Source organism: Thamnophis elegans, chromosome 3, assembly GCF_009769535.1.
Source record: "Thamnophis elegans isolate rThaEle1 chromosome 3, rThaEle1.pri, whole genome shotgun sequence".
In the NCBI taxonomy this organism is placed as follows: Eukaryota; Metazoa; Chordata; class Lepidosauria; order Squamata; family Colubridae; genus Thamnophis; species Thamnophis elegans.
The window spans coordinates 45,784,479-46,072,836 of NC_045543.1; the positions used below are offsets into that span (position 1 = coordinate 45,784,479).

Consider the following 288,358-nt stretch of genomic DNA (forward strand, 5'->3'; position numbering starts at 1 on the left):
TTTTGCAGTTATTTTGTATTTATATTACATTGATATTTAGTAAAATTTATTTAAAAAGTCAAGTTTCGTTTCTATTTCCTTTTGAAGGCTTGCATTTAAGTAGTCCTCCAACTTTGCTTCCCCTGAATATGGAACATTTGGTGTAATCTCTTCCTGCCTAGCCTACATGATGTCAGCTGCGTCTTTCTATACATGCTAATGGCCCACATCTAAGAGACACTGAGATGCATATTCTTGCAGGGATCAGCTGTCATTAAGTGCATCACTGCAATATTTGTCTTTTGGGAGATTGGATATCGTGTTTGAAAACCATCTAAAGTGTGTGAAGCCTTTTAGAAGGCTTAGGCATCATTGTCCTTTCCCTTTTCTTCAAATATGGTTGGGAGTTTTTTCTACAATTAGATCAGGGGTGTCAAACTCAAGGCCCAGGGGCTGGATCTGGCCCATGGAGTGCTTAGATCTGGCCCATGGGGCTGCCCTGGAAACAGTGAAGAACCTGCCCGCGGTACCTCAGCCACTGAAAACGGAGGCCATTGCAGCTGAAAATGGAGCTCATGACTGCTGTAGGAGGCCCTCCTGAGCTCTGTTTATGCTGGCAGAGGGCCGCAGGAGGCCATCACAGCTGGAAATGGAGCTTGGGAGCACATTTTCACTGGCAGAGTGCTCGGGCCACCAAAGGCACCCCTGATACAAGTGATAGCCACCCTGGCCATGCCCCCCAGCCCCCCCCCCCCCGTGGTCAAACGCAACCCTGATGCGGCCCTCAATGAAATTGACACCCCTGAATTAGATGATTTGCTTCTGAATGTCTATGGTCCAAACTCCAGTGGAGTTTCTGGGACTGGAAAAAAGTGGTGTTGGGAATTATATATCACTTGGGGTATTTCTTGCCCATGATACAAAGTACTTGAACTTATATTATTATTGTATTATATTATAATATAATATAATATTATAATAATTATTATATTATGCACATATATTAGAAATGTGGAAAACATGAAAGATGTTTTTACAGTATCAAGTCTGGTTGGACTTGCAAAAAATCTAAAAAATGTATAATTCAAATACATAGAATGAGACAAAGAATTGTAAGAGAAATGATAAGTAAACACAAATCCCGATTGCACTGTTAGTGTTGTTCTGGAAAATCTTTTTAGTAACTGACCCACCAGTTATTGTTCTTATCAATTCACCTTGAGCTGTGCAAGACATACTGTTCTGCATTTGGCATGTTCTCTTGAACTTTTCTTCTGAACTTTGTACTCCTGTATTTTTCTATGTAATGCCACTGACTGGAAGCCTTTTTTTTTTTTTTTACTTATAGTTGTTAAATTTCTGCAGATAACCGGGAGTCTCTTCCAGTTGGTTAGCTTCTACACAACTTCCTCATTGTGCTCTTATTACAGGCAAATATTTAACCACATGTTTGTTTTATGAGTTGCTAGCTCAGTTGGAATTAGAAACAGCCTTGGAATTACCTCTGCGATCTCAGATCAACAGAAGGATTAAGAAAAGAACATGACACAAAGAAGACGGGGACACCATATTGTTTCCTGGGATTGCCTATAGAATTGCATACATCTAACACCTATAGCTCTTCTCAGCATGGCCATTTTACCCTCTCTGGAAATGTGGTAAGTTTTGAATACGAGAGATACAACCATGAGATTTTCTGAACTCACAATGCCATGTGGAGGTGGAGTGGAGAGCATTTTTTCAGGGGTTATCAGAAAATTAGAGAGGATGCTTAATTCTCCTCCCAACCCCTTATTTTCTTTTGCAGCTTTCCTCTCCTTGAAATAAACCTAGGAAAGCATTGGCAGATGTTGGCCAATTGCAGAGGAACTATTTGATTTGAACACCAGGCTTGAAACAGACTAGATAACTAAGGGGAGTTTTAAGTATCAATTGCTCCCCGGCTTCTTCTTCTATAGAAATCTTTCTCCACCACTTCCTTGATTTAGGAGGCACTAATTTTATGGTGGTATCTAGTATAGGGTGCTTGCCAGAGATGTAAGGGATTGGTTATATTCTAAATTGCTTGACATATTATTTGAAGAGTATTGTAGCTTTTGCATGATATTCATATAATAATACTTTATTTTCAATAAAAAGCACATTTATTTTCAATTTCAAACAGTTTAGCACATTTGAATAATACAGTAATTGCAAAGACCTTCCTAATCCTCCTCTGTAATTTATGACTACTGCAAATTCCATCTATCTTTGCCCTGCTTGATCCTTTCCTCACTAAACATAATTTGCTCATGTTTCATTGCAGTTTATCTCTCTTGTTCAATTTTGACATATACCCTAAGTAGAGTGCAAGGGTAATCCTACAGAAGAAATCTGTTCCCATCCCATTTGCTGTGCTTTGTTAGTGAAGACAGAATGTTAGGAGCTTCAGTAATGAATGGGAGGATGAACCAGTGTGAGCATTCAGGTCACTTCTGCTCAGAATGAGATGGCTGCCTCAGAGCAAAACATAAGATGGGGACATGAGAGATAGTGGTGGATACCTCTCTAGAGACCATCTTGGGGTTTCTTTACTCTCTTGGAGGACAGGACCTGAGTTGTACCCACTAAGTAGTGTATTGTCCTCAAATATAATGGTGGATGATGTCTTATCATTAAGGCTAAAGGAAGATTTACTTATAGATATGGTTGACTTCCTTATGGGAAAAGGGAGGGACACCTCATCTTGCTTGTAGCTTCAGACTCAATGAAAAGGGCAGGGCTATTTCCTCTGAGTATTGGTTAATAAGATTATTTCATGGACATAGTTCCTGGAAGCACTGGTGCTGATGAGAGAATGTTGGACCGAGTCTGTGTTCAACCCTCTGCTTAGCTGAGTTCTCTGCTCAGCTAAACCTCTTGAGTTTCAGGCTAACCCATTTGCAGGGTAGTTCTTGTTGCGCAAAAGAGAATGGCTTCCTCGTGATACTCTGACTCACCTGCAGAGAGGAAAGAAAAGGTAGATCGGTAGATACTCAGAATACTGGAATACTGGATAGATTAGGATACAGCTAGTCCTGACATTCACAATTGAGCCCAAAATTTCCATTGTTAAGCAAGACAATTGTTAAGTGAGCTTTGCCCCATTTTACCACCTACCACAGTTGTTAAGTGACTCACTGCAGTTAAGTTAGTAACATGGGTGTTAAGTAAATCTGATTTCCCCATTAACTTGGCTTGTCAGAAGGCTGCAAAAGATGATCACATGACTCAAAACACTACAATCATCCTACATACATGCCAGTTGCCAAGCGGCTGAATTTCGATCACATGACCACAGGGGTGTTGCATGTGAAAAACAGACATAAGTCACTTTTTTTCAATAATTTTGAACTGTCACTACATGAATGGTTGAAAGCTGAGGACTAACTCTAGATGGTATATTTTTGTAGATTGCAATCCCACTGGCATCTACAAGTACAGAGTTTTGCAATGAGGGGTTTTCCAGCCCTACCAGGTGACGCCAGATATAAAAGCTGAGCTCTTTTGCCTACAAGTTACCCAGTATATTATTGTGCTTTGGCAGTTTCCCCTAACTTGCTACAGAAGTTGAATCAAGAAAATTTAGACTGCACACTTACTTAGAATTGTATTTCTTTATTTATCCCACAAAGGCATTCTCCATTTTTTCCATTGGAAACTGTGGCACTATTTAATCTACAGTATGTAACTTTCAATTAAATACGTTGTTTGCATTTGTGTATTCTATGCAGTCATTCTCCAAATCAAACCTATAATGAGACCTGCAGAAGCCTAACAGACCTGGAGCCTGTTTTGCATTATTCACTTCTTCCATCAGTAAGTAAAACTATAAAAATCTTAACATAATTGCAAGCAACATTCCTTGACTTCTTGGAACCCATGAATTTTCTTTCCTTCTTTTGTAGATTGCCATAATAGTTGTGCTATCTTGTCTTGAAAAGAGAGCCAGGAGAAATGTAATCGATGAAAAATGCCACCTCCTCAATAGGAGGTGTGGGGTTGTTGTGTAAGTCGGCAAAATTATTTTGTTTCAGTCTTTTTTACTTCCTCCTTTACTGCTTCAGATGTCGAGGAAGATACAACATTTTGGCTCTTGTTCTTTTGGCAGCCTCAACCATTATTAATTTATGTTGTAGAGTTGATATTTTGTCTCTGCATCTTCTTCTGGGTCTGCCTAGTGTTCTTTGACCTTATCTTCTTTATGTATGCTTTGTTGTACGATATAGAATCCCACAACATCCCCTCCAGGTAAGCAAACTTCTGTCAGACCTAAAGGCTCAATGTAAAAGATGGCTTCCAGGTCTGACATCTTTTACATTGGGCCTTCAGGCCTGCCAACTTCTTTAGTTCTTGTTTTTGTATGCATTTTAAGATTGGTTCTATGGCAATTCTTTCTCTTATGGTCTCATTTGTTTCAGTACCTGCATAATTATAGCATATTTTAGGTTAGAGAGTAGAAGCTCAGGCAGCCTTTAGGATTATAGACACTTTCTAATTCTGAGTTAGAAGAATATAAGAGGAGCTGCCTTGCTGGACTGGAACATAAAACTACCTTGAATCTCAAGGAATATAAAATATAGAAATATAGGTCAATCAATCGATCAATCAATCAATTCATACTGAGTCAGGTAGATGCTACAAATATCTAAAATTGGAAAGCCATCTGGTAAAAGAGAGCCCGCATGCCAGCGGTGGGTTTCACTTTCACTTTTTACCACTAGTTTGCTGCATGTGCGCACCTTCTGCACATGCACCTGGCTTTCTGTGCATGCATTTTTCCCTCTCTAGCACCTTCTGGGCTTGCGCCTGGCCTAAAAAATGTGGCTAAATATGGCGGCATAGAGCCGGGGCCACGATCTCCGCTACCAGGTCTTCCGAACCGGTCCGAACTGGTTGAATACCACTTCTGCCCCATGCCTACTACTGCCGCTTGTTCTACTGTCAAATGCTTCATCCCATGTAGACATTCTATGCCTAATTGAAAGTTTAAAACATGCAATTTTTAATATCTTTTTTTTTCTTCACAGGCCCTTAGATTTAATGGGAGTATGCAAAAGTCGTTGGGCAATGGGTTTTGCCTTTGGAGCTACAGCTAACAAAGTCATGATACTGTTTACAGATGGTTATATCCCTCTGCGAGTGCTGCCAAAATGGATTAAAGGTGAAAGATTCTATTAGAACATTTTAGCCTAAAGCCTAAATTACTTCCCTTCAGATTCTGATCCCGCCTCATCTCTGTGATATAATTTACAAAAAGGGGCTGGGAATAAGGTAAGGAAACAACCAAAAATGTGGAAATTCTCTTTCCAGTATAAAAGATACAGCATGCTGACTAGGTTAACCTGAAGCTTCATTTAAATGTGTCATAAGGCACAGTTAACTTACTTCTAATGTTTCTGTGTCACATTCATCTTTTCTCCTGATTCATCATCAATTTATTCTGCATTACCTTTGGGGGTCTATTTAAGCAATATTCTCATTTAGATGCATTTGTTGAATATTTGCAATTCAGTAAGAGAACAGCTGGCAAACTTCTCACATACTCTTGAACTATCAATTATTACATTTATATACTATAAATCACTCTCAAAAGTGACTCTGGGAAAATAGAAAATTTACACCCAGTTGTGCCAGTGTATTTTTACTTCTGGTACTAGAAATGTCCTTAATAATGAAGAAAAACAGATACAAACTCTGGGCTTGAAGCTAAGTACATAGCAGTCTGCAATTTAACATGATTCACTTAACAATCACAGTGATTTGTTTATCAACCAAAAAAGATGTCATAAATGGGACACAACTCATTTATCAACTGTTTTTTTAGTAACAGAAATATTGGGCTCAATTGCTTCTAAATTGGGTGTAGGACTAGGACCAGGTGAAACCAATCTGGTCCCTGCAGATTTGTTGAAAATGCACCATTTTGTCTATGAATTCTGGAATTTGCCATCCAGTTTAGCTGTTATAACCATCAGTGCCAGCACCAGGAACTGAACCTAACAAAAGCCCACATTTTATTATTGAGCTATGGGTCTTCCAAAGACTGGACCTTAGTGCATTTATACCTGCCCATTATCTTCCCATTATGGGGATTTCATTATCTATTTTCTATCTTTTTACAGCCATTGCTATTCTGATCGGTGCCACAGAGGTGGGTCTTTCCTCCTATCCATTCTTTGCTTGCCTTTCAACACCCATGCAGATGACGGGGGCCACACTTGGATTCCTTTACACAGCAGCTTGGTGAGCATCCTGAGAAATTGATATGATTTGTGCATAAAATGATGAGCCACCAGAAGGAGGGTTGTGGGAGAACCTGATAAAATGTCTGCCCACAGCTCAATTATACTGTATTTCTAGAAAGGGCATATGTTCAAATAGTTAAGAATTATCATTACTGTTCAGATCTACTAGCCCAGCTTTATCATAGAAGGCTATCACAAGTTTTTGCCCCAAATTCAGTTGTTAATCATGAACAATGATTCCAAAGTTTCCATCATTTCTTCCTAAAATGGCTTATTTGTTTTTGAAGGCACACCACAGCTAACACTGGAATGCCATAGTTTGCTCTGTCCCTAGCAGACTGTCACACTAGCAGATATCCATCTGCTGAACGTTGCAGCTAAAAAATTGTTTTAAATGCTTTACGGATACTAGAAGACATGACTTGACAAGGGGACAAGAGGAAGACTGAGCACTGAGAATGAGGCAGTGTAACACTTGAGAAATACGGAAAAGAATTCTGAATGAAAGAATGTTTAGAGAAATGGATTGCATGAGCGCTGTGAGAACCTAGGAGAAAAATCCCTGAAAAAATAGACAGAAAGATCCCCATATGAGGAAATAACTCGGGGGCACAGATCATACAATAAGCTAGACTGAAATGCAGCTGGTAAACTCGTGCTTCCGTGTTTTTTTTTACCGTTATGGTTTGTTTATAATTCAGTGTCTTGTGTGATTGCAGAAAATTGAATAAAACAGAATTGCAAGTAGGATCTGTGGAAGTGTGACAGCTCATTACCGAGGCAGCTCTGTGCATAGCCTTAGCTTCACACATTTTCCTGCCAGAGGTCAAAGAACTGAATGCTCCTTCTCTCTTTTTCCTTGTCCACAAGTCAATGCAGAAAAGACCTGTCATGTTCTCTTGTTATCTCTGAGGAACTTTAGATCCAGCAGCAATCTCATATTTTCTCATAAACAAATAAACACCTAGAACACAATTAGTGTCACGCCAGATGTTTTGTCACTCATTTGCCAGTTTATCTAGTTTGGTGGTCTTATGCTTTTATGATCACGCCTTGTCTTACCCTCAGCTCATAGAGGGAACCGTTAAAGTTGTTTGTAGCTATTCCCATTTTAAAATCAGTTTTGAAATTGAAATCTGTATCCAAAATTCAAGAATGTTTCCAGACTGAGGCCAACTGGCAAAGAAAAGAAAACCCTGGAAAAAAACAGGAAGAATGCCAGTTTGAGAACTCAATGGACAGATGTCAGTCTGTTGGAAAGCAGGGGGAATCTGATGGTGTATCCTGGCTATGGAATGGCAGGGGTTTAGTGGGACGGGGTGGGGAAGGGGATAGATGGATGGATGGATGGACGGACAGTTAGACAGAGAGAAAGATAGAAAAAGATCACCACAATAAAATGCATAACAATTAGCAGTTATAACAAATGAGTCAGGGTGGGGCAGTAGTTAGAGTGCAGTACTGCAGGCTGTTTGTGCTGCCTGCCGGCTGCCTGCAATTTGACAGTTCAAATCTCATCAGGCTCAAGGTTGACTCATCCTTCCATCCTTATAAGGTGGGTAAAATAAGGACCCAAATTGTTGGGGGAAATAGGCTGACTCTGTAAACAGCTTAGAGAGGGCTGTAAAGCACTGTAAAGTGGTATATAAGTCTAAGTGCTATTGCGATTGCTAATTGTCATGCACTTACTGTATTGTGAGTTTGCAAAGCCATTATAGCAAAAGTTGGTGACATACTGAAAACCCAGGTATTGTCTTGGTTATCAAATAGGTCATGGGATACTGTGAGCTGTAGTCCCACTTTAGGCATGAAAGCCAGCTGGGTGACCTTGAGCCATTCATTCTCTCTCAGCCAACCCACCCCACAGGGTTGTTGTTGTGAGAAAAGTAGTAGGAATATGGGCTGGCTATGTTTTCTGTCTTGAGTTATTTGTAAAAATAATAAAGGTGGATGCAAATAAAATAAAAAATAAAATAAATCTACTTGGACTTTTTATATAGGTTACCTCTCTTTTCAGTCATGTGAAACTTATACATGTTTATCACACAGCATATAGATTTGAATTGCTCCTAATCAAAGTCCCGTCTACAGCTCACAGTATCCCATGACCTATTTGATAACCAAGACAATACCTCTTGTGAAAACCACTGAAACAGGTGTGTGAGTGTATGTGTGTGTGCCATGAAACCTTATAATTCTTGACAAATGTATCTTGTCTTTTTATGTACACTGAGAGCATATGCACCAAAGACAAATTCCTTGTGTATCCAATCGCACTTGGCCAATAATATTATTCTATTCTATTCTATTCTATTCTATTCTATTCTATTCTATTCTATTCTATTCTATTCTATTCTATTCTATTCTATTCTATTCTATTCTATTCTATTCCAATAGCATTAATTGAACAGGTACTATTTCACACCTTTTTTTTTTTAATTTGGCATTTATAGGCCGCCCTTTTCCCTGAGGGGACTCAGGGCGGCTTACAACTCATAGGAGGGAGTGCAAGAGAAAACATAAATGTGAATAAAATAAAACAAAACAGTAAAACGCAACATTCATTCAACATTTGGGCGGGGCGGATTAAAATCTTATCCCCAGGCCTGACGGGATAGCCAGGTCTTCAGGGCTGTGCGGAAGGTCTGGACGGTGGTGAGGGTACGAATCTCCACGGGGAGATCGTTCCAAAGGGTCGGAGCTGCTACTGAGAAGGCTCTCCTCCGCGTGGTCGCCAGTCGGCACTGACTGGCGGATGGAATTCAGAGGAGGCCCAATCTGTGCGATCTGATGGGACGGAGGGAGGTAATCGGCAGAAGGCGGTCTCTCAAGTATTCAGATCCACTACCATGGAGGGCTTTATGGATGGTAAGTAGCACCCTGAAGCGCACCTGGAGATCAACAGGTAGCCAGCGCAGCTCACGGAGGATAGGTGTTATGTGGGCAAACCGCGGTGCGCCCACGATCACTCGCGCGGCCGCATTCTGGGGCTGGCTATGTAGAAAGGCAACAGGTAACTGTTGATTACAGAAGACCACACCAGCCTGAAACAACCAGGGTGTGGCTCTCTGTTTATGCTGGATAGTGAAGAATAAGACATTTTCCCATCCCTTGAGGCAGCCACAAATGGTGATGAAATATGGAGAATACCTCAGGATACCTTAACCTTACTCATTCATGAGCCATGAGATGAAGGCAAGGAAGTGTCATGAGAACAGAGCAACAACAAAAATATGTTGCCAAGGCATATTTGTAGGAATTCTCCCTCTGGTTATGTTTTAGTAGCAGGACTTGCTTATCTGACTCGCATCAGTTCCTTGGGCTTCTGTAGCTCCAGTCACTGATTCCTCATCCTGCAGGCTTCCTTCCTTGAAGAGAAATACCCAACTCTTTTGCACTGCAGCATGTGAGTAACATAATGCTTTATTTCCCTTTCATTGGGAGATGCAGTTGTAACTACCGTAGTTGCTGAGCAACATTCTTGGAGAGATGCTCTGAGGAGTAGAGAGTTTCCATAGCATCTCTTTTTTTTTGTACGTCCAATGAGACATCTTTTCCCATGTCATTCTTGCAGCCCGTCTCTACAGTTTTGTCTTTTTCCTTTGCATTGTTTACTCTTTCTTTCTATTTTTCATCCCTTTTCTTAGTTTGTATTAGTTTTTACTATTGCAATTGCAAACTTTAATAAAACTATACATTTTTTTTAAAAAAAGAGAACCAATAAGAGACTGCCAGGAAACACCAAAGCTGTAGAGAAGATGGGATGTTGAATAAAGTCCCACCTCCCTTGGCAACAGAAACAGGATTGTGTCTTGCTGGCAAGAAATCACTAGGAGTCAAGCTCATATCAAGAGAGATTTAATGTACTTTTTTTAAAGTACAAGAACAACAAAAATAAATTTCATAATGATAATTAGATCACAGAATACACTCATAACACTGGGATGATCTGTTTTTTAGGAGAGATAATTTGTAGCTCAGGGTTGAACTGTGAGTCCTGGGTGTTCTCTGTTTTCTTGCAGATGTTTCATGACCAAACTAGGTAACATCATCAGTGCTAATAGGGAATGAGGTTTGCTCTCATTTTATATTCTAGTGGCGTGCTCTGTTAGGGTTGGTGGTTTGTTGTTTGCTGTTAGCTTCTTCGGCAGTTCCTTGATTGGGGTATTGTTTGCTTCTTGATTGTTGGTCTAATGTTAATCTTGGTGGTAATCTCTGCTCACCTGGGCATTGATTTCTGGTGAGGAGATGATTTGGTCTTTTTGATCTGCTTTTTTTTTTTTTAAAAAAAGATATTAATAGTGTCAGGCCTGCAGTTATATCCCTTTTAGGATCTTTGGCCTGCCACACTCTCTCTTATTTCATTATGCTGTTTCATTAGTGTAGTAGTTGGGAGCGGGGAATAGAAAGGAGTAGAATTGTGGAATGTGTTGTTGTCATTCTTTTCTAGAAGCCCAAGGTCATCTTAGCAATAGCAATAGCAATAGCAATAGCAGTTAGACTTATATACCGCTTCATAGGGCTTTCAGCCCTCTCTAAGCGGTTTACAGAGTCAGCATATTGCCCCCAACAACAATCCGGGTCCTCATTTTACCCACCTCGGAAGGATGGAAGGCTGAGTCAACCCTGAGCCGGTGAGATTTGAACAGCCGAACTGCAGAACTGCAGAACTGCAGAACTGCAGTCAGCTGAAGTTGCCTGCAGTACTGCACTCCAACCACTGCGCCACTTAGGCATCTTTTGTCTCCGCACCTCGCCACCTGACTGGAACCAGCTGGGTGGAGATGCCAGCGTGGGCGAAGAAGATTGGACCATGTGATGGATTTATGGGTGTGGGGATAAGATCATGAACTTTCAACTGGGTGGAATCCCAGGAAGTTTTTCAGATTTGGGATCCCACAGATGTGCCAAGATGCCTGAATTATTAAATTGGAACTTTAAGGATCATTTTGCCTTGGACTCTATTTAATTCTGCATGATACTTGGAACGCTGACAAATAGGTAGATTAATAGTAATAGATATTACTTTTAACAAATTTAAAAATATCATATTAAGAATTCTCATACTTTGCATTGCTTTGGAATAGACTGGTATGAGGACTGACTCTTAAGAAATCTTTTCTCCCTCATCCTATGCTAGAGGAAATTGAATCCTGAGTCTGATTTCTGATTAGTTCAAATAAATAGCAATAGCAATAGCCTATATACAGCTTTATCTCTAAGCAGTTTAGAGAGTCAGCCTATTGCCCCCAACAATCTGAGTCTTCATTTTACCCACCTCAGAAGGATGGAAGGCTGAGTCAACCTTGAGCCTGGTGAGATTTGAACTGCCAAATTGCAGGCAGCTGGCAGTTAGCAGAAATAGCCTGCAATATTGCACTCTAATCACTGGGCCACTGTGATTCTAACAATATAATCCTCAATCAGCCCAGCAATGAGTCTGTAGCTTTAGACTTTCAGTATAAGATGTTCTAAGATTCAGAGAAATGAATTTTCTTGTTAGTAAGGGAACTGTGGGGTATCTTTTAAGTATATGTTCCTCCATGAATGTTTTCTCCTTGCAAGGCAGAAACAAAGGAATTTCTTCCTTTTCCAGTTAAAAAGCATGGCGCAACAAATTAGAAGAAAGTAGAAATAATTTTAAATCGATTCAATGTAGTACAAACCAGGTAATTAGACAGTGATCACTTTAATAATATAGTAGACTAGAAGGAGCATCTCTTTGCAATGAAACTACAGTAGAAATAAGGGAAAATGAGTTTTGGAGCAGGGAAATTGTTATACCACTTGCTACATAGACTCTTGATATGGCATCAAAATAATAAGGAGGGAAATCACACTGATCAAACATGTTTGGATTATAAATATGTTCAAAATACTGTTTATAAAAAAGGGTTATCAGGTGTGAAACTTGGAAATTTGGATGTTGTTAAAAAGCAGCAGTGATGGAGTAAATTCTTAATACTTTACTTCCATCTAGTGACAGTCTAGATTTTTGCAGCCCAGATCTGCTAGTTTACTAACTTCACTGTGCCACAGTATGGCTTAAGCATTGCAGGAGTGGTATAATGTATATAATTTAAGGTAGAATGACAGGAAATGTTAAGAATGATGGGAATTACATCAAAATATAGAAAGCGGAGATCCCTCAATTATTTGTTGCAGGTGACCATGAATGGATTGTGGGACTATTGGATTTCCGCCTACACAATTACTTCAGTGAATAAAATCTCTGAAAGCATTATGTCTTGTACAGATGCATTATAGATCATTTCTGAGGAATGGCACCTCTATTAAGTGATGAAGGGAGGTTGGTGTGAAGTGATTGGGGATTACCGTATCTACATGGATAATTCTCCCCCCCCCCCCATCTCACATTTCATCTGACAGATTAGTGCTAATGGTGGATGCATATTACTGTAACTTCTTAACATGTAGTAGCAAATGAGGCTCAGCAAATTCTTTACACTTTATGATGCATGGATATTAAACATTTAGTTTCCAATCCCTTTGTCTTTTGAAGAACAGGTCAGAACTAGAAAATACTTTATTCTCACTTTAACACAAAGGCTATTTTTTGGTGACTGTGCATCTGTGTCCCACAATTGGAAAAATCCTGCCATTAAGAGAATGCTAGAAAATGTGAAAACAAAAATTACAGAGGAATTAATTTAAGTTTTGGCAGGATTCTGATAGAAAAGATACAAAAGATAAAACTAAGCAACTTTGGGAACCATGGAATTACTTTAAGTTGGTCAAGGCTGCACATTACAGGTTTTGGTGTTCAACATGTCCTTGAGATTAAATAAATCCTTGATATAAGGAAGACATATGATAAAATGAATAGGTTAGAATCATGAAACATTTTGTGAAAAAATGGAAAGATACAATGGAAATAAATCATGCATGAGAATAAATGGGATTCTTAGTGAATAGTTTAATGCTGAGCAGAAAACCTCTCTGGGGAAGTTAGATACATGTTGATTATGGATGTGACTGTGCATGCATTTTTGCATTTGAACAATGTCACATTGACGACTCAGAACTCAGATGTTTTGCAGTAAATGTTAGATACATTATAAAATGAAAGAAGAAGTGGGGATCTAACATTTGTTTTCTGCTGATTGCATCTGCCAGGCAAAATACAGAATACTGTTATACATGAATTTAAAAAGAGATTTTACTCTGTGTATCTTAATAATCTGTTCATCAAAATGGAGAAACAGAAAAAAATGTTAAATTGTGCAAATGATAGTAGAAAAGTAGTGCACAGTTTATGGTGTATTGCTTGTGTGAAAGACATGAAAAGTTATTTATTTATTTTTAAAGCATTTTTTTTACAAACTCTCACAAGGTTCAGCCAGACAATGACCATGTTTAAGGACATGCTTGCTTCTGCTAATTTTATCACGTAGAATTGAGAGTTGGATATATTAAGAAAAACCTAAAATTGGATACAGTGGGAATATGTACTCAAGAAGAGAGTGATTAAAGGAAAGATAGAATTATGAATGAAGAATACTGAATAAATGTAGAGTGAATACAAAAGTAAGTTATCAATGCAACAAATGCATTGTGGTGGTTTGGTCCCACATAGATGGAATGTAGGAGGATCATGCAAATGTACGAATAAAGAATGAATGGGTTGAAAAGGAAAAAAAAGTCAAGAAAAAGTCTGAATGTTCTGTTCTGAGACCTGATTAATTCTTAATTTTATCCCATGATTGGTGTTGGTCAGTTTCTATGCCTACACAAGATTCTGATGAAACACCTGGGATTAGATCTAATTTCAGGACTTTGATTTCCTAAACTATGCTTCACAACTGAGGTTCTTCCTTTTATTTGTTTGTTTGTTTGTTTTGGCAGGTTTGTAATTACAGCTGTGCACATTGGACAGTGCCCACACGGAGAAGTTAGTATGTACCTATTTAATAACAGTGCAAAATGTGGATCTCTCTCTTTTTCTCCCCCTCCCTCCCTCCCCCCCTCCCACCCTCCCTCATGGGACACAATAGGCTTAGCACTTTGTTAAGTTTGTTTCTCTGTGTGTTGTGTATATATACATGTCTCCATGGATGCAATTCTGCAAGCATTTTTTTCCTCTTTAAAAGAATTTTTGGATTTCTCCTCCCCAAACCTTTAAGACTGAAAGAGTTAGAGTTGAAATATAAAGAGATTGTCAATCACCATACTGTTAGATTGATAGGCAATTATGGACTATCTTGATTATATCCTCCTTAGAAAGAATATGCTACTGTATGGTTGAGAAAAAGATCAAACTTCATTCCATGGAAACCCAACAAAGTTCATAGGGAGGGTTTCTTTCTACGATGGGCTTCTTGGGTCAAGAGTGAATATCAGTTATCAAAAATGTAGGTAGAAAATTAAGCAGGCAATAGGCAATTACAAAAAGGGAAGCCAACTTTCTGAATTATGTTTCTTTGCACTTAGTGACTTATAAATAGACTAATGTTCTGAAAACCTGACCTAAATTACTATGTATTTTAAATAGCTGTAAAGCTATGCTGAAAAAGTTGCTCTCATGGTATTGTGATAAATTCAATAAAAAGAAGGGGATTCTTGATGAACTTAAGGAGAAATGAGAGTATTGGATAGTAAATGGACAAATAAAATTACCAATCAAAGAGAATATTTGCACCTCAGGATTGAAATGAAATGTTCTCTCTTACTCTTTCCTCTTCCTCTCTTCTCTCTCTGTCTCTCTCATCCTCTTTCTCTTTGTTTCTCTTCTCTTTCTCTTTCTTTTCCATTCTTCTGTCACTTTCTCTCTCCTCTGTATTTTTCTGTCTCTCTTCCTTCTTTTTTTCTTTCTCTTTCCCACTCTTTTATCATTTCTCTGTACCGCCCAATCTGTCCCCATACTTATCTTCGACTGATCATGTTTGCAATAATTAACCTTCTTTCCTAAATAGGCACAGTTCCCTTACCGGATCCCTCACTCACTCACTCAAACACACACACACTCACGCACAAAACCATTTTTCTCCATTCCAATTCGGATCCTATAAATCAATTGCTCTGTGAAACATCTGTGAAAAAAATTCAGGTGCTCAGGCATGAAAATGTGCCGCTCAAACACTATACTTTTCCGCACACACTGAAAAAAAATTAGAGGGAACATTGGCTGTCATGTCATTTTTAAGATGCTGCAGTTCAGCTTCAGATGAGGCCTGGACAAAGATGTAACAAAGAATCTCAGGGCTGCTTTGTAGCATTTCCAGCTAACACCAGCAACAGGGAAAGCCTTTTTCGTCAAGCCAGCATGGTTTAGGCAAGTTGGCAGCTGCAAAGCCACGTATAGATTTGCTGGCAGGCGAAGTGGGCAGAAGGCCAGCCATTCAGCTGAGCTCCGGATTGATTCAGGGCCCGCAGTCCAACTGAACGTTCAAAGGGTTAATGTTAGGGCTCAGAAGGAAGAGAGATGTGGGCAGCTTTTGAGGATGGCAACATATGGCTGCAGGGCTAATCATTAGGAGTTCGCCTGGCATAGAAATGATTCATTGTAATACCAGCAGATAACAGCTTGGTTCTTCTTTTCTCTGTGCAGATTCTGGGGTATTATGAGAATATCATTTTCTATTGGCCTTCTTTGGTCTGCCAGCTTTTCCTCCTAGGGAAATTCACCCATATGTTGATAAAAGCGTCATGGGCCCAGTTCCAGACAGGCCGTCCAACGGTGAGTATTCCTGGAGTATTTCTTTCCCTTTGCATAGGTCCCTTTGCAGGAGTATTTTGTGTCCTCCAGATGTTGACCAATATCCTCACAACACCCAATTGAATGTCCAACACCTCCAATAGCTGGAGCTATTGAGTGGATGGACCAATGGACAGACAGACAGACAGACAGACAGACACACACACTCATTCACTCACTTAGCTTCCTGCCCCAGAATCATCAAAATATTCTTGATTCTAATATATGTTCTCTCCAAAGTTACTCAGGAGATCACTCCTATTTGTTCATCTGTTTATTTATTCATCTATTTATTAAATTTATTTGCTATCTACCCCAAGCGACTCTGGACTGCTTACAACATAAAAAACAATAAAACCATAAAACAGATAATTCTAATAACAGTAGTAGTAGTAGTAGTAGTAGTAGTAGTAGTAATAATAGTAGTAATAATAGTAGTAATAATAATAGTAATAATAATAATAATAATAATAATAATAATAATAATAAGTTTGTATTTGACTACAGCAAAAACCACTGGGAACATCAGGTTCAGAAGGTTTTAGAGAATGAGAAAGTCAAGATTTTGTGGGACTTCAGAATTCAGACTGACAGGCACTTGGCCCACAACACACCTGACATAACAATAGTTAAAAAGAAAAAAAGTATGGTTCATTGACATTGCAATACCTGGAGATGCACGAACTGAAGATAAGCAGCAAGAAAAAATGACAAAGTACCAGGTCTTGCAAATTGAAGTTGAGCGACTGTGGAAAAAGAAATCGTGTGTTGTCCCGATTGTAATTGGAGCCCTTGGAGCAATACCTAAAGGGGTTACCTCACTATTTGGAAATTTTAAATTTATCAGACTTGAACATTCTGATTCTACAAAAAACCACCCTACTTGGAACAGCTTATATCCTCCGACGTTACCTTAACAGTGCCTAGGTCCTTGGTTAGGACTTGGGCTGTTGAGCTACCAACCAGCCCCAAAGGCTGTGAATCCCACCAAAGATTAACCAAATAATAACAACAACAACAACAATAATAATAACAACAACAACAGCAACAACAGCAATAACAGCAGTAACAGCAATAACAACAACAACAATAACAACAATAACAATACAGATTATATTTATAGATGAGGAGGGATGGAGTAGGATGCCACTTCTACTCCTCTGTTCCTTATTTCTAACCATTTCTGACCTTTGAATGGTGTTAAGGACTAAAGCAATAAATAATTATTTTTCCTTCCCTGCAGGACAACACTACTTTATTGGAGACCCATCATGCTCAATACGTCCAACAATTGTTGAGGAAACCTCCACTGCAGTGAGGACACTCATTTTGTTTGAGGAATGTTTCTTAGGATATCATATACACCATATACTCTTAATTTCTAGGGACAGTTCCCTCAATAATCCATATTTTGTTTTCTGGGGAATCCCTCCCTAGCGCAAGGTGGCGCAGTGGTTAAATGCAGCACTGCAGGCTATTGCTAGATCAGCAGGTCAGCGGTTCAAATCTCACCGGCTCAGGGTTGACTCAGCCTTCCATCCTTCCGAGGTGGGTAAAATGAGGACCCAGATTGTTGGGGGCAATATGCTGACTCTCTGTAAACCGCTTAGAGAGGCCTGAAAGGCCTATGAAGCGGTATATAAGTCTACTGCTATTGCTATTGCTATTGCTCACATGAAGATAAAGGGAGGGAGGGAGGGAGGGAGGAAGAACATTCAGTCTTGCAAGAATATGTTACAGATAGTCCTTGACTTATGACTACAATTTGGACCAGAATTCCCATGTCCAAGCAAAGTGGTTGTTAAGCGAGTTGCACCTAATTTTATGACCATTCCTCTCAGGGTTGTTTAGCGAATCACTACAGTTATGTGAATCGTGATTGTTAAGTGAATCCTGTTGCCTCCCATTGACTTGGCTTGTTGGAAGCTGGCTGGGAAGGTTACAAATGGAGGTCACATGACTCTGGGATGCTGCAACCATTCTAAATACTGGTATACACCAGCACCTGAATTTTCGTCACATGACTGTGGGGATGCGGGGATGATTGCCAGGGTGAGGACTGGTTGTAAGTCATTTTCCTCCCCAGAATTGATGTAATTTCAAACACTTGTTAAATGAATGGTTGTAAGTTGAGGACTACATATATTATAGCTTTATAGTAAAATAATATTGCCCTGCAAGATTTTGGTTTCTGGCTTACCTTGAAGGGATGACAGTAAATAATCTCAAGCAATGAGCTGTTGGGAAGGACCCTTAGAAATAATTGTCATTTCATTTGAGACATAGTTCTTTGAAGATGTTAGTCACAAATAATTAGCTCAATGGTGCTCTTAATATCTAGTTCTGGAAGGGATTGGCAGGGTGAGATTAAGCCAGACGATGCCCTAGTCTTAGTGCAATAATGTTGGCCTTTGGACCTTTCATTGCTCAACCAACAAATTATGACGACTCAAAATTTTTAAAGTTTAGTTGCTTACTGTGCCAAAGAAAAGAGCATGATAGCAAGGGGGGGGGGAACTCAATGGTGCCCATTCCCTTGGTGCCCTAACCATGTGTTTCTCTTGTTCAAGAGTTAATCTAGGCTTGGGAATTGATAATCCATTGGGGTATCTTGATTAACTCCCCTTGCCTTTGTTGTGTTCCATGAATGGTGGCCTCCTAGCTGGTTCCACCACAAAACTGCGCTCGACTAAACCGCGTCCGACTAAACCGCGTAGCTGACGTCATCAACAGGGTGACAACAGCACGGAGACAGAAGCACGCTGTAAACCCTAAACCTAAAATTAACTCCTAAACCTAAACCTAACCCCCCTAAACCTAATCCTAAACCTAACCCTAAATCTAATCCTTAACCTAACCCTAAACCTAACCCTTAACCTAACCCTAAACCTAATCCTAACCCTTAACCTAACCCTAAACCTAATCCTAACCCTTAACCTAACCCTAACCCTAACCCTAACCCTAACCCTTAACCTAATCCTAAACCTAACCCTAAAGCTAACCCTAAAGCTAACCCTAAACCTAACCCTTACCTTAAGTTGAATCGACTTGCTTTCAAAGCGCTATTTAAAGCGCCCTTCTTTCTCTGCACTCGCTGTTGTCGCCCTGTTGATGACGTCAGTGATGCGGTTTAATCGGGCGCGGCTTAGTCGAGCGCGGTTTTGACGGGTCACGCTCCTAGCTACCCTTTCTTAGAACAGGGCTTCCCAACCATGGCAACTTTAAGACACATGGATTTCAATCCCCAGAATTTTCCAGCCATAGGAGTTGAAGTCCACATGCCACGGTTGGGAAACCTTGCCTTAGAAAGAGAAAATAGCTTGAACTGACTGGCAGTCAATCTAATATAGATGCTCAATATTAGAATTATAGAAGAGTGGGTAAAGGGATATTGGGCTGCAGTTAGATTAAGGGTAAAAGAAGATACAAAGTGAATGATGCTAAGGAAGCCTTGTCCTCTTTTTCTTGTTACCCATCTCCTCCAAGCTGTGCATATTGTCTTCCTTAAAAACAGGAAGCCTCAGAAACCTTGGATCCAGCGGAACATCTATGAATGGGATCCTTACTTTCAGTTTCCCAGCCGAATGATCTGCACAGCAGTGCTTGCCATCATTTGCCTTTACATGGTAAGCCAAAGAGTTGTGGGTCATGCAAAACACATTGAACTGGGAAACCATGGGTGTTTCCAATTTTATTTCACTAATCTTAAACTTAAGGTATTCTGGGTATTAACTGTTTTTTGTAATGCAAAGAATAGACAATGGATTATAGAATCTGTGTAGAGCGTAGTCTGTTTTCTGTATGCTGCGCACAAAAAATAATTTATTCCAAATTGAGACTACTTAAAACTTATTGAAATACCATTGTTGCAGTCGTCCTTCTTCTTGCACCTCACAAACAAAAGTATAGAAATGTTCATGGAAAGTCCTAATCTCCATTGCTCTGTATAACATTTTCCTACCCAAATTGTAAAGAAACAGTCTGCCTTGCAGGAGCAGCCCTACTTAATGAAACTGTTGAGGGTACATGAATTATGGTTTGTTATATCTGCTTAGGAAAAGACATTTCCTAAGGTTAAGTTCTCAAGAGTCCTGCTCTATAGCATCGGCCTTAATATTGTTCTCATACCAAAAGGAAAAAGAGCTCTATAAAACATTTATTTTTGTTATTCTCAGAGATATTAACTATTGATAGCTGCTGATTTTTGATTCAATGTCTTCCTTCATAAAATATGCATCTTGGAGTTATGGGTTATGCTTGTGGACCTGAAATTGCCAGCAATATCTCTGGATCACTACAAAGGATACATGAGAAATATATTGAGAAACAGGGGGAAGAGATGCTGCATAACTCTCAGCAGCACAATGGGCAGAGAAAGAGTCTCAGAAAGGACTCTCCCTAATTTCTCAGGTTTCAGAGAAAGACAATAGGAGAGCTGCATTTTCAGGCTTGAAAGATTGGTGTTAATCTTCTCAGGCAGATTGGACAGGAAACAAAAGTGGTTCAGTGGCTAAGATGCTGAGCTTGTCAATCAGAAATGTTGGCATTTGGTGGTTCGAATCTCTAGTGCCACATAACAGAGTGAGCTCCCGTTACTTGTTGCAGCTTCTGCCAACCTAGCAGTTCGAAAACATGTAAAAATGCAAGTAGAAAAATAGGAACCACCTTTGGGAAAAAGGTAACAACATTCCGTATGCCTTCGGCATTTAGTCATGCTGGCCACACGACCACAGAGACGTTTTCAGACAGCGCTGGCTCTTCAGCTTTGAAACAGAGATCAGCACCGTCCCCCTAGAGTCGGGAACGACTAGCACATATGTGCAAGGAGAACCTTTTAAGGCTACATTAACAGAATCTTGCAAATTTGAAAGTACAAATCTCCTGCCATTTCCTTTACAGCCTGAGAAGTTGGAGGGAGGGGATCCTTGCTGAGCTGTTTCCTCTGTCCGTTATGCAGCTGTGGCCAATGCCCCTTCTTAGGTCTGTTCCCCAGGCAGCCTTTTTTTGGCCCATTTCTCAAGGTCTTCCTCACATGCCTTTATAATCACCCAATAATTGCTTCTCTCTTTCTCTTCCAGTTTGTGGTGATTGAGTATTATGTTTACAAGCTTGTTTCATGTACTCTGGTAATTCTGATATCAGATTATGAGAGGCTTCCAGCTGCCAGCAATGTATCAGATATCGAACCTTTAAAAGAATTCGTTGAAGTCGTGGAAGGTATAGTCATGAGAGCATTTTTAAATTAAATCTGTAGGCAAATACTGGCCACAGAATTAATATTGGTGATTGATTTTTGAACCTTGTTTTATGGATGTCATGTTCAAATTTGAAAAAAAAAAATGCAATGGGTGTAGTTTTTAAAGGTGACGTTTTTAAACAAAATGTTAATGGTGAGATCTTTAAAGTTTAATAAAAAAATTTTTTTGGTTAAAAGGGGATAGAATATTATTTCCCATTCCTTATGCTAAGAAGACATATTACTGTCAAGGAAACATAGGTATTGTCCATAATGGTTGCCTTTTCATTTGTACATCAGTTTAACTTCTGAGCTGAAAAACAACTGAGATGTAACAAGACAAGGATTAAAGAAAATACCCTAAAGTTTATTATTTTCCCCCATGCTTGTGCTGGCTGGCTGAGTATGGAAACATAATTGGCATTTGATTATGAGGATTGTGGACAAAATAAATCACCAAAGCTGCTTCTCCATAGGTGTGTGGATCTTCAGCATTGGCTCTGCTTCTCTCACAAGTGTCAGCTACGTGTTCCATATCCTTGCCTGCTACAGGTATGCCTTGATCTTCTTCTGAGTTTGTGATCCTCTACTGCAGGGATGTCAAAACAGGCCCGTGGTGTGCCTAGATATGGCCCACAGGGCCACCATGGAAACAGTGAAGGACCAATCTGCAGTGCCCCTGCCAGTGAAAAGCACTTGGGAGGGCTGCGTGTGGAGCTCTGTTTTCGCTGGCAGAGGCTTGTAGGAGGCCGTCACAGCCGGAAACGAAGCTTGGGAGCCTGTTTTCACTGGCAGAGTGCTCGGGCCACCACAGGCACCCTGACATGAGTGATGTCAAGCTGGCCATGCCTACTGTGGCCATGCCTACTCTGGCCACACCTACTCTGGCCAAGCCTACCTTGGCCACACATCCCCCCCCCCAGAGGTAAAACACAGCCCTGATACAGCCCTCAATGAAAACAAGTTTGACACCCCTGCTCTACTGGATATTTTATTTTCACAGACCAGGGTTCTTCTATTAAAACATATGATTTAAAAGACTTCTGAAATTCTACCTCAAAAATGTGCATTAATGCCTTTTCCCCCCAGAAAACATATCAAGAGATTACGGGCAGGACAGAAGGAATTCCTTCCAGCATTATTTAGTAAAGTTTCATCTTCACAAAGCGTGGTGAGTTCTCTAATCCTGGTTAACTTCTTCACATCCAACTGATTTTTAAGCAAAATCTTTTTTGTGGCCTTTCAGTCAGAATTCTTTCAAACACTCTTCCACCCACACTTGATAAACTAATCCCCCTGCAGTTTTTGTATTTGGTCTTGCTAGTTTTACTTTGTGTTGGAGGACAATGGCAGCATTCTTTAATTATCAGGCTCATATTCAGATTTCTCAATAACCAAGAGTAGCCTGCATTTTAAACAGAGAGTAGCATCTATTCCACTGTTGACCTTCAAAGGATCAAGAGATTGGAAATAAATGTTTAATATCCACCCATTGTAAAGTATGAAGAATTTGTTATGTTTCACTTATAATTGTGTATTTAAAAGTCACGGTCATTGACATTCACAGTTTGCAATTTTATCCTGGGTAGGAAAGTGTCCAAGAAGTGAATAATCCCATTGCTTGATAGCAACAGTCTCCAATCACTTGATGGAAATCTGCCTGAAAAATTATGCATATTGTGTATGCACAAGACTGCTTCCCCCAGATTTTTTCTACTATAGGTAAATGTGTAGAAAGAAATTCAACAGCTTTGTAATCCATCCTTATGTATTTCAGAAGATACAGCTCATGCCTTCTGTATTTTGAAAGCTTTTCTGTTGCTAAATTCCTTTTCCTATGCTGTATAAATACTTGGTATTCTTGAGTTTAGTGGCATAGTCATGTTTACACTAGAGCTACCTAGATCTGCAGAAATCTGACAGCCTCTATATGGAAGCAAAAACTTTTTTTCTGTATCTCTGCGGACATTTAGTAGTTAGTGATTTAAATTTTGCAGCCCTAAACACACTCCCTTCTGAATTAATTTTACTTATTTGCTACTCTGGGACTTTTCTTTTACTCCTTATCAATTCTTGATAAGTACATGGAATTCCAAGTTTGGGAGTAATCAGAATTAATGTATCAATTTAAACTGGTAATTATTTTTTGTCAATAAGGTGCTGCATGAGAGACATACTTGATCATACGTTGAGGCTGTTCCTTATGTTTGTGCATGTTTATGATAGGAAAGGAGAAAGATAATTTCTGTAAATTTTCAGAAAGGGGCAGTAGCTTTGTCTGTTTTTTTATATATTATATTTGGTATTTAAAAGACACTTTGAATAAGAACCATGCATTTTTATTTCAGTTAAAATCAACGGAATTTTAACTGGCTAATAAATTAATTAATATAAATAAATATCTGTCCTTTTTGTTTTTGCATTAACAGGGAGCAATTGCAAGATATTCTGGTTGGCAAATTGCCTATCTAGTTTGGGGTATGTATGCTTTATCGTTTCCTCTAGCAGTGTAGAGTGCCCTCATGTGGCCTTTTCAATTGGTTGCTTGTGCTTTCTATTCTAGGTTACTTGGTCATCCACATAATACAGTGCCTCATCGGAGTGATGCTCATTTATGGTTTGGTGATGCCCATAAAGCACGGTCAAGGGATAGAAATGGCTAAAAGTTTGGGAACGGGCATGTAAGTGCTTTTGATTTGACTAGGATGGCCAGAAAACATGTCTGTTATTGTCTGGTGGAGCACATGGAGAGGCCAGTTCTGCAGTGAGAGGTCTCTGGAGCATGAATATGTAGGGTTTTGTAGATTTGGGTTATGTAGATATTCTAAATACAAAGGTTCAAAACTAAATAAAAAGGGTCAAAACTTGGGATCCCCAGTTTACATAGGAATATTTTTTTCAGTTAGCTCAAATCTCCTGCCAATTCTTAAAATATATTTCTTATACAGGTAGTCCTCGACTTACAACGGTTCGTTTGTACAACAGACTATTTGAAGTTACAATGGCATTGAAAAGTGACTTATGACTGTTTTTCACTCTTACAACTGCTGCAGCATCCCCTTGGTCATGTGATTAAAATTCAGATGCTTGAGAACTGACTCATATTTATGACGGTTGCAGTGTCCCAGAGTCACCTGATTCCCTTTTGCATCCTTCTGACAAGCAAAATCAATGGGGAAGGCAGATTCTCTTAACAACCGTGTTACTAGCTTAACAACCACAATGATTCACTTAACCACAGTGGCAAGAAAAATTGTAAAATGTGGCAAAACTCAACAAATTCCTCACTTAGCAACATAAATTCTGGGCTAAATTCGTAAGGTGGCAACACTGAAGCCTCAGAGATGATATATCCAATATAACCAATAAAACTGTTCTTTGAGGAATCTACCTACCTTGGAGTTCTGTTTGCTATGGGTGTTTCACCCTAACCCTAACCCTGAACACGAAGACTGCCTGTATTCATGAAATTAATATTAGAGGACAACTCCACCTGGCTGCACCCTTGTTTAAGACTAACCTGTGAGGTCCTCAATTTTAACGTTTTAAGATATTTATCTGGAAGAGGCCTAGGCTTAGCTGAAGATGTGCCATTGGTCTGAGCAATTGGAATTAAAAAAAGAAAATATGTGTGTGTTTGTGTATGTGTCTATTTATTAGATTTTATTCTGCCTTTACTTTGGTCAGCTCAGCTTTAGCCATCTCTCTCTCTCTCTCTCCCTCTCTCCCTCTCCTCTCCCCCTCTCTTTCTCCCCCTCTCTCTTTCCTTCCCTCTCTCCCTCTCTCTCCCTCTCCCCCTCTCTCCCTCTCTTTCTCCCCCTCTCTCTTTCCCTCCCTCTATCCCTCTCCCTCTCTCTCCCTCTCCCCCCTCCCCCCACTTTCTCTCATGTAAGATATATAAAATAAAGAGCTATAGCTACATAAAAGTATCTTCTTTCATTGGGGGTGTAGATTTCCACAGCTACGGCTTATTTGTGCCTTCTCCCCTTCAGCTTGACGGTTGCCATTGTCATAGGGTTCATCGTGCTGCAGATTATGACCGCCAGCCGATTTTTTCTCCAGCCAAAGATTTTTCAAGATGACAAGGAAAAGCCTTTGGCTCTTGATAACAGGCAAGTTCTCCTTAATTGGGTCTCGATTCTTTATTTTTATGAACTATTCTTACTTCATTTCTGAAACTGAAGTAAACTTCATGAGGTAAATGAGTATGTTATCATTGTCAGGGTTCCAAATAGCATCCTCAATCCAATAAGAGCCAGAGGCTAGAGATTCCTCAGAGTTCCAATTTATTAGAAGAGCCATGTTGACACATCTGGGAAAACCTGACTCTGAAAGCTTCCAGGTTTTCCCCATCCAGTTGAAAGCTTAAGGTGCTGCCCCAACACCCACAAGTCCATCACATGGTCCAATCAGTCACTGTTCCAAAGGAAGACTCCTCCCATCCCCGTCAGTCCAGTTGCAGGGGCAGGCCTAACAATCCCATCAAGCGATCATTTAAAACAGAGGTGTCAAACTCGTGTCATCACAGTGTCATCACATGACGTATCACGATCCCCCTCCTTTGCTAAACTGGGTGTGGGTGTGGCCAGCATGTGATGCATCTGGCCCGTGGACCGCGAGTTTGACAGCCCTGATTTAAAACAAAATATTTTAGATATAAACTTCCTTCACGTTTTTCTTGGAGCTACTCCAAATTACATAGGAGCACATTCAAGAGAATATCTTGATCCTCTGAAATGCTTCCTAATTAAGTTAATAATTAACTTACAATTAAGCAAATAATCATCAGAAGAGGCAGGGACCACTTATTCGATTTCCACCGTTAGATCCTCAGAATCAATGCGAATCTCTCCAATGGTCATTTATTTGTGCTTTCAGAAAAGTGTTCCATAATTTCAATTACTTCCTGTTCTTCTCTAACGTGATGCTGGGCCTGAGCGCCTGTCTCGTCCGACTGATATGCAGTGTTGTTTTGGGAGCCTGGCTGATTGCTCGGATTGATAGGACCATCATGCCTAAAGGCTATGAAGCAGCTGACATGGGTAAGGTCCAGTGTTTCTATGGGACATTCCTTTGAATATCCCTGAATGGAAAAACAAGCAAACCAGGAAATTAGTTTAGGTCAGAAGTCTCCAGCCTTGACAACTTTAAGTCTGACAGACTTCAACTCCCAGAATTCCCCAGCCAGCTGGCTGGGAAATTCTGGGAGTTGAAGTCCTCCAGGCTTAAAGTTGCCAAGGTTGGAGACCCCTGGTTTAGGTTGTGCCCTTTCATCAGTTTAACACATATCTTCCCTGAATAAAGTATTACTTCATTAATGGAGTATGGTTAATTTAACTTCAGATAGTCCTCAAGTTATAACATTTCATTTTGCGACCATTTGAAATTACAACGGAGCTGAAAGAAGTGACTTACAACCAGTCCTCGCACTTAACAACCATCCTCATCGTCGCTTGATCAAAATTTGGGTGCTTGGCAACCAACATGTATTTATGATTAATGGTTATGTGATCACCATTTATGATCTTCCCAGCTGATTTCTGACAAGCAAAATCAATGGGGGAAGCCGGATTCCTTTAACGATTCAATGATCTCCTTAAAAACTGTGATGATTTGTTTAACAACCATGGCAAAATAGTCATTAAATTGTGTGTGGCTCACTTAACAACCATCTTGCTGGAAATTCTGGTTGCAATTGTGGTTGAAAGGCGAGGATTACCTGTTGGGTTGGAAGCTGAGAATCATCTATAAAATTCAACTCCCAAGCAGTTCTTATTAATTAGGAAAAAGTGTTGAGACCAGACCATATTCTGGGTCTCCATACTTCCCTGCCATTTTTTCCTTGACACAGATTTATGTATGGAGGAAGAGATGACCACTGCATAATGCCATTTGATGGGTGAATTCACTAAAGCTTGAATAGACCAGGAGGTGCTATGCTGAGAGTTCACAGATGAAAGGGCATCCCACACTTTGGCACCAATGTCAGATTATACTGCAGGCCAGCCCAGCCACAATACTATATTTGAACTCATACCTCCTTATCAGGGGTTGGTTCCTCTACCAGTTTATATTGGTTCGCTGTGCCCGTGTGCTGGCCATGCATTGCTTGTGCATGCGCAGTTGACTAAAAATTGTTCTGTGCAGAAACATGCCAGCAACAGCAGAAGAGACTGGGGAATCATTTCAGGGGTGTGGCCAGCCTGGGTCACTGCTGGTTCTGTGACCCAGGCCAAATCACCACTACTGGTTCGGCTGAATTGGGCCAAACCGGGAGCAACCCACCTCTGTTCCTTATCCACATCAGATCTCTAAACCAAAGGTGGAGCACATAATCTGATCCAAAGGCAGGATTTCTTTGCAAAATCTTCCATGGTATCATAACCCCTTAATCAACCATCCACAGTTGTTCCCACAGATATGATTGGCTCCTGTAAAGAGCCTACAGCATCTTGAAGCCATCTTCAGTTGAGAGAGGAGGATGGATAATCTTTTATAGTGAGTAGCCATAAGTCCTTTGGAGTGGGTGGCCATAATAAATTTAAATAAACAAGCAAACAAAGTCAGAGCAGAACCATCTCTGTATCTTTCTGCACCTGCATTAATGCTTGCAAGGAATTCTTCCAACAACTTTTCTTCTAGTTAGTTACTGCTGTCACTTGAAAGTCCTTCTTATTGGATATGCCTTCAGGTCCTGATTCTATGAGACTTTCATTCACCCAGTCTGATGTTCCCTTTTGGGAAGAGGGTAGAACTTGAGTGAAGCATCAGGAAAACTATGCTGACATCTATAGCCTTTCCCTGAGGAAATAGTTAAGTAGCTCTTGAGGGAGATGGATTAATCTCATGGAAAGCACATAAGCTACCCAACCTCATTGTCTGGAATTTATATCTTCACCACTAAAGAGTGTGTTAGATTTCCTATAGTTAATTACAATTTTCTAGAACAGGGCTATCAAACTCCCAGCCCACCAATTGGATCCATCATGCGATGGCCATGCCCACCTCTGGTTTAATGAAGGGGGAAAATATCCTGATACGTCTTATGATGCCATTGTGATGACATGAGTTCGACACCCCTGTTCTAGAAGCTCAATCAGATCCCATTTGTAGATGACTTTTCTTCCCAAGTAAAGGGATTGCTATTTCTTTGCAGGATACAAGACATGGATCGGGATGCTTTTTATGGACCACTATCACACCAATCCTATTCTTCTCTGCTTTGGCCACCACCTTGCAGCCCAATGTATAGAGAATCAGCAGCAAAGAAACTCATATTCTTGCCATGTTGATCAATCAACAGGTAAAGCCTGCGGTGGTTTGATCCGTGTTTAAGTTGCAGTAGATGAAGGAGATAGGAGAATATTGGGTTTTGAAAATAAAGTTTAACAAACAGATTGTAGAAAACAACAGAAAGCATTGCATTTATTATATATCCCAAAGTTTAGGAAACCCATGCCACATTCAAACAACATAATAGACAGGGAAGGGGGAGTGATAGTACTGGCAATCAGGGGTGGGTTCGGGCTGCTGCTACTTCCGGTTCTCTCAGTGACATGCAGGGCGCATGCGCAGTACTAAAAATGCTTCTGTATATGTGCAGAAGCAAAAAACAAGATGGAGGCGCTTATGGCACTGGGAGAACCAGTTTAGGAGCATGACAAGCAAAGTTACTACCTATTCGACTGAACCAGTCCAAACCAGTAGGAATCCACCTCTGCTGGCAATGCTTGTCTCATTTCACAATTGAAGCCAGCAGGAAGGTGCCTTAAATGACTGCATACTCCCTCTGTGGCCTAAGCCATGAAGATAGAGGGTTTGGGGCAACAGAGTGGCATTTTCGGACTGATGATCTCCAGAGCTAATGGACACCAGCTTCCATTCTCTTCAGCCATCAAGATCAGTGCTTGTAGTAACTATAGGACTATGAGACTTGAGGGCCTTGTGCATCTGATAGGGGTCAGGCTAGAAAAATCTGGGCAGTCTTCCTAGTTAGGTGGGTGAAGTCAGACTCCAGTGGGCCTTTGGGCATTGCTAAAGAATTGCTAGGATACTGGAAATTAAACACTCATCCTTTCTCCTTTAGATTTTATGGTGTCCAAGAAGGCCAGGACAAGATGGTTGCTGCTTTATACCCTTCTAAAGAACCCCTCCCTCTGTGCACACAGGAAGCCGAAATGAGGATCCATGAAGGGCCCCTGCTTTGTTTTATCTGAATAGGGCTGAATAGTTTCAGATGTGTAGTAGAATTAACAGAACAAAAGACAGAACATTTCATCTCCTTTGCATATGACTACCTAGTAGTCAGCCTATGGTGATGAAGAAAACTTGAAGGATGTTCGCTATGGATATTTCTATGTATTGAAACCCATTTCCAGTTGATTTGGATTCAGACAAATATGATTATTTCTGTGGCAGGCCACTTTCCTTTGAAATATCCAGGCTCCATTCATTTCAATTATTAAATGCGAAGACAGAGGCCATGAGCATTAAGAAGAGTAGGGTGCAAAGAAATAAGTTGTTTTATTATTGCTTTAAGATTTTCTGGAATGTGGATTACAAATGCTTCAGTAATTAAGAAAGGAAGCCTATAAATAAACGTATTAGCAATGGAATCCCCAGGTGTTTATATAATAATTGCTTGAAATAAGGATGCTATTTAATCATAATCTGGGTGAATTTATCAAGATATTGTCTCATGAAAGCCTGCACTCAAGAATTAATTTGTTTACATTGTTCCGTTGCAAATCCTCAGTAGATCATGTCGCCTTTGATGGTTTCCCCAAAACAATATTTGTATTTATATGATGGAGGTTGATACTGTCCAAGCAATTTTTTGCCACAAAGAGAGATCATATCATTTGCATAAAGTAAAATCAAACTAATTGTTGTGGTCCGCTGGCGGCCTGCCGAGCTGGCAGCAGAGTCGGACATCAAGGAGGTTGGGGAGGAACATGGCCCAGTTCTGGAGTCTGGGAAAGGCTCTGATGAGGCTCTGCAACACAGGCAGAGAGGGGCCTGGGGCCCTCTGGGAGTTATGTGCTGCCTCCGGAGCATCCAGAGTCGGACAGCAGTGAGGCAGAGGAACAGACTCCCCCTGTTCTCAGTGTGCGCATGCGCAGAGCTGTCAGAAGGCAAGAACAGTTAAGACAGAAGGGACGACTCGGGAGTAAGGCTTGGAGGTGATTGGCCCCTCCCATAGGACATAAAGGAGGAACAAAGGCACAGGAGGAAGCAACGTGGTTCATGCTGGTCAGTTTACCTTCTGAAGCTCCGTTCTGACTCTTTGCTCCGTGTGGCCTTGCCAAGCTAATTGTCAATTAAGTCTTTGGCAGCGTTTCAAGGAAGATAAAGGTGAGTGCTTATCAGCCTTCTCCTGAAGGACTTTGGCAGCCTACTGTAGGACTCTTTACAACCATTTGGGACTCATTAAGGGCTGTGAATGAACATAATTCACAGCCTTTGAAATAAAAAGAGGGTTTTTGGGACAAAGTGTGTGCTTTTTACTGTATCAGAGCACTAATTTGATGCCCTGTATGAGGAGGAAGAAATTCTATGGAAGACACATACATGTTGCATTACAAAATTAGGGCACCATAACACATCCTTATTTCACTCATAAGGAGTTGGGATTGGGAAAATCTGAAGGGGGTGAAAAAAAATTAACATAATGGCCGTGACCACATAATCAAAAGCCTCACTTGTGGGGTTTTTTCCCAATTGTCACATACAAAGTACACAAAAGAATGGAAATGCACTTCAGTCTTGAGGTCATAGCCTTCATTATAACCTTTTAAATTCCCATTGCAGATATTCCTGATTGGGATCTGAACAGTTAAATCAAGCTTATATTCTTATAGCTAGTTCAAGTGAATGAGAAATAAGAGAGATACACAGATGTTACCCTGTGGGATAAAGGAAATACAATTTGTCAAGGTGCATCAGTCAGATGTTGGAAGGAGAAGCACGCACACACGCACACAAGAAGAAAATAAATTTTCTTATTTTTTCCTCCCCCGAAATATATAAATGAAGGACATTTAGGATTTTCCTTTATTCTTGGATTTTTCCTCACAAGTTTGTCTTTGATTTCTCAACTGCTATACATATCTAGGCTTAGCTGTCACTTTGTCTTTTCTGTTTCAAAATGTCTGGCAAGTCCATCGTTAATCCGACAACTGCGGGCAATTATAGAGTTAGACCAGCTTATTGATGGCAAAAGTCCCGGAACGCTTCAGCCCAGCAAGAATTCTAAGTAATGTTCAGAAAGAGAATTATTGTTCCTTAAGAAATGAAAAAGGCATCTCAGTCAATCTTGCTTAGATTGAAAACAGCTCCTGATTCACTTAGTTGGCTGGTTCCCAACACAGAGTGATGCAATAAAGCAGGGCTGTCAAACTCTCAGCCTGTGGGCTGGATGCTCCTGTGCTGGCCACACCCATATCGGTTTTAGCGAAGGGGAAAAAAGTCCCGATACATCATGTGACACTGCCCTGATGACATGAGTTTGACTCCCCTGGAATAGAGTGTGAAGTAGTGTATTTTTTTTGGGGGGAAATACCATAAGGTGACCAGACGTCCCAATTTCAGCGTGACAATCACGCTTTATAACAATTTTTCCCGTTTCCCGCTGCGTTTTAAAAAAGTCCCGATTTTCTGGCTTCATGTTGAAAGCCCAGTGGATTTGCTTAGGAAATCCTAACCGGGGCAAGACAAAAGACACCCTGTCTAATCCCTCTCTCTGTCTCAGTACTTTCATTGAAGATATTAAAATGTTAAAGCAACAAAACGGACCTCCCCCCCACGCCGCTTTTTACCTCATTTTATAAGAAAAAAATGATCTAGTACCATAGAGCTGCAGGAAATGGCTAGAGAGGTTACTTCCTGGATTTTCCGGAGGGGAGGGGCACGTAGGTTGGAGGACTGCTCCGAAAAATGGTGGCATTTTTCCTTGACTAATTTCACCATTTCAATTTGCTCAGTTCTTTGTATTAACATCTACATCATTCTGGGTTTACTTGGAGTGCAAGCCTGCTGGTAAGTGGGTTTTTTTCTTTTCTTTTTAAATGTATTTTAAAATAATATTTTATTTATTGTGCATAGGATTTATTAAAATAGTTTTATTCTGTGTGGATTTAAGTTAAGAACTCCCTGTTGTTAAGCTTTCCTCAATTAATCTCTGAGTAGATTCCCACCAACTTCAAGATCCCAAGGGCACATCTTGGAAGCTACACCTTTGCTTAGTTTATAGATGATGCCTTTCCTTAAATATGAAAATAAATACATTTATTGTTCAAATGTGTACATCTCAATAGAAATGACTCTCAGGGGTGGCAACAATCCATGAAAATAATAATATAAAACAGTAATTACAAAAACAGGAGCAACTGTTATGAAAATTATTATTAAAAAATAAAGAATAAAAATGGAGTTATTAAGTATATTAATTGCAGCAACCACAATACAATACCTCGGTCCTTCTTTTCATTAAACTAGACATACCCAATTCCAAGGAATTAAAAAGACGCTTGCTCCTGGGGAGGAAAGCTATGGCAAATCTAGACAGCATCCTAAAAAGCAAGGTGACCAGATTTTAAGTAAAGAGGGACACCTTTGACTGGGGCTGGGGGCTTGATGAAAAATTTTATACAGAGCAACAAAAATTTTCATACAATGCAAAAATAGTATTGTAATATTTTTTTTAATTTCAACATAACTACAATTTACAAATATAAATTGTAACTGTTGCCAAACATCAAAATTTTGATCACGTGACCATAAAGATGCTGCAACGGTCGCTAAGTGTGAAAATGGTCGCTAAGTGTGAAAAATGGTCATCAGGTCACTTTTTTCAATGCCATTGTAACTTTGGTCACTAAGCCCATTATACCACCTTTCTTGCCACAGTTCTTAAGTGAATAACTGCAGCTGATAAGTTAGTAACATAAGTGAATCTGGTTTCCCCATTTGACTTTGTCAAAAGGTGATTATATGACCCCAGGACACTGAAATCATCATAAATATGAATCTGTTGCCAAACATCAAAATTTTGATTGTGTGACCATGAGGATGCTGCAACGATCGCTAAGTGTGAAAAATGGTCATCAGTCACTTTTTTCAATGCCATTGTAACTTTGGTCACTAAGCCCATTATATCACCTTTCTTGCCACAGTTCTTAAGTGAATAACTGCAGCTGGTATTTTGTATTTTGGATAGAATCTTTTTTAAAATAGTCTAAGACAATTTAAAAAAAGATTCTATCCAAAATACAAAATACCAGCTGCAGTTATTCACTTAAGAACTGTGGCAAGAAAGGTGATATAATGGGCTTAGTGACCAAAGTTATATTTGTAAATTGTAGTTATGTTGAAATAAAAAAAATTATTACAATGCTATTTTTGCGTTGTATGAAAATTTTTGTTGCTCCGTATAAAATTTTTAATCAAGCCCCCCCCCCCCCCTACCAATCCCTCTTTACCAATCTGAAAATCTGGTCACCTTAAAATACCATCAAACCACTTGGGGGCAGTGATGGACCAGTTTTATGTCTGAGATAGTTAACAGTATCTGTCAATCAATCTGATCAATCAATCAGCTTTCTCTGGAATGTTTTCTTTTAAGAACCTCATAGAAAGATGTTACCGTCAAAATATATGATAGTAAGAAACTATTCTAAATAGTGGCTACGGTTGTCATTATATATAATTTACAGCTAGAAAGCAAATATGGTGATTTTAATATTCTATGCCTCTCAGCCTTGAGCACTACTTGCCCTTTTATTGTGAGTTATTTCAGCCACAACAATTGTTATCTTAGCCCATACTGTTACAAAATAGAGATATGACTTAATTTACCCACTGTTTACCTCTTTACAACTAGGAATAAGGAATCAAGTGTGCTTGAAATGTGTTATAACTTCCACCATCATAGTTTGTGTGACCATCAATGAGGGTTTAGGTTAAAAACATCTGGATAGCCCAGATAATCTGGAAAATTGTATCTCATTTCTTATTCAAAATATTTTTATTCTGTGCTTTCAAATTCATCAGATATATCCTTTCACTTAATACTGGAATTCAGATGCTTTAAATTTTGTTATCAGATGTGACAGTTGACAACTCCAAATAACTTGACAGCTAAGATTGATATAACCTGTCAGATCATCAAAGGTTCCTTTAAATATACAAACATTTACAAGCTAAATCAACCTTTCAAGCATGTTTCCCTAGAAATGGGAAATTACCGTAATGAATGAAAAGTGTTAGTAAACTCTATTCTGGTAGATTCTCAAAGGATTATTTTCTTGATCATCCCATTCTAGTAACAGAAAAATACTCCTAAGTGATCATCCAGTGATACTGATAAGAAGGAGAATTAGAATAGATGAAAAAAATTACTTCATGATTAGCTTGTTTATAATTAAATCAGCAAAATTCATCACCATACGATGTGGAGAGGGCTGCTCATTTGGACGACTTTAAAATAGATTGGATTCATTCACTGAGGATATCGGGCCTCCCAAAAGTAGTTGTGGAACAAGAGAGGGCTGAATATCCACTTTATGCTTGCAAGCACCACAGTGGCATGTAGCTGGTCGTTGTGAGAAACACAACACTGGACTAAGATGAGCCTAAACCAGCTCCTTCCCATCTAGTCCATATTATGAAGCTCAAATTGCAATTATTACAAACAGCCGCAGGAGGGCAGAATAGCATAACAAGTCTTTGTGGGTTGGTATGTGTTCACTCGAAGAATAGTTAAGAAACTATATGGATGGAAGGTGTTAAAGTAATGGAAAAAAGTTCCGGGGTGTGTGTGTGTGTGTGTGTGGTCAAATGCAGTTGGCTAGTGTGGAATATTAATTTTGCAGAACCATTTGTGAGGCAACTGCCCTTTGGCTATGAGAAATGAACTTAACTATAGAGCAATGTAGGAGTAAAAAAAAGGATTGCAATAAATTGAGATGGCAATTACTTTTCCCATCTGTGCAGGTGAATGGAAGGAGCTCTGATTTTTTACTCCTTAGAAACTCCTGTATTGTTGACAAGGAAACAATATGGACAGGAATTGTGCTGGTTTTGAAGGAGTTTTTACTTTAATAAATGCTGATCTTTGTAATGGCTTGGTTGTATGCTTTTAAACCTTGTTTACACAGCATACTTGACTTTAATGGCTGCCTATACCCTTCATTTTTGATGAATTGCATAGAGGTCTCACAGCTGAATTTATTTGTAATGAACTGAGGGACTATCTCATCATTCCACAATATCTAAGTCACTACTTCTTGTGAGAAGACTTATGCATTTAAACACACTGGAACCATTCAGTTTTGTTGATACTGTTTTGTACATTAAACACTTTTTTATTTGGAAACGGGACACAGAAGCACAGAAGCTTAATGATGCTGGAGGTGCTGAGCAATTGCCAGCACTCTGGTGGTTAGAGTCCAGCTCTGCAGGATGGAGTGAGTAACTGTCTCTTGTTCTTAGCTCCTGCCCATCTAGCAGTTCAAAAGCATTATTTGTCAGTTGATAGATACCGTATTTTCCGGAGTATAAGATGCACATTAGTTTTGGGGGAGGAAAATAAGGAAAAGAAATGCTGCCTCTGCCTACCAGCATTTATCAGTATTCATCTGGCTAGCGTACTTAGCAAACAGCCTGGTCAGCTTCAGCACATTAGCCTGATTCAGCACGAGCAGCTGATTGGCGGGTGGATCGGCTCCCGGAATAACCCCAATCAGCTGTTCCCAGAGGTGAATTTTAGCAACAGGTTCGCTAGTCGTGAGTGCACACCTGCTTGGCCCAGCCTTGGCTTTCCTGACCCCCAGGGTGGGCATGTGAGGTTCGGCAGGGCCAGCCCTCTTTTCCCCCTGCCCCGAGCTTCTTAAAGCCATGGCACTGCAGGCCCATCCCCCTTTCTATCATCCTCTCCTCCCAGATCCCATTCCCACCCCACCAACCCTTGTATTAGAGAGGCTGGTGTCGGTCGCAGCCAGGTTGGGCCAGTGTCTCAGGGTGGAGAGCAGGTTGCATGTCTCCCCAAGCGACTGAGGCATGCCCAGCACCAATAAGGACCAGAAAAAGCTCCAGCAAGAGTGAGGTGCTGGAGAATCAGCCCCGGCCGCTTCTCCATTTCCTGCTGTCACTCTTACCTTCTCAGGCCAGGCAAGGAGTGACTGGGAGTGGAGGGCAAGATGCGGGGCCAGCCAGTAATGGGACAGGGAGCCGACACCTGCATTAAACAAATAAATATTTAGAGACAACACTGGCCTTTCCTATGCCTGCTTAATCCTGAGTTAAAACTGTATTTGGAGCCACTGATGGAGGAGCTGCATCAGATTCTAAGGTAACAGGTTTCCATGTTGATCTTATCTTGGGAACCCATCTCATTTTGGGAATTGATTGATAGTTAATGAGTAATTCCAGAGCTTCTCATCTAATTTTCTGTAATTGCTAGAACCAGCTGCAAAGCCACGTAACAATGTTGGTAAATGCCATGAAATATCACCATGACTTCATTTTGCTTCTCTGTATTTGGTTCATCTTCATGGCAGTATCACACAGCTTGATTGGTTCATTTCCTGTGTGACCACAATCCAGGTCGATTGGTGCCAATGGTGGGATTCAGTCAGTTCGCACCTATTCGAGAGAACCGGTTCTTAACTTTCTAAGAGGTTCAGAGAACCTGTTTTTGGAAGAATTCTTCTTTTGGTTTTTTTCCGCTTTACAGGGCTAATCCTGTAAGGAAGGCAGGAAGGAAACTCTGGTGTTGTTTCTAGCTTAATCTTTATTGCCCTGCTTACAGAAACTGCCTCTCTGGTTAACTGTTAGTACATTGTCACAGCTAAGGCGAAGCGCCCATCAACCTGAGTAATGTTGAGTTAGCCACACCCACACGGTCACATGACCACTAAGCCACGCCTACCCACCTAGTCATTAGGACAGAGAAGTGGTTGTTAAATTGTTTGAATCCCACCACTGATTGGCGCATAAGCAAGATACTAGTGTGTGATCAGTTGTGCAAGAATGTTGAGTGCGCATTGAAACACGCATTCCACTTTAAGCCACTGAGTAGGAGATGGAATGTGCAGTTGGATGCAGATCTAATTCAATCCACTTCTTAGTCTGTTACTCATGCCTGCAAGCCTGTCTAGGCTGCAGATCTCCTTGGCTTGAACCAAGCACACATACTTAAAGGTAGTCTCTATGGAGTTTCTCAGACATCCAGGTCATGGTTGTCCCAAAGGTGCTTTTTCCAGGAGACAACTGGATTTCCTTGTTTTTTTCTTCGAAGACGTTTTGCTTCTCATCCAAGAAGCTTCTTCATCTCTTAAAGGTCTCTTTCATTGCATATGATGAAATATAGATGGGCGGCTTTTTGCAGATTGTATGTCAATTTCTTTCTTGGCTTGTTATCTTGTGCAATTGTGTGTGCTTGGCCAAACATGGATAGACATTAGCAAAAACCATCTTGGCCCTTCAAGGCTTCTTGAGTATCTTGTATCTCTCCATACCTATCTCTTACTGTCATTTATGCTTGATGGAAATCCAGGGCTAAGGTAGAAATGGCCTTTAAAATAGGTTGGATGTTGGCCTTCCCGTTCTTGACTTGTTGTATTATCTCTTTTGAGTTGCTGTTAATTCTATTGTCAGCGAGGGAAAAAAGTTCCGGATCCATACTAAGGTCTTGGATGCTCCTTGCGTTGTTATCATCAACTCACCAGATATAGTAGGAAATGTTCAAATAGAGCAGTCAACAAACACTACCAAATGCTGTCTGAGAGATTCTGTCCTTTCCACATGCCATGAACCTTAGGGTCATTCAAGCCAAGGTAAGCTACATCAGGGGTGTCACACTCAAGGCCTGTGAGGTACTTAGATCTGGCCAGGAAACAGTGAAGGACTGGCCTGTGGTGCTTCTGCCAGTGAAAATGGGCTCGTGAGCTCTGTTTTTGGCTGCCAGGGCCTCCTCCAACCCTCTGCCAGTGAAAATGGAGCTCGGGAGAGCTCCGTTTTCACTGGCAGAGGGTTGCAGGAGGCCGTGGCAGCCAAAAATAGAGCTCGGGAGTCCATTTTTGCTGGTAGAGCACTCAGACCACCACAAGTGCCCCCAACAGGAATGACATTGAGCTGGCCACCCCACCCCCCGAGATCAAACACAATCCTGAGGCGGCCCTCAATGAAATCGAGTTTGACACCCCTGAGCTAGATGACAGCTCTCATCACCTCCACTAATGGGCAGTGGCCATTTTGGCTAGCAGCATGGGAATTATAAAGCAATGCTCTGGAGGTCAGGTTTTCCTACCTCAGGATGCGTGCTCGTGACTGCAAAAAAGTTGAGCGCGAAATAACCCTATTCAATAGCTGGATTCCTAATGCTACCTTTTCTCAAAAGAGAGATGCGTGCTCATCTCTGCTTCCTTTCCTTGTTCACATAACAACATGAAATTATAATTGGAATAGGTCTAATTTAGCAACCCGCTTCCCCTTCAACTGCAGGGAAACAAGTGGCAATTAAATATGAAGAAATACAATCTCCCACCATGAATATTAATAAATAGCTGAAGGTACTATCTGTCGTATTCCAAGATTGGGGCTCCCAGCTGTTAATTTGGGAAATGACTCCATGCATATAAAACAGCTTCATGTAAATGCCGTTGATGATAAACAGGATTTCTTTGAGGGAGGAATTGAAATCCAAGTGAATTGACTGGCCATGGGCGAGTGTGACTATAGACAGGGAGAATATAATTCTTAGATTTTTGTGGAGAGAAGAGGCTGATGATGGCATTTAACATTGATCTCATAAGTTCTCTATATTTGATGACCAGCAGTTTCATATGGAAATTCTGCCCTATGCTATCCTGACTCATTAGTAGTTCCTATCACTTGATTGCAAGGAAACAAATGACCAATACATATACAAAAAATGACCTCTGGTTAAGGATAGCAATAGCACTTAGGCTTATATACTGCTTTGCAGTCCTCTCTAAGTGGTTTACAGAGTCAGCCTATTGCCCCCAACAATCTGGCTCCTCATTTTACGCACCTCAGAAGGATGGAAGGCTGAGTCAACCTTGAGCCTGGTGAGACTCCAACTGCCAAATTACAGGCAGCTGGCAGTCAGCAAAGGTAGCCTGCAGTACTGCACTCTAACCACAGTGGCTCATACAGAAAGAAACCTAGCAGAACAATCATCTATATGCATTTTTGGGTGAATCCCTTTGAATATATTCAAACCCAATTTTCCTGGCATTTTCACAGATGACACATGCCAAATGCAATATATTTGTGTGTGTGTGCGTCTTTGTGTGAATTCCAGATTGCATTTTGACCCAAGCAGGAGGATGTACTGGATATGCTTCAATAATAATTATGCCCACAGAATTTTCCATCCCAGATATGAGCGTTCATAAAAAGACAATCTTTCATAAACTCCTTCCCTTTGCCTTAGTGGAACATTCTCAAAAAACAAGGGTGCAGTCCTTTAGGTTGTTCATTAGCAAAGAAGCCAATCCAAGAAGCCCAGAGCTACTTCCATAGCAAAAGTTTCTCGGAGCAGAAATTTCATTTCCTACTCTAAAAAGAAGATTCACAGCCCCCCCCTTTATTTAGATTTTTAGTGCAGCTGTCTGATACTGCCATGGCTGTCATTAATGGACAGACATCTTTTATGTTTTCTTAATTAGGAGGTATTGGTATTGGGATTTGTTTGAGCTGAACAGAGAATGTCTGGGAAGATAAGAAGTGATTCATTCCAATGAGATGGAGACAGTGCTCTTAATTATCAGGCATAACTATGAACTGTGCACACGTTGCCAAATCTATTTCTGGAATGTTTGGTTTTTATAAATTATAGTTCTCTTCCATATTCTTTTGGTATCCTTTGAGATAGGGCAATCCAATTGGCACAATCAACTTGGCCATTCAGGAAGGGTTTTGAAAGGCTTCCAAACAAAGGCAGCTTCAGAGGAGGGGAAGGGTTTATAATAGATTACTGAAGTTCATGGTTAATGAACATGCAGTAACAAATGATCTATGCCTGGAATGGAGAAGAGAGACAGCCAATTGGGTACAATTGTTAAGTACCAGGCTAGAAACCAGGAAACTTGGGAGTTTTAGTCCTGCCTGAGGTATGAAGCCAGCTGGGTGATCTTGGGACAGTCATTCCTAGAAAGGAGGCAAGGATAAACCACCTCCAAAACAAAGAAAATTGCCGGGACTAGTCCAGAAAGTCTCTAGGAGTCAAAATCCACCCATCCATCCACCCGTCCTTCTGTCCATCCATCCGTCCATCCGTTCACCCGTCCATCCACTCATCCACCCACTCATCCACCCACCCACCCATTCCTCCACCCATCCATTCATCCATTCATCCATCCAGGGATGGAGGGTTATAAGCAGTGGCACCATTTAAGAATTTGTTCTGGAATCAGTGATTTTAATGGTAATCATAAGGGGCCTGGGATTAGGAAAAAGGAATGGAAAAGTGGTGAATTCTGAGGACAACACCAAATTATTTAATATGATCAACACAAAAGGGGCAGTGAAGATCTTTGAAAGAATCTCTATAAATGATGGGTTTGGGTATTGCAATGGCAAATGCGGTTCAAATGGAAGCTTGGATAAATTGATGCATCTGGAAGTAATTTCTTTAAACAAAACATAACACAGCTGACCTTTATAGATATGCTAATGGAACCAGAATGGCTGAAACTGCCTCAGGAAAGGAATACTGTGGTTGTCGTGGATTATTCCACAGGAATGTCAGCCAAGTACAAAAAGACTCACTTCGTGCTGAATATCATTAGGGCAGGACTTTTTTTTTTTTTAAAAAAGAAGCCAAATATCTATGGGGTGTTCTGATCTAGGTTTCCTGATACATAAAAAGTACACATTTAGTCCCCCAAACCCTCTTTTTTTATTTCAAAGGCTGTCAATTATGTTCATTCAGAGCTCGCAATGAGTCCCAAATAGTTGTAACGAGTCCTACAGTAGGTTGCCAAAGTCCTTCGGGATAAGGCTGATAAGCACCCATCTTTATTTTCCTGGAAACACCGTCAAAGACTTAATTGGCAATTAGTTTGGCAAGGCCACACAGAGCGAAGAGTCAGAATGGAGCTTCATATGGTAAACTGACCTGCATGAACTAAGTTGCTTCCTGAAAAGGCTCATGTGTCTTTGCTCCTATGGGAGGGGCCAATCACCTCCAAGCCTTACTCCTGAGACGTTCCTTCTGTCTTAACTGTTCTTGCCTTCTGGCAGCTCTGCACATGCGTGCATTGGGAACAGGGGGAGCCTGTTCCCCTGCCTTGCTGCTGTCCAACTTTGGAGGCTCCAGAGTCAGCATATAACTCCCAGATGGCCCCGGCCACCGCTCTGCTTCCGACGCAAAGCCCTCATCAGAGCCTTCTCCAGACTCCAGGACTGGCCCATGTTCCTTCTCAACCTCCTCGCTGGTCTGACTTTGCTGCCAGCTCTGCAGGCTGCTGGCAGACCACAACATGGGGCTTACTTGGAGTCCTGTATACAATAGGCAGCCTTCAACAATATGAAGCAGAATGGAGGACACATTTCATCCTTACAATCCTCTCTTAAAAAGAGAAAAGTCTTCATCCTGCACCCTTTTGGAGTGTGACCTTAACATGGCCCACAAGCCCAGAGCCTTTAGCCAAGGGAATTTACATCCTCTTGAACTCCAGATGCAAAGTCAGAACATCAGAATAAGACTTCGCGGAGAAACCTCTCAGTGGAATAAGTTTGCGAGTTTCCTAAATATATATATTATCCTAGGTATCTGGGCACCCATAACAGCTAAAGACTCAAATTACCAATTGAAAATCAGCAGCTTTGCTTGGGGACAACCAGTACTTTCAACAGTATTATGAATGGAAGGGCAGCTATCTTGACAGAGAGCCAATTTGGTGGGGTGATTCAGGAATCAAACTGGAAACTGGAAGGTCACGAGTTCTGGATTTGCTTTAGGCACAAAACCAGCTGTATAGCCTTGGGCCAGTCACTCTTTCTCAGCCCTAGGAAGGAGACAAGGGCAGACCATTTCCAAAATCTTGCCAAGGAAGCTGCCAGAATTTGGTCAGGCGGTTGCCAGGCATTAACACTGAAAAACACCCCAAAATAAATACAAATAAAATTAAACAGATAAACAGTGGCAGGTAAACCAGGCAAAATGGAGAAATAAAAACCAGAAATCACTCTACTTTTGGATGTGGATGGTAAAGCAGCATTTATCTCTGTTTACACTGTCTGCAGGGCTCCCATTGTAGCATTATCAGTCATTTATAATACCTCAATATTCTCATATAGAAACGATGGTTCCCTTAATCCAAGGGATAGGAAACTGTTATCTCAAGGTATTTTGGATGACAGGACCCAGACTCCTTTGTCAACGGTCATGCTGGCTGAAGCTGATGGGAACTGAAAGCCCAAATATTGATTGCTTCTCTGGTTTTTCTCTCCCCGTCTCTGAAAATAGAGCTATTCCATCATACTTAAAATGAAGCCTGCAGTTCTTTATTGCATTATAATCTGGGACGGGCGGGAACCCAATTAGCATTTCTGATTGAAAATAGATGATGAATAATCTGCTTGGCCAAAACCGGAAACATTATGAAAACAATTCATTGGTCAAGCACAGAACACTTTTTTTCTTTTTTTAAAAAAAAAATCTGCTTTCTTGATCTCCTTTAATATCAGGAAGGAACTATTTTCCTCCTTGTTTTTTTAATTGCACCATTCTTTCCTTGGCAGGCATCTTCATCCTTTCATGACTGACTTTCTCCTCCTTACTTTGGATAGGATTAATCATATGGATGTTCCCACTCGATCAGGGCACACACAAAGAATGGGATGATCCCTAGCCAGTCAAATCTGGGTGTGGTGTGGTATTCCTGAGCTGTTTCAGGAAGGAAAGGGAAATGAGGGCAAGTTAAGTGATTTAAGTAATTAAGGTCCTAGAGAAGTTACCTATTTCTCTCTCTCTCTCTTAGGGAGAAAAAAAAAAGAAAAGTCAATACTTGTAGTCTTGTCTAAGGCATGAGGCTAGTTAGGTGACCTTGGGCCCGTCACTCCTTCTCAAACTTAGCAAGAAGGCAACCGCAAACCACTTCTGAACTTATTTCCAAGGAAATTGCAGGGACTAATCCAGACATTCACCAGAAATCAACTCAAAGGCACTCAGAAATAAAATAATAGTAAAAGAACCCAATTATGCATACAGGTCTACTTTCTTCTGATGCAAGTAGTGAGAATGACCTGCACATTTACTTTCAACCTCAAACTTCCTATGTCTTTCGCCCTTAGAGCCCTAACAGTCCTGCACTTTCAAGAGCTGCCTCTAGGTGGTAGCAGAGGGACGCGAGGCTATTGTCTCCAACTTCCTTTGCCCCTTCTTCCCCAAAGGTGCTAATTGACTTGCCTTGGGCTATGATGTTGCATCAATGCATGTTGTTTGCCAAAGCTTTTGTTGCAGGATGAGCTACTGGGAGGAATGAGGCTTTCGAAAAAGGAGGGTCAGGTTTTCCTGCTGAGATCTTGCTCAGCTTCATTCACTTTCCTACTGCTAACTGCCGGCCCAGCGTCCTGAGAAATCAAGGCACCCAGACATGGATGCTTCTGGGCTAAAATAATCATTTCAATTGTTTCGTGTGCCAGAAACGCTGAATACACCCTGACAGAGAGGAAATGGCCACAATGAGAGGAAGAAAAGGGAGAGGTTTATTACTTTATTTAAAGTAAACTGTTAAGGAATTGCACACAGGCCCTGGGCTTTCTCTCAGCCACAAGGAACAGCACAAATCACTGCAACACAACCATTGTTATGGCGGTTCTTGAAAGGAAAGAGCTGAAAACCGGAGGCAGAGTAAAACTCTTTGCCGAGTCCCTGATATAATGCAGGGATGAATAAGTAGGATAAAAGGACAGTTTCGGTTTACTGGGTTGCAGTCAAGTCACACCTCTGACAAATTTATCGTATTAAAAGTAAATAAATGCTAAGGTCACATTAAGGTCAATGGAAGGCTCTCATGTGACCCTTCCTGTTAAAGCTGTTATAGTATTTAATGTTCGCACCTTGTTCTCTGCTGCCCAGATTAACACAGCCAATCCTTACTAACGGATTCTTAGGACTAAGTGAACTTCCATGTTTCTTAGCTGAGGGGAATGTTGACTCCATTGATTGAGGATGATGGCAATAAAAACTAACGCAGCTTGAAGACCCCAAGTTGGGGAAGGCTATCTTAAGGGATAGGGTAAAGAAAACACACACCACACAATGCTGAGGAGGTCTTCTTAGCTAACATCCATTGAAGTTTAATCACATTACAATTATAAAAATGGAAATCCGATTCATGGTAATAACAGCTCAACATTCATAATTAGTATCGGAAGAAAAATGCACAGTAGAATGAGGGCCGAGGCTGCAGTAACGAATTACAGCAACTAATCAAAGACAGAGCTTTGAGGGTTATCCGGCCCTGTTGCTGTACCTCCGGATGCCCAGGGATCAGGGTTTTGCGAATCCTTGAGGTGAAGAATCACCTCAGATCAGAATTGTTTGCCACTAACTTATTTTGCAAGTTCTCCGGCAATAATTATTGGCTTTTTTTATTTTTATTTTAAAGCATAAAAATAGAATGCAAAACACACTTTTGAGTGAATATGCATGTAAAAGTAATTTAAATAAACAACATAATTTAAACACAAATGGTGCAACTAGCTGGTATGCTAATTAATGTGCAAATGGGAAAGAACACACTCTATGGGTAGAAGAAAATGACCCTTCATAACTGCTGGGCATGGGAAGATGCTTTTAAAAAGTGCCCTGTCTTCTCAATTCCAGGATGAAGCCCCACACAAAATTAGCAAAGGTGGATATAGGAACGAGTGCAATTTGTTGCCCATTCAGATTGGACAGATCATGGGAGGGCCAAATAAATCTGTTATTGATGCAGACTTGCTAAAAAAACCACGACCATATGAGGTGATGATAACAAGCTGAGATCTGCCTTGTAGAATGTTTTGTGCACTGTGATTGACATGGCCATTAGAAACCAGATCAGACTGGGTGTGAGATACTGCTGGCATCAAGAACCTAGGGAATGATGTGACAGTGTGTTATCTTTGACCAGTAGGTCAAGCAAGAAGTAAAAATGTTGAAGGAAGCTTGCCAAGGGCAGGCAAGGATAAGGAAAGGAAAGGTTGCCTCTCTAGCATGAAAGGAGAAGAGACATAAAAATAACTAAGGTGTTTGTAAACTTGCCTCTTTAGACTGAACATACTGGTATTCTGCTTTTCTTGTCTGCTCCTTCTACAATATCTGGGTTAAAGCTGGGAGAAAAGATACAAACTTGAGTCAAGTTTCAAGCCAGGTGACTTTATAGAGACGTAATAGTTTGCCATAGCAATAGCAATAGCAGTTAGACTTATATACCACTTCATAGGGCTTTCAGCCCTCTCTAAGTGGTTTACAGAGTCAGCATATCACCCCCACAGTCTGGGTCCTCATTTCACCCACCTCGGAAGGATGGAAGGCTGAGTCAACCTTGAGCTGGTGAGATTTGAACCACTGAACTGCAGATAACAGTCAGCTGAAGTGGCCTGCAGTACTGCACCCTAACCACTGCGCCACCTCACTCTTGAACCCTGGGCTTTCGTGGTGACTTTCCAGCCAAGCATTAACCAGCTCTGCTAAGGTTTGGGTTGTTTTAGATATGCCAGGGGCTGCCTCTGTACGTGAGTTACAAATGACAGTGAGGACAAATGGGTGTGTTACTGCTCTGCAGGAAGAAGGTAGTGAGTGTTGCGTGTTTGGGGACCCAGGCTGATGAAAGACAAAACTGTTAACTACAACATCCATCTGCTTTATATGCTGCAAATATATGCTTAGATGAGTAGCGATAATAGCGCTATACTTATCTGAAGCTAGAGATGTACTTGGGTGTTTATGAGAGGGTCTCCTGTGTCCTGAGCTATTCCAAAGCCCGTTTCTTCCTCAAACTGAGGAGAGGACTCAAAGCTGCATTCATAATTTATATGTTCAATGAACTCTTTTCAAATCAACTTCATTGGGTGCAGAATTTAATTGTGTTGGTGCGGAGTATATTACACAGGTTCATATCTATTATCTAGAGTACTGAGAAGGGATTCAAAATAGGGATGAGGCAAGACTGGACAGAAGTTCCACATTCAAAAGGGGGAATCTCAAACTCTCTTTTGAAAGAAGACAACTCAGTATGGTTGAGCATCTGTAAGTGACCAGCACTGGCTTCCAAGAAACATGTGATGGACCTGCTTTTTCTAATAGTTCCAGATGTCCCTATTTTCTCAGAAGAAGAAGAAAAAAGACAGTCAAAGATGATAGTGTGCCATGAAAATTAAAATAGAAGGTTGAAGGATGAGATAATCTGTACAATGATAGTAGTAGTAGTTATGGAGAATGAATGGGTTCCTCTTGTCTTCAGGCCTATTCAGTATTTTTGCAATTCAGGTAGCACATCTATACCATTACAATTCAGAATCACAAGGGACTGGAAATTTGGTCTCCTGAAATTAGTAGAAAAGCTAAAATAATTTCTCCAGTGGCAAATGAATTTTATGCAAAGAAAAGACTTAAAGTTGAATAAACGGTGGGGGGGGGGTGGTTGCCAATTTTTTTTACTACTGGTTTGAGCATGCTCCCATGCACACTCCGGGTGGGTGGGCGGAGCCTCCCGCTGCCGCTACTACTGGTTCACTCGATCTGAGCTGAACCGGGAGCAACCTACCTCTGCCTATAACCCTATGTCTGAAAATATAGTTGTTTCCCCCCTTCTGGTATCAAGGTAATGCACACTGGATTCCAAATCCCTCTGCAAGAATTGCTAAATGGCATTATGGAATAGTGATTGAAACTGAAGTCATGTTGGAGGCTGATATTACATGCTGCAGCATAGAAATGCCTTCAATAAAGGCATTTCATGATTAATTTTGTTGTGGCTGGAATAGAAACCCCAGACTAAGGGGTCCTTGGTGCTCCTGAGCTTGGTTGTTTTCTTGCAAATGTTTCATTACTCAAGCTAGGTAATGTCATCAGGCCTAATACTGATGATTTTACCCAGTTCGAATATTGAAACCTCGGCAAAAAATCAACCAAACACAGAGAGCACCAAAGACCCCTCATTTCAATCTTGAGCTGCAAATATTCTCCTTTATTGAGACACCAAAGTGCTGTCATCTTACTGGCAGGTAAAAACTTGTTTTAATCCTTCTGATATTTGATAGATCCAGGAACAATCGGCCCTTAAAACAATTACATCTGCTGGCAAACAGTGGTGTATAGGCATAAGTTTTTATTTATTAGATTTGTAAGAAAATCCTGCCTTTTTAAAATAAATAACTCAAGGCAGTGAACGTACCTAATACTCCTTCCTCCTCTTAGTCTCCCCACAATCCTGTGAAATGAGTGGGGCTGAGAACATGTGACTGGCCCAAAGTCATTGTTGGCTTTCATGTCTAAGACGAGACTAGAAGTCACCTCTCCTGGTTTCTAGCCTGGTGCTTTAACTACTAGATCAAACTGCTCTTCAGAATACAGGGACTTTACAAAATTTAGTCTGCATTCTACGACAAATTGAAAAAGCAGCTACAAAAATGCTTCCAACAATGGCTGAACACACTTTAAGTGAATGAATTATATTATAACTTTTTACATGTTTTCAATAGGATAGATAGATAGCTTTAAGATACAGAAGGATCTTGACGAACTTGAACATTGGGCACTATCTAACAAAATGAAATTCAATGGTGAAAAAAGTAAGGTTCTACATTTAGGCCAGAAAAACAAAATGCACAGGTACAGTATAGGTGGTACCTTGCTCAATAGTAGTAACTGTGAGAGGCATCTTGGAGTCCTAGTGGACAATCATTTAAATATGAGCCAGCAGTATCCAGCAGCTGCCAAAAAAGCCAACACAGTTCTAGGCTGCATAAACACAGGGATAGAAGATCCCTTCAAGATCACGTGAAGTGTTAATACCACTTTATAATGCTTTGGTAAGGCCACACTTGGAATATTGCATTCAGTTTTGATCGCCACAATGTTAAAAAAGGTGTGTTTCCTGCCTAGGCAGGGGGTTGGACTAGAAGACTTCCAAGGTCCCTTCCAACTCTGCTATTGTATTATAAGTTGTATTATATATGAAGCTAACAGAGATTAAATTGTAGACCATTCTTTAAATAACTTTGGGGATTCTGGAAGTTGTGTGGAGCAAAGATGCATTCTATGGAGAAAACCTGAGAAGAAAATAAAAAAGGAACTCAAGTGTTTTGATTTTGTTTTGTTTTGTTTAAAATGCTTTTTTTACTTCATTTAAGGGAGAAAATCCCACAGTATCTGTTAAAAAACAAATAGCAACAGGGACACTTGGCATGCAAAATTATTTTGAACATTCTTTTACATTAGTGGCAGCCAATTCAACACACATTTTACATTTCTTTGTTCTCAAACAGGTAAATCAGAATTCTGTCATCCATACCATACTGAAAAAAATGGTCTATATGGGACGAAAATGAATCAGGCAACAAAGATACTATTTATAAACCAGATCATCTGAGGACTTTTTTTTCACATTGTATAGTACAACAAACCAGTATTTTACACAGTCACTGGAGTAACAATTATTCCATTATACTTCTAAACCAGCATATGAATGAAAGGGAGTTGTATATTTGAAGGCAGTCTAGTTAAAATGTTAATTTTACAATCTTATTGCAACAAAGAGACAGTGAAAACTGCAAATTTGAATCTTGACTCAGAGCACCAATGTAGAAATGGGTAGTGCTATAAACAAGAGTGATGCAGAAGATTGGGGCTCAGTATTTTAACAAATTTAATAAACTGCGGCTGGTTGAACACCTGACCCCTAGTATGATGTGCTTCTTCCTATCTTAAATCCAGTTTATTGGATGTTTTACAGGGAAAAACTGGTTTTGTAAGAATGTATCTGCCATTAGTATAAAAGAAGAAGCACATCAAGAGGCTGCCAATTAAATTGGTTTTATGAGGGAGAAAAATACATGCCAGACCTGGCAGAAGAAGAGAGATGGGCCTATACTTTATAAATGAGGTAGAAGCCAAGTGTTGTGACAGGGTGAAGGATAAGAGAGTTTTGGAAGCAATTATTCCAAATGGTTATGAAGAAAGTGACAAGATGTGTGGAGTACAGAAACTACCCCGATTTCTGTGCATGACAAAATATATATTTTTTTGGGGGGGGGAGGGACAAAGTAGGCCTAGTTTACATTTTGTTACGCATTAGTAATTTTGAAAAACAACAACAGAAAGTTATCCATGGGTTTCCCCCATATCCCTGAGGTGGGGCCACTCTTCACACGGATGCCATTATCAACTTGAGGAAGCCTGTCTGTAGAAGGGTCATTAGGTCTGAAATGGTCATGAAACATCAACCCTTGCCACCCTGACCTTCCTTGGGAAATCAGTGAACCATCACCACTTACACTGTACGTACACAACAAAAAACAGAACTGAGTCATCGCCTTTAAATTAGGAATCAGCACAAAAAACCCTTAGAGCTTTATTGTTGTACCCCTCCCCCCGCACAAGGAGAGGGGAATAAAAATATATTTATATATGTTTATATATTAAACCACTATTTAAGTACATACCCTATTCATAAATAACCAAACACTTTCTGCCATAGCAAAATTACTCATTGAGATCTTTAAAATGACATCCTCATTAAGACAAAAAAGGGGGGGAGGTGCGTCTTTATGTTGGGTTAATTTGCGCATGAAAACAATATCACAAATCTGGGGTTGAGTGTGTAATAAGTAATTCCCAAGTCTGGAGTGTGTAGCAAACCCAGTTTTCTTTTCTCCCCTTCCACTCCGCTCCCAGAAGGGAATGGGTCCATTTGCAGATTCGGTCTGAATGTATTCTCCCCTCCCCACAAATACAGCTAGGAAGGGAGCACGTTGTGGGCCCACAGGCAGAAAGTTTTCAAGAGCTTTCTTTGGGTTTGGCAAGATTTCCATTCCTGGGAGCATGGGAGGGTGGGATTTCTGTAAAAAGAGGCATTTCTTCTTCTATGTCTGAATCCATTTTCTCTCATATAAATAGAAGCCAATGTTTCCACACAGGACATGCAAAGTAGTGCAACAATTCCACTCATACTACTATACAACAGTCTGTTTCTGGAAAGACCGAAAGGGGTCCTCTGTTTCCAAGAAATGCTGCCAATGCAGGGATCCTTCTGCTGCTGCAGCCTTCAATCTCCAATCCACAGGAAGGAGCGAGCGTAGAACAATTATAAGGTCCGGACAGCTACAGGGTACAGGAGGGACAAATGTTCAGCTCCTTTGATAGGCAGTTTCTTTGCAGTGTAGTAGTGAATAACCTCAGGCACGCTGTCAAAAGGAGGGCTGTTCTGACCCAAAATATACTTCTCTTTGGTCTTTGCCAACTTCATGTGCATAAACCCTTGGTTACTCCTGTTGGAAACAGAAAGGAGAGGACAATTGATATACAAATTTCCACATGCCACCATCGATAAGGGAATCTGATTATTAATATCTTATATGAATGTAGAACATGCTGAGTATATTAAAAAAATTCCCATCTGCCTTTGGCACCATATGTAACAAAGTAAAAACAAAGCAGAACATTTAGTTAAATAATTGCTTTAAAACTCCAGTGATCTGTAATTGAAATGACCGTAACCTGTCTGCCAGCTGCCTAAGGGAGTATGGAATATTCAGTGCTTTGGGTTGAAAGTGCTTTTATTATTTACTTATTATTTATTATTGAAATTTTCCAAGGGAATTTTATGATGGAATGCAGTATCTTTATCAGCAGCTCCTAAATGCAATTGTGCCTTTTCCTAGGATTTTGGAGCTGCCAAGAGATCCCCCAAAAAGGTGCATTTTGTTTTAAGATTCTGTAGGCAGACATTATATTTTCCAACAAAGGAGAATATTTGTAGCTCCTGGTTGAAATGAGGGGTCCTTGGTGCTCTCTGAGTTTGGTTGTTTTCTTGCAGACGTTTCATTACCCAAACTAGGTAACACCATCAATAACACCATCAATAGCTATTGATGGTGTTACCTCGTCTGCAAAAAACAACTAAGCTCAGAGAGCACCAAGGACCCCTCACTATATTTCCCCTTTTCTGCTTCTAAATTCTGAAACACTGCAGAGCCTCCATTATGAAGTAGGATGCATTCTAAGGACTAAAGAGGAAGAGTTGTTGGCTCTGATCAACCATTAATATGTATAATTGTGTGCTACATTATAGAGAATGATGCTATAAATAAATAAATATTGTCTATCCCCTAAATAGACAGAACCTCTGAATATACCCAAGTTAGGTTAACATGATAAAAATATAGACCAGTCTAAGGGTGGCTTTGGATTTTATGACAAATATGCAACTGCTCTGCATTCAGCTGTCACTTTTTTCTGCAAAGTCTAAAAACAAAAACCTCAGACAACAAATGCTTCACTAAATTTGAGGGGATAGAAACCCTCGTTGGATGATGCCTCCAGAGAAACATGTACAGCCTACCACTTAATTTATAATGAGCCAAAAAGATTTTTTTTAAAAAGAGAGAGACAGAGAGAAAAAGAAAAATCTAGGGAGATTTTTCTGGCTGTGCAGGCAATTGAAAGAAGGCTGAGAGACTGCAGGGAAGGTGTTTGAGTTTGCGTCTCAAGGGCACAAAGAGATAATTTTAAATTGAGAATAGTGCCTTTATCCCCTCTTAAATTGCTTAAGAAAATTCAGCTTTTTCATAGGGTGTGGGGATATCTCCATCCTGTGAAGAAGCTGAAGCAAATTTCAGGCTCACATTCTTCAAATTTTCCAAGGCAATTTTGTGATGAAATGACCCTTCTCTATAGAGCAGAAATCACTTCAGGCATTGTAATTATAGCTCTGGCACACTTAAAAAAATCTTGATTTAAATTTAAATTCTTTACGAGAATGATTCTCTTTTGAAACATAATTGTTCTCTAAACGATTTCCTTTAAGCCAAAGGTGACACCTCTAAATACTTATTATGAGCAGATATATTGTGGTATCCCTTCAAGTTTATTATGCTTTTTTTATCCTCCTCTAGTAAACGCTCTAAAATCCTGATGCCAAATTAATGGGATTGTAAAAACAGGTGCATATTAATTTAAAAATTAGAATAGAGACCAACCTGATAAAAGTTTTTTTTTAGATTTAATGTAAGAACAGGAGATACTAGTTAAATTTGTTTGTTTGTTTGTTTGTTTGTAGTTAGAATGATTATATATTGATTTGGATCATATACAAGATTGGTTTGGGATTTAGTTTATATACTGGGTCATGATGAGTTTTTTTTATTACTATCCATTATGTTTTATAAATCATGTTTTATAGCTTGGCATGACATGTGAATGCCGCCAACTATGGATCAGTCAAAGCAACCATAAATGAACTAGCTATGGCCTAATATTCAGACAATATGAAGGTTTTTATTTATTTATATGGAGGGAATTATACTGAAAGGTCTGAAAGAGCCAGTGAAAGGTTGGCTCTGTACCAATTTTACACAGGATTCCTACTGGCAGAATATTAGAAGAGAATATCATATTCCTGAATCCAGTTTTCCAAGCCTACTTCCCTGAAGCATATTAACATTGCCAAATTATATTTCCTTGTATTTGTAACTTTGCACGACATGACAATGCATCCCAGATTGTCTCATCATAGGACAATTTTTTATTTGTTAGAGATGGGAATATAATATGCATACGCTGTCAGTGGCTGTCCTATTATCTTGCAGCATAATCATGCTTTAGAACAGGAGCCCCCAACCTTTGGAGCACCAGGAACAGATTCCATGGAGACAGGTTTTTACGCGGACTGGAGGGAGCGTGGTTTTGCAGGCTGCCTGCCGGAACCCCAGGAAGGGTTTTGCTTGTTTGTGCAGACTGGCTGCTGGCATGCCATGGACCGGTGCTGATCCTTGGATCAGGGGTTGGTTGGAGACCCCTGTTTTAGGAAACCTGTTAAATGCACAACACTTTGAATTGATTGCTCTTCTTCCAGTCTTTTCACAACTGTATATAAAAGCTTAGGCTCTTGGACTCCTGAAGTGAACAGAAATTGACACAACTTCTACATGGTAAAAGGTTAAATGCAACATTTTCTGAAAATGTGAGTGGGTTTCCCCATAATTTATGGATAGTTATTTACACAGTCAAAAAAACAAACAAACCAGTGAATATCACAGACCAAAAAGCTGTGCACCTTTTCAGTCAATACCTGTTTTGGTAGAAAAAACAGCTTCCAAATATTTCCTATAGCCCTGATGGCAAACCTATGGCACATCAGATGTTGCCCTAGCCCAGCTCCATTCCGCATGGGAGTGTGACTCCCACTGCCCAGCCAGTCTTCGGGTCATGGCTGTGCATGTGCAGGGGGGCTGGGTGCATGCACAAGGGGGCTGGGTGCATGCACAGGGGGGCTGGGCCCATGCACAAGGGGGCTGGGTGCATGCACAGGGGGGCGCTTGCATTGCATTTTGAGGCAATGCACCCCTGCACCCAATTTTGGCTTCCAGGTTGGTGCAGGAGGTCTTCCAGGCTCAAAATGGGCTGCACCAACTTGGAAGGCAAAAATAGGTGAGGGGGGCTGGGCGCATGCACAGGAGGGTTGCGTATGAATGCACGGTGGGCAGGGTCAGGTACGCATTGCATAATGGCTGCAGGTGCTCACGTGCACTATCACACACACACTTTCAGCACATTACAACAAAAAGGTTAGCTATCACAGTCCTATAGATCACTGCTAAAGACTTGCCAAAACATTTAACTGACACTGAAGTAATTGCCCCAAAGTCCTCTATGCAGTACTGATTATACAACAGTAATCTTCATCAGATTGTTATCCAAAAGAAATATTTTCTCTAATCTCATCACAGGTTATTGTTTCAGTGTTGCATACACATAAACCAACAAACTTTGATAAGCCTGAAACCTTTTGGAACAAATTGCTTTTGACTGATAAAAACCAATGTTGACTTCTTTAGGCACTGCACGGGAAACATTTCAAGAAAAATGTCTGAGGAATTTAAAGAAAAGGATATTTTGCCAGGCATTGAGCAAGAGGATTATATAGCATCCAGTAGCACAGGAAGTATTATGTGGGCGGAAGGAAGGATGGATTCTACAAAATTTCAACATTTCCAAGAAGCTAATGTTCCATAATCAGTGAAGAAACTGAAACGAGCTTGGAAATATTAATGAGACAACGGTCCAAAATAGTTTCCCAAATCAATCATGAAGCAATTACAAGAGGGAAAGAGAAAGTCTTTAGAATGGCTGCCATGGTTCCCAAAGTTGTATATTATTTTAAAAAATGTGGAGAGATCTCAAACATGAAGTGCATGCAAAGAGTTCTAAAAATATTCTTGAACTAGAAGAATTCTACAAGAAAGCACACCAAAAGTAAGAGAAAAAAAGATATACAGCTGCCTGTAGCAAATAGTTGGAAGCTGTGTTTTCTGCGAAAGAAGGGCTACAAGGTGCTAATTGAAAGGGTGTCTAAATTTCCTAACCTTGTGTTTGTTTAGTTTTCTTTCCCCCTATTCTCATTAACCTTGATTTGATTAAATACAGAATTTAATAAGACATGAGATCAAATCAACTTGAATGGAATGTTTTCCATAATCATCCAGCTGACTGCGTGAATTGCAAGAACTTTGATGCCACCCTCTGCCTATGGAACGAAAACGTGCTCTTCTCTGCTCTCTTGCAATGTTTGCTGTTCGTGACCCATATTCAGCTGTGGTATGTGTCCTTGCAAGACTGTTAATGGATTTTTGACAGCTCTTGTTCAAAAATCTATCAGGCTTGCCTTTCTAACTGCGGACACAATGAGTGCCTGTGAATTGGGAAGCCTACTGAGGAGTGTGAGCTCCCAATCTTTCATCTGAAGAGGTGATTGTCTTCCACCCTGTACAACTTTACCTAGCTTCCTCTTGCCCCTAGAATCCCAAGGTTCAAACATTCTTCGCTCTGCAATCAGCTAAACACACAAGTGACAGGGTTAAAACACATTCATTCACTTTAATGCCCACGATGTATTGTACCCATAAAAGGCAGGTATGCTAATTTCTCAGCCACATTCTCCTCAATCGCTTAAACTCTACTGCATCTGCATCTACATACACTACAAAAGTAAAAAAGAACAGCTGGATGAGTTCTTCAAGAAGGCTTCCTGGGAAATTCCTACTTAAAGCATGTCTGCATGCAAAATAGCTACTTGGATGATGAAATCATTTCCCAGTTAACAGGAAGGAAGCTTTTGAAAACCTGGAAAATTATTGATTCTCCCTTTTTTCAGTCATATTTGCAGGGTTTCTTGCCAAATCCAATCTCAATTAAAAGCAGGTCTGGAGAAACTCCAGCAAATAAAACCAGGAAAGGCTAACCAGGAAAGCAGTTTAATGAGTAACTAGAGGAGGGAACCTATTGGATGCAATAGGTCACACTGAGATGTCTGTGGGAGAATGTTGGCAAGAGGAAAGCCAAAGCTGGCATCTCTGCTAGAAAAGGAAACAGCCTATATGATTAGATAAGGGCAGTGTTACAAAAGGTCTTGGAGGTAGAAAGAAAATGACTAAACAAGCTTGTGAAATCTCCTCTTGTTTTGGCAGCTAAAGAACAGCCTGGCTAATAACTGGTAAGGATTAATAAACTCTCATAAATTCCACCGTCATCAGGTTTCCTCCTCGTCAATACAAGGCCTTGTGAAACCTTTGGACTGTAGCTACAATAATTCCTTGGAATCTTGACCAATGTTGATGGAGAATTATCAAAACTCAGGCCAGCATATTTCAAGAGCTTCAAATTAAGAGGACAACACAGGCAAGAAGAAATTACAAGGGTATGGTGTAATGCTGGAGATTCTTTCCAAAGCTATATAATATGATAGGAAACTTGTGAAGTGATTCCAAAGATTGACATTAACTGAATGCTTCAGGATATTTTACTCTATAAATAGGAAAATTACATATAGGCTATACAAACTTAACATCCCTTTGGCATGTCTCATTCACATACCATGGAAAGCAGAGGGGGTATTCAGCAGGTTCTGACCAGTTCTGGAGAATCGGTAGCGGAAATTTTGAGTACTTCAGAGAATCAGTAAATACCACCTCTGACTGGCCCCGCCCCCATCTATTCTCTGCCTCCCGAGTCCCAGCTGATCAGGAGGAATGGGGATTTTGTAGTAACTTTCCCTTGGAGTGGGGAGGAAATGGGGATTTTACACTATCCTTCCCTGCCATGCCCACCAAGTCACCCCCACAGAACCAGCAGTAAAATTTTTTGAATCCCACCACTGATAGAAGGCCATCATGGTGTTTCTTCAGTTCCACTTAACATTCTGCATGAATCTAACCATTGCAATAGGTAAGTCACAGTTGATTGCTCAATGTATAAAATCTACCAACTGTGGTTTATTTGATACATCAAGGTAAAGCAAAACATGGTTTATCACTTTTTGTGAACAGAACCATTGTGTAGGACTTGTTTTTGTGGGTGAAATTTCAAAATGCACTCACTATATAGTACAATTATATTACAAACGGCCTGGTAGATTCACAAAACTATTTCAAATGTTAGTTAACCTTTCCAAATATCAAGTTCAGTTTTCCAGCACTGACAAATGTTGCATTCCCATAGTAAGGAGTCTTCACAAATAATCTCCAAGAATTTGAACACCCAAGTGATGTTGTACTGACCATGGCCACATAATCTGGGTTTAAAGCTTTCTCTCTAAAAATAAAGGAACCACAAAAGTGATACTGACAGCTGCATTTGGGAAGGATAGAAAAAAAGAGGCCACTGGACAGCACTGAAAGGTTTAGAGGCAGGCTACAGACAGGAGCCAGATGGAGTTGTGAGCTGCACAATTCAGCAAAACAGTATCTGCTGAAATCTAGTTAAATAAAGTGATGATTTTTCAGTCCATGAAACCCTGTCAACAGTCACTCAATTGCAATAATAATGGTAATTACGGGCTGCAACCCACTGGCTCCAGATCTAAGAGTGTTCCATCTACCCAGAACTATTCAATTATACGAAAGCTTAGATATTTTTTTTCCCTAACATGGCCAAGATACTGATGCAATCAGATGGGAATCTTATGTACATGACGAAAAAGTCCTGAGTTTTGTTTTCTGTAATTCTTCTATGTTACATGTTTGTACCTTCGCATTAATGCTTATCTTTGGTTGTTGACTACAACCTTACATATTGCAAATCAGGAAATAAAATGTGATAAAGACATTGCTTTAAGAGCTGTTCTACACACTCTAAAATCTTTTCATTGTAACACTGCAAGTAACCCTGTTTCCCCGAAAATAAGACTCTGTCTTATGTTTTTTGCCACCAAATAAGACACTAGGTCTTATTTTTTTGAGGGCAATGCCATCCACTGACTTACCTCACTTGCGCGTGTCACCCCTGGCTTCCTTTTCGCTGTCAAAGGTCTTTAGGAACTACTTCTGTGGCCGGCAAGTCTTTCCTGAAGGCTGTAGCCAATAACAGAGCTCCAGATTGATCCGGAGCTCTGTTATTGGCTGCAGAGGCCTTTAAAAAAGCCTTGCAGGCCTTGCTGGCTGCAGAAGAAATGGACAGGCAAGGCAGGTGTCGTGGTGGGTGATGCCTGGCTGCAACTGTCTGAAGGTAAGTAGTAGGGCAGCTCCCCCCCCCCCGATCATCACTCTGGCTTATTTTTTACCTGTGTACCCTGGAATGGGGTAGGGATTTAATTAGGGCTTATTTTGGGGGTTGGGGTTATATTGGGCGCATGTGTAAATATCAAGCTAGGACTTTTGGGGTAGGTCTTATTTTCAGGGAAACCCGGTACATGTTATGGTCATTAGATGGGAGAGGATTCTATATAGTACTCCTGATTTGATAATTTATAACATGTAGAGAACTTTTAAAAGTGGAAGAGTATATTGAAACTATACTCCTATCCCTGTTGTTGTACAATCCAGAATTCTACATTTCTTCTGTGACATTCTTAGATTTTTAGATTGTTAGATGAATGAGTTAAAATGCATTTGAAACCAGGCTGAAGAGGAAGCGGTGGTTGAGCAGTTCCATGTCAAATGGCCATATAGCGGCCAACACCAACGGGAGTGAAAATGTCCAAAAACTATCCACATCTGGGAGTCTATCATCTAAACTGGCAGCACCATTAGCTATCAAATGAGCAATTCTATTTCAGAAAATTTTCTATTTCAGAAAAGTTGCTTTGTGCCGACAATCAGCTTTCATTGTGAAGAACTAGCTTGATCCATGGCCGGTGATTTGTGGCATCAGACTTTTAGCAACCAGCCAGAGCACTGGAAAAATTAGTTGAGAACTGGAAAATGTGCTATGAAAGGAAAGAGGCACTTAGTTTTCCCATTTAAAATTTCCAGACATAGGCCTCTGGATGATAACAACAACCCAGCATTTTCCTGAAGCACTGTAGGTTACAATAATTGCATCAAAGCTCTGTCATGCTTCACAAGTGGAGTGTGTGCCATTCATAACCATAATTGGAAGGAATCTACTTAATACTATTCAGCCACACTACTTATAATGCAGTTCCTGCCTATGAAAAAATAGTTGTCTCAACAAAACAAATGGGACATTTTTAAAAATAAAAACGATTACGAAATACTGCACATGGCAGACACGCTTTCTTCACCCTCCCACCCCACCCCACCATTACATGAACCATCACCTTCCTAATAATTGTGGCATTTAATAAGGCTTCAGACTTTTTTGCAGCTGCCGGGACACATCGCCCACAGCAGTAGGTTGCTTCCCAAGACCTCTTACTTTCAGTTATAATTGCTTAATGCATTTTTCATGAAGAGCACAGGGTAATAGTTATGTTAAATTGCCTTCTTTTTCATGATAAAATGACTTTAAAACACTCACACGTAACATTTATGCAACTGGAGAGAGAGCATGGGCTCAATGATTATGACTCTATTACTTAGAATCCCATGCATTGTCAGGCTCACTTCATCTCAAAAGGAAAAAAAAAAGAATTTTCATTCTCCATCACAACCACACTTGTTGTATAATATGCCATAATTATAGAGTGGCCACTGCTTAGCTCTATCGCATAGACATCTGCACACTTCTGAGATCACAGAAGCTTAGTGAGTGCCTGTAGCAAGGTCCTTAGCACTGGGAATCAAGGCTGCTTATAGTGCAATCCAAATAATGTCATCACATTTTAGTCCCTGGTACATGTTTTAAATATTTTTAGTTATGGTATTCCAATCTCCCTTAATGAAACAAAGCCCCTGAGGTTGAAAAAAAACAGAAACATAAATATATTTCTCAGAATGCAGAATGTTGTAGAGCAGGGGTGTCAAACTCAAGATTTGGAGACCAGATATGGCTCACGGGGTGCTTAGATCTGGCCTGTGGGCTGATTCTACACTTGATGCATCCCCCTGGCCTGGTTGGGTATTTCCCAACAGGTTGAGTAGGTAGATTAAAAAAACTTAAAATGCCTAAGGATGTTCTATCACAGGGCTGTCAAACTCCTGGCCCGTGGGCTGGATATGTCACATGCTGGCCACGCCCACACCTGGTTTAGTGAAGGGGGAAAAAGTTGCAAAATGTCACATGACGCCACTTGTTTGACACCCCTGTTTTATCATAATGTCAGCGTTCCCAATGGGAGATTTGAAAGTACAAATCTCCCATTGTCTCATTTGCCGGGAGATTCCTCTTTGTCCTCCCATTATAGAGTCATGGGGTATGACCTCTCTTATCTGAGCATTCCCTAAAAAGTATCTATGCCTTGTTCCTCAAGGTCTTTCAAACATACCATCCACATAATTTGTCAGCTGGAATCTCTGTAGGATACAGCAGATTTTTTGCAATAAAACACTTAAAGGAAAGTATCTGTGTGGCTGCTGTACTGTAATTTCAGAAACGACAAAAAACAAGAAAAGCTATGATATGATCTGAAAGAAGGCACATGTCTAGACACAGTTCATAATCACAGCCAACTCTACTAGTTTCAGCATGGAAGAAAAAGCAAGTGTAAGCTTCCACAGAGTGAAGATCCTGCATGATCATGTTTATTTAAAAATCAGAAGACTGTCTAGGCAATTCCTTAGATTTCTTTTATGCTGTTTTTGTGAAGTTAAAAACAAAAGAGTCACTAGAAATTCCTGCTTGAGACTCTGGTGCTGTGCAGGAGAATTAGCAAAGAGTCAGAATGTGACAACTGAATCCTACTAAGAGGTCTCCTTCGTCACTGTCAACCATACCTGTTATTTGCCTACTTCTGCTTCACATCTTAGGATGTTGCAGGTGAGATAAAATAACAATATGTATGAGCAAACACTAGAGGCAGAGGGAGATAGCTCAATCAGAGGCTATTTCTTGGACCAGCTTAATAGGCGAGCTATCCTAAGGAGATAGCAATAGCCTTAGACTTATATACCACTTTACAGTGCTTGACAGCCCTCTCTAAGCTGCACAGTCAGCCTATTGCCTTCCAGTCAGGCTTCAGACCCGGTTACAGCACAGAAACCTCTTTGGTCGCATTGACCGATGATCTCTGGAGAGCCAGAGATGGAGGACATTCCTCCATCCTGGTCCTCCTTGACCTCTCAGCGGCTTTCGATACCATCGACCATGGTATCCTTCTGCGACGACTGCGGGAGGTGGGAGTGGGAGGCACCGTGTTGCGGTGGTTCTCTTCCTACCTCTCGGACAGGTCGCAGTCGGTGTTAGTGGGGGGGCAGAGATCGTCCCCTAGGCCCCTAACATATGGGGTGCCTCAGGGCTCGGTCTTATCCCCCTACTATTCAACATCTACATGAAACCGCTGGGAGAGATCATCCGCAGGCACGGGATCAGATACCATCAATATGCGGACGATACCCAGTTGTATCTGTCCGCCCCGTGCCAACTCAATGAAGCGGCAGACGTGATGAACCGAGGCCTTGAGGCCGTTAGGGACTGGATGAGGGTTAACAAGCTTGTGCTCAACCCAGAAAAGACCGAGTGGCTGTTGTGTTTCCCTCCCAAAGATTCGACCAATATTCCATCACTCAGGCTGGGGGGGTCAAATTTTATACCCCTCAGAGAGGGTTCGCAACTTGGGAGTCCTCCTAGATCCACAGCTATCGTTTGACCACCACCTGATGGCTGTGACTAGGGGGGCATTCGCCCAGGTTCGCCTGGTGCGCCAGTTGCGACCCTACCTGAATCGGGAGGCACTCACAACAGTCACTCGGGCCCTTGTGACCTCTAGGCTGGAATACTGCAATGTGCTCTACATGGGGCTGCCCTTGAAGAGCATCCGGCGACTTCAGTTGGTACAGAACGCGGCCGCGCGAGTGATTGTGGGTGCACCGCGGTTCACCCACATAACACCTATCCTCCGCGAGCTGCGCTGGCTACCTGTCGATCTCCGGATGCGCTTCAAGGTGCTATTAGTCACTCATAAAGCCCTGCATGGTAGTGGATCTGGATACTTGAGAGACCGCCTCCTGCCAATCACCTCCCTGCGACCAATTAGATCACACAGATTGGGCCTCCTCCGTATTCCATCAGCCAGCCAGTGCCGGCTGGCAACTACAAGGAGGAGGGCCTTCTCAGTAGTTGCCCCGACCCTTTGGAACGAACTCCCCGTGGAGATTCGTACCCTCACCACCGTCCAGGCCTTCCGCATAGCCCTCAAGAACTGGCTAGCCCGTCAGGCCTGGGGACAAGGATAGTTGCCCCTCCCGAATGATGAATGTATGTTGCTTATTACTTTTATTATATGTGTCTATGTTACTGTTTGTACTTCCCCTCCCTGATTTTATGTGAGCCGCCCTGAGTCCCCTCAGGGAAAAGGGCGGCCTACAAATGTTAATAAAATCTAAATCTAAATCTAAACAATTTTGGTTCTCATTTTATCCACCTCCGAAGGATGGAAGGCTGAGTCAACCTTCAGCCTGCTGAGATCTGAACTGCCAAATTGCAGGCAGCAGTCAGCCAACAGAAGTAGCCTGCACTCTAACTACTGTGCCACCGTGGCTCATAAGATGGGATGGGGTCCATAATATACATTTCATCTCTGCTATGAACTCCTGAGAAGTGGCTCCTGAGCCAAGCCACCAGTCCTGTAACTTTACCTCCCATACTTGCAGTAGCAAGTACAATAAAATGAATCTATAGTAATATTATACATTACGATACAGTAGGTGATTATATTAGACTATATCACTGTACCCTATGTCATCTCCCCTGAAATGTACCACACATATGCCTGCTCTGGGAGGACCAATGTTCTTTCTGCAAGATATCAAACTTTAATTTATGACAATGATCAGTTGATTATTATTGATCAATTTTAGGTTGTTACAGAGATTCCCTACTGAGAATGATCTTGAAACCCTCTCATCATCATCATTCAGATGTATGACTCAAAAGCTCTTGGCTATAATGATGAGTAATGTCTTTGGTGACCTGTTTGGTCTCAATGCAGCTATTCCCCTATATAGGATCTATTGCTTTGCTATTTAGAGTATTGTCAAATTATAGATTTTAATCTGGGAAAAGAATGATGGAACAGGAGACTATCAGATTCCTACTCACATTCCCTACAACTTGCCTTTTGGTTGATACTTCTATCTCTTCACTTCATTTATTTCCTGGAATTTATAGCTCCCATCCTATTCAGTAAAATGTTGTGCTTAGCATGAGAATGCAGCTGAATTCCCCAACAGAATAGCTTCAATTAACTAAATGGCAATGGCAGCTTAAAAAAAAAATTAACAAAAAGTAAATAGGAACAAGTAAATCTGAGCTCATTTCTCTCCCATCCCCCAATAGGGTGGAAGGACAAGAGGAATGCAGAAATGCAACTTTGAACACATAGTTTTGACAGCAGTCAGAACTTCAGTATCTTTGCCAGTTTTTTGTAGGTACTATTGGAAATCAAAAGAGCAATAGCCATTACTCACACACATAGGTGTGGACACATCCTAACATCCTGCCTTCTGCTGTAATTATCCTTATTATTTACTTCAAACAAGATTTTATTGGAAACTGAATCCGCATGTTTCCCTTTCACCTTATTCTTGGTTACTTTAGATCTATGGCTACGTTGCTCTCTAATATTCTGAGCTAGGAAGGGAAACAGTAAGAAAATAAAAGGTCTGTTGCAATGTAAAAGAATTTCATATATTCAATCCATCATTTTCCGAAAAAGCATACAGGATAAGGAAGCAAACATAAATGCCATCAGAGTCTGTTGGGAGTGGACAGAAAGGGGCTTATATTAAATATATGAATGATGCATTAAAGATGTCAATGGCAAAAACTAAACAAACCAAGAATTCTGCCAGAGGCAAGCCCAGGCTTGTGTTCAATGAAGCTATTTGGTTGCGTCATTGCCATGCTATTTTTCATAATCTAAGAAAGTGATCGGATATAAGCCTCAATGAATGCCCTACACCTGGAAGAATTGTCTTTTTAAAATAACGTGTGAAATTTGGGCAGGGGGAACAACAAGGTATACAGTACCCAAAGTTAAAAGCTTACTAATCTACAATGGAATCTAGTTTGTTGTGGTTGCGATATCAGGGTGGAAACGGTGAGTTTTAATCCTATCTTAGGTGTGGAGCCAGCTGGGTGACCTTGGGCTGGCCACTTTGTCAGCCTGTGGAAGGAGGTAATGGCAAATTAGTACTCCTAAAATCTTGCCAAGAAAACATCAAGAACTCATCCCAACAGTCACCAGGAGTCAAGACTGACTCAAAAGTACCGATAGAAGGAAATATTTGCAGCTCAGGTCAATGGGGTCCTTGGTGCTCTTGGAGCTTGCTGTTGTTGTTTTTCTGCAGGCATTTCATTACCAAACTAGGTAACATCATCAGTGCCAATGATGTTACCTAGTTTGGTAATGAAATCTCTCCAGGAAAACCACTAAGCTCAGAAGGCACCAAGGACCCCATTGACTCAAAGGGGAAAAAATTACAATGACCGATCTAAAGTGCTCAGCAAATTCATGAGGATATTTCTCCTGCCCTCCTGCCACAAGACAAACATGGAGCAATATCTGATTCTTTATTATATTGCTATTCCCTTGACATAACAGACATCAGACCCTCCTTCCTAGCTATGCTTCTTGTAGGATAACAACAACAACAACAACAACAACAGTAGCAAAAACCACTGGGAACATCAAGTTCAGAAGGTTTTAGAGAATGAGAGTCAAGATCTTGTGGTACTTCAGAATCCAGACTGACAGGCACTTGGCCCACAACACGCCTGAAATAACAATAGTTGAAAAGAAAAAAGTATGGTTCATTGACATTGCAATACCTGGAGATGCACAAATTGAAGATAAACAGCTAGAAAAAAATCACAAAGTACCGGGACTTGCAAATTGAAGTTGAGCGACTGTGGAAAAAGAAATTGTCTGTTGTCCTGATTGTAGTTGGAGCCCTTGGAGCAATACCTAAAGGGCTACGTCGCTATTTGGAAATTTTAAATTTATCAGACTTGAACATTCTGATTCTACAAAAAACCCATCCTACTTGGAACAACTTATATCCTCCGACGTTATCTTAACAGTTCCTAGGTCCTTAGTTAGGACTCGAGCTGTTGAGCTACCAACTAGCCCCAAAGGCTGTGAATCTCACCAAAAATTAACATAATAATAATAATAATAATAATAACAACAACAACAATAAAAACAACAATAATAATATTAAAACAACAACAAACTGGTGGGAACATAAGCCTGAAAAAGTCACTGAAAATCAGATGGTCAAGAACTTACGGGATTTTCGTATACAAACGGACAAAATACTGGCGCATAATACACCAGACATCACACTGGTTGAGAAAAATAAGGTTACAATCATAGACATCGCAATACCAGGTTATAGCAGGGTCAACGAGAAGGAACACGAAAAAATATCAGGATTTAAAAATCGAAATTCAACGATTATGGCACAAACCAGCAGTGGTAATTCCAGTGGTAATCGGCACACTGGGTGCTATTCCAAAAGCACTGGAATTACATTTAAAACAGTTAAAAATTGACAAAATCACCATCAGTCAAATGCAAAAAGCCGCACTGCTTGGATTTGCATGCATATTACGAAAATAGGTTACGACGTCCTAGGCCCCTGGATGGGGCCCGACTAGTAACCAATGCTAAATCCAGCGAAACAACTGGCCGCTGTGATACAATTGTATAATAATAATAATCAAGAATGGAGAGTTGGCAGAACAAAGCACTGCATGGCCAATTTCTGGAAAAAATAAAAGATAAAGTGGACAGTGAACAAACTTTGTTATGGTTAACAACAGGTACATTAAAGAAAGAAACAGAGTCACTAATCCTGGCTGCGCAAGAACAAGCTATCTGCGCAAATGCCATTAAGGCCAAAATTGAAAAATCCTCTGATGATGCCAAGTGCAGACTTTGCAAAGAAGCTGATAAAACTGTTGATCACATACTCAGCTGCTGTAAAAAAATCATGCAGACTGATTATAAATTGCGGCACAATTCAGTAGCACAAATGATCCATTGGAATTTGTGCAAAAATTATAATATTAAAACAGCAACAAACTGGTGGGAACATCAGCCTGAAAAAGTCACCGAAAATCAGATGGCAAGTTCTTGTGGGATTTCCATATACAAATGGACAAAATACTGGCACATAATACACCAGACATCACACTGGTTGAGAAAAATAAGGTCACAATCATAGACATTGCAATACCAGATGATAGCAGGGTCGCCGAGAAGGAACATGAAAAAAATTGCAAAATACCAGGACTTAAAAATTGAAATTCAACGACTATGGCACAAACCAGCAGTGGTAATTCCAGTGGTAATTGGCACACTGGGTGCTATTCCAAAAGCACTGGAATTACATTTAAAACAGTTAAAAATTGACAAAATCACCATCAGTCAAATGCAAAAAGCCACACTGCTTGGAACTGCATGCATATTACGAAAATAAGTTACGACGTCCTAGGCCCCTGGTGGCCCGACTAGGAACCAATGCCAAATCCGGCGAAACAACTGGCCACTGTGATACAATTGTATAATAATAATAATCAGATACTTTTGAAAAGAAGAACTTTTAGAATTTATTTGAAAGCAGGGAGAAATCTAGGGGGGTCCCTTCCAACAACAGGCACTTGCTTAAACAACAACTTTCTAACAGCAGGATCCTCTGCCACTTCCTTGTAAATGCAAAGAGGACTTGAGGTATGATTTAAACCACATCCTTTGGCTGAAATGTTTGTAGAGGTGGTGTGAAGTCTTTATGGCCTTCCCTGGATCCCACATCAAATGATGACATTTCGAGCATTTGGAGTTCAAACATTGTCATTGCTTCTGGATCCAAGCTTCTGGTGGCTGTGAAGATCTTGAAAGTTTGTTGGGGCTTAAAACTTGCAGCCAATACAGGCCTGGATTCTAGTTTGCTAATGGGAGTGCCACTGAGCACAATTCTGCTGGTTGGCATTCTCTCCTACCCTCACTTTCCAGTTATTTTATTGTGCCCTCAAATGTTTGCCTGAGAATACAGGGAGACCATCACAGATTGGCATGCCCGCTAGCAATATTGCAGGGAAAAAGAGAGCTGGCTAAAAAAATCTCCTTCACCCAGCAGGACTCGCTTAAGAAATCTAAGAACAAAAGGGTTTATTTCATTCACGGATGTTCAGTTAGGGCTTAAGCTATAAAGTGCCCCTCTTATCCCATGGATGGGAACTTTCATGCAAAATACTGTGTTAAAAGGGAAAAACCAATAGGTCTTTGCAAATAAATAAATGGAGATGAGAGCCAGCAAGGGCTTAAGTTCACACCATAGATATTCACTGTAAGACATATCCATTTCATGTTAAGACACAAGAATTTTTAAATGCAATTCTCCCGCTTAAAGAGAGATGAAAAAACACTGAGCAAAACTCAACAGAATTCACCACTGCAGTGCTACCATTAGTCCCTGATCGGCAGAGTTTTACAAAGTAGCAGTCCATGGATTTATTTTGAGAAATCAGATCAACATTTTTGCTTGATGGCCACATCAAATAAATGGCCGATGAAATGACAAAACTTGAACCTGGGCAGTTGTTTCCAGACAAATCAGATGATCCAAGGCAATATGGACGTCCCGCCTAGTCATAAAGAATTGAAATATTTTTCAGTATTTCTTCACTTTCTGTTTTTCATGATAGGAAGATGTATATCTTTTTAGCAACCAAGACATTAATAGCCAAATATGTGCTGGGAATTACAAGAGCTATAATTTAATATAGTTTGAGAAGCCCAATTTAAGTCAAGCTCTTTGCATCTACCCCAAAGTTAAAGATAGAACTGAATGCAGTTTAAATAATCACAACAACAACTGTTTCGGGTAATTTTGGAGGAAATCCAAGGGATTCTTTTTAAGGCAAGGTGGATGACAGACTCTGAGGCTGCCTGGGAACAGGGCAGAGGACAATGGAAAGCAATCTGTTTATTTTAATAGCTGAAACATAAGAACAACGCTGTCTAATGGGGAAAGTTGGAATTGATAGCTTTTTAGAAAAAGCAATTGCTCTTTTTAAGGTACTTTGTCAATTAATTATAAATTGTGACTGAGCTACAATCACTTGAGACTTAACGTTCTGAAATAATGGGGTACACCTAATTATTTCTTACACAAATTGACTTGCTTTGTAAGCAACAACTTTATTCTTCACCTTTAACAATTCTCTGTCACTCTCTACTACACAACCATGTTGCATTGACAAATGGGATATGGACTGACAGATCATCCTCAACTTATGACCACAATTGGGATCACAACAGTGTCACTAAGTGAGGTAGTTAAGTGAGACACATTAGATTTTATGATCTTCTTTTGCTGTGATCATTAAATTACCATAATCATTAAGTGAATCACATAGCATCCCTGAATGACTTTGCTTTTTGGAAGCCAATTGGGGAAGTTGCAAATGGTGATCATATGACTTAGGGACAATGCAACCATCATAAACACATGCCAATTGCCAAATGATCCGAATTTTGATCTTGTGACTCTGGGGAAGCTATAAAAGTCATAAGTGTGACCAGTTGTAAATCACTTTTTTTCAGCGCTGTTGTAACCTTGAATGAATGGTTCCAAGTTGAGAACTTTCTGTATATTGTTAATTATCCCTCTTTTTGGTGCCAGAAGCCTCCTAATTTTACTTTAAAAATAGTAACTGCACTTCGAACGAAGTGTTGGTGCTGCAAACAGCATTGTTTTTTGCTTCTCTGACAAGCATTAAAAACCACAGGCAGAACATTTATTTCTGGGCAACATCTAGTGTTTGTAAAATTAATCAATTCTAGTGATATGTAGACTGAAAGATTCCATGTGTTTCGGTTCTACTGTTTGGGACTAAAGAAGCTTTATTCTCAGGTGCCCTAAAAATGTTTCAGAAAGCACTGAAAAAAAAAAGGGCAGCGTCAGCCAGCAGAACAAGTGTCTTGTAGACACTACTGTATGGAGATTTTTCAAAGCTCTAGAAAGCCTTTTAACAAGTGAACTGAAGGCACATGAGTTTTGCAGAGTGGCCCTTGCAGAACCTGGACCTATGAGGCTGAAGAGCAATGAATGACATTTTACAGCAAGAAAGACAACATCCCTATTTTGAATTTTTACAAAATCCAGTGATTGGTTGAAATCTTACATTGCAGTATCCGAATCGGTAAATGCTTGGGTTCTGAAAGGAGTATGACTTATTCTGAAGAACATTTGAAACAAGTTAAAGTAATGATTGCTACCTACCATTATATTTCCAATAGCTCATTTAGCTTCAAAGGACAGGGACATATATAGGGTGCAAAGAACAAATCATTCATATTTTATTAAAATTAAATTAAATTCTTGAGGCATACATAGTATACATCTCTCTATTTTATTCACGATTATAATTTCAATTCTGGAGATATGCTTACTGTGTTTCCCCAAAAATATGACATGTCCTCATAATACAGTCATGCCACATTTTTCTGGTGGGCAAAAATATAAGCCCCCTGGACAACCCCCCACCTCCGGCCAGGCAGAGCGCCGCTCACCAACCTAGCAGTATCCTGAAGGTGACAAGCCGCGGGAACCTGGGGGGAGGCAAAGGTGATCGTGTTGCTTGGTGTCTTCGGGATACCGCTAGGTTGGTGAGCAGCGCTGTGCCCAGCTGAAGAGAGGGGTTGCCGGGCAGCTGCTCTCTTGCAAGAGGGCTCCCAAAGAGCTGGGGACATCCTCATGGGTGATGTGCTGTTGCAGCAGTGCAACACAACAGCCATGAAGCGACCACACTCATGAGCAGCCACACGGCAAACCCCCTTTGCAGCTCGGCACAGTGCCATTCACTGACCTAGGGGTATTGCCAAGCCACATGAGCGCCTGTTCGCTGCCGTCTGGCTCCCGTGGCTTGGCGCCTTCCAAATGCCAGTGAATGGCGCTCTGCATGGCTGGAGAGGGAGGTTGCATAAGTGGCTGTTCTGCTCTCGCTCACCCACCTCCCAGCTTCACGATGCATGGCCCAGCTCTCATTATGGAGCCACAGCACCTCCGCCACCCAGCCTGGCTTTTTCCGCGGCTTCCAATCCGAGTCTATCGGCAGTGGCAGTTCTGGGCGCACATTCTATGGCTGTCCACTCTGCAGGCAGCTGGCCCACAATCATAGAGCATGCGCCCAGAGCGGCCACTGCCGAAAGACTTGGGTTGGAAGTGTCAGAAAAAGCCAGGCTGGGATGGCGGCGGCGGTGGAGGTCATTCGCCCATGAGGCTCTGCCCGGCTCTTTGGGAGCCCGCTCACAAGAGAGCAGCTGCCTGGCAACCCCAAAACATAATAAAGTCCAAGCCATATTTTGTAGGTAAAAAGAAAATAAGACCCTGTCGTATTTTCAGGGAAACATGGTAGTAATTATGTGCGGGTATCACATATGAACCTGGGAGCTGAGATTATGTACTACTGTTCTAAGACTTCTAGTGTTGCAGATTTAATGCCTTGTTTCTGCTCTGTTTTGTTAAGTCTTTTCCTTTTGCAAATGGAGGCTTGTTTTGTTATTTTTTACACCCCACTCTATTTTTCTACAGATCTAACATGTGCATTCATTATCTGAACCTCTCCATAGTTTAATCAACTAAAATCAGAAAATGGTAGATCATACTTCTATGAATTTGTATGCAAACACTTCAGCTGATTTTAGGCAGCTTGGAAAATGCAATTTGCAAAGGTCAGTTTTCATCTCTTTGTAATTTGGGCTTTAGATAGCAAAACCTCTCAGGGCTTGGTATTCTATCAATTTCCTGACAATTGATTTCCATAGAGTAGTTTCTTTCTCTTCCTAAATTAAATTTACATCTTTCTGGTTTCCAAATTGATTTATGTACGAACAGACAACAAAACAGTCTTACGTTTTATCATTTGCACCACAATAATATGCCTATTTAATTATAAGTGTCTCTAGCCTGGCTGCTGGAAAACAGTCTAAAATTTGTATTGATTTTTTGGGGGTATAAAACTAAAATGGCCAACTATCTTAGATACAATAATTCTGGCCAGATCACAAGAGTCAATAACAACATTTCTCACAAAAAACCTAACAAGAAACACATCAGGTTTCCTCTCATGGTGCCATGACATCCTATTAACTCCACACTTGCTGGGCTCATTTATTTCCTAGCCTGGCGGATGGGCGAAGAGTCTTGACTGCCTAGAAGGTTGTTCTGAAAGGGTGGAGGCAGATATGGAAAAGGTACATAGTCAAGATCACACCAGATGATACCATTTAAGAGAAGGACCTGGAGTGATGCATAGATACTCTCAGGGAGAGGTGGCCCTGCAGATAACCTGGCCCATGGTACGCAAGGCTTTAAAGGTGATCATCAGCAGTTTGAATTTTAAAGTCTTCATAATAAGATTTCTTTTAATTTTTCCTTAAAAAGAGAATATTTGTAGCTTAGGTTCAAAAGGAAGGGGTCCTTGATGCTCTCTGAACATGGTTGTTTTCTTGCAGATTTTTCATTATCCAAACTACCTTGTTTCCCCGAAAATAAGACAGGGTCTTATTTTCTTTTGACCCCCCTTATTTTCAGGGAGGTCTTATTATTTTTGAGTTACAGGAGGCAGCGATCATGGTCACCTGCAGCTGTGTGGCAATATTTTTGGGGAGGGCTTATTTTAGCGCATGCCCGATTGGGCTTATTATCTGGGGAGGCCTTATTTTCAGGAAAACAAAGTAGGTAACATCATCAGTGCTAGCTTCACTACCTAGTTTGGGTAACAAAATGTCTGCAAGAAAACAACTAAGTTCAAAGAGCACCAAGGAGCTCTCTCTTCCTTGAACACAAGCCATCTATGAATAGGAGTTATTCTCTCTGTGCTTAATAGCTGGATAGGTATATGCATTTTAATGATGAACTTATTTTTTCCAGTGGTTTCCATGCAGGCTACCATATTCTCCCCTTTTAATTGAGAAATTCACATCATTAACTGCTAACATTTTAAATTCTGGTTGCTGAGAGAAGGTTTTAAGTTTAAGAAGAATTTCTTGCTGACAATGCAGAAATGAGTCATGAATATAGACAACTGCTTTACCAAGTGAAAATTTGTGGAATTACACACAAAAATTTGAACACGTATGTATCAAAACACCAAAAAAAGAGAACACAATGAAGCTTCTGTTGGCAAGCTATTCCATTACTTGACTGTTCTCACTGTCAGAAAATTTCTCCTTATTTCTAAGTTGAATCTCTCCTTGACCAGCTGCCATCCATTATTCCTCTCTTGGCTTTCGGGTGCCTTGGAAAACAGCTTGACCCTCTCCTCTCTGTGGCAGGCCCTCAAATATTGGAGCACTGCTATCATGCCTCTCCTGATCTTTCTCTTCACTAGACTAGCCATGCCAAGTTCCTGTATCCGTTCTTCATATGTTTTAATCTCCAGTCCCCTAATCATGTTGGTTTCTCATCTCTGCCCTTTTTCTAGAGTCTCCACATCTTTTTAATAGTGTGGTGACTAAAACTGGATGCAGTATTCTAGATGTGGTTTTTCTAAGGCTTTATCTATTGGTCTTAGTACCTCACTTGATCTTGATTGTATTCCTCTGTTAATGCAATTTAGGATTGCAATGGCTTTTTTGGCTGCAGCAGCATTACATGCTGCACAGCAGATAGCAAGTTTTATATTATAACTAATCAACCCAATCTGTTGGGTTATTGTTTCAGAGGTATTTCCTTAGCTAAATAGAGAAAAAGAATGACCATGGACAGGCAAAAAAATCTCTGAGAGTTGGAAGAACTTCCTTCTGGCTTGTAGGAAGCTGGCAGGAAGCCTTGGAAATGATGATCACATGATGGCTGACCACGGCAGAGCAGCAGCACTGAACTTTGCCAAAACATTGCCAAATTATAATTCCAAGGGAATTATGGTTGCCAGATTTTGGATGCATTCTGTAGGGTACATCTGAGATATATTGATTCAAAAATGGTTGCCCCGTGATGCACCATTTCATTCAATTGAAAGTTACATATAATCAGACAAGACAGATTTGGGGGATTATGTATTGTTATAATACTGCAGTAGAAGTGTGTGAAGTGCTGACAGATAAGCTCCAAAAAATAAACTTCCTAAATGCAAATCCAAAATATATATCCACAGAGGAGGATCTCTGTTGGTTCTCTACTTGAAACCCTGCTTTGGGATCGCTTCCTTCCTCTCAGAAAGTCTCAGTAATTCTGGGAAAGACATAGATAATAGTTTCCTCTGAGAATGAGCAATTCTTTATGTGCTTGAAAAGGAAAATCTGTCTTGGATGAAGTGTTCCTACAGTTCTAATTCACAATTGGGACATAGTTAAAACTAGAAGTTAAGAAACAAGCTGTAGAAATGGTTTTTTCAGGCTGATAAGCAAGTGAAAGGAATCTTGATGCTCTTATTCTTTTCTACTCTTTAAAACCTTTCTTTGGGAATTGTAAAATGATAGAGTGGTTTAATTGTCCACCAGTATTCAAATTACCTTTATGAGGATAACGTTGAAATGGATATATAACAAGCTAACTTCAATTTCCTTTATTTACGGGTTGGATTATTTATGCCCACCTCATAAATAACCCTGCCATTTTCAGAGCATATTAATTAAAACACCCAAAGAGCAATTGCAGGCATTTAACATCATTTTCATTAAGCTGTTTCCATGGTGCTGCATTTATTACTCTTATTCCTAAGTGAAGTAATCTTGACGAAAAGGAAATCTATTAGCTCTGGAATGAGTAACTGCAAACTGTGACACTTGACTAGACAATGCTGAGAAGAAATTCAATAAATTGCTGCTTTGGGAATTTGTTCTAATGGACTGCAAAAGTTGGCAGGCTAGTGCAGTAATATAATGTGTGTATTTGTGTGTGTGTGTAGGTTGTACGTGTGCGGGAGGGAGGGAGAGATAGATAGAGATAGATAGATAGAGATAGATAGATAGATAGATAGAGAGAGAGAGAGAGAGAGAGGGAGAGGGAGAGAGAGAAAACTATAGTACTGGGTTACCTTCAGAAGCTAGAGAGAGATTTATTTATGTTTCTGACTGTAGAAGAGGCCTGCATTATTTTTGATCTCGTTGAACCAAAATGAAAGCACCAGTTACGTTGTTGAATCCTGTTAAATGTGTGCTAACACTCCTAATTTTTCATCTTCAGGCAACTGGTTGCCTGAAACTTGATAAGTCCTCTTGTGGTCTACTACCCAACACTAGTGGGTCACATGTTGATATGCCCGCTAGCCATGCTGTACTTCAGCCTTCACTGTAATTCCCAAGTCAGGGTAATAATGTGTGCAATTTTTTTTTACAAATATTACTAACTTGCTTTTCCATGAGGAAGTCATTGAGAGTGCAATTAAAACCCTAAAATCCATCCAAACTTTTATTCTGTCCTCATGACTTCTTTCATGACACTTCTGCAAAGTGTACCAATTAGAAGTATGATGTACAATGTTGTTTTTCAAGCTTACCAACTTCAAGACATTGAAATCCACACACCTTAGAGTTGCCAAGTTTGATAAACACCGGTGTATGGTATTTCCCTTGTTCTGCCAATGAATTTATATTGAAAACTTGCCATTTTCAAAACAGATTCATTGAAATAAGGTATGGAATCCTATTCCTCAGCTTACCTTTCTTAAAAAGCACATGATTTAGTTCTTTAAAAATGCTAGTATTTATCTAAGCAAAGGCAGTAAAATACATACATACATATTAAATACTTTCACACCAAGATGCTAAAGATGCCTAAGATATATATTCAGGTTTGTTTTTAAAGCTAATGAAAAGAAGGAGAAAAAGATAAAAGAGGAAAATGGGGATTGTGGGAGATTGTAGAATGTGGCTACTGTGTAAAATTAAAAAGCAGATGAGTCTGAGTAAAATAGATTACCCAACAAAATCAAGTTGCTTTTAACCTCCTCAGTGCATCATATACAAGCATTAAAACTGTGCAAATTATTTCCACATTCTGGGCACATGCAGGCATAATCAGGATCAAATGGGCTGCTTATTTGAATCTGGGCAAGTGTGTCTGGAGCAGGAATTTGAATTACGAGAATTAGACCTGAATTTAAAAAATCTCAGTGAGCATATGTATGGGTCGCCAACTTTAGGAGATCACTTCCAACTTTCCTAATTATGACTATCATTTCTGACATGACCCATATTGTGAGATACCGCAACAAACTACAGGTAGTCTTTGCTTAGCTACACAAGTGGAATCAGCAACTCAGTCATTAAGTGAGATGGTTGCTAAGTGAAACAGTTTCAAATCTGTATCTGATGTTCACAAACTATCAAAGGTTGCAAATGTGACCTTCTGATTAGATTCCAATGATATGCAATTAAAGTAAGCATTGCAGGAAAGAGTTACCTTGGTGAGAAGGATGACATAGAAGTTTAATAAATAAATGAAATAACAAAGCCTGAATTAACAGAATTTCCAAGAGGAAAATTTTCCGCATCTGCTGTTTCCATAATTAACACATTTGGTTTTCAAAGGGCTTTGAGAAAACTTTGTGCAGCAACACACAGAAGAGTTATCTGCAATTAAATTATCCAAAGACAAAGATAATGGTCTTTGCCAAAAGCTTACGTTGCATAATTGGTCCTTTGGCGGACACAAGACAGAACAGGTAAAATGTTTTAAGTATCTTGAAGCAATATTCCACACTTCTGGGAACATGAAAGCCAAATGGAACACGTAGCGCTTGGAGCTCAGAGGCTATTTGGAAATTCTTTCACACAAAAGGAGGTGCTAGATCCTGTTGCCATCAAAATGCTTATGGAAAAATCCCTGCCGCAGCTGTCTTATGGGGCACAACATGGCTCTTACCCAATTACAGACTACTCAAATTGGTGCAAACTAACAGCAATTTTCCAGTTGGATGTCTCCCAAATGCTGGAAATCAGACTTCAGGGGCAGAAACATGATTTGGGCTACTAACTGCCTACTGCTACTTGAAGCATAGTTTCTTCCCCACAGGTTTGGTCTCACAGGTATTCCCGATATTCTTTCAATCTATATGGAAGCAAGGTGTGCCTCTGAAGTTTTGCTCCCTGGTTCTCCCTGAATTTTGAGCAAGAAAAGTACTTGAGTGCGCCTTAAGTACAAAGCACCAAGCAAATGGAGGTTACAGCTTTTCAAAAGAATTAACTCCACAAATGGAGGAAACTCAAGAATGGCTTACATGTCTCTGAGGACAGCTTGCCAGCTATCGTTCCTTTCTTCTATTTCCCAAATGAAGAGCATTTCCAAAAATTAAATTTGATATGCTTCCATCGGCAGTCCTATAGGGCAAATTCTGAAACATTTCCTCTAAGGAATACATTGACTTATCTGTATTAGGAATGATAGAAAATTGTGCTTGTATGTTCCTCTATTGCGCTAAACAATTCACACCTTCTCTCTTGGATTTTCCAAGTCGATTAGAGCAATTTTATGTTCCCCAATTGCTAACAAAAAAATATGACTTCATTAAATAGAAGGTGGCAAAATCCTGTGTGATGGCATGCAGAGTCTGGTACATGATAATATCTAGTTCACCTTTGTGAATTGGCCTTTTGACAGCTGCTCACATTATAATTTTTATGTTTTACAGTATTTTTGAACTATAAATGAGTATGTGTGCTTATATACAGCTTTGATTATGCTGGGTATTCTTTAGTAAGTGATTTATTGTTTTTATATTACTGCTTATTATTGTTACACATTCTACCTGGCTGGCCTTTAGTTGTACTAAAGTAATAAAATAAACCTGGAGCTTTCTATTATGTGCTGGGTTAATGGCAGTGAAGTCACATGGTTTATAAAGTGCAATAATTATTTGAACTGAAGATGTCAGTGAATTTAAGAGAAGGCTTACTCTCAGAAGAAAGAGAAACACCCCCCAAGAATGAATGAATGAATGAATGAATGAATGAATGAATGAATGTATGTATGTATGTATGTATGTATGTATGTGTGTATGTATGTATGTATGTATATATGTGTGTGTGTGTAGGTCTTTGGTTGTAAAATTGGAAGTGTCTTGGCGACGTTTTGACGAAGTCTCATTCGTCATCTTCAGGCTTCGTGCTTCCAGGAGCAATGTGAGATCTCGGCTGTTTTTTCCTTTTAACTGCCAGTGGGGGTTTGAGCTGATTGGGTGGGAGCTTGGCTGTGTTTTGATTGGGTGGAGGTGTGTTCTGATTGGTTGGGGGTTTGTGTTTCATGTAAGGATAGGAGGGGTTTAAAGTGGCCAATGGATCAGTGTGGGTTTTGTCTGCTTTCTTTGTGGATGTTTGGTGGTGACATCCTGTGTGGCTCTTGTGAGTGTGGGCCTGGTGTCATTCCTCATGTTAGGGACTCATTTATCAATAAGGGCAGGCTTCCAAATGGCTGGCAGGCGGGAGGTATCGTCCCGCCTGTTCATGCTGTGTGGGCGTTTTTCTATCTCGATGGCTTCTCTGACTATTCTGTTGTTAAAATGTTTAGCCTTGGCAATAGTTCTGGTCTTTTTGAAGTCAATTTTATGTCCTGTGGCTTTAAGGTGTTGGACCAGGGAAGAAGTTGGTTCCTCTTTTCTGATTGCGTTTTTGTGTTCTTCAATGCGTGCACTTATTCTTCTGTTGGTTTGTCCAATGTATGTGGTGGGGCAGGTGGTGCATGGGATTTCATATACTCCTTGATTTTCTAAGTCAATTTTGTCTTTGGGGTTTCTTAGGATGGTGGATATTTTTCGGTTAGTGCAGTATGCTGTCTTGATGTTGTGTTTGTGGAGGATTTTGCTGATTCTGTCTGTGGTGCCTTTTATGTATGGGAGGAGGGCTTTTCCGTTTTCTTGTTCTCTGTCCTGGATTTTAGTGGGAGTTTCTTTTTGGATTAGGTTGGTGATCTTATTTCTTTGGAATCCATTGGATGTCAGTACGTTAGTGAGAGTGTGTAGTTCGGTTTTTAGGTGTTGTTCATCAGCTAAACATTTTGTTCTGGAGATGAGTGTCTTGGCTACGGAGTTGATCTGGGCTGGGTGGTGGTGTGAGAGTGCGTGCAGATAGCGGTTAGTGTGTGTTTTCTTCTGGTAGATGGTGTGTCCTAGGGAGCCATTAGATTTCCTGTAGACTAAGACATCCAGGAAGGGAAGTTGGTTGTTTACTTCTGTTTCCATGGTGAACTGTATTTTGGGGTGTAGGCTGTTGAGGTGTGTAAGGAAATTGTCCAGTTGTTCTTTCCCATGTGGCCAGATTATGAAAGTGTCATCTACATATCTGAGCCAGAGTTTGGGTTTGTGATCAGATTTTTCTAGCGCTTGGGTTTCAAAGTTTTCCATGTAGAGGTTGGCAATGACAGGTGAGAATGGTGATCCCATGGGTGCTCCTTCTATCTGTTTGTATTTTTGTCCATTATAAATGAAGTATGTGTTGGATAGGCAGTGGTTGGTTAGATCAAGGATGTGTTTGGGGGGTTGGATAGCTGTCAAGGCTTCTTTGATTGGCACTTGGGTGAAGAGGGATATGACATCGAAGCTCACGAGTAGGTCGCTGGGCTGTAAGTTTTGTTTCTTTATGATCTCTATGAACTGGAAAGAGTTTTTTACATGTGAGGTGATGGAATCTGCATAGGGCTGTAGTTGTTTGGTGAGAAATTTGGCTAGATTTTGTAGAGGTGAGCCTATATATATATATACACACACACAAACACACATACATACATACATACATACATACAGTATACTGTATGTATGTATGTATGTATGTATGTATGTGTGTGTGTGTGTGTATTATATATATAATATATATATATATATATATATATATATATATATATATATATATATATATATATATATATATATATATATATATATATATATATATCTTCCTGTATTTCCCTACCTCATTGAGCTATGGTACATACTATCGTGACCTGACAAAAGGGCCAACGACAAAACCGCGCCTGACTAAACTGCGTCGCTAAAACCGCGATATCATCAGCGTGGCGACAACAGCGCGGAGACAACAGTGCAGAGACAGAAGGGCGCTTTACAACAGTGCATCGGCAGAAGGCCGATTTTACTTAAGGTAAGGATTAGGTAGGGTTAGGTTTAGGGTTAGGTTTAGGCTTAGGTTTAAGGTTAGGTTTAGCGTTTGGTTTAGTGTTACGTTTAGGGTTAGGTTTAGGGTTAGGTTTAGTGTTACGTTTAGGGTTAGGTTTAGTTTTACAGCGCGCTTCTGTCACCGTGCTGTTGTCGGCGCGATTCAGCGCTCATTCGTCGGAGCACTTTAGAACACGCGGTTTTGTCACCGCGGTTTAGTCGGGAGCAGTTTTGTCGTTCGCCCTTTTGTCGGTGAACCCATACTATACTATACTATGCTACGCTACACTACACTACTACACTACACAATACTATGTGTGTATATACACACACACGGACACACATATATGAGATAGACTACTGCAAAATCAATCAGTTGCACCACATTCCCTCAGACAAAGTGTGGGTGTGATACTGTTAGCCCCACTTGCAAGACCAGACCATGAAATCAACTTCACACAATGGTTAAAACTACATGTAGTTCTTGGTTAACAGCCACTCGTTCAGCTACTATTCAAAGCTTTGATGGCACTGAACAAGGGGACTGATAGGCAGACCTCCAAGTTGCAGCCGATGCAGCAACCCTATGGTGATGGGATCACAATTTGGTCCTTGATGACCAGCTCACAATTACAATAGTTGCAGCAATGGTTGCAGCATAACACAAGTCATGTGATTTACACTTACAACCATCACTGCCAGCTTCCAACAAGCTAAGGGAATGAGGAATTTGGCATGAGTTGCAAATGGTGATTATGTGATTTCAGACTTTCCAGGTAAACCAGACAGAAAAGATAATTATTTGAACTAACTCTAATTACCTGTAGGGCTACATTAACAGAATCTTGCAAATCTGAAGGTATAAACTTCCTGCCACCACTTTTAAATTGCTTGATCCATTAGAGTGGATCCTTCCTAACTTTCTCCTGCTGACTGCTAAGCCACTGGGAGCTCCTGCCTCTCTTTGTCTGATTGTTTCCTAGACAGCGTCTCTGCCTCTTGCTCCCCAAGGTCATCTACGCATTCCATCATATCTGATGTTTTGCCTAGCAACTGCAACTTCCAAAGCTGCCATTATAAATTGGCGTAGTTGCATGATGTCACACTTTATGGCCACATTGCTTAGTGATGCAGCTCCCTCTTGGTCCCAATTACTATAGTTATCCAAGGACTACCTGTATTTTTATTGAAACTGGCCAACTAACAGAATCTTGTAAATCTGAGTTTGCTGTTCCTTCCCCCCCCCTTATATTCTAGTGAATGAGGGAGGTGTCTGTCTCAGCTGTTTCTAAGTATTATCTCTTTGTTGTGGACATAAATAAGTTTTGCGTGTGCGAACACACACACACACACACAATGCAGTGAATTTTGCATATTTCCATGAAATTCATCCTCCTTACTTTCTACAGATACATCTCTATATGTATCCATATACCTGTCAGAAGCCACTGTGTCTCCTCCCAAAAAGAGGGCAGGACCTGAACAAGAAGAAACTTAATATATATGACTGAATGAGAGACATGGTGGCTATGACACTGAGCTTGCTGATCAGAAAGAGCTTGTCGATCAGAATCCCTAGTGCCGCGTAATGGAGTGAGCTCCCGATAGTTGTCCCAGCTTCTGCCAACCTAGCAGTTCGAAAGAATGTAAAAATGCAAGTAGAAAAATAGGGACCACTTTGGTGGGAAGGTAACAGCATTCAGTGCTCCTTTGGCTTTTAGTCATGCCGGCCATGACTAAAAGACACGACCACAGAGATTTGTCTTTGGACAGCACTGGCTCTTTGGCTTTGAAAGGGAGATGAGCACCGCCCCCTAGAGTCGGGAACAACTAGCACATATGTGTGAAGGGAACCTTTACCTTTACCTATGAACAAATGCAAATGAAAACAAATGACTGATTGATCTCTAGATGTATATTCTTCCACACAGAAACCTACAAATATATACCCACAATCCTCTACTTTTTCCCAAGAGAAAGAGGGAAAAAAGAGTTAAGAATTGTGATTGTGATGACTTGAGGCATGTGGTGTAACCACAGAAGGGAAAAAGAAAGACAAAAGAGGAACAAAAATGTGTAAAGGTGAGCAAGGGGCTGAGGTACAGATAAGATGTCCAGTATAGGTATACTGAAGGGTTAAATTCATCAGGTAAGTAGCCTCCCATGCAAGAACTAATTTTCCAAGCCATTCGAGCTTTGCTGCAATGATGCCTGAAGGATTTGCACCTTATTCTTCTTTACTTTGCTTTCATCAGCTTTTTCCATTTTCATCAGTAGCGTGAGTATAAGACAACCCCTCCCCCTCCCCAATCCGCTGATAATTATTTTAGAAAAAAAATATTGGAGATATAAAATTTGACCTGTGGATGTTGCGGATGCTAATTAAATGCAATCTTCATGCTCAGAGAGAGTGCATTTGTAAATATCCGCCTGGATAGTGACTGTGAAGGGCAGATTGCTGTAACAGATTTGGTCTGATTAAGGATACCAGTTTATGCCCTTCCAGTGTGTTGTAAATATCGCTATAAGCAGGTATGAATGACAGACTATCTATAAATAATCCCCTGTAGTACCACTTGTAACACTAATTACTTAGCCTCCTGCAAGCGGCAGGATATGCTTGCCTGTCAAAAAATGGCTAAACTGGAAGTTTATAATATACTGAAGGTTTATAATCTGTGCATTTTTCAAGAAAGTCATTTGTGTGCAGAACAGGAGTGGGAAATTAATATGCTCTATCTTGGTTATCGTTTCGAAAAATGTTCACTCACACAATCTCTTCCATCTGTGGAATGTGATCAGAAAATTTACTCCTAATTCATCAGCCACAATTTACTGATTACAAGAACTGTGCTGGCAATGGCAAAAACAGGCTGGAAAGGCATTTCTACAAGGCTGGGCAGAATAGTAACACTAAATCAGCCATTTCCTGAGTAGGGTTTTTAACAGAAGTTGCTGGAACAGTTTTTCAAAAATTCCCTCTTAATAGCCTCTGCCTGTGAGTAAGCATCACTGGTGCACTGGATATTGTCATTATGATGATATGTTGGCAGCTCACTTAAACAAGGCTGGCCTATGGAAAAAACCTGGGGGTAAAATCAGTGTTAAGTCAAAGCCACAAAATCACACCACTCTACAGTCTTTGTGCTGTGAAAAAAGAAAAGTTATGAGCATCATTATTGCAAGTCAAATTGCAAAATTTTGGAGAAAGGAAGAATGAGAGGTTCTTGTGTTTGTTGTTTTTATGCATTTTACCCCGGTAGCATACGACTGGAATTGATTTTGGCTCCTTCCTTAACATTCTCGCTTCTATTTGGAACTGCAATCAAGACTAAGGAACAGCATTTGCTCATTTTATGTTCTAATCGAGGTGAAAAGCTGAATTACATACATTCAAAACAAATAATGCATTTTATGTTGCATCCTTAGCAAATGAGAACGGGTGGAGTAAGAGGGTTAAGGGCAGTGGTGGGATTTAGTCAGTTTGCACCACTTCGGGAGAACCAGTAGTTAACTTTCCGAGCAGATTAGTGAACTGGTTGTTGGAAGAAATCATTAGGGCAGAGAACCGGTTGCTTAATTATTTGAATTCCACCACTGGTTAAGGGTCTCAAATGGAAAATATAGTTGAAATAATATGCCAGTAATCTATTCATTAGGTAACTTTTAGATATTCACTATCCCCTTCACATAAGTGGAGTAAATAATGCTGTCTAGAAATCAGAGTCACTTGAACGCTTATGCTTATCTCTTAGATCAAGCAAATTAAAAAGGCAAGTATCCAAGTGAGGACTTATGTAGTTAGAAATTAGAAATGTAGACATTATTCTGAGAATATAAAAAGGATGTACATCAGGGAAAAGATCAGAATGAGTCGGTTGCAAATATATTGTGCCAGATTAATCATATCTCCTTCTTTGATAGAGTTACTAGCTAAGTTGGTAATGCTGTAGATACAAGATATAATGTAGGGCTTTAGCAAAATCTCTGACAGAGTGCCTAATTATAGTTTTCTTAACAGAACGATCAAATATGATCTAGATGATACTACTGTTAGACTGACTCACAACTGGCTGAATCATTTCATCAAAAAGTGCACGTTAATGATTCCGTTTCAGCTTGGAGGGAGATACCAAATGGATCCCAGACCCCAACATTGTTGATTTTTATAGGTGTCTAGATGGGGAGTTGAGAGAACTCTTACAAATTTGCAGATGACACAAAACTGGATGGCCTAGCTCATATTTAGCATAAAACAAAGAAGATTTAAAAAAAATGTAGACACTTCAAGCAGTGGGCTGAAAAGAATATGATGGAATTTATCCAAGCAAAATGTAAAGTTCTGCATTTGGGTAGGAAATTTTAAGGCGTAAATACAGGATTAAGGAGACCAGTAGTACATACAAATGGAATGTGAGTGTCCTTGCTGAGTGTCCACACAGCAAGCAGTGTGGTATAGCTGTTAAAAAGGCAATTGCTATCTTGGAGTGCATTTCCAGGAGTGCAACATCCATGCCATGAAGAGTATTTGTTCCACTCTACTTTGCCTTGGTCAATCCTCATTTGAACTACTGTGTCTAGGACCATGACCAATGGAAGAATTTCACAGCAAGGCTACCAGACGGTGAAGGATTTGGAAAACAAGTCCTCGGAGGAACAATGAAATGAATTGAGCATGTTTGGACTGCAGAAAAAGATGAGTGAAGGAAGGATGTTTTAATAGTCTTTAACAATTCTGGAGGATTATCACAGAGAAGAGGGAGTAGACTTATTCTTTATTGTCCCACAGAACAGTCTTAATCTATATCCTGAAATAATATCTTATTGGAAAAGCTTTAGCATCTTGCTTTGCTAAATCTCTCCCTAAGGCAGATGAAACATGACTTCTATACAAAACAAAAAGAAAAAAGAGAGAGGGGGAGGGAAACATATCCCTTCTCCTTTAATATAATAATCTATCAACAATCTTAAAAGTTATTCCTTTCTTCATCATCCCTTTTAATGGAAACTAACTGGAATGTTGTATTAGTAGGCAGCAAAAGTCATTCCAACCTGCCCTCTGAAATTTCTGCCAAAATAACATAACTGTTGTAACAGGATCTTTTGATAAAATATAAATATATGAAAGGCATATTCTGAATTAGACTGCCACAGCCATTCAGGGAAAAAGGATGGCTTTTCTCAAGACTACAACCTTTCTTCGAAAATGAAATCTTTCTAGAAGATTACTTTGGCAGAATTCAGTTTAGCTAGCCTGATACAGAAAGATGACTAAAGGAAATGCAATTGACCTCTGCTATATATGGAGGTCAAAGCTAGATAGCTCAGCATGAGTCTCTGACCTTGTAAGTTTGTTCTGTAGTTCTGTAATCTACTTCATGCATTGCAAACAAATTGGAAGCAAGCAGTGGCCTTCCATTACACCTTACTTATTTACTACCATAAAGGCTTTGGTCAGCTGATAGAGTGTTTAATGAAGAAAACTGTGTTGTTTTTCAGAACTCAAACACTTCAAATCAAGATTTATACTCAGATGTTCTTAAACAGAATAGAATGTGTCTGCAACTGGGAAGAAAATGATGAACTCTCTGTATGTAATATAAATCAACAGAGAAAGCACAGACTGTACTGTATGTGTTGAAATTGCCACCGCTGATTTTTTGTGTGTCTGTAACCAAATAACAAACTTGTCAATTCAGAAAGGACATTCCAAAGGAAAGATACCTTACGTATAGAAAATATAGAAAAGTAATCTCATTCCAAAGATTAATATTTGCAATAAAGGTGTGCCATGCTTTTGAAGAAAGAATTTCATTCCAAAATTCTGATACTTTCAATAAAGTTTATTCTGCTTTTGGTCAATGCAAAACAGAATGTATTTTTCATGATCTTGTGCTAAATTCACTGTTTTGTTTCCAGTAACTTCCTGTAGGCTTTTAAAAATTGACAATATTATTTTTTACATTAATCAATTGTAATTTCTTCTGCTTTCCTAGAAACTGTATTGTGCTTATGCAATTATGTCTAATACAATGCAATGGTTTCATGATCATTACTTTTATAAATCCTACCCCAATGTGTACATGCACAGTATTTTTTTCCAAATTATTTTGTTTAAAAATTCAGGCAAAATTAATCACATATTTTCAGAATTACTTGTGGAGAATCAAATCAGCAACATTAGAAGTGTTGTTTAAGAAAAGGCAGGGAAGGGTGTAAGGAATATTACTTGATTACAAAGCAAGTTGCTTTTTTCAAAGCCAAGACTGAGTATTGTTATATGGTGATTATATTGTACCTTTTTAGATTAAGTCTATTGTGTTTAACATGCCTGAGTGCTTAAAGGAAGCATCTAACTAATCTTTGGCTGATCTTGAAAAGTTGATCAGGGGTACACCTGTTGGTAACTAAGGTGAGAAACCATAAAGAAAAGTAGGGTTGTAGGCTGAACTGAGAAACTGAAGGAATATTTTGAAGGAAACTACCCTACTTCCAAACTGTTGCCAAGAAAAGGCTACAGACTTCATGAAGTCATTCGAAGGGAGGTCAAGAGATGGTATACCTTGTGAAGGACTATAGGACTGCTCATAGCAATAAAAGCAGATATTTAATTGCTTTAAAAGATTTTTTAAAAAATCATCTTTGGTCCTAAAGAGTGAATTATGAAATGATTTAATTCAACAAATGCCTTTACTTTAAGCATTGTTAAAAAAAACCAAATACATAAACTTGCCATTTTTGCCCTTTGAACGCAAAGCCCATTTGTTTGATGTATAAGCTAAGGAAAAGTATCTTGGCTATTTTTTTTTTTTAGTTTAGCCATCTTGGGGCAAATGAACCAAACCATACTGTGTGGAGAAAGGGGAGGAAACACTGAGCAAACAATTGCTTATCAGTCCTTTTGAAAACAATTTAAATCAAACATTTGCCTAATTTCTATTTGTCAAAATCCATTGCCAGATATGGACCAGAGAAAGACGACAGTACAGGTGTATCTTCAACTTCCAACCATTCCTTAGTGATTGTTCAAAGTTACAATGCCACTGGAAAAAGTGACTTATCAATTGTTTTTCACAATTATGACTGTTGCAGCTTCCTCACGTGACCAACATTTGGATGTTTGGCAAATGGCTCATATTTATGATGGCTGCGGTGCCCTAAGGTCAGGTTTTGCAATTTTTGTGCCGTCAATGGGGAAGCTAGATTCACTTAACAACCATGTTACTAACTTAACAACTGTAGCAATTCACTTAACAACAATGGGCAAGAAAGGGCATAAAATGGGGCAAAACTTGCTTAACAACTGTCTTGCCTACAACACAAATTTTTGGACTCAATTGTGATCCTGAGTCGAGGATTACCTGTAAAATGTTAGTATTGGAACTTGGACTGTAAAATCTTTCCACTTTGTAAGAAATAAACATCTTATATTCTCAATCCTAAATGCTCTCACTCTCCCTTTCTGGTATTGTTCATGTTATCACCTATGTTGCCTGCTTAGAAGACTGCTGAACTAGGGAAATTCACTTCTTTTATAATGGAAAGATGATTTAATTCCACATCTATTCATTTCAGAATAGATACATCAAAAATTCTAACACAGCTGTCAGTTTCAAGTATAAAACTCTGAATTCTTGGCAGGAGTAGTTATTACAACAACATTCTTGTAGGTTTTCTTAGACAAAAGGAATAGGTACTAAAAGTGTTTTAAAATAATCATAGGGAAACTGTTCTAAGTCTTAATGCCTAGTGCAGATCATTGAACTGTTCTCTCAGCGCCAAAGGATTTGAAATTGTACCGCTAGTAGAGTCTTCATCATAGCTTAATTTTACTTAAGAAAACAATACCAAACATGTTCTCAACCCCCCCCCCCCCCCCAATATGCTTTAGAGGAAGGAGAAATAAAGACTTGCAACATTACTATTTCTCCTTTATAAAACAGATTACAATGTATGGCACTTTTTAAGCATTTCATAAGTGCAAGCTTCCCATCTTGAGCAACAAAGAAACAGTAAAGGCAGAATTTTACCCCTCACTTTGTTTTAGAATAAGGGTTTCAGGTCAGTAACCCAGATGTGTTGGTGGCTATAGAAGTGGTTGGGAATTCTGGGAATATTAGTTTAGTACACCTGGGGTCCATAAGATTGGAGAAGGCTAATTTAGGTGTTTAGTACATGCAGGGATGTGGTGAAACTACCTGTGAGTTAGACTTATAAACAACATTTCCCATATATCTTCTGAACAAAAAAAAAAAATGGAATGATACAGAAACACCAGATGTGCAGAATAGTTCGTAGTTGGTAAGTTACAGATCAATGCTTTTATGCAAAAGCTAAATCTTATTTCTACTGGAAGGATATTCACATTTCCACAACAGAGTCTGCTAAAAGGCCTTTCTGCACAAATTCAAGCACAGTACAATATTGCAGGACTCATTCTCCAACCTATAAAAGAATAAAAGTGAAATCTCCTTCAAAAGCGTGGTAACTTCATGGACATACTTATGAAATTTTCTTCTACTGCTTTTTTTCCTGCACTCACCAGGTTTTGATTTGGGAGATTAATGCTAAGAGTGGGATAAAACAGTTTGCCTTCCTCCTCTTGTCCCCAAAGTGTATTTTCTTTCTATAATCGCAAATCCTTGCAAATTTCAATTCCACTGAAAGAGCAGTCAACCTTCCCCTACCCTCTCAGCTGTTATTGACATTCCAGTCACGCAAGAGACTCTTACCTAAAACCGGATATCAGAAAAAACATGTTGTAAAATAATCAGAGGGCTGAGTGGTACAACAGCAGGAAACACAGTGGGTTTGTTTGGGACTCAACATTTCTTCATGTGGTTGACCTAATAGCCATAGACCACCAGAGGAGAGTTTGAGGGCATCTCTGAAATTGAGTAGAAAAGCCTGAATTCCTTGTACAAAGTCAATACCTTTAGTGAAAATCACTTGATCTATTTTTTTCATGACAAGCTAGTCACCATTTAATAATGCATCACTAAAGACTAAATTATACTCATGCAACCTGTGATCCATTCACATGTTGGCTGTCTAGTCTCTGTGTATGATAGCCCATTAAAGCTGATTAAGTCTTCTGGATTTGCCGTCTTCCTAGAACCGTTCAGTATTTAGAACATACATTGTATTTGACTTACTAAATGAATGTTGTTGATCCTGCAATGTTTTTTCAACAACCTTTAAGACTCTGTTATGTAAGTAACTGGTTCAAAAGGATACTGTAAATGGTGTTGAAAGCCACTGAGAGGATAAAGGAGCACCAAGATGGACACATTAACCCAACCCTGGCTTGGCCAGAGATCATTAAAAAAATACTACCAATGTTATCTCTATACTGTTCTCTCGCTTGAAACCCAACTGGAACAGTTCCAAATTATCCAACTGATAGTTTGATTCATCGTTAATACAGATCCATCCTGAGTGTAAATATAATTAAGAACATTAACATAAAATACATTGGTCTTTTCTGCAAAGAAGCAAAATATATGTAATTTTTTATCTTTGTGTATCTCAGAAAATTAATGAAAAGAAATCTTAAATATACATGAATCTACACTGCAAATAAGCAGAAACTTCTTTTATCAGTTGGAACAGAACATCTGCTTTGGCATTCAATTACAGGGTTCTCTAAGAGATGGGCTCAGGCACCAGATAATTTTTTTGATTTGCTAGCCAGGCCTTGGCAATCAGAGATGAAACACATTATTTAATTGGGTACAGCAACAATCTCTCCTAAGAAACTGGCTTCCTCTGCTCTCTATAAATTTCTGAAACTAATGTTTTAAAATGAGGGGAATCAACAGGAACTAATAATTGGAGAGGTTCTCTGTCCAAGTATTCACTCTGCAGTGAACTCCACATCTGTGCTGAAAGGCTAAGTGCCAACTCAAGCAATTTGTATAAATAGCATGATTGGCCCAACATTGATTTTATTTAGAATTTTGTTTCTGGGAATGACCTTTTCCCTTGTTTTACCTGTTATTCCACTGTCTGAGGTAACCTCTTTTTAAAGGAGAAACAGGGCCAGATTATTTGAAAAATAAATTTCTTATTAAAAAAATCTTTCTAATGGATAAAATTGCACAGCTACCCTTTGTGTTTTCAAAATGTTCATAAGATTTTATTAATTTCTGGGCTTTGAGCAGGATCAACTTTTTTATTTTTTCCCCCAGAAATGGGCTTATAGGGACTAATATTAGAGGGCTGAAAATTTCTCTGCTGCATAGATTAGGGTGTGTTGGGAGATTCTTCCTGACTTGTAGCAGCCTATTGAAAGTTTTTATTAGGAAACCTCATTAGGGGTAAAATCATTTCTCTCTCTCCCTCTCCCTCTCTCTCTCTCTCTCTCTCTCTCCCCACCCTCCCTTCCTCTGTATCTTTCTTTATCACTATCTCTATATGCCTAATTAAAAGCAATGCATTAATAATTAATGCATTGCTCAACCAAGGCATAGACACTGCTTTCATAATCAACATATGAACAAACAAATGGCGACAATGTGCCTTAATTATCTTAAAGTACAAATCAACATAGAACGAGGTGTACAACAAAGCAATACAATATCATCTATCCTTTTTTCAGTCTGCCTTGAAGATGTATTTCGTAAACTAGACTGATGGAATAAAAATGATGCCTTTTTAAATTACTTAAGATTTGCAGATCATGTTGCCTTCTTCTCACAAGACCCAGAAGAGCTACAAAGAAATATATAAGGGCTGCACAAAACAGGAGAATCATTTTGGCTTAAAAATAAACCCGAAACAGAGCCAGGTTATGTTTAATAAATTCACCAAAGAAAGAAAAAAATATTGTATCTGGAGAAGAACTAGATGTAGTACACCACTAGGTATATCTTGGCCAACGGATCTCAATGGAAAGTGATACAATAAAGAAAATTGAATGGTGTGTTAAATGGGGTTAGCAAGCAAACTAAGCATAATTTTCAAGAAAAACCTTCCCCTTTGCCTGAAGAGAAATGTTTTTGATCAGTGTGCTCTATGTGTTCTAACATATCCCAGTGAAACATGGAGACTAACTTCACAATCAATACAAAAGCTACGAATGGCACAAAGACCCATGGAAAGATACATGCTTGGCATTACAAGACAAGATAGAAAGATCTGCACATGGATTAGAGAACAAATGAAAGTGTAAGATATCTTTGAGAGTAAAAGAATTGAATTCCTTGTACAAAGTTGATGTACAACTCACCCTAGCTTGATTTTTACGCCTGTGCCTCACCCTACCTCGTACAAACAGATAGTGGGCGGAGCTTAACTAGCACTTATTTTTGGGGTGGGGCTTATATTAGGTGCAGGCATGAAAATTGGCCTAGGGTTCGTTTTTGGGGAAGGTTGTATTTTCGGGAAAACATGGTATATATATTCTTGATTCAGTCCTGAACAAGAAGTGAACAGGTACATGTTACACTAGTAACTTATTAGGTCTTCCGAACAGATGATACAGCTAACTGGTCATGGTTTGTTTAGTATCTCATTAAATAGGATTCCCAGCTTGCTTCCAGAAGAATGAACCAGAAAAAGGAGACAGTCTATGGTTTGTTAACTATTACTGCAGTTGAGAAAGACAGGAGCACCTGCAAAGCTTCTTATCCATAGCTAAGCCAAGATCCTTAAGAGTTCTGATGTGGCAAATCAATCAAATGTATTATTAATAATGTAATTTTGCTTATTGCTGATAACAAATAACCTTCCAGTGTCTCTAATAATGATAATGGAATGTTACTGTTTCTTTTCCTCAAATACCAGTTTATAGATATTATTAACATGTGATTATAATGTATCTTTGGATTAAAACAATTTTCTTACTTGGATAATTTTCTAAATGTGATCTGATTATATTACTTTTTATTGCTTACTTAAATCACTACTGAACAAAGTTTGGTTTGATGTTAATTAGAAAGAAATAATTCTACGACTATGGGAAGAATAAAACTGGGATTAGTCTAGAGTCTAGACTAATGGTTCTTAGAATCGACAACATTCAGTAAAATATAAGTTGAAGGGGATAGTACATTTTCACTACTACAAATCATAATGCATTCATTCAGTCATATATTTTATTTCCTTCTTCAATTTACAAAGCTGCCATCTCACATTTTGGATATCTTACGGAATGAAGGTTTAAGGATTACAATTGTTCCAATTTGTATTTATATATATTATTGGCTGAAGAAACAAATATCTATATTTTATTTATATCTATATATCTATTTAAAAATCAGATCCTTTGCATATTTATTTAGAAAGGAAATCTTAGTCAATTTAATAGGATTTAATTTTAGGCAAACGCATGACTGATTGCAGTCTAAAAATGTTAGCACTAGTTTTTTAAATGATTACTTAATTTTTTTCTCATTCTTTTTAATGCAAATCAATGATTTCTCCCTAAATCGAAAACTTTTTTTCTATTCCACTGCAATTTCCATTGCTTGTTTTACTTGGGGAAATTGTACATGGTAGTTTACCAGTCAATAAAACTAATCTTTTCATTCATTGAATTCAGTGCAATGCAAACTCTTTGTACTTTGTATACGTAAGTTATCTGTCAAAGCAGGGAAAGAGGAGAAAAAACAAACTAAACAATTGCTTTATTAAATGTTGAAAGAAGAAAAGTGTAACAGAAACATTTTAATCAGCAACAAGAGGAGATAAAAACTAAAAACAAAACAGATCTAAACAAACCCCCCCCCCCATGTTTGTCCCTGGAGCATTAGAACCAAACCTCAGAAGTGTCACTCAAAGCAATCCAGTCTGACATCTGGAATTCTAAAATTCCTATGAGGCTTGAGGAAGCCTTTTTAATGTCAAGATGAAGGAATGTGTGGTAGCTGCCGCTGCACCCTACAAATCTGCTTAACACTGTGCCTATAATTTGTTTAAAGGATACTTACTTTAAAGAAAGTGAATAGTCATGCTTGCTTGTTTGGCTGTTCCTCACCAGATAACTACATTCTTTACACAAGCGCAAGAGGTTTTCTGCATCTGTCCGACTGATTGCTCCATGATACCATCTACAAAAAATAAAAGCAAGTAACACTTTGAATAAATTCACTTTTAGAGTTTTAAGAGTTTTTTTTTAAAAGACATTCCACTGTACTATATGATGTGCAAGACAAAGCAAAGCAATTTTGAGAGATGTGTACTGGTCACAGCCAGGGATGGGCTTCCAAAATTTTAGCAAGGTGTTCTCTGTCCAGTTGCTGGGTGGGCATGGCCATAGTGGGCCCGGCCTAGTCAGCATCCTGCACTATAGTGGGTCGGGGCTTTTTGCCTTCTCCAGGCTCCGGAGGTCCTCTGGTGGCTGGAAACAGGCCCGCTTACAGCCTTCCCCAACTTCCGGTAGGTCCATTTTTTGCCCTCACTGAGCCTCTGTGCACGCCCTGCACATACCTGCATCCAAAGCGGGCCACGTGGGGACTCCTGGGAGGGGGCAGGGCCAGCCAGGAGTGGGATTTGGGAGCTCTCCGAACTGGATGGAATCTTAGTTAGAGGTTCTCCCAAACCCCTGCGAACCCCCAGCAGCCCTCCAAACTCCAAGCAAGTGCAAAATACCACTTTAATGTCAGTTTCTGCTGCCCTGTGTTTCCCTGCACCAAGTATCAGCAACTTACATCTGTTTTTCCAGTGGAATAGTCGGATCCACTCTCTCCCCCAAGATTCCACAGAATTCTGGGCTACCATGTTTGATGGGTTTGAAGCCTCCCCCTGGTGCCCGAAGCTGTCGGCGCCGATCACTTGAAGATGGGGAAGGTGAAGATTGCCTTATCTCTCCCCCGTTGAACTGGGCTGTAAGATATATTCAAAGAAAAGGTTACTTTCAAATTAGCAAATACCCAAAGCATTTTAAATATTGAACAGAAATAACAGATTTTAAAATAAATAAAAGTATACTATACACTGTACTATATGGTATGATATGCTATGCTAATATGGTTGCCACTCTCACTGCAGTGACTCTGAGCAAAGCCGCCACAATATGAAGCCATTAAAACATGACATTCAAAACATATAACTCAAAAAGGAATCTCAAGATGATGAGAGTAAAAGCAATAATTGTATTGCTCAATGTAAGAGCACTGCACACCAGAACAACTAGACACAAGAACAGTTTTCCCCGGAATGCCATCACTCTGCTAAACAAATAATTCCCTCAACACTGTCAAACTATTTACTAAGTCTGCATTGCTATTACTATTAATCTTCTCATCAGTCCCATCTCCTCCCACTTATGACTGTATGACTGTAACTTTGTTGCTTGTATCTTTACGATTTATATTGTTTCCTAGTATGATTTGATTGCTTATTTGTACCCTATGACTATCATTAAGTGTTGTACATTATGATTTGTGACACAGAGCATATGCATCAAAGACAAATTCCTTGTGTGTCCAATTATACTTGGCCAATAAAGAATTCTATTCAATTCTATATAACGCAATATAAGAGCAACCCACCCAGGCTTCACTAACTTCATGAACAACCTGCTTGGGAAAACAACCAGGTTTTCAATGTTTTCTAGAAGATGAAGTGGGATTGCGCTCAGTCTAATCTCAGATGGTAAGGTTTAACCAATCTGAACTCCCTGGCTGATAGTTCTTCACTCCATCAAGTGAAACAAAGCAACATTTAAAAAGTATGGTTTTATTTATTCATTTCAGTATAATAGTGGGCTGGCTTGGAATTTTGGGAGATGTATTCCCATGACACTAAGGCTATGTCAGGTTGCAGAAGACTGGATTAGCTGGCAGAAAACCAGCCCTCCAATTGCTCTTCCTGGGCCTTTATTTTCTGGCTGTACTTATCCCCGAAAGCCACTTATAAAAATACTTGCTTCTTTTTGTTCTCTGCTGCCTCATCTAGTTGCCTTATTCTGTTATACGCTGGCAGAATGATGCTGGCAGAACAGGCTCAAATAAATAACTAGGGACAGGAGCAATCAGTCCTTTCCAATAAGACATTGAAAGTGATCGTGCATTGTTCTGTTTATGTTTTATATGCTGGTCTTCCTTCTTATCCATCCTTATAAGATGGATCAGCATAAAGTCTGATTTGACTCAAAACACACAATACCAGGAAAATAATAGAGTTAAGCTTAGTGCAGCCTTCTCCAACTACCTCTCTTTTATATATGAAAGAACCACAATTCCTAGAACTATTTATTCAACTCATTGGGAATTCTGATCACTGTAGTCCAGCTCCCCTGGAGGGAATCACTTGAATCCACCAGCAACTAAGCACCTTTTCTCTCAGAAAAGAGAGACACAAAATTCCAAAGATTAATTTTGGAAGAAGATACAAAAAGAGTTACCTTAATTCACAATAATAAATTAAATGTGAGAGAAGGGAGATTGTGAGTCTGTTGCGGTCACATGACTTGTCACTTAACAACCTCATTTTTTAGCAAGGGAAAGATTAATTAAAGATTAAAGGGATAAATTCTATTCAACTTCATAGATTTTTTAATAAAGGGGTCTATTATCAAAGCAAAGTTTGCCATTTACAGAATGTAAACTAAAGATACATAAAGAAAGCAAGCCTGGTGTATTATTGTTTCAGGGAGTTAAATGGAATATTTTTTCCTCAACCACCTTCCCACTGGAAGTCCAATACAAAATACATGTGACAAAGGATTAGAATTGCCCTGGTTCTAGTTCTCCTACCATCTGAAAGTTGGATTTCATGGTTCATTACCAAAGAAAGTGCCCAACAAACTAAGGACCAAGAAGTGTGACTTCCATAGCAAACAGGGGCCCTTAAGCAAAACAGAACAACAGAGTTGGAAGGGGCTTTGGAGGACTTCTAGTCCAATCTCCTGCTCAAGCAGGAGACCCTAAACCATTTCAGACAAGCGGCTGTCCAGTCTCTTCTTAAAAGCTTCCAATAATGGAGCACCCGTGACTTCAATCCACTAGTTAACTGTTCTCACTGTTGGGAAATTTCTCCTTAGTTCTCCTAAGTTGCTTCTCTCCTTGATTTGTTTCCATTCATTGTTTCTTGTCTTGCCTTCTAATGCTTTGGAGAATAGGTTGACCCACTCTTGTTGGTGGGTGCCCCTCAAATATTGGAACACTGCTATCATGTCACTCATAGTCTTTCTTTTCACTAGTCTAGCCATATCCAATTTCTGCAACTTTTATTCATATATTTTAGCCTGCAGTCCCTAAGAAACTTCGTTGCTCTTCTCTGCACTCTTTCCAAAGCCATGGTCCAACATGCAAATGAGAAAAAGTGATAAAGAAAGTAGTCACTAGGCAAAGTTATGTGATTCTGTATGATTGTTATTATCTTTGTATTATAGTAACACTATAAATAAAGGCCACAAAAATGACAATCCTGTTAAGAGTACAATTAACCAGGTAAAGACAATCCTATAGGTAATAAAATGTTCACATGCTTTAACTCAGGTTAGAGTTGTTGTTCTGTCAACCTTTAACTCTGTGGGCTCCTGTGAACAGCTGTTTAAGCATTTGAAAATAAAGGTAATTCACTCTTACAAAAGAGTGAATAAAACCTATAAAACCTCTAAATGTTTCCAGCTAGCAATTTCAAAGGTGAGGAATACTTTAAAGAAACAAAAGAAAGTTATAACAAACTGTGGAAATCAAATGAAGTTCTCAAAAATCAAGAAGAATCTCCGCTAGAATGGTCTTATCTGTAAAACAAACCCAGAGAGCACTACAAACAATCTGCTGGAAACTTTAACTGACAGAGAAATAACTAGCAACATTGCAGTGTTGCTTATACAGTAATGGTCCATATGGGACAATTTGTCAGTTCTCTAATCTCATGACAAAATACATTGTCTAAAGTATGTAAAAGGAAACCTTGGTAAACTTGAAGTGTTTTGGAACAAAATGCTTTGGAATGATGGAACAAAAATTGAGCTATTCAAGCTACAACCACACAAGAAACGTTGGGAGCAAAAAGGGCAAAAATTTGAGGAAAAGCATACTTTGGCAAACATTAAGTATAAGAATTACTCTATTATTCTTTGGCAACCAGAAGCATAGGAAATATTGTGGGCATAGAAGAATGATTCAGCCAAACACCAGCATGTTCTTTGCATATAATGCTGAAGTGTTGAAGAAATTGAAGTTGAAAAAAAAGTTTGATATTTCAGCAAGACAACAACCTGAAACATTCTTCCAAATAAACAATGAAGTACTTATAGAGGAAAAAAAGGTATTATAAGGGTCTTCAGAGTCTTCAGACTTGAATGTTATTTAGAATTTGTGAGGAGATGTCAAGCATACAGTGCATGCAAAAAATTCTAAGAATATTTATGAGTCTTAAAATCTCTGCAAGGGAGAGTGGGAAAAAGTACAAAGAGGGAGAATAGGAAGACTCTTTGATGGCTACTTGAAATCCTTGAAAGCTGTTATTTCTGCTCAAAGAGCTATTGCAAAACACTGAGTGAAATATTAGGCTTTTTAATTTTAACCCCGAACCTCGTTTATTATGATTGTAATAAATATTTAATTGAGTGAAAAGATTAGAGTGCCATATGTAGCATTTTTATTTGATTTTCTGAACATAGATAGTAGCTATACATTAGGATTTGAAGAAAAATGTATTTAACATTGTACCATATGGAGCTTGTGTCCGTTTCTGTTTGCTCAAGGATTTATTTAGACATATAATTTGATCAGGGTGCCTACACCTTTGCATGTTCAAGTTTATTTTGTCTCATGACTATGCCAAAAATAGACATGTGTGCTGGTCATTAACACTGATGTAATATCCACATAGGAAGTCTCTTCTAAGGTGACGTGGCAATGAATAACATTATCTGCAATTATGAAATTAAACTATTCTAAGACAAACAGAATAATAATCAAGAAGCAAATATGCTCAACTGGTTCACAAAGTGGAATCAAACTGTAAAAACGTATTGTGCAAAATAGCAATATTCTGTAAAGTTGAGAGGTATATGCATAATTCCTTAAAAATATTGCTATAATAATTAAACTACCTACACTGCTAGCAGACAGTAATCCATTTACAATAATCTGTACATAATTAAATGCTACAAGCAATCATTTAATTGGAGAAGTCAGACAAGGAACTCTTGTCAACTCTGTGTGAAGATGATAAGAAAGTTACAGTTTAAAAAACATAATTGCATTAAAAATTTCCCTATGATAGTAATTTTACTATAGAACTCCATCCATTAAATGTGGCATGATTCCAGACCACTTCCAGATTTTTCAATTGCTAAGGAACAATCTCCTGAATTAAAACTGAAAAGATGTTCTACTTTTATATTATAAATGGTATTAGAATGTATAGAAATACTGCTTGCTGTGCTTCAACATGTTATTGTTCATTGTACATCTCCTGTCTGGAAGACAGCAAGCTTAAAGCCGGGAAGATGTGCCAGGAAGCACAGTTTTCCTAACTGACTGTAATGTGTCTGCATCAGAAGAGAATGAATATTCCTATCCATGGTCATCTGCAGTGGAGGACAAGGAGAGCAAATGATGAAATTTGTGCAACCTTGTGCAAATGTTGTCACTTTCATATTGTGTTAGATGCTAGGGGAAAAAAGTATGTAATCATGGCATCTATACAACGATGAGTAAAAAGAATTACTGCTTTGGTGTCACTGCAGTTTACTGAGGATACCACTGATTATCATATGTAATAAACGCCTAGAGCAAAATTATTTTCATTAGGGAAACCTGAGAGGAAAAATGAGTGAATTATATGAATACATCTGTCATTTTATGCAGGTATTGAACTCACAGGATGTTTAATTAAAATATATACTGTTACCAACTAGCAGTTATCTTACGGCCTACTACTAATATACTCCAGCTGGCACACCAAATGAGTATTACCAGCTCAGAACAGAAAACATCTCAGCTTGCCAAAATCCATATGGGGTTTCTACAGATAGAATTATGTCATTCTGAAATGAAAGCTTTATTTTGGAGTAGAACTAAAAATGCATTCTATAACCTTTAAAGGTATAGAGCCACCACCACCAAGAAGATATACATATATGCATACATATATACACATATATACACATACGTGTGTGTATGTGTGTATAAGCAACAGTATAGTTTTCTCTCTCCCTTGTTATAAAGAACACTCCATTGAGACAAAACTATTTTTCTATGTCTATCTGTGTAGCTTTTTTTTCATTGTTTCATTCCAGCCTTTTCTTCTCTGGAGGCAGTATTGGATTGAATCTCCTAAGGTGATGGGAGTTTTCTAGTCCCATCATTTCCAATATACACTCCAATGAATACATCTCAAGGCCATCAGCTACAGAAAAGTAAACCTAATCTATCAGCTGCAGAAAAGGGACATGGAAGAAGCATGCTTTTTCTTAACAAAACATTAATGAAGAAGAAAGGATAGCTTTTATAACAATTCACAAATGTACGCTTTCTTACTTAGCCACTTAAATGATTACTGTAAGAAATTCATGTATTGATGTTCTTGGCAAAATCTGAATTGACTGATGTTTTCTCCCAATTATAAAAAAGCTGTGCTAGAATCCCTGCTGATATTTGAAAGTTTGATAATACAAACATTTACATTATTTCAGAATATTATATGAAACTGTCATACATGAAATTAAAGTACATATTAAATATTTTCTACACTAGCTTTTTGCTTAGAACTGCAAAAGACAGAACTTAAAATCTTGGCTGATCTCAGAAAGAGCTAAACTAAGCTAAAATCATATCTAGTTACTACTGCTTGCATAAGAGACCACAACAAAATCCCAAAGTATAGGATAGATTGGGAAATTTAAAAGAAAATCCCCCAAGAAGGCAGTGGCAAAGCAGTTCAATAATGCTTCCAAGAAAAATGTCCACATGGATTACCAAAAACAGTTTTTAGAGATTCTCCTGAGAAATTTCCATTGGGCCAAGAAACAGGCAGAGATACAGTGTTATACGGGTAGGGCAAAAATGGTAGCTTATGTGCTAACTCAGGGGTGTCAAACACAAAGCCCGCAATCCGCATCCAGCCCACAGGGTGCTTAAATCTGGCCCACGGGCCTGCCCTGAAAACAGCAAAGGACCAGCCTGCGGTGCCTCTGCCAGTGAAAACAGAGCTCAGGAGGACCACGCACGGGTCTCCCAGGCTCCATTTTCACTGGCAGAAGGGTGCAGGAGGCTGTTGCGGCCGAAAATGGAGCTTGATGAGTGAATTGAGCTGGCCACACCCACCCTGCTTCAAGTCAACCACAACGTGATGCAGCCCTCAATGAAATCAAGTTTGACATCCCTGTTCTAATCTAATCCAATGATTTATTAAAAAAATACATTTTCTGATTTCTGTCTTCCTCTCATAAACAAAAGTACAGCTACAAAGCCAAAGGATTTTACATATTTTATTATTTACAATTCAAAAAGGGTTTTCAGTATAAAGACTTCAGTATAAGTACTTTGTCTTCTTGCTGTAGATATTTTGCTACTGTAACAATCACATGTTAAACATCAAGACAGCTATTTCAGTGTCACATCACTATTTTGTCATATATTCCCTCCAGATGAGAAGAAGGGAAAAAAAATCTTGTCTAAATCGCATATAATCATCATCCCACCCTGTTCAAGCATCCACTAACTCTGGAAAATAATCAAAACTAACTTCAAAGAATCTTTATGTTTGGGGTATTAGAATAAAAACTGCAACCAATCTACAGAGTAGCAGTTTAAAAAAAGATAAAACTGTCCAATGTGATGAAAAAAACAATTTTTCAGAATTTTTTAGAAACTGCTTATAATGAAATTTCTAACATGCATTATGCAATAGTGCTGGACTTGAAAGGATGAGTGAATGAAATTAAATGTACATCTCCAATCTTGTCTATTGAAGGTTTCTAAGGGTATGGAGATGCTATGTTACACTGAGACTGTTGGTTTTTCATACCGGAACAATGGATTTTGCAATAATGTTTGTCCTCAGTTTAATTCTGTAGGTTGAGGGAATAATAGAAAAAAAGCAATATCCGATTTTAAAGAGTGAAAAGAATGGCTGCTACTTAAATGGAAAAGAAAAAGGTCACAATAACTATTCTTCTCTTTGAATGTCCATTTACCCTGAGTTAAATTCATATCACTGCACAACCATTTCCAAAGATTCAAAGATTCACTACCATTTCTAAAGATTGTAATTTCTATAAAATTTGTGGGGAAATGCCAGTATTTGGCTTCTGCTTTAAACAAGAGGAGAAAAACATGGTTATCTACTAAACACATATTTGGGATATAACCACTTCAATCGTCCTATGTGGGCAGAATATCAATGCTGGCAGTAGACTTATATGCTTTGCCTATGCTTCTCCAAAGTGCTATGCTTCTCCAAAGCAGAACACCTCTAGTTTTTTTGAATCAAAGTAGCATAATTGCCTTAAATGTAAAGGTAAAGATTCCCCTCACACATATGTGCTAGTTGTTCCTGACTCTAGGGGGTGATGCTCATCTCAGTTTCAAAGCTGAAGAGTCAGCGCTGTCCAAAGACGTCTCAGTGGTCATGTGACCAGCATGACTAAATGCCGAAGGCGCACGGAACACTGTTACCTTCCCACCAAAGGTGGTTCCTATTTTTCTACTTGCATTTTTATATGCTTTCAAACTGCTAGGTTGGCGGAAGCTGGGACAAGTAATGGGAGATCACTCTGTTACACGGTTCTAGGGATTCAAAGCGCCGAACTGCCGATCTTTCTGATTGACAAGCTCAGCGTCTTAGCCACTGAGCCACCGCGTCCCTTAATAATTCTACTTTATGTTGCTGAGGGAATAGTAATAATTGCCTATGTACATATAAATACATATAGCATTCACTTCTGTAAGTAGTGAGCAGAGCAAGGATAAAGTGAGAACGTAACACCCAGAGTTATGATATGTGTGGAAAGAGACAGATAGCAATTTCCACAGCTTAAGTGCTTGAATGGCACCTTATAAGATGCCAGAGTTAAGTATGAAGTTGTTTGGGGTAGACTTTTGCTTTTGCTCATAAATTAATTGTGGATTGGTTCCAAAGAGGTGGGACATCAAAGATGGTAACACAATCCATGTAGATTGAACTTTTAGACCTGACCTTCCATTCTGTGATGTTCCATGAGAAGACAGCCAACATTCTACTGTGTGTCTCATTTTCTTTTCACCCCCCCAAAATAAGATCTTGGCCTTATTTTTGGGGAGGTCTTATTATTTTTGAGGTGCAGGAGGTGGCGAGCATGGTCACCTCATGGCTGCTGCTGTGTTGGGCATTGCTGAGCCTGCTGCTCTTTTTGCAGCAGCCATTAGCATGACAGAAGGGGCGCAGTGGCTAGGGTTGTGGGAGCGACCATTAGGTAAGGGCATGTGGGGTGCATGGGGCATGTTCCCCTTCCCTTTCCAACCCCCTCCAGCCTCACCTCACGTTGTCTGCGTGGCAAGCAACCAAAGGAAATGGCGGGGACCGCTTGGGCATGCGCTTAAATATTTTCAGGGAGAGTTTATATTCAGGGGAGGGCTTATTTTAGTGCATGCATTTAAAAGTCCAATTGGGCTTATTATCTGGGGAGATCTTATTTTTGGGGAAACAGGGTAAGACTATTTGGATCAATCACAATTTCCAGCAGGTGGCATTGGGAACAACACCTTCCACTTAACACAAAGACATGCTCTTTTGTTCTCATTAGAGACAGTTTAGAGCGGAGATTTCAACTGGTGGCCTGCAGTCTGGATGCGTGACGTGCAGGCCATGCTCACCCCAGCTCTGTGAATGGGAAAAACATTGTGAAGCATCATATGACAGCAACGTGATGCTGCAAGTTTGACACCCATGGTTTAGAGAAACTAGGTTGAGTATTGGGGTGAACAATCTGAGGTGCAGCATATATAAGGTCCATAACCCTGACCCTGAATCTTTGAAAACAGTGTGATAGTTGCTCCTCTTCTGCATTACTAGGTGCATGGATCTATTATGGCTCACTGGTTAAAGTTATTAATTTATGTTCAGGAAATCTAAATTTGTTGATTATGGTAGATAATTAGGAATCAATGTGACAAGGATCATCCTGGCAAAAACTGGAATAATAAGGGTCCTCAAAATAGGTTGTTTTGATGGTGGATTTTGACTGAGTCCACTCAAGCAATACAACTGGTCAGTTGGACCTTGCCGGGAATGTGCTTTCTGAGCAGCCAAGCCCCCTTTTTTCAGTCTGCCAAGACATTTAAATCAAATAACCATTCCCAACCTCTAAAGAACTTGAACAACATTAGCACGTTTAAATGCCTTTCCAACAGCTGTGCCTGAAGGGAAATTTTATACATTTTTTATGACTAAGGCTGCACCCTTGGGAAGGACCCACTTGAATCCATAGCCTATAACCTATTATACTACACCTTCTATAAGGATTCAAGAGGCCATTTCATAACATTGTTATTGGGTGAAGTACCGAAACAATTCTGAATTTTTATGTACAGTTACCATTATCAGATCTGTATGCTTTCTTCAATATGACAACAATTTTTATGCAGCTTGTAAAACTTGCCATGCCTTTATTACCAGGACAACCCACTTATAATTTTACTTAAAATAAAAACAATTTATTTTCTTAATTTGCAGAATTATGGTCAGTGATTACTAAAGAATGAAAACATCATACTATATTTTTATGGTTTTTATTTTTATAATAAAGCTATCACTTTTTTAAAAATGATTTCTAATGTTCCTGAACTGGGATTCAAGATCCAGACCTCTTGTTCAATCTTTTCCTAACTGACACACTCAAAATGTCTTAGTGCTGCAATTATCAGAATTAACAGCCATCATGGATTTCCTATAAAAATCTCTACGTTAGTTTTTTTTTTTTTTTGCATAAATAAATCTTCTTTTGAACTGGAGACAATTAGTCCAATGTTCAGTTTCTAGCCTCAACTATTAGAATACTTCTAAAGATCGGATAACTACATTCTAGTTACTGAAAGACCCCAGATTCCAGAAAACTGAACATCATAAATTAGATACCCCATAGCAGTAGGATCATCCATCTCCAACTGGCTCTCAAATCCAAAAAGCCTCAATTTCTAGCATGTCCTACTTATAGACAGCAAGGCTCAACAATTATTTGGACAGATTAAAAATATCTGCTCATGAGACAAAATAGTAGCAAAAGCTTTATCTATGTGTAATAGATGGCATTATCTATGGATTCAACATATTTGGCTGTCTAGCTTGGCTTCCCATATTATTTTAAAAGTTTTCTGGCAAGCATTATTATAAACTTATTCTGTTTCTGCAAAGCAATGTCTGTTTTCTATATAAACCTATTCTGTTTCTACTAAAGTAGTGTCTGTTTTCTATCCAAGAACCTTATAAAATAAATAATCCTTCTATCAAGCAAATATAAATGAAGCAAAGCCATATAATTTTTTTCCATTCTAGATGAAGAACTGCCACATTCTGCAGGTATTAAATATATGATTAAACTAGTATGCTGAATTTAAACAGAAATCTATCCAGGTTCATGCTACCAACTGAGTACAAAGACATTTAAAGTATTTAATATGAAAGTGGCTTTAAGAAAAAATAAGAAACCTCTAGTAATACATCCAATTGTAATTACAGGCTGCAAAGCAATAAAAACACATTGTTGGCTTTAGCTCTGTGTTGGTTAGACTAAGTTTTACCTAATTCATGAAAAAAGGAGCACCATATGGTGCATTTTGTTCTTCCTGTTAAGCAATGAACCAATTTTGGCTGTGCTTTTTCTGTTGCCTGTTTAGATGTTGAACCAATAATTTCATACGATGTCTGATTTGAATAATTCTCAGCAGCGGGAAACTTCAAAGCTATAATTGAGGCAAGTTTCTGTCACAGAAATACATCACTATTTCCTTACATGCTCCAATAATCCAAGATTGTTTGAGGCAGACTATTCCTGTTCAGTTATCAAGCTCAAATTATTCTACTCCGGGCACATTATACAAAGACTTCGTTGACTTAGAAGATTTTAATGCTGGGAAAGATGGAAAGAAAGAGGGGAAGAGGACAACCACCAGCAACAAGGTGGATAGACTTATAGTGGCAATCATTTTCATCATAGAGAAACTCTTATCTATTTGGATGCCAGGAATCAAAAATGACTTAATTGCACATAATCAGTCAATCAATGAACCAACCAACCAAACAATTTCTGCTAAATTCATATCTTAAGATACACTATTGCTGTGATGGCGAACTTATGGCAAGCATAAAAAACAGTGACGTGCGGTGAAGCTTATGGCTGGTGAGGCAAAAAGAAAGAAAGCGGCTTTTGCCCCCCCCGCAGCAGCTATGTCCGAAATAGAGGTGTCCCACGCCTCGCAGCTATGTCTGACCCAGCTGTGGGGCGCTTCTATGTCAGACAGAAGCGGTGGGGCGCTTTCTTTCGGCTTTTGCCTGCTCCACAGGGCAAACACTTCCACCTTGCAGGGGCTGGAGCCGCAGACCACCAAGAGTACGTCCCGCCCGCAGCAGAAGAGCGCCGGTTCCTGCCCAGGCTGGAGCGAGAGCCGCGGAGGCGAAAGGCGAAGATGGGTGTGTGTGTGGGGTGTTCCAAGAGGCCCCCTCCCCTTTTGGCACTCCACAAGCCAGGCCTGCAGCGGCAAGAGGCTCCGCTCCGCTTCTATCCCCCCCTCCGGTCCAGAGAAGCCGGCCGCGGGCAAGTCGCCACAGCCCTGGTTCCCTCTCCAAGCAGCCCCAGGAGGAAACGGGCCAGCCCCGCTTCCCTCCCCAGACTTTCTGGCAGTGGAGGACCCGCATTTCATTCCCTCTTCCAAGCCCCAAATGGCCAGCCTTTTGCCTCCGCGGCTCTTGCTCCAGCCTTGTCCTGGCTCCTCCTCTGCAGGCCTGCCGGAGCTCTGGAAAAAGGCGTCGTGAGCCGAGGCTGGCCACTCGGGGCTTGGAAGGGGGAGCGGAATGCGGGTCCTCCACTGCCGGAAAGTCCGGGGAGGGAAGCGGGGCTGGCCCATTTCCACCTGGGGCTGCTTGGAGAGGGAACCGGGGCTGCGGAGACTTCCCCGTGGCCGGCTTCTCTGAACAGCTGCGTGAAGGGTCTTCCCCCCCAATATATATTCAGCAGGCAAAAGATAATTGGAGGAAATGGCTAGATTATGGACCCTCATTTGTATTACCCAGCAGGGAAACAGGAGGGTATTTGCTCTAAAACCTGGACCTGGACATGGAGAGGGCAGCTCCCAACCTTACGAAAAGATTCCTAACAGGAAGAAAAGGTTCCCAGCTGAAAAAACCAAATAGCCACCTGCATTCTGGAGCTCAGAGGTTGAACTCTTCAGAGCTACAAGCCAAATAGAAACGCTTATTGTTTCAACACACACACACACACACACGAGAGCGAACGTTGGCCTTCATGGCAGGTGAAAATCCCGAGAGCTCCAGGGGGGAACCAAAGTCAATGCTCCAAGCAAGAGACAGGCGACCTTCTGTCACTAAGGTTATTTTAGGGGGGGGGGTTCTTGCATAGCCCCCTCAAGGGATCCTTCTGTTCCAAGAGCCTTTGGCGTCTTCACGGCTATCACCTCCTTTGCCGTGCATGGTTAAAACTTTGACTCCAGAGCAATCTTTGCTCCAGAACCACTGGGAAAGGGAGTCACTGGCAGTGGGCAGCCAAGGGCATTCTGGTGCCCAGGAAGTTTCCCACTCCCATCAAGCATTGGTGCTGCCCAACGACAACCTTAATTTCCAGCCGGAGGAATTTCGTAGGGTTTCTTTGGTCGGAGGGAGGGTTGGAGGGGTGTTGCGGGAAGGAAGTCGCCCCCTCAGGCCGACCAAATCGGAGCAGCCCTGCCGGCGGCCACCGCTGAAGCAACAGATGGAGCTGATGGACCGAAATGAAGCTGGGGAGGGGGATTCTGCCACCGCTGCCCCTCACCCACCAGAGTCATCCTTCTCCTCCTCCTTGTCGCCCGCTGCACAAGGTTGTGGGGCAGCAGCTGCAGCGAGGAGAGCCGGAGCAGTGGAGGACCCGCATTCTGCTCCCTCTTCCAAGCCCCGAGTGGCCAGCCTTTCACCTCCATGGCTCTTGCTCCAGCTTTGTTGGGGCTCCTCCTCGGCAGGCCTGCCGGAGCTCTAGAAGAAAGCGGCAGGAGCCGAGGCTGGCCACTCAGGGCTTGAAAGAGGGAGCGGAATGCGGGACCTCCACTGCCGGAAAGTCTGGGGAGGGAAGCGGGGCTGGCCCATTTCATCCTGGGGCTGCTTGGAGAGGGAACTGGGACTCTGGAGACTCGCCTGCAGCCAGCTTCTCTGGAGCGGAGGGGGAGGGATAGAAGCGGAGCGGAGCCTCTTGCTGCTGTGGGCCTGGCTTGCGGAGTGCCAAAAGGGAAGGGGGCCTCTTGGAACACACCCCTCTTTCCCTTTCGCCTCTGCGGCTCTCGCTCCAGCCTCGTCTTGGCTCCTCATTTGAAGAAGTCAGGTTCTTTTTACCACTTTAAATATTCTTCAGGGAACTATTTCTGTTTCAACTAGTGAACCAACCAAATAATACATACATGTTGCAGTGAAGAGCGAGCCTCCTCCTTCTTCCCCACTCCTCTCTCCTCTGAAGCGCACCCTCCGAAATAACCCGCCCAACGTAAGCGTGCTCAACTGCCAACAAGGCATGATTTGCTGCTCCCAGATCAGGAGGCGGGAGAATCAGTGCCTCCTTTGCATATGAAATTTTTTGCTTTTTAACCCTTTCTTAACCTTTAAAAGGCAAAAAATTCCTTATGCAAAGGAGGCCCCAAGTTCTCTCGCCTCCTCCTATAGTTAACACTAAGCACAGACTCCAAGTCACTGTGACTTGGAGTCTGGTAGCAACTACCTTGGCTTTAATTATTTTTAAAAAAATATTTAAAATTCTTTTCTTTTCCTGAGGACACTGGTGAGGCCCTGCCTCCCTGCCTCTAGTGACTGCATGACCCTGATGCAAAAGGTGGCACGCAGAGCCCTCTCTGAGCACCATCGGCAGCTGCTCTTCTGGGTTTGCATGTGCATTGGATAGTTGGTCCGGCACACACGCGTGCGGCATCCAGCTGCTCTTCCGGGTTCCCGGAAGAGAGGGCAGCTGTCCGGCAAACATGCTGCTGTGTGCATTGGCTAGCTGCCCTCTTCCGATTTCTGGTGCTCCAGCTCGGGAATACGCACATTCCAGTTACAGTACTTGGTGCCGAAAAGGCTAGGCATCACTGCACTATTGTCTTTAATAAATTAGAACAGTTTTCAATTTCATAAACATTTCTGTGTTATTCATGTGTCTTAGAACAGGATCTTAACTATATTATTTTATGATAACCCATGATACCTATATGACTGATTAAAACACCCACTTTTCTGCTTAAAGTGGCATGCATTTGTTTTCCTAATTTTTGTACCCCACAATAGAGTCAATCTTCCAGTCAGAATAGTACATTATAATTCATAACATTACACCACTGATTCTCTAGAAGCATCTGAACTTTAAAGTTGCGATGGTTTTTATCTTTTTATTTTTCTAAGACTATTTTTTCTGGTATAAAACCAGAATTATTTGAGCAAAATTTATTTTTTCTTCTCTATGAGAGTCAATCTGGTGGTTAATTTGTTTCAGATTCTTAAACATTGGTACTCTTGCTTTACAATTTTGAAGTTTAACCTTGCCCTGATAGCAGGTTATTCAGAATATAGAGATATATTTGGTAGTTTTATAGTAATATCCTGAGAAGTAATGTTGCGGTACTGTATAATTTAAAACGGAGAAAGACATGAAATATGCAAAGTAATAGGTCTGGCTAGAAATAATTTAATTAGTAAAATGATGCTCAGAGCTTTTCATTTTTAAATAATAGAACAAGCCTAGTCATGCAGCAGAATGGAGCAATCTAGTTCACACTGCCCAAAACAGGAAGGGAGGAAGAAAAGAAAGAAGGAAGGAAGGAATTTAAATGAACGAGACTGTTTAATGTTAATAGTGATGACAGTTAGGATGTCATTTTCAAGTTTTAAAAAGTTTTCTGCCTCCATTGAAAATAAAATAATGTCAAATTCTTGTCAGACTTCCAAATAGCCATGCTGAGACACTGGTTGGAGAAGGCTTAATTATAAACAATTGAATATAGTGGTGCTTAAAAGTTTGGGGACCATTTTTAATTTTCAGTATTTCTGCATCAATACAGCTTAAAACATGATCTGTTCTCTACAAAAGCCCTACATTTCAATAAGGAAAACCCAATTAAGCAAATAGGTATAAAAACATTATACTTGTTCATTGATTTATTTAGGAAAATAAACCAAACCTACATACCTATGTGTGGCAAAAATATGTGAACCTTCAGGACTATTGGTTGATTTAAAGAGAAATTAAGATTTAAAGAGAAATTATTTTAATAAGCGGATGTTGATCAGATGTGATCATCTGCCTTATTTAAGTAACAACATTCTGGGTATTCACTATCAAATACTTATTTTCATAAATTAAATAAATTAGAAGAAAGCTAATGTTTGAGAATAGCCAACTCAAACTCTTGACCTTAATCCTATAGAAATATTGTAGAAGGACCTAAAGCGTGAGGAAGCTTACCAACATCCTTGAAGCCTTTCTGTTTGGAGGGATGGGATAAAACTCCTCCAAGCTAATGCACAGAACTAATCAACAGCTATTGGAAATGCGCACACCTGTTACTGAAAGCAAAGAGTCACATAGTTTTGCAAAAGACAAATATATAGTATTGGATCATTTTCCTCAGATTCATAAAGAAGCATACAAGAAATTCTCCACTTATGATCATAATTGGACTGGGAATTTTGGTCACTGATTGAAGCAGTCATCAAGTCAGATGCCATGTAACTACTTTGCTTAATGACAGCAATCCAGTTGCTGTCATTATGCAACAGTGTAGATTGTTAACTGGACCTCCAGGAGAGAGCACAAAGTGTCCCAAGACACTTAGGAGATCTGGACCCTCACCCTGCCCCACAAAGGAGAATACTCGCATGAATACTGATGTTCAATAGAATTTTTGCTAGAACTGAGATCTGTTCATATATGTTTTCTCCTTCCCTCAGTAAGTGAAACCTTTCTGAACTTTCTGGAGAGGAGGGGAAAACAACAGCCAATTCCAGAATTCTGAATGGCATAGCTGACATCTGTTTGCTAGGATTTTCACCAGATTTGAGGTCTGTTCCTCTAGCATGTGGGAGGATTTCCCCACCTGCATGAAGGGGAAATTCCTTGTCATGCTGGGGGAATGGAGCTGACATCCAACATCCCCTTGGCTTGCAACCTTTCCTCTAGCTTCCCTATTGACTTTCTGGGGAAGCCAGCAGAGAATATTGCAAATGGAGAATCCATAATCGCAGGGCATTTGGCAACCAGTTGTACATACAAGCAGGTTGCCATGGTCCCAAACTGTCATATTACATAAAGAGGGAGTGGCAAGATGTTTTATGATGGCTGGAAGTGCTTTACAGGCAGGCAAGCAGCCCTTCTGATGCTGTAATAACTGCAAATGGTCATTAAATGACCGGTTGTAAGTCGAGAATAATGTTTTCACTCATTTATTTAACTGCGTTTTCTTTATCTAGTTTTAAGACTTATATAGAGAACAGGCCACACTTTAGGTCATATTGATGCAAATATTGAAAATCTAAAACGATTCATGAACTTTTAAGCACAGTGCACATATGTCCCCTTGCCCCAAATGAGAACATTCTTAAAACTTTATGACATCTTAAAAAATTAGAGGAGAATTCTACAATATTTCACGAAACATTCAGCTTCTCCTTTGTGGCTACAATCCTGAACACTAAGTATCTATTTACTCTTAGTATGAACTGGATGAGCAAAACTGCTAATTAGAATCTCCAGCTAAGCAGAAAATCAGTAGAAAGCATTAGCATACACAGAAAAAGTCACCATTGATATATATTGCTATTTATCTTCTACAAATGCAGTTTCACACAGGTTAAAAGTTCCACTCAGTTGTACAGAACAATACTTTCTAACAAACAGATGTTGCCTCGTTAATTGCAACCAAATTAAGCACAACATCAAAATACAATCCTCTGCCCAGAAAGCTGGTTAGGGAACTCTTCTGTTAACAGCAAATGCCTCAACACACTTGTACCAGAAATTCAATTAAACAATAAGGAATCATTCCAGAATCTGGTTATATAGTTATGAGTTACTGTAGCATTGATTTCAAGCGAAAAGAAATGAAGTAGCATCTCCTCAGGGCTTATTATACACAGAAAGGCAATCCCTTAGACAGCAACAGACACATCTACAACTCTGGTCTGCATCTCAATGATTTAGGAAGGTAGTTCATTCCTCCTGCCAATCAGGTTGTTAAGATTTAATAGGAGAATAAAGTATGTGAAATTAAAAGGCAATAAAGGTTTTAAAATGATTCAAATTCAATTCTGAAGGGCATAGTGAGGAAGGGCAAGTGTGCTCTGCAATGCACCTCTGTGAGGTATGGAGGGTTTGCAGTATCAGATATGGGAGGCATCTAAGGCACAATCCTATCTGCTATAATCTATTCATGTATCAGTGTTTTGGAAACAAATATATAGTTATACAGAAAATAGCAGAGAGAAAGAGAAGGAGAGAGAAAAAGATAGAAGAGAAATCTATCTCACTAAATAAAATAGCCTCATAGGCAAAAAATTGAAAGACAAAGTATGGTAGCTTTTGCAATGTGATAAAAATAATCTTAAAAACAGTTCCTGAAATTTCATCGAATGCTCATTTTTTTCAGCTGATATAATTTCAATTTCCTACCTTACATGCATTTCAAGACAACAAAAATGTGTTGAATGATCTCCTAAATGACTGTAGCAACCTCATCTACTAATCTGAATCTATATATGACTGATACTAAACTATGCCTTTTGGACTGTCAGATTAATTCACTTTCAAACAGCAATGTATCATCAGGTAAGAGAAAATTGAAAACTCCCTCTATGTCACTCCATCAAAAATCTAATCTTTTATGAAAATTTAAGTCTCTGTGAAGTTAAATATGGAACAGGCATAAGGATTTTGAAAATCATCATTATTGCTGGAAGAGAGCTGACATCGCGACAGCATGATGTGCAATCTTGGTGTTTCGAGATCACAGTCGAATTCCTGTCACTGGACCGTCCATTTGGACCTAAACTTTCCTGCAGAGATGGTGATTGAGAAGGGCACCTCCTGCTGATCTCAGGGACACTGCAAAGTCCCTGAAAGATCCAGGAATAGCCTTTTTTTTCCGGCGACAGAAACGCTGCTAATGAAGCTGCTGAAGTTGGGACAACTCTGGAACAGGAAGAAAGCAGAGGAAGAGACTACCCAAGAAAAAAAATTAAGTTAAGTTAAGATTGAAGACAAAAGACTGTAGGTGGTGAAATTGATCTGCATTGAACTTAGTGTGTTATCCAGTTTCTAATTTTTTCTTTTTTTCACGGATGGAATTTTTGCAGGGGCTCCCTATTTTTTAAACTGAATTGATTAATTCTTTCTTCTTCTTTTTTCACTTTTGCTTATACCTATGAATTAAAATTCTCCTTTTTTTATAATGCTTGATTTGATTGATTGGATTGTTTTTTATCTCAATTTAAGGGTTTTTTCCTTTCTTAAGCTTGGAATATAAAGAAGAAAATAAGAAGGATTATAAACAACAGGAGGAAAAGCAGTTACACTGCCACTTAGAGGCTGGAGGCTGGATACATAGTTTTTTTCTTCTTTCTCTTTGATCACTTGAGATTCAAGGTTCTTTCAGTTTGTTTACTGACAGTGATAGTAGGAAGAGCACAACTTGTGTATACAGGTGCCTTTTGGAAGTTCTATCACTAGCTATTGGAGGGAAGACAACATTTTGACTTGAAAGATAATAAATGAACCTGTTTGAAGTTTATTAAAAGAGCCTTGAACCCTATACTGGCAGTATCTGCAAAATTGAAAGAATGGCTGAGCAGGAAAAAGAAACTGTAACATTGCAAATGATTATGTTTGAAATTCAAAATCTATTAGTTGTGACAGAGAGAATTGAAAAGAGATTGGAGAATAAGGAATACAAAACAGAAAAATATGATGGAGAAACTGAGGATGTTTACCAAATGAAGAAAGTGGAGGACAGAGTTCAAAAGGTGGAAGAAAAAAAAATGAGCGAAGAGATAAGAAAACTGTGGATACTGACAACAAAGTGAGCGTGGTTGGTAATGGCAAGAGAGGAATATGGAAAGGGGAGATGGATGGATTGGAACTCTACCCCAGACTTCAAAGCACAGAAGAGGGAAAATTGATGGACATAAGGAGATAAATCTTGATAGAAGCACTAGCGATAACCAAAGATAAGCTGATAGAAAGAGCAGATGTTGGGTTTCAAGCTTTTGTGAGATATGAAAGGAACAACATTTTGCCATGGGAGGTTTATACAAGATTTATTAAGAAAGTAACTAGAACATCAATGTTACAAATGGCAAGAGATATAAGACTGTACTATTGCTGGAGGGATACAGGTTGATGTGATGAAAATGTATAATAAAAATTAAGCTAAATTTAGTTTACTAGTAGTATGTATAAAATGAAGCAACAATAGCTATAGTTAAATAATGATTAATAATGATAACAATACATATAGATATATTAGTTTGATAATATGACATTTTATATAAACAACACATGGAGATTATGAAAGGAGGTTTAAAAGCTTTATCTAGAATATGTTATAAAGATGTATTGTGATTGGATGATCTTAGGATGATTTAATGGAATGTTATCATATAACCTTATTCTAGATTTTGAATATTATATATAAAAGGACGTAAAACAATTATAGTCAAATTAAGGTTGAGATATAATAATTGTGATATACGTGAATATAGGTGAATTTAAAATATGTGATTTGATATGAAAAGCAGGTGGTTTTGTTTAATTGTCTTCAAAATGGCGCTTACAGCTTTTGCATTCGTTATCTCCGGCTTCCTGGTACAGAATCAAAGGAATAACTTTTTATAATCTAATTAGACCTACTCCCTCGAAGTCTTCAAAGACTCTTTGTTGTTGATATAGAGACATTCCAAACATTCCAAACGGACTTTCTCTTTTGAAACCCTCCGTAAAACCCTTTGTAAAAAAAAAAAGGGGGGGGAGGAATTTCTTTTTCTCCAAACAGCATAGTGGATTAGCAATTTAGAATAAATAATTAAAACCAAAATATAATGGCATCCAAATCAACCTCTGTGAAATTACCTCCGAAAACATCTCCCATACCTGGCACAAAGTTGCAGCCCCCACCCTCTATGCCCCCTAGTGGAGACGTACTAACAAAAGAATTTTTCTTGGAAATGTTCAAAGAATCCAGAGAACAGAACTTAGAAATGTTTAGAGAATCCAGAGAACAGAATCTAGAAATGCTTAGAGAGTTCAAAGATGAAATAAGGAATGAGATGGAAGTTCTATATGACAAATTCGATACTAGGGTCACTAAAATGAATGATGATATGATGGGAATTGTAAATGTGATGACAGAATATATTTCTGGAATGGAAGATAATTTAGAAATTCTCAATGAAGCTAAAACTAACCTGATATCCAAAACTGAAGTGGTGGAACAAAAAATTGATAATGCTGAAAAACAAATTATTATGATACAGTATAAGCAGATGGAGCTTGCATTAAGAGTGAGGGGGCTGCGTGAAGAAAAGCAGGAGAACTTAAAGCAAATGTTTTCTGAAGCTTTTGACCGTCTGGTGGGAAAACCGGGATCCAATTTTGATTGGCAGATTGACAAGACTTTTCGTGTTAACTCGTGTGCGGCAAAACAAAGGCAACTCCCCCGAGATGTGGTAATATACTTTGTTACAAGAGAATCTAGAAATATGATATTACAAGAGTCCTATAATACTAAGCTTCAAATTGGTGGACAGGATCTGATTGTTTTGAAAGAAATACCACCTCAAATGCTAAGAGCCAGAAGAGATTATGCTTTTCTGGTGGAAGAGCTCAGAAAGTGTCAGATACAGTACAGATGGGATGCCCCATTCGGTATTATAGTTACAATGGACAAACAAAGATATCGTCTCAGTTCTGTATGGAAAGCTCGTGATTTCTATCATAAGATTCTGAAGATGGGATACCCTGAATCTTCGGGATATGGTGAAAAACCACGAGACGAACAAGATAAACAGCAAACCACACAACCATCAGATAAAATGTATCATCTCCCTCTCCCGGAAGGGCAAGGAGTCAAGGAAAAAAGACCCAACCGTATGACCACCAGACAAACGGATAAACAAGCTACTATGCAACAATCTCAACAATCGTTGGCCATTGATCAAGGAGCTACAGCAACAAGCTCAGAAGCTGTGGGAGGAGCCAAACCAAAGGTGAGACAGGCCTTGCGGGAGGCTCTAAAAAAGCTTCAGGCAACCAAAAATGACAACTAAGATTTTGACATGGAATGTTAACGGACTGAACTCTCCACAGAAAAGAAAGAAAATATTTCATTATCTCAAACAGTTTAAGAATGACATAATTTGTTTGCAAGAAACTCATATCAAATCAACCGATCAAAAATATTTGTTTAACCCCAAACTGGGCCAACATTTTGCGACCTCAGCCATGGAAAAGAAAAACGGCATAGTAGTATACTTAAGAAAAGACATTAAAGCTGAGCTAATTGAAGCAGATCCCTTTGGAAGATATATTGCATTAGATTTAATCTTAGAAGGGAAAAAGACGTTACTTTTGGGAATTTATGCTCCTAATCAACAACAAGATGGATTTTATAGAAATCTCCATGCTAAATTAGTACAGTGGGACTTTGAGTCTTGTATAATATTGGGTGACTGGAATGGCGTGATCGACACCAAAAGAGATAAGAAGACATCTCGCCCGAACACCAAATTCCGAGCTAAGTTACCCAAACCCTTTTTTGACATGCTGGACGACTTTGAATTGCGAGACGCTTGGCGCGAGAGGCATGCAGAAGAATATGACTTTACCTTTTTTTCCAACAGACATCAATCTCTTTCAAGGATTGATTTTATACTAATTACAAATGATTTACTTTGCAGGGTGAAGAAGACAAAGATTATGGCGAGAGTTCTTTCAGATCATAATCCAGTCTGGATGGAATTGGGAAGGGTAGCCCAGGCAAGAAGGTCCTGGAGGTTGAATGAAAACTTATTTAGATATGAAAAGTATGTTAATGACTGTAAAAAATTGCTATCGGAATATTTTGTTCTTAATATGAATAAGGGTACATCTATGGAATATGTATGGGATGCAAGCAAAGCGTATATGAGAGGAGTATTAATGAATATAAACAAAATACATAGACACAAACAAGGGCAAAAACGAAAAGAATTGGAAGAGGAAATTAAAGGGAAAGAGTCAGAATTAACATTGAATCCAGGAGATACAAAGATTAAGGAAACAATTTCTATACTAAAATCTCAGTTTGATATGCTGATCTCTGACCAGGTAGCCACCAGTTTATTATATGCTAAACATAATACTTTCTGCAACGCAAATAAACCCGGTAGGTGGTTGGCTTATCAGATTAGAAAAAAAAGGAAAGCTCGAAATGTATCCAAATTGTGTTACAGAGGGAAGGAAGTGTTTCAACAGGAAGAGATCCAAAAGGTATTTCGGGAATTTTTTACAGAGTTGTATAAAGGGGATAAAATTAAGGACGTAGACATAGACAAATACCTAGATAAAGAGAAAATCCCCCTAGTTAGAGAAGAACATAGGCATAAGCTGAATCAACCAATAACCTCTGGGGAAATTCTGCAGGCAATTAAACAATTAAAGTTAGGGAAAGCACCAGGCACAGATGGTTTAACAGCTGGTTATTATAAAAATTTACAGTTAGAAATGGTAGAACCCCTCAGAGAACTATTCAATAAAATTCAATCGGGAGGGAAAGTGCCCCCTTCGTGGAAGACTGCGTTCATATCGTTGATACCCAAAGAAGACCAAGACCTTACCCAGCCAAAAAATTATAGACCTATTTCATTACTCAATGTAGATTATAAAATATTTACTAAAATATTAGCAAATAGGCTAATGGTGGTAATTCAACAATTGATACATACCGATCAAACTGGTTTTATACAGGGCAGACAGATGAAGAACAACGTTAGATTAATTATTAACGCTTTAGAATACCTGGGAAAGAACAATCAAATCCCGGCCGCATTCATATTTTTGGATGCGGAGAAAGCCTTTGATCGAGTTAATTGGCAATTCCTGCTGAAGACATTGCAAAAAATGCAGATAGGAGATGGCTTTTTACGGTCAATTGGTGCAATATATCAGCAGCAAACAGCCCAGATCATTGTCAATGGAAGTCTGACAGACTCCTTTCAAATTGAAAAAGGTACAAGACAGGGCTGTCCTCTGTCCCCATTATTGTTTATTATAACTTTGGAAATACTGCTGAATAAGATACGGGGCTTGGGCGGTCTAAAAGGGATTAAGATTAGACAGCAAGAATACAGAGTCCGCGCATTTGCGGATGATCTGGTCATAATATTGGAACAACCGCAGGAATCTAGTAGGGTCTTATTGAACACGATCAATCAATATGGTCAAGTCTCGGGATTTAAAATAAATCTAGGAAAAACCAAAATATTAGCTATAAATATGACTATCAAACAGAAGGAAGAACTGGGGGCGATGCTAAGATGTGAGGTAGTTAAAAAAGTTAAATATCTTGGAGTTAATATTTTAATCTCAAATGGGAAATTATATAAGCATAATTATGAATCACTTTGGCATAGTATACAGTTGGAGTTGAAAAGGTGGGAGAAACTGCATTTGTCCTTGCTGGGTAGAATAGCGGCAGTAAAAATGAACATTTTACCAAAATTTTTATTTCTTTTTCAAATGTTACCAATACTTAAAAGAGATGCGAATCTTTCAGAATGGCAGAAGGGCATCAACAAATTTGTGTGGGCAGGAAAGAAGCCGAGGGTAAAGATGAAAATAATGTAAGATGCACGTGAAAGAGGAGGATTGAAATTACCTAACTTAAAATTATACTACGATGCAGTGGCATTATCTGCAATTAGTGACTGGACCCATCTAACTAATGACAGAATTTTGAATATCGAGGGATATGACTTGTTATATGGTTGGCATGCTTACCTGTTATTTAACAAAAAAATGGATAAGAAATTTAAAAATCATATCTTAAGAAATGCTTTATTGCGGGTTTGGAAAAAATATCAACATAAATTAAATGATAAATTGCCCATGTGGGCAATTCCTAGACATGCAATTGAAAATATGAACGTAGAACAAAAACACGATAGAACCACCTATAGACAACTTCTTATTTCAGAAAGAGGGGTGTTGCAACTAAAATCTTTAGAGGTACTTAAAGAAGAGAAGGTAGTTCAAATGTGGTTTCAGTATGGTCAACTACAGGCTAGGTGGAAAACAGATTAAAAAATTGGCTTTGTAAAAGTTGAGGATAATTTGTTTAAACAAATAAGAGATCAAAGCTCAATGCATATAAAGAGGATAATATGTGTTAAATTCCATGATTGCATTTGTATACTGTGGCTTTTTAATGTTAGTGCGAAAACAGAACAAACCGAATATACTGGAAGGTAATAGAAATATACCGAAGGAAAGAGTCGAGTGAAAGAAGAAGGAGGGTGGAGAGGGTGAGAGAGAGGAGGAGGAGAAGGGAGGGAGGGAATGGATTAGAGGGAGTGATAGGGTTAGGGTTAGAAAGAAGGGGAGGGGAAGTAGGCGTAGAGGGGTGTGTGAGAAGGAAGAATGAAAGTTGGAGGGGGTTGAAAGAGGGTGTATGGTGGGCCAAGGTGGTATATTGGGTTTGTATTGTAGGGGGCATTTTTTATATAAGTGAGGGCCGTGTTTATTATTCAATGTTATATGCCCTGATTAAGCACAGTAAATATGTGATTGTATAGAATGAAAAACATAATAAAATATATATATAAAAGCAGGTGGTGATTATGGAAGAGATGCATGGAAATACTGTAACCAAGTGACACGCTTTCTACAATGTGTAATGGAAGATGGGTTTTTTATTTTTATGTTTGTTTGTCCTTGTTTAAAAACAAATCAAAATTGTTTAAAAAAAAGAAAAAAGAAAATCATCATTATTTTGGCTCCAGCAAAATAAATAGTAAACAAATGTTACTGGATTTTTCTGTAACTATGAAATTCAGTCCTGCAAACACAAAACCATCCATGACAAATTCCTATCTATGATTACTTTCCCCTTGTTTTCAGCTTCTGAAGCTTTGACAGATCTGGTCGAAGAGATGGTTATATTATGTGCAGATGCCACATTGTGAGACCTAGCTACCATGACTGACCCTGACAAACTGCATATCAAATTGGATAGACCACAATTCCCCAATATCTTCTGACACCTAGCCATATTAAAAGCAAAGCTGAGGTAAGAATTCAGATATGGAGCTATGGCTATTTCCAGAAAAGGCTTTTAGTGGTCCTCTGTAGGATAATGCACATTCCACTGTGAATTTATGTACTATGCCTGCAGCTATGGATCCAGTCTTGACAATTTCCTCTGTCTATTGTTCAGAAGTGTGCTGCCTCTGAACAACAAGGCGTTCTGTTTGATTTTTTTTAGATCACAATAAACATACACTAGACATCACAAAATCATTCTATTATGCTCTAAAACAACATCAACAACCCATACTTTACTATCTCTTGCAAGACACAAAACAGAATCGCAATGATTTCCTTCAGAGGCTCTCACCTGCCAAAGCAGGAATGGTGACCTTATTCCATTCCCATGGTTGGTCATACTCATCTGCAGGCCTATCATCATCCTGTGGCAACTTGCTCTCTCTCAGGCGTTGACTCACAGCACTTTCTGAATCAGATTCCACACAGTTGCCTTCAGGTTCGTAAGGTGTGTCATACAGCTGGATGTCTTTTTGCTGGGGCTTCACATTGTCTTGCCTCTGTAACTCTGTCAGAATGGGAAAATAAGTGGATTAATTTTTTTCTGCTGGCATCAGCAGGCAAGGGAAAAAAGTTTATGTAGTATAATTTAATATAAACATAATATAAACATTAAGCAACAAGAAAAATGTAGATATGTAAGCTGCTAAAGGTTTCCATGTTTAGCTTCTCTCTAACTGGAAAAAGAAGAAACAGAACAAAGCTTCTGATAACAGTTTACCAAATGGCAATATAAATCTAACAAAATGTCAGAAAAGTTAAGAATCTATAGGAAATAGGTTCCTATAAATTCAGCAAGATTTTAGAGCAGGAAGGACATGCCAAGGACTTATATGTGAATCAAGAGAATTCTTTATGTTGGTCCTTGAACCCATCAGAATGGCTGGGCTGATATTTTCACCCTTCTTTCTCACTCTCATTCTCTCTCTCTTGTAAGTTTCATAAGTCTTTCAGAAGTTTAAGGTATACATTTCATCCTTTAAAACTCTTGAAATGGCCTAAAAGAATCTTGCCCTCTTATGCACATACACCGTCTGAGGCTAGCTTCTGAGCTGGTGAAGTTGCAGCTTCCTGGCTCCATCTCCTCCAATGTGATAGCATCTAGATGTGATGATAAACAATGCAAAGTCCCACTGAGTTTTCTGGAGTCTGGGAGGGGAAGGCTACTTCATAAAAAGCTCACATAATTTGGTACCCAACAAATCTAATACAGGTCATGAAGCTTGCTAGTTGTCATAATGCTATTGTTAAAGAAAAACAGAAGAAAAATGGCAAGATGCTGTATCTGCATAGAGCTGATCTAAATACACAGATATCAAAGCACCTTTAAGTTGTTTTGAATTTTAATTGTGTTCAATAGGTGTAAAGGGTTTCCCTGAAAGTGATATCAAAAGACACCTTCCCCTCTATAACTATGCTCCAAGAACAATGTTAACATGATGGACTTTGACAGCTTTGCCTGGTATAGAATATCTAAGCAGAACTGGGGCATTTTTTAATCATGAAATTTATCATGCTGTTGTTACTGTTGCTCTAAGCTTTAAAATGCATCTTGGTATGATCAAGAAATTACGTGTGGTAAACTCAACTCACTAGGGGCCCTAGCTTTCCAGATTATAATGCCATGGGAAATAGTCCTAGGGGAGATGGAAACGGGGTGGCTAGAGCAAATCAAATGAATATTGTGAACAAAAGGGCTTTGTAGAAGCTACTTCAAATTCTCTTTGAAAATTACATCACAAAGCTTGGCACTTGTGATTATTAACATTATCTTTCAATCTCTTAATTCTAATGAAAAAAGTCTGTAAAATCATGCATATTAATGCAAGCTGAGTTTGGCAATTATAAATGGATTTTACCTCTAAATATTAAATAAAAAGTAACTTGCTGTGAAGGTAATTAAATTGGGATGTCCAGGTCAGCCCCTTCTTGCCTGACGACTACCATTCTATATTTACTTGTCTACTAAACCTTGACCCCAGAGCTATGATGTGACTGATACTATACATTTCCATTTCCTCCAGAAGATCACAGCATCATTCTCAGGTATATCTTATTTAATCTTAACATTGTTATGAGGGAGTTATGTTAGCAATATTCAAGAATCCTTTGTCCAAGGATATCTGGAGAATTTCACTGGGGAAAGTTAAATATTCTGGAAATAGATCTTGAAATTCTTGAAGAGGTGCTGTTTACAGGTGTGTCTTCATCCAGCTTTTCTACTAAATGAGTCACTGATGGTAATAACTAACAGCATCCTCTCTTTCACTTTCCGGAAATATCCGGAGAACATCTGAGTCATGCTATTCAAATGCCCAGAAACTTTTATACTTGGATATTAAACCTCATGAGTACTAAAATACACCATGTGGGGCAGCTAAAAAAGAATGGCAGGAAACTTCCCCTGGCACAAACTGTGGTGTCAAAAAGTATCTTGGAAAAGTATCTTGGTAGACAGACCATCTGGGTCTCTGCCTAACCCTGAATTAAATTTCAAGGTGTTTGGTGGTGTCCCTGTTCCCTGAAGCAAGTTTGGTAGCCACTCATGAGGAAAGATTACTCACAATTGTGGTATTCCAAGTATGGCTATTCCCGCCCCTTCCCCAGCAAAACATATCTTTGCAGTAAATTGTTTTAGCTTAGAAATGGAATCCCAATGAAATGAGAATCCCAATGAAATGAGAACTGTTATATACTACATCTATCTAGCTTACAAAGGCATCTGACTGGCCACTATGGAAACATAGAAAACAGGCAAGAATTTGGTCATCTTTTGTTTAATCAGTAGGAGACTTTTTATTGTTGTTCTTCTCATGTTCTTAGAACAGCAGGACAATATGTGTGTTTTGCTTTTGTTTCTACAACCATATTGCATTTCTGGGTATATATTGCATCCTTCCTCAACTGGGATGAGAGCACTGTAGATAGAAGGAAGGATCATGAGAGAAATAGAAGTGGCTAAATTCTATTCCAAATATGTATCTGTTTCCTGTCAGTTTGAACAAATAATCAGGGTAAATGACTTGCCTCCAGAAATTGTGTGTGTTCCAACACTGGATGTTTTTAAAAAGATTGGACAACCATTTGTCTGAAATGTTATAGTGCTTTCTGCTTGAGCAGGGGTTGGACTAGAACAGTGGTCTCCAACCTTGGCAAACTTGGCAAAGCAAAGCAAAGCTGGCTGAGGAACTCTGGGAATTGAAGTCCACAAGTCTTAAAGTTGCCAAGGTTCGAGACCGCTGGACTAGAAGACCCCCAAGATCCCTTCCAACTCTGTTATTCTGTATCTAATTCTCCAATGGTAGTAAATGACTGCCACTGAAAACAATACAGCAAACCTTTAATGTCATAGAATGATTCTATGCTGTACGACACACTGCAGAGTTGAATGTAGTATTTCTGCAATTTGGTTGGGTGTTTAACGTGATAGCCTAGAAACTAGCAGACAATCAATTTTAGACCCTCTTTTGGCATGAAAGCTAGCTAAGTGACTGCCTCTCAGTCCAAACCACCTCACAGTGTTATTTTCGTGAGGAAAATAGGATGCAGGAAAATTAGACATCTTCGCTGCCTTGAGATTAAAAAAAGCAGGATAAAAATATGATAGCAATACTATAATATAATAATTATATGCTATGTAAATCCTGCTCATGGATAATGACCACTATTTTACTAATAATGATAACCTTGCATAGATCTACAGAACTGGATATTAAAGAACCTGTATCTTCTAGGATGGAAATTAAAACAAGCCTGATTCAGTCTGGACAAGACTCCAAAATGCATTGACCTCAATAGACATTGTTAAGAAATGCATCTATCTATTTTGCCCAGAGATACTGATTAGCAATAAATTGGTACCTGTTTCTTCTATGTTGATTGTTACTTTCTGTTTATTTTTAGAATTGTTACATTTTTCTTTAACTTGATTTGTCAGTAGTGATAACAGGCTGAAAATGAAGCTTCTAACTCTTCACCTAGGCCTCAGGCAAGAAAGACATAATCCTCACTTCATCGCACTTGCCATCTTTATTTTTTTATTCATTGGCTTTATTATAACTTCTTTGATTGTTGTAAGCTACCTAGAGTTAAGAATCAGGCAGCATACAAATTAAATAAATATTACTATTATTTGCAATATTGAATTTCTGAATAGGACAAACCATGTAATAATACAATTTTAGCTAAAGCATCACTGCTTGTAATTTATATTGCAACTTATGTTTGTTTATTTAATAGATTTAAATAACCTATTTCAATCTATTTTAATTTTGCTGCCCATATCATATAAATTATTTTGAATGGCTAACAATTAAAAACAGAATTTGACAGCTTTCAATAGCTTATAACAGCAACTATATTAACATGTATTTATGTAAAACTTTGAAAAGCAAATAAAAACTACCCCAAAACAAACAATAAAACCAAAACTCAACCCAACAACTCAATAATATGCAGGTGTGAGTCTATGACTATAAAATAGTTTAGACCTCTAGTCAACATTTTTATTCAAAAATACTTTTGTACACGAAGATGCGATTCATTATGAATTACTTTACTGATACAATTTTAAAAGTGGAGACCAGATATGATATTTAATTAAAGATGTGATATTTAATTAAAGAATTCCTCAAATTTTTTGCTGCTATATTAATTTTTAAAGCAATTTTCTCACATCTTGAAATAACACTGACCAAAAGAACAAGGAACAGGTAGTACTTGACTAAAAACTGTAATTGAGCCCAGAATTATGGTTTTAAGTTGGGCCAGTTGTTAAGCAGGCCACCATGGGACCATGTTTGGTTTTACAATATTTTCTGTGGTGGCCATTATGGAAACATTACAGCTGTTAAGCAAATTCACTTTCTGCAATGGACACTTTTCGTTGGAAATCAGAGGTAAATGCCAGTTATTGGCAAAAAACATAATCAAGCATGTCATGTAATCATGGAACACTGCCGAATGGTCGTAAATGCAGAATGGCTACCAAGTGCCCAAAATGCGATCACATGACTGGGGTGGCAGTTGGAACTTCAAATCTGGGTCTTATATAGCCCTTGGGTGCTCATCATAACATTGAACGATTGCTAAGTTACCAGTTGTAAGTTAAGGACTATCTGTACTTTCACTTCCCTGTGCTTGTGATAGTAAATGTTGCTGTGAATAACAAAAACTGAATTGTACTATTTTATTTACCCTGAGTTGAAGAGACATTAAAATTACATTGGTCTTACTTGACCAGCCAAATGAAATTACTTGGTCATCTTTGACCAATTGGGGAGCAATAAGGAATCCCCTAGTGGTAAGACTGGGAAATCAAAGAATATATCCTGGAAGAAGGCAAGGACAAAAATGTATTCACATTATTCACAATAAAATGATGTGAATGCAGTGTCTGATGGAAATGTGACTTATCATGAATTGTGGTAAATGCCATTGAGGCAAATGCACCTAATAACTTTATACAATTCATGATAAGTCACATTATCATGAATTGTATAAAGTTATTAGGTCTACTTGCCTCAATAGCATTCAGCCAAAATGAGTGAATGAAAAATGGCATCAAATGTACCAATTTGGTTACAACTGAGTTTTTTATAATGTAGGCTGGGTCAATCACTATTATTGATTATGAGGAATTTAACCATCTTGCAAAGCGCAGCTAATTCACCTTTAAGGCAAACCATTTTTCCATATGTGACTGAATACTATATCTAAACAGAGAGAAATAAAGAGGAATTCATTGCAAAAATTGCTAAATAAGTACAGTACTTCATCTGATCACTCTAGTATGATCTGTGTATGTGATGGGAAAATTTCATTATCAAATCTGGTTCGCCTCTTAAAGTCTTTTTCTCATATTAGTGCCATCAGAAGCTAGGCAACCAGTTTCTCCATATGAAAATTATTGCCTCTTTCAGACAACCCATTCAATTTTGTCCAAACAAGGTAGGGGAGGAGGAGAAATAAGGGCAATAAAGTATTCATAACAAGATATTTTTAGCAGCATGACACAAAAATCAAATTAATGATACAACACCACAAATAGTGTAGATAGTGACATTATAGTTACATTCTACACTAGAAACATAAATAAGCACTCTTGGTTTAACCAACAAGCAACTAAGGAATATAGGAGAATATAGCAGAGATATAGCAGATGATGTGCATATGGAACACCAATATTTGATAGGCTATGCATTCATTAAAAGCTCCTCTGAGCTCCAAAGGTGCTTTTTCAATAGGCATCTGGACTTCCTTGATTTTTTTTGAAGATGTTTTGCTTCTCACCCAAGAAGCTGCTTCAGTTCTGACTGGATGGTGAGAAATGGAAGGATTTATATTCCTTGCAGTCAGCTCGTCATTTGCATCCTTTTTAGAGAGTCGTTAAGGCCACCTGGAGGTTTGTCTGTGTCCTCAGATTCACCTGAGTGTTGCAAATGGGTGTGGATCCTTCTTGGAACTGCTGAAAGGACTGTGTTGTAGACTGGAGATAGATGATGTCATGTTCCTTCCCATCTATTGAGAGAGGGCTGTTCAATTTTGACATAGATGGCATCTTTGAACCCCTCTTTCAAATCAGCAGTCCTCTCTGCCCAAAATGTGGGCTTTCCTGTTTTCAAAAGAGTGGCTTTTGTTTTTTAAATGCAGAGGGATTGCTGAATCTTGTCCTGATGAGTTTGTTCTCCTATGCTGTGCCATCTGTGCCTCTTGAAAAAAGCACCTTTGGGACTACCATGACCTGGATCAGGGGTGTCAAACTGGTGGCCCTCAGGCTGGATGCTTCATGCGCAGGCCAAGCCCATCCCAGCTCCACGAAGAGAAAAACGTCACAATCATCACATGACAGCAACCTGATGTGGTGAGTTTGACACCCATGACCTGGATGACTAAGAATCTCCACAGACTTTGAGCTCCAAACTTGCCTATTCTGACTCTCCATGATTTGGTGCCTTTTTTCTTTTGGTTCTCATTCAGCCACTTTTCTGCACTTTTTGTGTGACTTGATTATTCAAAATAGAAGGAATGATAGAAGCTGAGACTTCCTTGAAGGAACAGAATGCTTACTGATACACTGCAAGGTTACATTTTTGGTAGACGTAAGAAAGAATTATGTTTCTGGTTTTCTCTTTTTAAAAAAGTGTCAAGTGATCTAAAATTGGGTAAATGAAAACTATCCCTTGCTCTGTTCACAAATAAGAAGGCGTTTTCTTTTTCTCTGAAGGAAACAGAACACAAAGCAGGAGCAAAAGGTTACTCCAGGCTCGCTATTGCATCCCAAGAAAGTAAACAGAGCTTTTCTTAATGAGGAAAAATAGCAAACATGTCAGAGGATTGATACTGAAGAATTAGTCACAGAATTACGGAAGCCAGGAACAGCTGCCACCCAGCCAAGGCGACTGTAACATGGCTGCACAACCGACTGTATTTTCGCGACACTCTAGGCCAATGATTCCCAACGTGGAGTCTATGTTCCACAGGGGGGCTATTTGATTTTTAATGGGGGCAATTTGAACCTTGTTTAAACCAAGTTAATGGCCTTTTCGGCTTCCTCTGTGTGAGCAGATTTCACTTTTTGAGTAAAGTAAGAATTATAATTCACGGGGGATGGGGGGAATCAGGATTTTAGTGATGCTTAGGTGGGGTATGGCCAAAAAAAGGTTGAGAACCTCTGCTCTAGACATAGTTTCCCCCCTTTTCTTGAAATCCCCATTTGGAAGATAACTGTTTTGAATGTCATCATACAGAGATGTGCCAGGATGGAGCTGCATATATATTTTATCAAAAGAGCTGTGTCAACTCAGATTGTAATTTTGGGGCCAAAAGAAATGGTGCTCTCCCCTGGAAAAGCAGCTTCCTGCAGATGCACCAAACACATATATAATAAGGAGAGGAAGAAGAGAGAGTGAGAGTGAGAGTGAGAGTGAGAGTGAGAGTGAGAGTGAGTGAGTGAGAGAGAGAGAGAGAGAGAGAGAGAGAGAGAGAGAGAGAGAGAGAGAACAATCTTGAAATCCATTTTAAGCACCAGCTACTTCTTGAAACTTATCAAGTTCTCTGCCAGCAACATTTGAGCTTCACTTCTCTGAAATTATCTTTAATCACAGAAATATAAGGTTTCCCTCACTATTCCACAATCATATTCAGTAATGTGACGCCCAGTATATGCCTGAGCCCTCAAACATCCCCATTTTTGCAAATTAGGCAAAATAGGCACCGAAAAATAAAGCAAAGGCAATCAATTTGGAGTAAGAGACAATTTCAGTTCAGTATGGAATACGCCTCATATGCTATTCCCTTGAATGTGTCTACAATGAATTCAGTGGTGGGATTCAAATAATTTAACAACTGGTTCTCTGTCCTAATGATTTCTTCCAACAACCAGTTCACTAAACTGCTCGGAAAATTAACAACCGGTTCTCCTGAAGTGGTGTGAACTGGCTGGATCCCACCACTGAATGAATTCCTTTGAACCAGTAAATTCCACAAGAAAAGTATAGAAGTAACGTTGCCCATCATGTTTATGACCAGGGCCAGTCTTGGAATTATGATCCTTTTTCTCTCAGTACCAAATTTCACAATTCACAATTCAAAGTAAGTTCACATATAAGTTAAAGAGTTAAAAGACTAATTGAATTTTAATTTTCAGTTTTGCACTAAGTTTTGATTGAAGAAGTGTTTTGGTTAACACTGAAGTGTAAAGCCAGTTTGATGTAGTGGTTAAGGCATCAGGTTAGAAACTGGGAGACTCTGAATTCTAATTGTACCTTGGGCATGAAGCCAGTTGGGTACCTTTGAGCAGTCACTTTCTCTCTCTCCTAGGAAGCAGGCAATGGCAAACCACATCCAAAAACTTTGCCAAGACAACGGCAAAGACAGTTGCCATGAGCCAAAATTTAACTTGAAGGGACAAATGATAATAATTTCTTCAAACAAATAAATAAACATAGGATTCATAGAGAAGACAGCCTATGAAAGCATATAGTTCTTCTAGTCTTGGTTAAGGCAGACAATAGCACTGCTCTACCTTTACCAGTTTTGAGTGTGGTTGCTTTGCAAGAGTCTCATTCACACAAATCAGTTTATCATAAACAACTGCAACCCTAGTAGGTAGGGCTACTAGAGTCAGTCTGCTAATAATGGGTGGTGATAATTTTCTGCATCAGTGCCATTCAGTGTTCTAAAGAATATGGATATGGTAGGTCTAGTGTATTTTAGTACAACCCAATCAGTAACAAAGTTCTTATTCATTATTCTCAATGGGCAGTTTTGAGAATGCAGGGAATATTTCTAGTAATTACTTAGATAAGAGTCATTTTCCTGTACCTAAGCCTAGGATATTTTGTTCATTTCCTTAATGTGAGGATTTGACTCACCTTCCTAGGAAGAACACAAGAAATGCTGGCATGTGATGGAAATTCCGTGACAGCACTTCCTACAATATTTAAGGAGAAAGCTATCTAGGGATTTAAAAAATGTGTAATCATTTGAGAGCATGGCATGAATAAACATTGTAGCAGAAATCAAAGTGTGGTGTATTTCACATCTAGAGAGAATCGTGTTTAGCAAATGAATCACAGAGCTAATCACCAAAGAGTTAAGAAGTTTAAGATTTTCCAAACTTAAGACACAACAAATAAGTAAAATAAAAATATGGACATGAAAGTACTTGGAGAGGTAAAATTACAGTTGCAATTTCCTCAGACACAAGGTTTCTCTCTGGTCATTTTCTTTCTCTCGTCCTTAGTTTTTCAATTTCCAAAACCACCTTCTCTTACCTCATTGCTCTTGTCTTTCTAGCTGTGTTTTCTGTCCACCCTATCTTAGATATCTTGCCTCTAATGCTAAAAGTTTAAACCAGTAACCCAGCCTGAATAAAAAGAGGATAAGGAAACTGAATTTCAGGCGAGCTAGTAGTTCTAGACCTACATGGCATTGGTTTCTTAGTCAGGTCTATCCTACAGGGCGAGGACACATCATTTCTTGTGATAGAGATGACTTGATGAAATGGGCTCCCTTGGATGCTTCTTTGCCCACAACATTATCTGCCTCTGTTGAAAATGGGGCTGAGGTGGGCCAAAGCGCTAAGGTTTTTTTTAAAAAAATGCATTTGTCTTATAAGCCCTATAGATTCTCTGGTACTATAGTGCATTGTTGTTACTATGAGCCGCTGAGGATTTGTTTTTGAATGTGGTGTGGTATAAATCCAATGATGGATCTCAGGATTTTCTTTTCGGATATGGAAGTTCATCCAGTTCAGGTGCAGGATAATGCATCGTTCTTTGATCTTCTTGAGAACAATAAAAGATACAAAGCATGAGCTGGAAAAATATATTATCATGTGAGCTTTTTGCTTACCTGCTTACCCTGAGTTATGGCCTTCAGGACTATTTGGTGTTTTGCAATAGTGTATGACTTGAGGAATGGCATAAAGCAATGAGCTGATAAACACTGTAGGTGCCTGGGGTTATTTACTCAGTCTGTATTCATTATTGCCCTTGAGACTACTGCTGCCACAGGATGTCTGTAGAAGGACTTGAGAAGTACACTGGAGAATCTTATTAAAACCCACAGAAAATGGGAAACATAACTAGGTAACTGAGGAATTGGGTATATATGAGGTGTACCCAGAACATCTCTAACCTTTGCCTTTACAGCGAGAGAGATGGATGTCCTATCTCTACTGTAAGAAAATGAACTCTGAGTGACCCAATGGGTTCCATACTAGTCACTTCCTGTTCCTCAGCTTTAGGTTTTGATATATTTATTCCTGACAGGATCCAATGTCAGCAGCAGAAGCATTCTTCAACAATGTACTAGCAAATTAAAAACCCATGTAATTATTTATGCAAAAGTAAGATTTTAGGCAAAGACAAAAATGTTTTAGTTTTAGCCCATCATTCTTAGGAAAAGTAATTATTTGGTTTTATTTTTCCTGTGATAGCATCAACTGCATTGCTCTGGAATTTTTCTGATCCTCAGTCAGCAACTGCCTTTGAGCTCATCAAAACAAAAAGAATCCCACAATCAACAATATATCTTAGCTCCAAAGGAACTTTGCACTGGGCAAACTTTTTAGGAGACAGCATTTCTATCTTAAGATACAGCTTGTGATATGACTTTTTCTTTAAAATTTGGGTCAGAAAATGGCATTTTATTTCAAAACCAGATTTGGCATGCACGATTTATAGAATGGGGGGAAATGGAGAGAAAAATGAGGATGGGGTTGAGGCCTGGCAGTGGAAATAGATTTAAAATATATACTTTACTTTCTCTCTCAATTGAATAAGGCAGTATTCTATAAAATGAAACAAATAATTAAACCTGTTAAATGATGACTCAGGCCAGTGGTGGGTTCCTACTGGTTCAGACCGGTTTGGCCAAACCGGTAGTGGTTTGGTGGCCTGGGTCGCTGGAACCTGCAATGACCCAGGTCTGACATGCCCCCAAACCAGTTCCCTGGGCGGCACCATAGGTGCCTCCATCTTATTTTTCCGTTCTGCACATGCACAGAACAATTTTAATTGCACTGTGCAAGCGTGCACAGTGCGCATCAAGCCTGCATGTGCGCATGCACACACACATGAGCGAACCGGCAGTAGTGCCTGCCGGAACCCACTCCTGAATCAGGCACATGCATCTTTTCCAAGATGGGCTTTATAGACCTAATTACAGACGCCATGAAAGAAAAGGGATGGAAGAGAAGAGAGATCTGCATTCTAAAGCACAGATGATGTTTGGAGAGTATGACCCACACATGCAGTGTTTTTGTTACTCAGTGGACACATACATATAGTGGAGAAAGAAGTCAGGCAAGAGCAGAAGGGACATTTCTTAGGTCCATACTAACGACCCATTTGAGGTTTTTAGTTGATCATTTCAGATCTAGCCAAGTACTAGGAAGAAGCGAGAGAGAATGTAAGCAGTTCTGTCCTGCAGCACTGTTTTTTCTTCTCTAATGTCTGAAGACATTCTGATTGCATCCTAAATATCACGTTCTGAGTTAATTCAGAGTATAAGTCACATAAATAACTATTCTAGAAGAAATCACTCTCTGTATATTAAAAAAAAACCCTATATGAAGTTTGTAGCATTTCTATATACCAGCAGAGGAAGTGAGCAGAGGAAGCCCAGATAACTTTTTCCTTCATGCTTTCTATAGGCAAGTAACCTTCCCTATATTAGGACCCTTGGAATAGTTCAACCTGTATCAGTGTGGCACCAATTCAATTCAATTCAAACCTTTATTGTCAGAGTTCAAAATGTGTACAAAGAGATTGGTTGAGACTCCCAGTGTGGCATTAATGTTGCATTAAGATGCTTTCTTCAAAACAGTACTAATCTAATATACCTTTACCCAGGTATTTCAGAATATAGCAGTCATGGGAAATATTTTTGGACATGTTCATTTTTCAGGCAGAAACACATCAAAGAAAGGCTGTTTATCACAAGATTTCCATAGAAATAAAGACCGTTCCTACAAAGAGGCCACTTTACTCTTCATGAGATACTAGTATGCTCAGGACTGTATATGTGGGAATTGGCAACCACTGCTGTAACTACAGCTGGCAGGCAAAGAACAGGCATGTGGAAAGAAAAGGCAAAAGGCAGACATAAGGTGGCTGACTAACTATACATTAGAGCTGCACAATTCTGTTGAAAGAGATGCTTCAGAATAGAAGGAAGCGTATACAAAGCTTCTCAAATTGGAATCTGAAGTGACATCTTTTTCCAGATTCACATGGTTGCTTCAAAATCTATTGTGTGAATGTGTATGCAAGGCATTTGAGTTAAAGGATTTGCAAGACCCTTTCACACATAGAACTTAACTCATGTTCACTAGTAACTCACACGCTTGGGAAAATTCAAGTCATATATTTCACTGTTTGAAGATTCATCAGACAAAAACTGTTGCTTTTATACATATTTGCATTCCAAACTGCATAATGTAAAGAAAAGTTGAATCCAGCTGTCCAAAGTGAATAATTTCATTTTGCTGTCATGAACTGTACTATGGAGCGAGGAACTAAAGATGTCTACAAAACCTTAGCTTTGACCACTGGAAATCCTGTTCAGGCAGCTCAGGCAACACAGTCTGACTTCTGAGTCAGCAGGCACAAGTAAAAACTTGTTCTTTGTAGTGAAATGAAGAGCTGAGAAAGAAAAGAAAGCTCGGCATTTTTCAGGAGGAAAAATGTTATACTTAGTATTACATTCTACAGAGGTTTTTTGATTTTCTGAGAACATTCACTGTAAGTGAACACTTTGATTTTCACGTGGGAGAGGAAGCATGCTTTAAAAGGTACTTCTATTAAGAAAATATAAGTTATGCATATTTTATGGCTTTCTTTCTGTAGTTTGCTTTAGAAATATGGTTCTCCTCTGAATATGAAAATAATATCCTTCTCTTCTTTATGGAAAAGTCTTTTCCTATAATCTTGGCCTCAATTACATAATTGCTAGTTTGAATATCCAGTGTCCACTTTTTGAAAGCCAAGCCTCACTATGAATTGCATAAATCTTCACAAAGCTTAGAGATGCTGCTAACCTGCTGCTTTCTGACTTGGCTATAAAACTACCAGACAGGTTTAGTCACATCACTCAGGCTGCCACTTGATGAGAATATCAAACTAAGTCCACTGTTCCCAATCAGCCAACTTGTCTCACCTCTTGCTGGGAACCATCAAAACATGACAAATGATGATACATCCTTCAGAACTGGTGTTTGATGTAATAACATATTAAAGGTTAACCCATGCATTTGAAGATGTTGAGGATGAGTAACATAGAGACTAATAATCTGACTGCATTTGGTACTTTTCTCTATTAGGTACTTCCACGTGCAACATTTTGAAATGATGAGCTATCTATTCCTATTATGTCCAAGTGCTTTTAGGTATCATTTGGCATGGCACCAATTGTAGCAATTATTACTGGTACTGCAAAAAGTTTCTTTTTTCTACATTTGGTCAATCCCTCTTTGAAGGCCTTTATATTTCCCTATTTTTTTTTTTTTAGTTTTACCTCAATGTCCCTTCTTCATCTATACATGTTTGCAATTACACTCCTATTGGGGTTATTAAGAACCACACAACTATTTTCACTGAAATGTAACTTATTTAGAATATTAACAAAAGAAAAAGAGCATATATCCCCAAATGTTAATTCTAAAAGTATGGCAGCAGACAAACAAAACAGGTTTTCTAGTTAATTTGGGATGGAATCAGTAAAACAGTTGTATATGCCTAGGCTTCAATAGTCACCTCACATTTGAATCACATGCATATCAATCAAAATAATGGATACCAATTTAATATCTTTATATTCATGGAAAAGCTAACATACATACTCCTATGCATGAAGACTGTCTATCTGTCCCAAAACTTCACAGGCATAAGATTTTTCCAACCAAAATACAGGGAACAGAGCCAGAAGAAATGTGACTATAGTCTCCTAATTAAAAACAAAGATTATCTTTAGCATTTTTAGCCCCTATATTTCATTTTTTTCTTTTCCTTCTTTTATTATAATACAATGTACAAAACCAAATGAGCCTCAGAATAAACAGCATATCTCAATTCCATTAGGTTACAATGATTTTGGTATTTTGGCTCCAAACAGCAATTGTTTTCAATGATTAATCTATTTGTAACCATAATAGGTTATCTCCACAGCTATTATAAAACTAATATCAAAGCTGTTAATACTTTGTATATTCAGGTTGCAATCTTCCTGAATCTCACAGATTGGTACCAATTCCTTGTTCTTAAACTAGGAACATGATAGAGTGAAGGAGAAGAAATATCTAATGCTCATGAGCTTATATTGGCAGCCATGACTTAGGAACAACCATGCTAAAGTCAACTTATATGTTATAGCCTTCAAAAATTGAGGTTAGCAAAAATCCAGGCCAGTGACAAATATATGTAATAAGATAGGAAAAAAGAATACTTATATCATTTAAAAATATGAAATATTTCTATTCAGGGTGGTTCAATGCACATGCAAATAAATGTAACTTGTCTGATAAATCATATAATTCATTGAATACATTTTTTCCCCACTGGGGATTCAGTCAATGCTGAACAATGTAGAAACTAGAATGTTTATTGCAGCTATAGTCTTAAAATTGTAGCTGTTTTACCATGCCACCCCGAAGTAAGATAAAATGATCAATCAAAATTACACAAAGATAAAAAGACTAGAGTTAAAAGGAAGATAAAGTAACACCTCATTTTCTATTATCATAGGAAACAGACATATGGTGTCCGGAAAGCCTTATCTATACAACACTAATATAGATATATTGCATCTTTCACAACATAACTAAAACTATCTTTTGTTTTCTTCAAGAGCTTCAGAAGTTAAATGGATTATTCTAGCAGATATCTCAAGCCAATATCTTTCACAGAGTGTACTTTTTTAAAAAACCAACCAACTGAAACCATCAAATCAAGGCTGATCAGTTTTCAATCCTCCCTCCCTCCCCTCTCCTTTCCCAGTACACACACACACACACACACACACACACACACACACACACCTTGCTCACTTGAAATTCCATTCACGTCCCATTCTTTGCTTGAATGCTTTGGTATCTGAGCATCACAAGACCATAAGAAAATTTAATGCATCCACCATCGGAACAGTGTAATTAAAGATAAGAAATACTGTAGCTAAAAAGATCCCATTCTTCTCCAGATTGGTATTTTATGGTATAAACACAGTGTATTTACTTAGATAGAAATCTCAATAAACTCAGCAGGATTTAAGTACATAGTAAGAGAAAGACTTAGCCTGTAACAATACTGTATATTTATTTTCTTCATTATTTTAAAGCATTATACCTGTGCAAATCCCAATTTACCCTCATGGTTTCAACCTGGCCTTGCACAGGAAATCTTCCAGCTAAATTGATATAAAAATCCTCTCAATGAAGTATAGTGAATAGAGCTTTTAGAAGGCTCCAGTCAAAAGACTGACCAGTTAGTTTAAGCCATTAAATGAATATAAATTGTATATGTACACACGTTTGTGTGTGTGTGAATATATGTATGTTTGTGTGTGTGTATACACACACCTACACACTAACTTTCTTGAATGTAACTAAGTAGAATACCACATTTAATTACCAGAAAAAGCAACATGCTTTAATAAAAATATTAAGTACATAGTAGTGTTCTGGATTTCATTCATGGACCTGGTAGCCCAGCAGTCTGTTTTCATACTGGCCAACTAAATACACAAGGAAGCTCACTTGTCTTTCAGCAGATGATTAGATTATCTTGCCTTGGCATCTCAGCCAAGTAATGCTAGTGTTTTCATCTTCATGACTGAAATATAATAAGGATATTGAACATGAAAACACTACCAGGATTCTCCCAAGAGGTACCCCCCTCCACAGGTTGCATATATTCCTAAATGAAATGTCAGAACCTTCTTTATCATACCTTTTGAGTAGTATGGAAGGCTCTATCCTAAAAAGTAGGAGAAAATGTGTGGGGTCAAGACAAAACCATCTCTGAACATTCTTATTGTACTTAAAATTGAAGTAAACAAATTAAATATGATGGCCATGATTATTCCCCATGTATTTAATATTGTTTCAATTCTTTATATTAAAATATTACATCTCATTGATAACTTCTGAAGAGGCCCTTGAGACCTTCTCCAGGAGTGGTTCTAGGGTTTTAAGAGTAATTTAGCCCCCCACCTCCAAAGCATGAAATATCAGGCATTTTAAAACAATAATTTAGTTCTGTAAATGAAGCTGAAACAAAAATATGCACAAATGTCTCATAACATTCATTGTAATTAACTTAATGCAAATGGTATATATTATAGAAACATTACACTGTCAATATACGCTTATGAATCATGAGCAAAAATAAACATGTTATCTCTATTTAGAAAATTTCTAAAATATTAAAAGTGTGAAATAAATATACTACATATAGTAAGAAATCATGGTAGGGCCATAGAGATAAGAAGGCCTGGAAAAAACCCAGAAAAATTGGGAAAAAAATAGTCCATAACAGATAAATGTTGGTTTATTAGATGAGTAAAGGGAGATATCTTTTAAATCTCATCTAACATCTACTGACATCTTTAGTAGTATTAATTCATTAAAATAATCCATTATTTAGCAGTATATTATATATCTGTCTTATATTCAATAGTTCTTATCTTCATTGAAACTCAGTTTTGGTATTCTTCATTAATTTTTGGTTTTTCAATTCTAAAGTGCTGTCCATTTTAGGACAAGAGGATAATTGAAAAGTGTTAATGATTCTGTAACAATTTTTGACATAAAATTACAGAGTAGAAATCTTTAATGAAAGATTTATTGATTGAGTATACACTAGTCAATGTTGACTCTTAGCAACCATATAGTCAGACCTTCTCCAAAAGGATCTGTCCCCAATCTGGCCCTTCAGATCCTCCCGTGGTATGCCAATCACTGCTGCAAATGAGTTCATCTACTTTGCTGCTACTATAGTTGTCCTTGTTTTTCCTTGCACTTTTTCAAACATCAAGGCCTTTCCATAATCAATGAAGTGCATAGTGATCTATTATCTATTGGTATTCTTTGACTTTTTCAATTAAACATGGTGCAATAATAATGCAAGATACAATAATGTATCTTGTTCTTTAGCTTTTTCTAAAACCAGTTTGAACATCTAGCATTTCCTTTTCTATGCAGTGCTCTAATCTCTTTTGGATGTTCCCAAGCATTATTTTGCTAGCTTGTGAATTTAAGATTATTGTAAAATAATTTGTACAGTGTGTTAAATCTCTTTATTTGGTATTCATATGTAGACTGATCTCTTCCAATCTACTGACTACTGTGTCAGTCTCCAGATTGGTTGGCAATTTGTTTTTGTTACTCTTCTTTAATTGACTTGGAACTTGCATCTGAACAGTCTATGATCTTCCGTAATCTATCCATTCCACACTGCAGAATCCTTCACTGTATTAGGGTTTCCCATGATGTTTCTTACATACTATATTTCTACATTAATTCAGTCTTTTCCTGCATGGCAACTAGGTCTCCAAAGGTCTTTAATGTCATGTCAAATACAGGAGTATTTACCATTGCCTTCTCCCACACAGTATGAAAATATACTTTGCTGTTGTCATTAAAATGATTGTAGACCTTCAGCATCCTCTGATATTGCTGCTACCCAAGATATTTTTAGCTGGGAATCTGGAATGACCTTCACACCTTTGGTGATCCTATTGGGAGAACATCCTCTTGGTGTCCACTTCTGGCATTCTTTGCTCTTTCCTGCCAGGAAACCTCCTGCATAATGAGACAGCCCAACCGGACTTGAGGAGTTTAAAATTTATAAGGCTATGTTATTTATCTAGATAACTTATGGGAGTTGTATTATAGCAGCAGCAATGACTCAATGATTCTCATTCTAGATCAATATGTGGTTACCCGTGCTTCTTTCTCTCCTACAGCCAAGCTGCCACCTCAGTGAATTATTCACTGGACAGAAAAGGACGAAACATATTATGGGGCTTTGGACCCATCATTCTCTTTCCCAAATAAGAAATCTAAAAATTCCCCAACTCCAAAGCATCTTCTATGGGTTTCAGGGACTCCATATAAACTGCAGCCTTAGCTGTTCTACATCTTTAGAAATCTTAAGCAGGTATTAATTCAATGCACATTTTAATTTCTGTCTGTAGATTTGGAAGAAATCAATAGAATAGAATGACAGAGTTGGAAGGGACCTTGGATGTCTTCTAGTACAATCCCCTGCTCAGGCAGGAAACCCTATACTATTTCAGACAAATGCTTGTCCAATCTCTTCTTAAAAACTTCTAGTGTTGGAACATTCACAATTTCTGGAGGCAAGTTGTTCTATGCATTAACTGTTCTAACTCTCAGGAAATTTCTTAGTTTTAGGATGCTTTTCTCATTGATTAGTGTCCATCCATTGCTTCTTTTAGCCTCCAGTCTACTAATCATTTTGGTTGCTGTACTCTGTACTCTTTCTAGAGTCTCAACATCATTTTCACATTGTGGCTACTGGATGCAATGTTCCAACTGTGGTCTTACCAAGGCATTATAAAGTGGCATTAACACTTCACGTTATCTTGATTCTACCCCTCTATATAACAGCTCTACCCCTTTTCATAGTGTGTGTAAATTCCTGCGCAATGCATCCTTGTTGGTGAAAAGATAGAGTAAAGGCTTCTGTATTTCCCTTTTCTGCTTGTCTAAAATGAACCATTACAGTTTCTTTTAGTTTTTGTTAACTTTTACGGCATTAACCTTTTGAGCTGACAAGGACAGTTGCATTTCCATTAGGTGACTATATAAATGGGACACCCTGCCACTGTCTCCCTCTCTACCCTGTGATTCAGGCAAATCTAATTAAAATAAGTAAGGTCTATTTGTATGGAAACGGCCTTTGAGTTATTACCACCACAATGCTACCACAATAAAAGGTGAAGGTAATTAAAAAAAGGAAGGAAGGAAGGAATCATATTGCTTAATAGTCTTTGCGTTTCACAATAGCTCAAACATAATCAAGTTGAAATGCATTTCTCTCACTTAGTCTCTAATTCTAAGAATTCTGCATTTCTAATATATGAAAAAGGAAACTTTAGAAAGGGCAAGGATTGTGACAACCAATTGTGCACAGCTTTTGTTTCTTGTCACATCAATTCAGCTTAGTTCTGTAACTTAATATGAGGGAACAAATTATACTGAATAGTTAGGCTAAGACCCATCAAGTTGATATTTAAACGCGCCAAAGCAACTGGGTGGAATAATGTCATTGTTTATTTTATACTTCTCAAGTAAAAAAATATATCGAAACATTAGAACCTAACCAATCCTTTGAGCAAACATCTCAAAACTATGATAGTAAACAGAGTTTCTCTATACAGGAAAGTGTATCTTTGAATATCAGAAGCTGTGCATTTTACAAAACATTTTACAAAGCTGTTTAAGTCTGATTTTTATTTATTTTTCAATGTTCAAAAATTAGGCTAATGCCACTCGGAATGACGCTGAGTGGCTTAACATAAAAAGAGAGGGAAGAAACCCACTCAAAGAATAGGTCATCTGGTGAGAACCACAGCCAACTCTCTCTCCAACCATAGAGATAAAAACTGACAAAAGGATTCCTCCCAATCACCCTAATCAAAGGCACGTGGGGAGAAAGTGTCATGCTATTTGTGCTATTTTGAAGATCAGTAAGGCAAGGTTCATGTACTTCTCCAAGGGGGTGCAGAGGACAGGTGCCATAGTAGCCTCTCAACTCTTACTTCCGGGATCCACAAGCAACATAAATTCTTCCAGTAGCTTGAAACATTATAGTAGTCTTTTAATGCTGGCCTTGCTCAGCACTTTTATCTTTGACTAGAGCTAGTGATTGTGATTCTTTCCTGCCTTCCTCCACGGTTTCTGACTTAATAAATTTTCTGCATTCATATAATACATCAAATTATAAATTAATGAAACAGGCTTATCTGCATAATACAGTGAATTGTAAAATAATCTCAAACGTTATATTTAAAGAATCTTCACTTGTTTGTGCAAATGTATCCATGAAAAGCACCTTCACATAGGTATGAGCACTAGTTGAAAATCATGTTAACTTGGTTTGAAGATCTGAACTCTTGTTTTCAGTCATTTTATTTGAAAACAGGTAAATCTTTTTTTGATAGTTGTGGGTATTTTTTGTTTTTGCAACATTGAAGCTGATTAACAATATTTCTTCCATTGGTGGAATGTTTCTTTGCCTCCCACCTTTGGACTGAAGTAAGCCATTTTGTTTCAACACAACCACTCAAAAAATAAGGATAGAAATAAAAAATATAATACAAAGCAACAGCTCAGCATTTGCAGGCTGACTCTCTTATTAAAGAGAAGACTTATGGTACTCCTACTTTACTTCTCCTTAGCCACAAGTGGAAGGAAGTATAAAGTCATATTATTAGTGAAAACTCATGATCAAGCATAGTTTTATTTTAAAGTAGAATTCTTGGATCCTGTGTTATTGCTTAGAATGTATCTGCCTCTTTCCCCCATTTTACCATGCAATCATGGTCAAAGATATCAGGAAAATAAAGATATTGATTGACAAACTACTGATATTTCAATAATGTTGGCATGGTCATCAGGCTCTTTTTTTATTATTCTTTTTCCCCTCAGACCAACAAAGCTTCCCTCCACAACAGCATGGGTACATTAGGAAAAATGTTTAAAATTCATTATATTTCCTTTTTTCAGTGAGCCAGATGGTGCAGAAATTTTGGGTTCTTTCTGATACATAGCAGCCCTGGATCAGATAACAGCAGAACACACATTTTATATCTTCCTATGGGACTATTGTAAGGACCACTGGCAAATTAATGATGATTTCAGCTTTTCAAACCACACTGAGTGGCAGGTCATTTGCAAACATTTTGGAGAATTGGGAAGTAATAGTGTGAAAAAACCTGAAAATGCCTAAAATCTTCCATGAACCCAGCCATGCAGATAAAACAAAGTACAACTATTTCTAAGCCTAGAAGAAACAGACATCAAATATGGAATATTTCAATATTCCCATTTTCTGCCAATACAAATCTTCACTGTAATTACTTTCTTATCATTAATCCATTTGTGCATTTTGAAACCTGCAAGGGAAAATTAGCAGGTGGCACAATGGTAAAGAAACTACGGCATTTTGCCTATTATTATTATTATTATTGTACAATTGTATCACAGCGGCCAGTTGTTTCGCCGGATTTGGCATTGGTTACTAGTCGGGCCCCACCCAGGGGCCTAGGACGTCGTAACGTATTTTCGTAATATGCGTGCAGATCCAAGCAGTGTGGCTTTTTGCATTTGACTGATGGTGATTTTGTCAATTTTTAACTGTTTTAAATGTAATTCCAGTGCTTTTGGAATAGCACCCAGTGTGCCAATTACCACTGGAATTACCACTGCTGGTTTGTGCCATAGTCGTTGAATTTCGATTTTTAAGTCCTGGTATCTTGCGATTTTTTCATGTTCCTTCTCGGCGACCCTGCTATCACCTGGTATTGCGATGTCTATGATTGTGACCTTATTTTTCTCAACCAGTGTGATGTCTGGTGTATTATGCACCAGTATTTTGTCGGTTTGTATACGGAAATCCCACAAGATCTTGACCATCTGATTTTCGGTGACTTTTTCAGGCTGATGTTCCCACCAGTTTGTTGCTGTTTTAATATTATAATTTTTGCACAAATTCCAATGGATCATTTGTGCTACTGAATTGTGCCGCAATTTATAATCAGTCTGCGTGATTTTTTTACAGCAGCTGAGTATGTGATCAGCAGTTTCATCAGCTTCTTTGCAAAGTCTGCATTTGGCATCATCAGAGGATTTTTCGATTTTGGCCTTAATGGCATTTGTGCGGATAGCTTGTTCTTGCGCAGCCAGGATTAGTGACTCTGTTTCTTTCTTTAATGTACCTGTTTTTAACCATAACCAAGTTTGTTCACTGTCCACTTTATCTTTTATTTTTTCCAGAAATTGACCATGCAGTGCTTTGTTCTGCCAACTCTCCATTCTTGATTTTATCACATCTTTTCTGTATTCTTGTTTTGTCTGTTGGGCCTTCAGTAGATTTTTGTTCTTTACTTCGATTAATAGATGTTCTTGGGTGTCTTTTAAATAATCAGCCAGTGCATGTTTTTCTTCTTCAAATGTTTGCTTCACTTGTAATAATCCTCTGCCACCTGATTTTCGGGGCAGATATAGTCTATCAGTATCACCACGTGGATGTAAACTGTAGTGCATTGTCATTAGTTTCCTGGTTTTTCGGTCCAAAAGGTCCAAATCAGCTTGTGTCCAGTTAACTATGCCAGCTGTGTATCTTATAACTGGTATTGCCCAGGTATTTATGGCCTTGATTGTATTTCTACCATTCAATTTAGATTTCAAAATTTTCCTAACTCTGTTGGTGTACTCTCGCCTGACAATAGTTTTTACTTCTCCATGCTTGATGTTATCCAACTGCAGAATGCCTAAGTATTTGTAGGCTTCATTTTCTTTGCATTTAATTAGTTGGCCATTGGGCATTTCAATTCCCTCAGATGCAGTGATTTTGCCCCTTTTTATGGATACAGTGGCGCATTTTTCCATGCCAAACTGCATTGAAATATCGGTGCTGAATACTCGGACTGTATTTGTCAATGATTGGATTTCTATTTCTGACTTTCCATAGAGTTTCAAATCATCCATATATAGTAAATGCGAAATTTTTTCAGCTTTTTTGGCTGTTTGGTAGCCTAATTTCATTTTTCTTAAGATTACTGATAGTGGGATCATTGCGATGATGAAGAGAAGAGGTGAAAGTGAATCACCCTGGAAAATTCCTCGCTTGATATTAACCATTCCGTAGCTCTCATTCCCTACTGCCAACTCAGTTCTCCATTGTTTCATTGCCTTTTCAGTAAAGGATGTAATATTTTTGCTAATGCCAGTTGTTTCTAAGCATTTTATGATCCAACTATGTGGCAGTGAGTCAAATGCCTTTTTGTAATCAATCCAGACCATATTCAAGTTCGTTTTTCTGTTCTTACAATTTTCTAATATCATTTTATCAATTAGAAGCTGATCTTTTGTGCCCCTGCTCCTTCTTTTGTTGCCTTTTTGCTCTACTGGCAAGATGTTGTTTGTTTCCAAATAATCCATCATGTTATCTGCAATAATGCCTGTGAGTAATTTGAAGGTTGTTGGTAAGCATGTTATTGGTCTATAGTTTTCAGGTGTTGTTCCTTTAGTTGGATCTTTCTGAATCAAGTATGTTTTTCCAGTTATCAACCATTCATCAATTTGGCACTTTTGTAAAATTTCATTCAGTTGCCTGGCCAATATTGCATGTAAACTGGTCAGATATTTGAGCCAGAAACCATGTAATTGGTCCTTTCCAGGTGATGTCCAATTCTTTACCTTTTTAACTCGATTTTTGATCATCTCAGTTGTTATTTCTAATACTTGCATTTGTTTGTTGCCAATGCTTTTCTCAAAGTCATGTATCCACTTTGCTTCCTTGTTGTAGTCCTTTGCATTTTCCCACAATTCTTTCCAGAATTCAACTGTGGCCTGCTTTTCTGGTTTTTCACTTTTGGTGTCACCATTCACATTAAGACTTTGATAAAAACGCCGTTGGTCTGATTGAAATTGCTGATTTTGTTTATATTGGATGATTCGTGCCTCATATCTTTCAATTTTTCTAGCTGTTGCTGTTATCTGCTGTTTTACAATCTCTACAGCTTCATTGATGTTTCTTGTATCCAATCTATATCTTCTGATTAGCCGATCTATGATTTTGTTGTTTTTAAGCCGTTGCTCATGCATGTTCTTTAAGTTACTAGCATCTGCCCTTAATTTTTTGATTTTTTGTTCTAGACGGATTTTCCACTTTGGCTTTGATGCTTTTTCTGTTGTGTGACTAGGTATTTTAATTTTAATGCCTAGTTCATTAGTGACTATTACAGCTGCGCTGTACATTAACTGGTTTGTTTCCAAGATGGATCCCGGTTCAATTGTTGAAAACACTGCATTAACCATTTTCATGATAGGGGCCAAAATTTTCTTAGGCACAGTTTTTAGTGATGGTAAACGTTGCCTTTCCTCATTAAGCAGAAAATGCTCCATGATCTTATCTTTCAATTCTTTTTGTTTTTGAGTTAGTTCATCAGTTGGTTCAGTGATAACTGGTTCTAGTGGTGGTGATGTTATTTCCTCCCTGAGAGCTTCTTCTGGGAGTTCTACTATAGTGTCTTTAGTTGTGTCTTGAATATCAGTTATTTCCGCTTGTGATATTGTTTTTTGGGTTTTGCAATTTGCCTGAATTTCCTCATGTTCAACTTCACTAAACACTTTATTCCGTATAATAAATCGCCTTTGATCTGCTAGTCGTTGTTCACTAACATTTGAATCTGGATATTGTTGTTTCCATAATTCATACATTCGCTTTAAATATCCTCTTTTTTCTGGCTCTGAGTTGTAGTAACAGGCCATTATGGCACGGTTTTCATCTGCACTATATTTTTGTCGTTTTGTTGGCTGGTCCACTTGTAGCCCACTTGTTGATGGATGTCCAGGGACCCCAACATCCGCCGCGGCCCTTGTTAACCCGCGCGACGACCGATGCGGTATGGAATTCTTATTCGTTTTTTCCACCATATTGTATGGGTTGGCGGGGGGTTTTTTACGGGACCAGATGCCAACCTGATCCCAACCTTCCTCCTTTCTCATCCGGGCTTGGGACCGGCAACGGCGGAGTTATTATTATTATTATTATTATTATTATTATTATTTCTGGAGACTATTTTAAAGTTTACTTTCTTGTATCTGATGGCTGCTTCTGTCTGCTCTTGTTTTTTGATCTGAAGCAGCCCTACAGATGGAATATCCAGGGAGCCTGGACACTGTTGGATGGCTGGCTGTACAAAGACCAAAACTTTCACAAATATCCATTGGCCATCTTGGAATTAAAACAAATTCATGAGAATTTAGCAAATATATATTTCTCATTTTGAAGGACAGGAGAAGAATGACGAGCAATTTTAATTTGACACCAACCAAATTAAACTGGCAAAAAACACTCTCAGGTTGAAGAACTCTAGATGTTTTGAACCAAAACCTCTTCACAGAGAATATACAATGACTAGTTGGGCGATTATAGTTTTAAATCAACACGTTTGCTAATCCCCCAGCTAAGGAAAACTGTCTTAAAATTCCTCTACACAGCTCTAGTCAGAAGAAAGTGAGTGGCCATTGTAAGCCAGTTAGTGCACAGCTAGTCAATTTTCTTTTTTTGCAGAGGTGATGCAAAAATCCACAGCTAAAAATCCAGGAGACACCTGTGCAGATTAAGGGTTTTGCAAGGAGTGAGTCACAGGAACCTAAAACATCTGAGGTTGCCATAAAGCTTGACATTGCATGTTCAGACAAAAAACTAGTTACAAAAGGAGCTGGCACCTAAAGGTTCGCCTCAAGTACTTGCAGGATCCTGGGAAGGTGAATTCTCCTGGACTCCCAGGCTGTTTCAAATATAGTTCCTGAAAGAAAACTGCAATCAGAAGGCAACTGAATTATTGCTAGCTCCTTTTGTAACTAGTTTTTTGTATTATTGTATTATTTACGGTCAAAGCCCTGCTTCTGTAAACAAGGATGACCACACTGCTGGTATCATGCAGATGATTATGAAACTGCTGGTTGCTTCCAAAGAATCTTGTCTTATGAGACCAAGAGTACTGATTTATATAACCACTATCAGTCCTCTATTAACAATGCTATTTTCTGATATATGAATACAATATAAGAGAGGCCTTAAGGTGGTTCTGCCCTATCCCCCCCCCCACCCAACTTGGTCAAATACAGATAGTCCTCTACTTACAACCACAGCTGGGACCAGATGTTTCACTGCTAAACAAAAGGGTTGCTATTTGCATCACACCCTATTTTACTTCTTTTTTTGCCAGAGCTATTAAGTAAAACACAGCAGTTAGGTGGATTATGCGGTCATTAAGGAAATCTTATTTCCCCTGTTGCCTTTGCTTGTTTGAAGCCATCTGAGAAGGTTGCAGATGGTGATCACATGAACAAATACATGTCGGTTGACAAATGCTCAAATTTTGATCATGTGAGCCTGGGGATGCTGTGGCAGTCATAAGTGTGAGGACTGTTTGTAAGTCACCTTTTTCAGTGCCATTGTGACTTTGAACACTCACTAAATGAATGGTTGCAAGTCCAAGAATACATTTATTATCTTATTTAATCCAGAGATACTAAAGTCAATTGTGGCTTTAGCGGGTTCTCTATTAATCAAACTAGGATGGAAATATAGTTCCCAAAAGTTACAGGGCAAGCTAATATACCAATTGTAAGTGCTAATGCTTCGCATTTCCATGAGGAGTTCGTATACTTTAGTGGATAAGGTGCTGGACTAGCAGGAGACTCAATTCTTGTCCACCTTCAGCCATGGAAACTCACTGGATTAATTTGCACCAGTTATTCACAAGTCAGTCCAGTCAATCTTACAGATTTGCTGTTGCTATAGGGAAAATAGGAGGAAGCACTACAAATGCTGGCATTAAGCTCCTGAATGAAAGCCAAGATAAAAATCATTCACTCAATTAAACAAACAAACAAACAAACAAACAAACACTCGTCCCTAGTTTTGAAGACTATATCAAGTCTTGGGCAGCCTTAACTAGCCATAAAGTACAAGATTCCTAAACTCAGCCCTTGATGGAGGCACCTTCCTTTTCACAGACAAATTCCCCAATTTTCCTGGATGTGTGTTACATACCAAACCTGAAAAACAGGAAACCAGTCCTGTCTGGACAAGATCTATAGCAAGTTTGTAGGATATAACCTGGAAGCAAATAAAAATTTCAGTTCAAAAGTGGTTCCAGTTTGAATTACTATATTGAAGGGAAAATCCCAGAATTATTACTAACATCAGAAGATAGGCTGGAGCTTCACTTTCTCAGTGTTGAGAACTGGCATGATAGAATACTTAAAGAAGAGTAAACTACAAATTCCTTGACTGAAGTTTTATCCAGTCTCAGGTTCACTAGTTATTCAGAGGTAAAGTATGATTCCCTCTCCCTTACACCATTCTTATTCTAGAAATAATACTGGCCCATTTGATAAGGTTGACACAAAAACACTGAAATAAACACATCAGTTCCTCCGAATATTTAAGGAACTGCATCTTATAAAAATATCAATCAGAACAGTTCATCAAAGCTTTCACATATTTCTATAATTCATAGAAAATTATTGTGAATTACCATATTACATGTTCCTCTAAAAACAAAATCATATGTAAACTTTGTTGACCTCCTTTCCAACTTATTATATACTTCTTTTTTTTTTAAAAAAATACAGTATTTAATTTGACTGTCTGAACCCTGTAAAAGCCATAAAAATTACCAGGTTTTTTTTTGCTACACCGGCCTTGTGCCCCAAATTACAAAGACAGGCTCCTTTAACATAAAGCCAAACAGTAAGAGGCTATTTAAAAGGGGGGAAATGGCAATTAAAAGGACGAGGCAGCTTTCTCAAGGACAAGACAAGTCCTGCAACAGAATGTAGTTACAAGCAGGAAAGAAGAGGAGATATAACAAATTGCAGTGGAAAATTAATTACACAGATTAGCACAGATAAGGATGAGGCAGCATTCACCCAGGTCATGAAACTCATCTAGGGAGCATATAGATGGGAGGAGATGATGAGATATACAAAGGTCGGAACAGACAAAAAAGTGTTTGACACCCAGCTGCAATGTGAGAGGGCCTCATTATGAATTCTAGATACCTCTGAGATCAAAATTTAATCCAAAATGCTTCCAGATTTGCCTTTCTCCTGAAATGTAATAACCTTTTACCTGCAGATCTTATGGAAATGAAGGACTGCAGCACTTCAGCTAGCTGGGAAGGATTTCCTTTCCTGGAAGCTGGTGGAGATTCCTCTGCTAGCAAATACAGAGACGAATAAGTCCATCTGTCTGCTTTGTGAAGCACGCTGAGATGCTTACAAACATTTCTGGTGCTATTCTCTGTACTTCCAAAGAGAGGAATATTTTGGGAAGAAGAGATATTCAAAGGCTTAGTCCTAAACAGATTCCTGAGATGTTTTGCTCACAGATTTTCTGCCACAATTCATCATATTGTGTAATGGCTACTGAAGCCCAATCATATTTTAAGCATTTCATTAATAATAAATGTAGCAATTTTACATCTGGACATTTAGCGAGAGGACTGTAATTCTTCCCTTTTCATGGATGTTCTATCTCCCTGAAGACTGAACAAAGATCCCATGATACAATCTAAGCTAATATCCCATTGTTGGCAGGGCTGGAGAAATGCATTAGAAGACTTTTGAAAGTGCTGTATCCATTAAACTTTGCATCCTCAGGGGAAAAACTAAAAGCAAATCTGGAATAAAGTAAAGAGCATAAATTTAGCAAGAATAGGATTGCTGAACACATTTAGAGAGCTAAAGTCCAAGGAGATTTTTTTTTGTCATCTTAACTAAAGATTAGCTGGCCACAATAAGACAAATGAAAAATCTGTTTTATTGTTCTGCCCCACTGCTCAAGCTAATAATAAAAATAATCTTAACAAGACCATTGCCTAAGTGCTGCTGTGACATAATTAAACAGCAGGCTGTCTAGCTATAGAGAAATCAATAGAGGCATTAGCATCATTTTTTTTCCCTTTTCTACGTTGTTTTTATTCTTGCTTTGCGCACACAATTATGTTTTGGGTGAATATTCTCTTGCAAAATTTTATGCATTTAAATGTTACTACTTTTACTGAAATAAAAAAATAGTTTGTTATACAGGTGTCACAGACAATTGTTCCAAGTTTAACTGCATGAGAGAAGAAAGGGAAGGATAGATAGATAGACAGACAGACAGACACTTTCATACATACATACATACATACATACATACATACATACATACATAATGTAGATAAATTAATATACTGTAGATAGATAGATAAATAGGCAGGTAGGTAGGTAGGTAGGTCGGCAGGTAGATAGAGTAGGTAGGTAGGTAGGTAGGTAATTTCCTTCTCCCATATAGTAGAATATATACACAGATACTTGCCCTAAAATGTGCTACCCTTCTCGGGGTTCCTTCCAACATTACAACTTCAGATAAAGTATCCTGGGCATAAGCAACTACTGAAAAAAGTTCTAGTTACAGCTTCTGATGTTGGCTTCATAGGAACTAAACACATTAAAAGAGATGGTTATACTCGAGAAACTTTCACCAGTATCAAAATTCTATTTGTAACCACAGGATGGAAAGAAAACCCATGTATATTCTTCATTCCATCTAAGAAATTTAATGAATAAGGCCATTAAAAAGAGAGAGAAGCACAATAAGTAATAAAGTGAAATGTCTGAAAATGCCATTTAAATGTGTGACTCTCAAATAACACATATAGTGAAGTGAATGTGATGTACAGATTTGTCTCCAAGCAAGCTCTAAACTGTTCCATTGAAATAGTTTCTTTTTTTTCCATATAAAAATAACCTTGATAAGGAATCTCAAAAACCAGCAGGTTGAAAAGATCATGAGATCTTACGGCAATATTGTATGTTTTGGAAATTAGTGTTTTATGTATAGAATGATTTATATGCAATCTAAGCCAGCAAATTTGCTCCAACTCCACCCCAGTAGATCCAGCCGAGACACAAGGAGAAGACTTGGCAAACCATCTCTGGGTTGAGTTTCAGGAAGTTGCCTCTGGGGATGTGGACAAGGCTATGCGAGCTGTGAGTGCCTCCACCTGCATACTGGACCCGTGTCCCTCCTGGCTGGTTGCCAACAGCAGTGAGGTGACACGAGGCTGGATCCAGGCGGTTGTTACCGCTTCTCTTCGGGAGGGGTACTTTCCCACCGCACTCAAGACAGCGGTGGTAAGACCCCTCCTGAAGAAACCGTCTCTGGATCCAGCTGTTCTTAATAACTATCGTCCAGTCTCCAACCTCCCCTTTGTAGGGAAGGTTGTTGAGAAGGTGGTGGCTCTCCAGCTTCAGCGTACCTTGGAGGAAGCTAACTATCTTGACCCCTTCCAGTCTGGCTTCAGACCCGGTTACAGCACAGAAACCGCTTTGGTCGCATTGACCGATGATCTCTGGAGAGCTAGGGATGGAGGCCATGCTTCCATCCTAGTTCTCCTTGACCTCTCAGCGGCTTTCGATACCATCGACCATGGTATCCTTCTGCGACGACTGCGGGAGATAGGGGTGGGCGGCACTGTCTTGCAGTGGTTCTCCTCCTATCTCTCGGACAGGTCGCAGTCGGTGTTGGTGGGGGGGCAGAGATCGTCCCTGAGACCCCTAACTTATGGGGTGCCACAGGGGTCGGTCTTATCCCCCCTACTATTTAACATTTACATGAAACCGCTGGGCGAGATCATCCGAAGGCACGGGATAAAATACCACCAATATGCGGACGATACACAGTTGTATCTGTCCGCCCAGTGCCAACTCAATGAAGCGGTGGATGTGATGAACTGGGGTCTGGAAGCCGTTAAAGACTGGATGAGAGCAAACAAGCTGATACTCAACCCAGACAAGACCGAGTGGCTGTTGTGTTTCCCTCCCAAAAATTTGACCAACATACCATCACTCAGGCTGGGGGGACAAAACTTACACCCCTCAGAAAGGGCCCGCAACTTGGGAGTCCTCCTGGACCCACAGCTAACTTTTGACCACCATCTCTCAGCTGTGACCAGGGGGGCATTTGCCCAGGTTTGCCTGGTGCGCCAGTTGCGGCCCTACCTGAATCGGGAGGCCCTCACAACAGTCACTCGAGCCCTTGTGATCTCCAGGCTGGAATACTGTAATGTGCTCTACATGGGGCTGCCCTTGAAGAGCATCCGAAGACTTCAGCTAGTCCAGAATGCGGCCGCGCGAGTGATCGTGGGCGCACCACGGTTCGCCCACATAACACCGATCCTCCGTGAGCTGCACTGGCTACCTGTTGATCTCCGGGTGCACTTCAAGGTCCTTCTCAACACCTATAAAGCGCTCCATGGTAGTGGATCTGGATATTTGAGAGACCGCCTTCTGCCAATTACCTCCCTGCGTCCCATCAGATCGCATAGAGTTGGCCTCCTCCGTATTCCATCCGCCAGTCAGTGCCGACTGGCGACTACTCGGAGGAGAGCCTTCTCTGTTGCGGCTCCGACACTATGGAACAATCTCCCCGTGGAGATTCGTACCCTCACCACCGTCCAGGCCTTCCGCACAGCCCTCAAGAACTGGCTAGCCCGTCAGGCCTGGGGATAATCTTATTTTTGCCCCTCCCGAATGCTGAGTGAATGTTGAGTTTTACTGTCTAATTTATTTTTGTGCACATTTCCTTTGTATTGTCCTACACTCCCCTTCCTTTTTGATTGTAAGCCGCCCTGAGTCCCCTCAGGGAAAAGGGCGGCCTATAAATGTCTAATAAATCCAAATCCAAATCCAAACTCAACTTTCCACTGTTATAACCCTAAGGAATTTTAGAAGTGTCTTCAAATATGGAGAAGAATGATGCACATAAGATTAAAGGGCTGTCAAGAATATAAATCAGCCAAGGAGATATGCAATGATGCAGTATCTGAAACTGCCTTTTGGCTTTATTTACTACTATCATGATGGGCTATAGATGTAAATATTAGTTCTATCCCTTAAAAAAAAATCTTTAAATCCATCATGATTCACTAACATTCTGAAGTGTTGCTCTTCCTTTACATGAATAAATGAATTCAGGTTTGCTTTATTTTTTTTACTTTTGATAAAAACAGGTCAGTGAGGTTGTATTGTGTTGTTCTCTCTTTTATTTAACGGGACATTCCCTTTCAAGAAAACTGTAGAAGATAGCAAGATAGGTGTCTACATATGGTCTCATCTTCCACAGAACATGAGAAATTTCTATCTGTAAACATGGAGCAGCTTGAGCTCCATTGTATCTTTACCACTTCTCCTTCCAGGCACTTTGATCAAATATGAAAGATTAACTGAATAAATAGGCTTTTAATAAAATAGCACAGTTCTAAATATTTTCTTTAGGTTGTTTAATATTCCTTTCTAATGATCCTGCAGTGTAGAACTGATTACACTGCCATGAACAATGTTAATTATAAATTGTTGTGCTTAACAGAAGTTTCCCAGTTTTTGCATCTTAAGCAAACTAAATGTACATATTGACAGGGCAGCTACAAGAGACCACGGAATCTACTGAAAAGAACAACCTGACACATCAAAACAATACTTGTAAATCCCATATCAAGTTAGCTATTAAAACTCCAGAAAAAAAGAGCATGTACAAGGAAGTAGAATTCTCAGGTTCAAACATCCCTGCTTAAGGCAATTGGAACAGCAACATAAAACACAAAACCATTCAAACCCTTTAATTTTTAAAATGAGCAATACCCATTGAATTAATAGAAATGGGATTTTTTCTTTCTTTTTTAAATTTTTAGGGATCCTGGAAATTGATCTGTTCCTAAACCCTTACCCTCTTGTAGTAACAGCAAAAGGTCTCATTTTAGAAGGGCAGCTAATCCTAATTTATTTTCCAAACAGGGTAAGGTTGGTGCTGCTCTAGAGATGTTAAGGATCCAATTGAAATTTCTTTGCCATGTCTCGGTCAATAAATTTTTAACAAATCATTTGTTCTGGGGAGTTAATGCTCAGGGGCACGACATTATAAGTCCAGAATCTATGCCTGCCCTTTGGGGAATATGTGTACTTTTAATCTTTTAGTGGAAAGTGCAATCGCTCATCAATTACCATGGATTTTTAGAAATGGTTATTCCTTTACACCAAAGAGCCCTACAGCCCTGTATATAAATCAGCTGTGCAGCCAACTTGCCTAAACCTCATAAAATGGCAACAAATTTACAGCTGTTGTCTTGTCTGACATGGTTGTTAATGTACATCATGATTAGCAATGCATCTCTTATGGCTTTTCTTACATTGTGTTTATTATAAATTTCTTATTCAGAGTGATAATTAACATTTGAAGAACAGAAGTTCAAGTCATTAAGTGTCATTATCTGTAACGAATGAAAAGACTCTCTGCATTAGACTTAAAAAAATAAGAACCTATTTGTGGCATCTTAAAAACCACCAAGCAATTAAGACTGCATATATTCACATATACACCACATAGCAAATGCAAAATAAAGACTCCTGAATGGAAGAAAATGGAAGTATTACTTAGAAACATACACTGAAACTCTCCAGATTAATAGGAAAAGCAAAATGAGCATATTGATGTTTGAGAATAATAATTTAATTCACATAAACACTAAACACAGAAGATGCATCAGCCTTAAATCCTACTCTTACCTAACCCTACTCAGAGGTCAGTTGTAGGGAAATAGGACTGATAGAAATGTGGCTTCTACAGCCCTATAAATGCTCTTTGTGACCTCCTTACCTGTCATGATCCTCTGAGCTTCATATGGCTCCATATAGCCAGTGTTTTCTCCTTTGCCCATTTTATTGATTTCACTCTTGGCATCAAATGGGTCTGAATAGTCATCAGCTATTAAAACCTGAAACAGAGGAAAAAGGTAGACTCTTAGCTTTGGGTACTATTTTTAAACAGCCCCTTTCAAGTTATTTAAAACACTTCAAAGCATCACAGATTCAAAGTCGTTCTTTTCCATGATGCAGCTGTCCATTCAAACTTTAAATAGTTTCCCAGAATGTTTAAGTGGTCCTACTGCACCTCCATTAGTATGTACTCCACTGGCAGACAGGAGATCAATTTCTTTGTAGAGTCATCAGTTGTGGAAAAGGGTTTTACTAGTAATGCTTCTAAGCTCTATACTAGGACAACCTCAACCTTTTGGGAGCCAGGGACCAGTTCCATAGGTTTTTCCATGGACCAGGGTGATTGTGGTTTCTTGCGCTGCTTGGATCCTGTGTGTGCATGAATGGTGCTTTGCTCGATTGCACAACCTGGTTACTGGCAGGCTATCAACTGGTACTGGTCCGCAGCCTGGGTATTGGGGTCCCCTGCTCTATACTGTGTTCCTAATATGGGTTGTCCTCGGCTTACAACTGTTTCCTTAATTCACATTTATGATGCCCACAAAACCAGAACGTTATGGTAAGTGTAGCACTCCCAGCTATGGTAAATGATTGCACCTGATGGTCATGTGACACATGACACTTGGCAATAGGTTACATTGTGATCATGTGACTGTGATTCATGATCAGTTTTATGCTGGTTCCTAGCATTTTTTTGCCAGTTTTGGTGAAAACAGCCCATTCAAATGAATAAATTCACACTTACGACTGCCACCATTTGCTTAATGACTGTGACACTTGCTTAAGACCCATGGTATTTGCTTAATAATCACAGCAAAAAAAAGATATTAAAATTATTTTTGGTCATGTGGATGCCTCACCTTACAACCAATTTCCAGTTCCAATTGCAGTCATAAGTCAAGGACTACCTGTAATATTAGGCAAGTCCTATTTGGATGCTTCCACAGAGCTATGAAACATTTTGCTCTGTTTTTGGTTGAACACCACACCCTTTAAGAAATTTACTAGCTATATAGGTGTGTCATAAAAAGCTATCTATGGTTGAATAAAATTAATTAATCCCACGACTTTATTTTATTGTCTTTAAAATAATAAAACTCTGTTGATTTAGGCCATCAAGCTTAATGCCCTGGCCCCTTAGCATTACAGAAAGGAAAGGAATACCCACACTAGAAATGACGACAAATGGAGAAGAGGACATACAAACGGATCTAGTTTTTTACAAAAGCAAAAAATAATAATCTCCAAGTGAGGGGAGCGAAGAACGAAAGGGGGGGGGAGGGAAAGGGAGGGAGACAGAGACAGACAGATAGATATGGAAGAAAATGATTTTACCCCTAATGGCTGATCTCTTCCTCCAGAGGTTCCCCTAACAAAAACATTTCAATAGGCTGTTATGAGAGATGAAATCACTCCAGCATCGAAGACTGATTTTTCAATCCTTACATTTTTCCAACAAATATTTATTTTCAGTATGTGACTGGAATTTCTCAACGGTAAAATTTTTCATGTTGTATTGGATAAAAATTTATCTTTTGACAGAATCAGCTAGTGATCATAGATTGAAAGCGCTGGATTGAAGTTGGAATCAGGAAATAAATTAAATAATGCAAATCTAGGCAGTTGATGGATGAGGGAAAGAAAGAAGGAGGCAATATACAAAGTCACAATACACGAAATCTACTTTTGTGAAAACAATCTAAATTTAAAAATAAGATATTATAAACGATATTTTTTTTATTTTAAAGCTATGTCTGCTAGAGGGAGGAGATATCCTCCTTTTGCCCAATGTCCAGTAACCCTAAAATCACTGCAAAACTCCAGATTTAAAGCATCTTCAATAGATGATTGTCCAACCTCTGTTTGAATACATAAAATGAAAAAAATCCACAACTTATCTGGCAATACCGGTAGATTCCACTCCTCTTACTGTTATACATTTTTTTTCCTAATCACCACCAACAACATGTCTTTCTGTAAAATAATAATAATAATAATCTACCCTTTGGTATTAAAAAGAAAGAAAGATCTTGATCTTCTCCTGTGTGACATCCTTTCAGATATTTGAAAATTGTTACTATAACTGTCTGTGGGGCTCTCTGTTCAGAGATAAATAATCTTAGCTCCTTTAATCCCTCTTTTTAAGATTGACTTTTAAGATTCCAATCATTAAGGTGGCCCTTCTCTGAATCTGAAACAATTTGTCTGAATTGTACTTACAGCGTAGAATAGGAAGTAGTACTTGACCAACAACAACCAAAAAGTGAGTGTAATTATTTCCTTTGATTTAGAAATGATGCTTCTGTTGATGCAATCTAAAATGGCATTTGCCTTTTTTGAAGGAATATATTTATATTCACTTTAGTATCAACTACTATTCCATGTTCTTTTTTATAAATATATTATATTCCATCTATCTCCTCATGTAACACACCAATACAAATGTTGAAGAGTGCAAGACAGAATTGGGATTTCTCTCTCATCACTCTCCTTTTCTAAATAACCACTGTGCCTTCTGAGCACAATTATTTATTTGAATTCTGCATTTATTATTTTTACAAACAATCTGAGGCGGTGAACATATCCACCACATCTTCCTTGTCTATTTTCCTCACAACAGCAACCCTGTGAGATGAGTTGGGCTGTGAGAGAGTAACTGGCCCAAAGTCACCCAGCTGGCTTTCTTGACTAAGGCAAGACTTGAACTCACGATTTCCTCCTTTCTAAGACTGGTGCTTTAGCCATTTAATTATCATGTCATCCAGTCCAGAGCATAAACTGGCTTCTCCATAAGAATATCAAGATACATTTTATGTATTACAAGTAATTCTCAATTTATCATCAAACTGGAACTTCTGTTGCCTGATGAAGTGGTCATTAAGTCAGTCACATTCAATTTTTTGTTGGAATTGTTAAGCAAATAATAGTCTTTAAATGAATCACTTAGTCATTAAGCAAATTTGGCTGATTTTCGCTTGTCAGAAGTCACAAATGGTAATCATATGACCCCAGAATTGTCAAAAATACATAATAGTGCTCAAATTTAGATCACATTGACTATGACGCCACAATGATTATAGGTGCGAGAACTGGTTGCAAGTCACTCTTTTGAGCACTGCCATATGTCTGAATGATCACTAAATGCATAGTTGTAAATAGAGAGCTATCTATACAGAATTTAGAAGCCTTTGAAATATTTTGTGCTTGTTTGAGCTGTCTAAAGTAATTTACTAGATTTAGGATCTGTTTACTTTTTTAATATGTTTATCCATTTTTATCAGCAAAGCCAGAAACAAACCTTACTGAATTATAATTAGTATTGCTTCTTAAATATATTTAGATGGCCTCTAAAATAGCATTTAACTGTACATTAAAAGTACTAATCAAGCTTAGTATTTTATTTAAGTAATAAATTTGAGCCCCGGAATTCTTCATCTTATTGCCCACTGGGTATACTTACTATTTTTATGAATTGTCAATAAATTTGTTTACATGTTAATCTAAGATAATGATTTTTTAACAGTGCTCTATAGTGAAGTTGACAAAATAGTTGAGAGATATGACTTGCAAGTGATCTAAAATGGTTAACTCTAAATTATTCTATAGTAGCAACAAAAAGACATCCCTCTTCATTTTTTTCATTGTTAAAGACCTTGATCTCTATGAATTTGTATATTTAAGCCTTTCCAGTATCAGATTAATGGGACGCAACATGATTTCACTTGCCTGTACTACCACTGTGCAGCTGGCTTTCCCAGGCCCTAGGCATTAGTTTACATCAGATTTGAGGTAACAGGCTGGACGTTTGCCTACATTTCTTCTAGATAATTTCCTCTGAAGACCAATAATTATAACAAAGCTTTGCAACTATCTGCTTTATACCCATCATACAGTAAGGCAAGTACACTATAAAGCAGGTCTACTTATGTTCCACATGAGCTGTCCTGTAACTTACCCAGAATCCCCTATAGTGTACAATGGCATTGAAAAAGATAAACTAGATCCCCCTAACAGATAGGGAGAGAATTCCAGAAAAAGAGAATTCCAGGAAAGCACTGGCTGTGGGAATCTAGCTCTGAAAGGACATTTCTTTCTTTCAGTAGCATGGCCAAGTGTCATATATGAAGGGAGAGTGCAGATTAATAGGAAACAAGAAGTGACTACAGCTGAGCTAGAGAGGCCTTTGTGTGATTAAGCAAAGCAGCTCTTAACATCCTAATATTCTTCAGAGCCCCTCCTTACTCTTACAGGAGGACAATTTCCAGAGTAATTATTGTTTCATCTTCAGGGTTGGGTGTTTTTTTTTTTTTGGACCACTCAAGTGTAAGCCAACTCTGTCCCTCATTTGACATGTAATTTAAGCTGTATTCAAGGGGTTCATTAAATGCAAATTGCTAAAGATGACAAGTGCAAAATGAGGGGGATGCCCCCTTCCTTCTCTTTTTTCTTTCTCTCTCTTCCCCCCCCCACCTCCATCCTCCCACTAAGCATTTGTAATGACTGGCTGATTATTGCCACTTTAACAGTTCACTTAAAGAAAGACTGTCTGCTCTGCTCTAGCTATCTCCTGTCTATGTGGGTCCAAGCTGTAATCAGCAGTGCTGTCAGAGCTGTGTCAAAGGCCGGGTGCTTAGCTCAAAGACAACAGTGTGCATCAGGCAAGAGTAATTTTTCCCCTTAACAACAGCAGGTTTTATCTGCAGAGGCCCTGCAGCTGAAAACACCATCCATTTACTTCCCTGATTGGCTGCTGATAGATAAGTATCTTGGGTGCTCTCCTGCGCCCCCTCCCAGCACAGGGGTGACACCATAATAGCTGCCTTTCTTGGGGTGAGTAAGAAGTCTAAAATGAGGAATGCATTTTTTTAAAAAAAAAAGATCATTCAGCTTTCACATTTGCCAAAAGGGGGGGGGATGAGTAAATTAAACTTATAAAAAAACCCTGTCAAACAGGCTAGTGTTAAATGCTGGTTTTGTTTTAAGGACTTTTCAATCCGGCAGCAGCACATCACAGCTTTGTTCAAACTGGAGACAACCTCCCTCCCCTCCCCAGTAGGCATTGGAATGACAAAAGCCCACAATTCCTAGCCAGGATAAGAATTGGAACTGGGTTGCAAGTGCTGAAATGCTGGAAAAGAAGGCAAGGCGTCATATTTTGAAACACTGATGAAGAAAAGATGATCCTTGTTAGAACTGTATTTTCCCTTCTCTCGACCCATTCCTGTGAAGTAAGCCCTTGCCACTTATTACTTTTTCTCCCGACTGTAACAACGCACTAGTCATTTTATTGTCAATTTAGCAATTCTTCTGCACATGCCTCAAACCTGTCTGCCTTTTTAAATGTTAGGTAACATTTCCCAAATAAAACACCTTTGCATAGGGCAGAGGACAGAGACTTCTCAAAATGTAATTCTGAAGTGGCAGCCACGTCCTGCAGAGGGAATTGTTCATTTTTCATTGTTTGACTACAGAAGCAAAATTCCACGAATCTTAGGTCATTGTCAAATAATGAAATTCAATTGCAAATCAAGTAAACCCATTACTGCTAGATGATAATATTTTTTGTAAATATAAAATGTGACACAAAGTTCAAGAAACTAAACGATGCTTCCCATTTTAATGTGAGAAACCCAGACACAGTGAAAGAGAAAGGTGAAAGTAGTTATACAGAGAGTTTAACAAATACTTGCATTTAGAGATTACGAGATTAAATAATTGGTTGCTGAACTATATGTACCCCTGTGAATGGTAGAGAACAACATGTGTGATTTATATAAAAATATGCCCCCAGCCACCTCTAATATTGAATGAGGGGAAAAAAGCCTCCCTCCTTCCTTTTCTACCAGATAATATCAGGCAAGTGAAAAAGCCAAGCTGCTGTTTACAAGAGACTGTTCTTAAATTCACAGAATATTTGACCACTACTGATTGAGTCAAATAAAGGACTTTCAAGGAACTGGTGAATCCAAACCAAAGCAACATTCACAGAGATACTGAGATTTGTAGGAAGTACCACTCAATGCAACTGGCCTGATGAATATTCAGTAAACCAAGACTGATGTTTTAACTATCATGGCCTGGTTTTAATCTGAGTAACAATTAGACAAGACTGGTGGATGCTTCTTAAAAACCTTTCATCAATTCAAAACTCCATATTTTAAATTAATCAAGGGATTAAGCTATTGCAAAAGCATTAAGGGGGGGGGAGAAAATCAGATAATCTGGATAAATTTGGTAAACCTGGTCTCTTTCTAAGGCAGCCACATATCTCCATTCTTATTAAAATTAGATAAACAAATTAGGAGCTGTCAAAAGATCTTCCAGCTGCCGAATTCTATTTCCGTTTAAATTACAATTTAGAACTTGTAGCTTGGATAAAGCAGCTGGCCTGTGCCGACACATGGTTTATTTAATATTTGCTTACAGATTTTTTTTAAAGTTTAAGTCGGGGCCTGGGGTGGGAGGGACCGGAGGAAGGTCCCTTTGTATGGCTGAGTTTTAATAATGCATTTTCAGTTGCAAGATTTTAAAGGCACATTCCAGGTTTAAAACCAGACAAGATGTACCTGGACAAGTATTCATTTCAAGCAAAAATTAACCTAATTCCTAAACTCAATGAGAATGAATTAATTTTCTCTAGTATTGCTGATGCTGGAATAGAATAGACAGAATATGTATCTTCATTGACTAGCGATTTGTGCCTGGTTCATTTACATATGGATCCTAGAACTTAAATAAAAAAATCCTTTTAAATCATAACAATGATTATGTAGCCTTCCATATATTCTGATTAATCCAGGAATTATTGATGTTCCTCCCCCCCCTCCTCCCACATGTAAACTGAAGGTGGAATCCTGAACTCGGTTGTTTGCTTGCAGATATTTCATTGCCCAAGTAGGTAACATCATCAGTGCTAGTGAGTAGTGAGTTTGCTCTCTCGTTATATACAGTAGCAGTCCAAGTCTGTAAGCAAACAATCAAGCTCAAAAGAGCACCAAGGACTCCTCACGTCAAGCCTGATCTACATATATTATCTTTTATTCAAACTGAATGTGGCAAAACACAGCATGAAATGCTTTCCCCAAAGAAACCAAGAGACATTTACCATAAGATTACTTTTCAAATTAGGGCTTTCATCAAAATCATTTTCAGTGAACATCAATTTTTTTAGTATGTATTATTTTGTAAAGATTGTGGGAAGGACAGCTACACAATTATACACAAGTCACAGTGATAACCTCCATCCTAAATTACTTTAAAAGTTAATCAAAATCATGGGGGAAACCTATGAATTGCTATTAATTACTGTGCTATATACAGCTTTCAAAAACAAGATACTTAGGAGCAATAACAAGAGATTTGCTTCTGATGAAAAAAGGATGGTTACTACCTCAACTCTACACCTTTTTCTTATTCTTAAAACCAGATGCCATACTAGATGAAGCTCTGGTTTGTTCTGGCAAAGCTCTTCTGGCCTTTGCAATATATCAAATCATTTTGGGTTTTAAAAGTTTTCATTAATACAAAAAAGCATACAAGCAAAGCTGAACATCAAATTTGGGAATTTCAACACTTTTCCAAATGAGCATTTCTCCCCACCCCCACACATACACTTCTGAATTTCTAATAGGAAAGAGCAAAGAAGGAGAAGAAACCTGTGAACAGAATCTACAGTCTTGTTCTTTTCAGCCAAATGACAAAAATGACGTTGTAGCTGAAGCTCCTCCTATTTTGAGTGTGTGTGATATCACAGAGCATGTTAAAAAAATAGTGGGGCTTTTATTGGCAGTGCCATGATGCTGCTTTCTGTACTTTGGCCCCCTTGTCCGTTCCCCACCACCCATGGATAGCAGTGAGATCAATGCAAAAGAGCAATGTTGGACTTCAGACTCACAATTATTGAAGTCCTTTAGCTGTTGCCATTCTATCAAATTCCCAGGCTGAATTGTGAACTTTCCCCAGTTTGCATCCCTTTACAAGACCTTTCAAAACAAAACCCGTCACACTGACCTTTTTTTTTTTTAAAAGACGTTGACAGAGATTTTCTAGGGTATTATATACATTGTGCGGTTTTACTGATCTGGCAAAGAGCCTTCCTTGGGCATGACCTCAAAAAGCAACCACAAATTCAATGCAGATGCCAGAAATTGGGTGCTTCCAACTGCCTTTCTGCAATTCAAATATATCAGGATGGCAACTTCATTCTCTCACAGGGAGGCTCCGAAGACCACCATGCCTTCTGATCAATAGAGCAAGGATCATTTTTTTCATCCTGCCCTTGCCTACTCAGCAAGAAGAATATTTGTATTTCAGGTGTAAAACCCACTTCTAATCTGTTTAACTGCTTCAGAAACCAGAGGCAATTACACCTAATGGAAGTTACACGTCTCCATTAAGATTCATGTCAAGCAACTACAGATAGATTTTTCCTTCATAAAGCTCTAGCCCCTGGGAGCAGTAGCACAGGGGATACCCAGGAGAGAAAGTGGAAGACACTCTAACAAAAACCATTCCGAGAAATATTTCTTGGGATAACAAAATAACAGAGTTGGAAGGGTCTTAGTTTAGATTGAATCTAAAGAAACTTCTCCATTGTAACGTTAGAAATTAATGCAGCCAATTTATTTTTCACAGCTTAATTGTCCCACAATACTAAGACCAAATGTACACTCTTCTATACTTTTATAGATCCTGCTTCTTTCCCAAAAGCTCATAGCTCAATAAGTAGGGCTACCCCTCCTCCCTCTTATAACAACTTTGTGTAGTGTCTTAAAGAAAGAAGGTCCTCCCTGCAATATTTGCACAAGCACCTCTGAGTACTACACAAAAGCTCTCTTTTGTTTCTTGAACTGCCTACTGCTGCTTTTACAATGAGGCCTTGTTAATAAGCCACCATTCAGTTGCCCAGTGTAAACTCCTCTATGACTTTTCCAGATATGTGCTGACCTACAAAACAAACACCACTCTAGATTGGATGAGAAGCAGTAATATGACAGATTCACCTCTTTCACATCCATCCAGTCTTAATATGGTTTCTTTCCCGGCCAATTTTGATTAACAAAAAAAAATTTTTTTTTAGCAACAACAATAAAAATTCCTGGGAGAGATCTTACTTCCCAACAAATTTGGCCAACAACATGAATTGCCACAAGCCCCTCTGTAGGGTCATCAGTTCTCTTGCTTTTGCACAGAGATTTCAGCAATTTGATTTGTTTTCTGTCTCTCACACTCTGTTACTACATTACTTTTTTCAAATCCCAAAGGTCAAAATCTCACCCACTGATACATATTGCCAGATCAGTCACATTTTCAAAACAGCTTCAACAGGCTGATATCTATGAAGTATTTATTAACTCATTGAATGAAGACTATGTCATCTGGAACATTCTCTACCCAGAAGTGAAAATATCCTTAATAGACTGTGGGAATTCAGGAGACATAATATCTTTTGACATCAGTAAAATATTGGACTATGTATCTGACAATTGCCAAGATAGTTAAATGTGGCTGGATAACCTGACAATCAAATGTATATATATCTGATTTGATAATTGTATAAAACAGGGATTCCCAATCCATGGGCCATGGCCACTACTGGGCTATGAGCCGTATGGAACCCGGCCATAGAAATGGGGGGCAAACACATACACTTGTGTATGTGATGTACATCCACTTGCACAAGCACACTCCATTTGTGCAAGCAACTTGCACACATGCTTGCTGCTCATGCAGATGGAGCTGCATGCAGGCACACTTGCCCACTGCTTGCTCAGTACCATCCCCCCCATCTACAAAGCCGAAAACAATTGGCAACTCTAGTGTAAAAAGAATGTCATTGTTCTTTCTTAAATTGGAAAGAGGTACCAGATGGACTACAACAAGGATCAGTCCTAGAACTTCTATTTTTGAATATTTTTATTAAAAAATCTGATAAATATGTAGAAGTAATGCTGATCAGAGTCAGATGATACAAGATCGAGTCGAGTGGTGCAGTTAATATTCTATAAAAGGAATATGCTCAACCTGTGCAACATAACATTTTCCACAAGAAAAGTGGGAGCACTGTCAAAGTTTGCTCTGGGATTTGACATTACCCCAAAGTAAGCAACTATGATATTGCAACATACGATGATAGGGTGATGAGATATATTTATCTTCCAACCCTATCTACAATTATTTTGTTTGTTTTACTGGGGAGAAGTGTCATGGAAGTTTATTTATTATTTTAAGGGATTACAATATTGTAAAGTTTAGAACTTTAAACTTTAGAACTCTTCTAGAAGAGAGAAATAACACATTGAAAAAGAGAGTTGAAAATGACAGTAATAAATTTAACACAGATTATACTTGGTAACAAAAATGAAGTTCCTGGATACTGGATAGGGAATATTGATAATAGTCCTTGGGGAAAATAGCTCTTGGGATAGTAGATTAAAATTCAAACAGCCAGCATTTTGATGAACTGCAAGGAAGTTTAGGCTGCATCTACAGGAATATAATTTCCAAGTTATGCAAAAGCAATTAATAATCCATTCTGGTCATACTTTGCCTTGAGTGCTGTGTCCAATTCTGTTGCCAACTTGGAAAAGAAAAAATATAGCAAATTTAGAAAAGCACAATGAAGATGATGTAATAACTACTGTAGCAATTGCGTTCAATGAATAAAGACTAGAGGAGCTGAATATATTTAGCTGAATATAAAAGGTAACTAACAAGGGAGGATATAATAGCACTCGTTATATACTGTACTTGAAATGATGAATCGCATTCTAAACTATGGGACACAAAATGATTGATTTAAATTACATGAAGGCAAAATTTGATTGAGTGTTAACAAAAATTTCCCAACAAGAACAGAAGAACAAGTTTTGAAGCGAATGATGCCCTTTCCTTCATAATTTAATCTTTGGTGCATAAAATTATATTTTCAAGTATATGAAATGATGACTGGATAGTTTGCTTAATGCTATTTATTTTTTACTTCTGGGTGTTAGTTTTGCAGCACAGTGTGAATTAACATTATCTTAATTAGGAATATATGTAATTTAGCCCCATCTGTTTTTATTGAACAAGCCCATGTTAGTATAGTTAGTATATAGTGCTACCTAATGTTGCTCACTTTTCCACTATTAATTGTTTTTCCCCATATTCTCTAATGCAGTACAAGGGCATCTGGATTGCAAAACTCCCAGTAATCATTAGCTGGCAATAAAGAGTTAAGAGGCTTAAGAAAGTGTGATTGTCCTCAAAATGAGTGTTGCTTGACTGCTGAGGAAGCAGAGTATAGATTTGGGTGGACACCAAAATATAGTGAATTATAGGGCAACACATATTTCTTCATTGTGAAGATAACATGTAGACTGACCTTGCTTGTAAAGATAATAAACAATATTTGGCACAAATTAAGAGACATGAAGGCAGATGGCAGAAATCAATGACAGTAAGGGAGGAACTCATACCCAGAAACAGACATTAGATGAGCATAATAAAATATCCCAACATAATATGTCAATTAAAATGTGCATTTCCATGTTATTCAATTGTCTGGTATACTAGCCCAGAGCCTGAACATTTAATGGAGAAATTGATCCTTAGCCAGTTTATCCATAAGCTAAATGACATTCTCATCTGGCAAAGAAAAGAACATTAAGATTGTCAAAGAATATGGAATTTTATTTGAAAGGAAACACTACCATACCGATGTTCAGTTCTAACAAATTGCTTGGGGAGACAATACTCCTATCTGATAGGTTTTTTAAAAAAAAAAAAAGTGTATCTCATACTGGATAATTTTCTGGTGAAATGTTAACATTTGTCCCTTTTTCAGACTTTTCACAACCACAATTAAACTTTTCAGCACTTGGTAACTTGTTTTTTAATGTACCAATAAGTATATTAAATCTGCATATTTGCTTTTTTATATCTATTTTTATAACTTTATAGTAAAAAAAAAACAACCCTGCACAGTAGGCTTTGAAAAACAGTAACTGGTATCATGAATGTGAAGTTATAAATGTGAAGGAACCTATCAATTAATATTGTCCTTCCTCTCCTTTTAGGAGGAAGAAACAGAATATTTCAAATCTTGATGAGGTTCAGATTGAACTGTGGAAAAGGCAAATGTTGTGCATGCGTTAATAGCAAGGGCCTCCAGCATAAGCGCACCAGCGTGCCTAACGTCTCTGTCCTAGTGTACCCATTATTTGTACCCATTTCCTTTGTTCTTATTCATGTTTATTCTTATTTCTGTTATCTTGTACATGAGTGTTTTTTAGTGTCTTTAGTACAAACAGAAGCATCATTTTACCCCTTTCAGGAGACCAAACTAAATTGAATTCAGAACCAAGAATCAGAGGTGGGTTCCTACTGGTTTGGCCGAGTAGGTAGTAACTCGGCTGGCCATGCCCCCAAACTGGTTCTATTGGCGGCGCCCTAAGTGCCACCATCTTGTTTTTTGCTTCTGCGCATGTGCAGAAGCATTTTGTAGTATGCCGCATGTGCACATAGTGCACATCAAGTGTGCACCCACAGCACCCACACTCCTGCAGTGCGTGCCTGAGCGAACCAGCCGTAGCAGCAGCCAGAACCCGCCCCTGCCAAGAATCCCCTTCAACTCCTAAGAAAGTAGGCTAAGATATACATGCAAATAGACAAATCCTTCCCACTTCTGAACAAAAAGAACATCCATACAGATTTCACAAACATTACAAGTAGTGCTACAAATAAAATCTCTCTCTCTTTTCTTGATTGCCACAAAAAGTTATATCTAGTGAAGGCAAGGTTTTTCCAAGTTGATGTTTGGCAAGAATCTAAAACAGTCTAGAAAACAGTGATCCTCTGAAGTGATTTGGAATAAGTAGCACCTACTAATCTACTAAATTTAAACTGAGCAAAATGCTTTGCATAAATCAAATTCAGGACAACTATTTTAAAAACAAAACAGTTCAAATATATAAGTAATACTTCCATCTGGACTGATAACCCAGAACAGAACTACAAGTATATACTTCTGATTTATAAATAAATGGACATTACATTAATTTATAATATATGAATATATAATTTACCTTGTTTTTTTTTATACTGCATCTAGATCTTATTTCTCACTGACCAATATAAGTTTTATCTATTTAGATACACCAAATTCATGGTCTGTAGCACAGTAGAGACCCTGTTAGCTATCTGATCACATGGCTTTGCCTTCATTTTCAACTAAGCACATCACATTCTTAAAACTAGCAACTGGATTAATTTTGTGTTCTAACACAGTTGCTCTCCTAATCTTAGGGATTAGTCTGGATATAATCTTATCATGATTAATTACTGAATAGCAGGTGGATTAGGCGAGCTCATTACACAGAGGGCTTCACATTTAATCCACATTTCTGGCTGTCTACACCAGAAATGTACCAATTACAATACTTATGCTGCTAGATATTTTTCCTATGCAAATCCAACTCCATATATATGCAGTCACTTGTTTTCAAATGTTTTTCAGAACCATATCAAACAAATCTGATTTGTTCTGTCTGATGCCAACTAAATCCTGAGGTCAAAGCCACTGCAGATTTTACTCTTTCAAAAGGAGGGAGAAGGAGAAGAAAAAGAAGAGAGAAATACTTAAACCACCAATTATTTCCCCATCAAGTTTTGATTCAATAAAAAGTTTGTCAACATTGACTAGAGATCCAGTAAAAATTTCCTGTCTCAGCATTTCAAGTAAGAAAGACTATAAATTTTGCACAAAAACAAAACTGTTCAGGCTAAGAACTGCATTTGCACTTGATCACTAGGTCTGATTTACAACTCCCTTGTGTAAGTGATGCATAGCACAGTGTGCTGCTCATATGCCCAATCCCAGTGAGCTACATGCACATCTGGATTTCCTGACTCTTCTCTCTGATTTATGAAGAACATTTTTAACAAATTTAATTTTGGGGTTTTGTGAGAATTACCCAGGCTGAATTCATGTTATTAACCTACACTGATTTGACTTTGGCTCTCTGTGTTGTGTAAATCTAGACTGTGATTTGCAACTGATAGCTGTAATTTCCAGCTTAGTCTGCTATATAAAAAGCCCAGTTTAGTCAATATATTATCATGAGAGAAAATGGCCAGCAGTTGAATTTATGTCCAACGACAAAATGGTAAATCTAGCAATTATGGCTTATTGAGCAAAACATGATTTATATACTGTATCACCTGGTTGTTTTTACCATTATTTGTTGAATAAGCTAGAGTAGCTGTTTCACACAATATGGTTCAGCATTTATGAATGTAAGAAGATTTTGTTTTGTAATATGAGATCTCATGAGATTACCTACTAAAATCTGAAGGCTGATCTTGGCAATTAAAAAAGACTCCATATATTTTTACCCAGACTAATCAGTTCATTCTCTGCCACTTATGAATGCTGATATTGTAGAAGACAGTAGCTGCTGCACTTCAAGTCTAGAATGTCTCTAGGCCAAGGCTCACTCGTTGATCACTAGGCTTTCATATCAGTGCTGCCAAGAAAAATTAAAGGTATAGGTTTGACAGAAATATTAAAATTATTGATTTCTTAATTTTCAGCTTGTTCTCAAAATAAAGTTGGGCCACTGCCACACAAAAAACCTGAAATCTGCACAGCTCACAATGCATTGAACATGTTTATGCACATGGATGCACACACACAAAGCAAAATCAGCAGCCAAATCAAATACAGATGAAACTCAAAAAATTAGAATATCGTGCAAAAGTTCATTTATTTCAGTAATGCAACTTAAAAGGTGAAACTAATATATGAGATGAGTCATTACATGCAAAGCAAGATAGTTCAAGCCGTGATTTCTCATAATTGTGATGATTATGGCTCATGAAAACCCCAAATCCACCATCTCAGAAAATTAGAATATTACATGCAATCAATAAAATAAGGATTATACCTAGAACAATATCAGATCTCTGAAAAGTATAAGCACGTATATGTATTCAGTACTTGGTTTGGGCCCCTTTTGCAGCAATTACTGCCTCAATGCGGCGTGGCATGGAAGCTATCAGCCTGTGGCACTGCTGAGGTGTTATGGAAGACCAGGATGCTTCAATAGTGGCCTTCAGCTCTTCTGCATTGTTCAGTCTCATGTCGCTCATCTTTCTCTTGGCAATGCCACATAGATTCTCTGTTGGGTTCAGGTCAGGCGAGTTTGCTCGCCAATCAAACACAGTAATCCAACAGTCATTGAACCAGGTTTTGGTGCTTTTGGCAGTGTGGGCAGCTGGAAAATGAAGTCAGCATCCCCATAAAGCTTGTCTGCGGAAGGAAGCATGAAGTGCTCCAAAATCTCCTGGTAGATGGCTGTGTTGACCCTGGACTTAATGAAGCATAGTGGTCCAAAGTCCTGTGGCTCCTTGGTCCAAAGTCCTCTTTATTGATGAGAGCAACTTTTGCCAAAAGCACCAAAAACTGGTTCAATGACCGTGGGATTACTGTGCTTGATTGGCCTCTCCATTCTTCCTCCATACTCTGGATCCTTGGTTTCCAAATGTACATTAGTCCCACATTTGGTGGATTTGGGGTTTTCATGAGCTGTACGCCATAATCATCACAATTATGACAAATCATGACTTGAACTATCTTGCTTTGCATATAATGAGTCTTATCTCATATATTAGTTTCACCTTTTAAGTTGCATTACTGAAATAAATGAACTTTTGCACGATATTCTAATTTTTTGAGTTTCACCTGTACATTAGTCCCACATTTTATAATCATACAGTATCCAGACCCCTAATCCTAGATTCTTGGCTTTCCAATTGATTAGAAGGATGCTGATCACAAGTGTGTAAATGTGCGTGTGTAGAAGAAAAAAATTACTTTACATGGATACACATTTTAATAAATGCAAAGCTGGACAAAGCTTTGAGCCTTAGATGCACAGTTGATATGAAGGAAATGTTCTTTTAAGTCTGAAGGGTGGTTGTGCCAGTTTTCAAAGGACATTGCCCTGAGGATCACATATTGGCTTCATCTACCATCTGAACATGCTGAATCATACCTACCAATGAGTAACAACAAGCTATATGATGGCATGAGAGCACCTAAGGGCCAGACAAGCTCAGACATTTTACAGCAGGAAATAATTATTTATCTTCTGCCAGATTTCAAAAATTACCATGAAGTGGTAACTCTATGCAATTGGAATAACTGGCTATTTCAAACCCAAGTGAGCACTAGCCACAACTGCCATGAATGGATTTTAAAAAAAGTTTCCAAATAAGGAAGTATTCCGTGAAAGAACAAGATAGAGCTCCCCAAACTTGTGCCTTCCAGATATGTAGGAATTAAAACAAGGTTTCCTTCAAACTCAATTCCTGGTGAATGCCTCACTTTGTGGCTTTTTAGCTAGGATCAAGTGTAGTGTGTGTATTTGCATGTGTAATTTCTGCTGATTTCATGGATATGCTCATATAGTTCTCTTGACAGCAATACAGAACTGGTTTGCCTCTTCTAAGTTGTTCCCACTCAAGCTAACAACCCCTCCCTGGAGGCCTCCTCACTAACTAGATCCAATCCATCTTACCTTCCGAACACAGGCAAGGTCAGGCTAGACTAGAGCTTCCCTAGCCAACCCTGAGGTTTTAAAAGACAAAATAATGAATACTAAATATAATATTCATACATTCATATATTTAATATTAATATTACATCTAGCACAAGTCCAAGTGTTCAGTCTGCTTCACATTTAACTTTTCACACGGAACCTTTTTTTAAAGTCATGTAAATATACAAACAACAATAATGTTGGTTATTACCTTTAAAGCCCTACATGGCTTAGGGCCAGCGTACCTTCGAGACCGCCTACTGCCACATACCTCCCAGTGGCCAGTAAGATCCCACAGATTGGGCCTCCTTCAGATGCCGTCAGCCAGACAGTGTCGGCTGGCAGGCCCCCGGAGGAGAGCCTTCTCTGTGGCTGCTCCGACGCTTTGGAATCAGCTACCCCCAGAGATCCAGACCATACCCACTCTCATGACCTTCAGGAAAGCTGTAAAAACCTGGCTGTTCCGGCAGGCCTGGGGCTGTTGACCTCACTGTTGAGGTCCAGCCCCGATTAGAATGAATGTATGTGGTGTTGTGATTTTAAACCATTTTTTTTTCTCTCTCTCTCTCTCTTTTTCCTCTTTTTTTTCTCTTTTTGTAAGCCGCCTGGAGTCCTTCGGGATTGGGCAGCAAATAAATTTTATAAATAAATAAAAATAATAATAAATAAAGGGATTGTTGAGCATGAGTTTCCTCTTGGTTTATTTCAGCCAACCCCCACTTTATTAAACCCATTTATAACCCATCTTTTCCTTTCTATAAAATTCAGAATGGATTACCCAGCATTTCCAGTCTGATTCCCATTCAAATCATGTGGTGTGAGCATCATTTTGCACGGCCATGTCACCTTCCGACCATCTTCAGGAAGGGACTGAAAATATGGATTATTAAATAAACGAACACCTCTACTGCCTTGCATATAACAGAAGATCTTATACTTTCCATAGAAACAAAGACAATTCTGCTCTTATGTTCACGTGCAATCTTCCTTCCTTATGAAACTGATTTAGAGGGAGACTTTCTACTGCCTTGGATGTTGACCCTGATGGTGGATAGCAAACTGATATACAGGTGGTCCTTGACTTACAACCTCAGTCGTGTCCAACTTTTCTGCTGCTAAGTGAGACATTTAAGTGAATTTTGCCCCACCTTTCTTGCCTCAGTTATTAAGTGAATAATTGCAATTGATGAGTTAGTGAAACAGTTGTTAAATGAATCTGGCTTCAGAAAATCACAAAGGGTGATTACAGGATCCCAGGTCATGGCAACTGGCATAAATATGAGTCAGTTGCCAAGCGTTTGAATTGTTATCATATGTCCGTGGGTTGCTACAATGGTCATAAGTATGAAAAATGGTCATAAGTGAGTTTTTTCAGTGCCATTTGAATGGTCATTAAATGAACTGTTGTAAGTCAAGGACTATCTGGATTTTCTAGTTTCTGCCAAATCCAAAGTCCTGTCAAACAAAAAGCCCAAATAAATCCTAGATTTTCTTCAATCTCTGTAGAGGGGTGATGGTGGAGGAGGGAAGGACAATCTTTTCCTATAGCTTTAGGCTCAGGGTTCATCATGCTCAGTAGAAGTCAGCATTAAAAAATCATGTTATTTCAAAAATGGCCTGAGCAAATAACCATGATTCCTCAACATGGAGGTTAAAAAAACAAATCGAAAAACCCTTTACTTGAGCAACTATGTTGACTTGTCTTTAATAAGGCTACAAGGTCATGTAACTGAAGGCTAAGGAAGCTTCAAATGAGCAATGTGATGGTTTTGTTCTACAATTTTTCTACACAACTAGCAAATGCTTTAGCAACAGGCATTAATAAACATTTCTAAAATAGATCTGTGATGTTCCACATGCCAGCTAATAATATAATGTTCAAAACACATTCATAGGCGCTGAATTAAAGATATTTTAAAATAAAGCACTCTTGACAAATCTGAAGAATGTCTACACTAATGAACTACTTTTGGAGACCCCAAACACGAATGAAAAACTGCAAGTACACTACCCAAAGCATCACTATAATCTTGTTGTACAGCATTCTTTTCCAACCTAATGCTCTGCAATTATGCTGGGGTTGCAACTCCCAGAATTCCTGTCTCCCCAGGCTGGGAAAAGCTGTCTGTTGATTCCCACAGAATGACAGTAAGATCCAACTGGTCTGGCAAGCAGCCCATAAAAACTAGGTATGCAGCTTACAGTATATTCTAAAGCCTTTGCAATGTGCTGGTGTACTTCAGCAAACAAGCTCCTACAAAAAAAACTTCCGTGATGGTACAAAAGATTGAAAACCACTGTTCAACTCGATTATCATTATTCTGTTGGAAAACTGGGTCAGACCCAAATCACAACTGTTCATTAAGCTAATAGCACTTCTTTGACTGCTGCTAGAGATCCACAAAATCTTTCCACTTAAAGAGTTTCTCCATATATTAAATGAGTGAGTGTCATGTTCCAGGAAACAGATGCCAAACCAATTCATTTTTTTAAAATAAAAAGCCTGTATTACTTAAATTTCAGTGAAGCTGAAGATGGGATTTTAGAGTTCATGTCCAAAAGTCTTATGCCTGTTCCAGACAAATGGGGGCTACAACATATATGATGTAACCAGTCTTTGAAATTGCAAATAGAGAAAGATTACAGAAAATGAAATGTTTATTTTAGTGCATGAATTTCATTAGTTTACAGATGACTCTGTTATTTTATTCACTTGATATACTGCTGACAATGACATTAGAAAATTTCATTTTCCAACATCTATGGAGATATTCCAAGCCTCCATAATTATTCTTACTTACTGAAATGTCCCAAAAATATGACAAACCATAAAGATGGGTTGTTGTTTTACCTCTTTGTCTTTCCCTTGTCTTCTTCCCCATTTCCCCCCCCCCATGCTATTTCTTAAGAGTTTTGTCCCATCTATTTCTTTCTTTTCCTATCTTTGTCTCCCATTTCTACTCTCTGTTTCTTAAATTTTTCTGAATACCTGTCAATTTTAATTAATTCCTGTGGACATCTATGGAGATTCTCAGTGATCCAGGTCATGGTTGTCCCAAAGGTGCTTTTTCAAAAAGCAACCGGAGTTTGTTTTTCCTTGAAGGCGTTTCGCTTCTCATTCAAGAAGCTTCTTCAGTTTTGACAGCTCTTCAGCAATTCAGTCCGAATTGAAGAAGCTTCTTGAATGAGAAGAGAAACATCTTCAAGAAAAAACAAAGAAACTCATATTCCTCTGGATATGATAGCCATGAAAAAAAGCAGTGTCTTTGTCACACTAGCCATCAGTGATCTTTTTTCATCTCCTCACTTAGCTCTGCTACTTGTAGATAAATCTGAATTGAAAACTGGCATTGGTCTAATGAATGATGATGTCACAAAACCATTTCCCCTTCCATTAAACTGGTTCTTCTACTACAGCATCCTTCAGATGTTAGAAGGGTACTCTAACTGAAGAAGGAACTAAAGCACCCTTCAGGACCCTTCAGTTCAATTCCCAGATTTTTCAGCAAAGGTCTCAGCTCCACTAGGAAGACCAGACCAGATAATCAATTCCAGAGGAAAGTTAAAACCTACTTTTATTGTGAGTTGCTACAAAAACAGAATCTTGATGGATTGGTTGGATTGGGTCCCGCTTCATATAGTTCAGTGAATTAGAGAGGCTTCTACCTGAGTTGCTTCCAAATGTGACCCTGTTGTGGACTTACAAGCCCCTTTGCCTTCATAGGTTCCTTCATATTTTCATTCAAAGTCAACTTCCTTACTTTCTACAAAAGGTAATGACAACTGAGGAATTCTAGTGCTCAAGTCCAGCTATTTGGAAGATGTCCAGGTTGGGGAAAGCTGGCTTAAATCAGCTGAGAAAAAAATCCTTAGTAAATAGTTGGAAATCATCCAATTACACACCATTTATCCCCCTCTCCTTTTTCTTCATTGTTAAGAACAAGAAACATTATTTGCTGATCTAACAAAATATAATCTTGTCCATGTTACACTTCATTAAGATACTTCAACAGCATTTCCTATTTGTCCATAGTATATAAGGCAGACCTGGGCATTTTGCAGCCCTCAGGCTCCATTCAGCTCTTCAGCTGTCCCTGTCCAATCCATGGCGTCAGTGGTGAGAAGTGGGGCAATGATGGTGGTGGAGCAAGACTTTGGCAGGGGGAGTGCTATGGAGATCAGGGCATTGATGGCCCTCCACAACAGTCTTGAAAGGTCCCTCCCAAATCTGTTTTTCTGTCTATGTAATAAAGATTTAATTGATTGACTGATATCTAATGATTTTTTTTAATGTTCACATTGGTTTCTTTTTAAACAGTTGGGTTTTTTTAAAGGAAAAAAATGTGCAATACTCAATATGTTAGCTTACCAAATGAAGCTGAAAGCTGCCTTCAAGCTAAATGAGTTCTTAGAGCCCAGGAAAAGCATGGCTCTCTAAGGGCCACATAACAGACATAGCCAGGTTTCCCATAATAGAACCAAAGCGCCTGTACCTATTTTTAATCTGAATACTACACAAACTGTACCAGCAATTTTGGACTTTCTTATATGTTCACTGGCCATTCACTGCCTTCATTCCACTTGCCCACTGCAACACCACTACCCCAAAGACATTTAAGTAATTGTTAAGTATTTACAATTGTTGTAAGTATAAATATAAAATAACCTCTTGCTCTGTGGTTACAGCTTTGTTTGCATTTTTTCTATAATCTATTATTTTTATTTTAATTCTCAAAACCATATATAATCTTTTTTTTGTTTCCCATAAAGTCAATAAGGGATTTCCAATCATTACTAAATTTGGACAGGTTCCAATTTCTAATTAAAGCAACGAAATTGGTCATCTCAGCAAGTTCCATCATCCCCCTTTGTTTTTTTTCTTGGGTACAGTGGGAGACGAGGGTAAATCAACTCCTACAGAGGATCTTTCCCCATTCCACCCAGGAAGAATCACTGCCACACAGGACAATGGACAGATTTCAATTTGTATTGGTGACAATGAGAATATTAGAGTGAGCTAATCCAGATTAATGAAAAGAAATTAAAGAAAGGAAAGGAAAACATTTGTAACAAATGTTACTACAGATATTCCTTAGCATGTATGAAATAAATGCCTTTTCTTCTTTTCTATAACTGGGAACATGATGAAGTTATACCTTTGTCCTAAAATAGAGGAGTTTAGTCTCTGTGTTATATGTGTTTGTCACAATCCAGAAGTGGGCTGCAGAGCTGATGCTATTGTCTTTTTGGGGAGAAGGGGGAGGGGGTTGGTCTTTTTAAAATTCTGTTTCTGTGAACTTTGGAATCATAAAGAACCATTCTCTTTCGGTAGCTTGTTTGTTCAGACATTCTCCCCAGCTATTTCCAAAGCACCAACTTTACATACAAGTGGCTACATTTGCAAGCATTTGGGCTTTAAATTGCAGCCTTCATGCTTTATTGAAGATTTGCTTACAGATTCCAATTTTACGAGGGGTTGTGAACGGTATTTAGTGGGGATGGAGACAGACTGGGGCTAAAACTCAACTAATCTGAACAGACAATAAAAGCAGGGGAGAAATGCATTTGAATGGATTTTGACAAGGTGTAGATGACACAGGAAGAAAAAGTGAGCAGTGTAGCAAAGTTGGGCAGGATGTTAGGAAATAACTCCAATCATGGGATGCTCTGATGTGTTAGATGTGAGGATGATGCCTGTGAAAAGAGCATTTGGTGCCTTTCTTCCACCAATAAATAAATGAAAGAAATCCCAAATTGGATGTGATGGGCAGTCTCTTGCCTTCTCACTTGCAACATACTGAATATGGAAGTCAAACAAGTCACTGTTCTTCAACACTACCATTGGTAAAAAGCTATGGTAAGTGGCTAAAAATCATTGAACAGAGAGACATACTGGCTCTTCATGTAAACTGAGAAAATGAGAAAGAACAATTTTCAAAATAGACATATTGAAATTAGTGGAAAACTACACTACTAAATCAACAGACTTGGCCTTCTGAATCTAGATTTAAATCTGCATTTGAATCTAGACGTGAATCTAGAAACTAGAAGCAAATCTGTTGAAAAAGCAAAAAGAACAGTGACTGAGTTGGAATAAATTTTCATGACCCACACTTAACAATATCTAACTGCAGTACAAATATTTGGCAAAGCCTAAAATACCTCTATTTATAGGGCAGCCGGTCTGTTTGAGTGCAAAGACAAGAGTGAGGCCCGTCTGTCCTCCGTTCTTAGCAAGAACTTTATATTTTATATATATATATATATATATATATATATATATATATATATATATATATATATATATATATATATATATATATATATATATATATGTTATATTTATGCTGATAAATAAATAAAGGGAGACTAGTATAGATCTATTTCAAGCTATTTAGCTCTCATCAGCTAGCCATACCCAAGTTTGGGAATCGAACCTGTGCTCTATTGCCTCCCAGGCAGGGAGTTAACCATTTGAGCTACAGAGAACGACTCCTTATCAGCCAGCCAGGGTGGGAGGTATATACTTAAAGTCACAACCCCTGGTATGCCCAAGTATGGGAGGAAGATCACACTTCCACTCTCTGTCATTAGGCTCGTCACAAGAGTCCATCCAGACAGAAACCCAATATTTTTATATATATATATATATATATATATATATATATATATATATATATATATATATATATATATATATATATATATATATATATATATATAAAAAAAGTCAAGTGTTTCATGTGATACAAGGCTACCCTAATAGCCAACTTCATTCCAGTTTGGTGACTAATGAATTATCAACATTGATAAACAAAGGAAATGTATTCATTGCTATTTAGGATCATTTACTTCGTTTAGAAAGTCTTATTAGCAGCTTTGTATATATTAGGTTGTGTTGAGATGAATGTTTGCTTGCCCTAGATTTTTAAGTTTTAAATATTTAGTTTCTAATAGGATTGTAAAAATTAATGATGCAAAATGAAATATTTCTACAAGAGATTCAAAATGTGATGCTCCTGTTTGTCTACTAAGTGTCGAAGTCCATATTCGGAGGCAGAAGTGGATCATGTTCCTGTAGAGGAGAAGAAAAGCATGTTTCATGTTGCTTTAACTACCTTCTGAGAAAGTTATACCTTCCAGAACAAAGAATGCTTAGAGCATTGGCTCATAGTTTGTATTCATGACACCAGTAAGCTTCCCCCCCACTCCAAAAAAACAGGTTTATTTTAGTAGCCCTTCTAGGAATCAGAGGGAACAAGGGGAACAGTCTTTTTCCACCCTTCATTCTGATTGGGAATTTTCTAACAGAATTCTCAAAAAATGGTGAACAGCCTATTTTATGTCATAATTTTAAGCTTAACACATCTTATTTTGCAAAATGTTCATCATTGACCAATAAAAATACAATCAATGAAATAAACAACACAAAACTATCCCCTAACAACAATAATTATTAGCAACCTTTTGTGGGAAAAGCTTACACATAATATGGCAAAATGTTGCTACTTTTAGCAAAATTAATTTATCTTGATTATTTAACGGAAAGTACAGATAAAAGCTAGAGTGCCCTGTAAATTTAGATAAAAGAGGAGTAAATGTTAGCTGCTTATCACTTACTGTGTCATATTTTAATGGAAAATTATGCAATTTTGCATATAACCTGAAATAAATAAGATTGGGAGGCTTCCAACTTAGCTTCACTACTCTACATGACTGCTTCAGTCATGTAATATTCATCCTTTCCCTTTCACAAAATCTGGAAGAAAACTCTGTAAAGAAATACCGTTAAGCTATAACTGGATCCAGAAAAATAAGTATTTAGATGCACCCGAGTAGAGATTACTGTACCACAAAAATTAGTATGCATCTGTAAATTCACTCAATGAACATTAAGGCAATAATACAAACAAGGAAATTATGCTCTGTGGATTTGTAACTAACGTAACATCAATGGTGCTTTAGTACAGCAATCCCTGAAGGGAAAGTCAAGCTGAATAAGTATGTGGAGGATGTTTTTATCTTTGTGGAGACCGAGAATTTATGCATGTTGGAGTTGAGCTTATTACCCTATTTGCTTCATTTTATTTCCATTTGGTTCATGCTTTTGCATATAATAATGGAAAATGTGTAATTCATATATTATGTAGCAGATGGGGTGTTAAATCTGAATATGGAACTTCTACCTTTTATTCTACCCTTCCACAAAATTCCCTTGAAAAGGCCTTAATGGTTTTATATGTAACCAAATGTTATGTGAATAAAATGTTATTCTAGCTCCAAGGTACAAAATAAATAAATAGAACATTGATAAAGGACGTGATAACATAGCAAAAGTAAGTTCTTTAGGTTTACAATTTTCTCTGTCAACTTCTTCACTTTAAACCAAATGATCTCTCTGTCTCTCTCTCTTTTGCTCTTGACCTGTTTCATATCAGAGAAATCCATCAATAAAGAGACCTTGGTATAAAGAAGTTTGTTCTAATGCTTCACATAGGCCTTGTTCCTCTACTTAGGAAATGCAGACTGAAGTTTAAAAAAAACCTATCTTTAATTTACATTGATATAAGAGACATGTTGGTAAAATCAATGTGTTTATATTTTAGATAGGTCCAAAAGTTAGCATATAAAATATCCCCAAGTTAATATATACAACAGGGATGTCAAACTCGCAGGCCGTAGGCCAGATGTGTCACACACTAGCCACCCCCCCCCCCGGTTTAGCGAAAAGAAAAAAGCTACAATATCTCACGTGACAACAATGTGACACCATGAGTTTGATACCCCTGGTATACAATAATGTACAGCGAGTCAAGCATCATTTGCTAGCCTTCTTGGTATACAATAACAAGATTTTATTTTTAAAAGTTATGGTAAATCTACAGTAACCTTTTATCTTTGAAGTGGTTTTGTCCAAGAGAGGGAAAAAAGAATCAACATTACAATTTAAGCAGGTTTTTGAAGATGACAGGTGAGCCTGCTAATACTCCTTTTATGGTCTTCTGAAAACTCCTCTCAAACTTCAAGGCAGGTTTTAGGAGGCAGCTAATATACCAAGACAAACTTGAAAAGGATCTCTGTCCCCCCCCCCCTTTACTTTCTTTCTTCCCAAAGCAAAAGCAGAGGCAGCATCAGTGGATGACATGCAGTGTCTTGGCAGAGAAATTGTCTCAGCTGGATTTGTTGGTGTTAACTTCTAAGGAGACTGCTAAAGCTTTGCATGTCTTTGGCCAGAGCCATGGAGCTGCCAGGTGCAGCAAATCCCCTTAGATGAGTTTCAGGCTTTAAGCTCCCTGCAAAGGGAGAGTCCACATTTCGGAGAGATCTGATGTGGGAGATTTTTGGCTCAAATTGCAGACAGTCAGTTCAATGTGAATCTTAGCCTGCTCATTGCGTTAGCAGACACTTTAAAAGGGAAATTGGGGGCAGGGAGAGGAGAAAGGTGAATTTCAGAAACTTTCACTGGCCATCTGCTTTCATTCAGTCCCTGTTCATAGATGCTTTGAACCATGCAGAAACAGGATTGCAAAGAATATGGTAAAATACAGATAATGAATAATTGTAAGCATAGCTTATGCATGGCCATCTAGAATGATACAAGTGTTTGCATCCTGTTTATGTAGCTGAGATGGAATGGCTGGAAAGCACTGAGGTTAAGAGAGTTTATGTAAGTATGAAATGGATAGGAACCAAAAATAAAAAAAGAAACCATTACAACTTAATGTAACTCTATTGTGCTGCTGCATTTGATTTAAGTAAAATCTGGCTTGGAAAGGTGTGGAAATAGGCAACCAAAATGATCAGAGATTTGACACTACTCTTCTAATCAGGAAAGATTAAAGAGATTAAAGATTAAACTTTTTTGGGGGGAGAGTGATGCTAGTAGGAAACATGAAGAATAGGTAAAAGTTTAAGTACAAACCCAATGCATTACTACTAATGGAAGAAACTATACAGTACTAACAAAATCACAGAGAATAAATCTACCAGTGCTGTGAGCTATGCTAACTGAAACAGAGGTTCCATATTCAAAGGCACTGTGCCTCATTTACCAAAGACTTGGTTCAATAGATCAGGGTCAATCACTTTCTTCTCCTTGTGAGTTTCCCAGAGATAATCTGCTATAGGAGATTATATGCAGGCCATTGTGAATCCTTGTGCAAATTCAGGGCATAACTTTTGCATTTTGTGCAGGACTGGACCTGTGGTCTGAGCATAAACAGGAGTACAGTAGCCATTCACTATTTTAAAGGGTTATCCCTGATCTCACTGTGCCAGAAGCAGCAGTAAGAACCATTTCAACTTTATTGATAATTCCCATAGGAAGCCTTGTAATTGGCAAAGGTAGATGTGCTTCAACCAAGCTTCTTGTTGCTTTGAAGTTGCTAGTTCATATTTGTTTTGCTTTGTTACTTGAAAATGCAAAATTGATGGAAATGAAGGTTTTGAGCATCTGGCAAGCCACAAGCAATTTCTGACGCATCTTAAACTGTGGAATCCCGTCTTAAACACACTGAGATGTCTTCCATGAAACTCTAGAATGCTGGCACAAGGGGCCTTTGTATATATCAATTGAAGACCTGCAGAAGCCTTTCCAAACTTGTTGCAAGAGGACAGCTCCCATTATCCCAGCTGGCCTCCTGGGCCTATTAATGTCATACATGGAAGTAACCAACTCAGGATAATTAAGACAAATACAAAGGCCATAGGAAGCAGCCCTCTTGACAAGCTGCAGTCCTAGAGCGAACAAACCTTGATTCTTTTCATCTTTATCCCCCCTCCTCCCAAAGTTAAGCCATATCTCAAAGAAAAAAAATAGACTAATTCCCATTGCTGTTCCTAATACACACAGCTCCAGGTTTTACACCAGCTGTAGAATAAGTTTTGGAAACAAAGGATTCTGCGGACAAGTGCATCTAGAAAACTCAAAGTCTCTAACCAGAATTGTGCTGCTGTGATTCAGGCATTATTTAAAAGAGAGAAAGTTGTCCACTATTGTTTTCAGTATTTTTTTTTTTTAGATCTATAGATGTCAAAGTCTTGGCAAAACTTAAGCTTTATTTATTCTATCTCACAAGAAATATCCACATAAAACCAGTCCTGGTGGGAACTTCCCCAATACCTAGTTTCCAGCCACAGCTAACCTTAGGAAATACAGATTTCTGGTACACGCAGCTCCAAGTACAGACATTTCAAAAGAGAAAGGGTGGCGCCTCTTTGATTTTAAATAAATTACAGATTTCCTCCAGTTTTTGTTCTGGCAGCTCTAGCTATGTCATTTCGTATCACACAAACTTAACTTTCCACATTCAGCAGTGGAAGGATTTTATTTATTTCTTATATGTATTAACTTGTCATAGCCCAAGGGTCTCATGAATGAACTTGGATGGTATATAAAGTTTGTAATAGCTTTTGAAGTTATTAAGAAACTGAGCAAGCAGCAGAAAACTCTTCCTTGCATGTTTAGAAGACTTTGTTAGAAAGCAGAAGGGAGAAAAAACTAAAAGGAGAACTACTCCTTGGAACTACTGCATTCCGAATTTTTATTAGAAGTATTTACAATAGAGAGTCTGCTGAATAGAAATCAGTTTTCTTTAATAGAAATTTTTACAGTACATCTTACCTTTTATCGTTCTTAATATTTACTACACATACTGCCTACCGAAAATATAATTAATTTCTGAAATCTTGAAGAATTACTGTGCGCCCAAAGTCTACCAGTTTTACTTTTGGAAGATTTTGATCACCATTTATACCCAATTCTATATTAGTTTGTGGAGTTTAAGGCCACTATTTTAATGGACTTCAGCATCTCTAAATGTTGATGAACTGCAGCCTTAACTTACCTGACCTTGTTAGCATTTTTAAATTTTGGTAAAAAGTAATCTTTAATCTCAAAATGCTAAGAAGTTTAATAGAAAATGCATATGACTTGACCAGCTTTTAAAAAATGTTCCCAGGTAGTATAAGCCTTTATTTAATTGGCTCTGGAATGTGAAAACTTAACTGAAATCAGCTTTGAGCTGCTAGATTAGAGATTCAAGTTCGCACAAAAGAGTGTACACATGCTTAGGATAAATGGGGCATTGGTTGTGTTTCTGGCATACTGGCAAAAATGTGCCAAAAGTAATGGTACTTGCCTTACCATTAAGCAAGTACACGGCTTGGATTGTTACTAAGACTTGGTAATTTAAGCCTTATACCTTCTCTTAGTACAAGGAATTATTTGAAATTCTTGTCTGATTATGTGAATGAGAGTAGAAGTCACTACCAATGGGGTCAGCTGGTGAGAAAGCTAGATTGAATAGTATTTCCTTTTCTCTTTAAGTTCTATGACATACTATTTTTCACTCCTTTTGATTAACACTGATTGCATTGACAGGGAATAATATAATGGGTATGTGTGCAGAAAATTATAACTACCATAGCATTTCAAATACTGTATATTTTGCCAAAGAATAACTTTCTGTATATTAATTTGAAGAGAAGACAACAGTGGCCATGTGGAAATCTTTATGGAAATTTACTTTTAAGGACACAGTTGCTAGCATCTTCTATTAGAAGTTAAACTCATTCTCTATGATCGGTACTATACCATCTCTCTTTCTCTCTTTCTCTCTTTCTCTCTTTCTCTTTCTCTTTCTCTCTCTCTCTCTCTCTCTCTCTCTCTCTCTCTCTCTCTCTCTCTCTCCCTCCCTCCCTCCCTCCCTCTCCCTCCCCTCCCTCCCTCTCCCTCTCTTTTTTTTTAAAAAGAGCCAAAATTCTTAGTAGACTCTACAGCATGGGTGTCAAAACTTGATCGTGTCACGGACCGGATCGTGACATATTGTGATGTTTTTTGCCTTTGCGGAGCCAGGGTGGGTATGGCCTGCATGTGACATATCCGGCCCGTGGGCTGCCAGTTTGACAGGCCTGCGTCTACAGGATGGAGGAAAGAAAAGAAACAGCAAGTGCCAGAAACAATTTTATCAAACATTTATATTTGCAGACAACTTCAGCACAAAAATTGTGGACACTGCAGCTATGCATAGAAAAATCTACCTTTAAGAAAATAAATGTTCCCTCCAAAATGAGCATGAAATTGTAATCATTTATCCAAATTGACAGATAAAAATGCAAACCCATGAAGGAAATATAACACATTAGCAAAACAACAGCTGCCCAATTGTCACACTAGTGTTTCTGCCTATCTCACGTTATAATTTCCAGAAATATTCAATAAACTCAGTTGCATAGTTTGAGGCTCAGTTCAGATATCTTACAAGTCATGGGTTGCTCATGTGTATTTTGAATTCTAAAGGCTACAAGAACAAATCATACCACTCATATGCATTTGTTCATCACTGCAATGCTAGCCTTCTAGATTCAGCTCTGAAAATGTTTGAAATAAAGAATTCAGTGACATATAATACACATCCTCTTTGTATTGCAAGCTTCAAGAGACTTAAAATGGTTCAGTAACCATACAAGATGCAGACCAAAAACTGAGTCACTGGAACTCATAGAATGAAAATGATTAAAATATCATTTTGATGCCTTTATGTGAATCTGTAGTACAGTTGCAAATGGAATAAGTGCACAGTTCTGAATTGGTCCTTATCAACCTATGATCAGGGACTTAAAAGTACCTTCATTATTTTAAAGATATCCTTGAGTTTACTCCATTCAAGTTCTATTATGTAGTTCTTTGGCGATGGATTGTTATTGTCCTTATCTGGAAAGTGTTTTCAATTTCCCAATGTAGCTACAGCCTGCCAATTTCCTGATGGCCTCTAATCTGTAGATGAACCAGGTCAGATCCTGATAGCAGCTGCTATTACTGAATAAGGTAAAAATTACCTCAAACTGAGTTTGTCTCTTGATGTAGTTTTCCACCACTTTTTTCTGGATGTTTTTTTGACTTCCCAATTCCCAGCCCATAAGATTTGCTCTTAGTCTCTCATCCAATAAAACGTAGTTCTACTTAGATTGTTTTTACATCAAAAAACTACAACACATAATCAGAGAGGCGCAAATTATAAAAGATGTGGGAAAGGCAGGAAGTTTTCTTCCCTTAAATAATATAGTAAGGACAATGGCTTGAGCAAAGGTGGGCTTCTTTGGCATCCCCATGCAACAGCCCTATTTCATGAGGTCCCCTAATTGCCACTATGTTTCCAATATGCTTCCACATGTTATTCAACGTGTTTTTTGGTTGTGGTGCCAGCCTTTTGGAATGAGGTTTCCTTCTGTGGTCCAAATGGCTCCAGCTCTCATGATCTTCTGGAAGGTCTTGAAAAATAACTGGATCTCCCAACAGATTTTTAAAGAAATTATAAAAAGGTGCTATGGGGTGCATCCTTATAGCACAGTTTTGCTTTTCAATCTACATTGCTCAGATGACTAGCAATACTAATTGGCTATGTAAGCTAAATGTACTACCATATGGGGAGGCAATACAGTATGCTTCAAGCTCCCTACGGGTTATCCAACCAAACATTGTTCAAAATAAAATCCTAGTTTAGCTGAATCACCTTTGTTTGAATCACCAGATCCCTCTCTTAGAGGGTTTATTGTCTGACTTATAGGTTCTTGTGAGGAAAGCATACATTATTTCACAGATTGAAGCAATCTGTAATTAAAAATGTGTAAGTTTCAGTAATCAAAATTCATAGATTCCCCCCCCCAAATGTTAAATCAACAACATAAGAATTTTAGACCTTGAAGTCTTGTATATAATGTACCGCCATCATTGTCTCTTCATTCCCAGTGATTTACACTATGGCTTCCCATTACTCTGATAATATTTCCTAACTATAGCGCAGGTGGCCAGATTCAGCGCAGCAACACTGGGGATTTGTCACAAAAATGTGTCTTCTCCACCATAGTGATATAACAATTGTGGCAAACCCTTTGCACTACTTAGTCCTTTCCCTTTTAGCGTTAAACCTACAATGGGCCACACAGTTTATGGACTGCAACTATCATATAGTCACATCATGCATAATTGACAGACTGGATTTTCTTGTATATTTTAGTTGTTATTTATTATTTTATACTAGAATTTTTAATTGTATAAATGGTTTTATTTATTCTGGGCTCTGGTCTAAGACTGTAAATTGATTGATTGGGTATAAGTAGTTGATGTATCTCCTCTCATGCTATGAGAAGTTGAATATTATCAGTAATTGTAAGGAAAGAAGTATTAATTTGCCCACCTACTGCAAACAAATATTGCTTCTTAATTTGTTCAGCATCTTATGGAAAACTGAACAAACAGGTTTTCCCATGCAAGTGATAAAATAGTTGAACCAGATTAATTTTATTTGATACATTGTGATTTTGTATTTAAAGGAATTCCATTTTCATAATTTAGGGCAAACACATTATTTCCACTCTAGAAGGAATCATTTCAATACTCTGCAATGGCCAAATTTATGGGAGAAGCCTAACCTGATTCTGTTGTTAGGTAATGAGATGGAGTTTTGATAAGGTAGGATGTGCCTTGATTTGTCACCATAATCACTATCTTTGGGTTATTAAATTTCCCTAGCAATCATCATGTGATTCATTAAGGTTCATTTTAATGAAAAGATGTCTGGTCTCACAGAGGTCTTAAAGTAGCCCCAAAAGTCAAACCAAGCAAAGCTGTACCACCACAATTCAACAACCTTTATTCTAAATGTCAAAGTTGTAGTTTTTTATTAATATTGTACGTTGCCTAAAGCTGACTTGCCAATGAAAGTGGATCATATATTCTCATCAACATCATCACCATTTTTGTTGCTTTTGGTACTACAAATGACTGCTAGAACCCATTGCAATCAGTGGTTACAATTGTCCACATCTTTGCTATATTAAAATTATCAATATCACAAAATAAACCGAAACCAGTGGTATTATAATAAGCAGAACCATTTTAGTATAATCCAGTTTAAAATGTCTTTCCGTAATTTCTCTGGCTTTTAGAATAAAGGGGAAGGAGCAAATGAAAACTATAGAAAAACAACTCTCAAATTCTCAGAAAAGAGTAAAAATCTTGTATACCGTATATACTCGAGTATAGGCCGACCCGAATATAAGCCGAGGCACCTAATTTTACCACAAAAAACTGGAAAAGTTATTGACTCGAGTATAAGCCTAGGGTGGGAAATGCAGCAGCTACCGGTAAATTTCAAAAATAAAAATAGATACCAATAATGTTTTTGAATATTTATTTCAAAGAAAAACAGTAAACTAGCGGTGTATTCAATGAAATACTTCACTCACCTCATGATGCTGATGTCCCGCTGTGATGATGATGTCCCGTGCAGCCGCGGGAGCGATGTCCCGCCTTCTATGACACACGGCACAGTGATTCCTATCATTGGATCACTGTACCAGAGGAGGTGGGACATCGCTATGTGGCTGCTTGCCATAACAAGGAGGAGGTGGGACATCGTTGCAGAGCGGCAGGAGGGGGAGGAAGGGGAATCGTAAGACAGCCCTGCATTACATTAGAACGTGAGGAGGGGGGATGGTGCGGTGCGCGCTGCGCGGCAAACTGACACAGAGGGAGGGGAAACTCACAGGGGCACTGGGCCATTCACGAGTGTCACCCAGCGGCATGGCCCCGCCCCTTTTTCTCCTCCATTTCGGGCAAATTTTTCACTGACTCGAGTATAAGCCGAGGCGGCTTTTTTCAGCCCAAAAAGTGGGCTGAAAAACTAGGCTTATACTCGAGTATATACAGTACATAGACCAACCTATTTTATCTATGGCTCCATGGAAGTTAATTCTTCCATCTTGGCAAAGAATGTGATAGGTAGTTTAACACCCACCCCCACTTGCTTGTTGTCATCCATTAAGTGTGCTAGCTCATAGAAGATTACCCATCTTTCCTTAACCCCCACCCCCCAAACCCTCCATCAACCGATCAATAAAATTAATCAAAGAACTACTGTATTTTTTGGAATATAAGACACACCCTTTCCCTCAAAAAGAGGCTGAAAATCTGGGTGTGTTTTATAAACTGAATACAGCATTTTTTGCCTCCTGAAGCCCCGCCCCTTCACCAAAATGGCTGTGCAGAGCCTGTAGAAGTCTTTCAGAGAGCTCCTGGGGGCTGGGGAAGGCAGAAATGAGTGAAAAACGGACTGTTTTTTGCTCAATTTTGTCCACCCAGCCCCCAGGAGTACTCTATAAGCCTCCTAAAGGCTATGCATGCATTTTTTTTAAAAAAAAAATGGGCCGGTTTTTGTGAAAAATGGGCCATTTTTGGGAGGTTTGCAGAGTGTAAAAACCTTTTTTTTTTTTAAATGCCTCTTAAAAACCTTGGTCTTCTATAAGTTTTTGAGTGTATGAAAAGTCCAAGGAACTGAATTTCATATGCCAAAGCTTGGTCCTTGGAATCAAGGATCCTGATTAGCTGCAGGGAAATTTCTTACATTGTTTTCTTTATTTCTATAAGCAATGTCTTCCACCATCTCAAAATCAGTGTCACAGAAGAGGGCAAGTGTCAGCCTTTTATGCAGTGAAAATTGAATACATATCTGGCTACATACAGTTATACCTAAAGCTCAGATAATCTACTTACTGTATTATCTCTCTGGTGCTGTCAACAATATTTTTATAATACAAAACCTCTCTTCCCAGAGGTCACTAAAAGACATTGTCAGTAAAGTTTGGGTCAGCTTTTTTTTTTAATTTTTTTTTTTTTTTGTATTAAATGTTTTATTCATTTTCAATTTTGTACATTCACTTATATACGGGATATTTGCAATAATAATAATATGATAGTAAGAAAAAAAAAAAACCCCAACCTAAACACAACTCATAAACCCAACCTATCGCTTTCATACACCCCTTCTTCTCCCCCTCCAACTTTCCTTTCTCCCTCCAACGATCGCCCCTCCTACTTTCCTTTCCCCTCCTATCTTCCTTTCTCGCCTTCCTCACCCTCCTTCCCCTCTCATCCTCCTTACATTCCCCTCTTCCTCCCTCCTTACTTCTCCCTCTTCCTTTCCTCTACTTCTCACTATGGTGCATTTCTCTATTCCTTACGCCAAAAAGAAAAAAGAAAGGAAAAAAGCAATAAGAAAAAAAAGAGAAAAAGAAAAAGAAAAGATAAGGAACAACAGTATACAAGTGTATTCTTCTTATTCTATATATTGAAACTATATCTCCACCCACCCACCCACCCCCAATGAACCCCCCTCCCTAACCCCCTCCGACTTCCCAGGTCACACACCCGGCACAGTTCAGTACCATTCACCTTCAAAATATCTTATTAACAATAATAATGAAAATAAAATAATAAGAACACTCCGAAAAATAAAAAAAAAAAAAACAAAAAAGTAAATAAAAAAAAATTGAAAAATCTTTTGCATTATGCTCAGCCTCCCATCATTCTTAAAATTTAAACAGTGTGAATCATTGCATTTATATTTTGTCCTCGTCCCTTACTTCTTTGATATTTACCCCCATCTTCCTGTAGACTCTCCAGATAGCCTTTCTTAACCTTATATTCAAATATTAGTTTATACAAAAATCAATTTATCTTCATACTTTCGCTACTCATCTTCCTATCCTTCGTTTCACGTCTCCATTCCTCCCAAGCCCAAATTGCATAAGATTAGGATCTCGCTCTTCACTTTAAAATCCTGAGCTTTTTATGTTATACTTCAGACATGTAAATTCGTAAATGTGTGCCCAAAATCCATACCAGTTCGTTCAATCCCAAGATCCCTTCATCAATATCCCGCTCCACCTTCCTTTCTGCCCCACTCTTCCCAACTCCATTCATCCCAAACCGCAATTCAAATAAATCTTAGTCCCCACTTTCCTCACAGAAAACACTTCATGCGGAGTTTGGATTGAAATTCAAATAAGTCTTGTAAAAGTCCCGTATAATATCTGTCTAGAATAAGCAATGCTTCTTTCCATTCCTCATCAGTACACAGCTTTACCATTTCATACCAAACAGAAATCCTAAAGTTTTAATCAGTCCAAAAGCTTAGAAAGTATTTTAAAGACGTCGCTGGGTCTATATTCTTTACTCTTCTGCCCTTCCGGAAAGAAAAGGCAACCCTCTGCCTTATAACCACGTGTCCCGCTGCTTTGAAAATATGACTGAATCCTCAGTTTCCGCTCTTCTGCCTCTCCAGTAGGGGGAGAACAACTCCCTCCTTCTTGTAACCAAGTGACTTGCTGCTTATCTTTCCTTCACCTTGTCCTTCCGCGTTTCCAAGTGAGTCAGGAAGCCCCGCCTTCAGAGTTTTATAATAAAAGTCCCGAGCTTCCGAAACAGAATTAATACGAAATCTTTGATTTTCAAATGTAACTGTGATTCCAACTGGAGCTTCCCATTTATACTTTATTTGACGATTTCTAAGTTCTTGGGTTAAAAAAGTATAACCTCTCCTTGCTTGCAGCATCTGGAGCGGGATCTCTTTAAAGACAAACAAATCATGGCCATCTATTCGGAGCCTGTTATTGTAAAATTTTTGAGTAATCGCATTTCTGGATTCTCTTGTGAAAAAGTATATAATTATGTCTCTTGGAAGCTGTCGTTGCTCTGCTACACGCGAATTCTGGCGATAGATTTTTCGAATATTCCAATCAAAATTGAGTCCCGGACCTCCCACCGCTTGGCTGAAAGCTTCTACAAACGTCTGTTTCAAGTTCTCTCCTTTCTTTTCGGGCAGTCCTCTAACTCTTATTGCAGACGCCTTTCTGTTATAATTTATCATTGTAAGTTGTGTTTGAGTATCTGTAATCTCTTGTTGTAATGCTTGGATATTAGAAGTCAAATTAAAATTAGCCCCCTCCAAAGTTTCCAATTTCGTCTCCATTTCTTCAATATAATCTGTTAAAGTAGACGTGACTTCAAACATATTCGCATTTATCTGGGCAATTTTGGTCTGTATTTTATCGCATAAATCCAACACAAATTCTTTAATTTCTTTTCTAAAGTCATTAATTATTTGAAAGAGAAGCTCCTGTGTCAAAGAATCTCCAGTAGATGGCGTAGGAGACAAAGGCAGCGATTTGGTAACAAGTTCTTTAAGCACAAGGGGGGAGGATTTTTTTGCCTGTTTAGACCTGGGAGACATTATAGATAAAATCTGAGAGTAGACAGATAAACAGTGTCTTCAGCTGGTCAGTTCTCAATAAATTATTTGTAGATTTTGCTCATTAATGAGTAGCGGTCTCCGGGGAAATAAAGCCAGTTAATTACGTCATCAATCACCAACACAGTAAAAACGCCATTTTGTATCCCAATTGCGCAGAGAAGTTCAAAGGAAGAACAAGGCTGGTGTTTAGATAGTTAAGAAAAAAAAACACATCACAGAAGTGAGACCCGCTCGTATTATCTTAAAAACAATTTAACATTGTCCTGAGTGTGGGAGTCGGCTGTCTAGGGCTGCAAAAAGGCAGCTGCGAAGAACTGGCTGGAGATAAGAGCTCAGTTACGCTGGGTCTATTCTCTGTTCGCAGCCCAAAAAAAAAAGGAAAAGGGCTGTGAACTACGAATAAATCCTAACACCTGAGCTTCTGCCTGTCCCTTTCTGCCAGAAAGGGATGATATCTATTGATCTTAATTAGATATACAGACCAGTACTCTAAGAGGGGCTTCGTTGAGCTCCTCGGCGACAGGCTCCTCCCACAGGAAGTCCTGGGTCAGCTTATAATGAGCATGCTTCCGTTGCCAATACCTCCTCTGCCCTCTTTTCTCCTATGCTTATTTTTGTGAAAAAGAATTGCAGAGTCCTTGTATTTAAACATCTAGATCAGGGGTGTCAAAGTCAATTTCACTGACTGCTGCATCAGGGTTGTGTTTGACCTCTGGCGGCTGGGGTGGGCATGGCCAGCTCGATGTCACTCATGTTGGGGGTGCCTATGGTGGCTTAAGTGCTCTGCCAGGAAAAATGGGCTCCCAAACCCTGTTTTCAGCTGCGACGTTCTCCTGCAACCTTGTGCCAGCAATAATGAAGCTCAGGAGGTCATGTGTAGCCCTCCCAAGCTCCATTTTCGCTGACAGAGGCACCATGGACCGATCCTTTGCTGTTTAAAAAAATAATAATCCTCCATTTTACTCTCTGTGAAAATCGAAACACCAATGTTTATGTTTGAGCATATACAACCTGAAGCCAACTGTTTCATGCAATGGAATGTTTTTCACGTCCTTACTACACATCACCTTCACTTGTCTGTCAATTCCCCAAATATATGGATTTACATTTTTTGTCTTCTTAATAACATGAACTCATTTTCCCCATTTCAATTTCTTTGAACAAATGAAATGATTTCATTTCTAGGTCTCAAATTGTTATTATGTTGGCCTTCTATTGTGATTCCAACTATTTTTCAATCTTGCCAATCTTCTAATACATTCACTATATCTTAAATATATGGGGACAATTATATACTTTTGCCCCATTCAATTCCCTGGTCTGAACCTTCTCCTTTTCTTATTTCAATCCTTATAATGGTTTCTAGATCATTATAAGGTATGCAAAAGAATCCTCAATAATCAAGCATAATGGCACACAGGTTAGCCCTAAGATATTTCATATTCTAGCTTGACTTTACAGTCAAAGTTCCTGCTGCAATAAAACAAAATGAAATAAACAAAATGATAAATCTTTGTATCTCTCCATTGCCTACCCTACATTAGCGGTCCGATTTCATGTTACTCCACCTTCATCCATGAAATATTTGTATTTATTTCGCATTTCTCTCTCTGGAGGGCTATATTCTTTATAAGATCATACACAAAATTTAGTTCAGTATTAGTAGTCTGGTGTGGTAATTTCCATGTTTTCCTTCATCTTCTTTCAGATATGTGAATATACACACCAAACCTTTCTGATTCCTTGGCCATATAATATTGTTCCATATTTATTAACAGAGGTGTTAGTACTTTAATGGTCTTTTCTTCAACAACTTTAAAGAGCTCAAGGCTATCCATCTAGCTAATACTAAGTTGAGAAGATACAATAATGTCCCTTTTGAACATCATTGTTACTTCATTCTTTGGAGTGAGTTATGCCCTGAATTATCATACAATCTTCTGATTTAAAGTGGCTGATTCCAATACATTGATTCCAATATAATCCCCTATAGTTCCGATTGGCCATTTCATTAGCTCCAGATCTACTAATGAAGGCTTAGTGTTTTTCCTCAGTGACCCTTCCTGTCTGAGGAACTCAGCATCTGGCATCTAAACTTGTTTAAGCATTTCAACTATGGCCAGTTTTTTTGTGGGGGGGGGGGCACAGCAATTCAGAACTGTTTGCTATTGTCTTCTTCCATGAGTGATTATGAAGTTCCTTCTCCTAGGTTAGTTGGCTGGCTTTAGGCATTAAAACCAGCTGGATGACTTTGGGCCAATCACTCTCTCAGCCCATACCAGGCTCAGGAGACAAGCTGGTCCATCAGTTCTTGTCACAACCAGTGAATCAACCCTCCATTGATCTGGGGGAAAAAAGAGGACTCTGCACTTGTAGAGAAATGCTAGGAAAAAAAGTGTATACTATTTTTAATAAAGACTAAGTTGTCAGAACTAATAAGGTAGTATGAAACTGTAGAGACAAGTTTTAAAGTAAACAAGTATACAGCCTAAAATTGAGGCTGATTTTAACTTCTCATATTATTTTTTTTACAAAGACTTTACAAAGAAATGAAACATCAATGGGGCACTGAGGATAAATGAACAGGGGTGCTCAATCCCTTCTTGCTAGCCAACATTCTTCGCCCTCTGCTAAATAGGGGGTTTCCCCTCCGAACAAAACACATATTAGCAATGACTGCTTCCCCAATTTACATCCTTACTGCCTAGAAATGGACAAAGCTCCTATTAGTAAGGAAAGTGTCACACTCTTATTCATAAAATTACTCTTACATGCACAGCCTTCCACATTCATGTTAAGAAAGAACACAGCAAGTGATTACTTCATAATACCTTGCAACACCTTGGCCTGCAGGCACATGACACAATTATACCTCTTGACCCTGTATGCTCCTGTGTGAATGAAAGGATGCCAAGGAAGCTATTCTGGGATATTAGAAAAACAAGCAAAAAATCCACATCAACAAATACAAGGTTTTCTGTGTGTATTCAACACAACTGAATGTCAAAAGCCTGGCATTTACTGGAAAAGACCGGTTAAGGCCAGCCATCCCCAATCAGACCTTCCTCCATCTAGGCTAGAACCGCATCCCATAGAATCTTCAGTTTCAGCAGCCAAAGACCAAAATTTGGTCAAAACAGTAGAAATATAATCCATGCGGTTCAACCTAAATACTGTTCTGTTCTTATATTTCTTTAGGAAGTTGCAATATCAGCTTTAAGACAAAAAACTTGATTTATTCTGAGACAGACATGCAGATGGACAATAGAAAGATGATAGATGATAGCTAGCTAGCAAGATAACTAGATAGATAGACATATGATAAATAGATAATATCCACTTAAAGTTACAGATAATACTCTATTAACTATTCAAGGCCAGCTCAACAGCTATCCCACATTACCAGAGGGTGACTGCGGCACTGAATCAGGCCAGTTGCTGACAATAGGAAGTCTAGTCACTCAATAGATCAATGAAAATAAACACGTCACAAACTTTAAAGGCAGGGAGAAGAGTAGCCTGATTCTATAGTCAATAGGTTATAATAGTCAAATGTGGAGACCCTCGAACAACAGCTGTTATTTAACAAGCTTCTTTCAAATTTGGATTTGCCGAGTGCTCACCTATCAGTGGAATTATTTAGCAAGTAAAAAAGCATCCTTCTAACCCATGGCACATTTAGACAATACCAAAGAAAGCAGACAAATAATTTCCTTTAAATAGGTGCTTTTTTAAAGAATCAAGTTTTTTGAGTTTAAGGTAGACAAAAAATTACAATATGTATATTTTAAAATTAAATCCATTTTATTCTGCTTCTAAACTCTGTTCATGGATTCTTATTTCTGTATATTCCATTAAACCAATCATGCCCTGATATATAGAGTAGCCTTCCACAACTTGATTTTCTTCAAATTACAACTCCCATCAGTTTTGGTCAGCATGATCATCACTGGATGTGACCAGAAGATTTCATATATGACATTTGGATGGGACAAGGTTGAAAAAGAATAAAAATCAGCCACCTGCATACACAGTATTCATGAAGGAAGAAAATTCTAATATCTTTGATCTGCATTTCAGAATAACTTCAGTTTAGCAGTACAAGGAAAACTGAGGCTGAAATCCCAATTTGTTTGCATTGTTTATAAACTTTAAATTCCATGTCCTTACGTAGATGAGAGAATACATCTACAACTCTGAGGCTTATTGTAGGTTGTCTTTGAAGGAAGTAAATAGGGATTCCCCAGAGGGAACCAAATTTGAAGGCTCTCTGAAGATCTCTAAGACAAGTAGTTACCAGATAAGGCAGCACTGAATTAGATACATGAACCAGTCTTCACATTACACTAAACCAAGCTCTGATTTAGCCATAGTTTGTGGAATAAGCAACAATGCCTATTTTAAACTCATTAAGTGAGAAAGAATGTTGGTCTTACCTGAACGTGTCTTTTAAGAGGAAGGGAGGGAGTGGCCATACGTGGATATTCTCAAAGCCTGATTGGTCCAAAGACTGAGAGCAAACTCTTAAATACTGGTGCCTTCCAGTCCTAACCCAGTTTCCTCGAAGGTGAACGGTAGAACTGAAACAACAAAAGAACAACAACAACAACAACCCCCCCCCCGGGAACCACCCGGGCCCTCCCCTTGGCCCCAAAGGAAAAATCACCAGGGCGGGTCGTGACCACTCCCTCCTTCCTCTTAAAAGACACGTTCAGGTAAGACCAATGTTCTTTTTCCAGAGGAAGGGAGGGAGTGGTCACACGTGGGACATACCCAAGCTACAGTCCTAGGGACGGTAAACAGAAAACCACTAAGGCCCAAGGGGAGCATCAGCGGCCACCCACTGCAAGACCCTCCGACCAAAGACGCATCCGCTGAAGGGAAGGCATCCAGATGATAATGTCAGATGAAAGGTGTCGGAGAAGCCCAAGTGGCCGCACGACAAACGTCTTAAGATGGGCCCCTTGTGGCCACACTGCCATGGTCACGGCACTCCTAGTAGAACGGGCCGCCCTGCCCAACGGGCCTGGACGACCAGCTGCGCCGTAGGCCCTGCAGTGGCCTGACACAGCCAATGGCCAATGGTGGCTGAGGACACCCTAGAACCAAACGTTCCCGGCTAGAACAAAACAAACAAGGCCTCCGACCTATGGACCCCCTTGGTCCGCCGGAGGTAGATCTGCAGAGCACGGTGCATGTCCAACCAATGCCAAAGCCTCTCCCTATCATTGGATGGGCCCGGGCAAAAGTCGGACAGGACGATCTCCCGAGCCCTAAGAAAGGGAGTGTTCACCTTTGGGATGAAGGTAGGACCAAGGCGAAACACCATCCTGTCCTGGAGAAAATGGCAAAGGTAGTCCCTGGAAGACAGGGCGCCCAACTCCGAAACACGTTGGGCGGAGGTAACCGCCACCAGGACAGCCCCTTTCAAAGACAAGAACCGCAGATGAACAGATTGAAGAGGTTGGGGGGAATGGGGGAACCGGTGGACGGGAGGAGGCCTGAGATTAGCCGCCCCCTTCAGAAAACACGATCAGGGGAACCTGCGAGAGGGAAGAAGACCCCACACCCCTCAGGACTGAGGACAAAGCCGCCACCAAGTGGTGTATTCTGTGAAAGCCCGTCGTCAAGGCCCTCCTGCAGGAAAACCAAGAAGTTAGGAATAGAGGCCCTGTCGGGAGAAATGCCAAGAGGAGAACACCACCGGAAAAAGGCTGCCCAGGTGGAATTGTAAATGCAGGTCGTCGAAGGACGCCGAGACACCTTGAGGTACGAATGACCCCAGCGGACAGGTTAGCGCCCTCCAGCAGCCGCCGTTCAAGAGCCAGACGGTCAGATGGATACACTGGGGCTCCGGGTGAAGCAGGACCCCCTGCAGCAAGACCACCTCCTCCTGCGTGAGCCTCCGCGGAGGGGCCACTAACAGCTGGACTAGGTCCGCGAACCAAGGGCTCCTGGGGCAATAAGGGGCCACCACAATGACCAGAGCCTCCTCTGCTACCACCTTCCGGATGGTCCCTGGAACGCGAGGAAATGCATACAGAAGGCCCGCGGGCCACCTGCTCCTGCAGGCACCTGTGCCCTCCGCAGACCTGGATAGGAAACGGGTGAAAAACTGGGGAAATTGCGAGCTCGCGGGCGAGGCGAACAGATTCACCAGAGGAGTGCCGAACCTCTGCCAGATCCTCCGAAACAACGACGGATGGAGTTGCCACACACCCTTGACCAGAGTCGCCCGACTCAGCCAATCTGCCTGGATGTTGGAGGGGCCAGAGATGTGTCCCGACACCAAGGACAACAGGTGCCTCTCCGCTCAGGCGCTCAGTCTCAGAGTCTTCAGCCAGAGAGCCCGAGAGTAGATCCCCCCCTGACGATAGATGTGGGCCTTGGTGGCCACATTGTCCATCAGGAGGAGTACGTGACGCCCCACCACCGAGGCCTGAAAGTGTCACAGAGCCAGGCGGGTCGCCTTCAGCTCCAACCAATTGATGTGGAGGCGGAGATCCGAAATCAACCACCTGCCCTGAGCCATCCGGGAGCCCACCAGGGCCTCCCATCCGAACAGACTCACGTCCGTGGTGACGCTCACCCTGTCTGGCTCCCAGAAGCAGCAGCCCCACTGAATGGCCGGGGACAGCCACCACCCCAGTGAGACCCAGAACCCCACCGGGAGGCAGAGGATCCGAAGAGAATTGCTCAATTGCCCCCTCTGAAAAGGATGAGTTCTCACAGGAGAGGCCGAAGAAGTCTGGCCCATGGGACTATCCCGATGTAAGAAACCATCTTGCCCAATAACTGAGATAGAGTGAGGAATGAAACTAACCGACTGCCGCAAACGCCCTCTGCCAGTTGACGCTGGCTGCTCTGGCGTACCCGGGACAGACGCACCCCCCTGATGCAGAGACTATGACTGTCCCCAGGTGAAGAATGCGCCGAAATGGCCCGAGGAAGAGACCCCACCTGAACCAAGATATTGTCTAAATAACATTGGAGTCTCACTTGGACGGAGCACAGATGAGCTGCCAGTGCCGCCAGAACCCTCGTGAAGGCCCGGGGAGCCGGAGCCAGCCCGAAGGGAAGAGCCCTGTATTGGTAGTGACGGTCCCCGTGGGAGAACCAAAGGACCTGCGATGACCGGCCAGAATTGGGATGGGAAGATAGGCCTCCGTGAGAACCACAGAGGCCAAGAATTCCCCCTTTCCGATGCCCTGAAGGATAGATTTGAGGGAAGACATTTTGCATCACCTGTGCACCAGAAAACGGTTCAGACGTTTGAGGCCCAGAATTGCCCTCCAGCCACCCGTTCGGAACCATGAACAGGTTGGAGAAATGGCCCAGGCCCCATTCCTCTAGAGGAACTGCCTCCACTGCCTGAATGTCAAGAAGGTGGGCGATGGCCTGATCCATCACACGATGGCGCTCCAGGCTCCGGAACGGAGGGAATGACCCAAAGAGATTCGGAGGGGTGGAGAGAAATTCCAACCTGAGACCGTGACAAACCGTGGCTCGGACCCAAGCGTCTGACATTATCTCATCCCATAGATCCACATAGAGGGAAAGACGGCCACCTCCTCCACGAAAAGGCCGCCTGGACTGGCACTGGAAGCAGTTTCTGCCCTGAAAGGATGACCTGGGAAACTGCCTGTCAGATTGGAAAGAAGAGAAATGCTGGTTATAATCTGAAGCCCTATACTGTTGCACATGACAAGAATGAGACTTAGACTCGGGCTTCTTAGCGTTAGATGGAAGAACTTCCCTGTCTTCATTCTCAGAATGGGGTTGAGGGCCTCCCCAAAAAGATTAGGCCCCTCGAATGGAACGGCCGCCAAGTTCCACTTGGCCTTGTTGTCCATCTGCCAGTGACACAGCCACAGGAGCCTGTGAGACGTGACAGAAGTGGCCAGAGCACTGGACGCAAACTTGACCATGTCCAGGGTCACATCAGCGGAAAACTGGCAGGCCGCCATGATCTTGATGAAATCCTGGTGGAGCCGCTCGTCCTGGATGGGAATGCGCTCCTGGAGCTGCTTAAGCCACATGACCATGGCCCGGTTAAAACAGGAGGCCAAGGTTGCGGACTTTAAAAAAAAATTTCCATTTTCATAACATATAATCACATGTATACTATACATAGCCAGTATCATATTGTAATAAATAATGATTACATCAGTTCCTCATCAATTCCCCAAAAAATAAAAACCCATTATTAGCTCTTCTGCTCTCCATACACCTCTTTCTTCTACCTCTCTCCTACTTCCTATCTTCCCTCCATCATCCTTTCCTACTCTACTTCCCCTTCCCTTCTCCTTCTCCTCTGTCTACATTCCACTCCTCCTTATCCTCATCCTCCTCATCTTCCCCCCTTACCCTCTCTCCTATCCCTTTCTTCCCATCTTTCTCTCTACATTCCACTCCTCCTTATCCTCATCTTCCCCACTTCCCCTCTCCTCTCCCTCTCTTCCCATCTCCCTTCCGTTTCCCACTCTTCCTCTCATTGGTGTATTTCTGCTTCTGAGCAAACTCCAATCTATGTTGATAGTATTTATACTTCCATAACAATTTATATACTGACTAACAATTAAATAACTGACTAAGGAAGTACCAAGTTTGCACTTGACCTTTGCCAAGTATTTCTAGAACATTTTATTAAATTTGCAAATTGGTATTAAATCTAATGAAAGAGGTGGGACTTTCCCACCTCTTTTATGCACTAGAAAATCCACAGAGATCTCCTTGCTGTAAAGGAGGAAACAGAAAATATTTGCAGGAATAATTTGTATTTCTCCTTTGTGAATGCTAATACTCAGGAAGTTAACTCCCACAAACGTTTGGAGGAGTAGCTCTCTAAACAGGAAAGTAAGGAAAGTTCAATTGTTAATTCCATGTCTTTAAAGTTTAGAGAATTCTTGCTGCAGATAGAGACTGTCAGCAGCAAATTTTGATTTATGGTTTTAAAATCCTTCACGTTTGACTTAAAGGCTTGTTTAATTAGCACAGCTGATTATCTACCACAATTTCAGTATTTTTTTAAATAAAAATATTTTAGCCTTGGGCCATTTAAACTTCAAAGCACCTAATTCATATGAATTTTTTTTTTGTATTTACTCAATAAAATTTGAGCAAGGAGTAGTAAACTATCCAACCAAATCAAGAGGATGGAGAAAAGATATTAACAATAAGTCCAACAGAAAAAGTAAAACATACCTTACCTACAGGCTAGTAATAACAGATACATTTAATAATAACAGATACATTCAAAACTGTTCATCATTCAAGGGCCACCCAAAATTGCTTATAAAAGGATTATCAGCAAAACAAACTTAGAAATTAACAATAACATTTTTATTAACAGAACTTAAGTGTTAAATGTTCTAGAAAATACTTTTCTATATAGGAGGGTTGTCATCATCATGTTAACAGTTATATTAACTTAAAAGTTTGCTGGGGCACTTTTTTTTTGAATTTGTTTAATGCAACCTTCAAATTCCTGATTTATTTAAGTAATAAGAAAATGTATAAAGCCAGAATTGAGAAGACCATAACAGACAGCTTTTTGCAAAGAAACTGAAGAAACAGTAGCCCACTTGTTAATCCTCTGCAAGAAGATCTCACAGACTGTACAAAAAACTGCATAAATGGTTCATTGGAAAATCTGCAAGAAATATTGTTTGCCTCTAAGCAAAAACTGGTAGACCATAAAATAAAAAAATAAATAGAAAATAAAGAAGCTAAAATGCTCTGGGACTTTAGAATTCAAACAGGCAGACACCTGCCACATTAACACCTCAGACTTAACAACTGTTGATAAAAAAGACAAAAAAGTCTGGTTAGTACCTAGAGACAGCAGAATAGAAGACAAAGAACCGGAGAAGGTAACAGAATACAAAGTCGTGCAAAGAGAAATTGAACAACTGTGGCAAACGAAAGCAAAGATAGTGACAACAGTAATGGGCACCCAGGTGTAATTCTGAAACAACTGGAGCACCGCTTGAATGCCACTGGCATTGACAAAATCACCACCAGTCAATTGTAAAAGTCAGCTTTATTTGGAACAACTTACACCCAGCAACCATACCTTTAACACCATCAAACATCAACATTTGTCTATCTCAGGTTCTGGGAAGGATTGGATAGGTGGATAAAAATGCCTAGTCCCGCTTTAACATCTGGTTGACAGTGCACACAACAATAATAAAAGAGACAGACCTTCCTAGATCCTTACCTCACATCCCTCCCTCCCTACCCAACTTGCATGTTAATATCTCAGAATATTTTTTTCAGAGTATTTAGTTTATAACTTCAGGTGCAAAACAGTTGGTTCAGAATCATGTGATGTTTGTTATATGCTCCAATTTTGTATTTGTATTTGTATTTATTGCACATTTATAGGCCGCCCTTTTCCCTGAGGGGACTCAGGGCGGCTTACAATCAAAGGGGAAAGGGAGTGAAGGACAAATACAAAAGAGATGTGAACAAAAGTAAATTAAACAGTAAAACACAACATTCACTCGGCATTCGGGAGGGGCGAAAGTAGACTTATCCCCAGGCCTGACGGGCTAGCCAGTTCTTGAGGGCTGTGCGGAAGGCCTGGACGGTGGTGAGGGTACAAATCTCCACGGGGAGATTATTCCATAGCGTCGGAGCCGCAACAGAGAAGGCTCTCCTCCGAGTAGTCGCCAGTCGGCACTGACTGGCGGATGGAATACGGAGGAGGCCAACTCTATGCGATCTGATGGGATGCAGGGAGGTAATAGGCAGAAGGCGGTCTCTCAAATAGCCAGATCCACTACCATGGAGCGTTTTATAGGTGGTGAGTAGGACCTTGAAGTGTACCCGGAGATCGACAGGTAGCCAGTGCAGCTCACGGAGGATCGGTGTTATGTGGGCGAACCGTGGTGCACCCACGATCACTCGCGCGGCCGCATTCTGGACTAGCTGAAGTCTCCGGATGCTCTTCAAGGGCAGCCCCATGTAGAGCACATTGCAGTATTCCAGCCTAGAGAGCACAAGGGCTCGAGTGACTGTTGTGAGGGCCTCCCGATTCAGGTAGGGCCGCAACTGGCGCACCAGGCGAACCTGGGCAAATGCCCCCCTGGTCACAGCTGAAAGATGGTGGTCAAAAGTCAGCTGTGGGTCCAGGAGGACTCCCAAGTTGCGGGCCCTTTCTGAGGGGTATAAATTTTGTCCCCCCAGCCTGAGTGATGGTATGTTGGTCAAATTTTTGGGAGGAAAACACAACAGCCACTCGGTCTTGTCTGGGTTGAGTATCAGCTTGTTTGCTCTCATCCAGTCTTTAACGGCCTCAAGACCCCGGTTCATCACGTCCACCGCTTCATTGAGTTGGCACGGGGCGGACAGATACAACTGTGTATCATCCGCATATTGGTGGTATTTTATCCTGTGCCTCCGAATGATCTCGCCCAGCGGTTTCATGTATATGTTAAATAGTAGGGGGGATAGGACCGACCCCTGCGGCACCCCATAAGTTAGGGGCCTCAGGGACGATCTCTGCCCCCCTACCAACACCGACTGCGACCTGTCCGAGAGATAGGAGGAGAACCACTGCAAAACAGTGCCGCCTACCCCTATCTCCCGCAGTCGTCGCAGAAGAATACCATGGTCGATGGTATCGAAAGCCGCTGAGAGGTCAAGGAGAACTAGGATGGAAGCATGGCCTCCATCCCTAGCTCTCCAGAGATCATCGGTCAATGCGACCAAAGCGGTTTCTGTGCTGTAACCGGGTCTGAAGCCAGACTGGAAGGGGTCAAGATAGTTAGCTTCCTCCAAGGTACGCTGAAGCTGGAGAGCCACCACCTTCTCAACAACCTTCCCCACAAAGGGGAGGTTGGAGACTGGACGATAGTTATTAAGAACAGCTGGATCCAAGGACGGTTTCTTCAGGAGGGGTCTCACCACCGCTGTCTTAAGCGCGGTGGGGAAGTACCCCTCCCGAAGAGAGGCGGTAACAACCGCCTGGATCCAGCCTCCTGTCACCTCACTGCTGTTGGTAACCAGCCAGGAGGGACACGGGTCCAGTATACAGGTGGAGGCACTCACAGCTCGCATAGCCTTGTCCACATCCCCAGAGGCAACTTCCTGAAACTCAACCCAGAGATGGTTTGCCAAGTCTTCCCCTTGTGTCCCGGCTGGATCTACTGGGGTGGAGTCCAGGTCCGCTCGAAACTGGGCAACTTTGTCCGCCAAGAACTGGACATACTCCTCAGCCTTACCCTGTAAGGGGTCCCCCGTCTCCCTCCTATTTAGGAGGGAGCGGGTTATCCTAAACAGGGCGGCTGGGCGGGACTCGGCGGACGCTACCAAGGAGGCAATATATGTTCTTTTTGCTGTTCTTAGAGTCCGAATATACTCCTTGGTGCATGCTGTTAAAAGTGCCCGCTTCGACTCGGACCTATCGGACCTCCACGAGTGCTCTAGGCGTCTCCTCCGGCGCTTTATCTCCCGGAGCTCCTCAGTGAACCAAGGAGGCCTCCGGGGGCCGCTGACCTGGAGGGGCCGTAGTGGCGCAATTCGGTCTAGAGACTCCGAAGCTGCCGAGTGCCAGGCAGCGACGAGGGTCTCCACCGAACTGTGGGCGAGGGTATCAGAAATAACCCCAAGCTCCGTCTGGAACCTAACAGGATCCATCAGTCGCTTGGGGCGGAACCAGCTGGTTGGTTCCTCCTCCCTACGGTGGGGGTTTGGCCTCCGGAAGTCTAGCCTCAGTAGGTAGTGGTCTGACCACGACAGGGGTATGATCTCATTACCCCTCAGACCAAGATCGTAACTCCACTGCTCCGAGAGGAATACGAGGTCAAGTGTGTGACCCGCTGAGTGAGTTGGGCCTCGGATTACCTGAGTCAAGCCCATGGCTGTCATGGAAGCCATGAACTCCTGCGCTCCATCAGAGTGTTCACCGAGCGAAGGCAAGTTGAAGTCCCCCAGAACCATAAGTCTAGGGAACTCAACTGCTAGCTCGGCTACTGACTCGAGGAGCGAGGGGAGGGCTGCTGCAACGCAGTTGGGAGGCAGGTACGTAAGCAGCAGACCCACTTGACCCTTGAGGTCCAGCTTCACCAGCAGGGACTCATACCCGACAAGCTCCGGAGCAGGGATCCTACGAGGTACTAAAGACTCCCGGATTACAATAGCCACACCGCCACCCCTTCCCTGGGCTCTCGGCTGATGCAGCACCTGAAATTTTCTATCTTTGGGCTAATAATTGGCAGTGATACTGTGACAATCCCAAGTTTGATTCCAAAACAAATTTTAGACATTGTAAGACAATTTCATAGGATAGGAAGATTCATCTCTTCAACTCTGTCAACAGTCCTCATCATGAGATAATCCAGATTGCCATTATTCATGATTGGTATTAACACTTTACAGCTCTGCACCATAATCAATGTGCTGTATTTTAAAATACAAATAAAATCTATGTAGGTTTTTTTTTTAGAAAACCTCAGCAATATGAATTTTTCTAGCATAACTGCTCCCTTCCCTAAAAAGAATTGTTTCCAGCGGTTCAAAGGTATATGACTAAGACAGCAATAAAATACTTTAACATTAATTTTCTGTCTTGGTGGAAGGGTGAAATTGCATATGAACAGGAAATAGTAAACTCAGAATTATCAGAGAACTATGTCATCATACAATTCAACTCTCTTATACACCCTTGCATACTAAAATGTACTCCGTGAGTTGCGGGCACACTCCTTCTGTACTCAGGTTAGAAAGAAATGATAAAGGCATGAAAGTATGTTCTTGTTTACTTCACATTTGTTTCAGGGAAGATTACATTTGTCCTTCATTGCCCTTTGTGAGAGAAGTTTTTTTATCAACCTACTACTCCCACCATCCTCAATAGGGGACCTTGGAGGGCGGTTAGTACAAAAGTTCCCAGTACATTTTGTTTCATTCTTTCAGAATCATTACTCTCCTGCACTGATCTTTTATTTTTCCTTTGGAATGATGAAAATCATAGCCCAACACATTCTAATGAGTGTAGGATTGAGTTGTACAGTAGCAGTCTTACTCCAAAGAAACTACTCTGAATTTTTGTACTATAGTATGGTCATGCTGGGTCGGAACAATGGGAATTATAATCCATTACTAGATGAACATACTATATAACATAAACTCATGACCTGGTTTTAAAGAAGCTTCTTCCTCTCAATCTGACCCTTCAAATTATATTTCAGAAGAAATAACAATCAGGGGTCTCCAACCCCTGGGCCATGGACCGGAACCAGTGCGTGGCCTGTTAGGAACTGGGCCATATAGTCGGAAGTGAGTGGCAGGTGAGCTAGCAAAATTGAAACCATCTTCCCCAAAATTGTCTTCCATGAAACCGGTGCTCCTGGTGCCAAAAAAGTTGGAAACTGCTGCTGAACAGCATTGTTGTAAGGATAATTTAACATATGTTCATAAATGACAATTATAGGTAGTCTTTGACTTACGACCACAACTGAGCTCAAAATTTGTATTGCTAATTGAGACAGTTAAGTGACTTTTGTGCCATTTAACAAACTTTGTGGCCACAATTGTTAAGTAAATCACTGGAACTCTTAAATTAGTAACACGGTTGTTAAGAGAATATGGCTTCCCCATTGACTTTGCTTGTTAAGAAGGTTGCAAAGGGATCACATATGACCAAGTGACTGACAAGAGGGTTTTTATCATGTGACCATGAGGATGCCACAAAGGTCATAAGTGTGAAAAACAGTCCTTTTCACTGCTGTTGAAACTTTGAATGGTCACTAAATAAACTGTCGTAAAATGAGCACTACCTGTAGTGATGCTAATATTGGTAGTAATATACATATTATTGCCCACTGCTTTTATCAATGAAAGAGTTACTTTTATGTACTAAACCAAGATTTGGATTAAATATGTTAGTTTAATTGTTTGCTGGCTTCTGAAGAGCCAGCTAGAGATACTCATTATATGGTCCTATTTCCGTTTAGGATTTCAGCCAAATGGTGGAATCAATAAGACTTTAGATGAAGGACCACAGAAGAACTGTGTGAGCCTGATTAGTACTTCTGACTTTCTCAGCACCTTTTAATATCTATAGCAGGACACTGGTACCCTCCCAGTTTGCCTGATTTTGGCAATGGAGTTCTAGTTCTGTTGAGTGAGTCTAGAAGAAGGGCTGGGGGATACTGTTGATCTGAAGTGGCCCATCTTACAGAGTTCTAGTTATGACTGTTAATGTTTTGTATTTATGTGAATTCACTGAAAGTTATATGATACTTAGCAGTGAAGTACATCATAAATGCTGTCATAATTTAACTCTACTGCTGCATGTCACTAAATGCCAAGGCACAGGCTACACAAAGGTGAACAAGCTGAAAGTTGCCAGGCACAAACAACCAGACTTACACTTGAAGAGTTCAATTAGTTGTTTTATTGCTCAAGACTATACACAGGAACTTCTCAGACTAATAGTTTGCAGCTGAGTGAGACTAAATGAGTTTCAATAGCATTGGGGGGGGGTGGGGGTGGACATTGCCCCCTGTGCCCACATAGGGATTCTTGACTAAATCACCATTTGACTCCTCCCCCTGGCTGTATCAGTCTCTCTTCTACAAAAATATATTCCTACAATATGTCCACACAGCAGCACCATGACCTCAACCCCTGCTGTCCCCCATCTATTTCAATTTTGTAAAATAGTAGATTTGCAGATTGGAATTAACCTGTTCTAGGAAGGATTGTTCCCTCTCTGCAGAAAATATAAATGCGCCATCTAAAAAGATTTCTCCACTAAATTTCCAGTGGTAGCAAGAAGCACGTGTTTAAGTATCCCAGTTCAGCATTACTGAACATATGTAATCTGAAAACAGTTTTCCAAACCTGGGCTACACCACAACTAACCTACTGCAGTGTGTTCTACGTGAAGGCTTCATATTCAGAAGCTTTGATAGAATACAGAACTAAGCTGATAAATGGTGCACGGCATCATAATACAGGTAGTCCTTGACTTATAACAGTTTGTTTACTGATCATTCGAAGTTACAGTGGCATTGACAAAAGTGATTTATGACTGTTATTCACACATATCATCTTTGTGGCTACATGATAAAAATTCAGGTGCTCGGCAGCTGGCTCATGACAGTTGCAATATTCCAGGTTCATGTGATCAACTTTGCAACCTTCTGACAAGCAAAGTCAATGGGCAAGCCAGATTCCCTTAACCACCCTGTTACTAATTTAACTACTGCAGTGATTCACTTAACAATTGTGGCAAGAAAGGTCATAAAATGGAGCAAAACTTAACACATGAAGGTTGCGCATGCGTGAGAATAGAATGGCTGCCGAACTCCGCTGCTCCGAATGCTTGAGAACAAGAAGACACTAACCGCGGCGCCCAGGACCCCTAATATGGTAACGGAGGGGTTCCTTTTGGGTGCCAGCCTTCAGCCCTTCCAGGGAGGTGGTTGTTTGGGGAGGGGGCCGCCTTTGAGCGGCTCCAGGAACAGCTCCGGAACGACGACACCCCCCCTGGCGTGGCTTTCTGCATCGGCCTTTTTAAACAGCTGGGAAGCGGCGGCGACGGCTTTGTGCGAGAGGCGGAGGCTTTGGCCCTGCCGTTTGGAGGGGTGCCGAACCCCCTCACTGACTGAACAACATCGTGGGGCTGGCTTATGCCCCGAAGAGGGGGTGGAAGGTCCAGGAGAGATGTTTGGACTGGACTGGGACTGGGACCGGGAGGCAGAGGAATTGGTTTCCTGTCTCCGCTATAACTTCGCTCCTATCCCCCCCTGCATCTTGAAGCGGCGTTTTACTACGACCTCGCCGCTGTTTCTGCAGGACCTTAAACGGTTTGACCATCTACCGGCTTGGTTTAGGAGTAAAGCTGGAAGAACTAATCTACGGACTCCCTGTGGCAGCCATTACCATCAGCTGTCACCATTGCAATCATCACTGCCCCAGGAGTGCTGTGTTAGCTGGGAAATTGAACTCCCTCTAGTGGCCATTACGGGTATTTACCTGGTCCATCAAAAAACCTTTACCATCATCAAGCACTATTACATCAGAGAGGCAGTGTGCCAAGAACTTGGACTCCCTCCAGTGGCCATTATTAGTACTTCTTTTTGGCCATATACTTTCCTGGACCATATACAGCTTCCTACTGGACTCCCACTAGACTTTGTTAACGAGAAGGCCAATTCTAAGATCCTGCCTTCACCAATTCGCACAACCGTTTAACCACGCAATTTTTATCTGGTATGATGAGTGCATGGGATTGTATGTGCTTGAGTGAATGATCCCACTTTTATTATTCATTATCATTGTATTTTTATGCGTTTTAACTTTCTGTGGGGACTGCTTGGGTGAGTGAATGAGTATGCCTGATTCGGAGGGCCTGCCGGGAGAAGCGGGGGCCATGGGGGTGGTTGAGGGAACCAGAGACACGGGAGAGGGTCGGGGTATTACGGTCGTAACAGGGAGGGGCAGATACGGCGGGGACTTCAGGGCAGGCCATTACCGGGGAAGGAGGGTTCGCTACATCACAGAGATCCCTCCTTCCGGCCTGTGAGTCCCACTCCGAGACCAGATGGCGCAGGTAATCAGGACCCTGGACTCAGGCTGCTGTCGCTAAATGCCAGGTCTGTGGTACATAAAGCTCCTCTCGTCCGGGACTTAATCTTAGACGAGAGGGCAGACCTGGCATGTATTACTGAAACCTGGCTGGGCCCAGAGGGAGGAGTCCCCCTTGTAGAACTGTGCCCAGAAGGATTTCAGGTGCTGCACCAGCCGAGAGCCCAGGGAAGGGGTGGGGGTGTGGCCGTTGTTATCCGGGAGTCGTTAGTTCCTCGTAGGGTCCCTGCTCCGGAGCTTGTCGGGTGTGAGTCTCTGCTGATAAAGTTGGACCTCAAGGGTCAAGTGGGTTTGCTGTTAACGTACCTGCCTCCCAACAGCGTTGCAGCAGCCCTCCCCTCGCTCCTCGAGTCGGTAGCCGAGCTGGCAATTGAGTTCCCTAGGTTGATGGTCCTGGGGGACTTCAATCTGCCTTCGCTCGGTGAAAACTCTGATGGGGCGCAGGAGTTCATGGCATCCATGACAGCCATGGGCTTGACCCAAGTAATCCGGGGCCCAACCCATTCGGCAGGTCACATGCTCGACCTCGTATTTCTCTCGGAGCAGTGGATTTGTAATCTTGGTCTGAGGGGTAACGACATCATACCCCTGTCGTGGTCAGACCACTGCCTACTGAGGCTCGACTTCCAGAGACCAAACCCCCACTGTAGGGAGGAGGAACCGACCAGGTGGTTCCGCCCCAGGCGACTCATGGAACCATTAAGGTTCCAGACGGAGCTTGGGGTCATTCCTGATACTTTCGCCCACAATCCGGTAGAGACTTTGGTTGCTGCTTGGCATTCGGCAGCATCAGAGGCCCTCGACCGGATTGCGCCACTACGGCCCCTCCGAGGCGGCGGATCCCGGAGACCCCCTTGGTTCACCGAGGAACTCCGGGAGATGAAGCGCCGGAGGAGATGCCTAGAGCACCGATGGAGGTCCAATAAGTCCGAATCCAACCGAGCAATGGTAACCACCTGCACCAAGGAATACACCAGAGCACTTAGGGCAGCGAAAAGATCCCATATAGCCACCTTGGTTGCGTCCGCTGAGTCCCGCCCAGCCGCCCTGTTTAAGATAACCCGCTCCCTATTAAATAAAAGGGAAGCGGGGGAACCCTTGCAGGGCAGAGCTGAGGATTATGCCCAATTCTTAGCGGACAAAATTGCTCGGTTTCGGTCGGACTTGGACTCCATCCCTGCAGTTCCAGCCGAGGCACAAGAGGATCAGACAGAACATCTCTGGGTTGAGTTTCAGGATGTTACCCCCGGGGATGTGGACAAGGCCATGAGGGCTGTGAGTGCCTCCACTTGCGTACTGGACCCGTGTCCCTCATGGCTGGTTACCAGCAGCAGTGAGGTGACACGAGGCTGGATCCAGGCGGTCGTGACCGCCTCTCTCCGGGAGGGGAACTTCCCCGCCGCACTGAAAGCGGCGGTGGTGAGACCCCTCCTAAAGAAGCCATCTTTGGATCCAGCTGTCCTTAATAACTATCGTCCAGTCTCCAACCTTCCCTTCCTCGGGAAGGTTGTTGAGAAGGTGGTGGCCTTTCAGCTCCAGCGGTCCTTGGAGGAAGCAAACTATCTTGACCCCTTCCAGTCAGGCTTCAGACCCGGTTACAGCACAGAAACCGCTTTGGTCGCATTGACCGATGATCTTTGGAGAGCCAGAGATGGAGGATTTTCCTCCATCCTGGTTCTCCTTGACCTCTCAGCGGCTTTCGATACCATCGACCATGGTATCCTTCTGCGACGACTGCGGGAGGTGGGAGTGGGAGGCACCGTACTGCGGTGGTTCTCTTCCTACCTCTCGGACAGGTCGCAGTCGGTGTTGGTGGGGGGGCAGAGATCGTCCCCTAGGCCCCTAACATATGGGGTGCCTCAGGGCTCGGTCTTATCCCCCCTACTATTCAACATCTACATGAAACCGCTGGGAGAGATCATCCGCAGGCACGGGATCAGATACCATCAATATGCGGACGATACTCAACTGTATCTGTCCGCCCCGTGCCAACTCAATGAAGCGGCAGACGTGATGAACCGAGGCCTGGAGGCTGTTATGGACTGGATGCGGGCTAACAAGCTTGTGCTCAACCCAGAAAAGACCGAGTGGCTGCTGTGTTTCCCTCCCAAAGATTCCACCAATATTCCATCTCTCAGGCTGGGGGGTCAAATTCTATACCCCTCAGAGAGGGTTCGCAACTTGGGAGTCCTCCTAGATCCACAGCTATCGTTTGACCACCACCTAACGGCTGTGGCTAGGGGGGCATTCGCCCAGGTTCGCCTGGTGCGCCAGTTGCGACCCTACCTGAATCGGGAGGCACTCACAACAGTCACTCGGGCCCTTGTGACCTCTAGGCTGGAATACTGCAATGTGCTCTACATGGGGCTGCCCTTGAAGAGCATCCGGCGTCTTCAGCTGGTACAGAACGCGGCCGCGCGAGTGATTGTGGGTGCACCGCGGTTCACCCACATAACACCTATCCTCCGCGAGCTGCGCTGGCTACCTGTCGATTTCCGGATGCGCTTCAAGGTGCTATTAGTCACCCATAAAGCCCTGCATGGTAGTGGATCCGGATACTTGAGAGACCGCCTTCTGCCAATTACCTCCCTGCGACCAATTAGATCACACAGATTGGGCCTCCTCCGTATTCCATCGGCCAGCCAGTGTCAGCTGGCAACCACAAGGAGGAGGGCCTACTCAGTAGTAGCCCCGACCCTTTGGAACGAACTCCCCGTGGAGATTCGTACCCTCACCACCGTCCAGGCCTTCCGCACAGCCTTGAAGAACTGGCTAGCCCGTCAGGCCTGGGGACAGAGATAGTTGCCCCTCCCGAATGATGAATGCATGTTGCCTATTGTTTTTATTACATGTGTCTATGTTATTGTTTGCATTTCCCCCTCCCTGATTTTATGTGAGCCGCCCTGAGTCCCCTCAGGGAAAAGGGCGGCCTACAAATGTCAATAAAATCAAATCAAATCAAATCAAACATGCCTCACTTAGCAACAAATTGTGGTTGAAAGTCAAGGACTACCTATACCTGAATCCTCTTTTTCTGTCAAAAGTCCCACATCCAAATACCATTTCCAGTATTTAAAATACAAAATAAAATGCAGGGTAAAGAATTTCTGGAATCTGCAGTCCAGATACATATGGTTAGGTAATCTGCTATGGAGCAAGCCAATGGAAACAAGGGTGAAATTCAGCAGGTTCTGACAGGTCCTGGAGAACTGGTAGCGGAAATTTTGAGTAGTTCAGAGAACCGGCAAATACCACCTCCGGCTGGCCCCAGAGTGGGGTGGGAATGGAAATTTTGCAGAATCCTTCCCCTGCCACGCCCACCAAGCCACACCCACAGCACTGGTAGTAAAAAAAAATTGAATTTCACCACTGAATGGAAATCTCTATGAAAATAAAAAAGAGCAGTGTAGAAGACAATGGAGTTAAGTATTGCAACATTTACCTTTTTTTTTTTTTACAATCTCTTATTGAATAACTCACAGCAGTCTTCTACAGAACACTGGTGTTTCTAGGCTTCAAAACCACCATTTTTGATTGACGATTCCCATTAAGGAAAACTGCTTCTCACTCTACTTAATTTTTTTCTTAATATGCCAAGAACATTGAACTCACAGCTTAGGCAAGGACTCCAAACCCTACAGGATACAAGTTTGACACAAAAAGTTACAGATCTAGAAATGATTTCAACATTTGGTAATTATGTAGAAGTACTTCTGAGCAAAGCAATGTTTTTTCTATTTATGCCTCTAGCATTCGCTTGCTCTGATACTGCCTTTTTGCACTGAAAAGCTCAGAAACGTAAATATGTTGCAATTGTTAATAGCCCTTTAAACTTTGATCTCTGTCTTACCTCTGTGAATTCTCCCCTCCTCCCTTCTCCTATTTCCATGGTATTTCTATGTCTTATCACCATCTGTTTCTCTGCACTTTATTTATCTCATATTCTGGATATAATTAAGGAACTATGTACACAGTCCACATATTTCCATCTACCTGAATCTTTCTGAAAAACCTAAAAGCCCAAATGTCCTTTGTTCTTTAAAAAAATATATGATGGAAAATAGCAGCTGCCTCTTCCAAAGGACTCCAATTCATCCCTTAAAAAAACAGTCCCACATGGCTGAGCAGAAGACCAACTTCCAACTGCCTATTAGAAACCAGAGAAATCAAAACCAGGGTTAGCTTGGACCATCATCACCTCATTCTAAATAAGACAGATTCACACATTCAGATCAAAAGTGGAATCATGAAATATCAGTACTGTCTAGATAACTGTCTCCATTGCCTTTGAGAACCACAATTCAGAGACCTACACAATTATCATTCCTTGTACTAGCCCCACTGGGATTATATGACTAGCCCTCCCACCCAAAAAAGAATAGGGCTTTTGATAAGCATTTGATGATACAGTCTCCTGTTTTTTTGAAGTGATGCTATGCAGAATTCCGTGGAAGCACATCAGCAATTAGTTCATAATGCTTTCCCAAAATAAAAAAAAAATATTTCATTCATTTAGATATGTAGTTTCAAGCAAGACCACAACAAAAATATTACATTCATCCAGATCCAAACAATTTTTGTCCCATTAAATAAGGAGGAGGTGGTTTATTTTTACACATGCTCTCTATATTTAGATAGGTTGGATTAATAAAGCAAAGGAGCAATCTGCACTAAGATACTGAACTGCCAAGACAGCTGGTGTCATGCAGAAATTAAAGTGTTGTTAGGACAGGACTGTCAAACTTGCGGTGTCACGGTGACGTCACGTGATGTATCACGACTTTTTCCCCTTTGCTAAACCATGTGTGGGCGTGGCCAGCAGGAGACGCATCTGGCCTGTGCGCCACGAGTTTGACAGCCCTGCGTTAGGAGATTCGGGTTCGGGATCACTTTCAGTCATCAAAGCTTACTGGGTGACCTTGAATTACTTCTCTAAAATATTCCGGCCCAAATTACCTTACAGATTATCCTGTTGGGAAAAATAATTGGGAAGGTAGTACTATGTACTTAAGATACTGAAAGAAAAACGGAAGATAAATCTACCAAGTAAATAAAAACCAAATACCTTCGAACTGTAGTTGTACCATAAAATCTAATGTAATATATAACATAGTTATGGCTTCCCAACCCTAACGGGTTAGGAATTTTGTTCTAATTTTCTGAAAATGGAAAAATGTGAAATGGTGATGGATGATTTCTGGACTTGACAATTGAAAAAAAACTGAATGAGGAGCTGAAAGTATTATTATAATGCTAAGGAGATACAAAGCTAATGAGCTTGTCGTCGTCTTCATCATCACCACCACCATCATTTTAACTATTGTCTATCCACTGCAGGATGAAGGCCTCTTCTGCATGTTTCCAACCAATATGGTCCTAGCTTTCTTTTGTCAATTGGGCCCACAGGTGGCTTCTTTAACCACCTCCTCTTTCTTTAATTGTATTCTTTCCTCTTTTTTCTTTCTTTTCCTTATATACTTCTGTATTTGTCTTTTAGCTATGTAAAAAACCTTTTAATAAACATTAATTAAAACAGATTGTTCTCATTTTCTGTAGTCTAAATTAAAACGAAATTAAAAATAAAATTGCGTTTGTCCTTGCTACAGTACTACTTAAGAAAAATCACAAGAGACCCAATACAGAGATCTTCTCTTGCTCAACAGGTTGACCAGCAGCTGGAAAGAATGGAGCACAACTCAAAGAACCTTTTCCAAAATCCTCAGGGCAGCTCTGCAGTAATTCACAGCAGGCAAGCAGCAGCAATGCCTCTCCATTCAGGCCTATGTGGAAAGTGTTCCCCTGAAGGCAGAATGTCTCTTTTTGAAGAAATAAATGTTGTAATCGAATGGGTAAGTAGAGGTTTTAAACTTAAAAACTGTTCTTTGAATTTTGGTCAAGAAGTTATGAAATCTGCCTCAACAGTAGGATTATCTGCAAGATGATCTCCCCCCCCCCCACCTCCCCTCTCTCTCATATACATGTACATGTATCTGTATTTATCTACACACACACACACAGACACACAGCCATGAAGCTCCCTGTTAGAAACACAAGCATTTCTCAAAAATGTTGGTTCTGACGAATGCCAAAAACATGGGAACAGATGAAAATTCCACATGAACAAATTGCTAGTATTAAAATGTTTTTGATATTGTAACATACTACATATAAGAGTTAAAGTTAAACCCAAATGGATTAAAACATATTTTTTACCTTTCCTAAAAACTGCTGACACAAGCATTTTATATAAAAATTAAAAATCATGCAACAGCAGTTTGACTCTGCAAATGATTGAATGCTTGCTCTTAAAAAAAAAAACCCTTTACATAGCATCAATAGTGACTCAAGCAGTTAGAATTATTTTCATATGACTCAGGTTATTGCAGTATAAACAAACCTTGTTTCCCTAGAACCTTATCTGGGGGATTGAAGTTTCTTTTCTCTTTTAGAACTCTGAAAATACAACCACTATCTGTTGCGTACTCTTACCACAATTGCAACAAGTCATGTGGATTCTCAGCTAGGCAGATATAAAGCAGCTGAATCACCAAGCAATTTGTTCTTATACGCCAGAAAAAACTAAAAAAAAGGTGAATGGTGTCCACTTGTAATATTTCAGATGGGGAATTACTGTCCAGCACTTCACAGGATATGACAATAGATACAAAGTTCCAAAACTGAGCATAACCAATTGTTACTAGCTTGCCTAAATACAGCACAGTGACATCGAATGCATCTATCAAAAGAAGAGAAGGAGCTGCAAACTCTAAAATGTTTGAAGCTTGTGTTAAGAGTTCATCTATAATATCTGTCTCTCAGAAGAAAAGATGCCTCTCAGAACCACTGTTATTAACTGTTTCCCCAGCAAAAAGAAAAAAAAGTATTCTCTCCTATGAGGAACAAATGAAGAGCATCCATATCAAAAAGACTTTTTAAATAGATCCATACTGACATTTCACAATGTATTAGTTCAGACAACTGTATAATGCATACTAAAGGAGAAAATGTGAGGCCATAAAATTTGACTTAACCAATGTGTCTCCAGTAAGAAATTGGTTCATATTCAGGCTCTGTAACAGTAGCACAAACCTCTGTCTAACCACACACAAACTGACAAAGTTCACTCATACACACACATTTATTTCTAGACAGAAGTAGATCCAGTATAGCAGATTTGCTTGGGAAGACCAAGGTTCACCTCCTGATTCAGCCATGAAGCTTACAGGATGCCCTTGAAAAAGTCACCGTCTCTTGACATAACTTATACAATAATGGGGATGTGAATACTATGGGATAAGCCCATACTTACCACCATGCACTCCACTCCTTGAATGCAATAAGGGCAAAGTCCAAATATACACATATGCACAAATACTTTTCAGGAGTCCACACCTCCATGAAGAAAGGGACTGTTCCTGGTTCAGGCATGCAGTTTTGCATACAATTGATTCAAGCAATTACAAATATTGCAATAGCTGGCCCTAACTGGTTCACACTCACTCCCATCCTCAACCTTCATCAGACTTTTTCATCTACTCTGATGTTCTTTCCTAGCACATTACCTACCAAAACAAATACGGTATGCATACTCTAGGGTTTAGTTTAAACCCTAAAGTCCACAGATTTTTTTTTTTTGAGTCATATTGACTCCGGATGATTGTCTGAACAAGTCCCTGCGGTTTTCTCTGCAAGAATTTTAAAAGTATTTTGCCATTGCCTGCTTTTCTGGGCTGAGTGTGTATGACTGGCCAAAGGTCACCAGCTGCCTGCCTGCCTAAGGCAGGACTAGAACTCAGATTTCCTAGGATTTAGGAACCTACCTTAACTATTACACTATTAGGTGTTAACCATTACACCTAACTGGCTATCACATAAATATGTCAAAATTGTTATGGGGGTGGGGGTGGAAGGGGATCTCAAATAAGCCTGAACTGATTTCATGTCACAGAAAGCACTTTCAGGTCACCTTTAAAATAATGCTTCTTAACAGCAGTTTGCTCATCCAAACACTAACAAAAGGCTGCATTATAAGCACTCCAATGGAGAGACGTGACAGCCTGAACGTGAAAATCAGGCAAGTGTGAATCAGCAGTTAATGTAAGCAAAATACCACGAAGTTTCCCTAGCCTTCTCAAATGTAATTAAAGTTCATGCATCCGAGCGTTAATCAACAATTGCATAGCAATCTTGTGCGTGGGTAGAAAAGCCTACAAATGCCTCTGAGAACCAGGGTTGCAAAATCAGCAATTCACCCTGGCACGTGAGAACCAGACCTAAAAAAGAGCCGTCCCTTTCTCCTTTTCAAAGACAGGAGTAGGTAGAGAACGGGGGGGGGGGGATGTTTTCACTTACTTTCTCCTTTTTGGTTAAAGAGACGCTGCCACCGCCGCCCTCCCCTTGTTCGCCACACTTGTTGAGCTTCTTCTGTCCGGCTCCGCCAATTCCCGGCGGGCTCCAGGTGATGGGGACGCCGCTGCCGCCCTTACCACCTTCGTTGCTTTCTATTTTGATTAGCCGGTGCTTGGGGGAAATGTACTTGACCGACGCGGAGTCGGGCGGGGTGGCAGCGCGGCGTTCGCTGTGGCTGCGGAAGAGCTGAGGCGAAGCTGTGGGGGTGGGGGCAGAGGCGACGGCGGCGCTGCTCCCGCCGCTGCTGCCTCCTCCTCCGCCGCCGCCGCCGCCTCCGCAGCAGGACGAGGACGAGAAGGGTTTGGGACCGGCCGACTCCACCAGCAGCTCCTCCGGCGCACAATACTCGGGTCGGCAGAGCGCTCTCAGCTTGCGCAGCGATGAGCCCGGCCCGCTGTAAGGGTCCTCGAAGTCGCGCTCCTTCTGAGCGCGGTAGGCGCGGAGCAGGTCGCTGGTGTCGTGGCGCGGGAAGCACGGCGACGTGTGGTGGTGGTGGTGATGGTGGTGATGGTTGTGGTTGTGATGCCCTCCGCCTCCCGCTCCCGCCGTGCCGTTCCGCTTGTCCCGATAGTCCGGACGGGGCGGTTGCGGAGGGCTCTTGGTCTTGTTATTGCCCAGGCTAAAGTATTTGTTCAGCCATTTGGCCATGACGGCATCGAGTCGGGCGCCCGCCTGCCTCCCTAAAGCACGCCGCCGGCACCCATGGAGACTCCAGGAACCGTGCGCCGCCGCTCAGGGCTGCACGCCTTGGCGTCCCTCCGGCTCGGGCGGCTGTTCCTGAAGCTCCCGTCCCTCCATGGGACCCGCGCCTCCTATCCAGCCGTCCGCTCCCGGCCCCGCCAAAAACTTTTCCCCCGGGGAGATGCCTTCGCACCCTCTAAAGCAAGGACTGGGAAAGCCCCCCCGCTCCGACCTCGCTCCGGGCTGGGCTGGGCTCGCCTCTTCTCTCGCCTCAAAGGCGCCGCTTTCCTGCCTTCGCTGAACTTTGCCGAGTTGCCCGCAGGACCTGACGCACGCAGGCTGGGGCTGCAGCGGCTCCTCCTCCGCCGCCGCGCTACGGCTCCTCCCCGGCGCCCTTCCTTCGCGGCCCTGCCCGGACGGCCGTATCCAAGCTCCTGAAAGAGACTCCCTTCCGCGCTCGCGGCTGGCTGCCTCGCGCGTCCTCTCGCGCTGGTCTCCGCTCCTGCCTGCCCGCCTGGCTCAAGGCAGCTGGGCCTAAGCTGAGCACGCACCGGTGGGGAGGGGCCTGAGCACCGAAATGCCCCCGCCCTCTTCTCAAGCGGTGAGAGTGAGAGAGGGAGGAGGAGGAGGAGGAGATCGGGTGTCTTCTCCTCCTGGCGGGCGACCGTTGCCGTTGAAAGCGAGGAATTTCCAAATAGGACGACTCTCCGGTTGCGGTTGTCCCTGGGACGATCGCCCCTAGCAAGGGTCGTGGAGGAGATGCTCCCCGCTCGAGAGCCGATCTGCGGTGCCGAAGTTGGTTTGCTTACACCTTGCGCTATGATCTTTTCTAATCTTCGGTTGTCATTGTGCGTACGCGAAGGGCGGTCCTGCAGTTGGAGAAGCACCTGTAACAGCATCAGTTTTTTTAAACCAGAGGATGAGAAACCTGCTGGAGTGTGGATGCACAAGCCCAATCGCATACTAAAATGTTTGCTCCGTGTAGTTTTCGGTCACGGAGCACGGAGCGAACGAGGCATCTGCCTAAACCCACACTTTAAGTCTTCGTTCAATCCCGAACATTTTCCAGAACTGAACATGTGTGGGAATACTTTACTCATGTTCAACCTTTCCTGGTTTAGGATAGTTAGTAACAGGTGCTGTTTCATTCCTTGGCATTCATTCCTCTCCTTTTCCATCACAGAGCAACTGCCGCATGACTGATTTCTGTGCTTTGCAGACAGAAATTAGCACACCTTGAAATTAGCAAGATGAGCACAAAGCCTTCTCTGAAATACGATTTGCAGAACTGGACTGCTATCTGCCATATCTTTATTATATTTGTACTCTTTATTATTAGGTGGGACACTGTGGCTCAGTGGCTGAGATGCTGCGCTTGTTGATCAGAAAGGCGGCAGTTGGGTGGTTCGAATCCCTAGCACCATATAATGGAATGAGCTCCCGTTACTTGTCCCAGCTTTTGCCAAACCTAGCAGTTCAAAAGCATGTAAAAATGCAAGTAGAAAAATAGGGACCACCTTTGGTGGGAAGGTAACAGCGTTCCGTGCACCTTTGGCGTTTAGTCATGCCAGCCACATGACCACGGAGACGTCTTTGGACAGCACTGGCTGCTCGGCTTTGAAACAGATGAGCACTGCCCCCTAGAGTTGGGAACGACTAGCACATATGTGTGAGGGGAACCTTTACCTTTTGGCTCTTTATTAAGCCAGGTGTACAAAAATACACTTTTGGGATCTTCAAATCACTTAATTAAAGGTTGGAGGAGGAATGAAGATAATCTAAAAAGACAAATAGCTAGTAATAGCATTAAAACCCACATGGCCAAAATGTCATTTTTAGGTCCACTACTGCTTTAGGCCTCTCATTGATCTACCTCCAATCTGTAAAATGGAAATGCAGGTTAGTTATAGAAAAGACCGTGGTGACAGGTGGACTTCACAGTGAAGTCTTACCTCCACTGAGCCATGGTGGCACAGTGGTTAGAATGCAGTATTGCAGGCTAATTCTGCTGACTGCCAGGGATTCGATCCTCACTGGTTTAAGCTGACTCAGCCTTCCATCCTTTTGAGGTCAGTAAAATGAGGACCAGATTGGGAGCTGATGCCGTAAACCGCTTCAAGAGGGTTGTAAAGCACTGTGAAGGGGCATATAAGTCTAAGTGTTATTGCTATTTTCTGTGCAAACAAAGGCTCCTCCAATCACTGAAGTAATTGCACAGCCTGAAATGACAGGGGCCAAGGACTTCTTCCACAGCAGTGTTAAGTTACTGCATGGAAAGATAAGAGTGCACTTTTGGACAAAGTTTTTTTAAATTTTCTATACTATGTTTTTAATGCTTGTAAGCTACCTATAACAAGTAGATGATATAAATGTAATGAACGAACGAATGAATGAATGTGTACGTTGCTTGGGGGGAAGGGGAGTTTCCACATTGAATAAAACATTGAATTGGTTTTATTATTAATTAATTTATATACTTTATATACATCTCACTATCGAAGCAACTCTGGTTTTGGTTTCATGCAACATTCGAACATGTGGTTGATAGCTTAGTTTTTTTGTTGTTTCTAGATTTATGTTGTCCCTTTCATTTTGGAGATTAAGGCATGTATAGCACACTTTTTTTCTCCACGACAACTACCTTATGAAGTAAGTTGTTCTGAGAAAGGGGGAATGGCCCAAAGTCACTCATTGAGGTAACTTTGGTGGGTAACTTTCTACAACTCTAAAGTAATCCATTATTAAAGCAAATTAGTGATAACAAATGGAATCTAGAGATTCCACTAACTGCCTCACGCAGATGCGAGCTGTAAGTGAAAGAGATAAAGAAATGTGCTGTACCAGCATGAGATTTTAGCACTTCAGTCTTATCAAAAATTGGCAGCCATCACAATGTTCTACAAGGAAGGTAGCTCTTTTATATGTCTGTTTAGCTCATGGATTTAAAATTAGCATGGCAGAAGAGAAACCAGAAAACAACAAAACCAGCACATCTACCTGTTATTCATCGAGTGGTGTTTAGCATTTGTAAAAGCAGGAAGGAGCAAGAAATATGTAAATGCATAATTGACACCTGTCCACTTCTCTGTGATCCTCTATGTAGCTCCCCTATACTTAACCAGAGATTGTTTATGTTCAGCAGAAAAACTGGAATGCTTCTGGTGAGCATGGCTAATTCGTCCTCAAAATGACACTTTTAACACATAGCAGTTTAGTTTCAATCAGTTATATTTCCATATCTTCATATTTCTAATAGATGCTTGTTCTTCTGTTATTCAGGTTCACATGTACTGTTTCAACTATTGCTCTCAAATGCAATATGCTTAGCCAATAATATGATTTGCTTTTTAGAGTTTGTGTTTTTTGGATTGGCTGTGCCTCCTTTCCCGCTTATCATTCTTGGGATTTCTCAGGCCTGAAAATTAATCTAGTTTTGATGGACTAAATCTATTGCCACTGAGAATATATTCTTTAATTGTCTGCCAAGGCACCATTAGGTTTTATGAAACAGAAATGAAAAGCCAGAAGGAATACAGATTGAAAGTCAAAGTAAAAGCAGCGCAGAGACAAAAGAGTGAACAACCATTTTAGCTTACAAAGCAGATGTAGTCAAGTGATGGCCTGGGGAAATGGAAGGTACCAGATTGTTTTATTGGGGTGATATAAAATAGTAGATTCTTGAGTCCTTCTGAAAAAGGGAACATGAATTTGAATTATATATGCAGACTCCATAATTAACCCGCACACTTCCAAAACAGAAGTTCCTCATAAACTCAATATTTATCCTGGAAAGATATATGAATTTCCTCTGAGTAGAATATACATTGGTGTTGTCAAAATGCTGAATGTGATAGTCAAGATTAGAGTATATTAATTTGTATATTTGGTGAACACTTGCATCAAGAGTCGTTTCCATTAAAAATTGGAGTTGAGTTCTCATTTTAAAGTTAAATGTAAACAAATAAGCACTGTTGGGTTGGAACATGAAATTTAAATTCCACCATCACCAAATTTGAGTCAAGAAAATGATGCCACATTATGGTCAAAACCAGTTCAGAAATACTTCATGAGTGAAATTCATATAGGGCTAAACTGAGCCACATTTGGCTATGGTTAAGCCACACTATGATGTTTTTGATTTTGCTTTAATTATTAGTAGGGGTCAGCCATAATGACTAACTTAGCAATTTATCTTTAAACAGACTGATTTACATGATGTGCTAGCCCAATCACTGACCTTTGCTGTCCCAACCAAATGTAACCAATAAGATGTACATACTTGAGTCACATCACAAGATAAGACTTCTAAATGTTACAATATGACATTTAACTTTGGAAGGCATTCTATTTTTGACAGCCATGCTGCTATGTTAGTAATGATTTAGAAAGATAAGGCAATTCTTCAGACATGAATGGACGTTTTAGGGGCGGCCACAAAGAAGAGGGGGTCAACCTATTTTTCAAAGCACCAGAAGGCAAGGCAACAAAGAGTAATATAGAAATAGTAATATGGATGGAAACTAAACAAGGACAGAAGAAGCCTGTAATTTAGAAGAAACTTCCTAACGATGAGAACAATTAATCAGCTTGGCTTCAGAAGTAGTCGGGTGCTCCATCACTGGACGCATTTAAAAAAGAGACTGGACAGCTATTTGTCTGAAATGGTACAGGGTTTCCTACTTGAGCAGGACTAGAAGACCTCCAAGGTCCCTTCCAATGTTCTATGTTCTTGACTACTATCCTTTGACCCATAGTGACATGGAGGCTTGCTGTGTTGTCAGCCTTTCTTCTCCTTTAATTTTATAAGTCATATGTTTTATGTAGAGGAAATTCACTTTCAAACCCAGCATTTCCAGGTAAGGATGTGCGACCAAGACAGCCTGAATTGCTGGTGCAAGTCAATATCAGCAATACAGAGTTAGATAAAAAGCTATACTGTCAGCAGATCACCAAGATTCAGTACAGAGTCTCTTCTGTTTTAGAAACACGCGGTTGAAATTACCACTTTGCAAGGCAACCCTCTCTAACAGACTGGAATAGAAACTATCAATAACAATATAGACATTTAAAAAATAATGAAGCTCAGTAACATATTGAAAAAGAACATGCACACATACATTGACATACACTATATTGCCAAAAGTATTTGCTCACCTGCCTTTACTCGCATATGAACTTATATTGGCTCCCAATAGATGTTCAGGTGCAATTCAAGTTTCCTGGTTATTGCCTTTAAAGCTTTAGATACCATAGAACCGAGCTACTTGCAAGACTACCTGCTCCCCTCAACCTCTGCCTGCCCCATGCATTCCCATATGGACATGCCGCATGCTCCAGATCTCTTCTGACTGATGTCTGGATGTTGTTACAAATTCGCTACCCAATACTAACAGCAATTCAGTTGGGAAGACATAATCACAGGTTAAATATTGTAAGTTCATATGCGAGTAAAGGCAGGTGAGCAAATACTTTTGGCAATATAGTGTATATATATATACACACATATTCAGAAATAAAACACTTAATTATATTCATGTTTATGAATAAATTTGAATAGATAAATGCTATAATTCATTGTCACTAAATTTGATTGAATTTGTTTATTACTTGTTCCTTGAATTTTTTGGGCCAACACATTTTTAATTCAACAGTAATATAGTTTTAATTTTCCAGTGACTGCACTAACAAATCTAGCATCTTAACTAACTATAAAGATTAAATCATTTTTATGCTGAATAGATTTGTTTGCTACATAGACAATAAGCCTGCTTCAGGATTCATTTTAAAAGATTGTTGGGTGATTTTCCAAGTGGAGTATTTGGTTCCCTGTGAACTTGGCTGTTTGCTTGCAGACATTTCAATATCCAACTAGAGTATACATACTCTCCAGTACCCAACAGCCAGATATGCAGGGATTCACATCAGGCAACCAATCTACCAACCAACCAACCAATCAATCAGAAAACAATACCATAATCAAGGCACTATCAAGAAGAAAACAATACCCCCCCCCCCCCACTAGCACTGGTGGGGTAAGCTACTGATTACCTGGTATAAACAGGGAGAAAACTCTGTACTTGCTAGCACTGATGATGTTAGCTAATTGAGTCGGCAAAGAAAACAATCAAGCTCAGAGAGCACCAAGGATTGACGAGCTATACATATTCTCTTCTATTGAATTTTCCAAGTCTCTTCCTAAACATTCAACCTAAAAGAGTGATTATTTGCATACTGCTATCAACGACCACAATTTGTTTACAATTACCAATTTGTTTACATTCTTACCAACATAATCTGAAGAATTGCAATTTATATAATGCAAACTTAATAGATAATACTATCAACCTGCGGCTTATTTTTATAATCAATTCATTTTGGCTTGTTGAAATAGATTTAGGCCCAATCCTCTGCCACAAAAAATCCTAATGAGATTCATCAACACACAAAACAATTTTCTAATGTTAAGATGATCAAGACAAAATATCTGAATACTGTATCTTAATAGTGTATCATGGATTGATTCTGACTTAGGTCTTATCAGAAATGCTTGAATTTGACGTTTGAAATTTGGTTGGTATTTTCACCTGTTCAAATTTCCAACATTTATTCAGAAATTATAGAATTGTCATTGACAGTTAACTCACAAATTCTGTAACATTTCCTATTTCTTATTTTATGTATTGAACAAATGGATTCTGATTCTTGCGATTGTCCAAGGACTGTGAGAAGATGCGATGGGTCAGGCCCAAAACTTATTTCACTTTTTCCAAACTTTTAACTTTTTAAATGTGTCAGATAGTAACTATTCATTTCTTACTTTCGGGAAGGAATGACATTGTTCTAACCAAAGAAGAATCCAATGCTAACTTAATTTCTTCAATTCCTTGAATTCCAATGTTTTTCATAATTAAATATATGTTTGCCATACATGAAAACAAACAAAAGGCAACAGAACAAGTAGTGGTGGAAATAAAAGTGTTTTTTAGTAGTCATTTTAACTGCTGCTATTCGCCAAGCAACAATAACAGAATATGGCCTTATAGTATGTTTCACTTTAAATTTGCACAGAAGGGGATCATAATTCCATTTTAATCTTTTGCAAAGATTAGTCCAAGATATCAAAATCCACATGTTAAATTTGTTTCTGTGATTCTTTATCAAGGCTAGTCAACATAACTTTTACATCTGACACTGCTTGAAATGTATTTAATTGAAACTGAATATGAAATATGTTTCTGGATTCCTAAGAAAAATAAATGTTCTGTTTTATAGTAAGATCTCAAATATGCTCATTTTTCTTAATACGACATTCTTTGCTTTTACTCCAATTACAAGATTGAACAAAATATTTGAAAGTGAGCATCCTTATTTGGTAACCTCTATTTATCTGAAATAGATTCCATATCCAATCATTTATGCTAATTACTGTTTTTGTCAGAGTACATAAATGAATAATTATAAAAATAAGCTTACTTCTAATAACAATTTTAGAGAAATATACTTTCCATTCTTTCAAATACATTATCTAACAGTAGCAAAGCTGATGGAGTTTTATTATATTTAGAATAGTATGTTATATTTAATTCTCTCCTAATTGGCTCCACTGTATTTCTTTTAGGAATAAACCTAGATTGATCTGAAGACATATATGTACTTTACACTGTACCAATGCTTTGGCCAATGACGGAAAAATATGTTTGATTGAATAATGCAGTAGGCCTGTATGATAACATATGTTGATAGTCTCTATGTAGATATAAGATTTTCACATTTATGGAAGATATCACATGAAGTTAAGGGCATTTTTTCTGGTGTATTGCTGACATTCCTAATTTACAGGTTTAAGCTACAAAATATAGTCGTAAACTTATAGCAGTCATTTTCATGGTAAAAGTCAATGCAACTGTTTTAGCTCAGAGCTTATTTCCATATACAGAAATTAAGAAATTCCTCTTGTCCTTCAACACACTAATGTTCCAAATACAAGATGAACCATCTACCCATGCCTTTCCATGCAAAATAGCTTTTAGCTTCTGTTGGTTTGCTTGCTGCTACTTTTTCCAGCTTATTCTAGTTCTAGCTGGAAGACTCTGCATGACCACAAACAAACCAAGATAAGGTTTGCTAGCTTTATGAAAAGCCCTAACTGTAATGTGTGGAATCATTTATTTATAGGGCTACAATGAACAGAATAGAAAAACTCAGAAAGCCACTAGATAGTAGGAGAGAATAAGAGGGCTCTGCAACTGTTGGAAAGACCACAGAATCCATGATTTGCACATTGAAGGTCCGAGGAAATTCCTAAGGTGATACTGAAAAAATTCTAGAGTTATTACCATCGCTAATATTTTTGAGCTGTGCGAGCCAATGAATTGTCTGAAAATAAGGCTGCTTCCCTTATTCCTGTATGTTTCAAGTGATGTCACTGGGATTCCATGGAATTCTTTTAAGTATTTAGATGGCGGGGGGGGGGGGCAAACATTTACTAACATTTAAGAACAGAAGCTTGGTTGGCCCAGTAAATTGAACTAAGAATAGAAAAGGAATGCGTGGCAAGTGGGGGCATGTTGCATCACATATCTTTGTTCAAGTGATATGAATTCCATAATTTGCAATTACACATGACATCATTTGCACAATGGAATGTATTCAATTAGAAATAATTACATCTTGAATAAGCTTTGTTTTGGAATAGTTATAAAGACATCAGTGTGCCTTTTTTTTAAAGGAGAGAAATTCACTTAATTTATTTTTTATAGTTTTATTTTACAATCTGTTTTTCTTAGCAAGGAAAGAAATAAAATCTACTCCCTTTGTTCAGCATAACAAAACTTCATTAAATAACATAGATCGAATTAAAGTATGGCAATACCATCAACATGAAAAGTTAGGGATGTTCTTGGAAATACACACTGAATTGTTAGCGATTACAAGTGGAATGGTAATTTGTATCATTTTCTTAGATGGGTGTTAGAGAAGAGAAGGCCCAGATGCAAATTTCAGCAAATCTTTGTTCTAAGAAAAATGGAATATGGAATAAAACTTTACTTTGTCCTCAAAGATGATGGAATAGATAAAAGAGGATGAAACATTCCATAAACAAGGTGGAATAACATAGTTGGAAGGGACATTGGAGGTCTTCTAGTCCAACCTCCTGCTTGAGCAGGAGACCCTGTACTATTTCGGACAAATGGTTGTCCAATTTCTTTTTAAAAATCTCCAGTGATGGAGCAGCTACAAATTCTGGATGCAAGTTTTTCCAAAATCCTCCTGATTTCCAGGCTGGTTCTCCCCTTGATTAGTTTCCATCCATTGCTTCTTGTCCTGTCTTCAGGTCCCTCTTCTTTGTGGCACATCCTTAGATATTGGAACACTGCTTATCATGTCACCCTAGTCCTTTGTATTTTTATATCATAGCAACCAAACCTGGATGCAATACTATATTACAGGTATGATCTTACCAAGGTATTTATAAATGGTATTAACACTTCTTGTGATCTTGAATCTGAAGGACAGACTTCATTCAGACTAACAGGAATTATCCCAGAACCTGGACGGTTATTGCAGGAGTGGAGTTAGATATATGATGATGATAACACCACAGAAAAGGTGATAATTATTCCTTGCAGTCTTCAAGCCATTCCAGTCTTCCCCAATCTGGTGTCCTCCACCTGTATAGGATGAACTCACAGAATTCCTAGGTGGCATAGCCAGTGATTGCCTAAAACTAAGTTATACACACTGCACTGCCAAATATGAATCTATGTGAATTATTACAGAGCAAAAAGTATACATATTTTAAAGAGGGTTTTAGAATGGAAACTGACCAGCAAATCTTAATTTATTCATGTCTATGTTTTCTATAAAGTATGCAGGTAGATGTTTTAGGAACATTAGTTAGGGCACCAGATGCAGATTGTGGAAAACTGCCTAAAGGTAATCACTATTATCTTGAACTGGATCTACAAACATATTGTAATTCAAGTTGGTAGAAGTTTTTTTGCAGCCCGTTGTTTCAGTAAACAAGGGAAATTTTCTTAACTGCATTCCACAGAAAGCTCATAGCGTAATCCAAATTGTTTTTCCTAACATCTTTCCATCTCCTGATACATAATTCTGAATGCAATAAAACAATGCTCTTTCACAATTCAGAACTGTAGATAAAATAAAGCCATTCTTTGCTACATAGATTTACATGGGAATGAATGAACATTGACATCTGCTGCAATTCAATTCCTCCAGACAGAACAATTTAAAATTACTTTTATTTTATCTACAGTTCTGCAAAGGGCTTGAAAGTTACGATTCTCATTTTCTCCCAGTTGTTTAATTATGGAATAGTCTAATTTATTGACTTTCAATGTACTTTACTGCATGCTGACAGAGGACACAACCTAATGATTGCTGTACAAAACTGAAAGTTGCATGGAAAAAATGATGCAGTTTTGTGTGTATTTACTCAGAAGTAAACTTCACTGTTCAGCTGAATGTACATCAAGATAAGTATATATAAAATTATAGTCTTAGTTGCTATTACTTCATCATATTAATAAGCCTTTATAATTTGTAGAAATGATTATGACTATATTTTTATTCTGCCTTTCTTAAATATGCAGTATAACTCAAGGCAGAAAACACACCTAATACTTCTGCCTCCTGTCTTCCTCACAACAACAGCTCTGTGAGTTGAGCTGGGCTGAGAGAGAGTAGCTAGCCTAAGGTCACCCAGCTAGCTTTCATGCCTAAGGATGGTCTAGACCAGGGGTCTCCAATCTTGGCAACTTTAAGACTTGTGGACTTCGGCTGAGGAACTCTGGAAGTCAAAGTCCACAAGTCTTAAAGTTGCCAAGGTTGGAGACCCCTGGTCTAGAACTCACAGTCTCCTGGTTTTTATGCCAGCACCTTTACGACTACACCAAACTGACTTTCTATTTATATAAATATGTTTATATATTTGTAAATATAATAAACTCAGATTGCTAAGGTGGAACTTGAACACATGGTCTTCCTCATTCTAGCCTTGTGTTTTAACCATTCCATAGAACTGGCTCTGATTAATGATAATTTGAAAGTTTGTTAGTGGTTTTAATATTGGCTCTATTTAAAGAAACGCAATCTAGTCTACAATGTTCTATGCCACCAAATATTTCTCGCCATAAATCGGATTCTGTATTTGATTGTTGTAATGTGTTTGGCATATTTATCTGTAAAAACAGGATAATTACAGATGCTAAAAAACAAAAAGTTAACCTATAATAAAAAAAAGGACAACAACCTATGTCCCAAAGAGGTAGCCTGGTCTGTCATTGTACGATTTAGTGCAGGAGATAAAAATAATTTTCCACTGGTGTTTCATAAATCTGTCATTGCCACAGTGAACTAAATCATTTGACTAAAATTATGTTGCAAAATTAACTGCCTATAGAAGATGCTACATATTGCTTTTCTTCTGAGTCACCATTCCTCGTTTTTCTTGTTATAGACAGGAACTATATTCTTATAAATTCATTCATTTCATTGATCTACCCTTCTCAGTTAGAGTTACTTTTCACCTCTTAAAAATAGCTTGTCATCCACAGCTTTGTGGCTTTGTAGACCAAATAGTAAGGGCCGGTACGTATTCAGTGTTTTTAAAATCAGCTTTCTAGTCCTGCTCTCTAGGTACATTGCAACTTTCATAATACAAGCATCATGAAAGATAAAATTTGAGAAGCTATTCTTGGAATTTTTTTCTACCATACAGGATTGCATTGCTTATAAATGAGCAAATGTACCAGCCTTTGCCAACCTGATATCATCTAGTTTAATTAGCCGCAATTCCCAGTCTTTGTCCATGTAATCTTGGAATTATTAGACCTGTGATTCAACAAAAGCCCGAAACAACTATCAAACCAAGAAAAGGAGTGATTTATGCATGCTTTAATATTCAATCATCTACTTAAACAATAGGAGTACAATAGATGATAAACAAGTTAATGTGCTCTCGATTATTTGTTTAATTTATTTGAACATATTAGAAACTACAATAAGATTTTGATCCTTAATGTGCTAATTCAATTCTATTGCAAAAAGGTCTTCCCCCCTCCCCCAAGTTAATCAAATGAGTTCTAAAGAATACATTTATCACTCCACCACCACTCTCCTCAGCTAGGGTGTTAAAGAGGAATATAACACTTAATCCAAACATCTGCTCAAGTGTGAAAAGTGTGAAAACATCAAAACTATTGCTCTAGCACCAAGGGGAAGGCAATTCTTTTTTGTATCCACCCATAACCTCCATTCATCTTGAGCTGCGTTTCAATTAAGTATAGAGGGACCATTAAGAATGATTTGCCTTCTCCCTCTGTGCAGAACAATGACACCCTGGCTTCACTAGCATTTACAGCTGTTTCTCTAATGCCAACAAAATCACAAAGGACAACCCGACAGGTAACAATGGGAGAGATTTAAGAGAAATGTACTCCCATGGATATCAGTGGGATTAAGTCAGAGCTTGCTTAAGGGTTCCCTTGTTCACACCCAAAGAAACAGAATTAATCTCTTTTGCACTGTAAAGGTCTCACAGAGTTGACTGGGCTCCCCCCCCCCAATGAAATAAACTGGGGTTATTCTGTGTCTTTTAAGGCCTACTATTAGATGTTTGTTTGTTTGTTTGTTTGTTTAGCCATTAGATGATATTCTAGAAGCCATGTCAGATATTTTTATAACCAGAATAGGTCGACATCATATTCAGAATCGGCTTCAGGATCGCAAGGAACTGTGGCAACATATGGAAGGTTCCCTTGGATTAGGGTGGTTTCCCATCCTGAATTGTGAAAGTAACGCCTCCAATGCTCTTGGGTGAACTCAGGAACTGAGTCTAAGAATCATCACCATTTAGATTTTCCCAGAGACAGCATCATGCAGAAGCCTAGTAAAAAAATTAAATATTAGTAGCATCCAGACCCAGCTGCCAACAGTTACAGTCTTCAATGTATCTGTGTCTTTTTCTCATGGCCAATTCTGAGAAATCACTGATATCCATGGGATATTTCTTAGGAGTTTCAGAAGAACAAAATAAAATACTGTAAATCTAGCCCAGAGCAGAGTTGAGTACTATGTCTAAATGGGCCTCAAAGATCTACCAGGGAAGACATGTAGAGACATCACTATATTCTTAGGGCACATGGGGCGGTTACTCTGGTACTTTGCTTAACCTACTAATCTTGGCACTGAAATAAACCTAGAACCATGGTTACTCAACTCCAGTCAACTCAATTCTATTTGCCATGTATCCATCAAGCCAACTGTGGCTCATCACTAACCTCCCAGTAGCTCATTGGCAATCTTCCTTCTGCCTCCATTAAGTGGTAATTCCAATCTCTACCAAAGGCAGGTGGTTTGGTAGGACCCCACCGAGCCACTGCAAAAAATTGGTAAACTAGATTAGATTCAGCAAGCTAGAACTGTGCAGTTTTTGGAAATGTCTGTTAGATTAGAAATGGAAGATTTGTTTATTCCATATCTGGGAGCCATATTTAAAACTTTGGGGAAGGTAATTGCAGATGAATGGATACATTGTGCTCTCAACTTTCTTTTGTAGGACTAAACTACCTCTCCAGCCCCACCTTCCTTTAAGGAAGTTGTGGGTTCTGAAAGGATGTTTTGTTTTCTGTTATGCAATTCTTGCAACCTGCACATTGTTTTGTTTCGAAGGAGCACCACCTGTCCATTGCAACCAAAGGGCTTACTACTAATCCTTGCCAAAGCCAGCTTCTTCCTGTTTTTCCTCAGCCAGTTGAGATGGCTGCAGTTTGTTTGGGTAAGCTCTTTCAGAACTAAGATAGTGATGCTACTAACAAAAGAGGGAGGCAGCTCTGACAACACTTTTATTTAATTGCTCATTCAAACTCCATAGCTGCTCATCTCAAGAACTTGACTCTGGGCGGCAAACAATTATAAAACAGTTAGACACAATTACAAAATAATTCAAATTTGGCAACTGAGAAAAAAAAAATCATGATCAATATGATCAAGTTTGGTTGAGCATTGCTTCTTCCGAGGTGCCATGTGGTAAGATCAGTAGAGGGTTAATCTTACCTTAGTTATGTAGAGTAGACTGGCTCAGGCATTAATGGCTCATTGACAAAGGTGGTGGTGGGGATCTGAGTTTCTGCCTCTCTTGAGTTTCTACTTCTCTTTTTAGGGGAAATATTCTCCCTTTTTAACATTTCCTAAAATATTTCATTTTTCTAACAGAGGAGTGGATTTTAACTTCCAACAGCACAAAGTCACATCTTCAAGTCCTTACAGATTTCCCTTAAATTCTGTTCTTGCATTTTACTTGACACTTCCATTTGCTCTTCTTTGTGGCTTAAATTGCTCCCTTAAAACCCCTGTTAGAAGATGATCAGGTTTGAATAGCCTATTTCCCATCAAGAAATCCAGTTCAAACTTTTCACCAAAGCTGTGTCGACATTTTGTAGCTGCTCTTTGCTTCTGGCTATCCTGAGTATTCTCTACTTGGTTTTTGCTCCTCCTCTCATCATCATTTACATATATTTTTATGTCTAGTTGGACAGATCTAAAAATGGCTGTCAAGTGTAAATCAGCCTAATGGAAGCCTTTGGCTACTATACTTGCTTACATGGTATTGGCCTCCTTACAACTAGGCTAATAACGAATGTACTTTAAAATCCTTATAGTGCAATAACTTAGGACTGACAACAAGACAAAAGGTTAAGAGAAACTGTAAGTTCCCATGGTGCAAAGAGTGAACTGACACCCTATGAATTTCAATACATAATTCAATATATTGTTATACACTAAGCCACAATGTCTCAGTTTGATTCAATGTGTTGTGAACTCAGAATGTTGGAACTTGCAAACCATGGCATGATTTAGTTGATTCTGGTTTATTTTAAGGCTGTTGTTTAATCTGTATCTTAACATAGGATGTGAAGCCACTTACCGTGTGGTGTGAATCAGTGGTGGGTTTCAAAATTTTTTAGAACCTCTTCTGTAGATGTGGCCTGTTTTTTGGGAGTGGCTTGCTGGCCATGTGACCAGGTGGGAGTGGCTTGCCAGCCATGTGACTGAGTAGGAGTGGCCAACTTGTAAAATGTGGTGAAACTCACTTAACAATGCTCTTGCTTAGCAACCAAAATGTTGGCTCAGAAACTCTGGCATTGAAGTGTGCAAGTCTTAAAGCTGTCAAGTTACAAGACCCTTGCACCCCTAACCCTTTAGAAAAAAATCCCAGGGATGTTCAAACTTGACAGCTTTAAGATTGTGGACTTCAACTCCCAGAATTCCTCATCTCGCTCTTCATCTTGATGATGTCCGGACGGGCGGGGGGAGGGAGCTGGAACCTGTTCTAAACAGCACTGTAGATTAAGGTGACCAGACGTCCTGATTTCAGCTTTATAACAATTTGTCCCGTGTCCCCGGGCATTTTAAAAAAGTCCTGATTTTCTGGCTTCATGTTCAAAGCCCAGTGGATTTGCTTAAAAAATCCTAATCGGGGCAAGACAATAGACACCCTGTCTAATCCCTCTCTCTGTCTCAGTACTTTCATTGAAGATATTAAAACATTAAAGCAACAAAACGGACCCCCCCCGCCCTTTTACCTCATTTTATAAGAAAAGACGACTCAGTACCATAGAGCTCCAGAAAATACTTGGCTAGAGAAGCCGTGTTACTTCCTGGATTTTCCAGAGGGGAGGGGCACGGAGGTTGGAGGTCGGCTTGTGTGGAAAAAATGGTGGCAAAGTTTCTTTGAAAAATATTTCCCTGACCATTTTAATTTGCTCACTTCTTTGTATTAACATCTACATCATTCTGGATTGACTTGGAGTGCTCACTTGTGCCTGCTGGTAAGTGAACTGGGTTTTTTTCTTTTATTTTTAATGTATTTTAAAATAATATTTTATTTCTTGTGCATAGGATTTTTTAAAAGTTTTATTCTGTGTGAATTCTTTTTTTAAATTGTCTTAGACTATTTAAAAAAGATTCTATCTAAAACAAATTGAAGTGAAACCATTTTTAAAAATTCTATGCACAATACTTTGAAATGTTTTACTTCAATTTATTCTGTGTGGGTTCTTTTTTTAAATTGTCTTAGACTATTTAAAAAAAGATTTTATCCAAAATACAAATACCAGCTGCAGTTATTCACTTAAGAACTATGGCAAGAAAGGTGGTATAGTGACCAAAGTTACAATGGCATTGAAAAAAGTGACTGATGACTATTTTTCATACTTAGCAATCATTTTCACACTTAGCGACCATTGCAGCATCCTCATGGTCACGTGATCAAAATTTTGATGTTTGGCAACAGTTACAATTTATATTTGTAAATTGTAGTTATGTTGAAATAAAAAAAATTACAATACTATTTTTGCGTTATATGAAAATTTTTGTTGCTCCGTATAAAATTTTTAATCAAGCCCCCCCCCCCCCCCGCCCCGGTCAAAGGTGTCCCTCTTTACCAATCTGAAAATCTGGTCACCTCACTGTAGATTTGTGGAACCTCTTCTATAGAAGAGGTTAGAACTGGCAGGAACCCACCCCTGGTGTGAATGTCATTTAAAGATCATCCATTTTTCCAATGTATAGTTCTTCAGAGCAACCATAAATTAAGAATATAATTTCTTACAATTTTTTTTTTTTACAATAGTCTTGGAAACCCTTATGAGTTTTGGGAGTTGGGATAATTCAACAATTGGTTACAGAGGTGCCCAGTTTTCCCCATTCAGACACTAATGTTCCTGCTATAGGTGAAGAATTTTTGGCAAAAGACTTTTCATATTGCTCTGTCACTTACGTCTTTACGTCATTATACATGACCTCTTTTCTCTACCTCATCATCCCATTGGGGTTGCTGGCAGCTGCACATTGAACTGACTCCATTCAACGTCACAACATTTTGTTGGACAGAATTGTTGCTGTTGCTGCTATGATTTAGCCAAAATATAGAAGAAGATGTCATCTAGTGTCAAACTCAAGGCCTGTGGGCCACATCTGACCCTCAGGTCGCTTAAATCTGGTCCACAGGGCCTGGAAATAGCAAAGGACTGGCCTGAGGTGCCTCTTTTGGCAAAAATAGGGCATGGGGCCAGCAGGGTGCTGCAGGCCGAAAATGGGAAATGGGCCTGGGCTGCATGCAGCCGCCTTGCCTGGTTGTAGCCAGCAGGGTCCTGTCTCCCCACCCCTCTGGCCAGCCCACAGAGGAGAACTACAATGCTGATCCTACCCTCAAAGAAATCCAGTTTGACACCCCTGATATAGCTGCTACATTAAATGGCATGCATGTGCTATGGTTTTCCATACAGTAGTTGTAAAGAAAATACAGGATCCCTTGGGCATCCAAATCAAATCAGTGTATTTCCAGTACCTCTTTCAGTCCTATTTCTGTTTTTGAAATTAAAAATTTACTTTTAAATTCATGTTCAAATACATTTTTCTTTACCAACCTATTTCCAAAGTATGCATTTCCAAACGTGTGTTTCGAAACAAGCGCTCTAAGCATATTTCCCCCCTCAAAACGCCTACCTTAAAAATATTTTGTGTAAGTTTTATTACACTTGAGAATTGTATGAGTAAGTATAAAGTCAGAAAATAAGAATCAGCTCAGTTTGTATAAGAATTTGCAAAGACTGAATTCCTGAAACATAGATTGCTAATCTCAGTGGATTTCTTTCAAATTGCCTTTGTAAATAACTGCGTACACATGTGATCATCGCAGTTGGATGGTGTATTGGCTGGAAAACTGCTGGTTAAGATTATAAGTTACTTTTTGGAGCAGGGCAACCTTTATTATTCGAAACATTTTAGTACTGCTATGATTACCAGAGGCTTCCAGAAACTCGCACTTCCCTATGTGTAATGCTTTCTAAATACATCTTGGCTGAGAATGATGGAAATTGTAGTTCTATACCTGGAAAGCTCATTGTCTGATAGATAACTTGTAGCTATGCTGATTGGAGAAATAGATCAATTTTCAAAGCTGTCCCCCAACAAATATAATGGTTGTACCAATTGAAAGTTAAAAGGTCTACCTTGAATTTGACAGTGATATATATATATATATATATATATATATATATATATATATATATATATATATATATATATATATATATATATATACATACATACATACTCAGGGCGGCTTACATAAAATAAGGAAGGGAGAGTACAGACAATAGACACAAACAATACATAGAAGTAAAATAGTAAGCAACATTCATTCATCATTCGGGTGGGGACAAATTAGCTTTATCCCCAGGCCTGACGGGCTAGCCAGGTCTTAAGGGCTGTGCGGAAGGTCTGGACGGTGGTGAGGGTACGAATCTCCACGGGGAGATCGTTCCAAAGGGTCGGAGCTACTACTGAAAAGGCTCTCCTCCGTGTAGTTGCCAGTCGGCACTGACTGGCAGATGGAACTCGGAGGAGGCCTAATCTATGCGATCTAATTGGTCGCAGGGAGGTAATTGGCAGGAGGCGGTCTCTCAAGTACGCAGATCCACTACCATGGAGGGCTTTATGAGTGACAAGTAGCACCTTGAAGCGCACCCGGAGATCAACAGGTAGCCAGCGCAGCTCGCGGAGGATAGGTGTTATGTGGGCGAACCGAGGTGCACCCACAATCACTCGCGCGGCCGCGTTCTGGACTAGCTGAAGTCGCCGGATGCTCTTCAAGGGCAGCCCCATGTAGAGCACATTGCAGTATTCCAGCCTAGAGGTCACAAGGGCCCGAGTGACTGTTGTGAGGGCCTCCCGGTTCAGGTAGGGTCGCAACTGGCGCACCAGGCGAACCTGGGCAAATGCCCCCCTGGTCACAGCCGTCAAATGGTGGTCGAAAGTCAGCTGTGGGTCCAGGAGGACTCCCAAGTTGCGGACCCTCTCTGAGGGGTATAAAATTTGACCCCCCCAGCCTGAGCGATGGAACACTGATCGAATTATTGGGAGGAAAACACAACAGCCACTCGGTCTTCTCTGGGTTGAGTACAAGCTTGTTAGCCCTCATCCAGTCCATAACGGCCTCAAGACCCCGGTTCATCACGTCCACCGCTTCATTGAGTTGGCACGGGGCAGACAGATACAACTGAGTATCGTTCGCGTATTGATGGTATCTTATCCCGCGCCTCCGAATGATCTCACCCAGCGGTTTCATGTAGATGTTAAATAGTAGGGGGGATAAGACCGAACCCTGCGGCACCCCATATGTTAGGGGCCTAGGGGTCGATCTCTGCCCCCCCACTAACACCGACTGCGACCTGTCCGAGAGGTAGGAGGAGAACCACTGTAAAACAGTGCCTCCCACCCCCACCTCCCGCAGTCGTCGCAGAAGGATACCATGGTCGATGGTATCGAAAGCCGCCGAGAGATCGAGGAGAACCAGGATGGAGGCATGGCCTCCGTCTCTGGCTCTCCAGAGATCATCGGTCAATGCGACCAAAGCGGTTTCTGTGCTGTAGCCGGGTCTGAAGCCAGACTGGAAGGGGTCAAGATAACTTGCTTGCCAAGGACTGTTGAAGCTGGAAGGCCACCACCTTCTCGATAGCCATAAGGTTGCCCACGTTTTTAGCAATAGCTATGATTTGCAGAAGCAGGTTGATACTATTTTCCTATTATTGATTGGTTTAGGCTCCCCCCCTCCTTTGTTTAAATTTTGTATTTATGTTTTATTAGTCTGGGACTAAAAATAAATAATTTGAATTTGCTGCAATTTACATAATACTGCTTATTCCTCCCAAAAGGAATTGCATGATGGCTATTTATGTTATGTAAATGTGTTCCCCAAAAGCTCCTTGAATATAATTCTTTTAAACAATGGCATAACTGTTTATAAAATAGTCAGCACTTTTATCACACATCCAAAAGGTCATTAGGAAAGTGGGATCTGCTATTAGGTAATTTATGTTCAGGCCCATTGCCTCAGAGGAGAAATATTTCACTTCATTGGGCAAAGCAACTATCTGTCTCCTTGGGAGCTGGCTTTCACTTGCTCCAAATGGAAGAATATTGCTCTCCTTTGTGTTTTTCCTGGGTTGGTTGGGTTTGGTGTGAGAGTTCTTGGCACAAGAGCTAAAATCTAATTGGCTGGATCACCCAAGAGTTGTCAGGAAGTTCAGCCTGACTGGTTGTAGCCTATCATTCTTTACTAGAAAATGCTTAGAAGAAGAGCATCACAAGCGTCACCCATCTCATGCCAATTTCTCTGAAATGTTTCTTACCCAGCCTGGGACATAGTGACTCTTGCATAACTTCCCAGTATGTCCCAGAATGGGACTTATTGACTCTTGCTTGACTTCCCAAACCTTTCTTCTCAAGGTTTGAGAAAAGCAAGAGTAACTTTATATATACTGTACATCTGGTAAAAGTCAATTTCCATTTTTGGAACTTCTTCCTCATTCTTCTTCAAAACTGAAACTGGTGCAGATCTAGCTGTACATTTCCTCCTTCCCTCCATCCCTTCCCTACATTTAGTTATCTCACCAGATGAAAATCAAGAAAGTTGTGTGCGTTTTTTAAACTGTATTTGATAGCCTAATAAACGTACTGATTCCATTTACATAGGGATACCACAAGTTCCTGGACATCTTCTACATTTAAGACATTACATTTTCATCCAGATGCATTTGGAAATTATGGAAAAAACCTCCAATATGGCAATTGCAGTTTTGGCATTGATTAATACTATTTTCTTCTTTCTCAAAGCAGTCCTAGACAACTTCAGCTTTGAGGCTGAGGAAGAAGACCTGATCAGGGTAACAGCAACTCTGGTGGGCCCAGCATTTGAAGAAGAGATTCTGGGAATGAGTGGCCATGCAAGCATCCATGAGACAAAGAGTAAATGAGCAAAAAATATAATTTCCCAGGGCATTTATTTATACTGCTGTACATATGTTGGATACATAGCTTCAGTGCACTGGATAAGAAGGTTTACTGCTGTCTTTACTGCACAAAGGAAATTATCATCATGCAAAGTAGGGATACGAGATGCAAAGTAAGGATAGGAGATGCAAAGCTACTGCTGCTCCCTTTCCAAGAAAGTCAACATCCTAGGAAACACCCTGAAGGTCTAAAGAGTGATGATGCTTTGTGGTTGCAGGTGTTCAGATTGTTGTCCCTCGAGGGCAAATTGCATTGGTGGCAAAGTTAGGAAAACCTTAGACCCTGGGTGTCACGTATCAAAGGAGAAATGAGGTGGGGGTGGGGAGGGGACAACACATCAGATTCATTGAGGAGGAGAAAGCAGCGATAGTGAAGAATTGGTAATCTAATTCTGTACAACACAGAATGATTTTATTTCATAGCAGTTTGAAATTTGAGGATACTAAAGATATCATTTCTTCATAGCTTATCTTGAATGTGGACCCCCCAAAAAGACCAGCTTGCACTAACAAACAATTTTACAGAGGGTGATTGTACTCCCTGCCTGCGTGAAGCTTGAAAATCAGGTGTTTCTATTTAGTCATGCCCATCTGGAACTGAAGATCAATCAAATCAAGAGGGCAGTCGAGATCCAATTGCTGCTCCACAAAACCCAGTGCAGATACAGGTGGGTTAATTCCTGGTGTTTAAATTATACATATGTGGAAGATATTCATAGGTGTGAAGAAATTTGATGATGAATTGGCAAATGACTGCTAGATAGGAGACTAGATACAAACTTTATTTATTTAATTAATTTATGTGGCTGCCTATCTCAAATACAATTCTGGATGGCCCACAAGACTTAAAAAAAGAATGTATTTACTTACGTATATAATTTATATGGCTAGTCATCTCAAAAACATGACTCTGGGTGGCTTAAAGGTAAACGTTCCTCTCGCACTTATGTGTTAGTTGTTCCCGACTCTAGGGGGAGGTATTCATCTCCGTTACAAAGCTGAAGAGCCAGCACTGTCCAAAGACGCCTCTGTGGTCATGTGGCCGGCAAGACTAAATGGTGAAGGCACACGGAACGCTGTTACCTTCCCACCAAAGGTGGTCCCTATTTTTTTTACTTTCATTTTTACCTGCTTTTGAACTGCTAGGCTGGCAGAAGCTGGGACAAGTAACGGCAGCTCCCTCTGTTACACAGTGCTAAAGATTCAAACTGCTGAACTGCCGACCTTTCTGATCGATAAGTTCAGCAACTTAGCCACTGAGCCAGGTGGCTAACAGTACTTAAAAACAGAATAAAACAATATAACAAAATGAAGGACAAAAATAGCAGTGAAGGGAAAAAAACAACCAACTAACAACACCAATTAATATAACTATGCAACAGTCTCTTCAAGGATGAAGTTATCTATGATTTGAGATGCTCTGGAATGACTTCTTGCAGTGTAAATCTCCCTGTTGTAGGGAACTTTTCTGAAATTTCTTTCTTCAACATTAAACCCTAATCCCATTAATTCAAGGATTTCTCTAAAAGCTGCATTGGTTTTGCTGCCATCACAAATCTTTCCTGGTGTAAAAGTTTCTTTATTAATCTTGTGAACCAAGTATTTTGAGGATCCATGACAAATTGTTTTGGCAGCATTTATTCAGTTACCAATATATAAATCGAGCCTGGACAAAATGAAGCACCCTCAATCCTATTTGGGATTAGCATTTCTGCCCCTTTCATATGATTCTTACAGCAACACCTTGTCTGAAGTGTTGGATAAATGATTCCCGTATGAAGAAGCACATTATTATATTTTGAAACTTCTGTTGCTTTCCTTCGTGGGAACTATTGTATACGTCAAACTAGTCAGCAATCATACCAGATCTGTAAGGATTTTCCCTCTTCAGTTGATTTATCTATTTCCCTCAGACATCTGGCCATCCTCTTGCATGAACAAATGGGAGAGCTGCAATTCATTGTGCTCTGAATATTCCCTGACCACATTTCTATTAATCTAAGGCGTCATTCCTGCCCCTTCACTGCACTCCTCCCAATTGTCTTCAAATATCCATAATTCAGATTGAATCCCAGTTAGTGTTCTACAGCTGGCTGAGAAATTCTGGGAGTTGAAGTCCGCAAGGCTTAAAGCGCCCAAGGTTGGAGACCCCTGATCTACAGCAGTGGTGTCAAACTCAATTTCATTGAGGGCCACATCAGAGTTGTGCTTGACCTTGGGGAGTGGCCAAGGTGGGCATAGCCAGTTCGACATTACTCATGTCGGGGGCGCCTGTGATGGCCCTAGTGCTCTGACAGTGAAAATGGGTTCCTGAGCTCTGTTTTTGGCTGCAACGACTTCCTGAAACTTTCTGCCAGCAACAACGGAGCCGGGGGAGGGCCGCCTGCGAGCTCTGTTTTCAGCTGCAATGGCCTCCTGCAGTCCTCTGCCCGTGAAAACGAAGCTCGGGAGGGCCATAAGCAGCTTTCCTGACCTCCATTTTTTCTGGCAGAGGCACCATGGGCTGGTCCGCTGTTTCCAGGTCGGCCCCGTGGGCCAGATCTAAGCACCCCATGGGCCAGATCTGGTTTGTGGGCCTTGAGTTTGACACTCCTGATCTACACTGTCTTCCAGCCATCCTTGACTGAAGATATGAAAGATATGAGTAAGGATTGTAGGAGGTGGGGGTTTTTTTGCTAATGTTTTTTTTCCTGGCAGAATGATGATTAGATGACTGCAGAAGATACTGTAGGTCACTAAAGGGTGGTGGGTTCTTTTTCAGCGCAAATTGCATTGACTTCCTGACTTTTCTTTGTTGCTTGTTAACATCTCATGGTCGTTCACTGAGCAGCTGGTTTATAGATTATTTTCCACTTTTCTATTTTAAACATATCTGAAGAATTCCTTCTTTGTTGATCTTCTCTTTGTTTGCTAAATGATTGGGTTGCATTTTCTATTCCATTTTGGGTGGTCTGTGCCTATTTTCATTTCCTATATAATTTTTTTTTTGGCTTCGTATTTTACTCTTTGTGTGATCATAATGCTGCTTCTAACATTTTTGCCTCTCTGGAATTGTTCTTTTAGGCATTTTCATTTCTTAAGAATTCCCACCTTGGCAAAGTTCAGATATGAATATTTTACTTTTGCGATTTGGTCTAATAAAATACGTTTGAACAAGTACAGAGCATTTTGTTCTCACTCTTGCTGCGCTTCCCCAGGTTTTTCAAATGAAGATCCGAAATTTTTCTGTAGATCAGTCTTGGAACCTCCATCTCTTTTATCTCTTTATACTTTCTTTTTTTTCCTGTACTCTGACTTTTTTTTAATGTACATAGCATTCCTCACAACAACAATGCTGTGAGTATGTTGGGCATATACAAAGAAAAGAGAGAACCCAAAATTTATCTTACTAAGCGAGACAGTTGTTCAATGATTTTTGCCCCATTTTCTGACTTTTCTTGCCACACTTGTTAAATGAATCACTGTGGTTGTTAAGTTAGTAACATGGTTGTTAAGTGAATCTGGCTTCCCCATCGACTTTGCTTGTCAGAAGTTCTCAAAAGGTAACCACATGATCCTGGGACACAGTAACCATCATAAACATGAACCACTTGCCAAGCATTTGAATCTTTATCATGTAACCATGGGGATGCTCCAATGGTTGTAAGTGTGAAAAATGGTCATAAGTCACTTTTTCCAAGGATATAACTTGGAACAGTCACTAAATGAACTGTTGTAAGTCAAGGACTACCTGGACTGTATATTATGAACATTATTTCTAGCATTGCATTAAATCTCATTCTTGTAATCTGAAACCACCTCTGTTAGCCCATTTTTCTCTTTAGAACTGCCGTCCATCCTTTTCTTGTTGTTTAGCCATATCGTATTTATCCCCAACTTTATTTGAAACCAGCTTTTTCTGTAAACCGATTCTTAGTTGCTGTCTAAATGTTCTTTGGGTTCCCCATTGTTTATTAGCATCATAAATGGGAGAACACAGAGGAAATGCTTTATTGAAATCAACTTCTGAAACACAATTGAGTTGGCTGGCGAAAAAAGGCTACATATATAGGCCACGTTCAGTGTTAATCAGACTGAGCCAAGGCTATCTTTACTCAATACAGAAGGCAGAGAGAATATAGCAAGGCTAATTGCACATACCGAGACAGCAAATCAAAATATTTTGACTTAATCTCTGAAATATCATGCCGCTTGGATTTTCAAAATGCCAGTGGTAGTTAGGTGGAAAAATAAGGCTTTAAATGACAGGGAAGTTTTGTAATCATTCTTACATTTCCCATTAGGCCAGTATTTTGGACGTTGCCAAATATAATGAGAAGAAATGCCTTTGTCCTGGATTTCTGGCAAAGAGTAAGAACTGGAACTAAATGAAGCCAATACAGGTAACTCCTCGACTTACAACCATTCATTTAGTGACCCTTTGAAGTTGCAACCGCACTGAAAAAAGCGATTTATTGCTGTTTTTCACACTTCAGACCCTTGCAGCATTCCCCCATCGTCATGCGACCAAAATTCAGGTGCTTGGCATGTATTTATGACGGCGGCATTGTTCTGGGGGTCACGTGATCACCTTTTGCAACCTTCTGACTAGGGGAAGCCAGATTCACTTAACAACCGTGTTACTAATTTAACAGATGCCGTAATTCACTTAACAGTTGTAGCAAGAACAGTTGTAAAATTATACAGAAAATCATTTAACAACTGTCTTGTCTCGCAATGGAGATTTTGGGCTCAATTGTGGTCTCAAGTCAAAAACTACCTGTATCATTTTTTTGTATGTAAAAATCTGGCTTAAATCCAGTCCTCCACGTGAAACTTGGCTTATTGGCCTTAGCCCAATGAAACAGAGTAAAAACAAAACAAAACTCAGTTTTAGATACTTCTTTATGCTCTGAATCTTCTGGAAAGCTCTCCCAAAAGTTTGATGGAACTTTCCCAAATGCCATCGGTGGAACTAATCTTGTTGCAGAAAAGACCTTCCGTGCATCGAATCCATTATTTATTAATTATGGTAGATTTAATCACTTAATCCCACTAATCTTAGAAGAACAATATACAGCTGGTTTCTGCCATTAGTCCCCTGCTGATAGGAAATTGATGATCGAAGGAAGGCTCCTGTTAAAGTGCTTAATGACTTCATAGCAAAAGTGGCAATTTTACCAGGCTTCGATTCACATGCATAAATCACTTCGGTTATTATGGCAGTGTTACCGACCAGTTTTCTACAGGTAGTCCATGATTTAAGATCACAATAGCTATGGGAGACAGTTGATAAGTGAGTTTTGCTGCATTTTATGACCTGGTTGCCGCAGTTATTAAATGAGTCACTGCAATTGTTAAGTTGTGAAGTGAAGCTGGCTTCCACATTGACTAGTCAAATGGTGATCATATGACCCGGGACACTGTAACTGTCATTAATATGAGTCAGTTGACAAATGTCTGAATTCTGATCAATTGACCATTGGGATGCTGCACCAGTTGTAAGTTTGAAAAATAGTCGTAAGTGTTTCAGTGTTGTAACTTTGAATGGTCACTAAACAAATGGTTGTAAGTCGAGGACTACTTGTACAGGACAGAGGAAAATAGGAAGAACTACTATCAAGGGAAGAGTCAGATAAGGGAACTTGAGTCCATGCCAAGAATGAGTAAATATCTCAGATAAGCCCTTCCCTATTTCACACAGAGATTAAACGAGAGAGAAAGAAGAGCACCCAGACTTTTAAGATTCCATAACAATAGCTTTACAATAAAAGTAATACTGACATACATGTTGTTGGTTTCCCAGTATAGTCTATCTTGAAGGGTTGACCCAAGAAACTATTAACGAGTCTACTGCCTGCCAGCCCAACTCCATGCAAAGGAAGCTATATTTCTTGACCTCAAAAAAATCGAATTTATATGAGCATGGCTGCTGATGGCTAGGAAGGCTCTTCAAATGTTCATTAGAAGAAAGATTGATTAATTTTACCTGGGATTTGTTGGTTTCATTTAGACACTGTTTGAGCTTTCTTGCTTTCTTGCAGACATTTCAATTACCCAAACTAGGTAGCATCATCAGTGTTACCTAGTTTGTTAACATCACCAACAATCAAGTAAATGATACCGCAAGCAAGAAACTGCCAAAGAAGCCAACAGCAAACAGCCCAACCAAAGAATCTCTAAGACCACTCCCACCAATGCTAACAGGACAAGACATTAGAGTATAAACTGACAGACAATCCCACTTCTTACCAGCAGTGATGATGTTGTCTAGTATGAGTAATGAAATGTCTGCAAGAAAACAAGCAAGCTCAGAGAGCACCAAGGACCCTTCATTTCAACCCTGAGCTACAAATATTCTCTTTCATTGAGAGTCTTTTTTCCCCAGCATCTGTAGCTAATGGTATGACACAACAGAATCTGCAAAAGCTATGTAAGGTTGAATTTTGTTGGCATTTGGATGGAGACTGTTGGGATATCCCACAATTATAAACTAGATTGGGAAGTAAAAAAAAAATCCTTCAAGAAAATATAAGCCAACCATATTGCTACCGAGAAAGCCATGTTAGCATCATATAAGTATCTTCCTGTAGCTACTAGATGCTTTTGGTTCTTTCCTCCTGATCACAGAAAATATCAGTGGGTTGTAAGTGGGCTCAAACTGGCACAAAGATTCACTGAGTTTTATGGCTGAATGGAGTTTGGAACCTGAGTGTTTCCAGCAAGCAACCATATCTTCGTTTGTATAAGTTTGTATCTTTATAATGGACATTTTGATGGTTGCTTGGTTTGTGATCTGAATTTTAACTTGAAAGCAAAATATTTCTGTGAATCACAGCAATATGCTATATTGCCCTATAGTCTTCTCCCACTCAGCAGCTGTCAGATTTGTGGACTACAATCCCAATAATCTTACCCCCCATAATTTTTAGTCAGCTGGCTCTGGATGATGGGAGTGTAGTTCAAGTCATCTGGAGGGCTCTGGGTTGAACAAGACTTCTACACAGCCCATTTTAAATCTTTGCATACCAGGCTATAGCACTCCAAATGTGCATGTAAAATTATTAAATTGTTTCTCATCTTTCATCTCTTTATCTACTTTTTCTTTCTATCCTTTTTTCTGTTTTTTTGTTGCAGAAAATGGCAGAGAACAACAGACTCACAAGACCCAAAAAGAAATGGGTAGGAGGAAGCTGGAATTGCCTCATTTAACATCTGATGATAAAGAACATAATGACATATGACTATTTTCTGAGTATATCCTGACCCTCCTACCGAAAATAAAATTGGAAAACAACTTATCTGCCTCCTACAAATTGTCTCTGCTGTAAGAACAGTGTGGCAGAGACCACAAGTGCAAGGCTGATTTGTTTCAACATTAGCACATATAATGCCAAGATGCTATCTCTCCCAGGTGCGATACGGAAATGTCCCTGAATATAAATGTAGATATAATTACAACGTATTGGCTTGTGGTGACTGCTTAAGGAGGTGGCAAACGAATTCCAACACAACCCACTTATTACAGTGGTTGCAGCCCAACTTTTAACCAAACTTGTTAATTGAATATTGTACTGCAAATTCTTCCTTTCTCTTTTGGTGGGTTGTCCAGGTGGTATGCATGGAACAACTCCAGTTTCAGCACCCAACACATAGTAGTCTAGGAAAGACATAAAACCATTTTCAAGTTATTTACCATAATTGTACATGTATTAGAAAAAAAGTGTACTCTACAAGTGCTTTCTTATGTCCAACTTTTATCATGTTTAACCACCAGTAGAACACAGTAGAAAATTGCAACATGTATAAATGCCCTAAGACTTGTTTTAATGGTACTAAAACAAATTTTTTTTTAATAAAATAATATTTTAAAATACATTTTACAACTATTTTAGAGTAAAAAATGTATTGCCCTTTTTTCAGGGCAGTACATTTTTTTTAACTCTAAAATATAATTGTAAAATATAATCGGAAAAAATCTGCAAAACACAACTCGGGTATCTGGTTAATGATACAGATTTCAGAGCATTAGATTTCTTTAAGAAAAGAAGCTTAGCTTTTGTATTTCTTAGGGATGGTGGTGCCCGCTTCTGATATATTTGAGGAAAAGAGGAAAATGCAATTTATAGAGGTAAAATCCAAGGCAGGAGGAAATTGCTTAACTTGAACCTTACAAATATCCCCCTCCGTTGCTTCTCTTTGGTTCACACATATTCAAATACATATGTAAATATATTCTACATTTTTATTCTTTTTCTCCTGCTCATTTAATTTGTGTGAGCTGTGCTGGAGCTCCATTAACAATCAGTTCAAGCCCAGTGTGAAGTGTTTTATCTCCAGAAATTGTATAGCTCTCCTTGAAAAGTGTTTCATGTCCAGAACATAGACGACAACTAATCTCTCTCCTTCTCCCTCCCTCCCTCCCTCCCTCCGTCTCTCTCAAAATATAAAGTGTTTCCTTTTTTTAAAAAAAATGAGATTTATTGTTTTCCAAAGCATATAGTGTACAAAAGTGCTAACAGATGCAGATAATGATAAAGGCCAAGAGTATCACTTGATTATTGTATAGAATGAGAAACATTATTTTAAAAGCACGTCACCTTTCTCCACTTTTTGTTATTAATCTTCACATACCCATCCTTGGTACATCTCCAAGGGTGGGCTTCAAAAATCTCAGCAACGGATTTTCTGCCCGGTTGCTGGGTGGGCATGGTAATGGTGGGCATGGCCTAGTTTGGCCTCCTGCACCATAGCGGGGGAGGAGGCTTTTTGCCCTTCCCAGGCTCCGGAGGCTTTTCTGGAGCTTCCAGGAGGGTGAAAACGGCCTCCCCCAGGCTCCGGAGGCCCTCTTCCAGAACTTCCAGGAGGCTTGTTTTTTGCCCTCTCCAAGCCTCCAGGTGACAAGCCCTGTATTTACCTGCCATCCAAAAGAGGCCGAATGGAGACTCCTGGGAGAGGTGGGGCAGGTGGGGCCAGCCAGAGGTAGGATTTGCAGGTTCACTGAACTGGGCAGAATCCTAGCAAGAGGATTGCCTGACCGAACCTGTGTGAACCTGCAGCAGCCGACCTCTGTCATCTCTTTCTGGTTATATGGAAAATATTATAATCTATTTATTAGCCTGGCTTTGATTTACTTTTCCAAAGTCATGCTGAAACAGTTTTATCTTTGACAAAGATTTGCTGTTAGTTCTTGAAAATCTCATTTTCTTTCATTATCCTAACTTTTACTGTTCTACCTTGTCAGGCCTTCTTTGCTTGCAGACTACTATTCTGATATACCAGAGCTCTTCCCAAATGGAATAGATTTGCCCTGAGAAACTGCATTGCCTGCTAATCCTATTCCTACTTTTAGGCACTACACACATCCAGGGAAACACTAACTATTGGTATGAAAGAGCTAACTATCGAAAGAGATTTTCAATGGCAAATAATTTGGTTCAGCCCTGCTCTGCCCAGACAATTGGCAAGCTCTCTTCCTCCCCGCCCCCACCCCCTGTGCTCAGTGGCCAAAATAAGTACAAGTCCTGCTGAGATTCAGAACGAGGATATATGTTGCCAAAACTTTTTTTCCTTTCTCTTTTCCAGGTTGCCTAGTTTTGCTGGCTCTTCTGGGATTTCCTCAAAATCTTCCCCTATTAAAGTAACCTAGATAATTTCACATGATCAGCAAAAATTGGCCAGCTCACTATTCATTCTGTCTGAGAGGTTATTACTGCTATGGAGTATCAGCATTCCTCAATTTTATCCCACAAGCCGCTTTGCTCATTATGGCTCTCCTTTCTTTCTGAGAGGTTGGAGCCATTTATTTCTAGTCTTTCCTTCCAATCTCTTAACCCAACTCTAATCCCTCCAAGGACTTTTAAACTCCCACTCCAGGGTGACTTCATTTCCTCTAATGGCCATGTGTAAGGAGTTTGATCGAATATCTAAATAAATTATACCTGCAGGTTCGATTTAATCCACTAGACTTAATTCTTTCTGAAATGCAAAGCATATTTTAGAAAGAAGAGGATGTTGAAGCCGTAAGACTAAAGTGGAAGATACTTCTAGCTCCTCCTGAAATGTACATCTCTGTGTGTGTGTATGTGTGTTTGTGTGTTTTACATGATTGCTTCCTCTTCCACAAACTAGTCCTGGTACTTCTATCTCTATCACTTTAGGCTTCCATTCCATTAGAATTTCCAGGGCATCAAATAGCTGTGGCCTTACGCATTATTCTTCACCATTAAACACGGTTTACAATTGTTCACTGAAGATGTTACATAGTTTGGGTAATGAAATGCCTGCAAGGAAACAACCAAGCTCAGAAAGCACCAAGACCCCCTCATTTCAACCCTGAGCTACAAATATTCTCCTTTATCAGTTTACAATGAGTTTATATGTTCCTCAGCCTGTTGAAATCTATAACCTTCCCCACCACTGGGTTTTAGAAGATATTGTAAGACATTTATTCCCATAGTAAAATGGATTTTAAAATCCCACTCCAGAGTGGGATAAGTTAGCTAGTTGGCTAGCTTACCTCACTAACTGTACTTGACCTTTTGATTTAGGAATGGAGTGGTTCTTTTGTTTTGTTTTGGTTGTTTTAATATTTACAGTACCAATCAACAGATAGAAACTCCACAACACATTATAAAAACATTATACTTGGTGACGCAGAATTCTTTTTCTTATACTCTGCGATGGGTCTGGCATCAAACCCTGCAAGCAGCAATTTAAAACAACATTGGGAAAACAAAGAACAGAGCTTTGTCCAGTCACGTAACACACACAGATAGAATTTACACTACCTGTATCATTAAATGCCTTCAATTGTCATTTACCTTCAAAACAAAATCTGAGACTGGCAACTCACCAACTGCATACCATGATAACCTAAAAGCCCAATCTGGCACTGTGTAATGGCAAGAACATTCTTTTGCCACCTTTAATCCTGATAGGTTGTAGAATTACAGCACTCCTCAAGGTTTTTTTTTAAAGAAAATAATGATGCAATCCAAAGGACTGGACACAGTGGACCAGAGAAATTCAGAATAAGTGATGTTGGATCCATTTTAGTTGGCAACAGAAACTCTTTAAAAGACACATCTCACTTGCAGAAGTAGTCATATTCCTACAAGCGAGGAATAATCCAACAATCAGATGTTGCTGTTGTTGTTAGTTGTGAAATCGTGTCTGACCCATCATGACCCCATGGACAACGTTCCTCCAGGCCTTCCTGTCCTCTACCATCCTCTGGAGTCCACTTAAGCTCACGCCCACTGCTCCAGTGACTCCATCCAGCCACTTCATTCTCTGTCATCCACTTCTTCTTTTGCCCTCAGTCTTTCCCAGCATTAGGCTCTTCTCCAGTGAGTCAGATATGAGAACAATCAGATATAATCCAACAAATTAGAATAATCCAACAATCAGATTGCCAAAACAACAGAAATGAATACCGGCTTTTTATCTTCTCAACATTGGATGGATAATGCTGCTAAATCACTGTTGGGAAAATGGTACATCTCTTTTATGCACTGTGGAATAAAGTTTAAACAAGGATATTTCTAAATGCCTTCAACTGACCCTCAAAGCAAAGTCTCCATATTGATACACGCATGATTCAATTTGCAAATGTACAGCCTTGAGCACTGGGAATTTTAGGTGGTCCTATTTCTCTGAAGAATATTGTGATTATTAGCTGAGATGGTAAACAGTTTTTTTTCACCTGTGGAGGAGCTGTGACAATAGGTTCAGTTCTCAAAGAACTGGCTGTCTCCTTATTGAATTGCGGATTCAGTTGATGATGGAGCTATCACAGCAGAAATTGGACTTTAAAGAAACACAATAGGAAAAGTATTAATGCTTTTGAACTTTGCTGTTGTAGAAAACTCCTGAGTATACTATGAAAAGTAAAAAAACCCAGCAAATGGATCAGCAAACAAATCAACCAGAATTATCATTTGACCCACAAATGATGCTGCTTGAATTATCATTCTTTGGACACATGGCAGGAAGATCTATTTGTCTGGAGAAGGCTCTAATGCTGGTAAAAGTAGAAAGAAAGAGAAGAAGAAGATGACCAGTAACAAGTTGGATGAATTCAGTTACAGCAGCTATGAATGCAACTATTGTAAGATCTAAAAGACCTGCTTAAGTTCAGATCATCATGGAGAAAAATATACATGTGGTTGCTAGGAATTGATTCTGGCTTGATAGCACACAATCAATTAGTGCATATAAGAAATAAAGTAAGTTGGGAAGAAGGCAGTTGTAAAGAAATAACAGAACTATGGTAGTAGGAAGGAAAGTTAACAGTGAAAGATGATATTTACTATGTAGGCATTACCTCTATTTTAAATCCATTATCAGCCTTTTCACTAGCTGATAAGCACTAGCCACCTCTACAGGTATCACTGTTTTCCAAAGAGCTTCTGTTGCCATCTAGAATAGACCCAGTATCACCTCTCCTGGATTTGCCTGATATTTCCCTCAGCTCTTAAGATGCTGATGGTTGTCATATCAAATCATGAAAAGAGGATAACAGTCTATGACCTAATCTTGAGAAGATGTGTGGATCTGACAAATGTAGTTGAAACACAGCCAATGGGAGGAAGAAGTGGCAGTTTCCCCCAGATATGGCCACACCATCTGTTTTGCAGCACTGAATCAAGTTGGTGAACTAGCCTTAGTCTATAAAAGAAACATCAGTTATGGACATGTGAGATACATGTGGCTCCAAAAACTTCCTTCTTATCACAACATTAAGAATTGAGGAAGTTCAGCTTTAAGCTCCCTCCATTCCTGGTTTGGACATGCCATTGATTTCTGGGGAGATGTAAAGAGCATGTTTCTTTTGTTTTTCTTAAATATTTTTTTCACTTAATGCTATTTCCACTTTTGAAGGGAGTTCTTGGCATGTCAGATGTGACTCTTGGCCCATCTCACCTTGCCTACTTCTGATTTAAGAGGATTTTATTTCTGTGACAAGATACCTTTCCTATGCAAGCATGAGCCAGAGATCCTCAAGATGAAATAGGGATTTTGTTGATGTCAACCAAATACAGTAGAATCTCTGATCATGACCCTAATTCGTTCTATAACTTTGGTTGTTACCCTAATTTTGGAAATTTTAAGCTTACAAAAAATATGGCACAAAAGGGAAAATTGACTGTGAAGAAAAATGTGATTTTTTGGGGGCGGAACCTGATTTGGTCATGGTCAGAAGCATTCATGACCAGAGGTTCTACTGTATTCTAGAACTCTTCTTCAAATGGACTAGAGGGGCCTTGTGGGACTCCAAAGCAGTGTTGCAGGCAATGTTGCAGGGGTGGCTTATGAATTCATGGCAGCTGCCTATTGGTTTCCAAGTCTAGATGAACACAACCTATTAATCCACTATGCCCTGCAAATGTGCCAATGTACTTTTAATTTATAAGCCTAAATGAATGCACTCGAGTTTCACTTTAAGATCGTTAGCCCAGGGATGCACAATGCATAGTCTCTGAAGGCCCCCTGAAAGTTCCCATCAAATAGTAATTTTCAACAGGATAGGAGGGAAGAGATTATTAAATACACGGCAGTGATCATATTAACTCTAATGAATTAGTGTAACATAATTAGATTTTTTTGTAGTGGGGCCTCCAGCAAGCCACTCAAAGCCAAATGAGACTTTTAAAGCCTGGAACAGAATGTGTGTGTTCCAGTTGTACACAGCTTGCAGTTAGCTTGCATAACCAGCTGTACATAGGTAAATTTATCTCCTAGTAAGAACTATAGGCCTCTTCTATTTTCTGTGAGATGTATGCACTGTACCTTCCCTGGTTCTAATAAAATGGTATCTAAAGATCTAGATACTTACCTGCTTTTAAACAAATGAATGAGCAATTTTATCTTGCATTTGAAGATTTGCCCACTGCTGTTGTTTGAACAATTATGCCTTTTGTTTTAGTTTCTCTGTTTTTTTAGAAATTTTAATTCGTATTTATTAGTTTGTCAAAAATGTACACGATAACAGGTATAACTATAAACATGGATGTAAACGAAAGAAATGTATACAAATAAATGGGGGGCAGTAGGACAGTAGGCATGCTGGTGCGCTTATGCACGTCCCCTTTACGGACCTCTTAGGAATGGGGTAAAGTCAACAGTAGACAGTTTAAGGTTGAAGCTGTGAGGGTTAGAGGATTTAACAACAAAGTCAGGTAGAGCATTCTAGTGTTGACCACTCTGTTGCTGAAGTCATATTTTCTGCAATCGAGTTTGGAGAGGTTTACCTTGAGTTTGTATCGATTGTTTGCCTATGTATTATTGAGGTTGAAGCTGAAGAAGTCACTGACAATTAAAATGTAGCAGACAATTTTGTGTACTGTGCTTAGATCATACCGCAGGCAGAGCAGTTCCAGATTGTCCAATTTCCAGATTGTCCAATTGTCCAACAATAAATTGTACAACATTTTAAATTTCTAAACTGCCTTAGGATGGCTTTGCCTCCAAAGGCAGAATAAATATGATTTCATCAAAAAGAAAGAGTGTAAGATCAACAGGGAAAGGAAAAGTAACATTCATGCCGAAAGGAGTAAGGAAAGTGCTAATATTATTCCAAAAATGTTATATTACATTTCCTCTTTGGCTGCCATATTCTCCTCATATTTATTTTTGTTTTATAAAACTGAGCTTCAGGAATTCTATTGCTACTCATTACTTGGATTTTACTATGAACTTCTAGATCCAGTACCTAATCACAACACAGTTTGGACATCATAAGCTATTGTTCTAGATTGCTTTGGTTGTAAAGCCAAACTTTGATCTTGGCAATTAAAACATCAGAATATTATCTTGACATTCAATTTCCAGAACATACAAAGAAAACAAACCCTAACAGGGAAAAGAAGCTGGAAATTTTCAGCTATAGCAATTTGTTGAGTTGCATCAGTATGTAGGGAACGAAACCAAGTGAAAAATAACATTAAATAGTTAAAGAGAGGAATTGCATTAATAGATAAAAGGAGCTTTGAATTGCAATCAGGAAACTAGCAGAACTCTTAATGAAAGAGTTATGACACATAGGGTGGGATTAATTATCTCAAAGGACAAGAGGTGAAAAACTTGGAAACAGGAAAGACTCAAGATTCATACCAGGCTTATGCAGGTGTTCAGTCTGTTGAAGATCTAAAATTGTAGAGGGTGAACCAGATGGAAGTAAACAGTCTATAAAATATTTTATTATGCTAGGTAAAATTATCTTATTTTTCCTCCACTCCTTTCAAAGCTCTTGCTTTGAATAGGCAATGGACTCTTTCCCATAAACAGGGTTTGCTCTGATTACAAAGTGTTGTTTTTCAGTGAGGCACAGAAGAGTGCTTACTATTGTTATCTTTCTATTGAGATTCTGTACAGGGTCTATGATTCTGTACAGACCAACACAGCGCAGCCAACTTGCCATGGAATAATTCACTGCTGGACAATTTAACAATTCCATTTAATTATTTATATTATATTGTATTGTATTATATTATATTATATTGTATTGTATTGTATTGTATTGTATTGTATTGTATTGTACTGTATTATTATATTGTATTGTATTGTATTAATTATATTATATTATATCAATTTATATTATATTATATCAATTTATATTAATTTATATTATATTATATTAATTTATATTATATCAATTTATATTATATTAATTTATATTAATTTTTGTCACTCACATTTTATTTTGTCCCTCCTTTGGCATCCTTTCTTTAATAATTCTATTCCAATATTTCTTTGTTATTAGTATAACTCTTATCCTGCAGTGAATTGGCCATGGCAAATTGTCCCATGACAAATTGGCTGCAACAAGTTGGCTGCAATGAGTTGACTGCAGCCATTTGGCTGTGGCAAATTGACCACCGTGAGTTAACTGTGGTAGGTTGTCCCATTCTGTTCTGTATATGTACACACTTTCAACGCTCTTTTGTCAAACCTTTTTCAAAGCTCTTTCTTTACAACTTGGAGCTTTCTATATGTATATTTCATCTTGCTATTAAGGATTTTCATGAATTAACCTGTTTGGATTGGTTTGAATCAGTTAGGATATAAGCAGTAACAATGGTATAGGCCAAATGTTTCCAAATCATTTATTTTGCAGCCCTTTAGAGGAAGGACTAGTAAGGATTGACATGTTCATGTGGAAAGAACCATAGATACATGAGGAATGAGACCAAGACATTCCAAGGATATCCATGGGGTGTGTATATGTATGTCAAAATTGGCAAGATGGTGGTCAGCATGTCACAATGTAGTCACCATCCCATTTGAGCATGCATGCAAAGACAACACGTATACGGAAGGCACAGGGCTTCCACCATGAGTATCTGTCCACAATTTTGTGGATTTTGGCCATCCACCTAGGACAGTGTTGGATAATTCTCATATTTGTCACCAAACTGCAATACCATGGTACTTTGGAGAAAGGCCATGACCATTACTGCTACCAGATCAGATATTTTTATATTATAAATGAAGACTGGAGTAATTTCATCATGTCATATATTTGACATAATCATAACCAGCAAATCACTAAAGTGGACCCAAGTACCATAAATGCATAGCAATTATTTGGAATGGGAGAAAAAAATGTTTGTATAGTCAGTTTTACTAATTCAGATAGATGGAAATGGAAAGAAATTAAATATCTTTTGAGGATGAATTCCTTCTCCTTTCCATCTGTTTTTTCATTACTTTCTTGATTACTGGTTAAAAAATTAGTATGTTCACTTTAATTATCAGTAGAAATTTAAACCAAACCAAAATTATCATTAAAAACTTCCCCTCCTTATAAAATTTCCATTTTTTTCTAAGTGTGCTTCTATTTCTATCTATTCTCTATTTTATTATGTCCTAAAAATTCAGGGGCCTTGAGCACCAAAAAGAAGAGATTCATTTTTCTTCTCTTTTCTTATGCAATTCTGCAAGTGGCTACTTAGGAAAAGAATGTTGTTGAGTTCAGTAGGACTTACTCTCAGTAAGGAAGTATATGATTGCAAATAGCATAACCTGGGATCTATACCAAGTGATTATAGGTAGTCCTTGACTTACAACCACAATTGAGCCCAGAATTTCTGTTGCTAAGTGAGAAAGATGTTAGGTGAATTTTGCCTCATCTTATGACCATTCTGCTCCCGATTACCTCCCATAGACCCGTTAGATCGCACAGGGTCGGCCTCCTCCGGCTTCCGTCTACCAGCCAATGCCATCTGGCTACCACCCGGGGGAGGGCCTTCTCTGTAGCAGCTCTGGCCCTTTGGAATGAACTCCCTGCGGAGATTCGGACCCTCACCTCTCTCCAGGCCTTACGGAAAGCCGTCAAAACCTGGCTGTGCCGGTAGGCCTGGGGTTGATGAGTTCCCCTCCCCTCTCGACTTGTATGGTTGTATGACTCTTGTGTATTTTAATTACGTGTATTGTGTTTGTATCCCCTTCTCCCCTTTTGAGTTGTTCGCTGCCCTGAGTCCCTCCCGGAGAAGGGCGGCATACAAATAAACTAAATCTTAATCTTAATCTTACTGCAGTTGTTAAGGGAATCACTTCAGTTATGCAATAATACAATAGCAGAGTTGGAAGGGACCTTGGAGGTCTTCTAGTCCAACCCCCTGCCCAGACAGGAGACCCTATACCATTTCAGACAAATGGCTATCCAACATCTTCTTAAAGACTTCCAATGTTGGGGCATTCACAACTTCTCAAGGCAAGCTGTTCCACTGATTGATTGTTCTAACTGTCAGGAAATTTCTCCTCAGTTCTAAGTTGCTTCTCTCCTTGATTCGTTTTCACCCATTGCTTCTTGTTCTACCCTCAGGTGTCTTGGAGAATAGTTTGACTCCCTCTTCTTCGTGGCAACCCCTGAGATATTGGAACACTGCTATCATGTCCCTCCTAGTCCTTCTTTCTATTAAACTAGACCTACCCAGTTCCTGCAACTGTTTTTAATATGTTTTAGTCTCCAGTCCCCTAATCATCTCTGTTGCTCTTTTCTGCACTCTTTCTAGATCTTTTCTACATCGTGGAGACCAGAACCGAATGCAGTACTGAATGCAGTATTCCAAGTTTGGCCTTACCAAAGGCATTATAAAGTGGTATTAACACTTCACATGATTTTGATTCTATCCCTCTGTTTATGCAGCCTAGAACTGTGTTGGCTTTTTTGGCAGCTGCTGCACACTGATGGCTCATATTTAAATGGTTGTCCACTAGGACTCCAAGATCCTTCTCACAGTTACTACTATTGAGCCTATACTAGTTAGTATTATGATCATTAAGCGAATGTGGCTTCCCCATTGATCTTGCATTGCAAAAGGTTGCAAAAGGGTATCGCATTACCGCAGGGCACGGCAACCGTCATAAATATGAACCAGTTGTCAAACATTTGAATATAAATCATGCGACCATGGGGAAGCTGCAATGGTCATAAGTGAGAAAGATGGTCACAAATCACTTTTTTCAATGCCCTTGTAACTTTGAATAGGCACTAAACAAACAGTTGTAAATCGAGGACTCCCTGTACATTATTTTCTCAAAAGCTGAAAAACTATGGATGCAAAGGAAATTGATGAAAAATTTGAACGGTTAGATTAAAAATGATATTTTAAAGCCATTTTTAGTAGACACAATTCGGTCAAACACTATAGAAGAGAATGTTTTTTTAAGTTTAAGCATACTTCCCATCTTACCCTGTAGGCAGTGGTGGGATACAGCCAGTTCACACCTCTTCAGGAGAACCGGTTGTTAACTTTCTAAGCGGTTGGGAGAACCGGTTGTTGGAAGAAATCTCCTTTTGTTTTTTCCTACTTTACAGGGCTAATCCTGTAAGGAAGGCAGGAAGGAAACATTCTGGTATTGTTTCTAGCCTCATCTTCATTGTCCTGCATACAGAAACTGCCTCTCCAATTAACCCTTATTCCATTGTAATAGCTAAAGCAAAGCACCCATCAATGTGAGTGACGTTGAGTTGGCCATGCCCACCCACTCTCTTGGCCACTGAGCCACGCCTACCCAGCTGGTCATTAGGGCAGAGAACCGGTTGTTAAATTATTTGAATCCCACCACTGCCTGTAGGCCAGTCAATCTGGAGTATGGGACAAGGATGACAAGAAAGGGTGAAACGATGATTTTCACATGGGCCTCTGTTTCTGTCTTTTCTCTAGCCTTAATCAGTTTTTCTGCTTTCAAAAATACATCAGGGCAGTGATATCAGATGCACTGACATGTAACATCTGGCTCAGCCTTGAAACACTTACCCGGCATAGCAGACCTTCAACATTTGGTTTTTTTTTACAAAAAGCAATGCTGCAGCTAGTTTCCAGAATTGCAAGACAGTTCTAGCTGGTTGAAGGGAAGATTACACTTACCTGATTTTTAGTAGAGTGGAGAGATGGGAGACTAAATGAAAGAAAGACAGAACAAAATAATCAGTTCCTCTCTTGTTGTTGGGTCCTAAAATGCTTGGCAGGTCCCATGGCTTGAAATATTTCCCAACTGGGTGTAAGCATGGATTGGGGTTAATATCAACTGATTGAATCAAAGCAATATTCATTTAAACAAAGGGAGTCTCAATTAATATCTGGAGGAGAAGCCAACTCATTTTCTAGGGAGGCTAAGCTTGTGTTGCAGTCTGTCATCGCCTGGAAATTAACTTGTCAAATCTGATTAATAGTATTAGGGAAGAAGACTATCATCCTGGAAGAGGATTGTTCAGCTATGAGGTCAGAAAATAAAAAGATAACTAGTCTCACTGCTTTCAGCAGAGGATGTTACTGTTTCAAAGGAGATTGTGTGGGTTATACTCCTGTTCCTTCCCTTCCTGCTGAGACTTGGTACTGGTGAGAACATGGCACTTTTCTTACTCAACAATGGATAGTTGTGTGGGCGTGTTCAAGACTGACATTAGTCTTGTTAATTGTGCTGCTTTTAGAATGCAATAGGAAACACTTATTGCTTTGATGTTTCTTTTTTTAATAGCAGAGCAATCCAAGGGTCCAATCTGGGTTGCTCACTGGGACCATAGGTCTTCTGACTTGTGCTGGAGCCCATCTTTAGGAAACTTCTCTTTAGAAGTTAGGCTCCCTGAAGTTCCCTAAAGATGGGCTCCAGCACAAGTCTGAAAGCTCGGAAGTCAAAACCGCTGGTTCTGGTGACCAACCCAGATTGGATCCTGTAACAGTGTCCTGAGACACATATATTTGCCTTCACCCGAGAGCCATCTAAGTTGAAAAAGAGATTTCACTCAATATTCTCAACTTGTGGACAATTAGGCCCAAGGGAGGAAACCCTAGACATGAAGAGACCATCAGACTGTGAGTGTAAATACACCTCTAAAAATAAATCTAAGTTAAAAAGTCTCCAGTTTTTGAACTAAATATCTAAGGAATTGAGCTTCAATATACTTAATGTGCAAAATGTCTCACTGCAGTTGCATAATGGATATAAAAGTCAAAGAGCAGACTGGATGGGGAATGATATCAGGAGCAAAATCATGCCAGAGATCAAATTCATTGGAGAAGGAGTGGAACATCTCACCTTGCCAAGAAAACTAAGGCAAATCCTCATCAATGATGTGTAATGTAAGAGACATGCAAACATTTCTGGGTCAATATAGCTCATTCTTGTTAGAAACGTTTTCCTAACATTTCATTGGAATATTCCTTCCTGTGACTTCAATCTGTTATTCTATTATCTGCAGTTTTGAATGGGTGAGAAAACCCATCTTGACAGTTATCTGTATAATATTCCTTTAGGTATTTTAAGATGCAATCATATTCCCCTTCAGTCATCTTCTGTTATCCCTATGAGGTATACCAGATCAGCAAACTGACTCCACAGGAAGATTAAAGCTATAATTTATTGAGATAAGCTACAGTAACACAATCTGATTGTGCTTTCCTTTTATATCTTTTTTTTCTTATATGCCAAAGAATTAAGGAGGCATTTGCCTGAGTTGCTTCCAAATGCTATCTTTTTTCCCAAGGTTTAAGTAACGCTTCAGCCTTTTTTGCTTATTTAATAACTGTTGCTTACTTCCCATGGGATTATATCTGTCTTCCTTTTCAACCTACAGTGCTGTTCATGTGGGAGAGGGTAAGATGACAAGTAGTATCATTATGGGCGTGGAACTTGATGTTGTATCTGAAATCTCTTCAGTTTTGACCCCACTCCCTGGCCACAGATGCAGCTGTTTCCTTATTCAAAGAGAGGACTATATTTACTTTCTTGCAGGTATTTTGGTATTGACTATTTTTACAGAATTTCTTATAATTAATATAGAATGGTTTGGTAACAATTTCAGCCAGTTCCTTCAGCACATGAAGACTGACTATTCTTCCAGTCCAAGATATAAACAGATATTCCATATTAAAATCAAGTTTCAGTCCTGTGCCTTAATCTTTCTCCTATCAAGAGCCATGGTGGCACAGCTGGCAGTACTGCAGGCTGCTTCTGCTGATTGCCGGCTGCCTGCAATTTGGCAGATCGACTCTCACCAGGCTCAAGGTTAACTCAGTCTTCCATCCCTCTGAGGGGGGTAAAATGAGGACCAGATTGTTGGGGGTGATATGCTGACTTTGTAACCCGCTTAGAGAGGGCTGTAAAAGCACTGTGAAGCAGTATATAAGTCTAAGTGCTATTGCTATCAATCTCTCGCAGGAAAGCAAAAGTTTTATTGAAGAAAAAACTAAGAATTAATTTGCTTCCTCTGTTTTTTATTTGTTACCTATTACCATTTTGCCACTTTAATTGATTAGCTGATTTTCCCCTTTCCCTTTTATTTAGCACACATATAAGAAGCACTTTATATTTTATTAATACCCTTTGCTAAACTCAGCTTATTCAATTCTACAATTCTGAACTATCCATCTCTACTCTTCCAGTAACCTGGCCTTCTTTTCATTTCCTGTATATGTGTGTTTTGCTTTCCAAATCCTCCCTATAGATATAGATATATAGATATAGATCATATAGATATAGATGTATAGAGATAGAGATAGAAATAGATAGATAATTTTAATTCCTCTTCCCTTATGACTTCTCACCCATCTTTAGTTCACTTTCCCACTGGGAATCTGCTCATCATTGGTCTAAGCTTACAAACATTGGATGTTTTTTTTGTTTACAAAATACGATTCTGCATTTGATTATAGTCAGGGTTAGTGTCCTTTCAGATCCAGAACTCCAACATTGTAGTGTCACCTTTTCCCAATACTCCTAGTAGTGGCATTTGCCCAATGAAGGGTTCCTTTTCCAGTGGTCCTACAGATTCTTAGATTACCGTATATGATAGCCTGCAAAGTATTTTAGACAGTGATATTAATCAAATGGAAATATTACCAAATAGATGCATGAATAATTTAAATTGGCTTATAACATCTTCCTATGTTGTAAACTAATGCTATCTGGATCTTACCTGATACCTTTTGCTTTGATCATTGTAAATACTAGTAACAATAAAATACTAATTTTCCCCACTCCCCCCATCCAAGAAAATAAATAGAAACAACTTGCTAACATTACAATAATAGGAATTGGGTATTTCTAGTCTAATGAAAAGAAAGACTATGGGAGACATGATAGCACTGTTCCAATATTTGAGGGGCACCAAAAGGCAAGACAAGAAACAATGGATGGAAACCAACCAAGGAAAGAAGCAACCTAGAACTAAAGAGAATTTTTTTAATGGTAAGAGCAATCAACTAATGGAACAGCTTGCCTTCAGAAATTTTGGGTGCTCCATCACTGGAGGCTTTCAAAAAGAGACTGCATAACCATTTATCTGAAATGGTATAGGGCCTTCTGCTTGAGGAGGAGTTTGAATTAGAAGACCTCCAAGGTCCCTTCTAATTCTATTATTCTATGTTCTATTTCTTTGTGTTCCTGTGCTTAGCATTTTGGCAAGTCTCCATTGCTCTCCAAATTCCTAGTATTGGTCTACCAGCAATTCTGCATTTGGGTTCCTTTACTTAATTCTGTTGCTTTGAAGGAGCTGGTAGTCAGAGTAAAACATGAACCCCTTGCAATGGGAGCACAGATCATCCCTGCAAGCACAAGGTTTTGAAGTGATTTCTGGGGAAATCACTGGGAAAAAAATTCACTGCCTGGAAAAGGGTTTTTGTCAGCTGCACATATTGCACAATGTCACTACCTTTGAGTTATGATGTCAATGGATCAACAGGAAGGGCACTAGCAATAGCACTTAGACTTATTACCCATTCATAGAGCTTATAGCCCTCTCTAAGAGTCAGCCTATTGCCCACAACAATCTGGGCCCTCATTTTTGCTGACCTCGGAAGGATGGAAGGCTGAGAACCTTAAGCCAGTGAGAATCAAACTGCTTGCAGTTGGCAGAGTTAGCCTGCAATACTGCATTCTAACCACTACACTACCACTGCTCCTAACTCATCTAACTTTAGTATCATATTTGCACCTTCAGCTGGAAGATCTCTCTGCTTCACAGTGTCTCTTATGGCTTATGCCCAGCAGCTTCTTTGGGGAGGAAAAGGACAATGAGCGAAGCCTGTCTTTGTTAACTTGGATCCCGATCCCTGTGGTCCTTCCCCTTGCAGCCAGCAAAGACTCAGGCCCTTTTTTTTCCTTTCCTGTGAAACTATTTGAAAGGATTGTACCTGGGAGGCATTAATATATTTCTCATCTGCAAAGCGAAGAGGCTCAATAAATTATCTGAGAAGATGCGAAAGTTTGAAGCGAGACACAGATTGCACTTTCTATCAATAAAGACTCCAAGCTATTATGCATGCACCGTTCTTTGGAGACAACAATTTGATTTTCTTGGTGGCTTGTCTTTTGCTTTAGCCCTTGGAAATCTAAAAGCTGATACACAAAGGGAAGATAAAGTGTGAAGTTACTCATGTGGAAAGGTTAGTGCTGAAAGAGCCATTTTCAAATTAAGTTCCCTCTTTCTCCCAGAAAAGGAACAATGTGGAGCCCACAGCTCATCAATACAAATGCTTGCATAGAGTTTTAGGTTGTTCATCCTCTTCAACAGTGAGTAGGGCTGAGATATTATTTTCCATGTTGAAAGTTGAATATTTACAGGATCATCTGCATTGAAAAATTAATTCACTTTATAATGCATGGTGATTAAGCCATAACCCAGATGCTATGCTTGCCTTCAGCAGACCTGAGGATTTTCCTGGATTGTGCCATTTCAGACTTTTAGTTGGAGATTGCAAACTTCCTCATGAGGGGAAGAGGGAACCTTTTCTACAACCTTTTAATACTTTTTATTAGAAGACATGAAGAAACCAAATTTAGTATAAATTACAAATATATTACTCTCTCCTTCCCAGCAAGCATTGTCTATTTGTTTACCAAGACTAATAATAAAAGATACATTGAATACCTCAAGATTAAAAAAGAAATTAAGGTATGAACAATGAAAAGACAAATTTAAAGAAGACTTCTATAAATCATAGCTATGGATAAAAGTTAGCAAAATTGGCTGGTTACTGGAAAAGCATATGTATTTTGCATAGTGAGGTCCTTGAATAAAGTAGGGTCCAGTTGAATTCAGTTGCACTAAAGCAAACAGAATTTCCTGGAGATACCTTGCTTTGAAATCTGGAGGCCCCAAAAAAGCTACTTCAAGGGTATTAAGGTAGGATTTAAACGTAAAGGTAAACGTTTCCCCTGTTTCCAATTCTAGGGGGTGCTACTCATTTCCATTTCTTAGTCAGGTAAGCCAGCATTGTCTAAAGACATTTCCATGGGCATGTGGCCAGCATGATTATATGCCAAGGTGTATGGAATGCTCCAGTGGTGGGATTCAATTTTTTTTAGTACCGGTTCTATGAGCATGGTTTCGTGGGCATGGCATGGCATGGCATGACTTGGTGGGTGTGGCAGGGGAAAGATACTGTAAAATCTCCATTCCTTCTCAACTCCAGGGGAAGGTTACTGCAAAATCCACATTTCCTCATTGATCAGCTGGGACTCAGGAGGCAAAGAATAGATGGAGGCAGGGCCAGTCAGAAGTGATATTTATCGGTTCTACGAACTACTCAAAATTTCCACTACCGGTTCTCCAGAACTGCTCAGAACCTGCTGAATACCACCTCTGGAATGCTCTTATCTCCCCCCCCCAAAGTGATACCTATTTATCTACTCACAGTTGCATGCTTTCAAGCTTCTATGTGTGCAGGAGCTGGGGCAAATAACAGAAACTCACCCTGTTGCACAGCTCTTGGGTCTCGAATCCAGGCTGTCAGCTTTCTTGTTAACAAGTTCAGCATCTTTAACCGCTGAGCCATTGTGTCCCTTTAACCCTGGATTTAGGTATTCCTTTACCCTGTCAATCCATAAGGCCTAGATAGGCTAGTAGTTTTCATTCAAACAGAATGAAACAGTAACCCTGAGCTTAACCCCAAGCAATATCTAGGCTTTATAGAGAAATACTATTCATAATAATAAAGATAGTTAAAGCAAAATCTTAGGGCAACTAACATGGTCCCTCATCAGCTGTTTATCATTGATGGACCTTCCAATTGTAAAAAAAAAAAAAGATAAAGGAGTCCCTGTGATTTTTAATCTGCTAGTCGTTGTCAACTATAGGAGGCAATGCTCATCTCTGGTTCAAGGCCATTGAGCCAGTGTTGTCCAAAGACATTTCCATAGTCATGTGGCCAGCATGAGGTCATGGAGCGCTGTCATCTTTCCACCAAAATAATACCTATTTATCTACTTGCATTTGCATGCTTTCAAATGCTAGATTGGCAGGAGCTGGAGCGAGGACAGGAGCTTACTCCATCCCGTGGTGCTTGGATCTCGAACCTGGGCTGCTGGCTTTCCAAGACACAAGTCCGGTGTCTTAATTGCTGAGCCACCATACTACCACTTTCAACTGTAGGAGTTCAATATTTAGCTGAAATAATGTTCCATTAATTTTATGCAGTAAACACAATGATTTAAACACATTTTGTCAAGGAATTGTCCAAGAGAAATGTACAATTGCTTTCATCATTGCTCACTAATTCAACCAAGTTGGGTTGAAATGATAGGTAGTCACACCAGTTTGGGAAATCTAAGGATCAGTGAAATCCAGGATCAAAGTGCCACTAGAAGCTCACTGGATATCCTTTGGTTACTCTTAGTCCAGCTACTTGACTAAATAGAATTGGAATCTGTAGACTTGGAATCTTATTATGCTGCTCAAGGCATCATAAATTTTATTTGATTATCAGAACAGGAATCTGTGTGTTTAATCCCCCTCCTGTAGGCCTCAGTATACCATATGAGAGAGGTGTGGTGTCTCAGTGGCTAAGACACTGAGCTTGTTGATCAGAAAGGTCAGCAGTTCGGTGATTCAAATCCCTAGGGCTGTGTAACAGAGTGAGTTCACGTTACTTGTCCCAGCTTCTACCAACCTAGCAGTTCAAAATCACATAAAAATGCAAGTAGAAAAATACGGACCATTTTGGTGGGAAGGTAACAGTGTTCCGTGCGCCTTTGGCATTTAGTCATGCCGGCCACATGACCACAGAGATGTTTTCAGACAATGCTGGCTCTTCACTTTGAAATGGGGATGAGCACCGCCCCCTAGAGTCAGGAACAACTAGCACATATGTGTGAGGGGAAACTTTACCTTATACAATATGAGATATGATATATCTGTCAGCCCTGGAAGCCATCTTTTCTGTTGGAGCTTCAGGGCTGCCACATTTACTGTCTGGAAAAATGGGAGGAGAGATTATAAGGAGTGGAGGATTAGACATAACAACATTCCTTTCTGTGGGAGTTAAGGGCATTCAACCTACACCTGGATGGGAGTGACCAAGGGTTGCCTCCAGTTGGGATGGTAAATTGATTGGCCCATGTGATGGCCTTTGGGTGCAGGGGATGGATCTTTGACTTTCTTTTGGGTGAGGAAAACCCGGAACTCTCAGATTCGGGTTTTCCCAGATGTGCCAATATGACATCTCTAATAAAATGGAACTTCAAGGAACTTCAAGCCTTGGAGTCTTCTTTCATTGGGGGTGTTACTTGGAACCCTGACAGTATCATATAGTAGCAAGCCCCAAAAGCTTAGTGTTATTCTTTGTATTGGCTCTCCAATTTACAAAATCTCAAAGAACTTCACCTATAAACAGTTCTTCCTAACATTTCATTTCAATTTTTATTTAGTCTTTAAGTGAGCATGGTGGGGCTAAATATGCTTTAAAACATTAAGTATTTGATATAATTAACCAAAATTAGATGAGCTTCTGTTTGCTTATTTCAGTTTTTATATATTTTAAAGGTATATCCATAGGGAATTGACACAGTTTAAAAAAAAGTTCCATTGATTTCATGGTATGATTAAGTATGTGTTCAAGTTTACTCAACACACACATAAATCTCTCCATGGAAGCTATTGGATTGAAAACATCCGCCTTTGGTTAGCTCTTTAAAATTTTTTTTTAACATATTTATTTTGGCCTCCCCTTAACCTGTTTAAAAATATTGTAATAATTTTGTTTCTGAACCTGAAATATGGGCCAGGATATAGATTGTTCCAAACCTAAAGGATATATAACTATAACTTGATTAATTAACTCATTAACTAAATTTAGCACCTGGCAAACCATTTCCTGGCAATGCTATAAAGCAGACAGAATGATTAAAGACTGCATTTTGAGCTATATTCTTTCTTTAGTCAAATGCACTGAAAGATGTATTTATAAGGAGAGATTGGAGATACTCCTTAGAAATAGCCATGGAGCCAATGATGTTACATTCTCTAGGGGAGACTGAGATATATTTGGCTTTGGACCAAGCTCTTTAAAGAGGATGGCAGATGTCTTTTCAAAGGCAAATGCAGTCGAATCAAAAAAAGATTGATGGTTGACTTGAAGAAGTCCTAAGCAAGGCCCTTCCTTTCCTCCCTGCCTCCCAGAAACATCATAATGCCAGAGCCAATCTGGTATGCTTAGCTGGTGCAAGGTACCAGTGCTAACACCAACACTGTTTTAAAAAACTAATTTAGGGAATGACCTTTTTCTAATGAAAAACAAAAAAGAAATTAACTACCAAATAAGAAGCAGGTGGATGCAGAATCACATTTTCAAAAGTGTGCATGAAACATGTTTAAAAATCATCACTTGCATTTAAATAGAAACAAAAATGTGGTGTGCATGGTTTGCCATTGTCCTTTTCCCAGGACTGAGAGACAAAAACCTTTCTCCTTAAACAGAACATGAGCTGGAAAGCCCTTTAGCAGAAGATGTCTTTAAAATGCAAGACAGGGCTTCTCAAACATAATTCAGATCATGAAGATAAGGTCCAGAGTGCTCCAGAAGGATGCTTTGTCTGGGGTGATCTCCAGAAACATTTGGGGAGGGTCTTGCAATATAGCCTTTGACAATAACTGTGATGAAGACAGTGGCAGGGCTTTACTTAGCTCAGTGGTGAGATTTAGCCAGTTCACACCTATTCGGGAGAACCAGTTGTTAACTTTCTAAGCAGTTCAGAGAACTGGTTGTTGGAAGAAATCTCATTTTGTTTTTTTCCACTTTACAAGGCTAATCCTGTAAGGAAGGCAGGAAGGAAACATTCAGGTGTTTCTAGCCTAATCTTCATTGCCCTGCTTACAGAAACTGCCTCTCCAGTTAACCCTTATTACATTGTAATACCTAAGGCGAAGCACCCATTGATGTGAGTGACATTGAGTTGGCCATGCCCATCCAGTCACATGACCACTGAGTCCCCCCTACCCAGCTGGTTATTAGGGCAGAGAACCAGTTGTTAAATTATTTGAATCCCACCACTGGCTTAGCTCTTTGATTTCCTCCAAATACATAATTGTCATGGAGCAAAGTTTATTTTCTTTTTCTTTTTTTTTAATATATTTTATTCATTTTCACATTCCATTTTACAATCACTTATATGCAGAGTATTTGCTATAAGAAAAAATAAATAAAATAAAAATAAAAATAAAACAAAATAAAAAAGAAAACACAACTCATCATTCACAACCCCACCTGACACTTCCATCCTCCATACACCCCATCTACCCCCTCCAACTTTCCTTTCCTCCCTCTAACACTCCCCTCCTACTTCCCTTTCCCCTCAAACCTTCCTTCTCCCCTTACTCCCAACACGCCCTCCTTACATTCCCCTTACTCCTTCCTTACTCCTCCCTCTTCTTTCCCTCTACCTCCCTCCTTGGTGTATGCCTTTATTCAAGTGTTGTTTAATCTGATAAAAAGTAAAATAAACCAAGGAAAAAAAAATATAAAGAAAGAAAAGAGAAAAAAAAAGGAAAAAAAACAACCGTATATAAGTGCATTCTTGTTCTTATTGAGACTATGTTAACACCCACCCACCCACCCCCCATAAATCCCCATCCCTAATCCTCCCGACTTCCCGGGGCCCACACCTGGCACTGCCTTCTATCTAAAGTATCTTGTGTTCGTATGGATTAAAAATAAAAGTAATATATTAAAGGAAAGAAAAACAAGAAAAAAGAAAGAAAAGAAAAAAGAAAAAAGAAAAAAGAAAAAGGAAAAAAAAGAAAAAGAACTCTTTAGAGGTTTTAGAGGTTTTATTTGCATTTGTAGGCCGCCCTTTTCCCTGAGGGGACTCAGGGCGGCTCCCAGAAAACCAGGGAAGGGGGAAATACAACATTGAGACAACAACACATAATAAAATAATGAGCAACATGCATACAACATTCGGGCGGGGTAGGAATCCTTATCCCCAGGCCTGACGGGCGAGCCAGTTCTTCAAGGCAGTGCGGAAGGCCTGGACGGTGGAGAGGGTACGAATCTCCACGGGGAGCTCGTTCCAAAGGGTCGGGGCTACTGCTGAGAAGGCCCTCCTCCTTGTGGTTGCCAGCCGACACTGGCTGGCCGATGGAATGCGGAGGAGGCCTAATCTATGAGATCTTATAGGTCGTAGGGAGGTAATTGGCAGAAGGCGGTCTCTCAAGTATCCAGATCCACTGCCATGTAGGGCTTTATGGGTGATCAATAGCACCTTGAAGCGCATCCGGAGATCGACAGGTAGCCAGCGCAGCTCGCGGAGGATAGGTGTAATGCGGGTGAATCGGGGTGCACCCGCAATCACTCGCGCGGCTGCGTTCTGTACTAGCTGAAGTCGCCGGATGCTCCTCAAGGGGAGCCCCATGTAGAGCACGTTGCAGTATTCCAGCCTAGAGGTCACAAGGGCCCGAGTGACTGTTGTGAGGGCCTCCCGATTCAGGTAGGGTCGCAACTGGCGCACCAGGCGTACCTGGGCGAATGCCCCCCTGGTCACAGCCGCTATATGATGGTCGAATGACAGCTGTGGATCCAGGAGGACTCCCAAGTTGCGGACCCTCTCTGAGGGGTGTAAAATTTGACCCCCCAGCCTGAGTGTTGGATTATTGGCCAAATCTTTGGGAGGAAAACACAACAGCCACTCGGTCTTTTCTGGGTTGAGCACAAGCTTGTTAAAAAAGAACTCTTTGTGTTAAGCTCAGCCCCCCATCTTTATCTATGCTTAAATAGTGTAAGTCATTCTATCTATATTTTATTCTCGTCTCTTACTTCTTTGTTATTTACCCCAACCTCCTGTAGACTCTCCCGTTCCTCTTCCTTAACCTTGTATTCAGATAAACATTTGTACAAATTTGTATAGACATCAATATACAATCTAGCTCAAAAATAATCCCTTCTAGTAAAATTTAAGCAGCGTGGATCATTCCACATATTCAAATATTACTTTACAGAAGAATAATCAAACTTTCCCTTCTAATAGGATTTAAACAGTGTAAATAATCTTTCTTAACCTTATTTTCAAACAGTAATTCAAAATAATCTAACCAAACTTTCCCTTCTTAGTAAAATTTAAGCAGCGTGAATCAAGTATTACTTTACACAAAAATCAGTTTACATTCTATCTTAAGATGATCCCGACCGGCTTTCCCTTCTAATAGGATTTAAACAACGTAAATCATTCCGCATGCATTTTACCCTCATCCCTTGCTTGTCTGATATTTACCACTATCAAATTTATGCAGACATTAGCAAAGTTTATTTTCAAAGCAAACTGCAATGCCTTCCTGGATATTGGATTTTTGGAACTGATTTTCTTTTCATCTGAGTCTAATCCCTTTCTTGTGGAGAACACAAGTAAAGTACCCTCACTTAGGCCACGTTTTCCTAGCTATTTATCAGGATATGAATTCCCAAATGGAGATATTCAATAGGATTAAAACTATTAAACCCTACACTTTTAAAGTTTTTAAAGTTTTTATTTTAAAAACTAGGCCAACAGTAGAACAAGAGCAGCAAAAGGTACAGCACAATTACAGTTTATTAAAATCCTGGCTGAGCAAAGATTTTTGTCTGGGGATAAAAGCAGAATTGGGGATAAAAAACAAAATACTTTGGCCATCTAATGACAAGGAACGATTCACTGGAGAAGAGCCTAATGCTGGGAAAGATTGAGGGCAAAAGAAGAAAGGGATGGCAGAGAATGAGGTGGCTGGATGGAGTCACTGAAGCAGTAGGCGTGAGCTTAAATGGACTCTGGGTGATGGTAGAGGACAGGAAGACCTAGAGGAACATTGTCCATGGGGTTGCAATGGGTCAGACACGACTTCGTAACTAACAACACCACCACCAACAAAAATAGAATTAGCATCAATCCTTCCTACTGAGAATGTAGGAACTCGAGAATCATTTCACCTTGTTGGCTTCCTAGAGAATCCCTAGCAAATGTGACATCTCCAGGTACATAAAAACAAGGGAAAGTCTCTCAGAGCATTTTAGGAATGGATTCCATAGAACTCCAAGATGGAACCTTAACAGTTATCTTTTCTTTACAAGAAAGCTGTAGTTGGTTACAAAGAATAGCATCAGTGACTCACACACTGCTGCTTCTCATGGTCCATCACTAGAGGCTACAGCGCTTGGGTTGATCAGAATGGAAGATCAAAAAGTGGCACACACTTGTCAACTGTTTGAGGTAGATGGAATAAGGAAACCAAAATTACGACTGCTAACAACTTTTATAAGGTTACAGTAACAGAATCTTAACAAGTCTCAATGTGCTTCCCCCCTCCCTCCCTTCTTCTCTCTATCTAATAAAGAGAAAGAGAGAGTCATGTCTGAAACACTTTATCAAATTAAATTTCTGCCCTAGACTCAAATTTCTTTTATCTGGCTGTTGTCTTGGTTGAGGCTCTTACTCTTGTTCCTCAAGGTTGCTCTTACAGTCCATTGGCTGTAAGCCAACCAAGTAGCTTAGTTTGATACGTGGAGCCAGACAACTGCAGATCTTTCAACCATGACTTAGCATGATGCATGAACTCAGCCCTAATGTTCCAGTGCATTTGTCTATGGAGATTCTCAGTCATCCAGGTCATAGTTGTCCCAAAGGTGCTTTTTCGGGATGCAATTGGACTTTCTTAATTTTCTTTGGAGCTGTTTTGCTTCTCATCCAAGAAGCTTCTTCAGCTCTGAAGAAAGAAGTTTAGTCGTCTCTTGAAAAACACCTTTGGTTCCAATGCATTGTTGAAGTAATGCCATGTTGCATTCATTAAAGTGCAGCTGGATGTACAAAATATCAGCTGAACAAGGATTTCCAGGAATGATAAAAAGGAATATCCAGATTCCAATTCTCTTTATTTTAAATGCGATTCTTGGTATTGTTTTGCAAATGAAAATCCAGTGCTGAAAAGATTCCTTCTGTCCTTCCCCTTTCTTGGTCTACTCCCCTTCCCAGAAACAGGTTCCAACCTTCCTTCCACTTGTCAATCATTTTGCATTTTAGTGTTCTTCCTACATTGCCACATTCCAGCCATCCAAGATCAAACATGACAGTGGGGGCCAAAAGGTGTAATTTGAAAAGCTTTTGCATTAAGCTTTCCAAGCTTCTGACAACAGTAAAAAAAGAAGCTAAAAAATATCCCTTGTTTTAGTTTCCGTAGTGTGTATTTTTTTAATGGAGCTAATTTAATGAGAATACACCCCAGTGTTAATAAGTATCACTTTGTGGTGCATTACGCAGCCTGGGGAGTGGCACCCCAGAGCCTCCCAGGTTTACTGGAGAATTTGAAGCATGTGTATAATTAACTAGGACCAAAAGCAGGACTTATAGGAAGTGGTTTTCACCTCCCTCTTGGTCTGGAGAAGAAAAAAGTCCTACAGATCATCCCTTGCAGTATTGCTTGATTTGAAAACAGATAGGACAGTTGGTGCTAAACTGTGACTTACTGAACAAACCAGTGAGCTCTGTTCACATGTACTGGTGACCCAACAACCATGGTTTGTATACCAAAATAACTGGATTCACATATGCTAAACCCAACCAATTAGATCTTTTCAGTGGTGGGATTCAAATGTTTTTACTACTGGTTCTGTGGGCGTGGTTTTGTGGGCATGGCGTGGCTTTATGGGTGTGACTTTGTGGGCATGGCAGGGGAAGGATACTACAAAATCCCCATTCCCTCCCCACCCGACTAACCTGCTTTCCAGCTCCGTTCTCCTGTTCAGGGCAACAAAAGAAGATCAGCTGGGAGGCAGCAGGGGCGGGGCCAGCCTATTTGTTGGTTCTCTGAACCACTCAAAATTTCCGCTACCGGTTCCCCAGAACCTGTCAGAACTGGCTGAATACCACCTCTGGATCTTTTAGGAAAGGACAAAAGTACCCCTGGATTTCAGGCTATATGTATCAGTAACTATTCCTCAGAAAATTGGAAGAAGATTATAATCTGGATTGTAATACATTTTTTTCCTGGCTTCAATATTATCATCATATAGACTCTCTCTTTCTCTCTCCCTTTATTTCGGCTTCCGGTAGACTTTTAGCCTTTCTCTTCTTTCCAGTACAAGATTTATGTACTTAATCATTTACAATATAAATCTACTTTGATCTGTTCAGAAATAAGCCCCATTGCATCCCAAAAGTCTTACTCCTAGAGAAGCAGCATAGGTTTTCAGCCTTCACCTTCACCTTAAAAATGCAAATCTTTAACACTGAGTTGCACAGAAGCCAAGAAGGGATGATGGTGTAAGGTGCTAACCTATTAGAGCAATCTCCAGGCAATCTTTCTCTGTTCCGATGAGTCACTCTGAAAAAGATGTGGAACCAGTTTTTATAGAGCTTGCCCGGGACTGAGAATTATATATTTGAATTATATGTTGTAAAACCTGCTTCCAACCAATCCCTCTTTCTTATAAATGATACATTTTTTCGCCTAAAGTTTTTAACTGCACTGGTAGTGGGGTGGAGGTGTTGATGGGCTTGGGTACAATTGGGACAGCACAGTGGTGGGTTTACCAGTTGGAATGGACCCAGCAGTGTCCTTATGGATGTGCTCAGTACGCATGCACACATGTGCAGCATGCGCATATGTCTTAGTGCCTCTGTGATGCTCCAGGTGCTCCACGTGCGTGGAAGCGCAGAAGCCTTAAAACACAAGTAAGGAGCTTGAGCGGGTGGGTGGGCCCTCCGGAGCAACATACCGGAATGGTGTCTGGTGCTCCGGGCTGGCTCCGATATGCCTGTACCAGGGCGTACCACCTGCAACCCACCAGAAACCCAGCAGAAACGAGAGTTTATTAATCCCCTCTTCTTGAAAGGCAGCATCTTCCAGCTCCAACTGAGTTCCCCACTTGTGGAATTCAGAACAAATGAGGAAATATAACAGAATGACAGCGTTGGAAGGTTCCATCTTCTAGTTCAACCCCCTGTTCAGGCAGGAAATATCAGATTAAAATCCTTACCAAGCTGTGAATATCTTTAGTTGTGCGATACATAACCAGTGTGGCAGTAGGGTGCTTTGGGGAGTCCACCAGTTGTCTGCCTGGAGTAGTCTTAGGGCTGCAGTAACACCACATCAGTCTGACTTGAGGGCACCTAGCAGACCCTCAGTCGGCTGTGAGACAACCTGCAGGTAATACAATAGTAGAGTTGGAAGGGACCTTGGAGGTCTTCTAGTCCAACCCCCTACCTAGGCAGGAAACCCTATACCATTTCAGACAAATGGCTATCCAACATCTTCTTAAAAACTTCCAGTGTTGGGACATTCACAACTTCTCGAGGCAAGCTGTTCCACTGATTAATTGTTCTGTCAGGAAATTTCTCCTCAGTTCTAAGTTGCTTCTCTCCTTGATTAGTTTCCACCCATTGCTTCTTGTTCTGCCCTCAGGTGCCTTGGAGAATAGTTTGACTCCCTCTTCTTTGTGGCAATCCCTGAGATATTGGAACACTGCTATCATGTCTCCCCAGTCTTTCTTTTTATTAAACTAGACATACCCAGTTCCTGCAACCGTTCTTCATATGTTTTAGTCTCCAGTCCCCTAATCATCTTTGTTGCTCTTCTCTGCACTCTTTCTAGAGTCTACACATCTTTTCTACATCGTGGTGACCAAAACTGAATGCAGTATTCCAAATGTGGCCTTACCAAAGGCATTATAAAGTGGTATTAACACTTCACGTGATTTTGATTCTATCCCTCTGTTTATGCAGCCTAGAACTGTGATGGCTTTTTTGGCAGCTGCTGCACACTGCTGGCTCATATTTAAATGGTTGTCCACTAGGACTCCAAAATCCCTCTCACAGTTATTACTATTGAGCAAGGTACCACCTATACTGTACCTGTGCATTTCGTTTTTGTTGCCTAAATGTAGAACCTTACTCTTTTCACCATTGAATTTCATTTTATTAGATAGTGCCCAATGTTCAAGTTTGTCAAGATCCTTCTGTATCTTTAGCCTATCTTCTAGAGTGTTGGCTATTCCTGCCAGCTTGGTGTCATCTGCAAATTTGATGAGTTCCCCATTTATTCCCTCATCCAAATCATTGATGAAGAAGTTGAAGAGTACTGGGCCCAAAACAGAGCCTTGGAGTACTCCACCGCATACTTCCCTCCATGAATATGCAGTTCCATTGAGGAATACACATTGAGTGTGGTTGGTCAGCTAGTTACGAATCCATCTGGTGGTGATACTGTCTAACCCACATTCTTCTACTTTATCTAGTAGTACGTTATTGTCTACCTTATCAAATGCCTTACTGAAGTCCAAGTAAACTATATCGACGACATTCCTCTGGTCCACTAATTTTGTGACATTATCAAAGAATGCAATAAGATTAGTCTGACATGATCTGTTTTTGACAAACCCATGTTGGCTTTTGGCTATTACTTTATTTGCTTTTAGGTGTTCGTTAATTCATTGCTTGATTATCTTTTCCAGAATCTTTCCTGGTATTGAGGTCAGGCTAATAGGTCTGTAGTTTCCTGGATCTATTTTTTTTCCTTTTTTGAAGATGGCAGTTACATCAGCTCTTTTCCAGTCCTCTGGTAGTTCCTCGGTGCTCCAGGATCTCTGAAAGATATAGTTCAGTGGTTCTGAGATCTCGTCTGCCAGTTCCTTCAGAACCCTGGGCTGTAATCCATCCAGTCCTGGTGATTTGAACTCGTCTAGGGTAGACAGGTGCTCACTTACCATTTTCTTCCCTATTTCAACTTGTGTTCCTAATCTGATTTTTGTGGTGCTGTTTTTGATAGGTTGGGCTGTTTTATCCCTTGGTGTAAAGACAGATGCAAAACATGAGTTAAATAGTTCTGCTTTCTCCCTGTTGCTTGTCACCTTCTTGCCACTTTCTCCCAGCAATGGACCAATTGTTTCCTTAACCTTTTTCTTGTTTTTAACATGTTGGAAGAAGCTTTTTTTGTTATTTTTTACTTTTGTGGCAAGCCTTTCTTTATTGTGAGCCTTAGCTTTCCTCACTTCATCTTTACATGCTCGGGATGTTTGTTGATATTCTGCCTTAGTTATGTTCCCCCCTTTCCACTTTTTATACTTATCTTTTTTGTCTTTCAATTTGTCAGATAGTTCTTTATGCAGCCATGCTGGTTTCTTTTGGGAGCTGTTATTTTTCTTCTTCATTGGCATTGTGCTAGACTGGGCTTTTGTAATCTCATTTTTCAAAATTTCCCAAGCTTCTTGAGAATACCCTTGAGGATTCTCATTCATGGAATTTTTCCCAAGCTCTCTCTAAGTTCATTGAAATTAGCTCTCTTAAAGTCCAAGACTCTAGTTTCACTTTGTTCTACTACTTGTATTTGCATAATGTTGAATTCCAATATTGTGTCTAAGTGTGTGCTGTTTCTGCCCAGCTTGATAGTGCTGCCTTGCAGCCTGTCAAACACCTCCAGAGGGCCATCTAAATTCCAATTACCAGGCATACATCAATAGTAATTTTGCCCATTTGTCAGGGGGAGAGGACCTGATACCATGCTATGGAATTAAGCATGACACTCTGCTATTGCCTGAAGATTCATTATGTGAAGACCTGGCTCTCTAGAGAAGGCTCTAATGCTGTGAAAGGTGGAAGGAAAGAGGATGACCAGCAGCAAGATGGATAGATTCAGTTCCAGCAGCAATGGGCACACCTATGGGAGTCCTGAAAGATTGTCACAAAGTAAAAATCCATCTATGTGGTTGCTAAGAGTCAACATGAACTTAATGACACATAATCAGTCAATGGCTGCAGATTAAGGAGTTGTTAAAAAGACCTCCTTTAATTTAATTAATTCCTTCCTTCACCGCCAGTTCATTTTAAGAGCTCATTCATAAAAAAACCAATGTTGTGCTTTGTACATGTTCTTGACTACATGCTGTTTTCTTGGCAACAATGTAGAAGTGGCTTATCACAATTGCCTTCTCCTGATATTGAAGTCTTTCACATGGCTATATTAATACAATTTTCTCTTGGATTGGCAGAAAAATAGGTTCATATAAGGTGTGGTGACAATGCAAGTAAGCTTTAAGCACTTTAGCAAAGTGATCAATTGAAAGATCTCTTGGTCTCCTTTCCTCTTCCATGTACCATCACCCACCAGCAAGAAAACAACCCACTGTTCTCCATAATATGTGACGTGGTGGAATTGGGTGACTCTACATGTTCTTTTCATTTTCATTCTGTCTCCCTTGTATTATTCTTATAGAACTATGAGATGACTCTCCTGTGAGAGGGGTATTTAAGATATTTTTAAAAGTAGCTATGAGATCAATAGACCAATAGTAATATTTAACTTTTCTATTGTTAATATTTGGTATTGGTATAGAACTATACCAAAGGAGTAAACTTGTGACTGGTAGAACCAGAAGTATCCTATGGAATGTATGAAATGCAACATCATTCCACACACTGAAAGCAGCAAAATAAAGTAAAAATAATGGCTGATATAATATGTTTGGAAAACTGGCAGTGGACTACTTTAATGGTAATTTTATTAAAAATTACAACTTCAAAAATAAAAAATAGAAGGTACAAAAAAGAAAAAGAAAATAGAAAAAAAGAAAAAATTTAAAGACAAAGAAAGGAAATATTATGTAGAAATGACTTCCTCCATCATCACAACACTATCAGCAATTTTAGTAACTTATTACCTTTAAAAAAATATAACAAATAATCTCTTTTCCCCATATTTCATCTCTTGTTCCACAAACAACTCTTTAAAACCTTGTCATTTCAGCAAAAGTCCATTGAGGGTTGCTAAAGATAACAAGGCAATAAATCTATTTTAACCTTGATCAAATAAACCAACTTTGTATTCTTTTCTTCATCTTTGCTCCCTTCAAATAATGTCCTAAAACTCAGTTTCTTTTAATTTCTTCTTTATCCCTTCTCATAACATTCTTCAAAACTTTAACAAGCATCCTTTGCATATCCAATATGGGAAGATTATCCAGGTCATTGTCTTGGTTTGCTATTTGTATGTACCTTTTAATAATGAAAACATAAGCTGGTTTCTATTGTATGTCCGGCATAAGATCTTTTCCCATACCTTTCTTGTAATCTGTGATTTTTAAGTCCATTTTAAAATCTAAGTCCAGTTTAAGTTTTGTCCAGTAAAACCTGTTCCTCTTTTAAACATCTTTTAAACTTTAGAGGTAGAAACTCTTAAAATTAACTTCTGGGTCCATTTTTTAAAATATTGTTTAAGAAGTCAAATGTTAAAATATTTTATTCCATTCTGTATTAGTAAGTCTCCTTTAATTGAGGACTTCTCCTGTAATTGAGGACTTTGGTTTTTTCTAATTCCCTCTACTGTCCAACCTTCAAATGTTCTATCAGTTTTAAAGAAAAATAGCAATAGAATTACAATGCCTAGAGACTATATGTAGGGAAAGCCAGCAGATTTAAAAAGCCAATGGGAACTGGCATACCCTTGTCCCTGACTATGCCATTGCTAGTCTCTTCATTGCAGTGTTGTATATTTGTCCTGTGGAAAGCTATATCAGGATAACAGGGGAAAAGAAGATCACTCCAATGGTAGAACAACAAGTAGGACTGTAGGCTGCCTTTGCAGCAGGCTAGGAAACAGAAAGAAGTGTCATCATATGGATTTCTTCATGATATGTTTTCATTATGTGGACATCATGAAGCATTTTCATGCCATGCTTAAGGGCACAGGATGATGAACTTTTTTAGTCTTTTTTAGAACTTTAAGAAATATTACATGAGGTTATGATTGACTATGACCTCTTCTGCAAGATTAGTGCCCTCTCTGATGACTTTTTCACTCACAAGAAAACAGATCTTGGAATTTATATCCCAAAAATTCAAACTTCTCTGATTTCTATTTAGGACTTTGTTTCCCTCTGTCTCAAATGTTTGTGCTAGTCTAGTGAAGAGAAAGACCAGGGGAGACATATAGCAGTGTTCCAATTCTTGAGGGGCTGCCACAGAGAGGAGGGACATGTCAACCTATTTTCCAAGGCACCCGAAGGCCAGACAAGGAATAATGGATGGAAACTAATCAAGGAGAGATTCACCCTGGAAATAAGGAGAAATTTTCTGACAATGAAAACAACCAACCAATGGAACAGAAGTTGCCTTCAGAAGTTGTGGAAGCTTCATCAGTGGAAGCTTTCAAGAAAAGACTGGAATGCCATCTGTCAAAAATGGTGTATGGCCTGCTTGGGTGGAGGGTTGAACTAGATGACCTACAAGATCCCTTCCAACTCTGTTAATCTGTATCGGTTTTTGTGTCTCTACTTTTGACATGCCTTTCATAGTCTTTTTAAGGACTGAAAATATAACGCTAGTGAGCTGTATTAGTCTTAGGTGCATGCCCATCCAGAATTATAATACCTCACTTATAACAATGGCTTTTCTTTGAGAGAAACATATTGGAGGAGAAGGGGGGGGAGTTTACAGGTTTTGCTTTGTTAAAAACTATGTATAGACCAGTTTAAAGTTTGCATTATTATTTGGGTGTTTTTACTTATAAACTGATGGGAAGCAAAGCCCCCAAGTTGTTTTCCAGAATTAGTCAGAGGAAGCTTTAGAGAATGTATGTGAAGAAATAAAATTTAGGGGCCATGGGAATCAGAGGAAAGTTGCTTGTTCTTCAGAAATATACACAAGCCGATCAAAATTGCCCCCCTGGTTTAAAATGACATCGAATGCTTATACCATAGACTAGAACTTTGCTGAGAAACCTGAAGGATTGAGATAAAACGATCACAAGGAAGAGCAACATAGTTCTTTATTAGGATACATACATTAAGTAAATCCAATAAATAACAACCCAAGATGGTTGCCATGTCCTGTTCTTATGTTGAAAAGTCCTATCATCGTAGAGGGAATTAAACTAATTTGAGCACATCATTTTAATGGTCCTTTTCATGCAAAACATCCTTAAAGCAATACTGTATGCTTCTCCAGTTCTATGATCTGCTCTTTCTCTTTCTTTTAAATGAACAGTTGAGTTTTATTCAGAAAAAATCTTTTAATAAATAAGCCTATTTTATTTCAAATCTGAAAAAGTATGGTACAGTCTATATTACAACATGAAACAATGCCATATGCTATGTTTTCAGTTTCGGTGTATTTCTCCCCCCCCCCTCCTTCCAGTTGCATAACTATTGTAGAAATTATTAATGTGCTCCATTTGCTAGCTCTGTTATCTTTCTGTGCTTAAGGGCAAATATCTGCCATTCTTCCCTGTCTCCTTAATAGCATGTCAGAGACTCAGCAAGGCATTAATACCTGGTGCCAGAAATTGGGAAGAAGAGTGCTTCTTGGTTTGACAAATCTATCAAAACTGAGTTTGACCATTGATGGTTTTTTTCATTGAGCAAATTTGTGTAACTGTCTGAGGAGCTAACCCATTGCACAAATTTCCACAAGTAACTTGACATATTGCCTCTTGGTTGCCTCATCCAATTATTCCACCCATCATTAAGGCTAACAGAATGAACGAGTGATATTTTATATCAAGATCATTTGCTGTACTATTTCTATTTTTCATGCAGCCTTTTAAAATTTCCTATCTTAGGCACTTATGGATTTTTACTTTTATCTTTCACCATTAATATTTACCATCAAGGCACTGAGAATCAGGAAGAAGTCCCAGTTGTCTAGTTCATATTTATAATGATATTAGAGGAATTTGCTCAAAACGTCCAGTGTTCATTATTATTCAATTGTATCACAGCGGCCAGTTGTTTTGCCGGATTTGGCATTGATTACTAGTCGGGCCCCACCCAGGGGCCTAGGACGTCGTAACGTATTTTCGTAATATGCATGCAGATCCAAGCAGTGCGGCTTTTTGCATTTGACTGATGGTGATTTTGTCGATTTTAACTGTTTTAAATGTAATTCCAGTGCTTTTGGAATAGCACCCAGTGTGCCAATTACCACTGGAATTACCACTGCTGGTTTGTGCCATAAGAGCCGAGGTGGCGCAGTGGTTAAATGCAGCACTGCAGGCTACTTCAGCTGACTGCAGTTCTGCAGTTCAGCTGTTCAAATCTCACCGGCTCAGGGTTGACTCAGCCTTCCATCCTTCCGAGGTGGGTAAAATGAGGACCCGGATTGTTGTTGGGGGCAATATGCTGACTTTGTAAACCGCTTAGAGAGGGCTGAAAGCCCTATGAAATGGTATATAAGTCTAACTGCTATTGCTATTGCTATAATCGTTGAATTTCTATCTTTAAGTCCTGGTATTTTGCAATTTTTTTCATGTTCCTTCTCGTCGACCCTGCTATCACCTGGTATTGCAATGTCTATGATTGTAACCTTATTTTTCTCAACCAGTGTGATGTCTGGTGTATTATGCGCCAGTATTTTGTCCGTTTGTATGCAAAAATACCACAAGATCTTGACCATCTGATTTTCGGTGACTTTTTCAGGCTTATGTTCCCACCAATTTGTTGCTGTTTTAATATTATAATTTTTGCACAAATTCCAATGGATCATTTGTGCTACTGAATTGTGCCGCAATTTATAATCAGTCTGCATGATTTTTTTACAGCAGCTGAGTATGTGATCAACAGTTTCATCAACTTCTTTGCAAAGTCTGCATTTGGCATCATCAGAGGATTTTTCAATTTTGGCCTTAATGGCATTTGTGCAGATAGCTTGTTCTTGCGCAGCCAGGATTAGTGACTCTGTTTCTTTCTTTAATGTACCTGTTGTTAACCATAACCAAGTTTTTTCACTGTCCACTTTATCTTTTATTTTTTCCAGAAATAAGCCATGCAATGTTTTGTTCTGCCAACTCTCCATTCTTGATTTTATCACATCTTTTCTGTATTCTTGTTTCGTCTGTTGGGCCTTCAGTAGATTTTTGTTCTTTACTTCGATTAATAGATGTTCTTGACTTTCTTTTAAATAATCAGCCAGTGCATGTTTTTCTTCTTCAACTGTTTGCTTCACTTGTAATAATCCTCTGCCACCTGATTTTCGGGGCAGGTACAGTCTATCAGTACCACCACGTGGATGTAAACTGTAGTGCATTGTCATTAGTTTCCTGTTTTTTCGGTCCAAAAGGTCCAAATCAGCTTGTGTCCAGTTAACTATACCAGCTGTGTATCTTATAACTGGTATTGCCCAGGTATTTATGGCCTTGATTGTATTTCCACCATTCAATTTAGATTTCAAAATTTTCCTAACTCTGTTGGTGTACTCTCGCCTGACAATAGTTTTTACTTCTCCATGCTTGATATTATCCAACTGCAGAATGCCTAAGTATTTGTAGGCTTCTTTTTCGTTGCATTTAATTAGTTGGCCATTGGGCATTTCAATTCCCTCACATGCAGTGATTTTGCCCCTTTTTATGGATACAGTGGCACATTTTTCCATGCCAAACTGCATTGAAATATCGGTGCTGAATACTCGGACTGTGTTTGTCAATGATTGGATTTCTATTTCTGACTTTCCATAGAGTTTCAAATCATCCATATATAGAAAATGCGAACTTTTTTCAGCTTCTTTGGCTGTTTGGTAGCCTAATTTCATTTTTTTAAAGATTACTGATAGTGGGATCATTGCGATGATGAAGAGAAGAGGTGAAAGTGAATCATCCTGGAAAATTCCTCACTTGATATTAACTATTCCATAGATCTCATTTCCTACTACCAACTCAGTTCTCCATTGTTTTATCGCCTTTTCAGTAAAGGATGTAATATTTTTGCTAATGCCAGTTGTTTCTAAGCATTTTATGATCCAACTATGTGGCAGTGAGTCAAATGCCTTTTTGTAATCAATCCAGACCATATTCAAGTTCGTTTTTCTGTTCTTACAATTTTCTAATATCATTTTATCAATTAGAAGCTGATCTTTTGTGCCCCTGCTCCTTCTTTTGTTGCCTTTTTGCTCTACTGGCAAGATGTTGTTTGTTTCCAAATAATCCATCATGTTATCTGCAATAATGCCTGTGAGTAATTTGAAGGTTGTTGGCAAGGATGTTATTGGTCTGTAGTTTTCAGGTGTTGTTCCTTTAGTTGCATCTTTCTGAATCAAGTATGTTTTTCCAGTTGTCAACCATTCATCAATTTGTAAAATTTCATTCAGTTGGCTGGCCAATATTGCATGTAAACGGGTCAGATATTTGAGCCAGAAACCATGTAATTGGTCCCTTCCAAGTGATGTCCAATTCTTTACCTTTTTTATTCGATTTTTGACCATCTCAGTTGTTATTTCTAATACTTGCATTTGTTTGTTGCCAATGCTTTTCTCAAAGTCATATATCCACTTTGCTTCCTTATTGTAGTCCTTTGCATTTTCCCACAATTCTTTCCAGAATTCAACTGTGGCCTGCTTTTCTGTTTTTTCACTTTTGGTGTCACCATTCACATTAAGACTTTGATAAAAACGCCGTTGGTCTGATCGAAATTGCTGATTTTGTTTATATTGGATGATTCGTGCCTCATATCTTTCAATTTTTCTAGCTGTTGCTGTTATCCGCTGTTTTACAATCTCTACAGCTTCATTGATGTTTCTTGTATCCAGTCTATATCTTCTGATTAGCCGATCTATGGTTTTGTTATTTTTAAGCCGTTGCTCATGAATGTTCTTTAAGTTACTAGCATCTGCCCTTAATTTTTTGACTTTTTGTTCTAATCAGATTTTCCACTTTAGCTTTGATGCTTTTTCTGTTGTGTGACTAGATACTCTGATTTTAATACCTAGTTCATTAGTGACTATTACAGCTGCACTGTACATTAACTGGTTCATTTCCAAGATGGATCCCGATTCAATTGTTGAAAACACTGCATTAACCATTTTCATGATAGGGGCCAAAATTTTCTTAGGCACAGTTTTTAGTGATGGTAAACGTTGCCTTTCCTCATTAAGCAGAAAATGCTCCATGATCTTATCCTTCAATTCTTTTTGTTTTTGAGTTAGTTCATCCGTTGGTTCAGTGATAACTGGTTCTAGTGGTGGTGGTGTTATTTCCTCCCCAAGAGCTTCTTCTGGGAGTTCTACTATAATGTCTTTAGTTGTGTCTTGAATATCAGTTATTTCTGCTTGTGATATTGTTTTTTGGGTTTTGCAATTTGCCTGAATTTCCTCAAGTTCAACTTCACTAAACACTTTATTCCGTATAATAAATCACCTTTGATCTGCTAGTCATTGTTCACTAACATTTGAATCTGGATATTGTTGTTTCCATAATTCATACATTCGCTTTAAATAACCTCTTTTTTCTGGCTCTGAGTTGTAGTAACAGGCCATTATGGCACGGTTTTCATCTGCACTATATTTTTGTCGTTTTGTTGGCTGGTCCACTTGTAGCCCACTTGTCGACGGATGTCCAGGGACCCCAACATCCGCTGTGGCACTTGTTAACCCGCGCGACGACCGATGCGGTATAAAATTTTTATTCGTTTCTTTCACCGTATTGTATGGGTTGGCAGGGTTTTTTTATGGGGCCAGTTGCCAACCTGACCCCAACCCTCCTCCTTTCTCATCCAGGCTTGGGACCGGCAACGGCAGAGTTGTTATTATTATTATTATTATTATTATTATTATTATACAATTGTATCACAGCGGCCAGTTGTTTCGCCGGATTTGGCATTGGTTACTAGTCGGGCCCCACCCAGGGGCCTAGGACGTCGTAGCGTATTTTCATAATATGCGTGCAGATCCAAGCAGTGCTGCATTTTGCATTTGACTGATGGTGATTTTGTCAATTTTTAACTGTTTTAAATGTAATTCCAGTGCTTTTGGAATAGCACCCAGTGTGCCAATTACCACTGGAATTACCACTGCTGGTTTGTGCCATAGTCGTTGAATTTCGATTTTTAAGTCCTGGTATCTTGCAATTTTTTCATGTTCCTTCTCGGCGACCCTGCTATCACCTGGTATTGCGATGTCTATGATTGTGACCTTATTTTTCTCAACCAGTGTGATGTCTGGTGTATTATGCGCCAGTATTTTGTCGGTTTGTATACGGAAATCCCACAAGATCTTGACCATCTGATTTTCGGTGACTTTTTCAGGCTGATGTTCCCACCAGTTTGTTGCTGTTTTAATATTATAATTTTTGCACAAATTCCAATGGATCATTTGTGCTACTGAATTGTGCCACAATTTATAATCAGTCTGCGGGATTTTTTTTTCAGCAGCTGAGTATGTGATCAACAGTTTCATCAACTTCTTTGCAAAGTCTGCATTTGGCATCATCAGAGGATTTTTCAATTTTGGCCTTAATGGTATTTGTGCGGATAGCTTGTTCTTGTGCAGCCAGGATTAGTGACTCTGTTTCTTTCTTTAATGTACCTGTTGTTAACCATAACCAAGTTTGTTCACTGTCCACTTTATCTTTTATTTTTTCCAGAAATTGGCTATGCAGTGCTTTGTTCTGCCAACTCTCCATTCTTGATTTTATCACATGTTTTCTGTATTCTTGTCTCGTCTGTTGGGCCTTCAGTAGATTTTTGTTCTTTACTTCGATTAATAGATGTTCTTGACTTTCTTTTAAATAATCAGCCAGTGCATGTTTTTCTTCTTCCACTGTTTGCTTCACTTGTAATAATCCTCTGCCACCTGATTTTTGGGTTGTTGTTGTTGTTGTTGTTGTTATTATTATTATTATTATTATCAATGTCCCTGCCCCTTCATTTAATAATCAAGAAAGAAACCACTCAACTCCATATTTCAGAATTAAGTGTACTTTTACTGGCTACAAATGATTAGAAGCAAAGCAAAGCTGAATCTGAATAAAAAAGCACGAAAGCAATAGGTATCAATACAAGATTCATTCCCCTCCCCTTGGTACCCCAGTCCATAGTCCAATCATATTTCACCCAACTGTCAGGTGGGAGGCATCTTCAAAAATCATCATCAGGATGGAATGCTGGACAGTTGGCCTTGGCGGGAAACTCCCTTCCCCCACATGTGCAAAGAGATGGTTAGAATAACTCCCTAATAAACAGTCCTCCAGTACAGAATGATTCCCTTCCCAAATACCATGCCCCCCTCCCTGTTTCAATGGCAGCCGAAAAACAGCAGCAAAGCAGAGGCTGACAATCAGTTTGTTCTGTCCTGTCATAACTCATGCCCTCCCATACCTAAATAGATAGCTTAAAAATATTTTTTTCTTTTTTTTAATAAACTAATCAGTGAAAGAAGAACAATCAATCGCCAATTAATAACCTGCTCCATGCCTTTTTTCCCAACTTTGTTAAGTCCTTCAAAGTAGATGGTCTCCAGAGCTTTGTTGCATTCTAGGAGCAGCCTCAACTCTGATTGGTTATAATGCCTGGCATTATGGTCACTGTCTTGTCCAGCTGTTTTGACTGAGGTTGTTGGCCTCTATGTTCTCTGCTAGTCATGAATTGTTGGTTTTTGTTTTGTTTGTTGTCATTTATGTTTACTAAGCTTTAATCAGCAGCCAGTCTATGAGTCTGTAAGAAGTCGGATCAATCAGTGATCAACCAACGATGGCATCAACCACCAGCTGACTCACATGACCTCCAGCCAGGGTGAGCTCACCACCAGATGACCTTCATGTGATGTGACCAGTTGTTCAGGTAACTTCTGACCACATAAGACCTATAAAGGCCAAAGAGAATTGAAATAAGACACTGCAGCTGAAGTTCTGCTGATGATATTACCTAGCCTGGTGGTGAAACGTTCAGAAACAAAGCAACAAGCTTGCAGAATAAACCATCACCACCAAGCTTGTAATTAATCCAAGAATGATGTGTTAAGTGAAAGATTTATCATCAATTCTAGAAACCTATGCTCCATTCAGCCATCATGTTTCCCAGCAGGTACCATTTTGGATTCATGTTCCCCTTGTTTTCTATTGTCTACCCAGAGTCTTGCAAAGCTTCCCTTCCTGTTCCTTAATTTTCAAACACATCTTTAAATTACATTGTTACTTTGCTTCTAGAACCTAAAAGATCAGTTCTTCTTTGCCACTAAGTTTTTGTAGACCTAAAGGGGAAAGTAGGAAAGAACAAGCAAATCTATTGTCTACTGCTTTGATTATTAAAGTATGGAACTATATTGGTACGTGGCGTGGGGGAGAGAGGAGGAAAAAAAGGGAAGAGTCTTTATTAGTGCCAAATGAGATAATGAGGGAAGTGGGAGTTGGTTGGGGGAGTGAAGGCATCCAGGTGTGCAAACATTGGGGGCAAAGCACAGGAACTATTGAAGAAAGAACAATTCCGAAAAAGAAAAGACAAGCATTAGTAGACCAGTTGATGCAGAAGCCAACCAACAAGATTTGCCTTCCCTGCAGGGATGGGAAGGGCAAGACTAATGACTAATCAGATCTCACAATGGCTGCAGTCCAGGTGAAGAATCAACAAGCCCCTTTGCTCAACTAACTGCAAACCCAGACTGGAATTTCTGAGGTTGGCTTAAGAATCAGCCAGCGGCAGCATTGGAGAGAAGGTTGTTGTGCGGAATTGCCATGAATCTCAGAATAAAAACAAGCTTTTGGCAATAAATTAGTAGAGTGACTTAATTACGTAGGAGAAATGCATCAAAGAAAGACAAAAATATGTAGATGCTTAGATACAAATGAGAAATAATGACTGTTAATAGCAAAACAGTTCACTTAATTTGGTAGGGAAGATGATGATCAAGTGCTTGCTTAGTCTGTTGATGAAGAGCCAACTGACCTTTCCTGTTCATTGGTCTTGACATTCTTTAAATATTAGACTTAGGCTGAACAAATACTTAGACTCCAGACAATGTCTTAAATTGAGGACAATAGGACAATCTTTAGAGCTGAACATTTGGCTAACATATTGTTGACCAAGCAGAAGTCCATTCTAAAAGGGAAACCATATTCCTTGAGGTTAGATAGATGGATTTTCTCCAGGAAACATGAAACCATGACTGCTCAGAAGATGCTCTTACCCATAACCTTGGTAGTTAGCCCACATGAGATAGATATCAAGAGAAACAGAGACCATATAGAGATTGGAGCCTTTGGAGGGTTATTTATGACAAGGCCTTATTTCTATCTTTTATTTCTAAAGCCTCGTTCCCTAGGATGGTGATCAGGAACACCAATGTGCCAGAGGTGGTATTTTGCCAGTTCGCCCCAGTTCAGGCAAACTGGTAGTGGCAGCAGCAGGAGGCTCCACCCACCTGCCCAGATATCATCGCGGACGCTCTGCTTATGTGCAGAAATACTGTGCGCGCTCCTGGTTCTGAACTGGTAGTGAAGGTGTAAGAGGATTTTATGCCTGCAATGTGCCTTGTTACATCTTCTCTGAGACTCAGTGGACTTCTTCCTATGACTGATTTTATTTAACTTTAGCTTAGTTTGGGGCAGTGTCATATGCTTATTTGCTCTGAAGCAAGACAGCTTGTTATAAAACAGACCACCAGCTTGGAGGCATCATTTTGTATTTTCACAGGGTTCCTTAAGGGCCTGTCTTAAGGTTTCCACTTTAGCACCCTTGATGTGACCTCACCTTTTTCCCCTTGGGTTTCATGTATAAAGAATGGAATGGGACAAAGGGCAGAAGCAGAAGCAAGAGAAGCCAGGAACCTCGGTCAGAAAGATTTTCTTTACCTTGCTCTCCCTCGGAACAAGCCTTTTATTGTCTTCCATTTTGGCAAAGTCAAGAAGCATATTTCCAATTAGGACAGCTCCGCTCAGCTCTCTTGACTTCCCTGGAGTTCACCTGACAGACACCATCTGTAGATCAGACTTTTAACAAACCTGCAAGTGCCTGCATGTAATTCTGCCATGCCCTTCCCTTGTCTTTTGCATTTTAGAATCACCATTAATCTTTAAAGGTCTTTTCTTATAGCTCCCATGGAAAAAAAAATCCTGAAATGGCTTGGTAATTTATCCCCGTGATTCACAATCTTGTCCTTGTGTGGAAGGAAGTTAGATCATCACTAAGCAATTACAGAATGAAATAATGTTTCGACTGAAGATCTCACCTCTAATAAGCTCTGTCCTCTTTCCCACATGAAGTGTGGTTACTCTGAAGTTAGCATGCATGTTTGGATTTTCTCATTCCCATTCCACAAATTACAAAATGGGGAAGGAGAAATGGAGAAAGTATAAAATGGAGAAATGCAAATTTGTAGCTAATGATACACAGGAATTGCCTTCCTGTGGTGATGTCCCTATTTTGCCTACATTTGATGTACAGGTAGTCCTTGACTTACAACAGTTTGTTTAGTGCAGGGGCCCTTTGGAACGATCTACCCCCTGAGATCCGGACCCTCCCCACTCTCTCGGCCTTCCGTAAGTCTGTTAAGACCTGGCTGTTCCGGCAGGCCTGGGGCTGTTGATCTTAATTGACCTCCAGCCCCATTAAGATCGAGTGCATGTTGTGTCCTTCTTTTAATTTGTTCCTGTCTTGTATTTTTAAACTTTTTAAATACTTTTAAACTGTTTTTATGTAAGTCGCCCGGAGTCCTTCGGGATTGGGCGGCATACAAATCTATTAAAATTGGAAAATTGGAAATTGGAGCATCAAGCCCGGGTCATCAAGGCATCGCGGATGTGATGTATCGGGACTTCCCCCCCTTCGCTAAACTGGAAGTAGGTGTGGCCAGTGCATGACACATCCAGCCCATAAGCCACGAGTTCGACAGCCCTGATTTAGTGACCCTTCAAAGTTACAAAAGCACTGAAAAAGTGGCTTATGACCATTTTACATACTTATGACCATTGCAGCATTTGTGTGGTCGTGTGATCAAAATTCAGATGCTTGGCTACTGATTCATATTTATGACGGTTGCAGGTTCCACATTATGTGATCCTCTTTGCAATCTTCTGACAAAAAAAAGTCAACAGGGAAGCCATATTCACTTAACAACCATGTTACCAACCTAATAGCTGCAGTGATTCACTTAATAACTATGGCAAGAAAGGTCGTAAATTGGCACCAAATTCACTTAACAAATATCTTGCTTAGCAACAGAAATTTTGAACTCAGTTGAGGTCGTAAGTCGAGAACTACCTGTGGTGGTGGTAATCTTATAGCAATGTAGTTGGGGCACTTCTTTGTGATGTCTGAAATTGGTATGAAGTGACTATTCCACTGTACCATCAAATCAAAGCAGTTTATTAGGTCATCACTCACTTAGATTTTAATTTTCAGATTGTCTTTATTTTTCTATTGCCATAACTAATATATCAAGGTCCTTCTTATTTGAAAGAGGATTGGAACACCATTTATCATATGATTTAGAAGACAGGTTGTGGCAAAACCAAACAGTAAATGTTTACTGTAAAAACTGCCAATGGACAACAAGGAAATAAAATGTACTTTTGCTGGAAATATGTAAACAGCTATCATTCATCCTGCAACAGTTAGGTTCAGGTTTCTCAATTAAATGCAAGTCAACCATGCAGGGACGATGTCATTCAGAAGTAAATCCTTACTTGAGGGCTAACAGTGTTGAAGCTGAGAGGACATTCTTATAAATCACGTATACATGCTATTTGCTACCTTGCATTTCAAAATGATGCAGAACTATTTAAACACATTTCACACTGGAATTAAGACCTGTTAATTAATTAAGACATTTTATTTGATTAATCTGCCTTCAAATAAATTTATCAGATAATCACTTTTTAAAACCTATTTTCAAATTTTCATATTGCCCCAAATCTCAATGAAACTGCTGTTTCAAGAAAAGATGGGGCAGCTTGTAACATAGTAAGTGCATGCCATTAGCTCGAAAATACATACCAAACTGAATCCAAGGACAGTAAAAAAAGAAAAGAAAAAGAGTGGGGCTTCAATCACATGGCCTTGGCTACTTTCTTGACTATTTGCTTCCCTCCAGGCAGAGATATCCCTTGTGGCCCTTGTTTCCTTTTTCCTTCATTCATGAAGAGAGATGAATTATGTAAATAGGCATAAATACAGGCAGTTTGGTGTAGTGGTTAAGGTGCTGGCCTAGAAATCAGAAGACCATGAGTTCTAGTTCCAATTTATGCATGGAAAC

At 39.6% G+C, this 288,358-nt stretch overlaps 2 protein-coding genes across 2 annotated transcripts; one reads left to right on the forward strand and one right to left on the reverse strand.

The window, feature by feature from the left end:
* Positions 1-1,337: 1,337 nt before the first annotated feature.
* On the forward strand, positions 1,338-29,811 carry LOC116505646 (stimulated by retinoic acid gene 6 protein-like). The gene is made up of 18 exons (XM_032212994.1): positions 1,338-1,637; positions 3,732-3,816; positions 3,906-4,006; positions 5,028-5,161; positions 6,123-6,243; positions 14,112-14,157; positions 15,814-15,942; positions 17,204-17,274; positions 19,475-19,586; positions 21,039-21,177; positions 21,673-21,748; positions 22,286-22,367; positions 23,626-23,674; positions 23,760-23,877; positions 25,189-25,308; positions 26,075-26,238; positions 28,353-28,499; positions 29,283-29,811. The coding sequence occupies exons 1-18, from the start codon at positions 1,609-1,611 to the stop codon at positions 29,375-29,377; spliced, it is 1,818 nt and encodes a 605-aa protein (XP_032068885.1). The 5' UTR covers positions 1,338-1,608; the 3' UTR covers positions 29,378-29,811.
* An 18,508-nt stretch (positions 29,812-48,319) lies between these two features.
* SHB (SH2 domain containing adaptor protein B) lies at positions 48,320-217,158 on the reverse strand. Its single transcript, XM_032214469.1, has 6 exons — positions 215,076-217,158; positions 152,325-152,442; positions 118,652-118,867; positions 92,537-92,711; positions 91,817-91,936; positions 48,320-50,704 (listed from the first exon to the last, which is right to left on the reverse strand). Exons 1-6 carry the CDS (start codon positions 215,778-215,780, stop codon positions 50,521-50,523), a joined length of 1,518 nt encoding a protein of 505 aa, XP_032070360.1. The 5' UTR covers positions 215,781-217,158; the 3' UTR covers positions 48,320-50,520.
* Positions 217,159-288,358: the final 71,200 nt, after the last annotated feature.

Excerpts from the sequence above, each read along its gene's own strand:
- LOC116505646 (XM_032212994.1), top strand. The coding sequence starts at position 1,609 with ATGGCCATTTTACCCTCTCTGGAAATGTG. Across the intron at positions 3,817-3,905 it reads ATTATTCACTTCTTCCATCA|ATTGCCATAATAGTTGTGCT; the intron begins GTAAGTAAAACT and ends CTTCTTTTGTAG. Across the intron at positions 23,675-23,759 it reads AATTGCCTATCTAGTTTGGG|GTTACTTGGTCATCCACATA; the intron begins GTATGTATGCTT and ends TTTCTATTCTAG.
- SHB (XM_032214469.1), bottom strand. The coding sequence starts at position 215,780 with ATGGCCAAATGGCTGAACAAATACTTTAGCCTGGGCAATAACAAGACC. Across the intron at positions 152,443-215,075 it reads CTTTAACCAAAAAGGAGAAA|GTTTTAATAGCTGATGACTA; the intron begins GTAAGTGAAAAC and ends CCTCTGTTTCAG. Across the intron at positions 118,868-152,324 it reads AGCTCAGAGGATCATGACAG|AGTTACAGAGGCAAGACAAT; the intron begins GTAAGGAGGTCA and ends CCATTCTGACAG.